The sequence below is a fragment of the Phyllostomus hastatus genome, unplaced genomic scaffold (genome assembly GCF_019186645.2).
Source record: "Phyllostomus hastatus isolate PE091 unplaced genomic scaffold, TTU_PhHast_1.1 phas_contig_210, whole genome shotgun sequence".
Lineage (NCBI taxonomy): Eukaryota > Metazoa > Chordata > Mammalia > Chiroptera > Phyllostomidae > Phyllostomus > Phyllostomus hastatus.
The window spans coordinates 19,705,799-19,994,156 of record NW_025333737.1 but is presented as its reverse complement, the minus strand read 5'-3'; the positions used below and the strand labels follow the sequence as shown (position 1 = coordinate 19,994,156).

The window sequence follows — 288,358 nt, the reverse complement described above, 5'->3', positions numbered from 1 at the left end:
AGCCTCAGGCTCAGACCATACCCGTGGCCGAAGGGTGAGATGAAGTACAGGCAGCAGTGCACCCTGTTGTCTTGGATGTTCTTGCGGTTCAGCCCACTCTCATCTCGGAAATACTGCTCAAACTGCTGGTCGATGTATTCTGCCACAGGCTTCCAGCTGGGGCAGGGACAGACAAGCAGAGAAACTGTAGGAGTAGGGGCTGCCTAGTGAGCTCTGGGATTGCAGAGTAGCCCCCGCCCTGAGCAGTGTTTTCAGGACCTTGTTATCCCTGGCTTGCTTCATTACATCTTCAGGGGGGTGCCTGAGTGGGACAGGGGTGCATTTCACATGTCCTGACAGAGAACCAGACTATGCACACAGGCGGAGTTCAATAAATACTAGTTTGATGAGAGCCCAAGGGGCCAAACAAAGCAGTAAGAATAGTACCTGCAGGTGAACACCAATTGGGGAAGCCAAGGCAGCTCTAAGTCAGGTTCATGGTCCAGTCTCGGAGCCTCTGTTCTATGGTTCCACCCTCTCCTCCACCTTTCCAAACCCACTCCATCCTTCAAGGTTATATCCAAGAGCCATCTCTTCTACCAAGTCTCCTTTGCACCAATGCACACTGCTCTCCCCATCTCTTCACCACACAGGGAGATAGATAAATAGAGTTCTTGAGTATATACTATTATATAGAGAAACATTACATATACAATCTCACTGTGTGGTAAAGAGAAGGGGAGTATATATGAATTTATATACATATATATTGAAGACCTTTAATTTCCAAGTCCTTTGTTCCTCTGGTATCTAGCTGAATCCTCACCAACAGGTGCCCTGATCAGTGGACATTCTGAGCATCATCGCTCTCATTTTATACATGAAGGAACTAAATCCAGAGCAGCTAAGAGATTTAATCCCGATCATCTTGGGTAGGAAATTCTCTCCCCACCTGCATCCCTGGCCTTCTGATTCTCAGCTCAGTGTGTTTATCACTACGCTGCCTGACCCATTTACTAACTTGTTACCCAAGTGGCACATATGAGAGAACTATGGTTCCCTACTCTCCCCCTCCCACTGCCATGAGACTGTAAGCCTCTCAGGGACAAGGATCATTCATACTTGTTCTGTATCCCTTAAAATGTCCAGCATGGGCTGGACATCTAGTGTATACCCAATAAATTCCTGCTGGTTGACTAAATGAATATATGTGGAAGAGCACAGTAAACTGGGCTAGCAGGCACATTAAATATTATTATCATGGCAGGTAAGAGGAGCTAAATAGATTGACCGAAGAAGGGGATGATGCAGTATGAACCAGGTGCTGGTTAGACCTAGGGTTTTCAGGGCAAGCCCAGTTTGCTGAGTCACATCCCTACAGCAGGAAAGGTGATGATGACATGGAGGCCACCTCAATCCATCAGGAATATCTGTGGAGACCACAAAACACGTACAAGCACAGTGCTGGGGCAAGAATGTAAGGAATGACCCTTCCCTCAAGGCTTAGACTAAGACAATGAAGATGAACCAATGTGCTGAGCCGAAAGCCATGTGTTGTGAGGACAAGGCATGCAATGAGAGTTCAGAGCACAGAAACGTCTGCCAGGGTCTATTAGTCTGTGAGGCAACTATCCAGGGTCAGCTGCATGGGTGTGCCACCTGTGCAGTAACACAGGGCCCTGTGCTCAGAAGGGCCCACACTTGGTTTGATTCTATGCTGTGGCCATCTAGAAGTTCTTAATAATTTTGAACAAGAGGTCCCACATTTTAATTTTGTACTGGTCCTGCAATTATCATCTTAAAATTCCTAAGTGTACTGTACACAGTCCTTTACAGTTTTCAATGCACATCGCATGCATCATTCTAGGGGATTTTCAGATCACCTGGGTGAGGGAGTAAGGGCCAGCATTTTTCAGGAATGCAGGCATTTGCTCAGGATCATGCAGTTACTAAATGCTGAATCAAGATTTGAACTCTCAGTCTAGAGGTCTTAGCACTACCCCACCTAACTTCTTCATCAAAGGCACCTCCCTTTCTCCTGTCTCTAGCAGCCATTCCTCACCTCCTCTGCTCACTTACGTCTGACCATTATCCCTCTAGTAGCTGAAAAACAGATAAATAAAGAAATAATGAAGGAAGGAAGAGAGAGAGAAAGAAAAGAGAAAAGAAAGAAGAAAGAGAGAAAGAAAGAAAGAAAGAAAAAGAAAGAAAGAAAGAAAGAAAGAAAAAGAAAGAAAGAAAGGCAAACAAGTAAGCAGAGATGATGGCAGTGGGGGGGCAGTGTAGCAAAGCCACCTTTTGTTTTGGCAGGTAGCCTGGAGGGTGCCTGGAGTTTAGTAAACAAAGTTCTACTTTTTACCCCTTTGTCTATTCTTTTCTCTCCTTCCATTCACTCTTCCTTTAATTCACTCTCACCCCTTTAATAACACTCGTTTGTGGCACCTAAAAAGTTGCTGTGAAAGGAAAGGAAGGAGGGAGGGTGACGTTTATTGAGCACTTACTATATGTCAGGCTCTGTTCTACATGTTTCACATGTGTTTGTTTTGAGGCTTTTCTTTCTTACCCTGTGTCCTCACCCCCATTATAGAATTATAGGTCAGAGTCAGAGGAACATGAAAGATCATCTATTTCAATCCTTTCCATCTCATTTTACAGAGTAGACAGCTTCCAATAAGAAGCACTGCATGCTCAAGGTCCTAAACCTCTTCCTCCTAACAATTTGGAATAAGTCTGTGCCTATGTGTGCACCTGCATGTGTGTATGGAATGGGTGGTCAGTGGGGAGGCAGCGGGGGCTGTGCTTGGTCAGACAGACATACCACTCTGTGTTGTTGACTGCATCCCCAAAACCTGGTGTGTCCACAATGGTGAGCCGCAGCTTCACGCCCTTCTCTTCTATGTCCACTGCATGTTTAGTGATCTCCACAGTTTGCATGATCCGCTCTGAAGAAGGGGGAAACTTAGGCCAGGGCAAGGGCAAGGACCTGCCCCATCAGGACAAACCACCCACCCCAACCAGCATGGCTGTCCAGACCCGCCTCATCCACACTGCCCGCCTTCCCACCCCAAGGCTGCCTGGGGGCCTCTTCTCTGGGAACCAGCAAGGAGCACATTTCCCAACACAGGAAATGCCGGTGGCTGTTGGCTCTGGCCCCAGCCTCTTGCTGCTCCCTGCTCTTTTCTTGGATTCCTGGAATCCTTTGGGGGTCAGAGACTCACTCAAAGGGTGGGATTCTGGTCCCTGCCCTGCCTCGGCACCCAAATCTTTAGGGAGCTGGCTGGTAGGTTGCCAGGCTAGACAGGCCTCTAGAGAGATGCTGTCAGACTCTCTAGAAGCCATGGTTTCCTACATGCCAGGGAAGACCCCACTCCCCAGACTCTGGAGAGAGTTTGTTTTCCCAAGTCAGTCTGCCTGCCTGTCTTCATGCTCCTGCCACCTTCTTTACCTTCAGCACTGAGGAGTTTCCGGTCCCGGTACAGATCGGTGAGGAAGAGGCTATTGACAAGAGTGGATTTTCCCAGGCCAGACTCTCCTGACAGGGGAGAAAGAACAGAAGATAAGACCTAGAACCAAGAAGCAACCCCACTAGACCAAGGTGTGAGGGGAGCTGCTGCTTATTTAATTGGGAAGAGACTAACATTTTAGAGACAGCATTTTAGAGCTGGAAAGAAGCAGAGGGAAGAGCTTGTCCAGTCTCATCTGAATGCAGCCCAGAGGGGGTAGGGGATTGCCCAAGCTTTCCCAAAGAAAAAGGCAAATATAAGAAAGCTATTGGTCAAGTGTTCTTTGTATCACTTTACCCCATATGCACACTTTCGGGTACCCGTGGCAACTACCTATTTTGCAAAAAGAGATAGCAGCTTGCTGCTTTCTCCTTCCCTACCTGTGCCTCCTCCCTACATACATACCATCCCCACCTGAAACACCCCAGACCAGCCCAACCCTGCCCCCGCTCTACCTGCCACCATGAGGGTAAAGTCAAAGCCTTTCTTCACAGACTTTCGGTGAACTTGATTGGGGAGGGTCGCAAAGCCCACATATTCCTTGTCATCCTAGTGCACAGGGAGTCAGAGCGTATCGGGGTGAGAGGCAGGAGGGGCCCAGGACCCAACACCACAGCCTCCTCCCTCTCTCCTAGGTCTCTGCCCAGCCTTAGAGGAGTAGCACCAGACTCCTTTTCGGTCCCATCTGGGGCCACCAACTGGGCTCCTGTTCCTGATACTGTCAGTTCGCAATGCACACCAGGGCCAACACACAGAGCTGGGGCCGACAAAGGACAGAGAAAAGCCCCAGTTCAACATCCATGAATGTGTGTGCATGCACACACACACTCACGTGCACCTCCACATGCACACACTCAGACTCTCTGCTCACACCCCCTGAAAAATAAGGACAGAGCTGGTGGCTCTACCTCAGAGGAGTCATAGGGATCAAGCTTGCCCCATGGACTGCGGGGCCGGGCTGAGGGGCTGAGAGGGGCTGAGGCACAGAAGTACTGCTGGCTGTCAGAGGGCTGGGGCCACAAGGGGGATCTGAACTCCAGGTCATCCTGGTAGAGGTCTGGGGCCTGGGGCGTTGGCTCCGGAACTTGGGGCCTGGACACCCAGGTCTTGGCCTCTGGTTGGTGGCAGCTCTCATTTCCTGGAAAATCCTTCCCGAACTTGTTCAGTTCTGCATCATCCGTGTCCTCCAGGAAGCGTTTGATCTGGGGGTTGGGAGTGGGGTGGGCCGGCAGGTGGCAGGAAGGGAAGAATGAAGGAGGCAGATAGGAGAAGGCAAGAGGGAGAGAGGAAAGCGCTTGTGGTTAGAAGGGAAAGAAACTGCACTAGCAGCCAAGCCAGAGGAAGGGCTCCCCATCCCTCCCTCACCTGCTCACACACAGGTCTCAGGTGCCAGGAGAGGCCCCAGGGTCCAGTAGCAGCCCTGGGCAACCCTGAAGCCTACCAACAGCTCTTGGGAACTGAGTAGTAGCTCCAGTCCTGACGCCCCCAGTCCACGAGGTGCTGGTTGAGGCTGCCCTCCCTGAGTGGTCTGGCCAAACCAGGGCCCAGGTACTACTCAAAGGCCAGGAAGTCAGATTGAATGGGCGGGGGTGGGGAGCAGAGAGAGGCATTAGAGCTGAGAGGAGAATGTGTCCAGGATTCAAGGAGAGTGCTGAGAGTCAGAAGGGGCAGAGCAGGAGGGAGGAGAGAAGGGAACTGCCAGCAGGGGGCACCATGCCTCCTGCCACTGCAGGTCACGGAGCTCTGGGACTGCGGTGCAGCCTCTATTGGGAGTGCTCACTGCCCAGAGCTTAGTACAGCTGACCTGACACCCCTTATTCCAGACAGTGGGCCACACTGGAGCCTGAGCCTGGACCCCAGGGGAGAAGGGTAAACCTGGCAGTGGATTCTGTGTATGGGTGTAAGGGATCTAAGAGGGACCAGATGACATAGAATGGGAGGACACTCAGCCTCCGGAGCTGCTGACAGCCCCCCAACTACGTGGAACATATAGGGGAAGCACCACTCAGGTGCACCTTGCCCCCTCTGCCTGGAGTTGGCCTTGAGCCAGCAATGCTGGAGGGGATCTGACCTGAACTGGGTACCACAGGGGTAGAAGGCAGAATAGCTGGCTTCTCTCTGGAGACAGGCTCCATCCCATCTCCAGCTCTAGATGGAACTCCCACTCCCAGCTCTAGAACCGAAAGCTGCCTCTCTCCTTTGGGGGACAGCCCCCTTTGTGGAGTGCCTGGCAGTGCTGGGCTCAGATCTGCCTCACAATAGCCATGTGCTACCCCCAGACAATGGACAAGAGCTAGCTTCAGAGGCTGACTCACCCTCTGGGGATGGCCAACCAGTGTGGGCTACCCCACACCACTGTGGAGTCCCAGCCAGGGTTGGAGGAAGTAAGAGGGTTGGTGGCCATAGTCTTCCTGCAGCTCAGCGTCTTACAAAGGGAAGAACTGAGGGCGCGTGGGCATGTACACTGTCAGGTTTATGCCAGGGGAAGGGATTGAGACAGGGACGCTAGTGGGAAATATCCCCTTGGAGCTACTTCCAGGCTGTTGCCTCTCAAGTCCCTATACCTGCTTAAAGACATATCCTCCAGGGCTTGCCCGGATGGGGGAGGAATAGATGCCCTTTAGCCTGACACTGGAACCAGCATGTGGGGACTTGGTGACCGGAAGAGGCTGTCCTAAGGCAAGCCTGACCTTACAGGCTTTTCTCACCCATAATATTTGTAAGGTCCAGTGTGGGCACGCTACATCCCGGTTTATGTTTGTTGTCCAATGATTAATTGTGCCCCTTTCCACTCTCAAAAGTGTCCCAGCGTGGCTGATGAATCATATGGCAATAGAGAAGGGATGGGGCTCAGGGACAGCAGGTCTTGTTTTCTGGCAGCTAGAGAGTCTGGGGAATTCCAGAAAATCCTGCCCCTCTGTACAATGCCATAGTGGCCCAGCAGGAGAGAACGGCGCTCCACCTGGTTTCCCCAGAGGCACCGAGCAGGAAAGGGAAAGGGAAGGCACGGAGGGAGACCCCCATCCCACACTCTTTCAGCAGAGCCACCAGAAAGCCAGCACCATGCTCTCCCTGCCAGCCCCGGTTGGCTGCTCATCAGCACGGAGGGATCCACAGGGGCTCTAGAGCAGGAGTCAGGATACCAGGGTCCTCACCTCCCATCTGTCTGTCCCCACCCCCAGCTCTGCCAATGACCAAATCATTTTCTGACTGTGAGCCCCAATCCCAGCCAAGGCAGGGGAGACAGGTCAGGCCCACCCATTTCCCAGAGCAGCACCTTACCCCAGCGTCAGTGCTATCCTCAGGGACAGAATTGCCTTGACATCCCATTGAACGGTCCATGTCCCACGCTTCACACTCCCTGTCAGCAAGCTCTAGGTCTAATTTTTATCTCTCAGGCAAAGTTCCTCACACAGAAACAGCCTGGTCTTGATGCTCTTGTAATCCGGCGTCCTGGCTTGCTCCTTTCCCTTTCTATTTGAACGCCCCCCCCTTCCCTCTGTTAGGGGCCAAAAAAGCCTGTGGAATGTCCTTCCCCACCCCCTCCTCCTCCCCTTCCCTTGGCTCCCACAGTCCAAGGACAGCTCAGCTGCAGCAGGATCACTGGGTTTCTCTGCAGTTCCCTCCTCCTCTGATTGGCTGCCCCATGACGCCTGCCTGCTCCCTACCACGGTGGGCACAGCACCAGCCTCCCAAGTCTGTCTGCAGCATGGGTTCCTGGTCCACTTGGTCTCTCCTGGTAACCCCCAAGGACAGTGAGAACTGTCAGAGGGTTGTGACCTCCCCCAAGGTGCCCTGGCCCATCTGTACACAGGGCTGGCTATACCCAGAACAATCCACTCCGAAAGGATTCCAATCTCTCTCTCTCTTTCCCCTTAACTTTAAGCAGTGCTGAAATAGGGTGGGATGTCCTATAATCCTTCCTGTCATAGGTTCTCATGGAACTGGATCCAGTTTTCTTCCCAAGTGTCCCTTTGTGTTTTCCCAGCAGAGAACTCCACTATCTTCAGAAACCTGCTCCTGGATTTGCCTGCAGAGAGCCCCAGAGGGACTCCTCCCACCCAAGGATACCTGACCTCTAACTCAGGGGACCTGTATCACTCCCATCACTTGCATAGTCAGTAGAGTTGCTGTTAGCACTTGGTCTCTTCGGGGCATGAGTTCAGGCCAGCAGGAGGCTGGCATCCCAGGGACTTCAGTTGCCAGTTAAATGGGAGACAAATTGAGGGGCCCTGTCTGGGAGTGTGCAGATGAAGCACTTGACTAGCAGTCAGGTGCCCAGTGTTTCTGGTTTGGCCAGCAGCACCTTTTGCAATTTTTAATATTGTTTTAATTTCAAGGCCTTAATGCCCAATCGTGAATGGCTCTTCCTTGACTCCTAGGAAGGCTAGGGAGAAAAAGCACTCCCAGATGACAGATAACTCCTTCTGCTTTGAACCTGAGGAGAGAAGGTGCATCACAAGTCCTGGGATGGTTATTAATGTCAACCTGTCATTCTTTTTGCATGCAAATTAACCCCCCTGAGGCTCCTGGAGGGGGGGGGGAAGCTCTCCTCCATGATCTCCTTTCAAAAAGAGAACTTCACAGAAGAATCTGGCTTGACATGAACTGGGGTCTGAGGACAAGGCTGGCTGGAGGGCAGGGTGTAGAGCCAGAGGACTCTGGTGATGGTGGGATGTCTTTAGTTCAAGAGGAACAGGGCAGCCTCAGCCAAGTTGAAAGCACCAAGACCTCAGCTGAACTGAACTTAGTGTGTGGCAGAAAAAGCCCCTCTTGGCCTTGGCTGGGCTTGGCACTGGGGACAATCCGTGCTCTCCCCAGGCTTCCATCTCTGATACAATCCGCCTGTCTGTCCCATGCAGGGAGAAGGATGGAGGCAGGAATAAAGACAGGCACCACTTGGCCTCTCCCAGGAACTCCCCTTTGGAGAAGGTCACAGGGTCACTAAGACTTCCTGGCCAAGACTTGGGCCTCAGCCTGGACACAGCTTGAGAGACAAGAGCCCAAGAGGTTGGCCTTTCCAGACCCAGAAACTTTGATGCCCTAAGGCCCCAGCAGCTCCCTCCTGGAGGCTGCCCACAGTCAACATCCTGCCCCAAAGATTGGTCACAGACCTCCTGCCGTAAACAGCCTGTGACTCCCAATGCAGAGGGCGAAGGCTGGGGACATCCACGCTAGGAGAAGCTGGCACAGGGCCCAGAGGCCCTGACACCTGGCATAGTGTGTTTGTGGTGGGCTCTGGCAACAGTGGCAGGAGAAGAGCTGGCCAAACACCAAAACTTCCTACCTGGGGTCTCTAAGGAGGCTGTCTGGGTTACTGTTTCTCCTCCTACTTCAGGCAGGTGGCAGGAATGAGTTCCCCCCATTCCCCACCACTGCAGAGAAGCCTGGTTTGGGGGGTGGGGTGCTGGGTATGGGGTGCTGCAGGAAGAAGCTTTCCCATGGTTCTTCTCTCAGGTGCAAAGAGACCTGTCTGACCCCACCGAATAGCTGGTGAGCTGGGTTTCCCTCTCTCAGAGGCTTCCTGGGCGGAGGGCCCTGTGGGAAAGGCCCAGGTGCTGCTCTTTGCCAGGCTGTGGGAAGGAGGGCCCGAGCATCTCACCATTCCTCTTGGGGAGGGAGGCACTGTTTGTGGGCCTCCTCTGTGTTTTCCAAAGAAGTTTGTGCTGGCCCCTGAGCTTAGAGTAGGTGGGCGAGGAGGAGTCATCCAGATAACAGCTGACTGAAGGAAGGGCAAGGACCCTCCCCCCAACCCCTGCTCATCGCTGACGCCCCTCCCCAACACAACATTCCGCGTATCAGCCGGCGCACTCCAAACCTAGCACGGACCCACCCCTTCGTCCAAGAACACAGGCAGCACCCCGGGGATCGAGGCCCGCCTCATAGCTGCTCAGATCATAAATAGAAACTTGGGAGCCAGCGACAGAGCAGTCCTTGCCTGTGCCCAGGGCCGGCGACAGCGCCTCCCAGCCGGCACCTCCAGGGCTGCGGCGCCGCGGTCCCCGTGAGCCGGCTGGGAGCGGAAGGCCCCGGCCTTGCCCAGCGCCCCTCCCCAACCCCAGGCCCCGGCCTTACCATAGCTGCAGCCGGGGCAAGGCCAGCTTTGCCTGGACAGCGCCCGTGGGGCCAGAGGCCAGAGCTGTGCGACCTCACAGCACAGCCAGCCCCAGCCTGCAGCCGGAGTGCGGAGGGCCGGGGGCGGGGCCCGGGGTGGGGCGGGGTGAGCCAGCCCAGAGGCGGGGTCTGTACCTCGAGGTGTGGGTAGGGGGTTGAGGGTACATGCTGGACAGGGTGCGGTCAGCCTGGCAGCGAGCCTTGCAACCTGCGACCCCCAGAGGCACAGGATTCGGAGAGGCGCTCAGAATAGTGCTGCACCATCACCTGGCTCTTCCTTGCCCAGCTCCTAAAGAGTGTACTCTTGGGGCAGCGAATCACCATCTGGGCTTGAGCCAGTCCCCAGTGAAGATGAAAGCGCCCACCTGGCACCCCCAGAAGATGCCTTTGGAAGAAGAGGGAGGGTGTTGCCCCATGAGTTGGAGACAAACCATTAGCTGCCCCCAGAGTGGGAAGTTAACCTGACTGATGGCCCAAGTCACTGATTATCCATAACCCCCCCACACTTCCAAGGTAGAATGGCAGACATGCTCCCCCTCCACCCAAGCTGTGAAGAAGAGACAGGAGGTTCCCTCTTTGCAGGACCCTAGATTAAAGATTAAAGAGGATTTGCTGCATAAATTATCCAGGGATCATCTGCTGGAAGGGTGAAAGGAGAGGCGGAGTAGCCTTTCCAGCTTGCCTGGGGCAGAGGAAAGTGGGCAGGGCCTCAGGAGAGGCCAGCCCAGGCACAGCAGGCAAGCAGGTGAGATGCCGTGGGGACAGATGCCCCAGCAGCTTTAGAGGCATCAGAGGCTCAGGGGGTCAGCAGCAGTGAGGGGGAAGAAGATGCTGAGGGGGTGGGGAGTTGGTGGGGATTTCCTGAGCTAACACAGGTCTGAGCTGGTCAGGCTTCTGTGGAAGTTTCCAGAAGCATGCCCCTCCCTGACTCCAAAAAGCCCTCCCCCACAGCAGGCTGACTGGCCTGAACACACTTTGGACAAAATTGAAGCCCACAGGCATGGCCCTCTCTACTGGTAGAAGCACCAGAGGCCTGCCTACTCTATTTCAGTACTATCTGTGACCCTGGGGGCATGGCTGGGGTCAGTTAGAACTCATCAGAGGGAGAGAGGGGGGCTGAGTAGGTAGATGAGATCAGGCTCAGAAAACTAAGGGCTGCTATTGCAGATGGTATTGGCTATTTGGCACCAGTGGGCTACAAGGTATAAGAGGTAGTTGATGCTTAAAGAAATCAGTTTACGCAGAGGACCCTTTTTAGCTGGGTGACCTCGCTTCACCTCTCTGGGCCTCAATTTCCACACCTGAAAATGAGGGTATTAAACTAGGCTAAAAGTCAATGGTTTGGCTCTAATGAGAAGATGAGAAAGTCTTCTGCAAAAGGTCTGGGGTAGATAAGGAAATCTGAAGTTGTACTCAGGGAAACAAAGACAAAAAGGAGTGTCTTTAGAGAGAAACCAAAGGCTGCTGTTGGAAGTCTCTGGAAGTAGCAGCAGCAGCTGCTGCCATCAGTCCCAGATGTCAAACTTGGGCGACACAAAGCCTCACTATGGGAAACTAGCTGTAGGCCACTAACCCTCTTGCGTGTACTCCTAAGATTAGCTCTTGGGCGCTGCCACCAGCAGTCAACACAACCTGGGCTGGGGGTGCTGGGCCCAGGGGAGAAAACCTATGTCAAGGAAGAAAGGTTCCATGACAAAGCCTTGTTTTCTACAGTCACAGCATCCCTCCTTCCCCCAGTCCCAGCTGCAGTTCAAGTGTGGACACAGACACAGCTCAGAAGGCTGCTCAGTTAGCTCATCCTCAGCTGCGGCTGGAATCCCAGCTCTGTGCTGGCACCTGCTGCCGAGGCCCCAGAGAGCCCTGTGTGTCCTAAGGCACACTGGAGCCAACATGCTTTGAAGGAAGTGAGGCCCTGAGAGAGGCCTGGGACCATGGAACTCATCTCAAAGCCAAGAATCTTGGGGTCTGGATGGCCAGTTTCTTTGTAATCACCGCACCACAAGACCAACATAAGGCATGTTCAGCAAAATAAAAGTTGAAGACAGACTTTGAGCCATTCCACATGCACAAACACTGTCTACTGGTCCTGCGACATTCAGGGGTCTCTGAGATAACTTTGGGCTTAAGTCCCCATGCCAGCTTTGGTGATTATTGCCCTGCCCCAAAGTCCCTCCCCCTCCCCTGGGCCTCTGTTTCCCCGTTGAAAGAAAGGACTGGACTGCCCCCAGCTCCAGCTTTCATGCTCTGTTGGTACCTGGTCAAAAGCAGGACTAAGGCGGAGCTGGTCTTGTGTGAGTCACTGACTGTGGAGCACTCTTCCTCACCTCCAGCCATCAGGTGGCCTGGCCAACCTTGCCTCAGTGCCCCTTGGCACTTGGAGCTCGGGTTCTCCCTTGAATCTAACATCCCACCAGGCACTAATGTCCTTGATGACAGCACAGTTCTCCAGGCACTGATGGGGTAGGGTATTCAAGCCAGAGGTCTGGGGAGTGGACACTTGGGTTGGCACAAAGCGTGACTCTTCTGGGACTCAGACCAGCAACCACAGCTTCAGCCTGCTGTCCTGGGTTCCCCCTGCTCAGGTCAGACTGACCCAGTGTGTATGGAACACCTCCTGCCCCCTCCCCTGGATCTTTCCTGCCCACCCATCGGTGAAGGTTGTACAGCCCTGAGCTAAACAAGAATGCTACACTTGGGCCAAGCAAGGCCCCAGGTTCAAAGCCACAAATAAAGTGATTATTACAGGATATCAGGATTTCAGATCTGCACAACTAGCAAAGGCTACTTTTGCCTCTCAATAGCAGTTTCCCTTAAGTGGTACAGGAACTTATTGTGCTTCCCTCCCCCCAGAGCTGATGAGTCACTGAGGACACAGAGAACCCTGGTGGGGCTGAAAGGCTTTCATTGGGTTGTGTCTTTCAAGGAAACCTTAGCCAGTCTATCTAGCAAGGTCTGTGCAAAGTCAAGAAACCAAAATAACCTAAGCCCTACTCCTCCCTCTACTGCTCCTCTGTCCCATGATCCCTGGGCACGTGTGAGATGTGGGTGGCAAGGCCAGGGAGCACTGTGTTTCCGGCACCTGGTGAATGGCTGCCAGTTCCAAAGCCGGCAGGATGCTAGAAGCCAGCCAGAGGGCCCTTCCAACACCCTCTGTACAGCAGGGCAGGGCCTAGGAGCTCAGGGATGGAAGGGGCTTAAATACCTCCCAATGCCACTACCCACTGGAGATTGACTCCCTTCAAGGACCCCCTGACCTCCCAGCCTCTGCCTGAATACCTCTTGTAGCCAAAATCTCATGGACTCTAACAACTGCCCTTTCATACTTGGGCAGTCAGTTACCAAAGTCATACTGAGCTGAAATTTGTCTCCCCCCTACCTTTACCCTCTAAATGCCTCAATGCCAGAATCTTTGCTCATTCATTTTGCTGGACTTTGTTTTGTCCTTTGAGGTCCACACCCTTCCAAGTGACCCATCTATATACTTTTCTCTCCCAGATTAACCACAAGCCTCTCAAGGACAGGGAGTATGTCTTCTATTTTAACCTCTATTTACTTCAGTTCGGTGAACGTGTGATGTGATGGGATGTCTGCCTGGGCAAGAGACCAGGCCTCTGCCCCCAGGAGATGTCTGATCAGTATGGATTGACTGAAAAGAGTCATTGATCAGTTTTCCACTTTGATTTCAGAGCACAAACAAGCCTTGAGGCTCTGGGTTCTGGGCTTCTCTGACCCATAACCTGCCCTTCATTCTGGCTGCTTACCAGCTCACACCCAACACCCAGCCTCAGAGTTTACATGCAAAGACATAGATGTCATCCCCACTAAAACCTTTCCCTTCACCATTCTTGATCTCTAAAGGTGCTGCAGAAATATTGAGAAGTTATTTTCCAGGAAGACGCGGCTACAGAAGACTACACCACACCCACATCCCTGAGGCAGGGTGCTCCCTTAGTGCTCTCAGCTTTCGTCAGCCACCTCTGAGCCTGTTTCTTCACAAAATAGGGAGAAAAAAGCTCGCCTCATAGGAGTGCTGCTATGGTTCACTAAGGCAACACATTTCGGATGGAATAACCTCTATGATGGGCAGTCGCTATTACCTCAGCTAATGAGAAAATTGCCAATACTGAACCAGCAACTGTCAACTGTGACTATTTCAAGTGCCTTCCTTCCAAAGGATTAGGCTTGTGCAAGTGAGTGTAGGGTGACAGAAGAGCCTCAGACTAAAGTGACATGGGAAGGACCATGCTGCCACCAACTGTGGAGTCGGCTTCCCCAGCTATGCACCACTCCATCTTTAGAACGCAGGTCTTGGTTTCAGACTCACTGAACTGAATTCCCAAAAACAGCCGCAGTGAAGACTCCTGGAGCTGGACGGCTTTGCCTGTGGGGGTATGCCAAGGAAATGGCTTTGGCTGGCCAGGCTTCCCACTTACAGCGTCAGAGCCCTTGCTGCCCCCAGGAGCTGCCTCACATTCTGTCCCCCTCCCCCAGGCCTTCATTCAGCCCCCAGGTGCAGCTGTCTGGTGCTTCCCCCTTCATGGCAGCTGGGACCAAGCAGCTGAGCAGAGAAGGGTGAAGGGACATGGTCATTTCTGTCACTCAGGACGCCCTCCCCTGGCTAAGCAGCTGTCTGGGTAGCTGTAGTGTTAGAGATTCGCTTCCTCACCCAAGTGTGCACTCTGCCCTCTGACACCAAGCTCCCTAATCCAGCCAGGCGGTGTTTCTCCTCTTATTCAGAAAAAAAAAATCCACCATTTCAAACATCACCAAATGACTCTGACAGAAAGACATAATGTTGAAGATGGGTTCTAGGCAGAGAAACAAGGAGCTCCTGGAAATACACCAGAAAGTCCAAAATGGATGCTGCAGATTCTTTCCTATGCAGGATCATTCTGGGCAGAACAGAAACTAAGGGATTCTGGCCTCAGTTCTGCCATCAAGCCTGAGAAGGAGGCTTTTCCTGCCCTGATTTTGTAGGCAGAGGTAGCAATCTGCCCAGGTCTCCAATGAAGGAGGGACATTATCCCTCTGCCCTGTGCTTCCAGTGGCTCCTGTTGAGGCACACCGTGCCCCAGCCTGTCCAAGGGTGACCAGCTGCCCTGCTCTGCCCAAGACTAAGGGAGTTCTCAGGACATAGCACTTTCAGGGCTAGAGCCAGGAAAGTCCTGGTCAAACCCTGATGAGTTGGTAACTTAAGTTAGCCTGTCCCCAAAATATCAAGTCTAGGTCAGAGGTCACTAGCATCCTATCCTGCTCTGGACTTGACTGCCCATGGTACCTGGAAATGAAAAGGTACCATCTGACAGGAAAAGAAGCCATGTGGTGAGGGTCAAGCTGTTATGAAAAGCCCCCTGAGGTGCCCTGTCCCATTTTAAGCATCTGTGCTTCTTTCTTTCAACAATTCCCTTTCCCCTCAACTATGAGCCTCTGTGCAAAGCAAGAGAAAATGAGAGGAGTGAGGAAGATGGTTCCAGGGTTCCTTTCTGACAGCCCTTATGCTGGGGCTCTAGTAACATCCCTATGAATGCAGAGCCTCTTTGCATTCCTCCCAGGCTCTAGAGTTTGCTTTCTCTACAAAGTCTACATACGCACATCATCTCCATGTCTCAGGAACTGGCAGGAGCCTGGTTGTCCTATCTCCCAGGGGCCAAATGACACATCACCCCAAAGATACCCAAATCTACCTTAGATATCACTGAGAGAGCCTCCTCTAGTTCCTGGCCTGTTTTCCAGAGTTGGCCTCTTGCATAATTGATAGATATAGCAGGGAGTAAACCACCTTGTGCACTGACAGCCTGAGAAGTCACATCCAAGGGCAGGTAGGCTGGGGCCTTAAGGACACAGGATCTTGGGGCCAGGACAACCCCATCCCATCATGGGTGTTGCAGCCCCTCCCATCAAGAGCTATTTTATTCTACAGAATTCCCCCAGGGCTGTGTGAGAAGACAGCTCCCGCTGACCCCATGAGACACCCTCACGACCTTCCTGTTGAGCTTTGGCTAGTTCTGATATTTAAAAACAACAACAACAAAAAAAAAACCCAACCATGTACCCAGGAATGTATCTCTCAGTCCAACATAACCTCCTCTGCAGACTCCAGCCCCTAATGTCCCAATCCAAGGATAAGAAATATCTGTCCATCCCCCTCCTTAGACAGAAGGACCTTGAGGGCTGCTTGGGAGGGGACTGACACAGAGAGATGGGCTGAATCATGCCCCATCCCCAGCTGTGGACCCAGACGGGCCTATAAAGCTCAATAATAGACATGCTGCCATCCACGAGCCAGGCACCGTGGCCAGGCCACCAGAGAATTCCTTCTGAGAGTAGAATCTGGAACAGGCTCTACAGTCAACCACTCCCAGATCAGAGGAACCAGAAGCCTTGGATGCCAGCGCCACAGTCTCCAACCTGGGGCCACTGGGGGGAGGGGGCAGGCCGGGGAAGGCCTAGCTCTCTCACAAGTACGATACCTGGCCCACTTCCATGCCACACCACTTCCAGAGAGCCAGGAAGACCAACAGGCCCAGCTGCCTGTGAGTCTCCTCTTCCAGCTTCTGGGGAGCAGCTCTGCTACTGAACAGGGCTGGAGAGCCACAATTGTCCAGACAGGATAAGAGCTATTTTGGGAAGGAGCTGTCCTGCTGCCAAGGCTTTGACTTCCTAAACCAAAACAAGATGGGGCAAAATAGGGAGGAACTTGCTCAATCAAAAACATCATATCCTGAAATAGGGGAAGTATTCCTCCCCAAAGGTATAGATTAGCATCAAAGGGCGAGCAAGAGGCTAACTGCTGAGATAACCCCTGGCTTTGGGAAGGAGCGGGTAACCTGACCCCATCAAATTCCAGGCTCACTCCCTCTCTCCAAGAGCCCCTTTTAAGTCTGTTGCATTTATTTGGACAATTTGAGCACAAACTATTTCATATTGTTGTTTCCTGTCCATGTCTTATCTCCCCACCCAGATGGTAAGTTTCTCAAGGCCAAAGAATGTGTGTGCTGTGAGGCTTCAATGCTTTCCCCGACAGCACCTAGCAAAGTGTAGGCATCTACACAAAAATTGTTTGTGGAAGGAAGGGAGAGGAGGAGGAAGGGAGGGAGAGAGAAAGGGAGGAAGAGGAGGATTTACTGTCTTGCACTGAGACAATCTCTAAAAGTAGCTGCTCCCACCCACAGCTGAGCACAGAGAACTGCGCTGGATAAGAAGCCATGGCAGAAGGGGTGGCAGCCAAATTTCTGGCACCTCCTCTGCAGCTGTTCCATTATCTGAGCTCAGGCTGTTCTGCCCTTCCCCGCAATTGTTTTTTATCTGTAGTTAACTGTCCATCCTAAGATAGCCTATGGGAGGGACCCATTAGAGGCCATGATAGGCTTTGGGTAAGAGAGATGGCATGAGACAAATGGAGGCAGGAGAGCTTGGACTATCTTATCAAACATGGGCCAAGAAGAACTAAAGTACTTATGGGAACAACACACTATAAAATCAGGACACTGCCAAATTCAGGACACGGGGCTGCTGAGAGCAGAGTTCACCTTGTGGCTTTCCAAGGTGAGGACTGAAATAGTGTGTAACCCAGAAAACCATCCCCTTTCTGGAGTGCCCTAGGCTGGAGAGGGGAGAGCCAAGTGGGGACCAATCCAACCTACAGGCTTCCCAGACAGCCTTCCCACAGAGCACTGTGGGAAGCATTGGCAGGATTCATCATATGCCAAAAGGTCTCTATTCTTTCTCTCCAGGGCTGCCAACTAGCTCACATAGCGCCTTCGTGCAAATTCCCCTCTGGGGAGATGCAGCCTCACAGGAGCACAACCTGGCAAGCGGAACACAGGCTAGATTTCAGCCCCCACCTCTCTGCTAAGTGCTCTTGCGCAGTGAACAATCTGCCCAACAACAGGGAGCAGCTCTGTCTCCCTCCATACCTGCTTTCTTCAGAGGGTGAGACAGGGACTTGGTTAAGGAGGGTGGGGCACAAGGAGACCAGAAGTTAACTTCCCAGGAGCATTCTTACCTCCTCATCTGTCACAATGGAGATGCAGAAGCCAGGCATTCCCAGTGGGCAGCAAATGGAATTCAGAGAGTGCCAAAAGGAGGGGGAAAAGAGAATTTTACTAAAGACATGCAGTGGACTTGTATATAACCTGGCCCAAATCCCCTCCTACTGCAAGTGGTCCAAATAACAGCAGTTAGCAATTCCTGGGTGCTCATCACTGCCAGGCATTATACCATGCTAAGTGTTTTACATGTAATAGTTTGGTCAGCCCTCACAAGAACCCTAAAAGGAAGCCATTGTTCCCATTAACCAATGGGGAAAACTAATTAGAGAGGTAGAATACTTACCGAATGTCATACTTAGTAAATAGTGGACACAGGGTTCAAACCCAGTAATATGACTCCAGAATCCATACTCTACTAAATGTGTACTTCATAGAACTTTGCTCCCTCTGAGGGACAGGGCTGCCCTTCCCTGCTGAGGGCTCATGCTGGTTGGAATTGGATCGCATTCCCAGGGCTCTCTCCTCCTTAGGAATTTCCTTACCCAGAGCCCTGGCCTCCCTCATGCTCTCAGGGCTGGGTCATATTTTAGACCACAGCACGTGAAACAGGAACTCCTTGCCACTAAGACCCACATATAAGGGCTGGTCCTTACCTTCCCTCCCACCATAGTAGTTAAGATACAAGGGGAGTCAGGGGGTCACCAAGCCATGAAGACACTACTCTTAAGGACTTTTGAGTTGACTGCAGGGCCTCAAGGCAGAGGCACAGACATTCCTGGAAATCCTGCTGAGCAGCAGCCAATAAGTACCTCCCAGGTCCTGGAATCAGGGTGTAAGGAGGGCTCTGAGGAACCAGAGACACACACGAGGAGACCCCTCAACCTGAACTAGTGTGGGCTTAGCCCTGAGTAAGACTGTGAAGCAAGTAATTTGTTTTGCTGGGGTTTGTTTATCTCGTGATAGGTAAGATCAGGCTGACAGGCCACAGGTTTCCACTGTTCTCCATTCCAGAAGTGACTACTTCCCATTAAAAACAGAGTCTTAAAATAAAAAGAAATTCTTGAAGATAAAAAGGGTTCCAGGTCCAGAAGGAATAATTAATGGTAGAATTTTAGGCAAAATAAGTTCCTCTGCTCCTTCAAGTCAAAATCCTAGCATGAGCAGTGTCCTAAAAGACCTAGCTCTGCGCATACATCGAGGATACCCTACTAACTGTCCTCCAGCCACCCAGACCCCCACAGTGGGCCCATGGGAGGGGAAAGCACAGACCTTTTAGCCACCAGATGACACGATTGTACATTTCCTCAGAGACATCTGAAAGTAAGAGTGGTGCTTTTTTTCTCTCTGTGGAATGCACATTCCCTTCCCCCTCCTACTTAACATCTAGTTCCCTTTCTAGCTCCACAACTCTCCTCCCAAAGGTACCCTCAAGCCTTTGATCCTCTCCAAGAAGTTCCCCCAGTCTAGGACTAAATGTCACCTTCCCATTCTTCCTTTTTCTTCCACCCTCTGTGCCACTGTTAATGCCATTCCCCTCTTGGAAGTCTTAAGTCCCAGCTCATCTATGTCCCACCTCCTCCACTTTGTTGCCAGAGTATTTACCGAAGGACCTTAATGTCTCTCCTAGCCTTTACCAGCCCTCACCCCAGCTCAGTTCTTCATGTCCACTCTCGGGAAGCAGCTTCCCCACCCTGCAAACCACTCTACTACCTTCCATTAAAAGATTAAGCAGCGTTGCCTGGAAGATTCAATGCCTGACGCCGACCCAAGCATCGTCATCGATGTCATTAGCTTGGAGCTCAGAGAAGCTGGAGGGGAAGGAAGGGAGCAATGGGCTCAAGGATGGGTCTAGCTTTGACACTGGCAGGAGAGCAGCTCTGAGGCCCAGAATGAAGAGGGGGCCTTCCCTGCCCATGCCCCACCTTACTAATTCGGGTTTGCACCTGGGCAGTCTGCTTCTTCACATACCCAAGAAGAAAGCACTAAACCTTTGAATGGGTTGTTTGGAGGTGTGCTTGGGGGCCTGTGGCACTCCCCTCAATGGTGCCCGGCCTGGAGGCTCCTTTAGTAATTGTAGTGGTGGTGGTGGTGGTGGTGGTGGTGGTGGTGTCGCTGGTGCTGGTGGTGGTGATGCACTTGCCTTCTCTCTCTGGAACATCAGATCCTCACAGCAAGGGTTTGAGTCCATTTCAAAAGAGAACAATGAATAGTCTATGAGAGGGGAGGAGTCAACCTCAAAATCAGGTGGTGTTGATTGGCTTTGGGGCATTTCAACTTCAGTATTGAGTAAGGCCCACCATGAGGACTCAGGACCATACTTAGGTATGGAACGAGGGGGTAAGGGCCGAGGGGTCAGTTCCACTTTGGTATGAAAAGATGGATTTGGGGAAGGTTCTGGATGCTTGAGTCTGGGTAGTGGGGACATGGAGACACTTTCTGAGGCTCTCTGGGTGTGCTGCTTATAGACAGGCTCGGGAAAAGTAAACATGGAAGCTCTTTGGGGGCTCTCTGATCCTGCCCGAGATGTCACACGGGGAGCTGCCTGTGCTGACTGTGGTCCTGAGCTGATAGTGACTCTATGGCCAACTGTGCCATCTCCTCGCACTGGGGTCTTTATGCTGGACTCCACTTCTGATGATACTAAGACTTTTAGCGAGGGCTTGGGTTCAGTGTAGGCAGAATGCTTGAGGGTAGGCTCAAGCTCTGTATGCATAGAAACTTGGTGTCCACCATCTATATCTTTAAGGACAGAGAGTGTGAGGGACGATTCCAAGTTCTTGTTCCTATGCAACGTCTTGGGTTCTGTATAAACTGAACTGTGACGACCTGTTTCAGACTCTTGGCCAGGGATCCTCCTCTGGGTTGTTCGAGAGTCTGCAAAGATGTGTTTGTTGCCCTGTTCTGGACTAAAGGATCTCCTTGTAGATCTGATCTCAGAAGAAGTCACACTCTTTCGGATGGGTTCAGTTTGGACTGCTTTATCCTTTGGAGAAACCATAGGCCGCCGAGGAACTCTGACTCCTTGTGGGTACAGGACCTTGGAGGGTGGGTCTTCTTGTAACATTTGTGCATTATCCTTCTGGTCTGCAAAACTCAAGTGGCGAAAGGGTCTGGCATCTGAGGCTAATGGATAAGCATTACTGTCACGCCCTGACTTGCTCTCACCCCTTCTTCGTGTTGCTTCTTCTCTGGGTTGACTAATATTCTGCTGCATCTGAACAGCATGGGGAAATGGTGTCTGAGTTTGCTGGATCTTTCGCTGAAGAGAGGAATGGCGGTAAGCTTCTGATTTTGATCGGCTCTCAGTTGCTCTAGGGATGGGTGCTCCAGGGGAGCTGGGTCCTACTTGGAAGGAGGTAGAGCGAGGATAGTCTGATGATGATGAAGGGGGTATGGCAGAATGCCGAGCTTCTGATCTTTGATGGGTAGAAGGGCTGACGGAGACCGCACGACTTCGCTGGGTTGAGAAAGCAATGGACCCATGTCCCCGCTGAGGGGCGGTGTTAGTAATCTCAGCCCCTTTATGTGGTGAAACCATTACCTTGGGCCCAGTTTTATTCATCTTAAGCACTTGATAGATGCTGCCCCTCTGGTTAGAACCCATATGTTACCAGCTGGCTTGTATCTAGGGTCCTAATAAGCCTGAATGTTTACCCTCAGTTTTAAAAGCTGCTGTTCTTGCATTCCCACAAAAGTCGCTGTTGTTCTCAAATAGTCCCCTTAGCTACCTGCCTGGTGATGTCATAAAGGAGCTTCTTGTTAAACATCGTGGCATATAGCCACAATTCTTCAGAGAATCGCATGCAGTAACTGCAAGAAAACTGGATCTGTCTTTGGAGTTGACACCACCAAGGCTTTGGCCAGGTTCTTAGCAAAACAGGATTTCCTGATGTATAGGGAAGGCTCCATACTCTCCCTTACTCTCCCCAGATTTCAGGAATTCTCAAAGACTCATCCAGAAAAGGAATCAGCCCAAATATCCTGCTAAGGCAAGGCTACTCAAATCAATCATGCTGTATTAGTCCCATTCTTAATAAGGTACAAAATCCAAATTTATCCCAATTTGGTTTGCAACTGCATTATATACAAGTCGAAAAATAAAGTTCAACCTTTTCCAGGTTTCGCAGGTGATTTGGTTGACCATGGCGTAAAAATATCATGGTCATAAAGTCTCACGTCCTTGGCTCAGGAGTGAGAAGAGGATTGTAAAACTGATTTGGAGTTAGTCATTGTTTGCAACCATAAGTGACAACTTCTGAACCTTGGACAAGTTACTTGGCTTGCCTGTGCCTGGTTTTCTTAAACTGGTAACCACTGTCTGGTATGTAGGTATCACACAATAAATGCTAGTGTCCTTTCTCACGATTCTCCTCTCTCAGCAATCCTGATCAGTTGGACTCTGGTTCTTTCTTTATTTCAAGAGTGACTTTGGTCAATCAACTTGGATGACCATTCTGGATAAACGAGACACTGTCTTCTTTCTCTCCCTTTCACATGCTTCCTCTCTGTGCATCTGTCTCTGCCTCTTTCAGACACAGACCCTATTATACCCACGTTTTACAACTGACTCTGACGGGTCATCATGGTTATAGTATGGTCAAATTACTTGTTTCTGGATCTTTAAATTCAGCCTTGATTAGAGACAAAGTTGAAAGCCACAGATTTATAGGTAGCAGGGATCTCGACTGAGAAACTTTGAGCTACTGATACAAGTCTTTAGAATGTAGAACACTCAGTTAGCCATTAAATCTTTTTTTTAATAGAAAAGAATGAAGGTGGGAGAACATTTACAAGTCAGGTATCTTGAAGACACTAACGCAGGGGTGTCAAACTCATTTTCACCAGGGGCCACATCAGCCTCACGGTTGCTTTCAAAGGGCCAAATGTAATTTCAGGACTGTATAAATGTAACTACTCCTTAATAGTTAAGCAAGAGCTCAGCACTGCTGCCAGGTAGAAACAAGGTACTGGGCCAGATAAAACAAGGCTGGATTCGGTCTGTGGGCCTTGTGTTTGCCAACTGTGCACTAAGGGTAAGCAGGTTGAAGTGAAGATGGTTCTTATTGATTTATAGTTATTTATTATTGTGTCATCATAACATTGAGACTGGCTGACTTGGACAAAGCTTTCCTATGAGATTCTACCTTAAATATGATGGTTTACTGAAATGTAACCTTTAACCATGAGACTATAATGTTTATTTGTCTAGGAAGATTTTCTCTTTGTAAGTTTAAGAGAGAATGAATTTGAATTTCCTCATCAATAAGTAACATTAAGTCTGTTATCACTTTTCTGATCTTAATAAAATCAGCTCAGTTGTTTGAATAACTGTTTACAATTTTCTTAATGTTGGAGAATATATATATTTTCCTTTCAGTGTTCAATTTCCATACAAGTAAAAATAAAAGGTGACTTTAGCAGAAATGCTGCAAAACACAACACAGAATCTTGGCATTTTCCTAATTATGAATAGTCTAACTCAAATCAATCTGTGCCTGAGACACACATGGGTTCTTTGAGGGTGACCCTCACTTCTCTTGCTGTCCCTACTAGAAGATAAAATGCAATGACCAATGTAAAATCTATAGTATACTGTTTTATTTTGAATGAAAGGCATGTAGTGAGGTAGAGGTGACCGGGGTACAGGCCACTTGTTTCATGAGCTCTGTGGTAGCCAGTCTTCAAGATGACCCCTACTCAATGATCCTCACCTCTTATTATTCATGTCTTTGTATAGTCCTCTCTCATCCTGAATCAGGGCTTTTCTGGTGTGACTGACAGAACATAGCAGAAATGATGGCATGTGACTTCTGAGGACAGATCATATAATGACATTGCATTGCAACTTTTGCCTTGGTCTCCTGGATGGCTCACTCTGAGGAAACAAGCTGTCATATGGTGAGGACACTCAATGGGATATTCTTACGGAAAGTAGCTGAGCTCCCTAATCAATAGCCAAGACCAATTTGCCAGTCATGTGAGGGAGCCAACTTGGAAATGCATCACAACTGCAACTTCACAAGAGACCCTGAGCCACAGTTGCCCAGCTGAGCCACTTCTAAATTCCTGACAGAGAAACTGATAGAAATGATAAATGGTCATTGGTGTTTTAAGTCACTAAGGTTTGGAGCTGATTTCTTATGTAGCAACTGACTTCTCTAGTATAGACTCTCATTAACCAAACATAAAGCCCAATATATAAACCAGAATAGCAACTTACTAGTATACTTTAAGACATACCACTGTTGAGCTGATTGGAAAGTCAGGTTATTCTTTCTGTATAAACCAACTTCAGGAGGAACAAAAGTTACTTAGTGAACATGGAATTGGGTAAAGAAAATAATATGATCACAAGAGGGCGACACCTGCCACAGAGCACTTGGCATACCCATCATGCACCTACCTATCCACAATAGGCTTTCATTGGGCATCCCGTGTCTATCTCCTAAAGCTTCCTTTTCGTATACTTTACAATGATCATTTCTTTCTGCTAAATAGCTTTTCTTCAAATATGTTACAATAAAATTAATTTGGTTTATGGTTATTTAGTTGTAATGACATTCTAATCCTGTTTCCCACTGATTTGACTTTTTTAAATATTCCTAAACCGCAAAATGAAAACACCTTACTGAGAATTATAAAATGCTGAAATCACTTGAAAAGACCACTTTACCATCTTAATAAGCATCTTTCCAGATATTTCTCTATGCACTTACCACATGTAGACATTTATTTATAAATTTACATAAATGGAATCCTATTATATATCTCTCAGTATTATTCCATAATATGTTATGGATAGCTTTCTGTATCAATAAATCTATATCTATAACATAATTTCTAATTAGTCCATTTATGGTAGTTTCATAATTTTTAAAAATTATTGTGGTAAAATGCAGAGCATCACACCACTTTAACCATTTTAAATGTACAGTTCAGTGGTATCAGATTTATTCACATTCTTGTGCAACCATCACCACCATCCATCCCTGAAACTTTTTACCTTGTAAATTTACCATTTAACCATTTTTAAATGTACAATGCATTGGCATTAAGTACATTAAAGTGTTGTGCAACCATCACCACTATCCACTTCTAGAACTTTTTCATCACCCCAAACAAAAATTCTGCATCCTTAATAACTCTTCATTCTCCCCTCACCCAGCCCCCGGCATCCATCATTACACTTTGTTTTTATGCTTCTGGCTACTCTATCTCATGTAAGTGGAATCATACAGTATATTCTTTTAGTAAATGGCTTACTTCACTTAGCATAATGTCCTCAATGTTCATCTATGTTGTGGAATATTGCAGAATGTCTTTCCTTTTTTAGGCTAAATAATATTCTGTTGTATGTATATACTTTTGCTTAGCCATTCATCCACTGATGAACACTTGAAGTGCTTCCATGTTTCAGCTATAATGTTCCTATGAACATGGTTATAAAAATATCTCTTGGAGACTTTCAATTATTTTGAATATATACTCAGAAGTGGAATTGATGGGTCATGTGGTAATTCTATTCTTAATTTGTTGAGAAACTACCATATTGTTTCCTGAAATGACTGTGCCATTTCACATTTTCACCAACAGCACACAAGGGTTGCAATTTCTCCACATCCTCACCAAGTGTCCATCAGTAGATGAGTGGATAAAACAGCTATGGTACATTTACACAATGAAATACCACTTGGCCATAAAAAAGAAGAAAATTTCGCCCTTTGTGACAGCATGGATGGACATAGAGAACATTATGCTAAGTGAAATAAACCAGTCTGAGAAAGACAAATATCCTATGATTTCACTCATATGTTTAATCTAATGAACAAAATGAACTAACAAGCAAAACAGAGAAACTCACAGATAGAGAGAAGGCTGCTGATAGCTCTGGGGCGGCAGGGAGAGACAGAGGGGAGGATGGGGCAAAAAGGAAAAAGGACTCATGGACATGGGCAACAGTCTGGTGATTGTGGTGGCAGGAGGACATAAGGGAAAAATACAATAAAAAAATAAAAAGATCAGTTAAAATACAAGGACACATAAAAAAAATTTAAAAATTGCCCTGGCTGGTATGGCTTAGTGGATTGAGTGCTGGCCTGTGGACCAAAAGGCTGCAGGTTTGATTCCTAGTCAGGGCACATGCCTGGGTTGTGGGCTAGGTCTCCCCAGTTGGGAGCGTGAGAGAGGCAACCAATTGCTTTCTCTGTCCTTTCCCCTCTCTCTAAAAATAAATAAAATATTTTAAAATTTTTTTAAAAAAATCACTGTGGAGGAAAAAAATAGAGGGGAACAAGAATATCAAAGAAATATTTGAAAAAGGCAAATCAGTTTTACCTTACTCTCTACCCCCTTGCTTAGCACCCTCCATTGCAGTCCCATTTTTTACCCCCTACTCTATCTCCAGCCTCACTTTACCTCCTTCTAATCTTCCCACAATTTATAGGGTTGGCCAAAAAGTTGGTTTGCTGTTTTCCTAAGATGGCTCTAATAGTGCTAAGTTGATTTTAATTTCATTCTAAACCTTTTTTTTAGTCTATACTGTGACAGATGTCATATGAGCATGCTTTAATGCTTATCAAAAACCAAAACCAGTCCTGGCTGGTGTAGCTCAATGGATTGAGTGCCAGCTTGCAAACTAAAGGGTCGCTGGTTCGATTACCAGTCAGGGCACATGCCTGGGTTACAGGCCAGGTGCCCAGTGGGGGCCACATGAGAGGCAATCATATATTGATGTTTCTCTCCCATTCTTTCTCCCTCCTTTCCCCCTCTCTAAAAATAAATAAAATCTTTCAAAAAACTTGCAAAAACTGGTGAATTTTGTGTAGTCATTTTAATATTGAAGATGGAAGAAAATATGCAACATTTTCGGCATATTATGCTTTATTTTAAGAAAGGTAAAAACACAACTTAAATGCAAAAAAAAGATTTGTGCAGAGAAGGTGCTGTGACTGATTGAACGTGTCAAAAGTGGTTTGCGAAGTTTTGTGCTAGAGATTTCTCGCTGGATGATACTCCATGGTCAGGTAGACCAGGTGAAGTTCATAGCAACCAAATTGAGGCATTAACTGAGAACAATCAATATTACCCCATGTGGGAGATGGCCAACATACTCAAAATATCCAAATCAATAGTTATTGGTGAAAATAAAAAATGTGTTTTTACAGAAAAAACTTAAATGGACTTTTTGGCCAACCCAACATTTTGCTCAGCCATACCAGCCTTCCACTGCTCTGGTCCACTGTTGCCTGTGGGGCGTTGGCACATGTTTTTCTCCTTGCTGGGACACTCCTCATCTCTCAGAGTCTGAGACTGGCTCCCTCTCTTTATTCCAATAGGAGCTCAAAGGTCACTTCTTCAGAGCAGTTTTCCCCTGAGTACCCTTTACAATGCTAAGTGCTCCCCACCTAATCATTATCATGTTAATGTATTTATTTTCCTCAGAGAACTTACCACTACCAAAACTATTCATTTGATAACATAAACTCAAGGAGAGCAGGAATTCTGCTTTGTTCACTATTTCTACAGCATCTTAAAGTGATGTCTGGCACAGAGAAGTCATTCAAAAAAGATTTGTTGAATGTGGGGTGGGAGCAGGAGGCCACTTAACGAGGCCACTGCAGTTGCCTGAGTGAGTTACTAGCGGCTTGGATGAGGGCAGTGGCAGCAGAGACAGAGAGATGTGGTTACAAGGGACACTATGTTTTAGAGGTTGATACAAATAAGTCTTAATGACTGATATTTTGCCCATGGACACGGACAACGATGTGGGGATTCACTATGGAAGTGGGGGGCAAGCTGGGTGGAGGGAACAAAGGGGGGAAATTGGGATAACTGTAATAGCATAAACAATATTTTTTAAAAATAAAAAAATGATTGGTAAGGAGTAAAGGAATGGGAGGAGCCAACGGATGCCTCCTGGGTTTCTGGTTTGAGTGGCTGAGTAGACAGTAAAACCATTAGTGAAGGGAAATACCAGAGGTGGAGAAGGTTTGTAGTTAAGACCATGAGTTCAGTTTTGAGTACATGAGTAAAACACCTACCTGAAAGGAATCCAAGTGGAGACATCAAATATATGGGTAGACACATGAGCTTAGAGGACAGGTCTCTTCCTAGACCCACAATACACAGAAGTTGTCAGCATATAGAAGCTAACTGAAGCAATGGGCATAAATAAATCCTCTGGGGAGAAAAGCCTGGAGCAGGAAAAGATAGAGGCAAAGGCCCAAAGGAGGCTGGGGTAGAACAGCCAAAGGAAAATGAGATTGTAACATCAGGGAGCCAAGGGAACAGGCTGAGAGAGCAAAGAAACAATGAGGCTCTGAGAGTATCCTTAGGATTCATTACAGAAATATGGAAGTCACTGGTGGCCTTAGGACTGCTAGCGAATGGAAGGAACAGAATTCATGCTACAGAGGGTTAAGGAGAGAGGGAGTGGGAGGTGAGGCACTAAAGACAGCAAGTGTAGAAAACTCTTTTAATAACAACTCTAATTGAAGTAGGAGGAAAGAGAGAGGGCAGTGGATAGAAAAGTAGGTGTGGTCTAGGGAATACATTTTAAAGTTGAAAAAAATTCCAAGTGTGTTTTCTTCTGAGCACACAGGAAATGAGACTGGCCTTGGACAGGAAGACAGACACCTCCTTCAGTGTAACAGGAGGGAAAGTAGAAATGACAGGCATAGAGCAGGTCCATCTCTGTTCAGCATAGGCTGTTTTAGTCCACAGAGATAGATGCCGTCATGTCTGTAGTTTTGGTGGTGGGAAGCTGAATTAGTTCCCAACTAGTGGCTTCTATTTTCTCTGTGAAGTCGGAGGTGAGGTCAGTCATCTATTGGATGTTAGTGGAAAGTGAAGGATGGAAGTTTGAAATAAGAATTGTGAGAGTGGGAGAAGAAGCATACTAAAGAAACACAGTGGGACTGCCAAGTGCAGGAAAATACTTCATTTACATAAACTACCTGGCAGAAATTCGTGCTCTGTAAGCAATAAACACTATCTACCAACATTATTGTTAAAATTAGCCATTATTACAGCACAGTCTACTCTGCCAGACTTGTAGACAAACCACATTAGTGGGAGGTTGTGTAGGACTTGCAGCCTTTAGGAATACTAATAAATAATGCTGCAATATCATAACTCACCATTTATCATGCACACTTGCTATAGTCCTTATATTTTTATGCATGTTAGTTTTGTCAAACTTCACAACAGAAACTGAAGCCTCTTTGGGTGGTGGTTTCTCACCCAATAACTAAAATAAACATATCTTACACAGCTGAAATCCAATTAGTGTTAAAAGTGAACATTTTATTACATAACAAAAGTAAAAGTTTTCAAAAATCTATGTCAACAAAACCACAGCCATTCTGGGCACAAAGAGAAATTTTTACAATCAACATTACCTTTCACTCGTCAGAAATCTGACGGAAAATAAAGTGGCTACATGTGCTGCAACAGACAGCACCAAGTCTCTCTGTCTCCTGTGGCAGCTGAACAAAGTGTGCGTTACAGAACCACTGCCCTGATGGTGACTGAATCAGACAGGGAAGGAGGGAGCTCACAAGCAGGACGCTCACAATCTGGCTGGGAGTCCATCTGCAACCCGGTGCCCGTCAGTCTGACAAGTCGCTCTGGTCCAGCACGATTATCCTGTGCGTGTATTTTTTAAAAAACAAAAAAGGGAGTTTCAAGTTGTTATGTGTATTTTTAAAGACACAAACAATAGCTTCTTTCTATTCAACTGCATTCAAGGGAAACGGATTATGATTTTTTTATTTTTAAAAAAATTTATTAAATTTATTGGAGTAATGCTGGATAATAACCTGGTTTTGATTTTTATAATCAAGGGAGATAGGCCCAACTAAGCTATCATGGAAATGCAAAATGACTACAAAACAACTGACAACAGCATCTTCTGTACTCCCTCTTTCTAAAACTGTTATTGCTAACTCTACTGATTACTTAACTGAAGTTAATGTTTGTTTTACCTTATAATTGTAAACATTAACATTTTTAAAAATGAGCAACTTTTAATTCAAGCCTTTGTCATTTATGTTTATTTAGATGCTGATAACTGTTTACAGTCTGCTCATGTTGTCTAGAAATAGCGAACTTTGACTTACAAACCTTGATATCTCATTACCTGGATGGTTCTGACCAACCCAGTCGCTTCCAAAAACAAGGTTTCAGTTCCTCTGGATGAAATATAGGAAGAAGGGAAAAATCTGATTACTTTCTATGTCAAAGGGTACCGATATTCAGAGTCACTTTAGTGCTTTCTCTCTAGTTTAGGGTGAACTATTTACTAAAATCTTTCTAAAACCAGTTAATAGGTTTTCCCTTCTAACATTCTGCAGCTCCCTGTCATACCCATGAACACTATGATGCTAATTTATAAAGTTCCTGCATTGTATTTTCAGTGAACTCAACACTAGCTCAATGGTCACACTCTGGGTTCTGTCCCAGTCAGGATCCTGGAGGAAACCGAATGCAACCCCAGGCCCTTGAATGAAATGACTACTTAGAGAGGTACAGTCAGAGTTAAGGGAGCAAACAAGGGACCACAAGGCGTCCAGTGACTAGCAGCAGTGGGAAGCCATTATCAGTCCTAAGTCTGAAAGGACTGGAGGGTGGAGGTAGGGCAAAGCAGTTACTGGCACCCAGTGAGAGCCCAGGCGCAAGGATGGGCTGTGCTTGTGAAGGAACACTGCTGCTATGCAGAGATGAGGTGCTGAGTTAGGCAGGCAGGGGAAGTAATACCCCAAAATTGCTCTCCTGCCCTCTGATATGCTGGTGCCTCCCACTGGTGAAGGGCAAGCCAGCTGGCCAGGAAGCCCAGGAGACTCAGGAAAGCAGGAGAATGAGAATGTCCTGGAGAAGGGATGAAAGGGATACCAGATGATCTGAAAGAGTTATCTCTCTAACTTCCCAAGAAGAAGGAACTTAAATTTAGGAGGGTGTCATTTGTGAATGACACCTTAAAGCTCTATGAAATTGTTTTGTAATTGAAGTTAGTTTATACCTTTTACATTACTTGTAGACTCCATTTATATTCCACAATTTGTGATTTATTAGATTTTGCAGCCTCTGTGTGAGCTTAATTTAGAACTCTTTTGAAGGAACCAGACAGTTAAAAGCAAAATACCTTTCCAGACAAAACAAGATAAAGATGATCAGACTGACTGAAGGCTGGCTTGAGAAATGAAATTGGATGTTGTTACTGTATTGTGATGAAGACATGATTCATAATTAACAGAAATGCTGGGCTGAACTACAGGGGAAATGTGTAGGAGGATCATGTATAGCATCTGGGAAATTTCTAAATAACTTTGATGTTCCTCAAAGCCCAAGGACACCAAGCTACATTATAAACAACTGTTCATTCATTCATACCTTCATCAGAAGTCCCTAAAAAGCTCTCGGATGTCCTCTCTGGCTTCATGCTTTCCTCTTCTTTTCTTTTCTTTTCACCAACTTCTTGAGCCTTGGCACCTGTCTCCCTTCAATGACAAAGATATTCAGTATCAAAATATATGCACAATGGCCAGGGGAACAGGACTGTGCTCCAAAGGAAACACAGTAAAGCTAGCACTAATGGAGTGTTCCCTATGGACCAGGCATTTCAAGTGCTATAATGTATGTTGTATATTAACTCACTTAATTCTCATCACAACTACATAAGGTAGTTACCACTACCATCCCCATCAAGTAATGAGGAAACTGAGGCACAAAGAAGTTAAATTACATGCCTAGTAAGCCCTATAGCTGGAACCCAGTAGTTTGTTTCAGACTCTGCTCTTAACCACTAGGCTATAATGTCCAAAAGGGAAAAAAAACACCATTTCACTTATGTTGTAATTGGTGTCCTTTTACAACCACCACTTCCTTTATTACCTCAACTCCTGACACTCTCTGAAGTGAAATAGCTAATTAAAGTATCTAAGAATTTTAGACCACATTTGTCAAACTAGTAGGCAGAAACCATCTCTCCCAATCAACTATACTCTCTTAAGGGCAGAGACATCCTGCCCCTCTGCACCTTCAGCACCTCGCACGGCACCTCGCACAGCACTCAGCTCACGGTCTGTGCACCACAATGCTGGCTGAGCCAAACTGACATTGTTCAGAGATTTTTCTTCTGTTTCCTTTTGGTGGACATTCAAAACAAATATGTGAATGAGAGAGAAAATAAAGCCAGGCAGGGTGAAAACGATTTTTTTCTCTCCTAACCTCTCATCACTAACAGAGTCATAGGCTCTGGAGTCCGGAGGAGGCCTTCCGATTATTTCAACCTCCTTCCAAATGGCCCTGGACCTGATGGTTACCCAACCTGTACTTGGGGGAGGGCTGATTTTGGGGTGGGGAGTGGAGGTGGAGGAAGGGAGCTGTTGTTAAAGTAAGTGTGAAAACAGCTATTTCCTCTGCCAAATACCTATTGCTATGAGCAAGTTTAAGCTTTACTGAATAAAAATCCCTTACTCTGCAGTTTCTAGTCACTAGCCCTGGCCTTTGGGGCACAAGAGAGTAAGCTGACTCTCTTTACAATATTTCAGGTATTTGAAGACAGCTATCAAATTCTCCACTCCATCTGCTCTTCTCCAGCTAAGCCTCCCCAGCTCCTTCAGCTGTTCTCATATGACAGGGTTTCCAGACCTCTGACTGTTCCATGGCCATCCTATTCTGTTTGTGAATGTCTCTTTTAAAATGTGACAGCCACAAAGGAGCCTCACAGTGTCACACCACCATGAGACATCACCTTGATCTGGTCCATACATTTCTGTCTGTTCGTCCTTAATGCTGTATATCTCTCTTTATTTTTATTTTTCATCAACCTTTTAAGTAATTGCTTCAAAGTGAGGTCTCATGGAGTCATACAGGCTTTGACAAGAATTTTCTGAATTCTTACCAAGTCTCAAAATGCATGCTAAATGCAGGGCATATAAAAATAAGACATACTTTCTGCCTTCAGTGAAATTACACTGAGCAGGATCTTCCAATCAAAGATTCCCCATTAGGTCAGATCTCTCATATTCTATATTTTTGGATCCAAATGCTCAGCTTCATATTTTAGAGAAATCTAACATTTCCACCAGTCAAGATCTTTTTGAGTCCACAGTCTATCACCCATCACATTAGTATTCATTTTAGACTTGTAGTATCTAAAAATTTGATAAGCATGCCTTTTCTGATTTAATTCAAATGGCTGATGAAAATGTTGAAGGTGACAGGGCCAGGATACAACGATCTTAGAGGCCTCTCTCTATACTGATACCAATCTGCTAATCAATGTCTTGAGCACTATGGATGCTTGGAGGAACAGGGGCAGACAGGAGTCAGGACTGGCTTATCCACAGCAATGTAATGCCATCGCCACACATTCATTCTCCAAGGAGTCAAAGTATTTTTTAAAAACTAAAATCTAATCCCCCTTCCAGAGAAAGAAGAAAATGATCTCCTGCTGGAGAATAATAAATAACCTTGCAGAGCCCTTGGAGAGATCCTGTAGCTCTGTATGGTCCTCAGGTGGCTGCAGCCATCTTTCCAGGTCTTCATCCAGAGTAGAGTGAGCTCTGTCCAAGGGAAAGTGAAGAGAATTGAAACAACAGTCACTTCCCTTCCCCCTTGACAAGGAGGCATAGCCCTTTAGAGTGAGAAAAGACCTTCGAACTTGTACTTTCACTATACATACAAGAAAATGAGAGCTCACTGAGATTGTATGTAGAGTTGCAGAGGTCACCTAGATCTAATTTGAATGCGCACACCCTCTTTTAACCCCTTGACGAAAAGCTTCAGCACCACCCTGGCTGGTGTAAAGCGTCAGCACCGCCCTGGCTGGTGTAGCTCAGTGGATTGAGCGCAGGCTGCGAACGAAAGGGTCGCTGGTTCGATTCCCAGTCAGGGCACATGCCTGGGTTGCAGGCCAGGTCCCTAGTGGGGGCCATGTGAGAGGCAACCACACACGATGTTTCTCTTCCTCTCTTTCTCCTTCCCTTCCTCTCTAAAAATTAAAAAAAAAAAAAGCTTCAGCACCCATGACATCACTATCTTCCAAGACCAGAGGCTAGACTATGTCTCAGTTATTGGTCATTAAGTCAATTTCCACCTGAGGCTAGAACTATTCCTACAAGTTTTTTTTTTAATTAAGAACTGCCTCTGAGACCATCAAGGATGCAGAATGTGTTTTCAGAAGGCCTGAAAAGTCCCACCTATCTGAAAAATATCTTCCAGTCTGGCTTGGTGCCAAGGACCTGATGACAGAGCATCTGTGGGCATTTCTCCATGTCCAGCACAGCCAACCCTTTTGAAAAAGGAGGAGACACAGTAATAGTAGCTATTGTTTCATCATGTGCAAAGCACTTTATGTTTTTTATTTTATTTATGTTTCAGAGAGGGAAAAGGAGGGAGAAGGAAATGAAAGAAATATCCATGTGTGAGATAAATATCAATCAGTTGCCTCTCACACACCCCGAATAGGGGACCTGTCCTGCAGCCCAGATATGCGCCCTGACCAGTAATTAAACCAGTGACCTTTTAGTTTGTGGGATGACACCCAACCCAGTGAGCCACACCAGTCAGGGCAAGCACTGTATATTTATATAATCAAATGTAACTTGGACTTCTTGAGCTACCCTTCTTTTGCCTTGAATAATGGCATAGATGTCACTGCACATGTTTTGGGGGAGATGGAGGAACTGGAGTTACATCATACATTATGGTCCAAAGATTTCTAAACCTTAAAAAATGTATTTATTTTCCTCCCCTTTGCCTCCTTTTCTTCTCTGTCTCCTCCCAAAACTCCCTCCCCACTTCCTTGCAGGTCCCAGGGCTCTAGTCTCCTCCCCACTTCCCCACACCCGCCCTTCCAGGTCTCTTTCTTTTCCTTCTTTATATAGAATAATTTTGCCCTTGAAGAATGTGACAAAAACATGCTTCACTACCCAAAAGCTATTCATAACATTCTCTTCCCTAGCCTTCTTCTACAGCAGCTGAAAAGCTAGAAGTTCAATTTCCAGTCTCCCTGGTAAATGAAGATGGTCACACATCCCATTTGGCCAATGAAATATAAGTGGGCATCTGCTGGGAGGGGCTTCTAGGAAAGTTTTTGCTTTCCAAATAAAAAAGGGCAGTCAGCTAGAATATTCCGCCCCCCTCCCCACCTGGTGTGTGGACAGCAGTCACCTTGCAACCAGGAGGGGACAAGTCTGGAAATAAAGGTCAGCATGCTGTGCTGTTGCTATGGGTGGCAGACCAGGAAGATCAAAAGAGACGAAGTCCCTGGAGGCATCTTTGAGCTACTACACCAGCCATGCCCTGCCAACCTGAGGGCCTCTTTGTTATGTGAGACAAACTCATTTAAGCACAATAGTGGGGTTTTCTATCACTGCAGCTGAGAGAATTCTGCAGGGCTATATTAAGGATACACAGGACCAAGATTAGGATGAGGCAAGTGGTGCAAGGGCAGATTCAGATTCTGTCTTTCTTTAAAATTCAGATATTTTGTTCATCATGTATTCTTCTGTATTTGTTTTTAAACACTGCATTAAAATAATACATATCTTGACTCCTGAGTTTTTGGTGCCTCCTTCAGTTTGGTTCCCTAGAAGTGGATCCCTCAGCTCACCCCTGTCCTAGTGCTGATAATAGGACAAGGGGAGAGAAGTCAGGAGAAAAAAGGAGCTGAGCTGAAATGGTTACCCTACAACAAAGGTCAAAGTGGAGCTCTGAATCAGGAAGAGAACCAGGTTTTCTGAACCAACCTTGTGTTTCTAGTCTGAACTGTATAGCTGACTACCCTTATTTTCTCTTATTTGGCTAGAAAGATCTAATAATTCTCTTCCAGTGACTTTAATTAAACTGGGTGTTTTTAAGGATATTTTATTTGTTATGCTATTACACTTGTCTAATTTTTTCCCCTTTATCCCCCTCTGCCCTGCACCTCCCTCCCTTCAGCACCCCCTCCCTTTGTTCATGTCCATGGGTTGTACATAAGTTCTTGGGCTTCTCCATTTCCTATAGTATTCTTAATGCCCACCCCACCCCTGCCCACATCTATTTTGTACCTACCATTTATGCTTCTTATTCCCTGTACCTTTCCCCCATTCCCACTCCTTGTCCCTGCTGATAACCCTCCATGTGATCTCCATTTCTGTGATTCTGTTCCTGTTCTAGTTGTTTGCTTAGTTGGTTTTTGTTTTTAGGTTCAATTGTTGACACTTGTGAGTTTGTTGTCATTTTATTGTTCATAGTTTTGATCATCTTCTTTTTCTTAAATAAGTCCCTTTAACATTTCATATAGTAAGGGCTTGGTGATGATGAACTCCCTTAACTTCACCTGGAAAGTACTTTTTCTGTCCTTCCATTCTAAATGATAGCTTTGCTGGATAGAATAATCTTGGGTGTAGGTCCTTGCCTTTCAAGACTTTGAATACTTCTTTCCAGCCCAGCCCCTTCATGCCTGTAAGGTTTCTTTTGAGAAATCAACTGAGAGTCTAACAGGAACTCCATTATAGGTAACTCCTTTTCTCTTTCTGCTTTTAAGATTCTCTCCTTATCTCTAATCTTGGTTAATGTAATTATGATGTGCCTTGGTGTGTGCTTCCTTGGGTGTAACTTCCTTGGGACTTTTGGAGCTTCCTGGACTTCCTGGAAGTCTATTTCCTTTGCCAGATTGGGGAAGTTCTTCATTATTTTTTCAAATAAGTTTTCATTTCCTGCTTTTCCTCTTCTCTTTCTGGCACCCCTGATTCGGATGTTTAAAGTTGTCCCAGAGGTTCCTAGGCCTCTCATTTTGAGTTATTTCTTCATTTTGTTCTGGTTGAATGTTCACTTCTTCCTTCTGCTCCAAATCATTGATGTGAGTCCCGGTTTCCTTCCCTTCACTGTTGGTTCCTTGTATATATATATATTTTTTTTTATTTCACTTTGCACAGCTTTCACTTTTTCTACTTTTTTGCAACTGTACTCAACCATTTCTGTGAGTATCCTGATTCCCAGTGTTTTGAACTCTGCATCTGATAGGTGGGCTATCTCTTCATTGCTTCGTTCTATTTATGGAGCTTTGATCTGTTCTTTAATTTGGGCCATATTTATTTGTCTCAGTGCTCTTGTTACATTATGAGGGGTGGAGCCTTAGGTATTTGCTGGGGTTGGGGGCAGCGACCCACATAGCTGCATTGTGGTGCAGTCTCGATGAATGTTTCTGCTTTGACTCCTTGGTTGTTTGGACTTCCATACAGTTCGAATTTCTGGCAGTTCTGGTTGTTTTTTGTTTCTAAATTTGTTGTCCTTATTTTGGTTGTGCGAGGAGGCACAGTATATCTACCAATGCCTCCATCTTGGCTGGAGGTCTCTCTCCTAACTAAACTATTTTGAAAGAAGCCAAAGCCTGGGTTTGCCTCATAAAATGAAGTAAAAAAAAAATACTTGACAGGAAAAAAAACAAATAGTCCTATTAAAAAGTGGGCAAAGGAGTTGAATAGATACATGTATTTCTCCAGAAAAGGCATACAAATAGCCACAGAACTAATGAACAGATATTCAACATCACTAATCATAAGGAAAACGCAAATCAAAACCACAACAAAAGACTTCTGGTCAAGATGGAAGCACAGGCAGATATGGTTCACCTCTTCACAAAACCACATCAAAATTATGACTAAAATATAGATGCACCATCACTCAGAACCACCAGAAATCAAGTTGAATCAAAGTCTGACAACTACAGAATTAAAGAAACCACATCCACCCAGACTCATAGGAGGGGAGCAGATGTGGAACGGTCTGGTCCCACAACCGATTGTGGTGGATAAAAATTCAGGAGGGATATATTGGGAACGAGCAGTCCCAGTGCTACAACAGGACTGCCAGCCCAGGGTTCCAGTGCCAGGAAGATAAGTCCCCACAACTCCTGACTGCAAAAGCCAGTGAGAAATGAGTCAACGGAAGAAATTTCTGGAGCCCCAAGCAGTTCCTCCAAAAGAACCCACACATGGACTCACCTACTCAGATTTACTCCTTCCGAGCTCCAGAACCAGGATAGCAGCTTGAAAGGCATCGAGCAGAGGCACTGTTCCTTTTCTAAACCCTCTCCCACAGAGTCAGCAAGCTGGTGCCATACCTGAGATTCCATCAACCTGGCTAACAGTGTTTGACCCACCTTGGAAGTCCCCAGATACTCTGCCCCACTCAACTTACAGGCCCACCCAAGCTGCTTTTCTATATAAATGCCTGGTATTGGCTCATGCTTCACAACTTCCTAAATCCTATCAAACACGCAACAGCTGGCTTCAGTGAGCCCCAGGACTGGCACCAGCAGTAGCCAGGCTAGATTCACAGCTTCGCTTCAGCTGGCAATCTCCAAGCCCAGCACAAGTAGCAGCCATCTCAGATTGCTTTATAGCTCAGGCAGGATGCCTTGGGCAAAACACAGACAGGGGCTCACCTTGACCTGCCAATACCTGGGGAAACCCCAGGGCCAGTGTACCCAGTGGACAGCTACAGACCACGTCAGAGCACCACCACCCTGTCCCTGCACAGCTGATCCTCTAGGGAGGATGGAGATTGGTGGTCAGTGGTCACAGCCAGTCCTTACAGTTGACTGGCCTGGGTAAATCCCTCCTACTGATGTGCCAATGGCAACCAAGGCTCAACTAGAGAAGAGTGTACTCAGCCCACACAAAGGGGACACATTGAATACCTAGCTTGGGTGGTAGGGGAAGGCTGTGCCACTGGACCGTACAAGACACCTACTACATTAGGCCACACTACCAAGACATGGAGTCAAAGAAGCTCTGTCTAATACACAGAAACAAACACAGGGAGGCTGCTAAAACAAGGAGATAAAGAAACATGGCCCAAATGAAGGAAGAGATCAAAACTCCAGAAAAAAAAGCTAAATGAAATTAAGATAAGCAATCTACCAGATGCAGAGTTCAAAACACTGGTTATAAGGATGCTCAAGGAACTTAGTGAGGACCTCAACAGCATAAAAAAGATCCAGTTAGTAATGAAGGATACACTAACTGAAACAAAGAGCAATTTACAGGGAAACAACAGCAGAGTAGATGAAGTCAAGAATCAAATCAATGATTTGGAATATAAGGAAGCAAAAAACAACCAATCAGAACAACAAGAAGAAAAAAGAATCCAAAAAAATGAGGATAGTGTAAGCAGCTTGTGGGACAACTTCGAGAGGTCCAACATTCACATCATAGGGGTGTAAGAAGTAGAGAAAGAGCAAGAAATTGGAAATGTATTTGAAAAAACAGTTAAAGAAAACTTCCTTAATTTGGTGAAGGAAATAGACATGCAATTCCAGGAAGCATAGAGAGTCCCAAACAAGATGGATGCCAAGAGGCCCATTCCAAGACACATCGTAATTAAAATGCCAAAGGATAAAGATAAAGACAGAAATTTAAAAAAAAAGCAAGAGGAAAAAAGTTAGTTACCTAGAGGGGAGTTCCCATAAGACTGTCAGCTGATTTCTCAAAAGAAACTTTGCAGGCCAGAAAGGACTGGCAGAAATATTCAAAGTCATGAAAAGCAGGGACCTACAGCCAAAATTATTCTACCCAGCAAAGCTATCATTTAGGACTGAAGAACAGATAAAGAGCTTCCCAGGTAAGGTCAAGTTAAAGGAGTTCATCATCAACAAACTATTATTATATGAAATGTTAAAAGGACTTATTTAAGAAAAAGATAAAAACTATGAACAATAAAATTGCAAAAAATACATTTCTACCAACAACTGAATCTTAAAAACAAACTAAACAAACAAGAGGAACAGAGACAGAAGTGTGGATACAGAGAGTGTTTTGATGGCTGATAGATGGGAGGGGGTGGGGAAGAATGGGTAAAGAGGTGAGGGGATTAAGAAGTACAAATAGGTAGTTACAGAATAGCCATGGGGATGTAAAGTACAGAATAGGAAACACAGTAGCCAAAGAACTTATACACATGACCCATGGACATGAATAATGGTGGGGAGGTTCCCTAGGGATTGGGGGGTTCTGGGTGGAGGGGACAAAGGGGAAATTAGTCAGGACAGCTGTAGTAGCATAATCAATAAAATATAATTTTTACAATATAGTGAGACAGCAGTACCACTTTACCCTGACAATGAGCTACAATCAACAGGCCTGGCAGGCAGAGGTATGTGTGTTTGGGGTGGGGAGGTAGTTGTTTTTATCTCTCATCTCCCAACCCCCTCCTTGCCTCCCATCGGGTCTGACAACTCTGGATGCTGCCTATCATGGTCAGAGGCCTGCCTGGAGATGGGCAGTGCCCATGCCCTCTCAACCACAGTAGATGTGGGGGATAGGGAGGTCAAGGTGAGGATTAGGGCAGGGAGATGCTTTGAACCCAAGAAACACCGGTCAGAACTGGCTCTTGACTAATGGCAGGAAAAGGTAGGGGGAGATGCCTAGGGCTTGTGCTTTATTACTTTTTTTCTTTTATGAGATATGAATTCAAGCAATTGAAATATGCATTTTATTTTTTTTTAAATCACAATGAGATATCACCTCATATCCATTAGGATAGCTACTATCAAAAAAGCAAAAAAAGAAACAGTAAATAACAAGTATTGGCAAGAATGTAGAGAAACTGGAACCCTTGTGCACTGTTAACAGGAATGTAAAATTGTGCAGCTGCTGTGGAAAATAGTTTGGTATTTCCTCAAAAAATTAAAAATAGATTTATCATATGATCCAGCAAACCACTTCAGGGTATATAGCCAAAAGAATTGAAAACGGTGCCTTGGAGAGATATGTGTACACATATGTTCAGAGAAGCATTATTCAGAATAGTTAAAAGGTGAAAGCAATCCCATGTCCACCAACAAATGAATGGATAAAATGTGATACACACATATATAAACATACAATGGAATTAAGCCTTGAAAAGTTAGGAAATTCTGACACATGCTACATGAATGGACCTTGAGAACATTATGCTAAGTGATGTTACAAAAAAAAACCCCAACAAATACTGTATGACTTTACTTATATGAGATTATCAAACACAGTGAAACTTGTCCTGGTTGGTGGATTGGGCATTGGCCTGCAATCTGAAAGGTTGGTCACCTGTTCAATTCCCAGTCAGGGCATATGCCTGGGTTGCAGGCCAGGTCCCTAGTTGGGGACATGGAAGAGGCAGCTAATCCATTTTCTCTTGCACATCATTTCTCTCTCACATCAATGTTTTTCTCCCCCTCTTTTTCTCTCCCTTTCCCTCCAAAATAAATAAATAAAAATAAATGATGCTCCCTTTAAAAAAAAAGTAGTCAAACACATAGAAACAGAAAGTAAATGGTCGTTGGTAGGAACTAAGTAGAGGGGGACATGGGGAGCTGTTTAAAGGGTAGTGAGTTTGGGTTTTGCAAGATGAAAACATCCTGCAGATTGGCTGTACGACAATGTCAATATAATTAACACTAGTGAAATGCACACTTAAAATTTTTATGTGTATTTTATGACAATCTAAAAGTTTTTAAACTTTTTGGGATTGGGGGCTATTAGGATAGTATGACAAAAAGACCATTTTCCCCCTTCTTATTTGTCAATAGCAAAGGAAAAACTAGTACAAACTAATACAGTATTTTAAATCCTTTCAAAAGTCCAGGTTTTTCTGTTACCTCTCTGTGTCCTCTTCTAGATCTTGATTTTCTTTGGTCCAAAGTATGCTGCTATCTTCTTTTTTACTGTTAGTTCCTTGTTCTTCTAAATGACTTTGATCTAAAAACAGTTGAAAATTTTAATTTTATTTGAACAACAAAAAGTAATAATTTAGAAAGACTGCATTAAAATGGAGTGCCAGAAACTCAGGGCTACTCAGTGGCCCCTGAAGTCTGCAATTCACTAGTTCCCCTCTTCCCAGGACAGGAGGGGGCCAGATGGTAGTCTGCAGGGTGCTTGTATTCACAGCAGCTGCTTCTAGGGTCCTGAGAGCTCTTTAGTGCCAAGTGAGGCTACAGGAAACCTTGCCTGTGCCAAGGCTTAAGAGAGACAGAGGAAGCAGAGGGAGGGCACATTAAAGAGAAAGGAAGAGACCCTGAAAACAAATGCATATTTTTACTTGAGGACCACCCTGTTCTCACTTGTTAGATGTTTCTAGGTTGGAGCCCCAGGGAAAAATTTTGGGTGGGGAAGGGTAGTACCCTTTAATGTATGCCAGGCATTTTACACATGCTATCCCATTCCACCCTACCAGCAGTCCTGTGAAGGGAAGGGAACTAACATATGTTCAGTATCTTACAATGTACCAGGGGATGAGGTAGGAATTATCATCCTACTTTACAGATGAGGGTAACTGAGGCTCAGAGACATTAAACAGTTTGCCATACATGCAGTGGAGTCAGAATAGAGACGGACTTATGCCTGGCCTCAATGTCCACATTGCTTCGAAAGAAACTGGTGAGAAAGAGCTGGGTAGTCGGCTTACCATTTGCAGTGGTGCCCAGAGGACTTGCTGTGTTCCCACCCAACACTGCGGATGAAGCCTGCTGGTGCTTCAAGTGCTCTGTCCAATACAAAAGCAGAAGGCAACTTATTTCTTCCTTTGCAGGGCACAACATTCTCCATGGCAGTGATTCTCAAAAAGTGGCCCTCAGACCAGCAGCCACTGTATACCTCAGAACTTGTTAGATATGCAAATTCTCAGGCCTCATCCCAGACCCACTGAATCAGAAACTCGGGGTGGAGTCTGGCAGTAGGTTGTTTAACCAGCCCTCCAGGTGACTGTGGTGCCTGATCAAGTTTAAAAACCACTGCTTGAGGCCTGGCTGGTGTAGCTCAGTGGATTGAGTGCGGGCTGCGAACCAAAGTGTTGCAGGTTCGATTCCCAGTCAGGGTACATGCCTGGGTTGCAGCCCATGACCCCCAGCAACCGCACACTAAAATAAAATCTTAAAAAAAAGTAAACCCACTGCTTGAGAACATTCAATCCCAAACAACAATAAAAATTTAAATGATTATGACAGGCACTACTTGCAGAGCCTATGTGGCAGATACAATTTCTAATTTACATTAAGTCAAGATTAATAGCGACAATTACTTCTCACAACAACTCTGTGAAATAAATCACATTTTATGTTGTTATTCCTGTTTGCCAGATGTGGAAATGAAAGTAAGAAAGGTTAAGGAGGATAGTAAGAGGTAAAAATAGAATTTGAATCCAGGCAGTCTAGGTGTAAATTTTATGTTCTTAATCTCTATTTTCTAATCTTTCAGTTTGTAACAACATCAGAACCACCCCAAATTTCCCCTATCTCTATTGGACTATATTTCATATCTTCATCTAGTTTATGGGAAAGACAGAGAGCAAAGAGTATCTATACTTACCAGTTCCTAAAGAATTGCTCACTAGACCAAAACAACCATCTGCTAAACTCAGGTCCCTGCTTTGCATTTGTTAGGTGCTCGGTCTCCTCCAAGTGCTCCCAGAGCAGAGAGACAGCTGGGAGGCAGCACAGACAAAAGCCCTGGGCTTGTTCTCTGGCACAGCCCTGCTGTGTGCAGACACAGGTCTCTCCCTCATGCAGGCCCGGGAACAGGCCCTAGTAGCTCCCAAGCATCAGGGGGCCCCATAAAATCATTTAATATAATTTGAAATAAAAAGCTCATTTTATCCTCATTGTTAAAAGTAGTTCCTTGTTGATCTTAAAGGATTTCCTAGGGCTCTATAGGGCCCTCTCCTTTAGGTCCTTGTCAGATGCCTAGGATTTTGGATATGGGCATCCAAAAGCACAGGTGTCAGCTCCAGGTCACTCCCCAAAGCTCTCAAGGGGAAATAACAACAGAGTGACAGTGTACAATAACCAGGTGGGAGCACCCATTATTCAGAGAAACTACCCAAATGCCCTCTGCCCTTTGTCTAGCTGGAAAATCACTGACCTATCTCAAAGTACATGCATCACCTAGAAACCTGGCCCAGATAATTCCAATAAGTAAAATAAGGGAGCATTTCTGCAGAATGCACTGAGATACAGCAGTACCATGAGGGTAGACCTGGGGAGAAGCCTGGTGACAGTTGCTGAAATGGGGAAAACATCAGAATCTAGAGGAAAAGTTATCACTAAAGTCAAACTGCAAAAGGGCCTTCATGTACTGCCATAAGCTAGGACCAAGAAACAGGTGACACCTGAGCAGGACGTGTGTGGTATCCTCTAATCTCACAAGCAGCAATTCTATTGTAGTATTAACAGCTACTGGAGAGGAGGACTTTGCAAGAGCTCCCTGGGAAGTTAGAGGAGGAAAGTAGGTAAGGGAGTGGGGCCCTGAGAGAATGATCCCAAAATCCTGGGACCTATATGACTCTGACATTAGGGAGGGGTGCGCTGAGGCAAGAAGGGCCTGTGTCCAGAGAAAAAGAATCTAAGGAAGGTTCTGGCAGCTCTGACTGGCTCCAACCAAGTTCTTCAAGCCAACAGGGCTGGGGCTTGTGACAGCATGGACAGTGGCTTTCTGTTGAGTCAGACCAGGTAAGTCCTCATTCACCTTCCTCTTCCTGATGAGACATAAAATGTCTGAGATCCTGAAAATGAAGAGATGCCCCTCAAGAAATTCTCTAGAAGCCCCATACCAAGAACTGAACCATCAGAGGTCTGACAAGATGTGTCCTCTGAGGCTGGCTGGCCAGTCTGTTAAGAAAAGAGCAGTCAGGTCTTCCCTGGGGAAGCAAATCACCTGCCCCAAATGTCTTTATAATGTTTACTTCCAGCATTCGCTCAGCTGGGAAGGACCAGCCAATCAGCTACAACTAAAACTGAGCTGGTATTGCTCAGTTTCTGGCTGAAATGGAAAATTCTGGTCACATTCAGTCTTGTGCCACTGACTTCTCTGCCCTCGGGAAAGTGATTCATTCACAATGCCAATACCTTCAATATCTCCTGCTAATGGCAAAACTAAAAGAACAGGGTGTCTTGGCCTCAGTAGCCAGACATCAGACCTCCTAGGTATGGCTGGTTTGGTTCGAAGATAACAATTCCTTCAATAACAGGAGTTCATCATAATGAGCCATTTGAATGTTACTTCCTCTTCGAATCATTACCATAGGCCTTCTAAGTAACAAAATGAAAACAGACACAGGCCAATTATCTTGGCCAGGCTTCAGCAGTAATGTAAGGTCCATTTTACTGGAAAACTGCCCCTTCCTGAACTCTGTACAGTCAGTCAGACCTTCAAAAGGCCTTCGGTACTACTGCTCACACCTGAGGCAAAAAACCTTATTGTGGTCAGTGACTACAGTTAAGAGGGTCACTGAGTGAGTACATTCTGCATTGAACATCCCTTACCAATTTCATCAAGTAGTTCCTGAGATGGAGGTGGTAGCTCATCAATGTGATGCTGCGAGATGGCTTCTACCAGTTCTTAAAAAGGATAAAAGGGAAAATGATTTAATGCCCTCCTGGACCTGCAATGGATTTTCTAGGCCCTCACACAGATTGACTTAGGCTTTGTCAATGATGAAACAAACTGAGGCAGGAAGAAGGCCTCTTGAACTGGCAATCCTAGCTGAGATCTCCCAATATGTGAATGGCTTTTCTCTCTCTTTAACTCCAAATCTTTGCCTCCCTCACCCTTACCTCAGTATTGCTTTATCTGTGCTTTTTGCTCCCAAAGGATATTTAGGGAAGATGAAGTATAAATGTTTACTAAGAGGCTGGAGGCCCACTCTAGAACAGGGCTGCTGAAGGAATACAGAGGCTCTGGACCAGCCAAATGAACAAAACACAAAGTAGAAGGCCTTTCTCTATCAATTATGAGGCCAGGGGACACAGGAGGAATCATACTTTGGCCCTTCCCCTAAGACTTCAATTATAATACTAACAAAAATCCCTCAGCATAATTCACAAAATCCTTATCCCCCCGAGGGAGATTCTAGAGTTGTACCAAAAAAGCGGGACATTAAAATTAATGTGGCAAAGGCAATATAAATATGCCTGTCTCAACAGCTGTTAATATGCTCACATCCTTGCTTTGGAATTGTCTTCTAAGAATCTATCCAAGGAAAAGAGCTGAGGTGCAGATACAGATTTTTGCACAATTCTTCAACATAAAGGCATGTTTAACAAACATATGCAGAATGAAATATTATATAGCCATTACATATATTTCTTAATAATGTTTACTGGTAAGGGGAAATCCTCAAAATATATCATCAAAGAAAAAAGCAGGTCAGAACTGATATACAATAACGATCTTAACTATGCTAAAACTGCTTTTTAGCTTATTTCTAAAAATATAAAAAAGATATGTATCAAAATAGTACAAGAGGTTAAAAATGGTGATAGAATTCAGTGCTTTTCTTTTTTAAGCTCTTCTTTATTCTCCAAGTTTTCTATAATAAGTGTGTTTTACTTTTATAATTGGGGAAAATACACATAGTATTTTTGTTTAAATCTAACATAACATCAAAGAGGAGACTAAGACTCCCTTAAACTGGCTTCCTATTATGAAGGTGTGTTTTGATGTTAAACGCAGAGTAGTACCTTTTGGCAGGCTCCTTTTATGGGTGGCATGGGATGATGTGTCAGGCTCCTTAGCATTGCTGAAGGGACCAGCCCCAATAAATGTAGATGATCTTTTCTATAGGTAAGACATAAATATGGTAATTGACACATATATTGAGCTAAAAAAGCCATATAACTCAATCATCTCCAACATTAAGGCTGTGTATTGAGAGCATTTGAGATCCTGCTTCCTGGCATGTCATCAGTTTGGCTCAAATAAACTCCTATAAAAATGTTTCTTTGTTAACTGTCTCATCAATGGAAGAAGCCAGTTGTTTGTTGACTGAGTCAATTTCATTGAAATGTCACCTCATCCAGGAAGCCTTCTCACCCCTTTGCCTCTGTAGCACTCAACTTATTGCTGTGTTACAGTTTTTCTCACTAGGTGGTGAGCTCCTTTGGGGCAGGGACTATGCCTTTTGTATTCACGTTTGGATGCTTAGAAGAGGGCCAAACATGGTCCCTGGCACTCAGAACCTGCCCAATTAACAGTTTGATGAACAAAAGCATAAAATTCTTTATTGCCCTACTTCAGAATGGGACTTTTTGTGAGTCAAATGACCAAAGAAGATAACAATTGGTTTTTCATTGAGGGCCAAAGCCAGTAATCAATCTGCTACAGAATGTCAATCAACAGGTTCCTTTTGTTTTGTTTGTGTGTTTAGTGAATAAACACAACCAGTTTATTATTTATGATTCTAGGAGTCAGAGTTTCAGGCAGTACTCAGTAGGAACTGCTCCACATGTCAATTGGGGCGACAATGGTTTGGAGGACTCAAGAGGGTTTCCTTCAAAAGTCTGAGGCCTTGGTGGTGGCAGGATAGGGAAAGTCACATTGCAGGGAAAGGTGTGGGACAACAAGTTCTTAATGTAGGGTACCCAATAAGGAACTTATAGTTATCTTGAAGAAACTATACACATGAAATATGAGGGAGAGGAAAAGAAAAAGAACAAGAACAGGGGGTGGGGGAGGAGAGAAGGTAGGATACAATGGAGTGTAGACTATTAATTAGTTCAGGAGTTCAGAGAAGATGAGTATCAATCAAAACTCTCAGAGAACTAACCAGAGAGGCTTCAAGGAAGAAACAGAACTCGAACCTCCCCAAGTGGACAGAAAGTGGACAGAGAGAAAGGACAACGCAGGTGAAGGCGGCATCATAGCTACAGCAGAGGCTGGCTCTTTAGAGAAATTGCCAAACATTATCTCTAGAGGGAAAAAGGCACAAGAACCTAGAATCTATCTCACAGTAAAAACCCAGAGAGGAGGCCCGGGCAAGCCCGAAGAGGATCCAACTTATTTTGGTAAAATAAGGTAAGGTAAAATGAGGTAAAACAGATTTGGAGAAATCATGGCACTCTGGATCATTGAGGCCTTCAGGCTGGTTCAATGAGAGGGAACACAGAGGTGGTATACATACGTGATCAGTTAGTCTTGAAGGGAGAGTTTTAGAGGAATTAAAAAGGGAATCTAGGCTCTTTGCTTTCTCTCGAACAGTTGTCAATTTATCAGACAGAGCTGCAGTAGATTCTTGACTGCTCCAGTATGAGGTAGACCCTGTTTTCACCTGAAATGTGATGCTTCCAAGGCAGTCTTTATAGTGACTGGCACTTGAAGAAATTGACCCTGTTTTAGAAAAGAGGGCAGTTAGTGTCTGGATCCTTTAAAAATAAAAATAAAAATAATAATAATTATTATTATATCAGTTGGGTCTGTGAAAAAACTGCCTTTAAAAAAATATTTACTTATTTATTTATTTTTAGAGAGAGGGGATGAGAGGGAGAAAGAGATTGAGAAGAAACATCAATGTGTGAGAGAAAGACTGAGTAGTTGCCTCTCACACAACCCCAACTGGGGACCTGGCCAGCAAACCAGGCATGTGCCCTGAGTGGGAATCAAACCAGTGACCTTTCAGTTGGCAGGCCAGTGCTCAGTCCACAAAGCCACCACCAGCCAGGGCTGGATCCTTTATATTATTTAAAAACAAAAGCAAAAAACCCCACACAACTCTATGACTATACCAGGGGTTCTCCAAATTGTTAATAACTGAAATAATCACTGACCCAAGACACAATTCCTCAAGGTATAAAAAAAAAAGACAGTTCTAAACTTAGTCATCAAAATAAAGGGAAATTATTTGAACTACAAAAATACCGGAACTAAGGACACCAGAAAGAGGATATTAACACTAGCTGTATACAGTTGCGGGACTCAGAACTATGCATGTTTAGGGACAAGGGGCTGTTTGAAGTCACAAACTCTAGAGAATGCAATGCACAATATTGCACTACACTCAGTAGTGCTCAGGGTACACAGCAGTCTTCACATCTGCACAACTCTACCACTAAAGTAAAAACACCTCCTTGTAGCTGCTTAATAACCACCGGCACCACCCCTTCCTGGCCTTCCATGGGCTTATTCCCTCCAGCTTTGACCCTAAAGAAACACCTCGGAATTGTGAGAAAACACCTGCCAGGTCTGCTCCCAAGTCCTGGCTTCCCAGAGCCAATGTGACAGGGGCTGTCACTCCCTCTCCCGAAACGCTTCTCCCCCCCGGTGGGTGACTACCTGGGCTGAGCGGAGTGCTGACACTAGTAGGTGCATGGTTGATTTTGGGTGTTTTGCATGAGACTTCCTTAAAAGACCCGTCTTGTTCACAGGAGATACTAGACAGGTCTTGAATGTCTGTCAACGATCTAAAGAATTAAAAGCACACAATAATTGGGAGATGTTTGGAAAAATCAAACAATATATTCCTGAAATGTATTTCTTAAGAATGTTCTTGACAAAAGTCTTTATTTGGCAACAGGCCAGAGTTAGAGAATATCTTAGAATATCTGATATATTTTAAAGAAATTATCGGAGAATATCTTACCAAGAGACAATAATGTTAAATATATCTTAGCAGATAAAAATATACTATGTCCATAGATAAAAGTATATATGTGTGGAAACCAGATCTAATCTGTTCACGAAAGTATCAACATATAGTTGTTATTATTAACATCACAGTATTTCCTTGACTGTAAGATGCTAGTTATTTAGATCACATCTTCCTGGTGAAAGAAGAAATAGTCTCACATAAAATGGGAAAACTGTAGATTCTTTCAGACAAGGAAATGCTATTCCCCTCAACCCAAAACTTGACACAGTATCCTTGGGCAGCCCTTCAGTAGCCATACATGTCTTTCCCTTTCAGCTCCTCTGGTGACTCCTTTAATGTGTCCTCTTGTTCACCTTGTTCACTGTAAGAGAGCAAGTGAGAAAATTATATGAATTCCCTGTTAGCTGAGTACACTAAATTGGTACAAGGGACCAGTGTGAGAAACAGCAGGAAGGGCACTAAGCTCAGAAGTAGAAAGTGTGGGTTCTGGTCCTGGCTCTGCTACCAACTAGCCACATGTCCTCTGGCATGTCTGGGCCTTGCACTGCGTGCCTCTGTTTCCTCTTAAGACACTGAAAGGATCAGCCCATCTGAAATCAGCTAAGGATGTTCTACAGCAGTGAGCAAGTTCCAGAGGAAATCAATGGAGCATGGGAACTCTGCTGGGGATAGAGGTTGGAGCAAGGGGCACTGCCATGGGGCCTGACCAGGTGAGAGACAGCTTCCTGACACAGAGTATCAGGAGAGGCCAAGGGAGGCTTGTGCCAAAAATGGCCAGAAAAGAATACTGAAGACAAACTTGACCCATTTTTACTTTAACCAGTATTTAGTATTTAATCTTAGTATTTAATCTCAACACTTATTGAACACAAACCATAAGCCAGATCCCATGCTAAATCCCTCCATGTTTTCACATTTCTAATTTTGCAACAATCCTGTGAGACCAGTAATAAAAAGGAAGGAGCATGGACTTTGAATTTGAGTTGTAACTAATTCTCTTCACTAAAATACTTGGTCTCCTTCCAAGCACACAGTAGGACCATACTTTTTGGTTGTCCTAATTTACATAAGTGGTCACATGACTTGTTTTAACCAGTGGAACGTAAGTGAAAGTGATGTAACTCTTGGGAAGAAACTTCAAAGGACAGTGCACAATCCACCATGTCCCTTTTTGTCACCTCAGCAATTAAGAAAGCACAGAGAAGGAGACTATCCTCAGCTGGCATCTCTGATAGAAGGTAATGAAGCACAGACCCCTCCTGGCCATCCCATGATAGACATGGAGCATGAGCAAAGATAAACTTTTATTGTTTTAAGCCACTAAAACCTGGGGATTGTTATGTAGCATAATCTAGCCTAAGTGATATAGATGCTTACTAACTGTTCAACCTTAGAAAAAGTACTTAAACTCTCTGAACTTTGCTTTCCTTATTGGCAAAGTGGAAATAATAGTACGTACCTCATAGGATTGTTACATGAATTAAATTTGACAAAACAAAGTACCTGGCATATAGTAGCTGCATAGGAAACACTAGCTATAATTATTACAGAAAAGGAAACTGAGGCCCAGAGAGGGGAAAGTAAACTAAATGTTATTGTACCAGGCCCTTTACATCTATTATTAGTTTTTTAATTAAACTTTTCATTATAAGATAACTATATATTCACATGGAGTTTTAAGAAATACACTTTACCCAGTTTCCCTCAATGAAAACATCTTGCAAATCTATAGGACAATATCACAACCAAGATAGAGGCATTTCCACCACCACAAGAACCCCTCGTGTTACACTTTCATAGCCCTGTCTACTTTCCTCCCACTCCCCACTTCATCCTTAACTTCTAGAAACAAATCATTTGTTCTCTATTTCTATAATTTTATCATCTCAAATATGTTATACAAGTGAAATCATGTAGTAAATAACTTGTTGTGATTGCTTTTGCCACTCAGCAGAATTCTCTAGAGATTTATCCAGATTGTTATGTGTGTCAACAGTTCATTCTTTTTCATGGCCAGCTGGCTCAGTTGGTTAGAGTGTCGTCCCCATACACCAAGGTTCTGGTTCGATCCCCGGTCAGGGAACATACAAGTATCAACCAATGAAGATGTAAAAAAGTGGAACAACAAACCAATGTTTTTCTCTTCCCCTCTCCAAAATCAATAAAAATAAATAAGTAAATAAGTACAGCAGACAAGCCAGCCAGCCAGCCCTGGTCAGGTAGCCCACTTGGTTAGAACATCATCCCTATATGCCAGCATTGTGTGTTCAATCCCCAGTTAGGACACATGCAAGAAAAAAAAAAACTAAAAAAATAAATTAAAATGAAGTATAAAAATAAAAGAAAAATAGTTCATTATTTTTTATTGATGAAGAGTATTCCATGGTATGAACGTATCACAACCTGTTAAATCATTCACTTATTAGATAAAATCTGGGTTTCTAGCTTTTGGCAACAAAAAAAAGTAGCTTTAACTTTCACATATGCATTTTTGTGAACATAAGTCTTAATTTCTTTGGGCTAAATACCCAGGAGTTATATTATTACTTTTAATCCCCATGTCAACATTCTCAGTAAGGATTCTTATTCCTAGTTTACAAGGAGGGAAACAGAAGACAGGGACTGGGAAACTTGAGGGAGGTCACATGGTAGAAAGGTAGTCAGGACCTGCACACAGATGATGACTGCCTTCCATGGCCCCTCACGATTCTGCTAAACAAGGCCTAGCAAAGCTCAGATGCTAAAGCTAAGTTTTAGAACGTGGCGGCTAATACATGTTAAGATGAGCAATATATAAAAATGGGATGTTATCACCAATTAACATCACTTCTATGAGTCTGATGCTGTGAATAAAATAATAGCACATACCTTTGTATAGGTTGGAATTGAGACCTGGTCAAAACCTCAGCATTCTTTGCAACGCTTTTTCCTATTTGGACCTCTCTTCCACCTGAAAGAATAAAGTAAATGCACTTGTAAAAAGAATTGTTGCCAACTCAGATTATTATTTTTATTCTCTTCAATTTCCCTTGGTCTTATCCACAATGAGAAATAATCTGGATAAACAAAAGTGTTCCCTAATTGGGTTTGGATTGAGTGCTGTACAAGAGGTTTTTGCTCTGAAAGTTTATTTTCCTTGCTCAGAGGGGAGAACTCTGACACTCACAACACAATCAAGCTATTTACTGGCCTTCCAGTTATAACCACACAGTTATTTCTGGAGACAAATGTTGTTTTGTCTTTCAGGAAGACAAACTGACCTGGTTCCAGTCAACAGACACCAGGGGGCGTTGAAACCAAGAACTGCTTGTTCACTGATTCCAAATAGAAAAGACCATTAGCTGGGTGTTCTCAGAGTGCTAACTGTGCTTCGTGGCCATCAAACACCACTTAAGGAGTAGGGGTGGGGTCTTGAGTTTTAGGAGCTAATTCACTGCCTTCTGTTCTCCTTGGCATCAAATGTCTGAAGTCAGCCCACCCCAATTCTCAGATACTGTGCAGACCTCTGGGCAGACAGGGCCAGTATCCATGCTCCTTCCCACCACTGTACTGCTGTAATTTACAGAGATGGGGACAGAGCAGCCCACCCTGTTAGCAAATGCTCACAATCCCCCTGCCATTCCTGAGGTCCATGTTGTCTGGTGGGCAGTACGAGGCCCACAAGAAGAATGCTCCCTTTAGCAGGTACCGAGGAGCTCTGAAATCCCACCAGTGAAGATGCATTGGGGTTCTTCTTCCTGTGACCCTCTTTCAAATACCTACAAAGCATAAATGAACTCCCAGTAAGCACAATTTAGAGCAGGAGCAGGAGAGGAATTTAGAGATTTTAGAGTCTGACCACTTCCTTTATACAAGGGGAAAGTGGGACCCTGGAGTGAAGTAAGTTGCCCAAGGTCATGCAGGAAAAAAAAATCAGTGGCAGAACTGGGCTTGGAAGCAGCGCGTGTCCAATTGTTACCCCTGTTTCATCACTTGGTGTGCAGCAGATATATATCAGAGCCCTAGTGGAAAAGGGGAGAGAAAGGGCTGAAAGAATGAAACAGTAGAAATCAGAGGCTTCTTCATGTACTGCAGATGTTTGAATCAAACTAGCCCAGGTTTTCTGACCTGTCTGCCCTAATTTCTCTATTCCACTCAACCTTCTTCCAAACACAAGCAAGGTGGCTATGTGCAGGCCAGGCTCTCCCAGGAAGTAACCAGGGGCAGAGGCTCCACAGAAAGAAGTGCGTGGCCCAAGACCTAGGTCTGGGGACTTAATAATACAGATCATCCTGAGAATTTAACTGTTCATTTAAAAGCTTAAGGCTTCTTAAAATGCTCCCAACTGTGATTGGGGCCTGGATCAGGTTAGAAATGGAAGCTGGCGGCTGCAGCAGGAGAAAGAGTGAGTTGAAAACCCAAGCCCACCCTGCAAAGCTGGTTAAGAGTGTTGAGACATGACTGTGGACAGCTACATGGCTTGGTAGGTGGTTAACTCTGGTTTTAAATTAGATGGTTGCATACCTTAAAAGAGCAAAAGTATACAATTTTTTTAAATGTCTATATCAGAATCAGTGGTTCTTATATCTTGTCTTGTGCCAAACCCCAGCTACTGATCCAAGGTTAACTTCCTATGTAACAGAAAGCAGTTGCTAAGCTGTACAGAACCAAAGGCCTCCCAAGGGAAGAATGTTATGCTGACTCAGCACTATTGGCTGCAAGAAAAGGAAAATGATGGTAACACTCTGCCTTTTGGCATAGAGAAGGACATGGAAACCTACTTCTAGTTTCTGTTGTGTGAATAACTCACTTTATGACCTGGGTAAATCCCTCAGGTCAGCTGGGCAAAGATAACTAAATACCTGATATGTGCCATGAAGAAGCCTGGATGCTAGTGAAAGACTAGAGGAAAAAAAGAAGCAACAACTACAACACAGGCCATAAGAACTCAAGGGGGAGTATAAATGACATGCTGTATGGATGTCCTGAGGCTGTTGAGGGGCATGAGATATATTCTAATAAGGGGAAATCAATGAGGCTAGGTTCTCTCATGTGTAAATAGAAAAGCCTGGAGGAGGTTATCTCTGAGACTGTTCCAGCTCTAAACATCTGTGTTCTGACACAAAGTGAAGGCAAGTGATTCTCAAAGGAATCTGCCCTAATGGCTTATTACCAGAGCCTTGATGTTGGGCAAATGCATCTTGTATTCCTTCAAAGTCTTCTTCTATAGGACTTGAGGTCTGCAAAATAGAGAAAGGAGGTTCAATGGAGGCAGATATATCATCAAAAGGTTGAGAATTTCCTGATGTTCTTAAACCCTGAAAATCTTCGTAAGATTCCTACATCTTTTATAGAAAAATAACAAACCTGCTTTGCAGACACTAAGTACTTATTTGTACCATATGTTGCTCCTCAACAAAGACTCCCCCACCTTCCACTGTAAGTAGGAATTATGTGAGTTTCCCTTCATCATTATACCCTCCTCACCCAACCTCCCAACAAAGATGTTTTGATTCCCGGAAGTTTTATCAGAAAAGCCAAAGAGCCGGAAAATAACCCAGACCGAAAAGTTACTCTATGGGGTAAGAATTCAGAACATCAGTTTGAGGGGAGGACGTGATGGGGAGGAGCAGGCACAAAGCAGATCTTTTCTGGGACCAATAACGTTCTGTTTCTTGATCTGGGTGCTGGTTACATGAATTTATTCAGTTTGTGAAAGTTCATGAGCTAAACACTTAAGATCTGTATACTTTTTTCTGCTATACTTTTTATATACGTATTTTATATATATATCTTTTTATTAAAAATGTTCATAATATCCCAGCCTGCTCACAATAAAATCAAGAACTGTTGAAAATAATAGAAAACTGTTCTGAGTTTTCAGAAGTGCAGACAAGTGGAAATAATGCTTTTTGATGCATCACTAAATTATTCTTGTCAGTCAAATGTTGTGATTGACATGTATGATCCTCCCTTTCCTCTACCCGACCTTCCATACTGATAATAAAAGATCCAAAAAAGGTGGCAGGTTAGTGGGGAGATGAAGTAGAAATTATATAAGTAAATAAGAGAGTCCAATGAGTTTCACTCTATAAATGAAAATACACTGTACAAATAAGCTTTTGCAAAAGCTAAGCAGATTCCCAAGAAAGCCTAGTGTACTGGACAGCTTCATTATTTGCTGCTGTTACCCTGGCTCTCCCACCACTAAAGCTTGGTAGACCATGGCTAATTCCCCACATCTGTGGATCACCAGTTCCTCCTCACACAGAAGAATAACAGCAGGCCCTGGCTGGTGTGGCTTCCTTGGGTGGAGTGTCATCCCAGGCACTGAAAGGCCATGTCTGACTCCCAATCAGAGCACATACCTAGCTTGCAGGTTCAGTCCCTGGTTGGGGAGTGTTTGGGAGGCAACGGATTGATGTTTCTCCCTCTCACCCTTCCTGTCTCTCTAAGATCAATAATGTTACCTCAGGCGAAGTTTGGTTAAAAGAAAAAAGTACAGCAGACCTTATGTGTCCCCAGAAAGGATATGTAAATTGGGTAAAATGAAGAAAAACACTTAAAAGTAAAAAGTACTGTACAAATAAATGTCAGAACCACAAATTTGGAAGAAATTGCATGACCTTCCATTCTCAATAGTCGTATTTTTCAGATGTTTTTTCAAAGCACATGAAAACACTCATTAAATCAATATTATATATACTTTTACGTGAGGCTATTTTTCCTCAATAAAAATAATTTAAAAGGAGTAAGGCAATGGAGAAAGCTTAAAATGTACCTTACCCTGAACTGTAAATTTTTTACCTCTAGAGCTAAGTCTTCTTGAGCAGTTGAAGAGTAAAAATGTTCATTGTCTGGAGTTAAAAATTCATCTGTTATGTCCTCAGAAGACTCTGGTGAACAAGTTGATTGCCCGGACTGATCCTATTAGAAATGCAGGAAATCACTTTTAAGTTGGTGTCCACTGTAAAGAAATCCTTTCACAGTTGGATGTAGTGTCAAAAACAGGGTTATCTAAGGCCCTGACTGGGTAATCAGTTGGTTAGAGTATCAACCTGATACACCAAGGTTGTGGGTTCGATCCCCCACATCAGGGCACATACAAGAGTCAACCAGTGAATGCATAATTAAGTGGAACAACTGATCAATGTTTCTCTCTCTCCCTCTTTCTCTATCTAAAACCAATAAATAAAATAATAAAATAAAATAAATATAATAAAATAAAGTAAAATAATAAAGCAAAATAAAATAACCCAGCAGTCAGGGTGACTCTCTCTGAGCTGGCCCTTCCTGCCTGCTTGTACACCCGCCTCTGCTCTCCTTCCCCACAGTAAGCTGTGAATGAAACACAGTCCATGTATTGGCATCATCCTGCAGGAGAGAAGGCTGAGGCTGCTCAGAACTAGGGAGTCCCTTGGGTGTTATTACAGTTCAAAGGCAAGTGAAGGATAGTGATTTTTAAAATAGCAATGCAATCTCAATAGTAAAAATAAAAATGAAAAATTTTAACATAATAGTTATTTCTTCAGCATCTCTGCTCCACCCCTTCTTTTTTTGCTTTTTTCCCCACATGACAGATAACTGGCTCCTTTCCTCACCTTTGATCTCCTTTTGTAGAGGTTTCATAGTTGATTTCCTTGAATACTGCTTTTGCCACACACTTTTGCTTCCTGGGCACTTAGCAGCTGCTCTCCTTGACCTCTCATATCAAATTGAAACTTCTCAGACAAGCCTGGCCTCCCATACCTTCCCCACTTCCCTGATAGATCCACTTCTCTAGCTAAACCAGTCTTCCTAATATAGTACATTCTGCCCTGGCTGGTGTGGCTCAGGGGCTTGAGCACCGGCCTGCAAACTGAAAGGTCACCAGTTCAATTCCAGGTCAGGTCCCATATCTGAGTTGTGGGCCAGGTTCCTGGTTGGGAGCATGCAAGAGGCAACCAATCACCCTCTCTTTCTCCCTCCCTCTCCCTCTCTCTAAAAAATAAATAAAATATTTTAAAAATATATGACGTGTCTTTCTAGCTGACATATGACAGAAGGAATAAATTATCCTGTGAGTAGTTTATGTGCAATGATAAAATACAATAGTATGCTCTTTGAAAGACTTAAAATGTTACCACAATTTTATTTTTACACTGTTTCATTCTCAATTGCTAGTTATATTCTTTAAGTGATTGTGGTCCCCTGTCAATGATGATAAAAAAAATTTTTGGTTCTGCTTTGCTGGTGTAGCTCAGTGGATGGAACCACCAGCGTGTGAACCAAAGGGTCTCTGGTTTAATTCGCAGTCAGGGCACATGTCTGGGTTGTGGGCCAGGTCTCCAGTAGGGAATGCTCAAAAGACAACCACACACTGATGTTTCTCTCCCTCTATTTCTCCCTCCCTTCCCCCTCTCTAAAAATAATTAAATAAAATCTTAAAAAAAGAAACTGTTTTGGCTCCTTAGCCTGGTTGGACTATGGCCCAGTTGCAGGCTTTAAGGATGTGTTAAACCCCTGATGCAAAGCTGTAACCTCAATGAAAATAGTAGAAAATTAGGACTGAACCTCATAGATCCTGCCAAGGCTCAGCTGTCAGGCAAGAACATATTCCTCCCACTGAGTTGAGGGCTGAATTTGGGCCTTAGAGGACTTCCAGGTGAGGGTCTTCTCATTACAATCCTGGCTCTGCTTTTCCTTCTCCAATCACCAGCTTTGGGACCTAACCTCATGCTGTACTTTCACAGTTGGTCTTGTGTATCAAACTAGATGCTCAAAAGCCAGAACTGAATCTGATGCTTGTCTATCCTGCCCCCAAGCTCCAAAATACACAGTGCTTTGAGTTCAACTGATTAAAAAAAAAGTGATACGCAGGGAGGCAAAGCCTTCTTCATTCATGTCAGAGACACAAGGGCACATACTCCAACAACAAAAAAAGAACCACTATAGATATTATTTCAATGTCATAATATGTAACAACTCAGTTCTCCTTTATTAGGCCCTTGGGTTCAACTTGACTCTCCAGAACATATTACTCACGCTGCAAGACTTCTCAATAACCACAGATGCTTCAGAACTTGCTTGAAAGACTTCATTATGCTCTGGCTGCTCATTTTTCCTGGAGCACAGGTGCCTGATACCTAAGGATTATAACACAACCATGGCCATGGTCATTTGGTGGTGTTCAGACAGCATGGAAGGACAAAGGGCAGCATGAGAGAAGAGGTGCATGTATATTCTGCTAAGGGTCGCCATGTCCCATATGCCCAGGTCAGGTTTGGTCTGGAGAGTGGAGACCATTAGTTTAGCCTGGCCACTACATGCAGCCCTGGGTCATTCACCATTTTGTTCACCCATTCAAGAGTGAAGCTGACAAGGAACAGATTTTAAACACCAAAAAATACTAAGCCAACAGATTTTCCACCTAAAATAAATGATCATTTTAGATGTACCTTTCTTTGACTTGCAAACAACTGTGAAATAATATCTCGTGCCTTGACTACAAGAAAACTACCAGGTGAAATACACAGGCTTCAGTTTTAACCTGCAAATCTATAAAGCGATGACAGTCAAACATTCCTCTAGGCCTTGGCTGGTGTGGCTCAGTGGACTGAGTGCTGGACTGTGAATCAAAGAGTCACCAGTTCAATTCCCAGTCAGGGCACATGCCTGGTTTGCAGGCCAGGTCCCCAGTAGGGGGTACCTGAGAGGCAACCACACATTGATCTTTCTCTCTTTCTCTCTCTCTCTCCCCCCTCCCTTCCTCTCTCTCTAAAAATAAATAAATAAAATCTTAAGAAAGAAATACCATAAAAGTTCCTCTGGCATAGACTCTGGGAGCCAGTAAAATTCTTCCACTTTAAAATGCAATGCAAAGAAATAGACAGCAGGGAGAGGCTGTCTGCCAGTGCCCTCAGGTAAGAAAGGTTCAATTCCTTACTAGGCACACCCAGTACCAGGGTTAGTGCACAGGGGTTATTTACTTTGAGAAAATGGGTCTGCTCCAACAATAGAGAAACTCATGAATCTCTGGATTTCTTTACCTGCAGGAAGGACAGTGGGATCAAAAGGATATCCTGCTTCCCCCTCAAATTCAGGGATCCCCAACAGCTGGGAAGGAGGGGATACCAAGCAAAGGAAATATTCCAGGACGTTTACTTATTTTTGAGAGGTTACTTGATAGAGTTTACCTATTGCAATTCCTCCCACTGAACTTACTGGTGAAACTTCCAGGACCACGCTGACTGCCATGCGGGTCATTATCATGGTCACTGTTGTCTGTTTTGTCACATTTGTCATTTCCTCCTGGCTCATCACTTTTCCTGGGATACCCTACAACATGCCGCAAAGTCACATTCTCAGGGTCCCTAATCGGGGGTTGCAGCAAGGGATCAGGCTCATTTTCAGCTTCATTCTCTAAAGCCAAATTACTCTGAGGATGCCAATGAGGTACAGTCAGCTGCCCAGTAGCTGCTTTTTCTGCCATTTCTTTCACCTCCACTGGGTACAAGAAAAATCCATAGTTAAAACAGCACCATGAACATAGCAAACAAAAGCTTTTGATTCTCAAAGAGCTGTATTTGACTTTTTATAGCCCATACTGTCACAATAATTGCCTTTTTTAGAACTGCATCATCCTTAGCTTGCCCTATTTCACTTGAAGGGGAGGAGAGAATTGATGACAGAGTGAGAAAAGGCCAAAAGAATTTCAGTTAGTTACAGTCTTTATTGCTGAATCCCATGCAGCAGGGAACTTGTAGAGGGATCTTTTTGCTGTGAAGATGTCACAAGAAAAGGACATAAGAAGTCTGTAAGGATTCTACAAGATTTGATTAAAGTTTGTCTTGCCTTCCTAGGCCATGGTGAGTTTATATTTTGGGAGTATGCATGTATGTGTGTGTTTCATCCAAATGTTCTATACTTTTGCTAATGTCATGCAGCATTGGTGTTAAAAAAAAATGGACATTATATCCATTAAATCTTACAAGCTAAAACTAATACAAAAGGATAATGCCCACAGAATATGTGAAAGTGACACTGTATGCTTTCTACTTTAATAGTGATATATATACATTAAATGCCTATATTGTATATTTTTACATTTGTTATATAATATGTATTAATACATAGTGGAAATATTTCTGCCCTGGCTGGTGTGGCTCAGTGGACTGAGCACTGGCCTGTGAAGTGAAAGGTTGCTGGTTCGATTCCCAGTTAGGGTACATGTCTGGGTTGCAGGCTAGGTCCCTAGTTGGGGTCAATGTATCTCTCGTACATTGACATTCCTCACCCTCTCTCTGTCCCTTCCTACCTCTCTAAAAATAAGTAAATAAAATCTTTTTGAAACTTTTTTAGAAGATATATTTCTTATATGGTCTAGAAATAAAAATGCATTTTTCTTCTATAGTTAGTAATCAGAAAGGCTGAGCTTTTCAAATGGAGTGATCTAACAGAAGAAAAGAACGAGTGCAACACAGGCTGGGTACTCAGAGATAACAACCAGATTAGACATATTCTTTTAATTTCATTTTGTCCAACAGATCCCATGACTTTATACTCACTTTTCCATTTTAAGTGTAGATTTCCAACATCTTCATTTTTTCTTGACTTTGCATTATGTATTTCAGAAGGCGCAGATTCCATGTTGATCCTAAATTGTATAGTTTTGGAGGGGGAAGGGAGCAGGGTGGATACAAACATGTCAATTTGCTCAAGTTCTTGACACAACCCTGAGCACACCAGCCCACTAAGGGAACTATCCCCTACTCTTTCAGCCATTCCTGGGGTTGTGCTGGCTCCTCCAAGCCACCAGAGGGCGCCAGGCTCCCCAACATTCAGTTACCGAGACTCCTTTCCCGGTAGAGCCCTGGACAGGGATGGATGTCAACCGGTCGTTTGACAAAGCGAAGAGTACACTATTCAGCTGTGTCATTTTGGCTTGAGCATTGGACTCCTCCCTTAATTTTCCCTGGCTAAGAAATTAAAGGACTGGGTTAGAAGACCTCTAGAGTTTGTTTTTTTTAGTTTCCAAGTTAGATTTCAAAAGTACTCTTGGGAAGTTTGCATAAGCAGAAAAAACCCACAACTGAAATAGTTTCACGGGACAGAATCCTGGTCCTTAAACTGCTGCAGAGCCCCCTGTTCCCTTCAATGCCACAGAACATTAGTGATGGTTCAGTAACTCTCCTGCACTTTGATCAGAATTCTCTGGTAACAGTCCCACCTGCATAACAGCAGTAGCACAATAACTAACATTTGTAAAGATGGACTTAAGGCACCAGGAATCTTAAAGACATTCAGAGGTCGCCAGCCTAGTTTCATTGGGCTCTAGACCCTGCCTTGCCACTGGTTGGTATGACTTCCTCAACTTTAGTCTCTCTGGACCAAGGTTTCCTCACCTGCAAAACAAGGGAGTATCTTTTCCTCTAAATAACCCATAATTATATATACTTTATTGTCTATTAAATTAACTCTTGAAAATATGTGATCTGTGGCATGTTCATGAATCCCTATTATCTGGAATGCCCTATTCTCTCACTGGATCAGAGAGAAGAGAGACTGTTGCATTGGAAAGGTCAGCTACGATCAGCTTCCTTAAAGAGTAACATGGCAACAGCTATCAAGAATCTTTTTTTTTTAATATTTTATTTATTTATTTTTAGAGAGGGAAGGGAGGGAGATAGAGAGAGAGAGAGAAACATCAATGTGCGGTTGCTGGGGGTTATGGCCTGCAACCCAGGAATGTACCCTGGCTGGGAATCGAACCTGGGACACTTTGGTTCCCAGCCCATGCTCAATCCACTGTGCTACGCCAGCCAGGGCTTATCAAGAATCTTTAAGTCTTCAAGATTCTACAGTTTAAGATGTCCAAACCCTTGACCACTGTAGTAACTTTGCTTCTGGGAATCTATCAAGGACCTAATCTGAAATGTAGAAAAAACTTTACTGACAAGTCAGTGTGGCTCTATTCATAACAGAAAAAGTAATGAAACCACCTGAAATTCAATAATAGGGGAACCCAACAATTTCAAAAGAAGTTTATATTATAAGGGTGTTTTTAATAACATGGGATAACATTCATGTTCTAATCTAAAGGGAAAAATCAGGATATAATACATTATAATTAAAATAATATAATCAGTATATAATCAAAATATATACATGTAGTATAAAGTTGCACACCCTAAATTTATGTTATTAACCAATGTTACCTCAATACATTTAATTTTTGATAAAGACATATACATGTATACAATTATAATTTTTTTTAAGTATACAAAAAAAGACTGGATGGATTGGCAGCAAAATGTTCAACTTTACTTTGGTCTGTTTTTTTGTTCTTTTGGAGGAAGAAGGTGGAGGTGGGCAGGGAAGGCCACAACCACAACTTTCGCTTTGTCATCTAATGTCTATACTGGTATCCCATCTGCTTCTATCAATGGTGTGAGTGCTAAACCTTCTGATGTCAGTAAGGTGGTTCTTCAGTAATTCTCTAAAGGTAAAATACACTGAACTAAAATGTCTGGGCCTTTTCCTCAATTCTCTCTTAATGTACATATTTACCAACACAAACGGAGCAGCAAACTCTTGTCATTAGTCTCAATCACCACTGGGGGAGGAGATAAATGTTTTCCAGAACTGATTTCAAAGCTGTGGATAAATACTGCCATTGAGCCACAGAAAAGGAAAACTGAAATTGATGTGCTAGTCTATCTTGAGAAACATCTATCACCCCTGTAAGAATTCCCCCAGTGCAGGGTACACACACGATTTGTGCTGAAGTGCTGAAGCTACTTCACTTCATTGATCCAGCTGGAAATCAGAGGTTGCAGGGTTAACAGTGATACTCTTCAACCCCCTCTTTCTGCCCTCCTGTTATTGCCGCTTGTTTTGAAACAAATAGTTTGGTTTGATTCCTGGAGCACTGGAAAAAGGAATACCTGGCATTTTCTTTTTGTAAGAAAAATTCAGCAGCTTTGGGAAGACAAGGTGCTTTGCTTTTGAGAACTGATGAGTTATTCTAATTAACCTGCCAGGTGCTTTACCTTTGATGTCTCCTACATTTTTATTACATTGCTCTTTTTGCTCACTTAACAGAAAGAACCTGCCAAAATCTGTTTCTGTGATACTATTCTTCATCGCTTACTGACTCTTTGTCATGAAGGCATAAGAAGATCATTAAGTGACATTAGGGTCACGTGGGAGTCTAAAGGCACGGCAATACAAAGGACAATAAAACATTAACCCACCTGCTGGTGGTTTGGTTCCTGTTTCTTCCCAAACTGTCCGTGGCCCCTTGAGTGGGCTGCAATTGTTCAGCTGTACTCTGCTTTCCAGAGCCATGAAGAGTCAGCAGCTTGAAAAGGAGTAAACAGGCTTCAGGGCAAAGCCCAAGGAAAGAATTCTTCTCTTTACTCTCCATTCTATTTTTAAAGCCATTCTTGCTAAATGTGTAGAAATAACCAGACTGACCAAGATAATTTCCCTTTGCATGTTTCATATGTAGTAAGTCATCTCATCGCTGGAGGCCTTTACATAGAAATGTTGGCCCCCAGCCACCCAGTACAGACAGGACGTGGGGGAAGAATGAGCAGACAAAACAGACATTAAAGATCCAAAAACTTTCCCCTGTATTTTATCAAGGCAGCAAGATTTGTGGCAGGGGTCCTGGGCCCTGGATTCCAGTCTAATCCTTACTCAGACTAGCTGAAAAGAGACTTGTGCTTCAGTTTCCTCATCCATAAAAGAGGGACACTATCTGCCTGAAAAATTCACTTAGGTGAAAATGCCTTACTCCTTACTTCTAAAAAACCAGAGCAGACTTCCTAAAGAAAAAATAAATATGGTATAATTGTTTTATACATAGTCATATGTACTAGCAGATGGTTTCCAACGATGCCCGCCATCAATTCCTCCCTTCCTGGTCACACTGCCACTTGAGAGCTGTAATCTATTTTCCTCCCCCTAAGTCTTGGCTGAACTCCTGACTTCGGCCAACGGAAGACAGAAGTGACATTGTCCAAGGGCTGTGACTAGTGTTTAAGAAACCTGACAGCTTCAGCTTTCGCTTGCAAAGCCAGCTGCCTTCCTGTAGAAAAGCTTGGGGGAGACTAGTCGAGAATGATAAAAGGCCAAGGCTGCAAAGAGAGGCCATCTGGAGAAGCCCAAGGCCCCACACATGGAAGCGAAGCCTTTTTGCCCAGACCAACACCCAGTTGAATGCAGTGGAGGAAGAAACCCCAACCCATGTCACAGGGGCAGAAGAATCACCCAGGTAATCCTGTATATTTGTGACCCACAGAATAGTGAGAAATAATAAACCATTGTTATTTTAATAAATTTGGGAGGTTTTTTTTCCAGTTACACAGCAACAGATAACCAAAAAAGTATAAGAAAAGTTACTTTTCTTAGTTATCTAGCAAACTCTAATTTTTAACAGAAACAGAAAATTAAAGTCTAAGTAAATTCCTTATGTCTTGTCTTTATATAAAAACAACTGCCAATACCTTCCCATACGTTCTAAGTGAGGACTGAAGCCTCACTGAAATTCAGCAGGGTACAGTGCAAGAGTACTGGACTAGGAGTCAGAAAACCTGTCCCTAGCCAGCTCTGGGCCTTGGAAATAGCAGAGCAAGGGGTGGAGGTCAGGGGAGCTGTCTGCCCTATGCAGGCAATAAGGTGGTATAGCACAGGTGAATAATTTTAAAATAAAACCCACTAAGAGCTGGCCTGCTTCCTATCACCATGAGTCAGCAATTCTAATTAATTTCAGTAATAAAATCCTCCTTCCAATGAAGTTAACCTCTCCTGCTCCACCCCCATCTTACTAACACCTGGACTTCAGGAAATTTAAGTCATTGAGCTTGGTGGGGTTGATCCAGCTTTAAAATTCTATGATTCAAGTGACAGCCAGCTCTCTAAGTGTGATTTTGTTATATTCATTCATTTACTCATTCTCTCAATGACGATTTATCAAGTATCTCCTATGTGCCAGACACTTTGCTAGGTGTTAGGACACAGGATGAATGAAACCTATGCCCTGCCCTTCAGTCACTCACTGAGGAGCCGTTCTGCAACAACCTCTCTAAGCCTCAAGCTAAACCTCCCAGGCCAGCTCCCACGGTGTCTTCTCACCTCCTCTGAGGCATCTTCTTTGACCAGCAGGTCTCTCTGTCCCCCTCTGTGTGAGCCACTCACCAGTAGAGGTTGTGACTCAATCATCATCATATTCCAGGGCCTACTATATAGCCTCTGGCTCTATACATGTTTGTTGAATGAGTGAATGACTGAATGAATAAGCAATTTAGAATGGGATTAATACCTACCCAAGGTACCATAATTAGTAAGTTGAGCCATGTAAAATTATCAATATTTGATTATTTTTACATATAAAACAATTTCATATGGTTCAACCTGATACAAGGAATTTACAGAGAAGGACATGAGCTGTGTGTTTGTTTTGGAATGGGAGGTGCAGAGTAACTACCTTGGAATTCCATCCTACAGGCCTTATTTCCCAAAGCTAAGAGGATCCTCCCCACAGCTAAGAGGACTTTGCTATGAGTTGGCTGTATTTATGAGTATCCTTGCGTATTGGTTGGAAGCAACGTTGAACCCGGCTCCAGGTCCTGTTCAGACTCCCTACTTCCCACTTCTGAGCTTTACCTGATGGCTCTTTTCTGGTGGGTCCCCAGTGCTTTTTTCAGAGACTTGAGGGAAAGCGGTGAAAGGGTTCCAGCCACCGCCACTTCTGTTCCTGGACCTTTTGCCAAAATGTCCCCCTTGAAAGTCTCTCACTGTTCTTGGAGACCTTGCTAGAGTCGGACAATTGCCACCAGCATCCGGCCACTGGCCTCCTGGCAATTGCAAAACAGGAGGAATATAAATGAAAGATGGGGGGCCCGTGGCTATAGGCAAGTCACAGACGTTAGGAAACATTCTTGAAGAAGCCCACAGAGATATGCGCTCCTCCTGCTCCTTCTGTATCATCTCAAACTCACTGAATTTCTGCTCGATTTTCCCCAGTATATCGTCATTCTGGCGCATCATCGCCTGTGCAATGGTTAAATTCAGCACACACTTACTGATGTACTCCTCAGTCATGGACCTGTTGCTCACGTTGCCCTTGGCTTCTCTAGCTGGCTCAGGTAGGCTGGGTGAACCAGGTGAGCCATTTTGCCAGTCCCAGTCCTCAAAGGAGAGCTCTGTGTCAGCTTCCGAAGACCTCTCGTCCTCGTCACAAAAACAGCGCGCCTCTCTCTCCATCTTTTCCAACTCCTCTTCCAGGGACCTCAGCTCATATGCCTGGTTTGGGCTAGCCTCCTCAAGAGATGATCCTGCTCCTGGGGGCTCTTTCTCTTTGTCGCCTTCCATGTCCAAACATCCTGAGTAGATTTCATTGATTTCGAAGCTGCAGAGGCTTGACCGACCTGGGCTGGGGCTCCTGGCCTCTTCTGCCACAAAGCAGGCAGGAAAAGGAGCATCTTGGTTCTGAATCTCCTTGGTCATCAGACTGGGATCTGGGACCTGAGGATCTGGTGTTGCTTTCTCACTGGGAGAACAGTGACCTCCTGGTGAATGGAGCTGACTGCCTATTGAAAAGAACAGTAATACACAAATGATTAAATGACCAAATGATCATATGCAGCAGCTAAGCAGCTGTGGTTGTTGGCCCCAGCGATGTGTGAATGCAGAAAGCAGCTTTCTATTTTCTCCCTCTCTTCTCAAGTGTGGTAGACTACCAGATATACTCACAGTGGGGGGAAGGGGATTTCTAACCTAGGGGGAAGTTCCCATTTTGACATGGGCTGAGGTAGAAAATCTGGGAGGGACCAAACCCTGGGGGAAATGTTCTAAGCTCAAGGTATAGTGTGGTTAAAACATGCATAACTGGACACTTCCCTTGGGCTCTGTGGTTGTGATCCAGGAGCTCACACCTGGGACGGTCATTCAAGTTCTGCTATGAGTCCAAAAAGTTCTTGGAGCTATACATATATCCTCTGATTTCCCCCTTGGTTAGTCATATGTGGCCTAGAAAAGCTGTACAAGAATCCAATGATAAAATCAAAGGCACAGTAGACTAGAAGGGTGCAGACATTCCTGGATTACCAAGAAAAAAGCAACAGTAATTTCTGATAAAAAGAAAGATTAAAGTGACTGTCCCAGAGGATCTCATTGTTTTCAAAATGGACCTGATAATCTGAAGCACTTTCTTTGCAATGTCTCTGACCTTGTTCTCTCAGAACAGAATTTGGGGTAGATAGTTTAGATATTTACCTGATACTAATCATAAATACATTTTTAAAATGTACTAAGTTATATTTAATGACCTCATTCCTGAGTTCCTTTTTCATTAAAAGGAAACTTTTTTTCATTAAAAGGAACTTTCCCTTACTCTAAGAGAGTTCCTTTCTCTTACTGCAGTTTTAATAATATAAATAAACAGAAGGTTGTTGCCAGGAAACACTGTTACTAAATCAGTACCTAAACATCCTTGGGCTTCTAGTTTTGTTCAGGCTCTTTGAATTTGAGTAGAGTATTTTTTACTGTGAAACACTGTAGTGAGGCTGTGCAGTGAAGTGAAAGGGAGTTACTGGAGATGATAATGACTTGACACGTAGAGTTATAATTACTGCCCAGCACAACAGAGCAGTTTATCTACAAGAGTAGTAATTACTGTTTATTGCTTTGAAGAATATAGCAAAGACAGGAACAGAAGAAATTTCTTTGAAAAAAAAAGTAATACTACTTACATAAATATTGAATGCATATTATAAAATTCTAATCCTTGATGTATTTCTTCTATTCCTACCAATTTATTAAATATTCAGCTTAAAAAATGCATACTGTCAGGAAATGGAAATTATGAGCCCCTGAAACTTAAGGATTAAATTCACAGATTTCTTTACATACAAAAGAGTTTCAATATTCATGTCAGTAAAGTTATACTCTTGGTGAGTATCTGATAAAAGTAGACAATGCCCAAGATACCACTCCATCGTGGGAGCAACAAGACCTCAATAAGTAACTCCAGGACTGACTAGCCATCACCCCTGGGTGATGATGAACAGTTCTCAGAGACAGGACAGAGGAGCCAAAGCAATGAGAGCCTGAAGGTCCATTCTGGAGGCCTCTATCCCTGTCCAAAGAGTCAGAGAGAATGGTCACTTGGCTTGGGTTCCAGCCCTATAACAAGCTCTGGAATCCTGAGCAAGCCACAACTTCTCTGCACCTTAGTTTTCTCACCTGGAATGTGAGGGCATTACTCAGAATGATTGCAAAGCCCTTTACAGCTCTGAATTCTAAGGTTCCAAAATGTACTAAAAAGCAGTAAGGTACCCTGAATGCTGTGGCTCAGTGGGTTGGGGGTCATCCTGTAAACTGAAAGGTCGCCAGTTGGATTTCTGGCCAGGACATACACTTGGGTGATGTTTCCTTCATGCACTGAAGTTTCTCTCCCTCTCTTTCTCCCTCCCTTACTCTCTCTAAATAAAAATATATAAAATCTTTAAAAAGCAGTAAGGCTATAGGAAAAAGTTAGAAATACCAGATCTTAACAGACCATTTCTAAATGGCAGAATTGAAATAAGTAATTTTATTCTTTGCACTGTCTCAATTTTCTTATAATAGTTTTAAATTAAGATATCATTTTTATCTGGAAAGCAATTAGATAAATTCCTAAGGGTATCATGCTAGAAATTAACTGGTTGCTACTGCTTAGTTCCAGATCAAGCCAAGGTGTATATATGGAGCTCAAAAATTTTAACTTAATAATTTCAAGGATCTGGATTTTTTTTTCCCTAAGGCATTCATCTTTTCCCAGTGTAAGTGACATGTACGGTTTGGAAGAACTGATTAGTTGCAGCTTGTAACTCTCAGAACATATTCATGCTACAACCTGTGGGTTTAAGGCCATACCTGCTTCCTTTAGCTCTTTCATTTCCAAGTCAGGGGTCTCTTTTGGATGTTCTGAAGTCAGTCCTAGATAGACATTGACCTCAGGATGGGGTTCATATCTCTGCACCACAGGGCTCTCAGTTGGTTGACTTCTCTGGGCTCCAATCAAATCCTGTGACAAGGGATATATTGTTAAGAACATTTTCACACTCATCTGAATGTCACTGGTGTTTCTGAAGCAGATCTAGGTAGCAAATAAACTCCCTGTTACTCCTGATGGGTAGAATGACTGTATTCCTAATTAGCTAATTCATGTTATTATTTTAAAAGTAATAATAATAGCTGCCATTCATTGAATCTAGCTAGCTGCCTATAGGGTGCCCCTACTATGCCTTGACCCTCCCTAGTTTCCCTCAGCAATTCCTTGCTGCCCTCACCAAATTAGGCAGTTAGGCTTTTCTCAGGAATACAGAAAGGGTGTAATGAAATAAGGATTTCCAAAACTTCTTACAACTTGACCTCTAGTTGCTTTCTGGTCTCTAACTCCCTACTCTCCTGAGATGGGCAGGCAGAAATAAACTCCTACAGCTTCAGAGCTTACCTTTAGGTCATTCTTCAGGATATACCGAATATCTTGAAGGTTCATAGTTCGGTCTTTCTGTTTGGCTTGGATGCCTGACTTAACAATATCATAGTAAGGTTTTGGAAGCCTGAAATCAGCTTCTAAATAATTTCCCAAGACTATGGCTTCTTTAATTACTGAGCCATCTAAGCCATCCCAGGGTATGCTGTCTGTCAAGGAAAAAGAAGGAGTAACATGAAGAAATCAGATGAAACTGGGTACCCCTGGTCAAGTCATTCAACCCCTTTAAATATTAATTTCTGGAGAAAAACTACCGGGAAGCCTAATCACAAATGAAAAGACACTTTACCCATTCACCAGAAAAATGTGTGCTGGAGAAACAGGACAAAGTAGTCACAGGGTCATATAGGCATGGGCTTCCTACTGACAGACCAGGGACCACAGGAGTATTTCATGGGGTCAGGCTGGGTTGCTCAATGCATCCCTCTAGAGGAAGGTGTGGTTTTGTCTCTGAGACTGTGAACACTGCTAATTGAGGGCTGACTCTCGCCCCCTCAGTAGATGTGGTTTTATGATGCTTGCGTGTGCGTGTGCGCACGCACATGTGGGTGAGTCGTTCTCCTGAAGAATTCCTTCTGTCTTCAGGTATGTGACCACTTCCTTCACATTGGAGTCCTGTATAGTTTGGAAGGGCTTCCACACCTTTAAGCAACACTGCTTATACATACAAGGGACCTGGGTGTGTTTAGTTTCATAGTTGACTTCTCAGAGCCCAGTTTTTCCCTTTCATTTACAAGTTCTTCACGGGCACCTCACAGAGATACCTATATTCAGTTAAAAAACTTTGCTTAGATTACCACTGTCAAGCTGACAGGTGGGCTATGCTGGGTCTTAAAGAACAGATTTAAAAAGAAAGATTTCTGGGAAATGATCTTATAACTTCCATAAGTGGAAAGAGGTTTCCTTGAAGAAATCTCTTTTTCCTATGTCCTGCATTTTCATAAACTAAGTTAACTCATGGGGGCGGGGGGATCCAACCTAAGAATAGGGACTTTGGTCACAGTCAATGTGCTCTTTGATCTACCTGTCAAAATCTCCTGTATGATCATTGAGAAGCTGTAGATGTCCGACTTCACTGTGGCTGCCCTCTGTAAAATCACCTCTGGGGCGGCCCAGTTGTACAGCTGGGCCGGGAGGGGCACCCCAGTCAGGTCCCTGGGTGCATCTCTGTCCTGGCTACAAAAGGAAATACAAGGCAGGGCTCACATCTTAAAGGACTATTGTGATCACTGCACGGTACATTTGTAAAACATTTGTCTCTGAAGACTAGCAACCTCCTTGAGCTTCCAGAAACTCAGCTAGACCCTGAGGCAGCCCAAGCTGTCTGCTATTCCAACACCTGCAATTCCAACTCTTCCCCATTCCTACCCAGTGGGCCCTGCCCATCCTCCCACCTAATCTGGCTCAGCTCTCCTGGTCACTTACTCCACTCAACTCAGCACCCACTTTCAGTTTCTCCAACATGCCAAACATATCACCACTTTGGGCCCTTTGCACTGATGGCTTCTTCTGCCTGGCATGTTCTGCCCACAGATCCCAGTGTGACTGCTGCTTCTTGTAACAGAGGTATATTATGAGCTCAAAAATCACCTCTTCAGAGAGGCCTTCCCAGACTACCTAAATTTAGTAGTCCCCGTTTTATAGGCTTTAGAGCAGGGGTGTGAAACTCATTTTCACTGGGGCCATATCAGCCTCATGGTTCCCTTCAAAAGGCCAAATGTAATTTCAACTTCTTAACAGTTAAGGAGTAGTTACACTTACACAGTCCTAAAATTATTTCAGCCCTTTGAAGGCAACCACAAGGCTGATGTGGCCCCTGGTGAAAATGAGTTTCACACACCTGGTTTAGAGCAGTTATTATCTGAATTTCTTGTTCATTTAGTTATTTTTTATGATCTGTCTGTCCTCCACCAGAGGCAGCTCCATGAGGTCAGGCAGGTACATTATCACTGACTCTCTACACTTACACCAGGGCCTCAATGCTAACTTTTGACTAAGACTCTTTCAAGACTCTCCTAAAGCCCAACTGCTTTATCAAAACTTCTGGGACTCCTCCAGCTCCCTGTGGTTGCTTCTTTTCTGAACTCTGCCTTCTTGGGAATGTACCCAAAGGTTCACAGATTTGCTTAAATAACTCAACCTTCCCTCGGTGGGGTAGCTCTGGTTGGTTGGAGCACCATCCTGATACGCCAAGGTTGTGGATTCAAACCCTGATCAGGGTACATACAAGATTCAACCAAAGAATGCATAAGTAAGTGGAACAACAAATGCATGTCTCTCTCTCTTAAGATCAACAAGTAAAAATTTATTTAAGACAAAAACAACTCAGCTCTGGCTGGTGTGGCTCAGTGGATTGAGCAATGACCTGTGAACTGGAAGGTCACAGGTTCAATTCCTGGTCAGAGCACATGCCTGGGTTGAAGGCCAGGCCCCCTGTTGGAGGTATGCAAAAGGCAGTATTTCTCTCACACATCGATGTTTCTCTCCCCCTCTTTCTCCCTTCCTTCCCCTCTCTCTAAAAATAAATAAATAAATATTTAAAAAAATTTAAAACTCAACTTCCCAACCAGACTTCTTGAGAACTAAGTCAGAACATCCTAACTGTATTCTGAGCCACCAACAAGAGTCCCCAGAGTGAGGTCAGCACTGACTTTTGCACCCAGATGTCATGAGCATCAAATGAGATTGTGTGTGTAGAAACACTCTAGGAGCCATAAAGCACCATGGAAGTTAGGAATTAACGTGACGATTATGGTAGACACTCGGTAAAAACTTGATGACTGCTGGTTGATAATTAAGAATTAAGTTCTTTAACTCTGGCTGGAGTGGCTCAATGGATTGGGTGCTGTCTGCGAACCAAAGGGTTGCCAGTTCCATTCCCAGTCTAGGGCACATGCCTGGGTCATAGGCCCCATCCCCAGTGGGGGGCATGTGAGAGGCAACCACACACTGATGTTTCTCCCTCTCTTTCTCCCTCCCGTCCTCTAAAAATAAATAAAATCTTTTAAAAAAATTAAGTTTTTAAAAAGTGACCAGCAATTCTTAGCTGGTATGGCAAAACACAGATTATAGAGAATGAGACAGGCTTTGCAATCTTTGAACAAACTTCCCTAAATAATATTCCTTCTAGCAGAGCTTTTGATAGAAGGCAGTGAGTTTAGGAAGCCATGAAGTTACAGAAACTGATAACGATTTTTTTAGTTGCATCACTACATAAGTTAGGTGTGGCCTGGCACGGTGTGGATACGAACGCCAATGTTACATTAGTATCACAGGAAAAGCAACGGAGCGTTTTACGGTCAGAGACATATTTTGAGGAGCCAGCATGTTTGGTTCTTTATGTTGTGGGTGATTCTCCAAGTGAAACTGTCACCCACCTTGTCAGATCTCTCAAGCTTGTTTAAGGCTTTAGCAAAAGACAAGTCACTTATAACCAGGAGTTATATTCTATATCTTTTACTTCACTCACCTTCCTCTCTTACAATTCCTCTTCCTTCTCTGTTGAAGCTAGGTGATTATGGGAGGGAGGGCTTCTTTTGTGGCTATCATTCTAGGGCAGTTATTTTTCTGGGCTTCAGCTCTGACATCATTAAAATTACATTTGGCTGTGGCTATGGGACACCACTTGCAAGGTTAATTCCAGCTCTCAAGAGTCCATTAAGGAGAAGTTGAAGAACAGGATAAACTGCTACATCATTTTTACACCAAGAGATAGAGTGCTACCCTTGACAATGACATTCAACAAACAAACCTGCTCAAATAGAGTGTTACCAAAAATAAATGTGGAATTGGAAGCTATTTTGGATTCTTGTATAATCAACTGGTGTTATCAGGTGTTAAAGAAGGGTACACTCTTATGGATGCAACTACTTGCTAACATTTCTGTCTGAAGTTCCATTTTGAGATCAACAAGTCCATATGAGAACTCACACTTTCCTACCCAGTTACCTTCCAGACCCTCCCTCGACCAGTCTGTGGACCCCAGCTCCTCAGTGCATCTTACATTTCCCTTCTATTTTGGTTCCTTGGTCACCACCAGACCCTGACTATAGCCTTCTAGTTAGTCTTTCTACATTCAACCTCCAACCCATCTTGCCCCTACAGCCAAGAAACATCTTCTACCACCTGGTTCTAGCCACAGCTGGGTAACCACATCATCTCTTCACCTCTCTGGGCCTCTATTTCCTCATCTATAAAAGGATGGAGTTGGGCCCTGGCTGGTGTAGCTCAGTGGATCAAGCAGGGGCCTATAAACCAAAGGGTTGCTGGTAAGGTTCCTGGTCAGGGCACATGTCTGGGTTGCAGGCCAGGTATCCCATGGAGGGTGCGCAAGAGGCAACCACACATTGATATTTCTCTCCCTGTCTTTCTCCGTCCCTTCCCCTACCTCTAAAATAAAAAAAAAAAAAGGATGGAGTTGGGCTGGGCCTCTCCAAAGCTCCATTTCACTCTAGGATTCACAATTCCATTGAGAGCTCAAACAGAAGAAAATGTTGTACCTCCATGTCAACAACAGATGGCACTCCATCAGTGGCAAACAGCCTGGATTCTGTCATAGCCTCCCTGAAAATCATAATCAGCCCTGAACTGGGTGCTGATTATGAACAAGTCATGGTCCCTGCCATGGTCCCTGCCCTCTCAGAGCTTGCCATCTGGTGGCGCTGACTCAAGTGCTGCAGGGCTAGGGCTTCAGTACAGGCTTCATGGGATGTGATGGAAGACTGTGTCTGAAGTGAGTTTTAAACGATAAACAGGTGAGCCCTGGCTGGTGTAGCTCATTGGATTGCACATCAGCCTGCAAAGCAAGGGGTTGCTGGTTCGATTCCCAGTCAGGGCACATGCCTGGGTTGTGGGCCAGGTTCCCCAGTAGGGGGCATGTGAAAGGCAACCACACGTTGATGTTTCTCTCCCTCTCTTTCTCCTTCCCACTCTAAATATAAATAAATAAAATCTTTTAAAGATTTATTTTATTTTATTTCTTTTTTTTTAGAGAGGGAAGGGATGGAGAAAGAGAGAGAGAGAGAAACATCAATGTGCAGTTGCTGGGGGTCATGGCCTGCAACCCAGGCATATGCCCTGACTGGGAATCCAACCTGAGACACTTTGGTTCGCAGCACATGCTCAATCCACTGAGCTACGCCAGTCAGGGTCAATAAAATCTTTTTTTAAAAAAAGGATAAACAGGTGAGTTCCAAGTACTACAGATGTGGGGAGCAGCACCATGAAATGGCATGGACTAAAAGTGGCTCCAGAAAGTGGCCAGGCAGGGAGTAGAAAATGATGAGGTTGGCACTGTGGGCAGAGTCCCACCCTGGAAGGCTTCTACACCCTGCAATGCCTGGACTTAGTCTTGTAGGCAATGATTTTTAAAACTGAAAGGTTTTACCTGGGACTGAGAATGGACCAGAGCTGAAGCTGGGCAGCTCAAGGGGTGGTAGTGTTCTGGCCTCTCCACCAGTTCCCACATGGCACTGCTCCAGTCACCCTACGTGTCCCTGTCTCTCTCTTGCCCCATCATGGCCCTTGCACATACATGAGGGAGAGGGATCTTCTTAACTTGTAAATGACCCATGATACCATCCTACCAGAAAGAAGTCCCTTGCATAGGATCGCAGTGTTCTTAGAATAAAGTTCAAACTCTTCACAAAGGCCCACAGGGTCAAGTACAATCTGGCCCTGGCTCTCCTCTCAAGGCAGAGGCACAACGAAAACCCACAATGAGGAAGTGAGTCACTCAATAAACATGCTGCGTGCCTACTGTGTGAAGGCCTTGTTCTAGGTGTCTGAGATACAGCAATGGGTAAAACAGAAATCTCTGCCCTTGAGCTTTTCATGTAGTGAGACAAGTAAATTACATGTATGTGGGAAGCAAAGACCTGCTGAGACTGGGAGTGGGGGAAGCCTCAGTAATTGTGGATGGGTGGGGACAAAGGTAAGCAGTAGGCAGGTCTAAGCAAGGGGGTCTGCCCAGCAGACCTCACAGCAAAACAGAGTCAACAGAGGCTGAAGGCTCAGAGCTATGAATGGCAGCAAGGAAGTGCAGGGGAAACCCTCTGTCTCCCAGAGCCTAGGGGCCAGAAATAAGGGCCAGCCCTCAGCTCTCAGGAGGACTGTGACTCCTGTCAAACAGGAAACAAAACCCATCCACAAACCCTTGAAGGAGGGTACTGTTTTTGTCACTGCCTTCCTCATTGCACTAAGACCCTTGAGGGCAGGGAACACCTTTAGTGCCACTTGGGGCCAGAACTATAAGGCTTAGCACCATCACCTTCCTCTCCTTCCAGAATGCACAGCTATGGCACATTTCCCTGCCTACCTTCAACTGAGAAGGTGTTCAGGCTGTGGCCACTGCAAAGCAGGGAACAATGACCTACCCCCTCGACTCCACTGTGTGCCCCACCATGTTCTCTCTTGCTCACTGACTAGTAATGCAGATGACACAGTGGCGGACTACAGCCTGGGGAAAGGCAAGGTCATGGACGCGATGAATGCAGAATGCACACACACTAGACTGCAATGTGAGTGAGGAACACGTCTTGTTTGTCTTAAGCCACTGAAAATTTCATAGTGGATACTTAGAGTATTTATACACGTTGGCTAACCTGTTCTCCTGCTTGTTAAATGTTTAATAAAATGAGAATGTCCTGAGCAGAAGTAAGTTCCCCAGTCCTGGCTGTGTGGCTCAGTGGATTGAATGCTGGCCTGCAAACTAAAGGGTTGCCAGTTTGATTCCCAGTCAGGGTACATGCCTGGGTTGTGGGTCCCCAGGATGGGATGTGTGAGAGGTAACCACACATTGATGTTACTTTCCCTTTCTTCTCCCTCCCTTCCCTTCTCTCTAAAAATAAATAAATAAAATCTTTAAAAAAAAAAAGTAAGTGCTCCAAAGCCCCTCTAATCTTGGCAGACAGAGCATTTGGGAAACCTCTTGCCCCCCTGAAGGACATTTCAGCCCACCAATGAGGAGGAGGAGGAGCCCAGCCCAGGTTAGATCTCTCTGTATAGCAAAGGGTCCCCCAGGGAGACCCATTTTGGAAATCATGATCACAGCTGCACCTACCTTTCCAGCATGTACTCCAGATTGGCCAGCCTCGCTTCCCCTGTGGAGACCATGTGGATGGCATAGGAGCTGAGGGAGCGGTGGATAAACCCCCGGGAGTGCAGGTATCTCAGGGCATCGGAGATCTGGAGCAGCAGGTGCACAATCATCTCCATATGCAGCAGGGGGAACTGGGACCGCTGGAGCAAGAGATAAATAGTCCAGGAATACAGGGACTGGGCCTCGAGTAGAATGCTTTGTAACTTCCAAAATCTTTTCAATTGAGCTTCACTGCTACGTAGTGTCCCAATTTTACAGATGAGCTATGTAAGGCTAAGTGACTGGCCTAAGGTCCCACTGACCCAGGCCCCCTGGCTCCGAACCTGGGCTCCTTTCCCTCAGCTCAGTGGCTTTGTACCACGATAAATGAGAACATTCTCAAGGCCTGGCAAGGGTATTCAGGATGGTCTCACCACCACATGCAATGAACCTGCCCTGCCCCTCAGCCCTCAGCCAAAATTGTGGTGCTGGGATAACTTGGAAGCTTAAAGGACCAATCCACCCACTACCCCAGTCAGATGACCAGAAAATCACTCACACCAATGTACTCAGATGACTAAAGTCGTAACAGGTCTCTCCCAGAGAAGTAGTATTTCAGGGTAATACCCTCACCCAAGGAAAGGAAAGGGAAACTAGGACACTAACAGGAGGTCCTCCAGCAGAAGGGATGGCTAGCCACTTTGTGGGGCGGGCCCTTCCTGGAGGGTCTCTTCTCACTCCTGCCTAGGGTTTTTAGAACAAAATCATGGAGGGGAAAAACACATTTTTCAGGACCTCTCTGAAGCCACATCTCAGCCCAAAGCACACTTGTCAGGGAATTTGTGGGCCAGGGAAGATGTACCCTCCCCAACCCCAGGAAATCCAAATAGACTGATAAAAGCTTGCATATAAATAAGCCTCTCTCTACAGCCAAGGTCCTGCAGGGCACAAATGAAAATACAGGGAACTAAGACCAGTGGCTATTTGATTAATTAACTAGAAATGTGTGCATCTGTGTGTCTTCTGGGTCTGCTAAGCTCTTAGATGTCTTGTACAGAAGCAAGACTAAGAATAATAAAATCACAGTAGTTCCAGTGAACTTTATATGGTGCATTCTATAGTCACCACAAAGAATTAAAATTTATCTTCCAACACTAATTCGAAAGAACATTAAGCACCCCTATGTTCACTGCAGCATTATTTACAATCTCCAAGATATGGAAGCAGCCCAAGTATCCAACAATAGAGTGGATAAAACAACTATGGGACATTTACACAATGGAATACTACTCGGCTGTGATAAAGAAAGAAATTTTACCCTTTGAGACAGTATGGATGGACATGGAGAAAATTATGCTAAGTGAAATAAACCAGTAAGAGAAAGACAAATACCGTATGTTTTCATTCATATGTGGACTCTAATGAACAAACTGAACTAACAAGGAAAATGAGGACAGACTCATAGATGGAGAGCAGGATGACAGCTAGTGGCGGGTGGGTTAGGGAGCGGAGGGGTTAAAAACAAAAGAAAAAAGTCCTTTTTGGTCATGTACATGGTCATGTACAACAGTGTGGTGATTGCTGGGGGGAGGGAGACATAGGGGACTAAAAGATAATGGGAAAAATTATAATAAAGATTAAATAAAAATAATAAAACATACAACTGTGGCATAGTTGGGACATGCAACTATAGGAACAACAACAAGAAAAGATTTACCTTCCATGAATGCACGATGGGAACTCTCCTGCTCAGGCAAGGGGAAGGAGGACGGGGAGGAAAAGAGGGGAGGGCAGCAATGGAAAAATCCATGGCAACAGCCACTTACTTGTTCATGGAGGACACTGAACAGTGTGCCGACAGTGATGCGCTCATACACCAGGCGGGTCTTCCCCAGGTCCTGGGACAGGCACACAGCCATCAGCTGCAGCAGGTAGGGGTGCCGCAGCTTGCTACAAAAGAAGCTTCAGATGAGGCACAGGAAAGAAAAACAGGATGGAAAAATGGGTACTTTCCTTTCTTCAAGGCCCCTTGAACACATTCTAAATAAATGCCATTGCACACAATGCTTTTCTAAGAAAACAGGATGGGGTGAGCAAGGTGGAGGAGTCTTGGCTGGTGGAATCTGTGGCCTCACTGATAAGACCCTTTGGGCTTAGAGTCATCAATGACAATGGCACTACGAGCTACTGGGCAAGGCACTTAACATACATCATCTCCATCCTAACAACCACCTGCAAGAAACGTATCATTACAGTCATTTTAGAGATGAGGAAACTAAGGTCAGGGAGATATCAGAACCTGTCCAAGGACACACACACACCACTCAGTCTCATGTCAAAGTCCATGCTGTAGTTATGAGTCCTTCCAGCCTCCTTGGGTCCCTTTAGTCTGACTTCCCCAAAAGGAAGGGTTTGGCCTCTGACACACCTGCTGCAGAAGTTGAGTGACCTTCTCAGGAAAGAGCTTGATGAGCCAAGGTAAATTCAAGGCCTCAGCAGCCCTAATGTGAACCATAAATTAAGCTCCTGCCCCAGCAAGACCTGATGGACTTACCCTGGAGCCACATACACTCTGAGGTACTGAAACCCATAGGTAGGTCCTCAATGGCAGACACACAGTTCCTCAGATGTGTGGATCTCGTGCACAGCCATGTCTGTGAAGTCAGGCCTGAAAACAGGGTAAGCCTCAGGGGCTGTAGCAGGAGAACCAGTGGGCCTGGAGGCTGGACCATCACAGATACGGGTTATAGGGAGTCAATCAGCCAACAGAACTGACCTTCTTGCCAGCACCATCCCCACCCCTCAGGCTTTTCATTAGTTCCTCTTGGTCTTTCTTGGCAGCCCTTGGAAGTCAAATCAACCAACAGGAAAATGCTGAGGAAATGCTGAGGCTGAGTGGGGCCGGTCTCTCCACCTCAGGGAGCCCTGAACAGCCCTGAACCTGAGTCTGTAAAAACCCTGGACATGTAATGACCTTGGGCTTCCTTCTCACCTGCTGTGCTCCTGCTCAGCAATTAGCAAGTCAGCTAGCCTCAGCTTGCTGCAGTGTGGATGGGTGGGGAGATTCAGCTCCTTCACCGTGACCCTGCTCCCATTCCACACCAGGCTGTAAGGGCAGGAGAGAGTTTGAGCAGAAGGGTGTGAGCTGCCAGTTCTTCGGTGAGGTGTTCTTCCGTCTGAGACCAGAGTAGTGTTCATACAGAACCTGTAAAGTACCCATCGGGTCTTCCCTCTTCCTCCCCCACCACCCAGGTCCTAAAGCACCTTGAGGAACTCAGCACAGGTGAAAGTCACTAAAAGGTTGAAGGGAGCGAGTAACTCAAACAGGCTGGTATTTAAAAAAGACAATGGTAGCAGCAGTGTGGAAGTGGTAGGGCAGGGGTGGTCTGGAGAAGCTCCAGGAGGCCCGTCTAAATGACGGACAGTGATGACCTGGGCAGGAGCCACAGCAGTGGATAGAGAGGAAGAAGGGGACCTGATGACAAATCAGGACCCTGAGCAGGAAAACAGGAGTGTAACTGTAGGGAACAGAGAGCCCTGTGAGTCTAGCAGAGGCCTTTTTAGAAGAGTGTTTCTTCTAAGCAGCGAAGTGTCCAGGCTCAAGGAGGCCAAGAGATCTTGGGCAGGACAACTCCTGTGGCCCCGTAGGAGGCAGGTCAGGTCTTCCAGGAAATTTTGTCATAGCAAATGCTGTTACTGCCACCCTTGCTGCATTTGGTTGGTGAGGTCCACAGATAATACCATTCCAGCTTCTAATGGGCACCTCAATACCCTCTGGCCTGTATCGGGGCCAAAAAGTTACAACTGTCCTGCTCAAACTCTGTAGAAAGCAGACAGGTTAAAACAGGGTCATGAGTAATCCTTCAGAGTAGCTGTTCTCAACAGGGGCCATCTGGAATGTCTGTAGACATTCTGATCTTTGCAACCACAACTGGAAGGGGATGGCAAACAGGCTTGCTACCAGCATCTAGAGTAGAGACCAGAGATGCTCTTAAATATCATACAATGCACAGGACAGCTACCATCAACAAAAGCTACCAGGCAAATATGTCAATGGTGTCCAGGTTGAAAAGCCTTGATTAGACACATGTCCTTGGTGTTAGGTTAGAAACCCTCCACATATTAGGAAGTCGCATGATGCGCATACCTCCCAGGGGACTAAATCAGAACTCCCATGGGCCGCTCCTGCTTACTTGGTCATGATCATGTAGGGGCCACTGCAGAAAGAGAAGGTAGGCTCATCATCAGCTTGAATCACTTCCTTTTCTCCAATTATTGGAAAAGATCCTAAGTAGGCCACCTGCGATCCCCCTGGGAGATAAAACTGAAAGCAAAGCACAGCTTCAAATTGTGGGGAGAAAAGAGAAAAATAAAATACCTCTAGAATCTTATCAGCCAGATAAAAATAATGATGGCTGCTATTTACCAATTTGCTGAAAACCTCCAGGGACATTATTCTTTATACTATCTTTGATCTTCCTAGAAACCCTGCAAAGTTATAATATCCTTCCCCTTTTACCAGTAAGGAAACTGGGACTCATGGAAAGAGATCAGACACCTGCCTGAAGCATTGAGCAGGGGTTCAGGTGCCTCTGGTGGCCCCCACAGAACCCAAGCACGTGTGCAGCCGAAGTGGACATTCCTCCTCCCCAACCCCACCCCAGGCTACCTTGGGACAACCAACAGACTTGGGGCGGGGGGCTGAGCTGTTGGCAAACATCATCCAGCCACCCAGCAACATTTCCCAACTGTCTCTTTCTTTGATAGGCAGAACCAAGAATCCAAAAGATACTCTTTTTCTTCAAAACGTTTCTCAATTTAAAATTTCAATTCCTTAAAGGCATTCCAACAACACTCATAAACCTTTGAGAGGACAAGACCCATCACAAATAAAACCCCTGGGGTCATTACGGCTCTCTGCCTCTCTACAGGTAGACCATGATTAGTGCCTTCACTGGGAATTAAAGGGTCATTTTCCAAACTCCCCAAACCTAGTCCAAGGTCATTCAAGGGATCTCTGTAGGGTTTTCACCTTTTTGCAGTAAGGATAGCAGCAAGTATGGCAAGTATAGCAGCAAGTATGGCAGCAAGTATGTCTTTGGCAAGACATACTTGTCCTGCCAAAGCAGAGAAGAAGAAAAAAAGGAGAAGAGAAGAAGAAAAAGAAGAGAAGGGGGAGGAGGAGAAGAAGAAGAAGAAACAGCACCACTTTGGAGAAGATAAGAAAGAGGAATTGGACAAAGCTGAGGGACATAGGTACAGAACCAGGGCCAGGTGACTCTCCAGTTAGTCCTACAAACACTGGCTGTCACTGGCAACCTCTTACCTTCCCAAAGCCAAAGCTGTAGATATTTTGGGCAGAAATGACTCCAGCTTTAAGCAGTCGGTTAGGAGAACCATTAGGGCTTCTAAAAATATTTAAAAAAGGAAAAACAAAAACAAAAAAATAAAATGATTAACCACCCATATCCAGAAGAAAGATGATGAGCCAAGTCTTCAGAATGTGCAGTGAGTTCTGTTTTTACTACTTGACTTGTTATCATGGAGCCAGCCTCTCAGAGGGCACCTGTGATTCTCATCTCCTGGCAGCCACGCCCCTGTGTAGCCCCTCAGAGGTCAGATAGGGCTGATCTGTTAACCCAACAGGATGCTGCAGAAATGACAGACTGGTGTGATTTCCAAGGCTAAATCCACCAGGGCTTCTGCCCTGATCCCTCTAAGGTCACTTGCTCTGGAGAAGGCCAGCTGCCATATTATGAGGGCACTCCAGCAGCCCAATGGGGAAGCCCAACACTCAGCCATGAGAGTGCCCCATCCTGAAACTGAATCCTCCATCCCCAGTTAAGCCTTTAGATGACTTCAGCCCCAGCTGACATCTCTACTGCAACTTCCTGAGAAACCCTGAGCTAGAACCATCCAGCTAAACCATTCCCTGATTCCTGACCAACAGAAAATATGTGCAATATAGACGTTTATTGTTGTTTGAAACTGCTAAGTTGGGCAGGGTGATTCATTATGCAGCAATAGATAATACACATGATCAAAGTTGGAAAGAATGATAAAGCTTATCTTGTCCAACTTTCTCATTTTAGAGATGGGGAAAGTGGAGCCAGAAAGGGGAAACCTGCCGGCCTGGGGTTACAGAGCAGTAGCAGGAACTAGGCCTGGAACCTGTTAGTAAGGACCCAGTCTGCCAAGATTCAAACACTGGCAGGCCAGGAGGTGTGAGAGCGGGGAGTAGTTGGACCACACAGGGGCACAGAAGCCAGATGAGGGATTTGGGAATTTGTCCTGATAGTCATGGAAAAGACCCTAAGAGGGTTTTTAGCAGAAAGTAGCACAACTCAACGTCCATTTTTAACACATCGTTCTGGATTCTGGCTAAAGAACCAAGACCAGCAAGAGTAGCAGCAGAGAGAGCAGTTAGGTATAACTGGTCCTCAAGGGAATCGCTGACTCATCTTGCCTGAGAAGCCAGTGGCATCCAGGTCATCAGAGCAAAACCAGGACTCAATGTGCATGACAGGACAAGATGGGGAGCCTTCAAGAGTGTGACAAGTCTAGCCACCCTGACTATAGAGATACCATTTAGAGAAAATCAAAATGAAAATGATTCTCTGAACACAAACCCTAAGTCAATGAAGTCCCAAGAATTTAAAATAACTAAGCCTGCGGCCCACCTCCTGCAGCTGTCCACCCAGCTATTGGCAAGTCTCTCACATCAGCTTAAAAATAGCCTAAGGAACTGTAAATTAAGCATTTGTGATCTTTTGCAACCTTAGTAATAAAGAAACAGGCCTTCCAAATGTCAAAAAGAAAGAAAGAAAGAAAAAAAAGCAGCCACCCAGAGGTCCTAAGGGTTTTCTGCTAAGCTGCCGAGACCTGAAAAGCTCCTGCTCAGGGAGGAGGAACACAGGGTGGCTCCCACTGGAACCCAGAACTCATCTGCCCCAGACCTTCCTGGAAGGGGGACACAGGCCAAAGGTGCCCTTCTGGCTATCCTTTATCAGTGGCCACATCTTCTGAGCTCATCCCTACGAGTGAGCCAGATTCTAGAAGGGAACTATGTGGCCCACTGCATGGGTCCCATGAGAGAAGCTGGGGAGGTGCAGAACATCCCACTCTGCTCAAGGTAGCACTCACCCCTGCATAAGACCCCCAAACCAGGGAATGCTGCAGATGAGCCTCTGAGGGGAGTCGATCTTTTTCAGGAGGTCACAGGAGAAGCCCTGGATGATGGCCTGCATGTGCGAGGCACAGCGCTGAATGAACTCCACCATCTGCAACACCACAGAGATGATCAGTGCTGGCATGGCTCGTGGACATCGGCCCTTCAGTGGGATTGTGAAGTGGCTAAATAGTCCTAGGAGCCAGGAATCCCCAAGGCAGAAAAGGGAGGGGTCCAAGTTATTTCTAAAGGTATGGAATGTTTTCAGGGAGATGATTTGGCGATAATTTCCTCCAATTCCCTGCTTTGACAGATGAAAAAGCTGAGGCAGGGAAAGTAAAATCACCTGTCCAATGCCCAACAGTTAATGAGCAGGAGAACCAGACGGAGAGAAGAGTGAAGAGAAAACTCTGCTCCCCTCCCCCTCTTCCTTCCACATGCCCATGCAGTACATGCCATTCACGCTTTCCATTTGTTATTTAGTCCTCATTAGACCACATAACACCTGCCAGTGTGTGGCCTCAGGAAAGTTACTTCATGCCAATGAGCCTCACTCTCCCCATCTACCCTCATTGGGAGGGTTGTTGTGAACATAAAGTGAGTTAATATTTAGCTAATTTAATTACAATGTTTGATGTGTGGTAAGTGCTAGTTAAGGATCAGACAAAATTACAATTTTTCTCTCTCCCTACCGTACCAATGACTAGAAAGGTTCACTACTGGACTTGCCTGAAATCCACAAGGTTCTACAGCTGGTTCTACAGCTGGAAGTGGGGAAGAGCCCAGACCAGTGTGTCCAGTACCAACGGCAATGCCACTGCAAGCCTTGTGCTGTCCCCAGGACCACCCTCTGGTCCCTGGGCTCCTGACTCCCAGCCCAGTGCTCTGCCCTGGGTGTGGGCTGCAGTGTGGGTCCACTCTTACCACAGTGCTGCGCTCCTTCCCCGCTGTAAGAGCCCAGGTCTGTGGGTTTTGACCTTTCTCATCGTGTAGTCGAAGGTCGCCCCCTGCTTCCAACAGCTTGCTGAGGATCCACTGGTTGCCTGAAAATGCAGCTGCATGGACAGGGGTGCTTCCATCAAAGCAGCGGCTGGAGGGGGATACAATGAGTGTTCATGGCAACATGCCTTTCCAGAGGTGGGGAGGAGAATTCAATGGGTGACATGGGGCTCCTTTTCTACAGAGCTGACCTTTAGTGATGAGGATTATAATCACAGCATTTGGAAGGCACCTGGTCTCTGCCAACATGGGCTTTACATACATCCCCTTTTTCCATCCTTATGTTTACCCTTCAAGGCACTATTGTTTCCCAAGGTATAGGTGAGAAAACAAAAGGGCAAAACTGAGGGTCACACCCATGTGTGGGTGTGGTTCCAAATCAGCGTTCTTTCCTCCTCTAACTTCTGACAATAGCTGTCCTGAAAAAATTTCTCCACATTTGTTACATCCTGGGGTCAGGCTGGTGAAGCAGAGCCTAACCAGAGACCATTTCTCTCTTGTGACAATGTCTCTAATGTTTGTTATCTGCAAATATCAGATGAGTGAGCCCTTTACTTCTGACCTTAAAATTAAACAATACAGCAGAAACAGTAGAGTGTATGTTAGTCTAAAGAAATTCTAGATGGAAAGACAGCAAAATTTTCTTTGTGTTATCTCTAAATTATAGAGTTCTCATATTGATTGTTTTTTTTTTCTTTTTACTGTAACAGACTTCCAAGTTTTCTCCCAGTAAGCAAGCACTCTTGTAACAGGAAAAAAAATTTTTAATTAAAAACAGAAAAGAACTTTCTGACATCAACATGGTTTATTTTTAAGTACATTAAATAGTACCTTCTTATGTAATATGGGAAAGCTACTATATGATTTTTATAATCGTTCATATTCAGACATTCCTGTGAAAACCAGGCCAAATCATGTAAATTATGTAAGCACTCAAAACCCACTTCTGGTTCTGTGCAGTGTAAACTGTACAAATACATGCTGTCCCCTCCCTGTCGAGGAGGGGGCTGTAAAGATCTAAGAGAGGTTAGTGCCTGGGAAGGCCCTGGGAAAAACAAGTGTTACACAAAGAAAAAGGATATTCACTGGTGAACTGGCGAAATTAACACTGGTTAATTCATTACATCATGTTGCTGCTGCATATTGAAATTTGGACTATTAATCACAGATTGTTTAACCACAACTGCAAGGGCCTGGCAAAAATCATCTAGTTAAAGTGATGCCAAATATATTAATTGGTAAATATTTGGTTGTGGAGCTTATTAAGCTGCTTAAATGATCACAGAAATTATAACCTGAGGTAGAAGTATGCAAACCATACTGTTAATCAGTAATGAATGAATGAATGAATGACTAATAAGTTTTACTCATTTCATAGGGCCTACTAAAACTGCTTTTATTAGTAGTTAAAGGTATGTTTCAAGATATGTATACAATTGTATTTTATTGATATGTTAGTAAAGTTATTTAATCTTGTCAAATTAGTTTTCAAATGCCCCAACTCATCTTAATATCATACACTACTAATTTTCTAGATAGTAAAGCTATTGTACTTACTGATTTGGATCTGATCCATAATCCACCAGAATATCAACTAATTTTGTAAGGCCTAATAATGCTGCAATGAAAAGTGTTGTCTGGCCCAGGGAGTTAATTGTGTCAACATAAACTCCTGCAAAACAAATACCAAGATCAGTGCAAGTAACAGGACATTTCCTGTGACAAAACTAGAAAAATTAATTATTAAAGAAAAAAGTTAAAATTCCTTTATACAACACTTTCATGCATTACTACTACAAATCGATTCTTTTTAAGGAAAAACAAAACTTTCATTAGGCATATAAATGGCCATAGATTAACTAGAAGGCAACCACAAGTGACTTCAACAAAAATGTTATTTACAATAGGTGTGGTAAGAAACAAAGTTGTTTTTAATCTTCAGAGGGCATTAGGGATGGGGGTAGTACAAGGAAAAAAGTTTAGAGAGACACACAAATACTTTAATCCTATCAGTTAAAGCGCTGGCTGGTGTGGCTCAAATGGATAGAGGGCTGGCCTGCAAATCAAAAAAAAAAAATAAACAGCTAAAAATACTTTAAAGAAAAAGATAACTAACAGCAAGTAGACAATTTTAGATCTACCCTTCTAACTCAACTTTATAACTTTTTTCCCACTTTTATTGTCACTTAACCACGAAGTGAAAACCATCAAAACAGTACTCTTTACTACTGAATACAAACTAACCTATTAAAGCCAAAAAGCAACTAAAATAAAAACAATACTTTGGTGGAAATCTAAAAGCCTACCAAAACAAAAATTACACCTTCCTTTTCAAACCAAAGTTAAAAAGAAACCACTCAGACTGCGTCCTCTCCCTCTTACTCTCCCAAAGGAAGAGAAGAACGATCATCAATGACTATTGGCAGTTGCAAAAGCAACACCAAGAGCCGACTTCACGCTCAGGAGAGAACACTGCGCCTCTTCCTCGTGGCTTCGGGTGCTCTACACGTTCAGAGAAACTTCTCTAGTAACGAACTATAGAAATGATCCCTGAAAGTATAGTCTTAAGTGAGTTTTGCCTGCTTTTCCGAAGTGAACAAAATTCACACATATTTTACCGATGGTGACTTTTTCTACTGGTGCTATCTTATCCAAATATATATTGGCATGTGTTCTCTAAAACAACTTCTCATTCACAAAGCTCGAGAAAGCGTTTTGAATACTCTTGCATCTCAGAAGACAGTTCAAATTGTTAGTTAATTAACATACGATTGCTAAACAGCCAACCACACTCCAGTTATTTCCAACCCCGCCCCACTTCTACTGTCAGTTTCGCAGCGTCGTTTACAGTCGTTTACGTAAACGCTGACGACTTCAAAGTGCGCCCGCGTGTCAGGACAAGCCTCAGTTTATACAGATTAGTGAAGACGAAGACCTTTCACAAGAAAAACGTGAAAGTGCAAGGTGAAAGCGACGACCCAAAGCCAGACACTAGGACATTTGCAAAGCACGCCCTATTTTTAATTTTTGTCCTGTGATCAAAGTATCAGACATATAAATGTTCTTTTGGATTTTTTTTCCAAATCAAGGTACTTTTATGTGCAGAAAATGTGTGAATTGTGTTTAAACAACCAGGACAATACATCTGTTAAAGGAAGGGGGGTGGGGGGGCAGGGAAAGCCAGCAAGCCCTGGCTGGCGTGGCTCAGTGGTTGAGTGCCCGCCTGCAAATCAAAGGGTTGCCGGTTTGACTCCTAGTGTACAGCACATGCCTGGGTTGCCGGCCAAGTTCCCAGTAGGGGGCACGTGACACACTGATGTTTCTCTCTCTCTCTTCCTTCCCCCTGCTCTAAAAAGTAAATAAAATCTTAAAAAAAAAATACAACCCAAAATAGGTCCAAAATGGTGTCATCAGGGCTAAAAGCCCATGATACCAAGCTTAGATTTAATACCTGATTTAATTGCAAGTTTTTAAAAACATTTTATTTATTTATCTTTAGAGAGAGGGGCAGGGAGGAAGAAACTTCAATGTGAGACAGAAATATCGATGGGTTAAACCCTCTCACACCCCCAACAGGGTGGGACCTGGCATGCAACCCAGGCATGTGCTGACTGTGAATCAACCCGCAGGCTTTCAATTTGGTGGATGACGCCCAATAGGCAATCTACATGATTAAAGAAAACTCCTCCCTCTTTTCACTAAGAAAACACGTCCCAGCCCAAAAATTATCCTTTTTTTTTTTCTTCACTAATAGCTCTTTTGCCCCACCATGCTTCCTATAAAAAACCTTCTATTTTGTACCCCTCAGCACCCTTCCAGTTGGTGATGGGCAAGTGCCCAATTCATAAACCACTTAATAAAGCTAATTAAATCTTTAGACTTACTTGAAAAATTTTTTTTTGACAAATCACTCCCCTGCTTAAAGCTTGTAGCTTCCAAACTCTCGGGCTAAACATAAAACCTCTCCAAATAGCCTACAAGGCTCCATGTCTGTCTCCCCTACTAGACTTTCTCCCTTATCTGCAGGGTAGGAACTGTCCAATTTATCTCCAGTGCCCGCCTGCAAATCAAAGGGTTGCCAACTGCAAAGGTGCACCTGGGCACCTGGTAAATTTATCTGCCCAAGCAAGCCTAAGAGTAAGGAAGAGCAGCAAGAACAGTGTGGGAAGACAATTCTCCATGAATTACTCGTGTTTCTGCATCATGGGAGTGTGGCAGTAACTACCCTTTGTTCTCGATTCTTTTTGAAGACCAAATTTTGGAAGATACAGAATCTCCCTTTAAAGCAAAGTGCAAGCATGCTTACTGTGTAGTACAGTAGAGATAATGTCTTCCTTTGGAGCAAAGAGCATACTGTCCATTATAAAAGATTTGGGTTGTGTTCCCTAAGCTCAGGGTACTACTGCAGAGGAACCCACTATGTGTGCAGTATTATCTAGTCCTTTTATGACTCTGTGAGAATTGGGGTTTGAGGAACAAACGCCAAAATAGAACATTAGTAGTGGCTACTAATTAGTAGTAGCTAGCTAATATTCTAGTTACTACTGCTGCTATGAGTAAAAAAACTATGATTCAACTCTGAAGCAGGAATCTTATGTCTTCTGCCTGCATCCATAAACTTGTGACAGGATAATCTGTAAAACCACAGACTATTCATAATTCTTGACAGGAAGGAGCACAGTCAAGGGAATCGGACTAGTTAATCCCGGGGGTCATGAATTTAAACATGTTAAATCAATCAGAGCCTCCAAGGGCTTCTCTAGGGACCAGGAAGCACTTAGGGAGGCACTGAGTAACAATTCTTGAGTGGATACAGGTGTGGCCTGGAGCGAAAAATAGGTTTAAAAACCACTGCTCTCAAAACTTACACAAACAACAGCTCTTTGGTGATTTCCTAAGTAGAAAACATTCTTTCTTTCAACCCCAATATTCCTTATTATCTTTTATCCTCATGCCTCTGTAAACTAGCTATGTGAAATGTTACCTATTCTACACCCAACGATGTAAAAGAAGTAGGTATCTCTCCCCATTTTAGTTCTCATCTAATCCTAGATATTTCCCAGATTTCACATAACCTTCTTTCCATCTTCTCCTTTGAATCCATTATATAAAATAAACTGCAAAACTACTATTCCTTGGAGCATCTTCTCAATCCTTTGCAAGCATGCTTTTAGAACTGGCCCCTAAATCTTGGTTCAAATAAACTCAAATCTTTCTTCAGGTTTGGAACTTCTTTTGTGGGCATCTTAAAATAATTAAAATATCAGAAGTACATTTTAAAAAGAAAGAAAAGCTAACCACTCAGAGTATCTACCCCATTACAGACCCATCAAACACTTTAATAACAAGGATCAGGAAAGGTGGGGCAGCAACATAAAAATACTACCCACAAGCCCTGGTGGTGTTGTTCAGTTGGTTGAAGCACTGTCCCAATACACCAAAGTGGCGGGATCTCTCCCCAGTCAGGGCCCACTCAAGAAGCAACCAATGAATGCATAAATAAGTTGAACAAAAAATCAAGTCTCCCTCGATGTCTCCCTCCTACTTCCACTCCTGCTCCCCCTCCCCCCAACCCCTCTCTCAAATCAATTTTTAAAAAGAATATAACAGATTTTTAAAATCTAAATGCAATAAAAGCCTGAAGACTACTGTAAAAAACTCCATGTGCTAAAAGACCTTAAAAAGTCCATAGTTTATAAGGAACAAAACCAAAATACCAGAGGCAGAAAACTACTTAATAACAGCTGGCGGTGGGGGAAGGGGTACCACCACCAAAAAACAAAACAAACAAAAAACAATTAGATGCTACAGAACTACAAATGGCTGAATTTTTTAAAAGATAAAGACAACATTAAGAACTATACACTCCAGTAATTTAAAAAAACTAGTAAACTGTACTAACAAAACAGAAACAGATTCCTAGAGCAGGCTGACAGCTCATGGTGGGAAAGGGAAGGTATGTCAGAGGTTTTTGGGGAAAAAAAATGTTCTTGATCAAGAACAGTGTTATTGTACAATAGCAGGGTGGAAGTGAATAAAGGACAAAAGGAGATAAGTGGTGAAAAAAGTTACCTAGAAAAATGTTAAGAAAAAGGACAAGACAAAAAACAAAAAAACACAATAAGTAGGATATGAAACATACAAATAATTGCACCACTCTGAAACTCTAGACATAAACACTAAATTATACTCACTACAGTTAACTTAACCAAAACCACTCAGACTACATCCCCTCCTCCTTACTCCCCCAAAGGAAGAGAACAATCACCAATGATTATTTACAGCTGCAAAAGCAACACCAAAACCCAGCTTCAGGCTCAGGAAAGAACACAGCACCCCCTTCCTTGTGGTTTCAAGTGCTCTACACATTCAGAGAAGCTTCTCCAGTAGTAAACTATAGAAATGGTTCCTGAAACTATGGTCTTAAGTTTGAGGTTGTAGCGTCTGGTAGGTGATGACAGGCGTTCACTTTTAGTCATGATGACTTTTTTTGTCAAGTTCAGCTTAAAAATGTATTTCACTTCATATACAATAACACTCCCACTCAATAGCAAAGTTTAAAACATCATTTGCACTTGTAAATCTTCCAGAAACACTTCAAAGCAGCAAAGCAGTTATTAACATATGGATTCCCAGCAGCCAGTGACATACTGCATGCATCTGACTCCAACCCAAAGCGATATGCTATTACCCTACCCACCACACGGGGCACCACTTGGGTCCAGGTGTATCACAGCCACCTCACTACAGGTTAAGGAAATGCTGCTTCTGCTGCTGGTCAGTACAGACTTGACTCTTACCCGCTACAGAAGTCCGCCACCTTGAGGGACCAGGTTTCCTTGGCCTTAAAAGAAAGAGGAGGGATTACTAGATAGCTTCAGAAGAGGGCGTGGTCCACAGAAAAACCAAAACCAAGTCAGGATTACAGGGTTGGCATTTTCTGCTCCACCACTGTCCCTGACCTCAAACCCTGCCCTGCCTTTGGGAGGGGAGATGTACTGGAGATTGAGTTCAATCACCAATGGCCAATGATTTCATCAACCCTTGCCTAGGAAATGAAACCTCCAAAAACCCCTTTAGCAGTAAGATTCAGAAGGCTTCTAGATTGCTAACAGATTGAAGGTGCTCAGTGGGTGGTGTACCCAAATAGGGCATGGAGATGTATATCCTTTATAATAAACCAATAATAGTAAATAAAATGTTTTCTTGAGTTCTGAGTCATTCTAGAGAATTATTGAAACTGGAAAAGGTGAAACGCAGACTAGAGACAACAGAGGAAGAGTCATCAGGTTGACAAAAGATCAAGAGAAGTGATCCAATTGAAGGACACAGAAAAAAAAGAAAATTAACACAGTTTTGGGGACTGTGGGGCAATACCAAAAAGTCTGACATAAACGTAAGTGGATTTCCAGAAAGCAAGGAGAGAATGGAAGAGAAAGAGTATCTGTAGAAATAATACCAAAAAGGTTCTCAAATTTGATAAAAGGTATTAATTTCCATATTCAAGGTCAGCAAACCCAGGCAGGATAAATATAAAGATAATCACCCCTAGGCACACCATAGTCAAACAATTTAATTTCTTTAAAGTACACAGGACACTTCAAAGCAAACATTATAGAATTATATTATGGGATTCGTAATTCACATAGCTATGATACTTACAGAATCTTTATAATAAGGATAAGGAAAAGGGTGAAACCTATATGGGTGAAGTAAATAGTATGTGGAGTGGTGCAATATTAAGTAGACTGTGGAAAATTAAAGATATATACTGTAATCACTAGAGCAACCACTAAAAAATAATGCAAAGTAGTATAACTAAAAAGCCAGTAGCTAAATTAAAATGGAATTCTAAAAATATTTAAGTCAAAAGAACAGAAAAGAAGGAAGAAACAAAAAAGAGAGGAGGAAATAGAAAACAAATGCTGTAATAAAATGTTCTAAATCCAACCATGTCAATAGTTACATTAAATATTAATAGACTAAACACTCCAATTAAAAGGGTGTGTCAGAATGAATTTTAAACATATGCCTCAACTATATTCTCTCAACAAGACATTTTAACTATAAAAACACAGATATTTCTTGCAACAGTAAGCATAAGGAGGCTGAAGCGACTATATTAATATCAGATAAAGTAGACTACAAGACAGTAAGTATTACCAGAGATAAAGAGGAATATCTCATAGTAGTAATAGGACCAATTCATCAGGAAGACATAACAGTCCTAAGTATGCACTTAATACCAAAGTCCTTCCAGCAGTCCATAAGGCCTGGTGCAGCCATAGCTTGCTTGGCCAGCTTCACCCCACAACCACTTTCTCCCACTCCTTTCTCCAACTCAAGTCATCCCCTCCATCCTAAGGGCCCTTGCATCCCTTTAATCCTGCCATACCTCTGACTTTTACCTTTTTATCCTGACTCCTTTTCTTTCTTAATGTCCTGGCCTAGATATCACTTCCTCTAAAAAGTTTCCCTGGATTACTCCCACCCCCCAGACAAGGAGGCTGAGATCTACCAGGTGTGCTCCCTTCCCTTCCTGCCCTTCTCTGTACATTAATCATTAACTCATGTCTGTTTCTTCTGCTGTATTATACTCCTAGAAGCCAGGGCCATACATCTTTTCTAACCCTAAGGTTCAGGTAATATATGTATAATTAAAAACTAAAGTCTGGGTTAAGCTTCTGAAACTCATCTTTTGGCTTTTAGAACTCATAATCTGTAGTTACTGATCTTCTGCACGGACTGAACTGAGGATACAATCAAGGAAAGATTCCCCCCTCCTGCTGCCCTCAAGTCTACTCTGTCAGTTGGTTGTCCCTCTCCACTTCTCCTGAGACACATCTCAGGCAGACTCCATAGTCTTTCAGTCACTTTGAGATATTCAAGCACAATCTCATTTCAGGTAATAAATTGTCTAGTCCTGTTCTTCATCATTGCCACCTACAGAGGTGGAAGCCATCTCCTACTGGCACTGTGGCTGCCCTTAGACCCCTTGTGTAACTCAAGATTGTCAAAAAGAAGAGCAAGAAGTTCATCCAGCACCAGCAGACTGATACGTCAAAATTAAACAGAGATGGTGGAAATCCAGAGGCATTGACAATAGGGTGCACAGAAGATTCAAGGGCCAGATCTTGATGCTCAGCATGGGTTATGGGAGCAACAAGAAAACAAAATGCATGCTGCCCAGTGGCTTTCGGAAATTCCTGGTCCACAACGTCAAGGAGCTTGAAGTGCTGTTGATGTGCAACAAATCTCATTGTGCTAAGATTGCTCATGTCTCCTCAAAGAACTGCAGCTCCATTGTGGAAAGAGCAGCCCAGCTGACCCTCAGAGTCACAAATCCCAATGCCAGGCTGCACAGCAAAAAAAAATGAATAGACAGATTGTATACACATTATATTTGTTAATAAAACCATAACAACCAATGAGATGACAAGGGGAAAAAGCCTTTGTACATAGCTGATGCTCTTTGTAGTTTTTGGCTTCATCCTAATGCCTGTTCTTTTGCGAGAGAGATTAGTGGGCCCTTCAGGTACCTCCACTCCACTGTACAGAACCCTAACGCAGGTCTTCGCCCTCCCCTGCTGACTTCTTGCTACATCTTCAGCCTCAAGGTTGGGATTCTTCCTTCCTTCATAGGTGAGGTCCCTTTAGTTGGCTTGGCTACCCAAAACAGAGTCTGTATTTACCCCACCAACTGGTGGAAGTATGACCACTACAACTGCTACTCTCCCATATTCAACCAGCCATCAAGGACTGTTTCAAGTAGGAAGCAGATGGCATTCTCCCTGGCCCAACAATTCCAGGTAACATGCCAGGTTCTCTTCATGCCACCTTGATGTCAGCTGAGGTGAGCTGACACATTTCTACTGTCCAACAGTGTGGGACACAGGTTCCCATCTCTCCTGCTTGCAAGTCCCACAATTCTCTCCATGAAGTTCACCTTAAGGGTCCCTTACTTGGCTTGAGGCTGGAAAGGATAGGAAAAGCCACAGCATTCTATTCTTGCAAATGTTTTTTTAAAGAATCTCTTCCACTGACACCCCCACTATTACTCCATCACCTTCTCTTAGATAAGCCTGGGAGGGTGACGGAGCTGAAGGTCCGAGGACCATTTTGGCCATCTCCTAAGAAACCCTGCTTGAGACTTCAGGGAAACATGTCACCCCTTGTTCTCTACTCTCAGGCTTTAGATGCAATCCTCAGACACAGATGAAGTCCTGCTTCATATCCAGTTACACCTGTCAACCTCATCCCCTGATCTAGCTTAATGTCAAGAATTTGAAGATGCAGAATGTTCAGGAATGTCTAGGAGATAAGATATGTCTTAAAACTCTGCTTCTCACACTGAAGGGTATAGATAGACAGACACTAAAAGTTATATGCCAATCCTAAACATCAATTTTTTATGTTAAAACATAAGCACACCGTGGAATAATACTCAGGCATTAAAAAAAAAAAGAACCTTGCCATTGTGACATGAATGGACCTTGAAAAGGATATAATGCTAAGTCAAAAAGAGAAAGACAAATATTATGATTTCATCCATATCTTGACTCTGAAACAAATGAACAAACAAAACAAAACAAAAACAAACTCAGAGATTCAGAGAAAAGATCGGTGGTTACCAGAGGAGAAAGGGGCTGAGGGATGAGCAAAAGGGTGAAGGGAGTTCAATTGTGATGAAGAGTAATGATGATGGATACTAACTAGACTTTTGGGTAATCACTTTGCAGTATCGATACTGGATTATAATGTTGTATACTAACTACTTATACAACAAACACATACACACACATAGATATGGGATAAAATACAAAATTTTGAGGGGAGAAAAACAAGACCTTTTAAACAAATTATTGCACTATCAGCTACTTCACCTATAGACTCTAGGGGTGGTATATAAATAAGTTTGAGAACTTTCTGAGGAAACTTTTATTGGGTAGTTGGATCCTACAAAAATTGGGGTATCTTTCTGGAAGTTCTCAATGCTGTTGAGGCAAATGGAGGAACACTGAAGAGAAATTAGGTCACCCTGACTACTCCACAGACCATCTAAGAGAACCTTCATAAGCCTCCCCTTCAATATGAGGAATGAGAAATGGAAAACTAAGACGGGTGAATTCAGGAGACTGGTTACTCTGAAAAAAGCCATCCTGGATCTCCAGATCAAAGGCCAAATGCCAGAGGTTTTGTTTGCCTGTGGCTTTTATGTGTTTGTTCTTTTGAAGATTACCTGATCTACATGTGCTATTTCTGTCTCTTCTCAGGCTGAGCTGCCTGTAGCCTCCAGGAAAAAAACCCTGGAAACAAAAGCACCAAGTGTATGGAAGGAGCAAGGAAGAGGAGAGCTATGAAAGGTGGCCAGCCTCAGAGGACCCAGTGGATGGAATTACATTTGAAGATAAAAGGGAATTGGCCAGAATTATAGGCTGGAGGCCAGGGCCTGAAGAGAAACCTCAGGAAACCAACAGTAGGAAGACCTTATGATTCCCCAGCACAAAACGAAATGAAGCAGTCTCCAAACAATGATTCAAGACCTCTATTGAAAAATATCACTGCACCGGTAGAGAACATGTCATCTCATTAATTTAACTTGAGGTTTCCCCAAGAGCTCATAATTTTAGCATATACCTGTTTTTCCGTTCAGCGCTGTTCAGAAACATGGACCAAGTTGCATCTGTCATTTCAACACAGTGCCTACCTTTCTTAAGAATCTTCTTCACTTTCACATAGTTTCCTTGTTTGACATACTCATGAAGCTGAGCTTCCAAAGAGTCATCTCTTAAGGAACCAAGCTGAACGGGACAGGGGATTGGAAGATGAACAGCTCTAGACATCCTGTTTCAAAAAGAAAGCAACATGCTTATTTTATTCTTTCATATTTTTTATTTTAAAAAGTTTTACATACATTTCTTTCACACATTTCATACATTTCTTTCATACATTTCTGTCCATTTTCATTTATCATGAACAGAATTAGAGGAATAACTACTGAAATTCTACAAAATTAACATTTATTCTCAATGTTACTATTGATATTGAAGAACTGAATATATTTACTACCAATTCCCAAGATTAAAATAGTGATGACTACTAGGAAAATTAGAAATTAACATCTTTGCTGTATCATTAAGATAACTAGGAGAATATTAACTCTGAAAGGTTAGTATGCAAATGAAGTCAGTCATTATGTTAGAATGCAGACATTATAATGTGTGTTGGGTTCGCAGTTTAGTCTCTGAAGCTCTGTCACCCCATAAATATGTGACTTTGGAAAAATTATTTAACCCTGATAGACTTCAATTTCTTCCTCTGTAAATGGAGATAATAGTAAGAGGGTTGCTGAGAGGTTTAAATGAGCTGTCATCTGTAAAAAGCTTAGAGCTGTGCCTGGCACCAAGTGAGCTCTCCATGTTAACTGCTACTGTAGTACATGACATGAACCATGCTCAGAATTTTTAACTTTCTATTTCTAAAAATATTTTATTTATTTTTAGAGAGAGGGGAAGGGAGGGAGAAAAAAGAGAGAGAAACATCAATGTGTGAGAGAAACATTCATCGCATGTCCCCAGCAAGGAAATGGCGTGCAACCCAGGCATGGGCCCTGGCTGGGAATCGAAATGGCAGCCTCCTGGTTTGCAAGCCAGTGCTCAACCACTAAGCCAGATCAGCCAGGGTGAAATTTTAACTCTCTACACATGGCATCCACACCTGACCATAATACAATCATATGTTTATGCAACACCTACCATGTGTCTCAAATGTGACAGATGCTATATATGTAAGACACCTAAAAGTGGGTTGCTGCCACCACAATGCTCAGTCTAGCCGGGCAGACAAGAGGCACCAAGTTGGAGCTCCATAAACAGTAGATAAGAGAAGAAGTCACATCCACATGAATCAACAAGCATGTACATGAAGGGCATAAGTAAGTACTACATAGAGAGACACAGAGGGTGTGACATAAGGTGAAGTCAAAGAAAAAGCAATGAAGGCTGACATAGTCAGTAGGTCTTCACTAGCCAGGAGGCTTTTAGGTTACTAAAAAGTAATACCTCCTTAATTTATCCACTGACAAAAGGTGGAAAATGCTAATAACTTAAGTGTTTTAAATTTATTTCCTTTGGTATTTGTTAATATCCACATAAGTGACTAAAAGCAGCATCCTAGTAATCCAGTAATACCAGAACATTCTTAAGCAAACAAAAGTAACTAAGAAAGCACTGCTTAATTTAAATATGAACTGAAGCTTTTACAGCAAGCTATCATGTCCTATCCACATTTCTGCCTCCCTCTATAACCAGGTATAAAAGAGTGGCATATTTCTATGATTTGGATGTCTAATGGGGACTGAATTTTACCCCTCCCCCCCGTTCATATATTGAAACTCTGACCTCAGAATGTGACTGTATTTAGAAATAAGGTCTTTAAAGAGGTGATTAAGTTAAAATAAAGTTGTTAGAATGGGGTGATAATTCACTGTGACTGGTGGCCTTATAGGAAGAGGAGGAGACCTTAGCTTCAGGGGTGACTGCAAAGGAACCACCATGTAAAAAAGGCAGTAAGAGAGAGGCCCCAGAAGAACCCTGCCCTACTGGCACCTCGATATTGAACTGTAAGAAAATGAATTTCTGTAGTTTCAACCACCCATTCTGTACTATTTTGATATGAGAGCTCTAGCAAAATAACACACTAAAAATAGCAAGTTATGTCATGTGTCTTCATGAAAGGAGAGTCAGTCTATAGTAACTATCTCCACTTCATCCATTTAGCTGGATTGCGCCTGCACTGAGGGCCTGTTAATGTTGTGTTCTTCACCATACTCCTGACATTGGGCTACTGACAAAGTCCCCAATATCTTCTTACAACTGGACAAATCCAATGTGCATTTTCAGGCTCTCTCATACTGAAATGTTCATCTGTATGTGACAATGCTGCTCAATCTTTTAAAGTTTTCATTTATTTATTTTTAGAGAGACGGGACAGGTCGAAGAGAGGAAGAGAAACATCAATGTGTGGTTGCCTCTCACATGCCCCCTATTGGGGACCTGGCCCACAACCCAGGCATGTGCCTTGACTAGGAATCAAACTGGAAACCCTTTGGTTTGCAGGCTGGCACTCAATCCATTGAGGCAAACCAGCCAGGGTCCACTTTAAACATTTTTAAGTGTTCAATTCAGTGTCATTTGAGTATATGTAAACATCATTGTGCAACCATCTATCTCCAGAACTGTTTTCATATTCCCAAACTGGGACTCTATACCCATTAAACACCAACTCCTCATTTTCTCCTCCCCTCAGCCTCTGGCAACCACCATTCTACTTTTTGTCTATATAATTTTGACTATTCCTGGTATCTCATATAAGTGGAAATATACAGTATTAGTCCTCTTGTGACTGGCTTTGTTTCACTATGTGCTCAAGGTTCATTCATGTTGTATCATACACCATAATTTGCCTTTTAATGCATAGTAATATTCCATTAAGTGTATGTATGGATACACATACACACCTCGTTTTGTTTATCATGCTTCCTCCACTGCTGGACAGTTTGGGTTGATTCTACCTTTGGCTATCATAAATAATGCTGCTACAAACAGGAATATACAAATAACTCTTCAAATGAGTTTTCATTTATTCTGTGTATATATCCAGAACTAGGACTGCTAGATTATAGGGAAACTCCATGTTTCACTGAAATACCATATTGTTTTATATAGTGGTTGCAACATTTCTGTATTCCCACCAGCAGGATACAGAAATTCCAATTCTTCCAAATCTTCACAAATGCCTTACAGTTTTCACTGGAAGTTTTAGCTGCAAAATCATTTCAGTACTTTACAGTAGTATGGGGGGAAAAATACTTTTTTCCTTTTTTAAGACCTTATTTACTTACTTTTAAAAAGGAAGAAAAAATAGGGAAGGAAATTTCAGTGTGTAGTTACCTACCACTCATTTTCTACTGAAAATCTGGCCTGCAACTCAGGCAGGTATACATCTTAAGTAGAAATCATGCTGGCCATCCTTTGGTGTACATGATACTCTTCAGTACACTAAACCACATCAGCAAAATAAAATCAATACTGCTTTTAAACTGAGTTGTCAGGGGAGAGCACAAACACAGCCCCCACCACCACAAATAATGCAATCAAGTTTCCCCACATTTGGGGAAATCACAGGGGTCAGCACACCCAAAGTGTAATGGGTGAGGCTCACTCTAGAAAAACCACCTTCATAACACTGGCATCTCCCCTACTAGGTAAGCATGAGTAGCCTCCTTTTTCCAGTCATCACAAGAGTCCTCAACACACTTTTAAATCATGGTCAATTATACTATGAGTTCTGCAGGTCTTTGGTTGGAAACTGCAGTATCATTTATAGGACAGAAACTAAAGTAGTTCTTTTGGGTGCCCAGAGGAAATTTTGCCCATGAATACATTCAAACCAGCAGTCACCATACTACTCATCTACATAACCCCGCCTCTTGTTACTCTGTATCACTAACACTTGAAGTGGATAAATTCACTGTTGCTATACCTAGGGACAATCTAGAAGACAATCCTCAACCGGTAGCTGGGGATAGTTTTTAACTCTTTGCCTTCTAGGCACAGGTTCTTACATGGATCTGTTTTTGATGAGTCTGAATTCCGAGCTGCAGAGCAGGGCAGTTTGAGAGGCAGAGGCCCACAGCCCCACCCGAAGGCAAAGCATCACTGCAGTTGTGCCAGGGCTGAGTTTGCAGCTCCTTTGAGCCTAGGTTCTAACCTCAGTCTCTGTCCCCATTTCCCCAAATTGTAAGGTAGGAGTAAAATGCTTGCCTACCTAACAAGGTTTCTGTGAGGACTAAGAGAATGCGTGTAACATACAGCCTCAAGCCCCTCGAACCCTACCTGGGCCATTCCACTCCTGGACAGGTGCCCTGTTGGCATGAAGGAAAAGAGCACTTGGCCTGGCTTTGGTAACAAATTGAGTGCCTCTCTCTTTTTAGACAATGAAAACAGATGACACGTGTTTTCTTTTCTGTGCTTTTGGCTAGGCACTCTGGGCAAGACAATTCTGCAGCAACTATAGTACCAAAGGCTTTGCTGTTGTGTGTAGAGGCAAACCTATCTCTCCTTTTCAGAGTCTCTGGCTAAGCTTAAGTATAAAATTGGCAGATATAGTTTAACAGCATAAAAGTATTCACACTTATTTAATAAGTTTACCTGACACAGGTGCCCCCATAAGAAAATGGAGACCCAAAGAAGTGACAAAACCTAAATGCTTTTTATATGAGGTTGAACAAAGAAGCAACTGTGAAAAAATAACTAACATGTATGGGAAGGTTAAAGGTACATCAGAATTGTTTTAACAAGGTCTGTTTGTACAAAATTTTCTGGCTTTGACTCACCTTCTTTGGAAATGTTTCTTTTCCCCTGGTATAGAGAAGGTATCTCTTACATGGGAGCTTTATCTTCTGCTCTCAAAGAAAACAAAGGGCAGAGTGCTTATATATCTACTGTTCCTTCACATAACTAGGCTGCTACTTCAGTAACTAAATTGGGCAGCAGAGACCTGTTCTATTCTAGCAGACATGCTTCATAACTGTATGTTAACCTCCTAATTGACTAGTAACAGCCTCGTTCCCCTCACTGTACTAAAATAAAACAAACCCCAAAATAAACCTCACATTCACAACAGCATTATTAACAGAGCCTGTGGGAAAAAAATACCTTCATACCTCCTGCAGCTACTATAGAAAACTTAAAGGTCTGTTCTTAATCACATAAAGCCAGGGGAGAGCGCGAACGCAGTCCCCCACTACCACAAATTATGCAGTCGAGTTTCCCACATTTGGGGAAATCGCAGGGGTCAGCACACCCGGAGTGCAATGGGTGAGCCTCGCCCTGGGAAAACCACCTTCGTGATCATGGTATCTCCCCTGCCAGGTAAGTATGAGTTGTTTCTGACCCAGGCAGGGTCCACTGCTGGGCACATCACTGTAAGGTTCGGGTGACACCAGAAACAACTATAATTAGCCTTTATCTATATATAATAAACAAAAAAAATCAGATTTTCTGCTATATCTTAGTACTGGTAACAGCGGAATACGATGCATAATTTCCCAGAAAACGCGGTTCCAAAGGGCCCTACATTTGTAATTTACATACTCCACCTCCCGGCGTTACGTCACGTGCAGCCCAGTGGGTCAAAGCCAGCAGCTGCTCACCTTCTTCCTGGTGTAGGAAGATCGTTTTCTCCTCCCACTTGCCCCGACGCAAGTAACGTCAGCCCAGATACTTTCCTGACATAAATTGCCTGCCCTCCTGCCCCAACTTTCACTGTACCCAAAGATCCTCCGATCTCCCTGTGTGGAGTCTTCCTTGAGTAAAAGGATACGAAGCTGTTTTAGCTGCAAGCCTGACTCAGTCCGTAGAGATCAATGGTCCACGCCAGCCCTGCCATTTTCTCCTGAGAGGGGAGGAGCAGGGCTTCGAATGGAGCATGCCTGCCAGCCGGGTGTAATTGCAGAGTGAGAGTTTTAGAATCCAAGATCTGGACAGCAAGTCAGGGTTCACTGCATGACTCTAGACAAGCCTCTAGATCTATCTACTCTGGCAGTTCCTGTGGAATGTACAGGAACTACCCAGTCTGACCTCTCATCCAGCCAAGTCTTTGTCTCCTGCCCAAGGTCTGTTAAAATCTAGTCCCCAGGCTTCTGCGATGAACAGATGTCCTCCAGAGGATACACAGGGTCCATCTGCAGGGATTGGATGGATTTTTTTCCTTCTGGTCTGTGAGTTTTTGTTTGTTTATTTTTAAAAGTTCTCACATTCATTACTGAACCAGCCTACAGGTTCAGAAAAAAAATTAACAAAGATAAAAATCATTCTGCCAATAATTTCCCAATAAAACACTCCCAACTGTCCAGATAATCATGATCTTTTCAGTGATATGGTAAGATGCAAGCAACCTGGATACAGCGTAAGTCTGTTAGCCATCTCATGTGCAATTTCTTATAGACCCAGCTTGGTTCTTCTCCATTGTCTCCTCTCACAGTTTTCCTCCAAATCCATTGGGTAATGGGCCAATTCTGTTTTCGTTTCTTGAACAGGAATGTCTTGATCCTGAAAGTCTTGTGAGAAGATGTGTAAGAAGAGCCAAAAGCACGTACCATGATGACCGCGAGGCTGTGAGTTTTTCTGCTAGATAAATATATTTGAAAAACCTGTTTTGGTGCTGTTTTATTTTCCCAGCATTTTGTGTTTTGAACCAGGTAAATCTCTTGGCCTCCAGTCTACTTACTGCAGGAGGGGAGTATGAACTCTGGGTTCGTTTGATTCTTCAGACTCTAGATGCCATTTTACTCACCGCTCAACCACCTCATCTTGCTCCCTTTACACAGAAGCATAGCACCTTTCCTCAGTCCATCTGGTTCGAGATCCAACAATTATCTCCTCCTCTACTCCCATTTTCTTGGCTCTGGGGGAGGAAGCTGTAACCCTATTACTCCAAATTCATGTTCTTGCACCCACATCTTCACTGATACTTGGCTTTCCTTTTATACATATCTTTTAAATTCCCTCTCCCCTGCTGTTTCAAACCTCCACCTAAACCAGTGGTTCTCAGTGACTCTGCCACCACTTAAAGGTGTACTTTTGAAAATTTGTGGGAACTTTTGTTTCCTTTGTAGTAATGCTGAGTATTTACATATTGAGAGACTTTATTATAACATTTTACTTGTTTTTAATCCTCACCCAAGGACATTTTTTCATTGCTTTTAGAGAGAGAAGGAGGGGGAGGGAAGGAGAAAGGCAGGGGAGAGAAGTATCAATGTGAGAAACATTTACCAGCTGCCTTCTTGTTTATGGCCCAACCGGGGATCAAACCTGCAACCTGGGCACATGCCCTGACCAGGAATTGAACCCACAACCTTTCAGTCTACAGGATGACCCTGCAACCAACTGAGCCACACCAGTCAGGGCATAATATTTATACTTTTGATTTCTCCATCATGTTCATTTAGAACATTATATCATTTATGGGGGAAGTATATACAGCTTAAATTTTCTATGAACATCTTCAGGATAGTAAAGGGAACATTACTATTTCTTACAAAAGAAGACTGGGTTAACAAAATTGAGAACCTCCCTAATCCAATCACACCCATATATCTGAGGCAGGAAATAATCAGGAGGGAGGAAACTCTGGAGGAGCCCCAAGGCTAAGATAAAGGACTTTGATACAGGACACAGACCCTGTTCTAAGATCAGTTATTCCTGCTTTCTAGAAAAGCGCTGAATCATGGTGAATCGTAAATGCACCTGCTCAGAAGATGTTACAGGACCCCTGCTTCATTATAATAGCATTTTAATAAATTAACATTGTGGGTGCCCCTTCCCAGTGGCCGATCAAGGAAAATCATGGGAGACCACATGTGCAGTAGCTTTAAAGTAATACAACTACTAGTATGTGAACAATAAACGCCCACCAAAACTAGCCAGGAAAGATCTGCCCTGTAAGAATAGAATCCCTCCAGCCCCTGAGGTCAATCTCTGCTCAGAGTTGGCTTGCTCCCATGTTCTCTGGAGTGTAATATCGCTTAATAAATCTGCTCTCTCTCTCTCTGTTGTAAATTCTGTGTGTTCAGTTCAATTCTTTGTCTTCAATCACCAAAAACTTGGTTACCTGTGCCAACCTGTGATATATGAGTAAGAATATTTAGCTTTTTTTTTTTTTTTTCAAAAGTACAGTGAACTCTATCCTAACAGTGTTTCTCAAAGTACAAGCCATCACTATCTGCATCAACATCACCCACTGAATCAGAATGTCTGGGGATAAGGCCTGGGTGTGTGCTTTTAGCATGCCCTCCAGGTAATTCTTTCCCCTTGCCCCCCATTGATAGCCTACTGAGAGTTTATTATAAATTTGTTTCAGGCCACAAGGAAATAAAAGGACTATGTACAGTCAAGAAACAGGCAGGGAGCTGGGGGAGGGCCAAGGTGAGTCTAGGGCCTTAGTGGGTACATTCTTGGGGGAGGGGCCCTGTAAGGCAAACCAGACGATCCAGAATAAGAAACAAACAGGTCTGTGGTAACTTGTCTGGGGGGAGCCTTGTCCTCTGCCTCTGTGCAGCTACTGTTTTCAAGTAACATATTCTTCTCTTCTGTTTTTTAGCGACAAGGGAAGGAAGGGAGAAAGAGAGGGAAAGAAACACTGAGGTGTGAGAGATGCATTGATCCGTTGTCTCTTGCATGCCCTCAACTGGGGACCTGGCCTGAAACCCAGGTATATGCCCTGACCCGGAACTGAACTGACAACCAACAACCTTTTAATTCAAAGGCTGTCCCCCAATCCACTGAACTACACCAGCCAGGGCTATGGAGCTACTTTTATAACTCTGTGGCCAAGGATCAAAGAAGATCTCGCATTCCTGGGGGAGGGGCAAGCCCACTGTAGTTCCTCATCCAGGAAGTACCCATGGGAGGCCTCATACCAGGAGGTGGGCCCATCATGCCTATATGGGGTACCCACTGGTCCATAGGTGGGGGAGGACACCCACAGCTGGGTGGTACTGTGTTGGGCCCTCTGCAATACTAGTTGTGGCAGCAGCTGCAGCAGCTGCAATAGTGCCTCTTTGTGGGCTCATCACATGTTGGGATGGCCTACAAACCCCACGAACTGGCCCAGCATGTCCTGCAGGGTGCTGGGGCCTGGGAACAACAGCTGGGATTCCTCTGCCAGCAGCCCTGCTGATCCCTGGGCCCCCAGCAACTCCAGCAACTGCCACTCTGGAAATACCAGTATATTTGAGGAAGTCCCTTTACTGTCACTGAGACTAGGTTCTCCCCTCTAAGCAGCACCAGACCGAGGGCTCACTTCCCTTCTCTTTCTAATTGCATTGAGTTCTTTGGCTTGATCTTCCTGAATTCATCACAATCACAGAGTATCAAATTCACATGCTTGTTGAAAGCCTTGAAGGTGCACAAGATGATATGACAATCTTGCAGGATGCACCTCATTGTGTAGTCGATGTGCTATAGTATCTCGCTGCTCTTGTCCATAGTCATGGTGGTGGTTCTGAGAGCTCCAATTTCCACTGGATTTGCCTTCATTTGCCTAGCCACCCTCCAGTAGCCCGTTTCCTGCCCCCAATACTGGATTTGCCTCCAGGTAATTCTTACACTCTGAAGATTAAGAATCACTGGGCCCTGCTCTGGCCAGATAGCTCAGTTGGTTGGAGCATCATCCTGATAAGCCAAGGCTGCGAGTCTGATCCTTGGTCAGGGCACACGCAAGAATCAACCAATGAGTACAAAAATAAATGGAACAACAAATCAATGTTTCTCTTGCTCTCTCCCCTTTCCCCTCTCTTTCTGAAATAAATCACAAAATGAAAATTTAATAAAATTCTTTAAAAGGCTTTTGACTCACATAGCCTTTCAGGTCCATATCCACGTCATAAGTCCCAGGCAGCTGACTTCATAGTTCCTCAACCTCAAATTTAAAAGAGAGGAAAACAAGCCAAACAGGAACACAGGCTTTGGGAGTAAAAAGTTCTGATTTTAAAAGTAATCATTCCTCATTTCATCCCCAATTCTATGGGTTTTTGTATTAATTCTTGCAGGCTTTAAAACCTAATATTTATCTAAACAGAAACCTTGAAGCTATAGTCTTAATTTTAAAGAATTAAGACCATACACGGGCTCTCCCCAGGTAGCTCAGTTGGTTACAGCATCCTCCCGACATGGCAAGATATCACCAAGATTTCAGTTCAATTCCCACTCAGAGCACATATGAGAAAATCAACCAATGAATGAATAAATAAGTAGAAAAACAAATTGATGTTTTCTCTCTCTAAAATCAATTTTAAAAAACTGCCTTTATGAAATTTACTCTAAACAGAGAAAAATTCTAATAAAAAGGGGGACAAGATTACCAAAATAGGTAGTCTAAATAAATTTGAAAAATAACACAGGAAAAAGTTTAAGAAAATGAAAATGAAACAAATCATTGTTGTGTGAAAATCCAAATAACTTTAAAAAGCCATGTTACCTGACAAAGTATAAAACAGCAAGACAACTACACTTTACTTTTTTAAAATGATTTTACTTATTTATTTATTTTTTAGAGAGAGGGGAAGGGAGGGAGGGAGGAAGGGGGAGAAAAACATCAACCTGTGGATGTGTGGTTGCTCTCGTGCACTCCCTATTGGGAACATGACCCAAAACACAGGCTTGTTCTCTAACTGGGAATCAAACCAGCAACCTTTTGACTAACAACTGGTTATCAAATCAGCACTCAGTCGCTAAGCCACGTCAATCAAGAAAGACAACTACTCTTGCAACAGAAGTTATTAGGGGACAATGTAAACGCAGTCCCCACTACCACAAATTATACAGTCAAGTTTCCCACATTTGGGGAAATCGCAGGGGTCAACACACCCGAGTGCAATGGGTGAGTCTTAACCTGGAAGAACTACCTTCGTGATCATGGTATTTCCCACACCAGGTAAGCATGAGTTGTTGGTATTTTGGTCAGCCTCCAGACTCTTCCATACACAAGACTTTTTATACACAGTAACTACAAAAGCCAGTACCCACAAGACCTACTTCAGTAACATTAGATATTTCAAGAGACGGAAGCTTCAATATTGCTTCTAATTTTTTTTTCTGACATCTTCAGAATACCTGGCATTCCTGAAGATCTGAGCATTCATTGTGTTTATTTGCATACCCACATCCTTTGCCCCATGATGTAACTTCCCCATGCTGTCTCCTCTCCCCATCATGTCTAGATTACCTAGAAAAAACTGTAACCTTTGCTTGGGAACTAGAGGCTACAGCAACTGTAAATAAAACGCTTTGGACATTTTCACACTAATAAAGGAAACTAAAGAGTCTTAAGTTCTTCAGCAAACATCTCTTGGAAGCTTCATACACTTCTGTGTTCAATATCCATGTTACCTGCCCTCTGCCCCCAAACAATTCCCTTGTGCCTAGGCTTGTGCCATTTTTAAAAGGAAATACCAACAAAATAGCAAAAAGAGAGAGAGAGAAAAAAAAGAAGTTGGAGGGCTCATGCTTCCAGACTTCAAAACTTACTGCAGAACAACAGCAATAACGGTGTAGTACTGGCATAAGAACAGATATCAATGGGATAAAACTAGAAAAATCCAGAAAACAAACCCTTATACTGATTGACAATTTTCAATAAGGGTGACAAAATAATTCAAGGGAGGAAAAAATAGTCTTTTCAAAAGTAGTGTTGGGACAACTGAATGAGACCCTACCTCACACTTTATTCAAAAACTAACTCAAAACTTGGGGTGATAAACACACAATACAATATATAGATAATGTGTTACAGAATACTACACCTGAAACCTACGTAATTTTATTAACCAATGTCACCCTAATAAATTCAATTTTAAGGATAAGTCAATTAGCAAATAGAGTCCTTCTCAATAATAAGACAAACAACCCAATTAAAACTTAAGATGAAAAAATTTGAATAGACATTTCATCAAAGATGACATATGAATGGCCAATAAACACAGGAAAAGATGCTAATATCATGAATACTTGGAAAAATTAAAACTACACTATACACCTACCAAAAAATGACCATAATTCAAAGAAGCTGGCAACAATGTGGACAAACTGGGACCCTCATGCATTGCTGGTGGGAATGCAAAATGGTAAAGCCACTTTGAAAAAGTATGGCAGTTTCTTCTTTATTTTTAATTAAAGTATAGTTGACATACAATATTACATTAGCTTCAGATACACAGTATAGTGATTCCACACTTACATTCCTTATTATGTGATCAGCATAATAAGTTTAGTAATCATTGGTCTCCATACAAAGTTATTATGATAATATTGACTAATTTCCCTATGCTGTACATTATATCCCTGTGACTTATTTTTTTAAATATAATTGGAGGTTTATACCTTTTATTCCTCTTTACATTTTTAACCCATCTCCCCACCCCCAGTAGTTTCTTTAAAAGTTAAATATGCACTAACCATATAACTGGGCCATTTTTCTCATTATGTATTTAGCCAAGAGAAATGAAAACATATGTGTCTACATATGCAAATGTCCATAAGGGCATTTTTTATAATAAACTGAAAACTAGAAATAACTCAGGTGTCTATCAAGAGAAGGACTGATATGCCCTGGCTGGAGTGACTCAGTGGACTGAGTGCTAGCCTGTGAACCGAAGGATCACTGGTTCAATCAGTGATCCTGGCACATGCCTGGATTGCAGTCCAGGTCCCCCGTGGGGTTGTGTGAGAGGTAACCAGTCAATGTATCTCTCATACATCAATCTCTCTCTTCCTCTCTTTCTCCCTCTCTTCCCGTCTCTCTAAAAATAAATAAATAAAATATTTTTTAAAAAGTAGGATGGATAGACAGTATGTGGTATATCCATTTAGCAATAAGAAGGAACAAAAAATGATAAATGCAGGAATATGAATGAACCTAAAAAATATGCTATGTGAAAGAAGTCAGACACAAAACAGTATAAACCATATGATTCCATTTTATAAGAAATTTCAAAACCAGGTAACTCTACAGAGACAGAAACTAGATCAGTTGTTGCCTATGGCTAGGGTTGGGGAATGGGAACCAGGAATGAATGAAAATGGGAATGGTGGAATTTGGGGGACTGTCATAAAATGCTCTGAAACTGTACTGTGGTGATGGTTGGACAATTATAAATATAAATATAAATATATTAACCATTAAACTATATAATGGATGAATGTTATCATGTATATTATATCTCAGTAAAGCGGTTATAAATATCAAGTAAAAATAGAGTCTTTGTCTTCATAGATACATACTGAAATAATTGTGGCTGAAACACTGTAACACTCATGAGGTTTATTTCAGAATAGTCACTATTGGGGATTTAGGGTGTAGAGGTATAGGTGAAACAAGATTGGCCTTGAGTTGATCACTTTATGCAGCTGGGTATGGTTAAACGGGAGTGTCTTCTTCTATTTTAGTTTACATTAGAAGTTTTTCATAATATAAAGGCTTAAAAGAATAAAGGGAAGTTTCATGAAGGATACCACCCTGTCCCTCGTGATTATGAGTACCCTGATAAGTTGATACCCCAGCTTCCCCCTGAGTGAGTGGGGGTGGGTGGAAAGGAGGAGCGAGAGGGACAGCCCTCTGGATTGTATACTTCATAGGTGAAAAAGGTATTAAAAGTATAGATCAAATTTAGGGATCATCTTTTCCTCCTTTCCTTCCTCTCATATCCTACATTTAATCCTCGGCAAGCAAGTCTTCTCATTTTTTTCCTTAAAAATATGTCCAGAAACTGACTCCTCACAACTTCCAGGGCTACCCCTTAGGGACAAGGCACTCTCATCTCCTGCCTGGAAGTTTGCAGTAGTCTCTGACCTTCCTTCTTCAGTCCTTGCCCCCTCAGTCTATTAGCAATAGCAGCCAGGGATCCTGCTAAAGCCTAAGTCCAATCAGGTCACACTTCTGCTCAAAACTAATTGACACAATTCTGAGGAAATAGAAGAGGAGGGAATATTTACCAATTTCTTTTTTAAACAGGAAATAGGATTTATTGGTGGGCACAAGTAAGGAACAATACTGAAGCCCTCAGGAGTGCGGGGCCCACCATTTGTCCAGGGGGCCATGATCAGGGATGTATTTGACCCCAGAGCCATTTAGGATAAGCTGCTTTTTGGCCACCGTGTCTTCAAATCCATCTTCATTAAATTTGGTAAAGTACAGTACTTCCTAGAGATGTGGCTTTTCTATTGACCAGGGAAACTGAACTTGGCCCAGAATAGAACCTCAATCTCATACTCCTTGCTCTGCAGTTTGGTGCACATGGACATGGTGACTTGGATGTAGTGGCCAATGCAGACCCTGGACACTACGTCCTGGGACTTTCTGAAGGAATCCCACATAAATGTCCAGACCCTGAAGCCCCAGCACAGGACAGCATCTTGTTGATGAGGTTGCTGTGAAAGGCCGAGAACCATACTCAGTCAGATATGATAGCCATCTTGGCCACACCTTTCCACCATGTGTTTGTTGGCACAAATACAGGCAGCCTCCAGGGCTTCAGAGGAGAGCTGCTCACATTCACTGACACCATGTAGCCACAGAATGGGAACTCACCCACTTTTGCCTTTTTCTGCCACAGGTCAAAGATTTAGACCTTAGCCCTGGCTGGTGTTGCTCAGTGGATTGAGCACCAGTCAGCAAATCAAAAGGTCGTTGGTTCGGTTCCCAGTCAGGGCACATGCCTGGGTTGTGGGCCAAGCAAGTCCCTGGCTGAGGGTATGTGAGAGGCAACAGACTGTATCTCTCACATATCAATGTTTCTCTCCCTCTCGTTCTCCCTCCCTTCCCCTCCCTCTCTTAAAAAAAAAAAAAAAGGAAAAAGAAAAAGATGCAGACCTTTGCATCAAGGACACTTTGGCAGAAGGGAAACTTTGGGAACCACTTGTTCTAACACTGGGCAGTGGGGTGGTGGCCATGGCAACACCAGAAGGGCACTGAAGGAAAAGAGACAATTTATTTCATGAACCAGCATTACTTTGATACTAAGCCAGATAAAGATCATATAAGAAAACTATAGACTATTCTCCCTTATGGATGTAGACACAAAATTTAATTAAAATTGCAAACCAAATCTAGCAATATACAAAAAGGGTAATACATCTAATCAAGTGGAGTTTATATAGGAATGCACAGTTGGTTTATCATTAGAAACCTCAGTCCTTACAACTCTGCATATAAACAGATTAAGTAAATGCAGAAAAAATAATTAAAATTCAATACCCACTTATGAGAATAACTTTGCAAAGTATGTTTAGCTTGATAAATGGTATTATAAAAATCCTACAATTAATATACCTAATGGTGAAAGATGGAATGCTTTTCTTCCAAATTAGGATGAAAATAAGCATGACTACTTTAACCACTTTTATTCAACATTTTACTGAAGATCCTAGCAAGAGCATAAAGCAAGGAAAATAAATAAAAGCTGAAGTTTGGATAGAAAGAAGTAAAACTGTCTTTATTCATATATGATGACAGTTTATGTAGCAAATTCTAAAGCATTTATCCAAAAACAGCCAGCCCTGGCTGGCATAGCTCAGTGGATTGAGTGCGGGCTGCGAACCAAAGTGTCGCAGGTTCAATTCCCAGTCTGGGTACATGCCTGGGTTGCAGGCCATGACCCCCAGCAACCGCACATTGATGTTTCTCTCTCTCTCATTCTCCCTCCCTTCCCTCTCTAAAAATAAATAAATAAAATCTTCAAAAACATCCTATTAAAACTCAGAACTGAATTTAGCAAAGTCACAGGATACAAAATTAATATATAAAAATCAATTGTATTTCTCCTTCAAAAAACATTTTCTTTTTAGAAAGTGGGGAAGGGAGGGAAAAAGAGAGGGAGAGAAACATCGATCTGTTGCCTCTCACACCCCCCCCAACCAGGCATGCGTCCTGACCAGGAATTGAACCAGCAACCTTTTTTTGTCACTGGCTAGCACTCAATCCATTGAACCACACCATCCAAGGCTCAATTGTATTTCTATGTACCACCAATAATCACTTAAAAAACAAAAGTCAAAAGTCAATACTATTTACAAGTGGTAAATCCTTTACATTTTCCCATCATTCACATTTCTTTTTTTTAAATTGAATTTATTGACTCAACAAAAACTACCACTGGCATTTCTCTCCACCCTTTCTTCTATCACCTTACATAGTCTACAACATCATTAAATTAATTCTTTTTATGGGAAGAAGGGGCAAAATTATAACACTTTCTTTTAAACCCCAAAGTCTTGCCAATATTCTCATTTTTCCAAGAGGGATGTCAACAAGTAATAAAGGTATACAACTTAAAGTTACTAAGGGAGTCAATTGAAGAACTAAAAATTGTACCATAAATATAAGAAAAGGATCGAGGAGGGAAGGTACTGCAGTGGGGAATTTCAGCTAAATCCTTAGTATAAGTGCTGGCACAGAATATTATTTACTGAGGTAACTCAGAAGAAACAACTAAGAGAGTTTTAAAAGTAGTACTCTGGGGAGAGGGAAGGGGACAGGGTAAGAAAGACTGGGTCAGGGGTTATTTTTTTCAGACTGAGCCTTTCTACATGGTGTTTATAAAATCATGTGTATAACTCTAATAAAATTATTTTGGGGAGAAAACAAAAACAAAGCAAAGTCTAGGAGAAAACACAAAAGACTGTCACTAGCACAGATTATACTGTACTTCAGTATTTAATTTGGGGGGAAATCTAAAAATACAGCTAATGAGACATACCTGAATAGGAGTGAAAAACGCATCTAATATAACTACCCAGTTCAGGAAAGTCTAAGTGATAAATTATAAAACTCTCAGCCTTCTGCAAAATAACTTATCACTTAACACTCTTAGTCAACAAACTTAAGACAGTCCCCCTTAAATTCCACACCCCCTTTTACCCTTTGCCCTATGTGTATTCTTTTGCTCAATCTTCCCTAGACATATCTTCCTGTATATCTTCATAACAATTAGGTGCAAAAACAGATGCTGATAAGTAGTGTTAAGTCAGCCCTCTACTGGTCAACTGAATAACCACACCCTACTTTCCTAGACAACTTTGGTGTACGTGAATCAACATGCACACTGGAAGCCATACCCATTGTTGAACATAGACTAAAACAGGGGAGAGCAGAAATTCAGCCCCCCACTATCACAACTTATGCAGTCAAGTTTCCCACAGTTGGGGAAATTGCAGGAGTCAGTACACCCAGAGTACAATGTGTGACCACCTTCATGATCACGGTATATCCTGACAGGTAAGTATGAGTTGCCGGCATTTCCTGGCACCTCACCCTCAGATTTCAAGCACTCAACACATATGGTCACTTTCTTCATGCAAGTCCTCGACCACCACAAAATAAAAGTTTTCTCCAAATCACAGTAAAAGCCAAACAATAACATTTTGGGTTACTGCAATATTTGCAAAAATCAGAAATGTGTATGTACAATGTAAACAAGACACTGCATTTATTTGCATACCCCAAGTATCTTTTAGTGACATCATTTTAATAGCTCTGTGACTGTGTTACTACTTAATGCAAAAGAGATTTTGCAGATGTGATTAAGGATTTGAGGTGGGGAGACTACCCTCAACTATCCAGGCGGGCCCTAATGTTACTACAGGGGTACAGGGCCCGAATAGAAAAAAGGAAACAGGCCAGCCACAGAAACACATGTAAGAATAAGACAGAAGAGATGTCAAGCTAGAGAAATTACTGAACTATAGGAAATACTAAACTCACTGGCTATAAAGTGGAAGGAGAAACAACAAACAAAGAATGTACACACCTAGCCTCCCCCAAGAAATATCTCACCGAAGTCTTACCTTTAGCAGATTTGACCAAGAGAGAGTGTACACACAGTCCCCACTACCACAAATTATGCAATCAAGTTTTCCACACTTGGAGAAATTACAGGAGCCAACATTCCCAGTGTGCAACACCTGAGTCTCACCCTGGGAAAACACCTTCCTGATCATGGTACCTTTCCTGCCAGGCAAGCACAAGCTAATAGCATCAACAGGCACTTAACCCTCAGATTCAAATCACTGTAAAGATAGGGTGTCTTTTATCATGCATTCCATTGACCCTCTTACTTCTGTAATAAAAACTCTCCCAACTACAATTATCATGCAGCAATATTTTGTATATCTAGATATTATCAAAATCTTAGGAGATGTATGTCTAGTGTGAGCACTATCAGCAATCACTGCACTTGTCTACCTACCCCACACCCCTTTTGATGATTCATTTATGCAGCCTTTTCCTAGTATAGTTAGTGGTGCTGTTCAAATAAAACAAAAATAAAGACAATATACAGATTCAAAGATTGACAAGATAAATTTCTTCTTTCCTTCAAGAGCTTGGAACTAATGACATCACTGTGATGTCCAGTGCAGGTCATGAAGGTACTACCTTGTTGAAAGGTCAAGTCTAAAAAGATGAAATTTGGCAAAACTGTATTTAAAAATCCAGCCCATGTATTGCTAAAAATAAGTGGTGGGTTCAAAGTTTCAAGCACAGGTACTAAATATGCTCTTTCAGATATGTGACAAAAGATCACCCGTACTTGAAAAATCAATTGCACATACACTAATTCTAATTTTGAACCAATCAAACTAGGGAAAAGCTCATGCAGGGACACCTCCTACACTTACACATTTGAAGAAGTCGAAGAGATCCACATAGTGGGAGTGTGATGATGGTCTTCACTAAACCACCTTCCTAAGACTGTCTCCCCTCTGAAGCAAGAATAAGTGGTGTTTCAACATACCCTTCAATTTTCTCATGATTCCTGAGCCCTCTTAGAATCATAATACTTCAAAAAGAACATATCCTGTCTTAGGCAATGGTTAATAATCCACATATTTCATGTCTGGATAATAAATATTATCAGGTGCTAGCTTAGGCAGCATATATATACTAAAATTGGAACAATACAGAGATCAGCATGGCCCATGCACAAGAATGACACAAATTCGTGAAGCTTCCATATTAAAAAAGTACACACAGACACACTCAGGGCCTGGCACAAATAACGCCCCTTTTTATTACAAAATCATAAGCATGTAATTCTGTAACATAACAATATCACACTCAATCATAGCATATGACATTTTAGGTGAAATGTTCAAATTAAAACTATAAATTATTACACCCTACCAACCATACTCACACAGGTGTTACTTCTGCCGCACCCTGTATTAATGTTTATTTAATATAAAATATTTTAAATGGCTTACCAATTAAGTCATTCAATTCTTCTCTAAAAAAATATTTGAGAAAACCTGACACTATAGGAAGATGCTATAAGCCTATAATCCTATAGTCCCTCACACACACACCCACTGGGGATGGACCAGCAACACAGGCATGTGCCCCACCAGGGATCCGGCCCAACACAAGCATGTGCCCTGATGGGAATAGTACCCCCAATTTCTTGGCATACAGGGCAACACTCCAACCAATTGAGCCACACTAACCAGGGTGATTATGCAGGGGCTTTTAAAAAATCTTGAGAATGATGATGAAAACAATAATTACAGACAACTCAGGTGTCAGAATAAGATAGAGATAACAATTGTAGAGCTATAGATACAGTCAACTACCGGTACTTTCTTAACTCTTCAATGCTAATAAAACACCATTCTAAACGCGACAGATCCCACTGAATTTGACCAAACTAACTGAAGAGCTATATTTTAATGTATTAATGCCATCTCTTTTTCACCCAAGGCCCTGGTTGCTTAATAAGCATAAACGCGAATTCTCCCTGCGGACAATTTACATGAAATGCCCACTGTGTGCCCGTATGTGGATAATACTAGAGGTTATGCAACGTATTGAGTGGCAAACAAAACACATTTTGATCAGCCCTACCAGACCTTCTCTGCCATACCAAATTGGGGACAAACAATTCTCGAATTCTGCCCCCATTTCAAGGTAGCTCGCGGGAGAAAAAAGGATACTAGGCTTTAATTGTGGCTTCAAGAAAACTGTACTATGAGCTCCTGTGTTCTTTTTTCCCTCGTGGAATTGTTGCGAGCACTTGAATTGGGTAGGATTTGCTAACGTAGTCAACATACTTTTCCTTTCTTAGATATTATACATTTAAGGGCTCTAGTTTTCACTATTTAGGGAGTTCTTTTAGAAAGAGAAGTTGAAGCTAAGAATTGTCCCCCAGTTCCAAAAAGAAATCGTAACTCACCTAGGCAAGGAAAGACTTCGCAAACCACCTCTCAAGTCTCTCGAGGTCCTGTTTTAGAAGCGGTCCCTTCCAAACTCTGTACCAGAACAGGAACTCTTGTGTAGCCCAGCTACTCCATCTCAGAACAGCGGGGTGCCCATGCTCAACCCACTACGGGAATATTACCTGCTTATTTTTTCCAACTACTTTTTAAGTTGGACAGGCCGTTAAGAGTCAACGGTCTCAGAATTCACCTTTTCCAAACTGGACTCGCAGAAAAGCGTGGGTGGAGGCCGGACTTGGGCGCGGAGCAATCCTCGCGGAGGTGGCGGGCTAGCCCACAATTCCTCGCGAGGGCGAAGGCTGGAAAGATGAGGGGTCAAACACGGGGACAACAGGCGAAAGAGGCTGAGACTGGAACCCTATAGTGGGGACAGGAATTAATCCTCATACATCCGTTTCATATTCCAAACCGGTAACTGGCCAGTGTGTGCGCGCAGTATTCCCACTCAGGCACTCATTATTCCCGAGCCTGAGGTTTCACCTAATGGGCCAGGGCAAAAGTGAGAAAATGTGGTGCTTAGGGTCCACTGAGCCTGGATCCCTATCTTAAGTCTCCATCCATCTTTTTACACTAAGAGTGTGCTTTTAATGCGGAAACTGTAGAGGGATTTGGAAGATTCACGGCAGAAATAACGCGGCCCTGTGGAAATTCAGTATGCCTCCGCAGAGCGGCAAAGCCCAAGGCCGCGTGCCGCCAGACGGGAGACCCCGCCCCCTCCGCTTTACGCCTGACGTCTCGCGGCCCGGCGCCTGCGTGCGGGATTCGGCCGTTTCGGGTTCAGCAGCTGTTAGCGACTTCGCGCGTAGCGGTCTGGCTTTGAAATGCAGCGGGATTTAGTGAGTTTCCCCTTGTCCCCAGCAGTGCGGGTGAAGATAGTGTCTGCAGGTTTTCAGACGGCTGAGGAACTCTTAGGCGTGAAGCCCTCCGAGCTCAGCAAAGGTAACTACTCCCGACCTTAGGCTGTGGGACTTGGGCCGCTGTTAGTGCCGCTTCTATCGGTTCTCTCGCCCTGAGGCATCAGCTCAGTCTCCGCAGCTGTCGCCTACGGCTGCCTCTACAACGCGAAAAGGCTCCTTGACGACCCTTAAACATGGTTTGAATGGTTGGAACTGTGGCCCTGGAAACATTTATTAATTGCTTTCTGTGTCAGTGCCTGCTGAATGCTCTGAGGATTATGTCATTTACTCTCAGAAGAGCCCTCTTAGGGCATGGCTTATAGAGCCATGCCCTATACACAGATGAAGGACCTGATTCTTGGGGGGTTCAGTGACTTTTCATGATGACTGGGCTGGGAAAGTTGTGGAGCAAGAATTGAAACTCACATAGGTTGTCTAATTTTTGCTGCTCCCAAATCCAAGGGGTAGGCACTAAATTTAAGAAACGAAGGATTCGTTATAGGGCTAGAGACAGTAAGAGAAGAAGTAGAATCCTCAGAATCTGGAGAAAGCAGTAGGAAGAAGACATAATTTCTTTTATGTAACTCGCTAAAAAAATCCAGAAACCTAACATTCCAAAACACTACATAATACATTGGTGGGACCCAGTGCATCCTGAGGCATATAAAAATAAAGCTGTCGCCCTGGCTGGTGTGACTCAGTGTTTGAGTGCTGGCCTGTGAATCAAAGGGTTGCTGGTTGGATTCCCAGGCAGGGCACATGCTTGGTTGCAGGCCAGGTCCCTAGTAGGGGGCGCTCAAGAGGCAACAACACATTGATGTTTCCCTCTCTAAAATATAAAATAAATAAATAATAATAAGGCTGTCTGCGGTCAGTCTCACTGTGCACATTATGCTATGGTATGCCTAGAACTATAGTGTCAAGATAGAACAGAATTTTAAGTCATTGCTCTTAATGTAAAATAAGGTTTCAACTAGCCACTCAAGAATAAATGTAGACCTAAATGTTACCTATTTGTTTTAAATCTGAAACTGCACATTGTGTCCCCCAAAGTTTTATGGGCTCTCTTTCTTTCATCAATTTGGTTTTACAAAAAAGAAATGAGAGAATACGAATGATAATAAAGTTAACAGTTGTTGAGCCTTTTGGATGTCCTGGTATTCTACCAAGCTTTTTACATGTATTGTCTCATTCCCAGTTTATAGAAGGAAAAACTCTGAGACGCAAAAAAGTAACTTGCCCAGATATGATGACCACGTAGTCAGTGGTGCAGTTAGACTTTACAGACCCGTGTAATCTGACTCCAGAGTTCAGGTTCTTTTTTTTTTTAAGATTTTATTTATTTTTTTAGAGAGGGAAGGGAGGGAGGGAGAGAGAGAGAAACATCAATGTGAGGTTGCTGGGGGCCGTGGCCTGCAACCCAGACATGTGCCTTGACTGGGAATTGAACCTGTGATGCTTTGGTTTGCAGCCCACGCTCAATCCACTGAGCTACGCCAGCTAGGGCCAGAGTTCATGTTCTTAAATTGGATAGGATTTTCATTGCCTTATTACCATTATTATTACTTATTAGCACCAAATTTATAGTTCATATCCTTACCAAATCAAGCACTGTATATCAGACTCATAAGTGATATCATTCTCACCATTATTTCCTTTATTAGCAGCTTGTTTTGTAATTATCATTTTCTCTTCTCAGGCTGTATTGTTAGATAGGAATGAAATTGTGTAGCTGAGGCAAGCATAAGGGTATTTAAAATATTTGTGCATCAAATAATTGTTCTCATTAAATAGTTTGCATTGCTACATGAATTTTTCATGCCATTGTTCCAATGAAAAAATTTTTTAAGATTTTATTTATTTCTAGAAAGAGGGGAAGAGAGGGAGAGAAACATCGATGTGAAAGAGATACATCCATCAGTTGCCTCTCTCATGTCCCCAAATGGGGGCCTGGCCTGCAACCCAGGCATGTGCCCTAACTTGGTATTGAACCAGTGACCTTTTGATTTTCAGGCCAGCACTCAGTCCACTGAGCCACACCAACCATGGCTCAATGAAAAGTTTTTATTATGAATATAGCATGCACTTGCACTTCTTAAAGTTGCATTTTATTTTAGGCAATTAAAGAGGCCATTTTCATTCTCTTCTGAAAAATAATTTGTATACCTTACAAGAGCAAGATAATTATGGCTTCAGTTATTTTGGTCTTAGACCAAAAGGGATAGTAAAAGGACTGACTGCTAGTACATTTTTATTTCTACATCCTGAGACACTTTTGTAGGTACTTAGAAGTGCTTTAGAGTTTTAGGTTTTTGAATTCTGTTTCTGAGGTAATAAATCTTTTAAATCATAGAAATACCTTTATTAACTTGAAAGGCTAAATAGCTAAAGGCTAAATGGAATGTTACATTTTCATGCTTCTCTATTCTTGGCATCACTCTCATTATCTAAAAATTAAAATTAATGAAGATATCCTGGTTGGTGTGGCTTAATGGATTGAGTGCTGGCTTGTGAGCCAAAGGGGTCACTGGTTTAATTCCCAATCAGGGCACATGCTTGGGTTTTGGGCCACCTCCCTAGTAGGGGGCACATGAGAGGCAACCACACGTTGATGTTTCTCTCCTTCTTCCCTTCCCCTCTAAAAACAAAGTTTTAAAAAATCTTTAAAATTAATGAAGACAATCAAATAGCATGTTACACTGTTTTAAATCTCTAAATTTGGGCGGTGTTTTCTTACTCTACTTTCAGAAGTTGGTATATCTAAAGAGGAAGCCTTAGAAACTTTGCAGATTATACGAAGAGAATGTCTCACAGATAAACCAGGACATTCTGGTACAGCTGAATCAGGCAAGAAGTGTACAGCACTGGATCTTCTTGAGCAGGAGCATACCCAGAACTTCATAATTACCTTCTGTTCAGCACTAGATAATATTCTTGGGGGTGGAGTACCCTTAACCAAAACAACAGAAATTTGTGGTGCACCAGGTGTTGGAAAAACACAATTATGGTAAACTAAAATGTTTCTTTCTTAAGGGTGGGCTTAATAACATTTTACGTAATAGAGTACCATGCTATGGATCTGTAGTCAGACCAAAAGAGGCATGTACATGTTGGGTAAATTTGTTTTGTGTGTATATACAACATCAAACAAAAGCCAACTTAACATTTATGTTACTTTACCACCCCAGCTTGATAAATTGATACATTTATTTTGATGTCAAAAAATCTTTCCTTTATAACATTGTAAAGTAGTCATTAGGATAAATAAGCAGTATTCTACTTTATTATATAATTAATTCCTGAGAATATCCTTGAAAGTCAAATGTTTGAAAGTATATTTATGTATAATAAAGGATTTCATTCCCAGGGACCTAAAAAAAATCACTAAAATTTCTTAATCACGATTTTATAGGTGCACTCTTTCCCTAATCCAAGCATCAGTTGATTCACATATACAGGGTGAAGGAAAAGTAGGTTTATAGTAGTTCATATGAAAAATAATACAAGAATAAACTGTTTCATATACTCCCAACTGTATACCTACTCTTGCTCTACCTTGTATTTGGAGCCATGGAGAATCAGCCATCTTTGTTGTCTGGGGCAATATATTTACTGGTACCTAATGGATGGTGATGTGGAGTTTAAAAAATACTACCTTAGAAGATCATGATAATGATTTATTCATTTGACTTCTTTCTCTTGATAGTATGCAGTTGGCAGTAGATGTGCAGATACCAGAATGTTTTGGAGGAGTAGAAGGCGAAGCAGTTTTTATTGATACAGAAGGAAGTTTTATGGTTGATAGAGTGGTAGACCTTGCAACTGCCTGCATTCAGCACCTTCAGCTTATAGCAAAAACACATATGGGAGAGGGTAAGTTAGCACGTGATTCTCTTTTTTTCTGTGTAATAAAAAATTTGCATTCGGATTCATCCCAGGCCCTAGCAAGAGAACTTTTGGAAAGTGAAACCTAATGACTCAACAGTGTACTGGTGTTAAATTCTCATATCCCTCTTAGAAAATGAGAAATGCCACAACCTGGATTGGCCTTTTATGGCCCTCACTTGTTACTGCAGGAGCAGTAGGGCAAACCTTTGTGTAAGTATTTCAGTGTATGACTTCAAGTCCTACTTTGACCTGCCAGGTGTAAACTAATTTTGTTGGAGATTTTAATGTAAGTGTTGTCTCAATGCATTCACTGTATTCAATGCATTCACTATATTGACTTGCATCCTGGTTTTTCAAAAAGCAAAGGTAGTTTAGAAAAACCATGTTTGGAAATATTTGGAACATGAAGCTGACTGACCTTTGGGGTTATGAATAGTATGTAATTGACTTCATGACTATGTTAATTATATTTCTAAAGTGTTTGGGAAGGTTTTTTTTTTAAGATTTTATTTATTTTTAGAGAGGGAAGGGAGGGAGAAAGAGAGAGAGAGAGAAACATCAATGTGCGGTTGCTGGGGGCTGTGGCCTGCAACCCACGCATGTGCCCTGACTGGGAATCAAACCTGCGACACTTGTGGTTCACAGCCCGTGCTCAATCCACTGAGCTACACCAGCCAGGGCTGGGAAGGTTTTTTTGCATTTATCATGTAGAAATCAAGTGTTTGATTTAACAAAAAATTTAAAGGTAATTTATATTCAAGTTCTTGTCCTTTCGATTACTTATAAAATTAAATGGTTTCTGGCTTGACTGTTTTGGGTTTTTATAATTTTTGCTTTGTTTAATTTTATTTTTTGGATGTGCAGTCCTTATTCTTTTCTGTAGAAGTTTTAAAAACAATGTTTTTTATATATGCTTGTAATTCCTTTGAATGCTTCCCTGAGCAGTGTGGCTGAGTTTGTTGGGTGTTGTCTCCCATATGAGAGGCAAGTGATGGATGTTTCTCTCCCTTTCTTCTCCTCTCTAAATAAATAAATAAATAAATAAATAAATAAATAAATAAAATGTGTTTGATCAGCTGGGGTTTTTTATTTTTATGGGAGTGCTAGGTGTTTTTTCTAACTAATGACCAGTATATCTACTGAAAGTCCTTAAAGCTACTCGTGTTACAATGTATATTTGTAATAATGTCTTAAAATATTGTAAATACTGTAGGTGTAAACATAAACACTGGGATATAAACCTTTTAGTGATTGGTGTATGATTAAGGTGTTATTTTTTAGTGAGAAATGAACTTTTAAAATGTATATTTGCAATAGGCAATGTTTTCTGAAATTTAATTTCCTGGGTGTTTTCTTTTTTTATTTGTTTTTGCAGTGGGGTTAAACCTTAAGTAACATTTTGAAATGCAACAATTTTTAACTGGTTTTTCTCTGAAATATGTACAAAGCCAAACTGGGTATTTTAAAATCCAGTCTAAGTTGGGAATATCATTTTATATCATTGTTTCTACTTTAATTATCAAGTTATACTATGGCATTTAAGGGGAAAAATGCTTCTTTTGGACATTTTACTTTTAACTGTTGGTTTGTAGTCCTATTTAAAAAAACCCCACAGAGAAATTCTATTCTACTTTTATTCAAAAGAAGCCAATAATTAGAACTATGAAGAGGCAGGCATTAAAATTAGTTGTATATGTGTATAAACAATTTCTAGATAGCCTAGTTCATAAGGAAAGTAGGAAAAGTATTATTATGAAAATAATATGACAGGAATTATAAAATGATAGTTCATAGTAATTTTGCTTTAATTTTACCATCTTTCAATTAAAGTTAAGATTTTTGTTAGTGAAGCATTTTGTTTTTCAAAGGTATTTTTTTATAGTCACCAATATTTCAAAACAGGTAACACTAATTATTTTAAGATTATTTTGTTGTTTATTTCAGTGCCCCCCAAGGCTTTGGAGAATTTCACTCTTGAAAATATTCTTTCTCATATTTATTATTTTCGTTGTCGTGACTACACAGAGCTACTGGCACAAGTTTATCTCCTTTCAGACTTCCTCTCAGAACATTCGAAGGTATGGCTCAAACGACTGAAATAATATAACGTCCATATTTTGCCATGTATAATGCACACCTTTTTGCCCACATATTTGAGGGAAAAATAAGGATGTGCATTATTCATGGGTAGTACCTGAAGTACCTTGTATTATTCTTGTGTTTTGTAAGTATTTGTTACATAAAATTTTTTTGTACCATATGTTCAAAAATAAATGCTGAAATTTCTTTATATTACAAAAAACAAGTGTCCGAATATAAATGAGTTAAAAATTGAATTAAAAAATTAAGATGAAATATTTCATTTAAACCTGAAAGTTTGGGCCAAAACATGGGTGTGCATTATACACAGGAGAACATTATATATGGCAAAATACGGGTTACTAAGTATCTTTGAAGGTGTTTGGTTAAAGTGAAAAATAAGTAAATAGTACAGTGTCATAAGTAGAAAATCTCTTCCTTTCTTGTCCTACAACTTATTGTTTATATTTATTTACCATGTATATATAAGGAAGAAATTGAGATAATATAGAAAGAGTGTCCACTGCCAGTAAAGGTGGAGTAGCTCCTATCAAACAAACTGTATAGAGAGGTATAAAATTGAAATTAAACTTCCCTTCTTCTGCTGCTTCCTGGTATCTCTTCCCAAAGTTGACCACTATTAATAGTTCCTTGTGTGTCTTCTCAAAAAAATTTTTATGCATATTACAATATCTAGCACCCCACTTTTAACATTTTTTATGGGATTACATCGTAATATTGTTCTACACTTTCTATTTTGGCTTAGTGCTTTGCATATTTTTTTGTTTTTGTATCATTACATACAGATAGACCTTATTCTTTTTAGAGAGAGGGGAATAGAGGGAGAAAGAGAGGGAGAGAAACACTATGTGAGAGAGAGATATTGATCAGTTGCCTCTCGCATGCCCCCCAACTGGAGACCTGGCCTGCAACTCTGGCATGTACCCTCACCAGGAATTGAACCAGCAACCTTACCATTTTATAGGCCTGTGTTTGATCCACTGAGCCACACCAGCTAGAGCTAGACCTCATTCTTTCAGCTGCATATTTCATTTTAAGAAGGTACTTTGATCTGGTCTAAGTTAGCCTCCCTCTCCCCCACTACCTGCTTATTTTTTGTCATTTTCACCCACATTTAGCATCTTTTTTTTTTTAAGATTTTTTAAAATTTATTTTTACAGACAGGGAAAGGGAAGGAAAGAGAGAAACATTGACGGTGGGAAACATCATTTTGTTGCCTCTTACACACCCTTAACTGGGGACCTGGTCCACAACCCAGACATGTGTTCTGACTGGAAATTGAACCGGTGACCTTATAGTTTGCAGGGTAGTGCCCAACCTGCTGCTATGCCACACCAGTCAGGGCATGTCTTTTTTCTTTTTGATCCTCACCTGATGATTGATTTTAGAGAGAGGAAGAGGGGGAGAAAAAGACATCAATGTCAGAGAGAAACACCAAGCATTTGCCTCCCATAGGTGCCCTAACCTGGGATTGAACCTGCAACCTAGGTATGTGCCCTGACTGGGGATCAAACTTGCAACCCTTTAGGCCAATGCTTCAACCAACGAGTCACTTGGGCAGGACCAGTTTTAGTATCTTCAGAGCTCCTATCACTGTCAGAAAATATCTTATTTATGTATTTGTTTGCATGTTAATTGTCTCTTACTCCACTAGAATATAAGCACCAAGAGAGCAGGAATCTTGTCTCTTATTCCCCAATGCTTGTAACAGTGACTAGGATATACTAGGTGTCAATAAATATTTGCTGAACGAAGGAATGCATACTCTAAACAAAAGATATGAAAATGGCTTACAACTCTGGCCATGCAACTCATTTGATTAGAGCATCATCCATATACGCCAAAGTTGTGATTTTAATCCCTGGTCAGGGCACGTACAAGAAGCAACCAGTGAATACATAAATACATGAAACAACAAATCAATGTTGTTTTTTTCCCTCTCATTCTCTCTCTCCCTCCCTTCCACTCTATCTAAAAATAAATAAATATGCATTGGCTGGTATAGCTCAGTGGATTGAGCATAGACCTGGGAACCAAAAGGTCACTGGTTCGATTCCCAGTCAGGGTATGTACCTAGGATGTGGGCCAGGTCCCTAGTTGAGGGCATGTGAGAGGCAACTGATTGATGTATCTCTTACACATTGATGTTTCTCTCCCTCTCTTCCTCCTTTCTCCTCTCTCTGAAAATAAATATATACATTTTTTCTTTTAAAAATTAAATTAATAAACTTAAAAATATATATATTTTTAAATATTTTATTTATTTATTTTTAGAGAGGGGAAGGGAGAAAGAAAGGGAGAGAAACATCAGTGTGTGGTTGCCTCTCCCATGCCTCCCACTGGGGACCTGGCCCACAACCCAGGTATCTGCCCTGACTGGGAATTGAACCAACCCTTTGGTTCACAGGCTGACACCCAATCCACTGAGCCACACCAGCCAGGGCAACTTAAAAATATTTTTATTTTTTAATTATATCACTCTTTTTTAAAAAAGATTTTATTTATTTTTATTTACTTATTTTTAAACATTTTAAAAGATTTTATTTATTTATTTTTAGAGAGGGGGAAAGGAAGGAGAAAGAGAGGTAGAGAAACATCAGTGTGTGGTTGCCTCTTATGTACCCCCTACTGGGGACCCGGCCTGCAACCCAGGCATGTGCCCTGACTGGGAATCGAACCAGTGACCCTTTGGTTCCCAGGCCTGTGCTCAATCCACTGAGCTACACCAACTAGTGCATATTTATTTATTTTTAAAAAGAGTGGCAGGGAGAGAGAAAGAAAGGGAGAGAAATATCAATGTGTGATTGCCTCTCACGTGCCCCCCACTGGGGGCCTGGCCTAGGCATGTACTCTGACTGGGAATTGAACGTGGAAGCTTTTGGTTCACAAGCTGGCACTCAATGCACTGAGCCACAACAGCCAGGACAATTTTTAAAAAAAATTTTTAAATTTATACATTGCTTCTACAAAAGCCTCTTCTTAGCCTAATCCTTATTAGATAGAAAAAAAATATCTTACAATTTTTCATTTGTTTACTCTTTACTATAGGAGGCATCATTTGGATTATATTAGAAATGAAACTGTCATGAAAATATTTATCGTCTATAAGTAAATCTTGATTGTAATTCAAGACAGACCTGCCTCATGCTGAATTCTCTATTTTAACAGATTCTGTAATAGTTATTTGCCCTATAGTATATCTAAAATTAAGGAGAGCCCTGGTCTGTGTGGCTCAGTTGGTTGGAGCGTTGTCCCATAAACTGAAAGGTTGCAGGTTTGATTACCCATCAGGGCACATGCCTACATTGTGGGTTTGGTCCTGGGCTGGGTACCTATGAGAGGCATCCAATCAATGTTTCTCACATCGATGTTTCTTTCCCTTTTTTTCTCCCTCCTTTCCCCTTTCTCTAAAATCAATAAGCATGTCCTTGGGCGAGGATAAAAAATAAAATCAAAATAAAATCAATTTAAAAAATAAGGGGAAAAAGCATACCATTAATTAAGTTTTTGAAGAAACTAATATAATTTAATATTTGAAGAGTGTTTTTAACATAAAAAGAATCCTGAAGGTAAAAGTGATGTATTTAATTGAGAAATTTGAACCCTCAAAAGTGATTTTTTTTTTTAAGATTTTATTTATTTTTAGAGAGAGGGGGAGAGAGAGAGAGAGAGAGAGAGAGAGAGAGAGAGAGAGAGAGAGAGAAAGAGAGAGACACGGAGACACGTCAATGTGCGGTTGCTGGGGGCCATGGCCTGCAACCTAGGCATGTGCCCTGACTGGGAATCAAACCTGTGATGCCTGGTTCGCAGCCCGTGCTTAATCCACTGAGCTACGCCAGCCAGGGCTCAAAAGTGATTTTTATCAATGTAAAATAGCTTTGTAAAGACTGTGTACAAGGGGGAGGGGCCCAAAAAACCCAGAAATTATTTATGAAAAGTGTGTATTTATTACATGTTTAAACTTCAGTCACCCTCAAACTACTCTCCATTTGATGCAGATGTTTTTTCCACTGCTCAAAAGAGTTTTTTAACTTGGCATTTTTTATTCCTTTTAGTCCTTCTGCCATTTTTTGTTTCACCTCTTCTGCTTCCAGAAAACGTTTCCCTTTGAAGGTGTTTTTCTTCCAGGGAAACAAACAAGCAAACAAAAAAGCCGCTCTGGGTGAGATCAGTTGAATAGGGAGGGTGGAGCAAAGAGGTCATGTTGTTTTTGGTCAAAAACTGCTAAACACTCAGCACAGTGTGAACAGATGTGTTCAAAGAGTCTTCAAAAATATTCACCCATCATGAAATGGGCCAAATGCATTGAAAGAGTGTTCAAAAAAAATTCACTGAAACCGAAGGAAGCCTCTGACGAACCACCAGCTGGTGGTACACTGTTAGAGATGGGTTCCTAGAACACTCACCTAGCAGGGGAAGCCTCTACTACAAGGGGCCTGCCCTCCAGAAGATAATTCCAAGGGTTTTTTGGGTCTCCCCTCATATAGTGGCAACTGATAAAAAAATTGTAAATGCTTGTTTTTCTTTTTGCGGAATTACTTTTTTAAGGGGATAAATGATCAAACCAGAATACATTTTAACTTTCAGTGATTAGTGCAAAAAGCATTGGGTGAATAGATACATAATTATCTAAAATAAAGCCTTTGTAGAGTTGAAAACAGAACACTGGATTTTAAGGGTTTTTTTGTGCAATGGGCTGTGCTTTTTTGATACAATTTTATGTTTAATACCAAACCTAATCTCTCCTCTATATTTAGGTTCGATTAGTGATAGTGGATGGTATTGCTTTTCCTTTTCGTCATGATCTTGATGACCTACCCCTTCGTACTCGATTACTAAATGGCCTAGCCCAGCAAATGATCAGCCTTGCAAATAATCACAGATTAGCTGTAAGTATAATTAGTCGAGAAAACTTTATAATAAAAAATATTGTATCAAGTATTAATTTCCAGAAGTAGCAGAATAGAATTTGCCTAACTAAAAGCAAATAATATAGACATAGTTTTAAATGTACCTTTGTTTTGGTTTGGTTATTATAAAAAATTAATTCCAGTCATAAGTGTTGTTTATAATTTTTCTTGGAAAAATAATAGGCATAATCAAGATGCCATATTTTAAAAATGGACTCTGATGAATAAATGCCACCTTTGGTAATTACAGTGTTTTTTGTCTAAATATACTTGTGTTTTAGGTAAGCTCTTCCAACACTCCCATTTTTCTTTAACTGTGTGTATAATCACAGATTCAGAGAGAGAGGAATATTACATAGTGTGAGCAACCAAGATCTTTGGAGCTAGCTCTTCTAGATTTGAAATGTGAAGACAGGGTAAAAGATCAGTTCAAAAGTGAAGTATGCATTCCATTAATATCAATGAAGAGCCCCCACTAGGGGGCACTCAAGACTAATAGTTCCTTTGGTTTTTGTTTTTAACAGAAATAGCTTTATCTTTTCTGTTTAAAAAAAAAAAAGTAATCCAAACAATAACAAAGAATACTATACAGTGTTTCAGGAGAGTAATGTATATGTATGCCTACTAACATGGAACAAGTTATATTCAGATATGTGATCAAGTGAAAAAATTCAAGTTGCATAACAATGTATTTCATAGGTCTACTTTTGAGAAAGATAAAAATTATACATGATCATTTGTACTTATATTTATGAAGAACAATGTCAAAAGGACCAGAGCATTAACAGTGGTTACTTCTAGAGACAGGATTTTGTGGGGTTGAGGGCATTCTTTCCTCTCTTACCAGATATTCTTCTTTGCTTGATTTTTCATTTCCTGGTTAGCAGGTATAGAAGCATGTATGACCTATAATGATAAATATAATTTACAATTTTAAGTTATATGCTTGCTATAAAAATTTCTAAACAACAAAATGTAGAAAGTAAGCAATTATCTGTTATCTGGAGATGATTATTGTTGAGCTTAATATACATATTTTTCCAAACTTATTCTATGTGTATATAAAACATGTTTTTAAAGTAAGATCCCATTATATATGTTATTGTGCAAAGCAATATTTTGTTCACTTAATAAATTGTGAACATCTTTCCATATATACTAACTACTATATAGGCCTACTTTAACAGCTACAGTTTTTTGTTGTATGATTGTAAAAGTTTTTTTTTTTTTTTAAGATTTTATTTATTTATGTCTAAAGAGAGGGGAAGAGAGGAAGAAAGAGAGAGCCAGGGCTGTAGAAGTTTTTTTTTTTTAACTATTTCCTCACTGGTTGTCTTTAATGTTGACTCCAGTTTTTCACCATTTAAATCATTGCAATCAGCCCTGGCTGCTGTGGCTCAGTGGACTGAGTGCCACTCTGCCATCCCAAAGGGTCACTGGTTTGATTCCCAGCCAGGGCACATGCCTGGGTTACAGCCAGGTCCCCAGTTGGGGGCATGCAAGAGGCAACCAATCTACATTTCTCTTATACATTGATGTTTCACTCCCTCTTTTTCTCTCTCCCTTCCCCTTTCTCTAAAAATTAAATCTTAAAAAAACAAAAACAAAAAAACTGCAATCAATAACTTTTATATACTTCTTTGTCCATTCAACCAGTTATTTCTGGAAATACTAAACCAAAGGAATAGCTCTATTTTAAACATTTTGTTACATATTATCAAATTATCCTCAGAAAGCATGTTCCAAAGTATGTTTTCTACAGCAATGAATGGGAATTTTTGTTTTTTCCCAAGTCATTACCAACTTTGACTCTTTTAAATCTTTATCAAAGTGATGTGGAGTCATTTTAGAGATGCATTTATTTGATTATTAGCAGAAATGCTTGACAGTTTTATTAAGATATAATTGACATACCATAAAATTCACCTTTTAAAGTGTACAGTACAGTGGTTTTTAGTATATTTAGAGTTGTGCAAGCATTGCTATTAACTGATTTTAGAGCATTTCCATCATACCCAGAAGAAATCCCTTTCCCATCGGCTGTTACTCTCCAGTGCACTTTCCCTGTCTGCTTTTTGTCTCTATGGATTTGTCTTTTTTGGATATTTTCTAGAAGTAGAATAATGCAATATGTAGTATTTTATGTCTGGTTTCTTTTATTTAGCATAAGGTTTTCAAAATTCACCCATGTTGTGGCATGTATCAGTGTCCTTTTTTATGTCCAAATACTTTTGTTTTTCTCAATATACCACATTTGTTTATCCATTCATCAATTGAAGGGCATTTGGGAGCAGAGTATTTTTAAAGCAATGAAGTTAATATTCAAAACAATTGTTACTTCACTAGTTTAAAGACTTACTCCGTAGGAGCTTGGAGTAATTACACAATAATTTTCATTTGGATCCTGGTACAACCAGCATTTTTGTAGAAGTAGTATAATTTTATAAATATTTGCTAATGGTGCAAATTCTAATTTGGGGATGCTGAACAGCTGTTAAGCAGTATGTTTATTTACATTTGCCTCAAGATATGGATAAATTACTCCCTAACCCCGTCTGATAGAACTTTCTGCAAAGAGGAAAATGGTCAGTTTAATACAGTAGTTGTATGACTCTTGAGCAGTTGAAATATGGCTAGGGCTACTGAGGAACTGAATTTTTAGTTTTATAATTTAATTTTAAAAAGCTGTTTGTGGCTAATGGCTGCAGAATTGGATAGTGCACCTCTAACAATAAAGTGTTGGTATAAGTAATTATCTCAGTTGCTAGAGTTTAAACACTAGGTAATATGTACAATAAAGGGTATTTATATTATTCAGTATGTTGGGGATGCCAGTTAGTCATATATTTCAGTTAATTACCAATTTAAATTCCTTCTTCTTATAAGATTCCTGGCCTGAGGTAACACATGGGGAAGCCACTATGGTACTTAAGGGGAGAGGAACTAGAAGAAAGTCATGTCATCCAGTTGATGCCTAATTGAGATCTAGATGGATTACAGATTTCTCATTTGTAAGATAAACAAAAATTTTAGGGTGTTACCACTGCAGTGGGAATAGCCAAACAACCTTTCCTTTTTAATTTTTCTTACGAAACTGATGCCTTTTTCAAAGTAGATACCTTTTCTCATTGCTTTTCATAGAAGTTCTTTTTTTAATATATTTTATTGATTATGCTATTATAGTTCTCCCATTACCCCTCTTCATTCCCCTCTACTTTGCACACCCCCTCCCACCCAACTTTCCCCTCTTTAGTTCATGTCCATGTGTCATAAGTTCTTTAGCTTCTACATTTCCCATACTATTCTTGCCCTCCCCCTGTCTATTTTCTACCATCTATGCTACTTATTCTCTGTACCTTTTCCCCCTCTCCTCCTCCCACTCCCCTGTTGCTAACCCTCCATGTGTTCTCCATTTCTGTGGGTCTGTTCCTGTTCTAGTTGTTTGCTTAGTTTGTTTTTGTTTTTGTTTTAGGTGTGGTTAATAATTGTGAGTTTGCTGTCATTTTACTATACATGTTTTTTTATCTTCTTTTTCTTACATAAGTCCCTTAACATTTCATAAAATAAGGGCTTGGTGATGATGAACTCCTTTAACTTGACCTTATCTGAGAAGCACTTTATCTGCTCTTCTTTTCTAAATGAAAGCTTTGCTGGATATAGCAATCTGGGATGTAGGTCCTTGCCATAGAAGTTCTTTATCAGTGACATCTTGCAAGTAGTATTTGGAGGGAAGATCTGTATTGGGAGAATATTTAAAATAACTATTTCTGGAGAATTTTGGATAAAACAGTGCCGGATAATTTGACTTTTACTGTATTAGGTCAGCCTTAGACACTTTTATTTTCTCTACTTTAAAATTACTACTTTCAAAACATGGGATCTTTTCTATAGGCCACTATTTAATCCAAAATAATTAGCAATATTTGTAGCCTTTAGAGCCGTCTGTGATTAAAGCACACCTGTATCTTTTGTCAGCAGACTAACATAGTCATAATTTGGGGTAATTTGACCTGATTACTGGGTTTCATTTTTCCCATTTCTTCTACTTATACTGTACATTCATTGATTTTAGCTTTCTTCTCATAACTTTTTGCCTTAGTTTCTTTTTTATTCCTGTAAAATTGTAAATCATAATTCTATATTTGTTTCTTCCCTAAAAATATAAGTATTGAGTTGTTTAAGAATTCTATATTCTTTTGAATAAATATATTCCAGAGAGGCAACAGTGCTAAAGAACACAAATTTAGTCTTTCTAAGCTTTCGATTTCTCATATGTTAAACTAGAATAATAACAATAATAATACCTAATTTATAGAGTTGTTGTGGAGATTAGCTAAGATAAGCAAGGTAAAGTACTTAGCATAGTTTCTGTCATGTATTAAGTACACAAAAATGTTTATTACCACTATTGATGTTGCCAGTCCCGTTGGACTGGTTGGTCTTTTTGGCTTATACTAATCTTAATTTTAAAAGTGAGAATTTTCCTGATTCTCCCAATTGTGAAGTTTTTGTGCATAGTCTCTTTAGACCTTTACATATTATCTATTTTATCTTTATTCTTCCACTTAAAAAATATTTATTTATTTATTTATTTATTTATTTATTTATTTTTAGAAAGAGGGGAAGGGAGGGAGAAAAACATCATTGTGAGAGTGAAACATCATTTGGTTGTCTCTCAAACTCTACTGTACCCACAACTCAGGCATGTGCCCTGAATTGAACTGGCAACCTTCGCTTTCTGGAACATCCCCCAGCCAACTGAACCACACCAGTCAGGGCTATTTTCTTCCATTTTCATAATAAGAATTTCTTTGTTCTTATCTGTTAAAAAAAGTTTTATATTCAGTAGACTCATGTTTTCAGATAACTACTCATTTTTATGTGTAAGTTCTAAAAAATTATTAGAAAAGTTTTCATTGCCTAAATATATCTTTAAATTAGATCGTACTGAAAATACTAAAATCACAGGACTATTTACTTTATAAGTTTTAGAGGAGACTCATCTAATTTTCTCACATTTTGTTTTGTAGGTAATTTTAACTAATCAGATGACAACAAAGATTGATGGAAATCAGGCCTTGCTGATACCAGCATTGGGTGGGTAATAAATCAGACAGCCATTTTTGGTTAAACACACTTTCTCTACCTTTTTCATTTGATGCTTATTGAGTACTGTAAACTCCATGAAAGCAGAGAGTTTATCTGTCTTATTCACTGATAAATTTTAGAATGGAAACACTGTGCTCTTAGATACTGACTCTTTTTTTTTCAGTTAACATTAATTCAGCATTTATTATATAGCAACTGCTGGGTCAGGTACTGAGCATATAATAGTCATATGATGATTATTTATTTATTTGTAGAGAGGGGAAAGGAGGGAGAAAGAGAAACATCAATGTGTGGTTGCCTGTCATATGCCCTGTACTGGGGACCTGGCCCACAACCCAGGCATATGCCCTAGAGTAGGAATCACACCAGTGATCCTTTGGTTGGTGATCCTCACTGGCTGGTACTCAGTCCATTGAGTCACACCAGCCAGGGCCATATGATGCTTCTTGCCTTTAGAAAGCTCACTGTCTTAGGCAGGAGGAATGGTGAATCTATTCAAATACAAATTAGATAACAGTGAATATACTTATGATTTTGTTCCTAACCTTAATCATGGTTTTGTTAGAATACAGTGCTTCAAGATTTATTTCTACTAAAATCTTTGACTATTGTCAGAATTCTTGCTTTTTTTCTCATAGTCAGAAATATGTTAGTAGTCCTGATATATGAAAGAGTGATCAATATGTTAAACAATAAAGTTTTCTAAAGGCAAATAGAAGGTATTGATCTTCAGTATTGCCTTAAATATGTAAAACTCCATTAATCTCAGGATGTTATCCACATACCAGGTTTTAAAAAACTAAGTATACTCTTGTTATGTTAAACTAGGCAGAGTAAAACTGTATTTGATCAGAGGTATTCTGAGAGACTTACAACCTAGTCAGTAAGGCAATATGTAAGTATTATGTTTTTTATCCCTCAGGGGAGAGTTGGGGACATGCTGCGACAATACGGCTGATCTTTCATTGGGATCAAAAGCAAAGGTCAGTGTAGAAACAAGTTAATAATTCTGAATATTGGGTTAATAACACTGAACACTTATTAGTTTCTTAGAGCTAGTGCAGTGGATGACATCTACAGCGCCCCGTGAAGATAAAGCTTTTGTTACCTTGTCCTTAATCACCTAGAGCAAACATAGAAATGTTTTTATCTGCACATTTAGCTACATAGGAAATTCTTTGGAATATTTAAATGATGGGGTGCACCTGAAATGAGTAGGTGTCCAAGAAATGCTACCTTCTAAAGCTCTTAGAAAATCAAATACCATTTATTAGCCACACAGGAGGAGGTGGGTACTGTGTTCCTGGAAGGGATTGAAAGAATAAAATGGGGACCAAAGATTAGCTTTAGGACTATTTTATATGGAAAATAGGGTAGTTCTTCCTACTTCCTTAATATATTTCTTGTATGAAATTGTGTCTACTTTTGTATTCTCTAGTATTTTCCTATCTTGCATTTGTTATCCATTTACTTACCTGACTTTCACCACTATTGTTCTTTAAAATAAAACTATGACAGCATGAAACCTTTGTATTTGTTTTTAAAGCTAGCTGCTGAGCAAATGAACAAACCAGCTTTTATTTTCTTTAAAATAGGCAATTGAAAGCAGCAGAATCTTTTATTCTACCCTTCTGGAAATGTCAGAATTATGCCAGCCTCTCTGCTTTGAGATTAATTGGTATAACATAGAGTACTTGGTTTTGAAATGCTCTAATAAAAGGGAGAAATTGAGACAGTGTGTGGGCAAAGATGGAAGAAGGGGATACTTAAATACGTATTGGGTCTGGTCGGTGATATTGTTTATTTCTTTATTGAATTTCTTTGTTTTTCTATAAAATGAAAAAGATCATGCTTCAGCTCATCAAATTAGGTTTTACTGACTCTGAACTCATAGCAGAACCAGTCACACATACATCTTTGGCAACTAATTGATACAGTTTGTGTCTCTTTTAAAGATGGCCTTTGCAGAGCTCAGGTGACCCTTTTTTTCTTTTCCATAATACATAGTGCTTTACAATTGACTCCCATCCCTCAATTCTATAAATAAGTCACTGTACAGTGGCTTCACAAAAAATTTTTTTCTCAGTAACAAACCCTGTTGTAAAGATTTGGCAATTTCTCCAGATGATTCTTTTGAACATATTGCTTATACTTTCCCAGATTTAGGTTTTCTGCAAAATGCATCCCACTAATGATCTTAGGAATTTCTCTTGAGCTAGTACACAGTAGTTTTCCACTATTGTTCTATTAACTATTCACTGGTAGGATACATCTAAGAAATGAGGACAATAATAGTAGAGCAAGATGTTTCCTTTTTATGCATTCATCAGAAGGAAAGGTTTGCCTTCTTTATCAAATTCTGTACATTGGCATTGGTTAGGTACCTATGAGATCAGAAAACCATGCTTAATTTTTGAGTAACCATTTTATGACTTCAGCTTCTTAATAATTTTTTCCAAGAAATTAGAGAATAGTGTAGAGCATTAAATAGATAGATTTAGGGGAAAACTGTTCTATGAAAATTTTACTCTATCCCATGCTGTTATTTTAGTGAGTGCTTGCTTGTGCTAGGTGTTTAACTGGGCACTTTATGTACATCATTTTATATTTTCCCTTCAATAACTCTGAAGAATTTATACCTGTTATTAACAGAAGACCAAAGCCCAGAGGATTAACTGACTAGTAAATAATAGCTGTCATTTGGTTGTTTTTTTTTTTTTAAGATTTTTAATTCTTATTTACTTACTTTAGAGAGCGGGGAAGGGAGGGAGAAAGAGAAAGAAACTTCATTGTGTGAGAGATTCGGTTGTCTCTCCCACACCTCCAATCAGGGACCTGGCCTGCAACCCAGGCATCTGCCCTGACCATTATTCAAACCATCAACCCTTTGGTTCACAGGCCAGTGCTCAGTGCACTAAGCCACATTAGCCAGGGCTAATAGCTACCATTTATTAAATTTATTAACTGTCCTTTATTATGCTAAGCATTGTGTATATATAAAATTTCATTTTATTTTCCAAGTAACTCTGAAGTAGATAGTAGTGACCACATTTTATTCCTGGCTATAATAGAGTCCATTCTTTTTCTCCTATAATTACTGTTTCTAGAATGTAATTCTAGTATTGTGTTGATTTCTAGCAAATCTGAAGTTAAAGCTCTTACCCTCCTTTTAAAGTAATACCCTTTTTCTTCAAACTGTCTTTTTTCCAGGCTATGGATATATAAGTAATGTGTATACATTATCATAACCAGAAGTTTACCTCATGTAATAGAATTAAAAGTTTTATTTTTCATTGTTTGAAACCAACTATCTTCAAGTCATTAAAAGTTGCATGAAGTCTTTTTTAAGTGTATGTTATTGATTATGCTATTATATTTTACCCAATTTTTTTCTCCCCTTTATCCCTCTTCCACCTTGCACACCCCTGCCCTTTAGCATTCTCCCTCCCTGTCAGTTCATGTCCATGGGTTGTACATACAAGTTCTTTGGCTTCTCTGTTTCCTATACTCTTCTTAACCTCTCACCTTCTGTTTTATACCTACCAATTATGCTTCTTATTCCCTGTACCTTTCTTCCCATTCTTCCCCTCACCCTCCCCACTGAAAACCCTCCATGTGATCTCCATTTTTCTGGTTCTATTCCTGTTATAGTTGTTTGCTTAGTTTTTGTTTTTTAGGTTCAGTTGTTGATAGTTATGAGTTTGTTGTCATTTTACTATTCATAGTTTCTGATCTTCTATTTCTTACGTAAGTCCCTTTAACATTTCATATATATAATAAGGGCTTAGTGATGATGAACTTGACATTATCTAGGAAGCACTTTATCTTCCCCACTTGAGCCCTTCCATTCTAAATGATAGCTTTGCTGGATAGAGTAATCTTGCATGTAGGTCCTTGCCTTTCACAACTTCAAATACTTCTTTCCAGCCCCTTCATGCCTGTAAGGTTTCTTTGGAGAAATCAGCTGATAGTCTTATGGACACTCCTTTGTAGGTAACTGTCTCCTTTTCTCTTGCTGCTTTTCTTATCTTTAATCTTGGGTAATCTAATTATGATGTGTCTTGGTATGTGCTTCCTTGGGTCCAGTTGCTTTGGGACTCTCTGGGATTCCTGGACTTCCTGGAAGTCTATTTCCTTTGCCAGATTGGGGAAGTTTTTCTTCATTATTTGTTCAAATAAATTTTTAATTTCTTGCTCTTGTTCTTCTCCTTCTGGCACCCCTGTCATTTGGATGTTGTGCGCTTAAAGTTGTCCCAGATGTTCCTTAGCCTCTCCTCATTTTTTTGAATTCTTGTTTCTTCATTCTTTTCTGATTGGATGTTTATTTCTTCCTTTTGTTCCAAATCATTTATTTGAATCCCTGTTTCCTTCCTTTTTTTGTTGGTTCCCAGCATATTTTGCTTTCTTTCACTTTGGGTAGCCTTCATTTCTTCTTTCATTTTGCAACCTAGCACAATCAATTCTATGAGCATCCTGATTACCAGTGTTTTGAACTCTGCATCAGATAGGTTGTCTATCTCCTCATCACTTAGCTCTTTTTCTGGAGTTTTGATCTGTTCTTTCTTTTGAGCCATATTTCTTTGTCTTGGTACACCTATTGTAAGGGGCTGGAGCCTTAGGTATTTGCCAGGGTCGGGCAACCCTCTTTGCTGTGTTGTGGCACTGTCTGGGGGGGAGGGGTCAGAGAGGGAACAGTGCTGCTTGCTTGCTCCACTTTAAGCCCACTTTCCAATGAACTGTCCTATAAGGCTGGGAGTTTCTCCCACCATTGTAACCTGTGCTGTATTCTACAGCTAGCTTTAAGTATTTAGGTTCCCATTCAGCCAGCCCTCCCTTGCCCACATGATCTGCTGTGTTGGTATGTGTCCTCTCTGCTAGGCTGCCTGGCTCCCGTCTCCTAGCTACCCTACTGGTCTGGGTGAATGTTTCTTTAACTCCTTGGTTCTTGGAGTTGCATGCAGTTTGATTTTCTGGCACTTCTCGTTGTTTATTGTTTTTAAATTGGTTATCTTTTTTTTTTTTGGTTGGGCAAGGAAGCGAAGCATTTCTACCTACTGCATGAAATCTTGTATGTGGTTTAAATTTTAGTTCATCTTAAAAGAATGGAAATAGAGATTTACATTGGGGAAAAATGGTTATGAAAATAAACACTTTCAATTTGAGCAGAAAACTAAAAACTTTGACTAGCTATCAAAGTTACTGAAGAGAATTGAAGTATTCCATCTCATGACATAGTGTCCCCATCCTTCACCAGCAACACCTGAGTTTTACCCTTTGACTACTAATGGAATAACGTTCCAACAGTTATTAAAAGATACTTTTGTCTCTATCCTGTGTATTGTACAGGTTTTCCTTCAATTTACATATAATCATATGAGGCTGAGATTGTTCAGAATTATACCACTCTTTGCCAAGAAGATCTGGTGGTAGAGTGGAGTAATATAGCAACACCCCCACATAGTATTTCATATGTGTACTCAGCTTTAGAGCACAAATTGTGCTTCTGTCTTGTTTCTTTCTGACCTGAACTATGTAGTTCAGCCATATGTTAAACTTCATCTCAGTTGAGGATGTGAGCCAAGTGATTCTTTGGTTTAGTTTGTTTTTTGAAAAGATCTCTAGAGATGCATACATGAAGTATACAATTTAATTTTTAAATATTTTCTTTTATTTATTTTTAGAGAGAGGGGGAGGGAGAAAGAGAGGGAGAGATACATCAGTGTGGTTGCCTCTCACATGGTCCACACTGGGAACCTGGCCTGCAACCCAGGCATGTGCCCTGACTGGGAATCGAACCAGCAACCCTTTGGTTAGCAGCCCACACTCAATCCACTGAGCTACACCAGCCAGGGCTATACAATTTAATTTTTACTTAGAAATTTAAGGAAGATTTTCAACCTGAACACTTAATGCCCATTTGACTTTAGGATTCTCAATGAATATGTAAATACTTCTTTAAAACTTATTTTTCATTTTTTTCTAGAAAAGTCAGAAGAACTAGGTCCCTTTTTGAACATGGTATTAGATACTAATTTTTCAGAAGGTTAGCTAATTATTATTATATTGAATAACAAAAAAGATTTTTTAATAGGGTGGGTTAAAATATACGATGCTTCTATTTTTCTGCTATATTTTGCATTAAAGATGGAATATCAACTCTAAAAGCATTGTAAAAATTTATACTTACTCCCTATCATAACTATTCTTATATATTACTTGCCAGGTATTTTCTTTATGCATATAGTTACAATTATAGAGTAAATGACATTTTGGATTTTGCTGTTTTCATCCTAAAAGTATAAACCTAAAACATGGAGCTAGTGGACCATGATCTCTGACTGCTTCTCTTTTGAATTGTGCCTTAGTAGAGGGGCAATTTCAAAATTAATAAAGCAACAAATCGTAAACCAAGATGGCCTTTTTGGGTTGTAAACAAGTCAACATTATATGTAAATGATCCTTTTAACTCTGAGAGTTTATTATTTTTCTCTAAGTTAGTATACTTATATCTTTTTTTAATTGTGGTAAAGTATGCATAACATAAACCTTACCATTTTAACCATTTAAGTGTATACTTCAGTGGCATGAATTATATTCATGGTTGTATAATCATCACCACCATCCATCTCCAGAACTGTTTCACCTTCTATACTGAAACTTTGTACCCATTAAACACTAATTCTCCATTCTCCCCTCCTGTCAGCTCCTGGCAATCACCATTCTACTTCTGTTTCTATGAATTTGACTACTCTAGGCACCTCAATTAAGTGGAATCATACAAAATTTGTTGTATTATGACTGATGTTATTTCACTTAGCACAATGTCCTCAAGGTTTACTGTAGCATGTTTTAGAATTTCTTTCCTTTTTAAGACTGAATAATATTCTGTTATATGTATATGCCACATTTTGCTTATACATTCATGTGTTAAGACACTTGGATTGCTTCTAGCTTTCAGCTATTGTGAATAAGTTATGTCACTTTTAAAGCAATTTTAAAAGGCACTTTAAAAGGTTTTGCTTTTATATCTGTTGTCGTTACAGTATTTGAACATAGTAAGAGCTTAGAATTTTATTTTTCAACTACTTTCAGCTTTAGTTTTATGTTATTTACTTTGTAGACTACATAATGAAATCCTGCCTAAACAGATTTTGTTCTGTCACGACAGTGATAGTTTTGGACATAATTATTTTGAAAGAATGTGTCTTACTAGCATCTTATTAGTATGCTATATTAGAATCTTATTAGTATGAGTATATTAGTATAAGGAACGTAGTTATGTATATCCCAAGAAATTGTCTTAATAGTTACAACACCCCCCAAAACACAATTACTGGAGAAATTTTGAAGAATATAGATTAAAAAAAACAACCTTTACCTTGTAATAACAATGTGGCTTTTTTATTGTCGCCTTTTAGTAATTTTTCTATATATGTGTGTATATGTACTCATAAATGCGGGATCATACAGCATAACTTTTATATTATTAATATTTTCCTACATCATTAAATATTTTCTCCCACTATATTTTCTTAAGCATAAATAGTATCTCGTCAAGTACAAAATAGTTTATTTCAGCAATTTTCAACCTTTTTCAGCTCATGGCACAAATAAACTAATTACTAAAATTCTGTTACATCAAAATATATTTTTTGTTGATCTGACAAAAAAAAATACTTTTGGTATACTTTTGATTCATTCACACCATATGGCTATTGTGTTGTATTTCTTTGACAATCTAAGGGAAAAGAGGTCAGTGTCCCTGACTAAATAAACAGGTTTTACATGTTTTAAAAATTCTTGCAGCACACTGGTTGAAAAGTGCTGGTTTATTTGAATCAGTCATTGGACTTTTAGGTTGTTTTAGAATTTCACTCACATAAACAAGTATTTTGTTAATATATGTAATAATTGTTGCATGCATACATGTAGCTGTTGGTTGAAGGGAGTACTTCTGATTTTTTTTGCTTTGTGTGTCCTTAGAGAACAAAATAATACAATTATATTAAAACTATAAATTTATATTATCAGATCACTAAACTAATTAATTAAGATCATGTGTTTGTGTTTATTTTCTTCTCTAAGCAGGTTGGCAACATTGTACAAATCACCAAGCCAGAAGGAATCTACAGTGCTGTTTCAAATCACAGTCAGTATTATTTGATTTGAGTGTGATTTTGGTGTTGGTGGGCTATAATTATCTAAAGAGAATATTTATAAATTGCTTTTGTTAACTTCTCCAGGCAGTAAGCCAATTTGAGGACAGCTTTTGATACTGAGAATTATCCTCCAATATCGATATATATTGATACACATATATATGTATACACACACATGTAATAATTGAACTGAAATTTTTTAAAAGATTTTATTTATTTATTTTTAGAGAGAGGGGAAGGGAGGGAGAGAGGGAGGAAACATCAGTGTGCAAGAGAGACACTGACAGGTTGTCTCTCACACACCGCCAAGTGGTGACCTGGCCCGCAACCCAGGCATGTGCCTTGACTGGGAACCAAACCAGCGACCTTTCGGTTTGCAGGCCGGCACTCAGTCCGTTGAGCCACACCAACCAAGGCTGAAATTTATTTTTAGAACTGAAGAAATAGTTTTTTGTAGAGTAATATGTTTCATGCCATGTGTAATGTCAGGGTATTAAATACTTTTAAGGTGCAAGTTGTTCAGAATTTCCATGAGACCAACTACCAACCTTACTCATTTTGGTCTGTAGATATTAAAGGTCTATCATAGCCACCAAATATATCCCACTTTAAAATGTTAATTTTCCTATAATTGTATATTATAGAACATAGATTTTGACTAAAATATGCATATTTATCAATAGTTTTGAGCCTAATATACTCTTGGCATCTCATATTTTAAGGACAAGAACAGAAACAGATTCTGAAACTGAGCTATCTACTTAGACTGTGCTCTGCCTAGGTACACTAAAAGTATTCTAATTGGAATACTTTATTTTAGAGTGTTTAATTGTGAAAATAAGTTTGTAAAACACCTAAGTAATTATTACGTTATTTCCTTTCACTTCTTCCAGTAGTGTCACCATGAAGTTTGTAAGGGTTGTCTTTTAGAGAACATTTTTATAATGCAATGTCATTTCTGTGTGTATGTGTATGTATAAAATATATATATAAAATACTTTAGGTATAAGATACTTTAGTACAAGTATTAAAGGCTTGAACATTTATCCTCTTTATTTACAGTGGTTGATAACTTCTATCCGAGAATAAAGTAGCTCTCTTATCCCATTACTTAAAATGTTTGGAAGATCAATCATTATTTTAGGTGTTCTTAAAGCATACTTGCATATTTTTTCATCTCTCAGCCTCAGGGATTTAGAGATGCTGTTGTTGCCCCTGCATCTTCAATGCAAACAGAAGATTCCTTGAATTCCCGGAAAAGGTCACGAGAATCAGAGGAAGAACAAGAATCCAAAGACTAGTCTCACGGTGTGAGAGTGTGTGTGTGTATATGAGGTCTGCCTGAAAAAAAGTTCAGCCATTGTTAATACAATGAGAATGGTTTGCATGACATCTATGTAACCTGACAGCCAAGAGGAGTGGACTGGAATGCACATACATGAACAATGATGACTTCACTGTACTAGTCAGTGGTGCGGAAGACACCATTGAGTGAGCATGTGTACTGTGTGGCTGTCACATTCAAAATGAGCAAGTAGAGGAACCAATCTGCATCAAATTTTGTGTTAAGCTTGAACATTCCTCCATGGAAATATTTGGATGATTCAGAAGACTTTCCAGGATGAAGCAATTAGTGCAGTGCAAATAAAGGTGTGGCACAAATGATTCAAAGTTGGTCCAGAATCTGTTGCAAGTGATCCATGCTCTGGAAGGCCTACAACCAGCAGAACACCTGAGAATATTGAATGTGGAGGGGCTGCAGTCAACAAAGACCAGTGACCCAGGTGACTAAGCCCCCCTACAGCCCAGATTTGGCACCCTGAGACTTCGGGATTTTAGCAAAACTAATCACCTTTGAAAGGGAAGAGATTCAGGAAAATACGATGGGGCAGTTATGGCGATTCCAAGAAAGGATTTTGCAGTGTTTTGAACAGTAGAAGAGATGCTGGGAGAACTGTGTGAGGTCCCAAGGTGCCTACTTTGAAGGGGACAGAGGCATCATTGTCCTATATACAGTGTTTCTTATATTTTATATCTTCAATAAATGTGTCTTTTCCATAGCATATGGCTGGGTACTTTCTGGACAGACCTCAATATGGTTGTTTTTTTTTTAATTTTTATTTTAATTGTTCAAGTACAGTTTTCTGTCTTTTACTCCCAGCCCAGCCCACTCACCCATTCCTCCCCACCTCCCTCCCATTTCCAGACCCCCTAGTTTTTGTCCATGTGTCCATGTGATATTATGAGATGCAGTGTTTACAAGTAGACTCATTTCTTCAAAATATAAACACACACTATGGCATAAATGAGTCAGGAATATAACAAGTGAATTATATGTATACTTAATGAATATGATTCCCTGAAAGTTTTTTGAAAGCAGTGTTCTACAATTAAATTGTGCTGTTTTAATTTTTAGTAATATTCAGTAGAGATGATACAGGTATTATATTTTGCAAGTTTGGAAAGCTGATCTCATGTGGCCAGACTGTTTTTCCTCTTTACTAATTGCTGAGGAAGAAAAGCTTTAAAAAAAAAAGATTTTATTTATTTATTTATTTTTTTAGAGAGGGAAGGGAGGGAGAAAGAGAGAGAGAGAAACATCAATGTACGGTTGCTGGGGGTTATGGCCTGCAACCCAGTCATGTACCCTGGCTGGGAATGGAACCTGCGACACTTTGGATCACAGCTCGCGCTCAATCCACTGAGCTACGCCAGCCAGGGCCGAAAAATATTTTTTTTGACATTCCTTTGTGTTCTTCTCCTTAAATGTAGCTATGATGATTCTAAAATCACCCATTTTCTTGTTATAAAGGAAACCTAGCACACTGAGTTAGCATATCATTATATTTAGTCTTATGGGGAGCATACACATTTAGATGACCAAAATGATTTTAGTGATCTCAATTCTAAAATCTAAGCCATTTCTTTATAATTTAAAAAAAATTTTAAATCCTCACCTGAGGATATATTTATTGATTTTATAGAGAGAGAGGAAGGGAGAGAGAAACAATGATGTGAGAGAGAGATGCTAATTGGTTGCCTCCTGCATGTGCCCTGATGGGATCAAGCCCACAGTCTTTTGGTGTATGAGATGATACTCCAACCAAATGAGCCACCCGACCAGGGCTATTTTCAATTTATTTTATAATGCTAAATGAAGACTTTGGAACTGTTAATTTCATTTAGAAATTGTCTGGAACATATATCTTCCAGGCTAGTCAATAAGATCACAGGTAATCATTTTTACATTTTTGAAAAATGGTGTTATTTTAGAATTCTAGGCATATCTACATTTTCCTCTGAAAAGTTTTAACACTGCTTAAATAAATTAAAAATTTGGATTGAGTGGTTTAAAAATAATCTAAAAATGTTTTAGCACCTGGTTTTTCTTAGTACTTCTCAATTCATTCACAAAATTTACTTTTAGTTCCCAGTGAAAATTTACTTAGAAAAGTCTAAGATAAAGATGAAATAATTTATTATTATATACTGTGACAACCATATTTTCTGTCCTAGACTGAACACCAAATTCATAAAATTCAAAATACATGATTACTATGTAATTGACTAAGCATAGAAGAAGCAAACTTTGCCAGGACTTTTTGAGAGTGAAAGTGGGCACTGCTGACAATTGCACCAGGGCAATGGACATAAAGCAGGATTCTTTCTAGCAAATCAGGCATATGGTTGTCCTGATTATGTAACACTAATTTTAAATGATTAATGTAGGATAACTGATTGTAACTATCTTATATGTTGGGACTTTAATGCATACATTTTTATTATAATTAGTACAGTCATTATTAAAAAGTACTCATTTTCAGTTTGCTCTAATCATGGAATCAAGGGTGGGGGTTGTAAGTGATGAATATCAGTGTTACCGGGCATCATATACAGTAGGATCTCATAAAGAACTTTAAAAAACTATAGGACCCTGAATATAGACAAAGCCCAGTATAGTTCTGTTTCCAATTGTTCTGGTTGCTATTGCTAAAAACATGCTTACTTTTTAGTTACAAGCATAACATACATTTAAATCTTAGTCTCCTTGGGTTGCAATAGTAAAAGAACAGAATTAAAACAATTTTCTCACAGTATTAGAGGCTAGAAGTCTGAAAGCAGCATGCCTACCAACATGGTCTAGTTGTGGTGAGAGCTCTCTTCCTTGCAGGCAGCTGCCTTCTCATTGGGTGCTCAAAAGGCCTCTTGTTGGTGAATGCTCATGGAGAGAGATTTTTCTCTCATCATTTTACAAGGTCACCAGTCCTATCAGTTTAGGACTCCACCATATGATCTTATTCAACATAACCTCCTAATTATCCTTTTTTGAAGTTGTATTTTCCCTGAGAGTATTATGAGTTTTAGATTGAATTTTGGGTTATGTAATGTAAAACATATTTATATAATGCCTTAGGATTTTGAAATATTTTTACATTATTTAATTTGATTCTTCAAGCAACTCTGTCAGGCAGATGGGATAGATTGACTTGTCTGCTTTTGTTTTTTTCATGTATTTATCCATCTAATGCCTGAAATACACATTTAACAACTATTTATTAGATGAATAAGGATTTCAAATATGATTTAGAATAAATTTTGTTTTTCAAATGTTCAGGTAGGGATACTATTTGGTCATGCATAGAATGGTGTTTCTGAGCATTTTTTATTATAAAATAAATATATAGTATATAACTTAATAGTGGTCTTAACTTTTAGAATTGTGATAAAATAGATATATTTTAAGATTAGCCATTTTAACCATTTTTAAATGTTCAGTTCAGTGTCATTAATTACATACACAATGTTGTATAACCATCACCACAATTTGTGAGACTTCATTACCTCAAACAGAAACTCTGTACCCATTAAGTAATAATTCCACATTCTTCCTCCAGTCTAATCTATTTTCTGTTTCTATGAGTTTGCCTATTGTATATATTTCATATAAGTGTAATCATACAATATTTTTTCTTTTGTTTCTGGCTTATTTCATTTAGCATAATGTTTTCAAGATTCATCCATGTTGTAGCATGTTTAAGAATTTTGATCCTTTTGATGGCTGAGTAAATAATTCACTAGATGTATAGTCTATACTTTGTTTATCCATTCATCTGTTGATGAACATTTGGATTTTTCTAGTAGTATGTTAATGGTTTATAAATTTATATGAGTAGCACTTTTTTTCTGAATCTCTTATTGATTTTTATTGTTTATCAAGTTTGGGACACTTAACTGATCTTTGCAATATTTTCAATCTCTTCCTACTAGTTTAAATTTTAACCCCAATAGACTTATTTTCATTTCTTTGGTCAACTATTTTTATTTTCTAATTACTCTATTTTATTTTTCTTGTTAATACTGTTTTTACTAAAATGTTTATAGCTATTTACCAATGGTAAAATTATAGTAGAAAGGAGTAGAAAAGACATAGGACCAGAGTCAGAAGACCTGTATTCTGATTTCAGCCAAGACATTAATAAGCCATGTCATTTGGCACCTTTATATTTTCATGCCTTTACCTTATTTATAAAACAAGATAGGACTAAATGACTGTCACTACATTTTTGTAGTTTCTGCTTTTGTAGAGGCATTGTTACTCACTTTTAAATGAACAATAGTGGAAATAGAGAAAAGAGTGACATTTACACATTTTTTATTTTTAAAATCAGTACTAGGGTTTCCATTCCAATACATTACATTTTGAGACATAATGTTGAAATGTTCTATTGCTTAAGAAAAATTAGTTACAGAAGAGAGGCTGGCTGTTCATAATATATATTTTTAGTTAACATCAATGCCTAAATTTACTGTTACTGTTAAAATTTACGGAACATTTTGCTCCCTCAGAACTGATTTTGGCATAAAATATGTTGACAAAATTTCATGTGTTCCTGACCGCAATATATTCCTTTGTCTGTTTTTAGATTTAGTTCATCATTGACATAGGCCTTTTTGTCCCTCAACTATCCTTTTGACTCTCATGTTTAGTATGATGTGAGTTTTTAAACACTCCATTACTCTGATAGTGATTTTATGTGTAACTTATTTTATGATAATATAAAAGTTAGGTTCAGAAAGGGCTGAGAACTTGTGAAAATTATGTTCTAACTATTTTCAAAATTAGAAAAATCAGCCCCTGGCTGGTGTGGCTCAGTGGACTGTGTGCTGGCCTGGGAACCAAAGGGTCACCAGTTTGATTCCCCTGTCAGGGCACATGCCTGGATTGCAGGCCAGGTTCCCATTAGGGGGTGTGTGGGAGGCACCCACTCATTGATACTTCTCTCCTCTCTTCCTCCTTTCCCCTCACTCTAAAAATAAGTAAATAAAATCTTTAAAAAATTTTAAAAAGTCAACACAGATAAAAGGTAAAAGCAAAGTGGCAAAGTAGAGAATTTGTATTAGAAATCATATAAACCAAGGCAAAGGAAAAAACATAATTGGTTATGTAATTCTCTTGGTCTAATGTTAGGAAGTACACCAGTTCTTTAAGAGAAAAAATGTTTTTGGACTTTGTTTTTTAATAAGTAATATTTACACAAGATTTTAAATTCAATGAAAAGTCTTTTTTTCTTCTGTTCCTTAGTCATTCAGTTCATTTTTAGAAGGCAACTACCATTACCAGTTTTTTAATATAAACTTTCAGAGCTATTCCATTATCTAAAATATAAATATATTTTTCTCCAACACCCAAATCTTAAAACTTGAACACTCAAATTTGTACCTTATTTTTCTATCAGTATATATAGAATTTTCTTAATTAAAAAATTGCTGTGTGCCCTGGCCTGCGTAGCTCAGTAGATTGAGCTCGGACTGCGAACCAAAGCATCGCAGGTGGGATTCCCAGTCAAGGCACATGCCAGGGTTGCAGGCCACGGCCCCCAGCAACTGCACATTGATGTTTCTCTCTCTCTCTCTCTCTCTCCCTCCCTTCCCTCTCTAAAAATAAATAAATAAAATGTTTTAAAAAATTTCTGTGTGATATTCTATTGTACAAATATACTATTATTTAGTCATTTTTAATTGATGAATATTTAGGTTAATCAAACTTTTTATGAGGATATTAGGAATTGGTCAGAGTGAATACACATTTAAAATCTTGGTGGATGTTGCCCAGACTATTCTCCAGAGAGGTTACCAATTTATACCTCCACCAGTGATGTTTGAGAGTGGTTGTTTCTACACACCCTTATCTTTTTTTTTTTTTTTGCCAACTTGATAAGTATAATATTGCTATTTCATAGTATGATATTACATTTTCTAGTTCTTTCTTAAAACATTTTTTAAAATCACCCAAGAATATGTTTATTAATTTTAGAGAGAGAAGAAGGGGAAGGGAGGGAGAGAGAGAGAGAAACATCGATGTGAGAGAAACATCAATGATTGCCTCCTGTACTTGCCCTGACTGGCAGTTGAACCCACAATCTCGGTAGGTGCTCTGACTTGAGATCAAACCCACAACCTTTTTGGTGTGTGGGATAATGCTCCAACCAACTGAGCCACCCAGCCAGGGCTATTTTCTCTTTTTATGAGTGAGGTTGCACATCTTTTCATTTGCTCATAGGATACTCTATTTCCTTTTCTATGAAATGGCTGTTTGTATTTTTTGTCCATTTTTCTATTGGGTGGTTGGTCTTACTAATCTATAAGAGTTGTTTACATATTGAGGAAAATAATAGGCCTTTGTGATATGGTAAATATTTTTTAGCTTGTCTTATTTTTTGCTTTACACAAATTTGATTTATTAAAAAAACTTAAATTAATTTTAGAGAGAGTGAGTGAGAGAAACATCAATTTGTTGTTCCACCTACTGATGCATTCATTGGTTAGTTCTAGTATGTGCCCTAAGCAGGGACTTAACCCACAACCTTGGTGCTCTGAGCAACTGGGTTACCTGGCCAGGGCCAGAAATTTGACTTTTATATCATCAATTTTTCACTTTTGTGTTTGAGTTTATGCCCTATTTAGATCATCCCACTCCAGGATTATTAAGTTCTCCCATTTTTGCTTGTAGAACTTTTAACAAGTGTTATTTCATTGCAATAAAAGCTAGACTCCTTATGGGGAGATTCTACATGGTCTACTGCTTTTCCTTCCATGCTCATATACTTTCTTAATCTGAAATGGATTTGGATGTTAGCTATGGCCTTGAGTTTTAAACTTGACAGAGGGTTTGTTATATTAAAGGACACTCAGTGATATATCAGAAGACAGTTTTATGAAAAATGCCAATTATCTCTTTTATATCAGCCAAACTCTTAAGGTGAGTTCTTTAGAGGATGATCAGTGGAATACAGTATTATGGCTAGTGCATTTTTCTTCATGAATTTTGGGGTTTCTTGATTTCTTGATTATTTTTATCAAATTTTTTTTCATGGGTAAGATGGTTAGATTAGAGAATAGTAAATAAGGAATCATCTCAAATTGATAAAAAGGAGGATGTTGATATGTAATTCAATCCCAACTTTCCTTCTCAGCTCCAAATTGGTATATGCAATCATCAACTGGACATATCCACTTACACATATAATAAATATTTCAAATGTAACACCTGAAATCACCCCCACCACAAGAAATACAGAGGTGGGCCAAAGTAGGTTTACAGTTGTGAGTATGTGAAACAGTTATTTTTGTATTATTTATTAATTATTGTATTTCCTATACAAACAATTGTAAACCTTTGGCCCATCTCTGTATATCCCCTGCTCTAGTGTGTACCAGTATCCAGTTTATTTGAAACAAAAATCGAAGACACTTAATTTCTTTCCTATCCTTACACATCTATCAGCAAGTTTTATTAGTTATACCCAAAATGTGTCTTAAATATAGTATCTCCATTGCCATTTGCTACTACCATCCCGTAAGCTAAAGTTTTCTCCAAAGAGTACAGCAACAGCCTCCCAATTAGTCTCCCTGTTTTCACTCATCTTCCCTATAATCTATTCCCTACAACAGCAGCCAGAGGGATCTTTTTAAAAGATATATTAGTTCATGTTACTTCCCTACTTACAACTCACCAGTGTTTCCTGTTGCACTTAAAATAGAAGCTAGACTCCTTATGGGGAGATTCTACATGGTCTGCTGCTTTCCCATGCTCATATAATATCAGTCACTCCTTTGTTTCCTATGCTAAGTCACATTGAACTTTGTTCTCCAAATACACACGAGTTTATTTTTGTTTTAGGACCTTAATACCAGCTTTTCTGGGTTTTCATATGGCTCACTCCTTGTTGTTCAGGTTGAGCTCAGATTTTACCTTCTTGGAGAGGCCTTCTCTGCCATTCCTACATAATGTGGACTCTTTTCTCATCACTATTACAATACCCTAATTTTATTAGTTGCACTTACCATTATCTGAAGGCATTATTCATTGACCTATTATCTAACTCTTCCACTGGACTATAAGCCCTATGAAAGCAGAGACCTCCTTCTCTTTTGCATCCTCAGTGCTAGAACAGTGTCCTTGGCACAAAACTGGGTATCTAATGAAAATGGAAGTGAAATTATCACCCATGCTCCAAGTTTAAAGACTAGGCTATGCGTTCAAGGCTGCCTTGAGCTGCTTAATCTAGATAAAGTACACCATTACCATGGAGGAAGAAGCACTTTGTAAACTTACTAAAAACTGGACTTCTTATCATTGCATTTCTTTTCTAACCTGATTTTCACTATTCTTCCAAAATTGTATCTAAAGTTCAATAAGATTCATTGCCTTTTAGGCCTTTTTACCTTATTTTCTTTTTTTAATTGAATTTACTGGGGTTACATTGGTCAATTAAAATAGGTTTCAAGTGTACAATTCTATAATGCATCATCTGCACATTGCATTGTGTATTCACCACACAAAGTCTAGTCTCCTTCTGTCACCATTTATCCACCATTCACCCTCTTCCTCCTGCTCCCACCCTACCCCTTCCCTCTGGTAAAATCACCATACTGTTACCTGTGTCCATGAGTTGTTGTTGTTGTTTTTTGGCTTAATCCCTTAGTCTATTTTACCTAGCCCCCTCCCCTCTGACAGCTGTCAGTCTGTTCTCTGTATCCATGAATCTGTTTCTATTTTATTTTATTTTATGCATTAGATTCCACATGTAAGTGAAATCACATGGTATTTGTGTTTCTGACTAGCTTATTTCACTTAGCTCAATACCCTCTAAGTTTATCCATGCTGGTGCAAAAGGTAAGATGTCCCTTTTATGGCTGAGTAGTATTCCATTGTGTAAATGTATCACAGCTTTTTTTATCTACCCATCTACTGATGGGCACTTGGGCTGCTTCCAGATATTGGCTATTGTAAATGGCACTGCAATGAACATAGGGGTGCATATATTCTCTGTTTCATTAAGTTTGGAGCACTCAAACGTCTGATCCTCGAAGTTCAAGTTGCTAAACTCTGTCATAAATTCATGCAGGTAAATGTCACTATGGTAATTTTAAAATGAATTCGTTGACACCTTTGCCATCAGGTAGTGGGGTATACTATGTTCCCAACTCTTGAATCTGAATGGTCTCATTACTGCTTTGACTAGTAGAGTACCACAGAAGTAATGCTATACACCTCCTATCTTACTCATTGAGAACCTAAGCTTCCATGTTGGAATCATTAATGTATAGTCATTACAATTGACAGCCAAAGCTAAGCTCCCAGTCAACAGCCAGCTTCAACTGCCAGTTTGGCAATACAAATTAATATTTTGAGCCCTGGCTGGTGTGGTTCAGTGGATTGAGCACTGGCCTGCGAACCAAAGGGTCACCCGTTTGATTCCCAGTCAGGGTACATGCCTGTGTTGCAGGCCAGGTCCCTGGTGGGGAGTGTGTAACAGGCAAACACACATTGATGTTTCTCTCCCTCTCTTTCCTCCTCCCTTACCCTCTGTCAAAAAAATGAATAAAATCTTTTAAAAATTAATATCTTGAAAGCAATTTACATACTAGTCTTTTTTTCCACTCAATTTTTTCAATATAAATGAAAAGAGTGTGAGCAAATCATCTTGGACATCTAGCCCATTTGAGTCTTCATAAATTTATACCCAACCACCTGGTATCTGAGTACAACTCATGCGACCTTCAAGTGGGAACCACCTAGCTAAGCCACTACATTTTGAGGGTAATAACCAAAACAGCCACTTTGGAGCCTGTCTTGGTGGGTTTCCTGCTCTTCCCAAGTTATGTCTTCAGGTGCCTTAGAATTTCAAATCTTTATAGTGTCTTTTAGCTCCTACCATTCATCTTTATTCCCATTGACACCATTCTTTCCTGTACTCATTATCTTCCATTGTCCAAGTGATCTTTCAGCCCCCAATCGCTCTTCAATTTTCTCTGTACTCATCTGAAAGGATGTTTATATATCAAATTTTCTTACAACACAGTTCTCATAATTTTCTTTCAAATTCATTGTTTTGCCAATAGTTGGAACGAATTATTGTAATTTCATCTCCCAGTACAACTCAGATCTAATCTTGAAATTTTCCCCATGCCCATAGGCTTTAATACCTTAAATAGTCATGAAATTATTGGCATATATTTACAGATTCAAAAATCTCAAAATGTTATGTGACAATTTGAAAAGATATTTGAAAAACAATTTTATAGATGAAGGATCAAAGCTTATTTTGTATAGATATTTTGCTTTGCTGCCTTTGGGCAAACAACTGCAATTTATTGCACTGATATTAGGAATATGGAGGTTCATCAAATTTTAATAGTCCTCAACTTGCAGAATTACTGGAAACCACATGTGCTATATTGGTGCCAGATATGTCATTTACAGATCACTCTTTCATAAGGCAGCAGACCGCTTCATATGTCCAAGTCATTTCCTTTTTGGAGAAGATACATTGTGTCAGCATGCTTACCATGTGTGGTAATTGATAATGTCTGTGCCACATGGCTTATTTCTAACCTTGTCCAACACAGCATTCTACCACCTATGATTACCATATGTTACAGCACTCTAGGTTAATGGAATCACTTCCATCTTCCCTTCTAGTCACAAATGTCATTGTGGCTCAATTCCATCAGCACCATACTCAATGAAGAATAAAGTGTTCAGTACTATCTGAGCATAGAAGACACATTTGTGAGGAGTTTTCACATTTAGTGGCTTGCTTAATTTTCATTAAAAAATTAGTTGGATTTTTTGATGAATGTTTCAGAGTGGAGAATGAACTTCTAACTAAAATAGAACATGATCAATATCATTCTTAATTCTTTTTTTAAAAGATTTTATTTATTTATTTTTAGAGAGGGAAGGGAAGGAGAGAGAGAAACATCAATGTGTGGTTGCTGGGGACCATGGCCTGCAACCTATGCATGTGCCCTGACTGGGAATTGAAACTGCGATGCCTGGTTCGCAGTCCGCGCTCAATCCACTGAGCTACACCAGCCAGGGCTCACTCTTAATTCTTGCATGTATTTATTCTAAGTAAATATAGAAAGAGAATTAAAAATTAGATGATAATAATAAAGATAGCTTTTTACCATATAAAGCACTTTTTGATTTTTTAAAGTGGATTTTAGAAAATAAAGTCAATTTATTTTAGAAAAACCTTTTATTATAGAAGGAATATACCATATGTTAGCCATTTATAAAGTACCTCCAGTTTTGAAAAGCAAAGCAGGCCCTGGCCAGGTAGCTTAGTTGGTTGGAGTGTTGCCCTGATATGCCAAGGTTGCACGATATGAGAGTCAACCAATGAATGCATAAATAAGTGAAATGACAAATCAATGTTTCTTTCTCTCTCTCTCCCTTCCTCTCTGTCTAAAAATCAATTTAAAAAATAGTGCATGTGGGCCTGTTATTATCTAATGTGAATTTTAGCTTTGGACTATTGCAATCTAACCATATTAGCCAACAATAAAAAATAAATAAAATGAATATAATAGTAATATTTCTGGCAGCAAATAGAGATGATTTTAAAGTTATATTATTGATCTGAGCTGTAGAAGATGTACCTAGGTTATATTCATCAGAAAGGATGAGGTCCTTATTTAAAAATATTTTAGAAAAACATCAGGACTTCCAGCCAAGATGGAGGAGACACACACACTTGCCTTCTCGCACAACCATAAGAAGGATCACAACTAACTTCAAAACAAAAAACACCAGAACTACCAGAAAATCGAACTGTATAGAAGTCCAACAACCAAGGATTTGAAGAAAAAATAATCATCCAGACAGGTAGTAGGGGTGGAGATAGGGAGCCGGGGCAGAGAGGACATGGTGTGGCTGCGGCAGTGGTGGCCAGTGGATAGGGTGGTCCCACATTTGCATGTGGCAGATAAAAACTGGGAGGGACACCTGGGGAGCCAGTGATCCCAGCTCCAGGCCAGAACCTGCAGCTTAGGGTTCCAGTGCTGGGAAATAAAGCTTCATAATTTCTGGCTGTAAAAATCCAGTGTGGGTTGGGGTGGTGGAAGAAACTGCTAGTCTCTCAGGAGAGTATGTTGAAAGGGTCCCCAAGGTGTTAGAATGTACTCAAACCAACCCTCTCTGGGAACCACCACCAGGGCAACAGTTAGAGGGGCGCCAGTCACATCTGGGAAGTGGGTGAAGTAACTAGAAACAGGAATGAGTGTGGAGGAAGCAGCTTTGTTCCCTTTCTGACCCCTCCTTCACATACAGTGCCACTGAGCAGTGAAACAGGTTGCCCTGCCCTGGCGAGTACCTAAGGCTCTGCCCCTTACAATGTAACAGGTGTGCAAAGACAGGGAGTCAAAGCAGCTCTACCTAATAGACAGAAACAAACACAGGGAGGCTGCCAAATTGAGGAGACAAAGAAATATGGCCCAAATGAAAGAACAGAACCAAACTCCAGAAAAAGAACTAAGTGAAATGGAAATAGTGAACTCATCAGATGCAGAGTTCAAAATACTGGTGATAAGAATGACTTAAGAGAACTCATTGAGTACAGAAAACACATAAGGGAAGAAATAAAGGCTATACTGAGTGAAATAAAGAAAAATCCACAGTGAACCAACAGTGAAGGAAAGGAAGTCATGGTTCAAATCAATGATTTGGAACATAAGGAAGAAATAAACAGTCAACCAGTACAGAATGAAGAAACAAGAATTCAAAAAAATGAGGAGAGAATAAGAAGACTCTGGGACATCTCCAAAAGTGCCAAGATCCGAATCACAGGGATGCCCAAAGGAGAAGACGACGAGCAAGAAATGGAAAACTTATTTGAAAAAATAATGAAAGAAAACTTTCCTAATTTGGTGAAAGAAATAAACATACAAGTTCAGAAAGCACAGAGAGTCCCAAAGAAGTTGGATCCAAAGAGGACCACACCAAGACACATCATAATTAAAATGCCAAAGATTAAAGATAAAGAGAGACTCTTAAAAGCAGCAAGAGAAAAGCAGAGAGTTACCTACAGAGGAGCATGCATAATACTATCAGCTGATTTCTCAAGAGAAACTTTGCAGGCAAGAAGGGACTGGCAAGAAATATTCAAAGTGATGAAAAGCAAGGACCTACAATCTAGATTACTCTATCCAGCAAAGCTCTCATTTAGAATTGAAGGTCAGATAATGTGCTTCCCAGACAAGGTAAAGCTAAAGGAGTTCATTATCATCCAGCCCTTATTATATGAAATGTTAAAGGGACTTAAGAAAAAGAAGAAGATCCAAAGCATGAACAGTACAGTGATAACAAACTCACAACTATCAATAACTGAATCTAAAAAACAAAAACAAACTAAGCAAATAACCAGAACAGAAACAGAATCATAGATATGGAGATCATATGTAGGGTTATCAGTGTGGAGGGGGAACAGGGAGAATGGTGGGAAAGGTACAATGATTAAGAAGTATAATTGATAGGTACAAAATAGACAGGGGGATGTTAAGAATAGTATAGGAAATAGGGAGCCAAAGAAGTTGTATGTGTGACCCACGAACATGAACTAAGGGGGAGATTGCTGAAGGGAAGGGGTGTATTGGGTGGAGGGGGACAAAGGGGAAAATGGGACAACTGTAATAGCATAATCAATAAAATATACTAAAAAATAAAAATAAAATAGAAATATTTTTGTGTTCTAAATTTTTTCAGTTTCCAGGTATTCTATTGCTTCCTACTAGTCTGTTTGACAACACAATCAAATTAACATCTTTTTAAAAGTTTTACATATTGTTTTCCTTCCATTTAATTTTTAAAAGTGATTAAAAAGCACACATTTTTTTACTTGCAATTTAACATTGGTCATTAGGCCTAGCCTTAAGCACTAAGCTCTAGGCACTACATGCTAATATTGCCCAGGCACTAAGATCTGACAAACACACACATATATATACTTCACTATTATTATACTTTCTCAAAAATATAAAATTGCAATATTTTATATAAACAAAGTGTTTTTTAATTTGGGATATGGTATCAGCTTCAAATCATTTTTTTTTTTACAATCAGCAGTAACAAAATTGAGGATTTTGGGGGAAAGTAGTTTTCTATTTTTTGCCTATAAAGGGATAAAACAGGCATACTTTAGAATAAAGAGAATATTCTAGATTTGCATAACCAAGCAAATATTAACTGGACATAATTGAAAAGTTAACACAGCTTTTTAAATTATAAGCACCAATTACTCACCATATATCAAATATTTATTGTGGTGCTTATAATTTAAAAAGCTGTGCCAAAAGGGAAGGTAAGTCAGTGTCTTAGTTGGTTTTGGTGGCTACAACAAAAATACTGTAAGTTGGGTGGTTTATAAACAACAGAAATATATTTCTCACAATTTTGGAGGCTTGGAAGTCTAAAATTAGGGCTCTGGCTGATTGTGTGGCTCACAGATAGCCATCCTTTTACTATGTCCTCACATGGCAGAAGGGGAGAGGGGTCTCTCTTGCACCTTTTTTTAAGGGTACTAAATCCCATTCATGAGGGTTCCACCTTCATGACCTAATCACCTCCCAAAGCCCCCGCTTCCTAATATCACTTTGGGGGTTAGTATTTCAACATGTGAATTTTTAGAGAACAAAAATATTCAGTCCATAGAATGCAAGATTAGGAAGCCAGAAGCCATTACCATTTTTAGGCTAGTGGATAAACAAGACATTGCTAGAAATCAAGGGCTGGTGTCACAGGCAAAAGCTAGAATCCCAGTGGACATGATCAGGGCAAAAAAAAAGCTGTGAAAGAAATGCAGCAAGCATTAGGACCAAGGTAGGGGGCAGGGAAGAAATACCCTGGTTTTTCTCCTTTCCTCCCACTTTCCACTTTCCTGCTGATGTCTCCCACTGGGCAAATCTCAGCTGAAAATCAGCTGATTTCAAGGAACATTGGTGAATACAGCCTGAAAGGGTCAGTCCCCTTTAAAATACAGGGCAGAACAAAGGAGAAGGAATGGATATGAAAGCAAAAAGGACAAGGAGTAACACAGCAATCAATTATTTTTAACTTTGAAATCACTTTTATTGAGGTGTGATTTACATGTAATATACTTAATTAAAATGTACACTTTCAGGCCCTGGGTGGGTAGCACAGTTGGTTAGAGCATTGTCCCAATACACCAATGTTGTGAATTCGATCCCCATTCTTGGCACATACACCAGAATCAACTGATGAATATACAAATAAGTGGAAAAACAAATCAAAGTTTCTCTTTTTCTCTCTCCTTCTCCTTTCCTCTCTCTAAAAAAATCCATCAATAAAACAATTTTTAAACGTACACTTTGATAAATTTTGACAATACACTTATATAACTAACCACCCTGTCAAAATATAGAATATATTAGAATGTATCAACTCGTAAAATTCCCTCTTACTCTTTTGCCATGTATCCTCTACCCCACCTCAGTCCCAGTCAACCACTAATCTGCTTTTTGCCACTATAGTTTTTGCTTGTACTAGAATTTCATATAAGTGGAATCATAGAGTATGTATGTACTCTTTTGTGCCTGGATTTTTTTCTCAGCATGTTTTTGAGATTCATCCATGTTGTTGGGTTTATCATTAGTTCATTTTTAAAACTTGCTAAGCTGTATTCCATTGTATGAATATACCACAATTTGATGGACCTGTCCATTCACCTATTGACAGACATCTGGATTTTTTCTAAGTTTGAGCTATTATGAACAAAACTATTATGAACATTATGTACAAGTATTTTTGTGGTGTGTATATGTTTGGTGGGCATGTTTTCATTTCTTGTCGGTAAGTATCTGGGAGAGGAATTCCTGGGTCATATGATAAGAAACTGTCAAACATTATTCTTTTGAAACTTACAAATATCATCATTACCATAAATATCCATGAAAGGACATTGTTCATTTCCTCCAAAGAGCTTCAGGTTAGAGAAAGAACAATTCTTATGAGAAAAAATCTCAAAAAATTTAAATACCCTTGATAACATATGCTTTTCATAGCTCAATATTTTTTAATAGATAGTAAGAAAGGGAATGAGGGAAGTGTGAAAGGAGAGGAACTGTAAAATAAAGCAATGCAAAATAATGACTAAAAAGACTTCTTGACAATGGGAAAATCATCCTACACAGCTGTTCTGAGATCCCAGCACTGTTGTCAGCACCCTTCTTTCTAGAAGGCAAAGCTACTCTGTCAAATGGATGCACTAGGATGGATCTTTTGTGAAGTAGTATCTTTATTAATATAAGCAAACACACCTCTCATTTATTATAATATAGAGGTGTGGGCTTTTTCTTTTATTCTTAGTAGTAATGTTTTCCCAACATATAACACTTCCCTTTAACATGTGGGTTGAGTCATAAATTAATGTCACAAATGTCACCTCAATGAGGAAGGCAATCACATTACAAAGTAGGAAGATGTAGTTTGATGTGAATTGTTACCGTTGAAAGCTATGTACTCTTGAACTAAATGTCATCATGTCAAATTCTGAGACGTTGAATAGTTGTTGCAATATAAAATTGTGGACATTTAAGCTTTTAGTCTTTTTAAAAAAGATTTTATTTATTTATTTTTAGAGACAGGGGAAGGGTGGGAGAGAGGGAGAGGACTATCAGTTGGTTGCTCCCAACTGAGGACCTGGCCCACAACCCAGGCATGTGCTCTGACCTGGAATTGAACCAGAGAACTTTTGGTTTGTGGGATGATGCCCAACCCACTGAGCCACACTAGCCAGGGATAAGTTTGCAGTCTTAAAAGTTTTGTCAGTTTTTTCTAGACATTCTGAAATGGAAATGAACAGGTGGATTGAAAACAATCACAAATGTGGAGTTTAAAGACTTTCTTGGCATCTCAGAGGAGTTGCTCTAGACTAGTGGATATTTTAAACAAAACACATATAAATACATTTAGCTTGTCTGGAAACAGACTTATTTATTGGGTCTTTCCATTTACCTTAGAGACAAAAATAAATAGTTATAGAGGACTCATGCATTACTCACTATAAAGTTTCTATCACGCATTATTTAATCTCAAACTGGGAGAGAGAATGAACGTTTATTTTACATGATGCCATAATGTACATTAGTGAGCTCAACCCACTTAATCTTAAAATAACAGTATCAGGTCAGGGATTTAGAATACAGTATTATATGAAAACAGTTGGCAAGGGAGACTCCTTCTTCTGCCATTAATAACTGACTATAAATAGTATTTCAGACCTTAAATCCAACTGAAACCCAGAAACAATAAATGGAGAGGATGGGTGGATAATTTGTGACCATGTTTTTCTTTTTTCTTTTTGATATGGAGGTGAACATGTTTTTCAACGAAAAAGAGTCACTATATTGTTGCGAATTATATGTTACATGGACAAGGCAGCGTGCAGTAAGGATGCTATCATCTGTACAGCTGTATAACAACACAGCTTCTCCCTCTCCCAAACCCTCATTCAGTAAGGCTTGAAAATAATAGGTTTGTGTGTAGTTTGGTAAGAAAATTAGAATCATTTAAAGTTTCAGTTTCAATCTAAGAAAGAAAAGAGACTGGAGAGATGAGAAAGAAGAGCAAACAAAATGTAGAAAAATACATATGTGATAAAGTATAATGTGTATTATGCAGAGACTAAAGAGGGGTGTGCTGGAACACTAATGGCTTTGTAGTGAAAAGATCAGGATTTGTTCCTTGTTGCATCATGGTGTGTGACCTTGAGCAAAGTCACAATGTCTTTAAGGCTCAGTTTCCTCATCTATAAAGTGGAATCATAATGGCAATGTCTTCTACCTTGAGGTGCTATTGTAAGGATTACAAGGGTGAAAAACAACTTGTACACTATAAAGCCCTATAAAAATAAGGCTCCATAGATATATTGCACTGTTGAATCTTCAGAAAGGAGGACAAAGGGGGAAAAGTCTAGAAGGCTTTGGAGTCTGACAACCTGGATTCTTATTCCAATGTCATGGCTAGTAGCTTTGACGCCTCCAAGCGAGTACTTAATCCTGTTTTCTTCTTTTTGATAAATGAAGACAAGACCACTTTTTTCACAGAATCAAATGAGAAAAAGTATGCAAAGAGACCTACCGTTTGGTATGTGTTTCATGCCCTCCACTGCCCCAAAATACTTATTAAAGGAATGTCATCAACAAAGGTGTTCACACTGTAGCGTCTTTCTTTTTTTTTTTAATTTTTAAATTTTAATCTTTGTTCAAGTACAGTTTTCTCCCTTTTACTCCCATTCCAGCTGTAGCGTCTTTCAACAGATAAAGACGCTAGGGCAAAGCAGAAACAGATAAAGAAAACTGAGATAGATCCAACTAAAGTGGGAACCAACATTTAGACTTGGAATTGTCTTAGTTCACCTTATCCACTTGGAGCTAGGGTATCCATACAATAAAGCATTCAGAGGTGGAGAGCAGGCGGCGACTCAAGTGTCCTTTCGACTCCGGGAGTTCGACGTGAGGGACCCTGAAATTCTTAATTGGAGCCGGTTACCATGGCGACAGTCTCTAGGCAGCATCGGCTGAGCTCTCTGTAGGGCTAGAGGGTGGGCCTCCGCCGGACCCTGAGCGCGCTCCCGCCACCAACTTTCCCTCCAGATCCGAGGAGGCGCGCTCCGCCCCCGCCCCTGGGCCGCGCACGTCCGCACTCGGCGGCGCGCACGTCTGCGGGAGCCCTCTCCAGGCAACCTAGTGCTGATCGCTCGTGGCGGTGCGGTGGTTCACCGCCCTCGTGGGAACCCGAGGCTCGAGAGTAGCCCCCCTCCCTTTCCTGGGCTTCCCCCTTGCCACTTCCCGGTCGGCCCCGGGGCTTGAGCAGCGATGGCCGGCTGCATCCCTGAGGAGAAAACTTACCGGCGCTTCCTGGAGCTATTCCTGGGCGAGTTTCGCGGACCCTGCGGCGGCGGCGAGCCGGAGCCGGAGCCGGAACCCGAACCCGAACCCGAGTCGGAGCCTGAGCCCGAACTGATAGCGGCTGAGGCAGCCGAGGCTTCTTCGGTCGAAGAGCCTGGGGAAGAGGAGGCGGCCACGGTAGCCGCGACGGAGGAGGAGGAGCAAGAGCAGGACCGAGACCCCGAGCCCGAGGAGGAGGCTGTGGAGGAGGAGGAGGAGGAGGCGGCGGCGGCGGCGGAGGGCGAGGAGGACGAGGCTGAGGCAGCCCCGGGGCAGTCGGCCGTGCCGCCGCCGCCGCAGCCCCAGCTGCCGCCGCTGCCCCCGCTCCCGCGGCCGCTGTCGGAACGCATCACCCGGGAGGAGGTGGAGGGCGAGAGCCTGGACCTGTGCCTGCAGCAGCTCTACAAATAGTTAAGTAGCGGGGCTCGGCTGGGGGTGGGCCCGCTGTCCCTGCCGCGTCGGCCCCTCAAACTGCTGTTTCTACGCTCCTCACCGGCGCCTGGCGCCGCTGAAAGCGCCCCCGCTGGCTCAGACTCGGGCGGTCGGTGGCGAGCTGCCCACGCCTGCCCCGGCCCCCGCGCCTCCTGCCCTGCCGGGAGGCGATCCCCGGGCCCCGGCTCCCTCCCGCCGGGCCGGACCCCTTCTTCCCTTTCACCTCGGCCGCCCACTTCTTTCTCCACTTCACAAACCTTTTACCCTTCGTGCCTCGGAAGGTCCTTCCTTCCAATTTTGAGAGCTCTTTCTTGTTCCCAGCTCCCTTCCTCCCGGAGCTTTTCTCCTGCCGGGGTCTTTCCCCCCTGGTCTGAGTGCTTGTTGTTTGGCGGCGGAGACGCGCGATCCGGTTCTAGGCTGAGCTGAGAGGTGAATCCTGTGTAACCGCAACCACAATGATGATACCGGCCCCATAGCCACAGGAGGAGAGACAGGAGTCGATTTTTCCGTCGGGCGCTCAGTGCTCAAAGTGAAGAGCTCTTTAGGTGGCTTAATACACGGGAGCCTAATATCCTGGTTTAAAGATATTTGATAACTCATAATTGAGGGAGGTGGGAAGGAAGTGGGAGGTAGGGGTAAGCAAAATTTTACAAGCGAGCCTTCAGGCGCAAGACCCCTGAGAATCAAGCCCTAATTCATTCAAGTAGAAAAGTGAGGCCGGTTTAATAAAATTGCAATTAGGTGCAGTATTTTCAGTCCATTAAGTAGATGGGGTAGGGGAGAGAAAGCAGATGGCCTAGCCACACAGATGAAAGTCGAAAATAGAAAGGTCAAGGCTTTGCTTTTCATCCCAGTTCTGGTTTTTTATGGGCTTGAAATAGAAGTGGTTTACAATTGCATCTCCTCTTTTTAAATGGAATTGTTCTGAAATAATGACAGAAGAAAATACTAACAAGTTTCTGGGAACATTGGTAAACCTGGCAGTCTTCTGCCGTTTGGCTGATAGTTGTAAGGAAAGGTGTTATGCTGGCCCTCCAAAAGTTTATTGCTGCAAGTGTCACTGCAGTTAAATTCAAACTCACTTCCAGGATTTCCTTAAAAGACTAAGTTAAGAGGATGGCTAGGAAAGTAAATGTTTTCTCTTTATCCAGCCTGACAGACACCTGATCAAATACTTTCCCTGTTAAAGCAGAAGTTTATCAATAGGGAAAAAGCATTTAACATACCCGCTGAAGAAGTGAAATGTGTTGATGTTCCACGCTTTATAAACTGTTTTAAATTTAATTTTGAAATAATTGATTACCAAAGTAGTAATAATGCTTTTTGGCCAGTGGAAAAAAAATGACGTGTAATACCACTACCCAGAGACAAACAGTATTGACATTTTAAAGTCTTCCTAGTGTTTGTAAACTATAATGGAATGTCATTTATGAAATGACAGACTTATGAAATGTCATTTTTAACACTATTTAAAGACACTTAAAACTTTTTACTACAAAACAAAATTAAAATGTTTACTAAAGTGGAAGAATTTATCTCAGCATCAGACTAATTCTATTTTGACAGTCCTTACCTTTACAAATGCTGTTATAGAGTGAAAAGGTGTATTTAAACATTAGAGAAGGTCCATTAGGAGAGTCATTAGTTCAGAACAACTATAAACAATTGTCATTCAAGGTTTTTAAAAGAATGAACTGTATGTGAAGGGGATGGCAAGTAGATGTATTTCCATGTCAAAGGGCAGCAAGATTAATTTTGATATATGTATAAACTAGGAAAAGTATTCAAATGATGAAATAGCTATGTAATTGAGAATAAAGTCTGGATTTGAAGTACAATTAGCGAAAGTAAAGTTGGAAAATATTATTTCACTTTAAATCAGAGATTTCATCATTTATACTGTTTTTTGCAAAGGCTATTAGCCTGTTCTTACTCATATATAAAATGGCTGGCTTGTTTATGTAAACTTCAAGGATTCTTAACAGATAAACCCAAAACCAAACCAAACCACTTAGAGTTTAAAAAATACACTTTTAACACTTTTTTATTTATGAAAGGAAATCATATCACTTAGTTACAAGAATCAGTACTGGAAGACATTGTAGGGATAGATAATTTTCTATTCAAGCACTTTATTTTACAGATGAGAAAACTATGGATCCAGATTCAGAAATGGTTCCAACATTTCTCAATATAATTTGTGAACCTCAAAACTCTCCCTGACATATTGAAATGTTTGATTTTCAGATTTCCTAAGAAATACTTTAAAATAACTCTGAATAGGAATATGCTGGAATTGCTTATTTGGGGAAGGTAAAGGTTGTTTTTCAAAAAATTTTCTCAACTACCTACCCACTCTGTTTATTTTGGGGAATTCTTAATATTCTTTAAAAACTGTCCTGCTTGTCAAATGGTGCTAAAGTTCTTAAGTGAAGTTACCTGAACTATATATTCACCAAGTTGATAGTTGGGATTAATGTAAGAAGAAATTAATGCTATGTGTAATGCCAGTTTCATAAGTCTAGTGTGTTTTTTCTGTCAGTATTTTAGAAATGCACAATATGTAACCACTGAATGGACTGAGGTTCTCTGAAGAAAAAATAAAGGTGCTTATTTTCTCAATAGTGTTTTATGAATACACTGGTTGCAAATTTACTTTCAAAAGAATATAGTAAATTTTTTTTCAACATTTTGCTTCTCAGAAGTTTAGAATAAGAACAGCAGATACATTTTTTATCATTCTTCATTTTGGTAAATTCAAAGATCAGGACTAGATTGAGATAAGCAGTTACTTAGGTAAGTAAAGGATCAAGGTTTAAACTGACAAAATAAAGTTATAATTAAGTTTAAAGAGTTTTTTAGAGAAGTATTTGGGATAAAGTTTTTGGTTTAGTCTTCAAAATGGGAAATATGTACTTAGATCTTCCTCTGCTGGATAACAACATTTAACATTTTGAAAGAAAAATAATTAAATATATTCTAATGATGTAATCTTAGGATTTCTAAAATCAGGGAGCCAATCTCCTTGAAAAGGAGGTGGTGAGATATTTTATATCTTTAAAATAATTTGCAACTAAAAAATTTATAACTGATCTTATACCAGATGTGAATGTTGAGGCTACTTGTATAGATTATTACATGGGTCAGTATTGTGTATTTTATATCTCTGAACTATACTGAGGATAAATTTTATTTATTTTAATCCTAAAGAAACAAATAATCTCAAGTTTTTACTAGTGTTATGTGTCATTACATTTTTAGAGCAGTGTTTCCTCAGTTATGCATTTGTCTGGGTTGGGTTTCTCAACGGGGGAGAGAGAGACCTCAACAGCCTGGCAAAGTTAAATAGTTCCAGAGGGTTTACAGTAGTAATGAGGGTGGGTGTTTAAAAAAGGCTTGGGAGAGAAAATCTTTGATTAGAGACACTAATAATTCAGATATTTGAGCTATGTGAATCATTAATGACTTTTGAGATAGGTCAGAAAACCATTGAACTGTGTCTCACTTTTATATATATAAATTGGAAAATACATGGATGCAAGTTATAATATTCATTTAAAACTACACCATTTTTCATATAATGTTCATTATAAGAAGTGGAGAAAATGACATTAGCAAAAAAGAAAAAAGTAAATACCAACCATTCAATGTTAACTGTGCTTTTCAGGTTTTTCTCCTACCTCTCAGGCTGCCACTTACTCTCTGAGTTTTTGATACACTGCCTGTTCCTTTAATATTGGTGTTTGGTCCTTGACCATTCAAATCTGGTTGACTTGTCTGTAGTCAATATCAATCTGTCCCTTGACTTTAGTAATTGTAGTTATGCTAATGGCTCCTGATTCTAAAGAATCCCTGTTTTGACAGCTAATGGAACAACTAACTCTACCTAGGTGTCTAAAATGGTTCTCAAATTAAACTATACAAAATAAAACTTTAAAAGATGTTATTAATTTATTTTTAGAGAGAGGAGAAGGGAGGAAGAAAGAGGGAGAGGAACACTGATGTGTGAGAGATACATTGATTTGTTCATATCCATCAGTTGCCTCTCACGTGTCCCCAACTGGGGATCTGACCAGCCACCCGGGCATATGCCCTGACCAGGAATCGAACCTGTGACCTTTTGGTTCAGAGGCCATCGTTCAACCCCCTGAGCCGCACCAGCCAGGGCTAAACTGTCCGAAATTGAGTTCAGTCTTCCAACTCCCTCTATCACCCAAACAAACAAAACTAAAACCTGGTTCTCTTTCTGGTGGGTCCATCCCTGACTTCTCCTCCTGTCACTCCTCACATTCAGTTAATTTTGCATTGTAAATCTCATAAATATGTCCCTCTCCAGTCCCACTGTCCTTTTCATCTCTTGCTAGTCTTAACTCTTCTATGACATATTCTCCCCAGTGTAGCCAATGTGATCTTTCTAGAATCTAGATTATGTACCTTGTCTAATTGTATAACTGATACGTTTTTACTGTTTACCTGAAGTTAGCCAAACTTCAAAGTTAAAGACACAGTCTCTCAGACTGCCAAGTCTTCCCAAGACTTCTGACTTCAACTCCAAGGGGTTAGGGTCTTACTACAAAGCTACAGGTAAGAGTCTGTACATGACCACCTTCACTTCTGATGCCATCCAAGAGTTTGGGGGTTTCTTAAAACCACCTTCAGTTTTGGTAATTCATTAGAAAGACTCAGAACTCACTGAAAGCAGTTATACTAATAGATAAGAGTCATTATAGGGAAAATATACAAATTAGAACCAGCCTAAGGAAGAGATGCATGGGATGCAATCTATGAGGTCTCATATGTGAAGCTTCTATTTTACTCAAGGGACATGTTATCCTCTGAGGATCAGTGGTGTAGCATTGCCAGCCAAGGCAGCTCACATGAGCTTGAGTATCCAGAGTTTTCATTGTGACTTGAGTGAGTGCCCATATAGTTGAACTTAATTTTCAGTTTGCCCACTTCCGCTAAGTGAGATGCCACATGACCCAAGGGGCCCCATCATGGATAACAAAGATGCTCTTATTACTTCCTGGGGGTTAGAAGTTACCTGCCTGGAGCCAGGGACAAAGGCCAGACCTTTTTTGGGGCAAGGCCAAATCCTCAATACCTTCTTCACCTGTCTCCCCACTGCCCTCCAGATAAAATTCAAACAAGGCTTTATCATTATTCGTCCACACCATCTCACCTCTATACCTCTAGAAATATACTTCAGTTATTTTAGACTACTAATATGTTAATTTGAATGTGCTGTGTTTACTCTTACCTCTGTGCCTTTGCTTATAACATACTCTTTTGCTCTAAATACCATGCTCTGCCACCCTTAACCCATACAGTCCAATCTCTTATTCGTTCTTTAGGTCCCTAATTAACATCACTTTTGTTGTTCATGATCTCCATACTGATCATGAGTTAGGTGTCTCTTCCATGTGCCCCTCCAGAATATCCAGTGCTTATTTCTCTTAATTTTTTGCCAACAAATATTTATGTATCTTTTACTAGACCAGTAGACTTCAACATGAGGTGCACCCAAAATAATCCATTGAGGTGAAGGAAGAAAATATTAAAATCTATTTACTTGCATACAAATATGAAATTAAGTACTATTCATATTTTATATATTAATTGAGATTGGCAGTTTGTTTTCTCTGACAACTGATTTCATGTTAAAGCACAATAAATGAAGTATTCTGACAAAATGCAAGTTTCACAGTGTAGAGGAGTTAACAGTGGTACCCTCACTCCAATTTTCAGAACATTAAGAAGTATTGGAGTTTGCCTGCACTGATTAAATGGATTTATTCATTATATTGCCTAGTTTTAATAAAATTAACCCTCATGAAATGGACAATTGATTTTAAAAATTCCTGCAAAGAAATCTTGGCTTGAACATATTTATAGTGCAAGCAAGCATAAGGGACAACAAAACTAAGAGCCTCTACTTACTTTTCCCATCCTTAGATACATTAGCTTTTTTAAAAAAAGATGATGTAATATCATGATAAATCAGCAAAAGTGGATTACTAAGATTTACTGAAATATATTACTGGTGATAGTAGTGTGTATATGCATGGGTGTATATTTATATACTCTCTGTTGATAGGGTGCTTGGAGCAAGTGTTTGGAGGCAATTACATTAGGTTATTAGCTATATGTTTGCCATTATATGCCTACGCCAATAATGATAAGCACATATACAACACAATAAATATTTGCTGTTCCAGACACAGACCAATGGAACAGAGTAGAGAGACCAGAAATAAACCCAAGTCTCTATGGTCAATTAATATTTGACAAAGGGGCAGAACCATAAAATGGAGTAAAAAATGGCCTCTTCAACAAATGGTGTTGGAAGATCTGGACAACTATATGCAAAAAAATGAAACTCAATCACCAGTTTACACCATACACAAAAATAAATTCAAGGTGGATAAAAGACTTAAATATAAGTCATGACACTATAAAAGTCCTAGAGGAGAACATTGACAGGAAATTCTCAGACATTCCATGCAGCAGTATTTTCACCAATATGTCCCTTAGAGCTAGAGACATAAAGGAAAGAATAAACAAATGGGACCTCATCAAATTAAAAAGCTTCTTCATGGCTAAAGAAAACAGCATTAAAATGAAAAGAGAACCAACTATATGGGAAAACATATTTGCCAATGATACCTCAGACAACGGTTTGATCTCCAAAATATCTAAAAAACTCACATGACTCCCCTCCAGGAAGACAAACAACTCGATTAAAAAATGGGCAAAAGACTTGAACAGACACTTCCAAGGAGGACATACAGAGGGCCCAGAAACATATGAAAAGATGCTGAGCATCACTAGCTGTCAGAGAGATGCGAATTAAAACCACAATGAGATACCACTTCACACTGGTGAGAGTGGCCATCATAAACAAATCAACAAACAACAAGTGTTGGAGAGAATGTGGCGAAAAGGGAACCCTAGTGCACTGTTGGGGGGAATGCAGACTGGTGCAGCCATTGTGGAAAACAGTATGGAGTTTCCTCAGAAAACTAAAAATGAAACTGCCTTTTGACCTGGCAGTTCCACTGCTGGGATTATATCCTAAGAACCCTAAAACACCAATCCAAAAGAACCTATGCACCCCAATGTTCATAATAGCACAATTTACAATAGCCAACTGCTAGAAGCAACCTAAGTGCCCATCGGTAAATGAATGTATCAAACAACTATAGTACATTTACACAATGGAATACTAGACAGCAGAGAAAGAAGGAGCTCCTACCCTTTGTGACAGCATGGATGGAACTGGAGAGCATTATGCTAAGTGAAATAAGCCAGGTGATGAAAGACAGATACCATATGATCTCACCTTTAAGTGGAACCTAATCAACAAAACAAACAAGCAAGCAAATATAACCACAAACACTGAAATTAAGAACAATCTGACAGTAAGCAGAGGGCTGGTGGGAGGGGATAATGAGGGGAAGGGGAGAAAGGTTTTCAGGAACAACTATAAAGGACACATAGATAAAACCAAGAGGGGGGTGGAAGCAGGGGAGGGAGGTAGAGATGGCTGGGGTGGGGAGGGAGTGGTGGGGGGTAAATGCGGACAACTGTAATTGAACAACAATAAAATAATTTAAAAAAATTTGCTGTTCCAATGAATGAACTAAAAGATTAAAACAGATACTGTTCTTAGTATCTTAAACTTTTTAAAATGTAAATTTTTATATTCTCACGTTTTAAAACTTTTTGTATTAGAAAATTTGTTTTATTATTTTAAAAAGATTTTATTTATTTATTTATTTTTAGAGTGAAGGGAAGGGAGGGAGAAAGAGGAAGAGAAACATCATTGTGTGGTCACGTCACCTCCTGTGCACCCCCAACTGAGGATCTGGCCCATAACCCAGGCGTGTGCCCTGACTGGGAATCGAACTGGAGACTACTTGGTTCGCAGGCCAGCACTCAATCCACTGAGCCATGCTAGCCAGGGCTGTATTAGAAAATTTAAAGTATATAAAAAAATAAAATAGTGTACTTATCACCCAGTTTGATCAGTTTATGGCAAATCTTGTTTTCATCTACCCCCACATATCACACTTGACATCCCATTATATTCCATGCAGTTTTTCTTTTGGCTGGGTACAGTGAACTTTATTGATGGTGCATGACAAGGCAGGGCTCCCTAAGCCCCTCCTGTCTTCAGGGGGTCTAGGATGGAAACTGGAGATCAGGAGATTCTCAGTGTGTTGGGGGATTGATTTGGGGCAAGGACTCCCCAGCAACTGAGGGTCTCTCTTCCTGTCACTGGGGCTGGTGGTCCAGGGGGCTCTTATTCCTTGGAGGCCATGTGGACCATAAGGTTCACCACCCTGTTGCCATAGCCAAATTTATTGTCATACCAAGAACTGAGCTTGACAAACTGGTCATTGGGGGCAATGCCAGCCCCAGCACTGAAGGTGGAGGAATGGGTGTCGCTGTTAAAGTTGCCAGAAACAACTTGGTCCTCAGTGTAGCCCAGGAGGCCTTTGAGGGGGCCCTCTGATGCCTGTTTTACTACCTTCTTGATGTCATTGTATTTGACAGCTTTCTCCACGTGGTAGGTCAGATCCACAACTGACGCATTGTGGGTGAGGACACAGAAGGCCATGCTAGTGAGCTTCCCATTCAGCTCAGTGATGACCTTGCCCACAGCCTTGGAAGTGCTAGTGAAACAGGGATGATGTTCTGGGCAGCCCCTTGGGTATCACACCACAGCTTGACAGAGGGGCCACCCATGGTCTTATGGGTGGCAGTGATGGCATGGACTGTGGAGTCCCTCTTTCGATACCAAAGTTGTCATGGATGACCTTGGCCAGGGAGGCCAAGCAGTTGGTGCAAGAGGCATTGCTGATAGTCTTCATGGAGTTGTCATACTTGTCATGGTTCACACCCATCACAAATATGGGTGCATCTGCAAAAGGGGCGGAGGTCATGATCCTTTTGGCTCCACTCTTGAAGTGAGCCCCAGCCTTCTTCATGATGGTGAAGACACCAGTAGACTCTGCAACATATTCAGCACCTGCATCACCCTGTTTGATGTTGGCAGGATCTCGTTCCTGGAAGATGGAGATGGACTTTCCATTGATGACATGCTTCCTGTTCTCAGCCTTGACTGTGCCTTTGAGCTTGCCATGAGTAGAATTATACTGGAACATGGAGACCTCATGTAGTTGAGGTCAGTGAAAGGATCATTGGCAGTGACAACATCCACTTTGCCAGAGTACAAAGCAGCCCTGGTGACCAGGGGCCCAGTATGACCAAATCTGTTCACTCCAACCTTCACTGTTGTGTCTCAGGGTTGAGGCTGGCACTGTGCATGAAGACATGGCTGTGTGTCAAACAGGAGGAGCAGGGAGCCTCCATGCAATTTTTAAATGAATACTCAGTAATTTAATTATAATTCTGTTGGACATTTTAGGTGTCACCAATTTTTTGTTATCTGAAGAATATTGTGATGGTCATCCTTTGAGCATACCTTTGATTTTTCTTAGAATATATTTCTTGTGTCAGAACATTTAAAAATATTGACCTATTTAAGACTTTAAAAAAAAAAGATTGTAAGACAGACTTTATTCAAGAGGGACCACTGCGACAGTGGAGAGAGATCAGGCTCAACTCAGACTTTTGATACGTAGTTTTAAAATGTCCTCTGATAAGGTTTTATTAGTTTACCCTTTAAGCAGATATGAAAACACTATAGAGTGATTAAGGGACCCAGACTAATTGAGGGCCTCTCATCTTCAACTTGTGGTTTCCAAGTTTGCTTTAGGTATCAACATCCAGCTAGCAAACATAAGAATGGAGAATGATGTGGGAGGTTTTTATAGGCTTTCTTTAGAAGTGGTACAAAAGAAGATTGTAAGAAAGACTTTATTCAAGAGGGACCACTGCAGTGGGGGCTTTGCAGTAGTGGAGAGAGATCAGGCTCAACTCTGAGACTTTTGATACGTAGTTTTAAAATGTTCTCCAATAAGGTTTTATTAGTTTACCCTCTAAACAGATATAAATATGTCCACTTTCTGTTCACTTTCCGTTGACTTAGAATTCAAGTCATGTGGCACCATCTATGGCCCACATTTCCTAGCAAATTGAACTAGGAAATGTAGTTGCTCTTCTGTAGTTAGTCTACACAATGGAAAATAGAACATTGAACTTTTGTTGATAGCTGTCAGCCTCTGCCCTGCAAATAGTTGCATAGTTTGGACATGTTTGTGTATATATTCATAGATTTCTTGGGTATATACCTGGAAGTGGAATTGTCAGATTGAAGTTATATAAACTTGTATTTAATTACATATTGCCTGTTACTTTACCCAACAGCACTGTATGAAAGATCTGTTCTCTCCATGTTTTCACTAATCTTAGAACTGCCATACTACTTGTCTTGTGTTTTTACACAGCAGTGTGCTATTAATGTCACTCAACTATGTTGGATAGAGAATGCTTATAGCTGATTGTGATCCTAATTTAGGGTATTTTAGAAGAGGACACTTGTCTGAAAGTTTAGACCAGTGCTGTCTAGTAGGAATATAATTGAGCCACATATATAATTTAAAATTGTCTATTAACCAAATTTTAAAAATTGAAGAGACAGGTGAATTTAGTTTTAGTAACCTATTTCTTTCACTCAGTGTATCCAAATATTATATATCCAAGTATATTCTTAAGTAGTTTACATTTTTTATACCAAGTTTTCAAAATCCTGTGTGTATTTTATACTTACATCAATTTGGAATATCACATTTCAAATATTTAGTAGCCACATGGGGCCAGTGGCTACCATGTTGAGTGGCACAGGTTTAGACTTAATAAAAACTTGAATTCTCTAACACATATCTGACATTTAATTTCAAAGTCATATTTAAATGGATTCTCACATCATTTACCATGTACATCTTGATTTAGCCTTTGGAGGAATAGCAAGCTGAATTTATTTCCTCCAGATTTCTTTCTGACTAGAGAATAACCTGATTTAGATTATTGAATATTAATTTCTCATAGTTTATGGGGTAGTAGTTTTTTTAAAACATATTTTATTTATTTTTAGAAGAGAGGAGAAGGGAGGGAGAAAGAGAGGGAGAGAAACATTGATATAAGAGGGAAACATAGATTGGTTGTCTCTTGTGTGCGCCCCAACCAAGGATCAAAGCCTGCAACCCAAGCATGTGTGTGCCCTGACTGGAAATCAAACCAGCAACCTTTTGTTTTTCGGGATAGTACCCAACCAACTGAACCACACCTGTCAGGGCAATGTGATGGTAGTTTTTTTGTTGCTGTGTAACATGTTACCATAAACTTAATGGATTAAAACAACACTCATTTATTACAGTTCTGTAGGTCATCAGTCTAGGAATGTTCAGCTGGGTTTTCTGCTTAAAGTCTCAGGTCAAGGCCAAAGTCAAGGTATATGTCAAGCTCTGAACTCTTTCATCTGGAGGATCAGGGGAAGACTCCACTTCCTAGTCCACTTAGGTTAATAGAATCTAGATCCTTGTATGTTTGAGGTCCTTATTTTTTTCTGGCTATCAGGCAGGGGCTGCTTTTCAGTCTCAGAAGCCACCCACATTCATTCTCACATGGCTCTCTCCATCTTTAAACCAGCAATGGCACATCCCAGGTCCTTCTCATGCCTCAAATCTCTCTGGCTTCTCTTTCTGCTAACCAGAGAAAGCTTTCTGCTTTTAAGGGTTCATGGGATTAGATCATATCCACCACAATAATCTTTCTGTCTTAAGATCAACTTGCCATATAATATAACACAACCCATTTTATAGATTTTGGTGATTAGAGTGTGGCATCTTTGGAGGATTGGGACCACTTTAGCAATTCTTCATATCACAGTAGAGAAGCAAGATGGAAGAGTATTTTAATTATTTTATTTAGAGGTCTTTTAATTTTACTTCTACATGAAAGAAAAATGCTCTCCCATTTTATTTTTGTCTTCACTCTTATTAACCTGGTCCAAGCTCCCATTAGCTCTTTGCTGGCTGTAGCAATACACCTGACTGCTATTTCTGGTTCATTTCGCTTCCCTTCAATCACGTTTTCATACAGCAATCATTTGGTCTCACCTTGATCAGCCTCTGCTCTTGCTCAATTATAATGCTTCAGTCACAGTGGTCTTAATTTAGTTCCCAGAACCTGGCATGCTCTGTCCTGTCTCATTTGCCCAAGCAACCTTTCCCCTTCTCTCCCACTGTTCAACTCAACTGTTAGACCTCTCTTTTCTCATAGTTAAGTGTTGTTTTTTTTTTGGTTTCATAACATCCAGTACTTTTTCTTTATATCCACTTATTATAATTTATACATCTGTATACATTCATGTGTTAGCTTTTAAATATCTCTTCCCTAGACTGAGGGCAACAGGTAAGGAATTTTTTTCCACCTTTTTATATTTAGCATCTAGTATGGATTTTCTTTATACCCACTTCTCATAATTTATACGTCTATATATATTCATGTGTTAATTTTTTAAAAGATTTTAAAGTTTATTTTATTTTTAGAAAGGGGAAGGGAGAGAAAGAAAGGGAGAAAAACATCATTGTGTGGTTGCCTCTCACACACCCCCCAACTGGGGATCTGGCCTGCAACCCAGGCATGTACCCTGACTGGGAATCAAACTGGTGACCCTTTGGTTTGCAGGCTGGCACTCAGTTCACTGACCCACACCAGCCAGGGCAACCATGTGTTAGTTTTTAAATGTCTCTTCCCTACATTGAGGGCAACAGATAAGGAATTTTCTCCCCTTTTAATATTTAGCACCCAGTATGGGCCCTGGCATATAGTGGGTACTCATTAACTATTTGTTGAGTAAATGAATAAATCTTCAACTTTTTCTCTGTCCAGTCTACCAGATCGTGTTCTTTTCAGATTTTTGTAGGACTATTCTCATTGCCTTTTTTTTCTTTGTTTTTATTTTCTTCTGCTCTCCTCTGAATGGTAGAGGAGCTTGACTTCCTATTTTATGTTATCGTTGTGTTTATTAACATTTTCAACTACATAGCTACAGAAGTATGTTTGCAGTTCTCATTAGTGATTAATACTCTACAACTTTGTAAATGAACATTTTCATGGGCTTAAGAGTATTCTTATATGAATTCTTTGAGAATATTGTGAACAATATTATGGACAAGTTTGAAGAATAATAATACTATGTAGAGAGTAATGAGCTAGATAAAAAATTGAGAATAGTCTTAATTCCCTGTGTGTATTTTTCACTTAAGACTTTACCTTCTGGTGTTTAGTTCTGAGGGAGACCAGTCCACTATTTCCTGTCTTGGTTTAAGTAATCAAAGAAAAAGAACCAAAAAACAAATTTACTGGTTAGTAATATTAAAGATAATTTTTTTTCTGGTGATGTGATTCCATAATGATTTATAAGATTCTTATAGTTCTTGTCTTTTATGGATTTGAAGTATTTGACCTACTTCTACCACAAGGAACAACTTCTGATCTTTGATCCTCATATAATAATTTCTTATCCACATTTTTCTACTTTGTGAATCTAAATACAAAAACTAAAACTAAAATTGTTTTTGTCTGTTTTTTGAGAAGTATATTGTGCTACAGCTAATATTCACCTTTGTATTGGAAAAAACCAGCAACAAAAATAAAATGTAATGCTGTTAAGGTGTTATATAGTATTTATAAAATTGTGTTTGAGGTTTATGTGATATATAAAAGTCTTTCTTGGACTAAAACTCAAGAGGGCAAGAATTGTGTTGTGAACATATTTACTTTAGGTTAACAAGTTACATAAATATGAGAGATGATAGTCATTAAATCAGTCTGTTAACTGATTTTGCAGTAGGAATGACCCCTACGTTTTGGGATTTGATTTCTGGAAACACTGAATATTTATTAGTTCATATAGTCTTGGTTTAAGGCAGCCTATAAAATGCAATTTCTATTACTTGAAAGAGACTTGTCTTATTATTCATAGTATACTTATATACAGTCAGAGGAACAAAATGTTTTCAACTTTTCAAGGTCATGCAGAAAGTTAATGGTATATCTAGAAATAATTTTGGGTCTTTTAAAACATTAAAAACTTGCATTTAAATGTCCTTTGTCAGGATATCCTCTAATCTTGGATTGGTAAATATAAATACTTTTCTATAAGACTTAGTTAATTGTGTAAATCTGCAGAGGGTGAGCATTGTCTACACCCGAAATAATAATTGTAGAACTGGTAGTATACTGTTGCTATTACATTTATTAAGCACTTGTTCAGACACTGTTTTATATTTATTACCTCATTTAATCCTTCAATCCTTCACAGAAAGTATTTGACATTAGGTTTTTTTCTCCCTTTTTTTTCCTTTTTTCGCTCTGTCACTCCACCTCCCCAATTCCTTCCCCACCCCACCGAGCTGTCAGCCTGCTCTCTATGAGTCTATTTGCTTGTTAGTTCAGTTTGTTAATTAGATTTCTTGTATGAGTGAAATCATATAGTACTTGTCCTTCTCTGACTGGCTTATTTCACTTAGCATAATATTCTCCAAGCCCATACATGCCATTGCAGAGAGTAAAATTTTTTTCTTTTTTATGGCCGAGTAGTATTCCATTAGGTAAATGTAGACATTAGGTTCTGTTATTAGCCAGTTTTGCATATGCAAAGCCAAGGCACAGAAAATTTAAAAAACTTTCTCAAGTTTCCACCCATCAGTGGTGTCACTAGGATGTTGAATCCAGACAGACTTACTTGAGAGGTTGTAGCTATGAAATACATTTTTTTATTTTCATGCTACACTACACACATATTTCTATAGGGAACAATTTCAGTGACTGTGCAATCTAGTTGTTTGATTTTTGACCACTGCTGTTGTTTAGTTCTGGCTCTACTACTGTTTGCTTTGACTACTCTAATACCCTCACAACAAATTTGCCTGCCACTAGTCTCTTTTTTCTCTAATCTAGCTTCACTCGATTTTCTGATACAATCAAATTCGCTGCAGTTCTGTAAAGATACCATGTTATTTCTTGCCTCTCTACCTTTTTAGATACAGTTTCTTCTCCATGGAATATACAATTTCCTGGCTAACTGTAACTAACCTCCCTAAGGAGAGAGGATGGTTGGATCTTTATTTTATCTTTCACTCAAAAGGGCCATTTTGCTCAGGTATTACCTATAAATAAAGGGCAGTTTAAGGTTTTTGCACCAAATATTTCTTTCACTCTTGCCTGTAATGAAAGAAAAGGTGAGCAACTAGTGCTGCTTATAAAAAACATGATTTGAAATCTAGAAATTCTTTAAATAATAGACTAAAAAGTAGTTCACAACTTGTTGTATAGGTCATAACAATGGTAAACAAACATATCACTGTTTACTCACTAAAGTGCCTGGAGATAATTTTTTTCCATTTCGTGCTTAACGAATCCTGCAACAGATTTTGAGTTTTCGACTTCAGTATTAATTATTCAGGTAGACAGAGGCACCTGTTTTGTATACAGTTTTAATACCTAATGTAGTAGCCATCTACTCAACATAGTGTCTTTTTTGGAAAGAAATCCTTTCTAGTTTTTAAAAATTAAGTAAAAAGAAATATTGTTGCTCAGTTAGTTTGCAGTCTGTTAATATCACGTACTCAGTATGTGATTTTTAAAAAAGATTATTATTTATTTTTTAGAGAGGGGAAGGGAGGGAGAGAAACATCACTGTGTGGTTGCCTCTCACATACCCCCTACTGGGGACCTGGCCCGAAACCCAGGTATGTGCCCTGACTGGGAATCAAACTGGCGACCCTTTGATTCACAGGCTGGCACTCAATCACTGAGCCACACCAGCCAGGGCAGTATGTGATTTTTTTAGAAGCCAGTAAAATGCATACTAGTTATTAATAGGCAGTGGATTATATAAATTAACATAAAGCAGTGATGGCTTGTATTCTAGAAGTGTAATGGATTATCATCCCACCTCTGGGTTCATATGCTAAAACACAGTTTGGAATCATTATCATTGTAAAATCCTTAATTCTTTTGCATAATGCATTTAAAAGATTTTATTTATTTTTAGGAAGGAAGAAAAAGAGGGAGAGAAACAGCTATGTATGAGAGATACATTGGTTGGTTGCCTCTCACATGCCCCCAGCTGGGGACCTGGGCCACAACCCAGGCATGTGCCCTGACTAGGATTCAAACTGGTGAACTTTTGGTTTGCAGGCTGCACTCAGTCCACTAAGCCACACCAGCCAGAGTGAATGCATTTAAAAATGGCTCAAAGTAAAGCTTGTACTTCAGAGTCAGAATTCCATTTTATATGTTAAAATACCCAGTTTATGTTAAACATATAATACTAAAGTAAAACTATCCTTGATTATCAAGGAAAGGAGGAAGAAATAGGACAAGTGTTTTATCAGCTTCTAGTATAGATCTGTAAACATAATTTGAAGATTAAAATATATTGACAATCAAATATAAAATGAAAGCATTCTCTCAGAATGAGGCCTTACAAATACTCTTACCTAAACCACCTAATTAAAGATTACAAGGTACAAGTCCATTAAATATTACATTAGTAATTAGTATATTTTTGTGTTCTTATGTAAGTCAAAATTACCAAACCATGAAACAGTTTCTTCATATTTTCCCAAGGCATATAAAAGATTTTAATTAAGTTTTGCTATGTAAGAATTTCCTTGGTATCAAAAAGCTGTTTACTTGACTCTGATTTTTCTAAGTGGTTATCTAAGTAAAGATAGTCTTGTATATGGGTTAGTAATTTTGTGGTTAATACCACAAAAAAATTATAGGTATTCAGTTCCTGATGTGTATGTAATCAGTTATGTTCAAACAAGATATTAAGTCATTTGGTGTTTCATAACATGTATAATTAACAGTAAATCCTAAAACCAATCTGAATAAAAACAGTATCCTTTTTTTAAAACTGATGTTAATGGAGTTTATTTTCTTTATTATTCATTTTTTGCCTCATTACAGAAAGTATTTCAAGTGGCAAACTAATTGTACTACAATGGGAGTAATATTTAGTCATCAAAATATCATTAAGTCCCTACCGTAAGCCAAGCACTGTGCTAAATGCTCTTAAACAGAAATAAAATAATTGTTCTTTTCCTCAAGAAGTGTGAGGTTTAGAGGAAAAGTCACAGAAGTTAACCAGAAAGTGCAGTACAATGTGAGTATAATAAAAGTTATTATTAAATCTATTATATATAAGGTGATATACTAAGTAAATAGCATGCTGTTATTTTCTGTTTTAAAATCAAGAACTTAATGTTTAGCAACATTAGGTAACTCATCCAAGGTCATATAGTAAGTGGTAGAATTATTACTTGAACTCAGACGTGTCTGACTCCAAGCTTGTTATTGTTGCTTCTATATACCTACTGATAAGCATACACAATGATGCAGAGGATTTTATGGGGACATGAGGGGGGTGTGCCAATGTAGGCTGTTAGATTCTGGAAGGTGATACTTAAATTGAGTTTAGAAGACTAAATAGGAATTAGTCAAGAGGAGGGGGGAGCTAAAAATCATTCCAGCAAAGAGACTACCTGCCATGTGCAAAGTCATAGAAATGAGAGGACATAGACCAGTTGAGGGAAGGGAGGGAGGAAGAGAGGGAGAGAAACATCAATGTGTGGTTACCTCTCACATGGTCCCCACTGGGGACCTAGCCTGCAACTTAGGCATGTGCCCTGACTTGGAATTGAACTGGCGACCTTTTGGTTAGCAGCCTGTGTTCAATCCACTGAGCTACACCAGCCAGGGCTGAAATTTTAAAAATTATAAGTCATAGCCCTGACTGGTGTGGCTCAATGGATTGAGCACTGGCCTGTGAACCAACCGGTTGCTGGTTCGATTCCCAGTCCTGGGTTGCGGGCCAGGTCCCTGGTTGGGGGCACGTGAGAGACAACCACACATTGATGTTTCTCTCCCTCCCTTTCTCTTCCCCTTCCTGTCTATCTAAAAATAAATAAATAAAATATTTTAAAAAGAATTAGATGATTTAAAAAAATTATAAGTCATAGAAATGTCTTAATGTTAAACAGAATGCCATGTAATCAGAAACAGAAGAGCCTTATGCTTTTTCTTCTGCCCTCTAATATATTTTATTTGGCTTTTAGAACAGTGGTTTTAAGTAGTTAATCTTGCTTTCTCTTTTTTCCTGATTGTTTCTCTCATTAATGCTACCTGATGCCAACCTATGTGGAGATTTTAGAACTGAAGACTACCTAAAATGTTCTCATTTCAACTATGCTTAAATCCTATTTATTTTCTAAAGATTTATGAAAGGATAAGTATGTTTCTCCGTGTCAGTATCCTCTGTGTGACCTTATCTTTCAGACCATAAATGCACTTAAAGTACTAAAACATTCTTTCAAGGACTATCTATAGTAATATCCAGGTTTCTTTAATTAAAATTAGTTGGATGTCAAAAGATTGTTTTAGCATGCCATTTTTGGTGTTTCTGATTGCAGTAGATGATCATCTGTAGCATAAAGAAAAAATGTGGAGGCGAATATTCACGTCTTCAGTACTGATTGACTCAAGTGAAAATTCAGTAATTTTAATTTTGGAGATTGTTGGGATACAACAGATTTTTCTGAAATAAAAAGCTAGATAAATTTCCACGGTAATGATTTAAAAGGTTATATATGAAAGATGTTTAGTAATATATATTCTTTCTGATAAAGGTTACTAAAGTTTTCTCTAGAAAAAGAGTTCATTTTTATTGATGTTTCTGTGGCACACATGAATAAGGTCCTTGATGTGTGTCATCTCATTTTTAATTCTATAAATTGGTCATTTTATGTGTCATTAATTGTTTTGTTTTAATAAATAAATACTGAAGATAACTTAACCACCTTAGGCTATGTTTAAATATGTTGGTTGTATTTAAAAACTGTCCCTTCAAAACACTAACTTGTTTAAAGGGTTTAGTTGATTTCTATCAGACTCTGTTATAATTAAGACAGAAGATGAAGCCTAAATTATAGAGGGACTCAGAATGGAAAAGAAAGGAGAGATTTTTACCCTTAGGATAAAGGGCTCCAAAAAGGTGAGGTGGGCTATGGGAATCTTGAATAGGAAGATTATGAGAATGTCCAATTATGTGGCTCTTAATAGCATCATTGAAGTATTTTTATTTTTTTAATGCAGATTTATAATCTAGTATATTGAAAAGCAGTATGAACATTAAATGTATCTGTGGAACTCTTATTTTTTAAAAGATTTTATTTATTTATTTTTAGAGAGGGAAAGGAGGGAGAAAGAGAGAGAGAGAGAGAAACATCAATGTGTGGTTGCTGGAGGCTGTGGCCTACAACCTAGGCATGTGCCCTGACTGGGAATCGAACCTGCGACACTTTGGTTCGCAGCCTGCGCTCAATCCACTGAGCTATGCCAGCTAGGGCTTTGTATCTGTGGAACTCTTAAAGGAAGGGTCACTGTAATTTTGCATGGGAAAAAATATTCCTTGTGCTTTTATTGTTTAAGCTATATTTTAACATTTTGTTCATAGTGGAAAAATAATGAACACCATTTTTCTATGAACAAAGTATTTGTTTTTTCTGAATTTGACACCAATGTCATACTTACTCTAAATATTTAATTTTTAAAAAGTATGAATTGAAGCCCTGGCTGGTGTGGCTCAGTGGATTGAGTGCCAGCCTGTGAATCAAAAGGTCACTTGTTCGATTCCCAGTCAGGGCACATGCCTGGGTTGTGGCCAGTTCTTCAGTTGGGGGCATGTGAAAGGCAACCACACAGTGATTTTTCTCTCCCCCTCTTTCTCCCTCCCTTTCCCTCTGTTAATAAATAAATAAAAGTCTTAATAAAAATAAAAATGAAAAGTAGGAAGCTGCTTTAAGAGGCAGAATTTGTATGTATGGTGTTGGAGTAAGGCTAGCTACTATTTTTGTAAGGATGTAATAATAGAGGATATTATAGTTCAAAAGACTTTTGAATGTATTGGTTTCGCATCTTTTTAAGTTTATTGGCTGTTTGTATATTTTCTTTGGAGAAATATCTCCAAGGAAAATATTTAATCCTTTACCATTTTTCACTTGGGTTGTCTTTTATTATTGAGTTATAGGAGTTCTTTATATATTCTGGATATAAATCCTTTATCAGATATGCGATTTGCAAATATTTTCTCCCATTCTGTTTTCACTTTCTTGATGGTATTATTTACAGCACGCAAGTTTTAAATTTTTATGCAGTCCAATTTATTTTACTTTTATCACTGACAGCTTTGGTGTCTAACTCAAGGTCACAAGGACTGACTTCTATGTTCTCCTCACCTAAGAGTTTTATAGTTTTAGCTTTTACATTTAGTTCTATGAACCATTTTGAGTAAATTTTTGTGTATGATAGGGGTAGGGGACCAATTTCACTCTTCTGTATGTGTATGGGTACATAGTTGTCCTGGTACCATTTGTTGAAAAGACTATTATTTTTCCCCATTGAGTTGTCTTATAATTTAAATTTTAAGGGAATATCTTATTTTTAATAAAAATATAAAAATTATAGAAGATAGGAAATATAATAATGTATAATTCTACTACTGTTAAACACTTCACTATTTCATGTATTTTTTTCTAGTCACACCTCCAGCAACATAGAAATTTTATAGAGTTTCAGTCATAATACACTAATTATGTATATTGCCTTTTCACTTAGTATATGAATGTATGATACACATTTCCCATATTGCTTATAGATTTTCAAATTATTTTTTATTGCTGCCTAATGTTCCACATGCAGGCTATACATAATATAATCTTTGTGTATTAGCTATTACTCTTCTGTTGAATAATTTTCTTAGATAAATTTCTGGAAGTGTTTCTTCCAAACATATTGAAAACCAACTAGAGACTAGTTCCATAATTTTGATTTGGAGAATTCTGGGTTATGTGTTGTGGTCATTGTTGGCTCATTTAATACAACAATAGCAGCTGATACTTCTGACTGAGTCAGGCAATGTGCCAAATACTTTGTATAGTTGTATTTAATTTTCCTGTGAATTGTGTTAGATAAGGGATCCAAGGATCAGAAAGTTTTGATAACTGGCCCAAAATTGTACAGCTAATACATGGCTGAAATGGTATATAGAATTGTGTGACTCTAAAACTTCAATGCCTCCCAGATTGAGCATTAAGTTATAATGGCAAAATTTCTGTAGTAGTAGACTATATTAGATTAGCTATTTTGTGCAGAAATTCTTTGAAGATATGACTTGTTAAGAAGTAATGCATTATTAGCTCAAATTTGTTTTTTAAAAAAGAGAATCTAAAAACTGACTTTTCTCTGTAGATTTTTTAAAAAAAGAGTTGGCCTCTACAGTGTTTTAAATCTGAATTGTTTGCCAGCATTTTATTTTATTTTTTTAAGACTTTATTTATTTATTTTTAGAGAGGAGAAGGGAGGGAGAAAGAGAGCGAGGGAAACATCAGTGTTTGGTTGCTTTTCACGTGCCCCCTACTTGGGACCTGGCCTGCAACCCAGGCATGTACCCTAGACTGGAAATCAAACCGGTGACCCTTCAGTTCACAGGCCAGCACTCAATCCACTGAGCCACTCCAGCCAGGGCTGTAGATTTAATAGTTCATTAGTCTTGGAACCCAGGAACTACTCATTTTAGATTATTCCTATTTGTACAGTATTTGCTATTCCAAAGGGCTTATTTAGGGAGCAACCTAATCACTATAGAAAATATTTCACTTAATGAATAAATGTTGCAATAAAAATGAAAATGGAAAATGAATTAGAAATCTTTAATACTCAAAAAAATCAGAATTGTTTTGAGTTCTTAAAGATACACATTTTAGTATTTTGGGGAGAATATACACAATAGCTCTTTTGAGCAAGACAGGTAAGTCCTATTAATGTATATTTAATTAATAGTGTTCAGCTGTTAGCTATTTCAATTGCAGAATTATAAAATGTGTTTATAATTTGAAAACATCTACAACTCATAAACATTGCTATAGTCTGAAATATGAAGAGGGAAATCACAATTATAAGAATAAAATGGTGCTTAAAAAGAAACAGTAATTTTGAAGTGCCAGTAGTCTAAAAATGATGGCTTCTGCCGTGCTCAGAGATAGCAGTTTTCTTTCAAGCACGGAAATACCAGTCCTTCATGCAAGCTCTTGCTCCAGGATTCTATTTTTGCAGTCTTTCAGCACATCAAACCATATAAAGTCTTTCTTTCCTTGATTTTCATCCAAAGAGACTATTTTCTCAAGATTAACAAGGCAACTGGAGCTATTTGTATGCCCTAGACAGAAGAATGAGCCCCTTCAGTCTGATGGAATAGTTCTCTTTCATGAAGCTGTAGCTTCAAGGGGGGGTTCATATGTAATTGTGAGAGGAGAAAAGTACATTTACTTAGCAGAAGCTGTCCATTTCAGCAAATGGCAATTCCATGAATTTGTTTCTTTTTAGAGTTAGTTGATCAGTATTTATGTTCTTAGTAACATTTAAAAGAATGTTCAGTTTGTTTCTGCTCCAATTCCTTGCTGCCGTTGAGGAGGTGGACAGAATAATTTTTCATATTCAAGAATATAATTGCAATAAATTTATTATTTATTACTGGAGAATTTGAAGACTTTAGGCCTAGCCTTCTTTCTTTCTTTGCTTCTCAGTTTGTGGCTACAGTAGCAGGGAGTTAGGGCAAACAAATTGAACATTCTTTTCAAATGCTATTATGAAAGACAAATCTTGTCAACTAAAGAGTTAAGGTGAATTGGCCTTTACATAAAATGACTTTTGATAAATTTACTTTTGGCCAGTGACCCAGAGCCTACCTAACCAGACAGATCAGCTGAATTAATCCTAATAACAAGGTGGCAGGTGTTTCATCTACATTGCGTTCACATTTTCAATATCAAAAAATTTCTTAATGACAGACCACAAAAATGATTATTAAATTGAACATAAAATGTACATCTGTTTTGAACTAAAAAATTGCCTAGTGAGAGCAATTAAATGACCTTTTCTGTTCTTTATCATGATAGACATACGTTAGTCTCATACTCCTGGAGCTCAAGCCCATATTTCCAAGAGAACATAGGAAACATGAGCACTTTTCATTTCAGTACACCCAAATCAAGAATCTGCCTCTTCCTCCATCAAATAGCACTTTTTTAGAATTTCTGTTGATTCATAGTCATCTCATTCTTTTCCATCCCCACTTCTATTCAATTATTCCCCAATTTCATTGTCATTTTTTGAAATGTCTCAGATTTTCTTTCTGTTCTTATTGCAGCCACCTTAGTTCAAGTCTTCATTACTCTGCTTTCTAGTTTCTTTCCTGCTTACGTTCTTTTCAGTAGTAGTAGGTTAAATTTATACTGCTCTCATCATATGCCCTTTGACTTAATCCCCAAAACTGTAAAAGTCAGTAGCTAACCTTTCTGTCTCAATGTAGGATGTTGTATCAGAAGAATCAGCTATCACTGTGTAGTGCTTTTCTTATTAACTTGGCATCTACCTGTTGTTTGAACAAAAGGCATATTTATTTTTATTCTTTCTACTTAGATGACTTCTAGATGTGACCTTCTACATAGTACTTGTGATCCTAATCTATTGCCTTCTCCTGATGTGACAGACAAGAACCCTGATACCTATTTCAGATATCCAATAAGCATTATAATTTATCTAATCTCATACTCTTAATTTATGAAGTAGTTTCTCAGACTTCAGTTAGATATCCTTAGGATCTTTTCCTTGACTTGTGTCCTCCAACCCCCCACTTCTACTAACCAAGATTGTAGGTGTTCTATACAGCATGCATCACACTATTTTGAAGTAGCCAGGTCTTTTTAAATTGATGTGTAATTGACAACATGATAGATATTTGTATATATATTGCAAAATGGCCAACACAATAAATCTGATTAACATCCATCTGCACACATAATTAAATTTTTTTTTCTTGTGATGAGAATTCTTTAAGATCTAGTCTCAACCACTTTAAAATGTACAATACAGTGTATTAGTAGTCATAGTCACCATGCTATATATTACATACCCATGACTTATTTTATAACTGGAAATTTGTACCTTTTGACCCTCTTTACCCATTTTGCCCATACCCCTGCCCCTTGCCTCTGGCAGCCATCAATCTATTTGTGAGTTTGTTTCTTTATTTTTCAGATTGCATATATAAGTGAGATGATATGTTATCTGTCTGACTTAAATCACTTAGCATAAGGCCTTCCAACCATCCATATTGTCCATAAGGATCCATCCATATTGTCACAAATGGCAAGATTTCATTCTTTTTTAGTGGTTGAATAATATTCCACTGTACATGTACCACTTGTCTTTATCCATTCACCCATCAGTGGACAGTTAAGTTACTACCGCATCTTGACTATTGTAAATCATGTTGCAATAAATATGGGGGTGCAGATAGCTTTTCAAGTAGTGTTTTCTTTCTTTTTTTTTAATTTTATTTTAATTATTGTTTGAGTAGTGTTTTCAATTCATTCAGATAAATATCCACAAGTTGAATTGCTGGATCATATGGTAGATCTGTTCTTAATTTTTTGAGGAACATCTATACTGTTTTCCATAATGGCTGCACCAGTTCGCATTCCTACCGCCAGTGCACAAAGGTTCCCTTTTCCCCACATCTTTGGCAACTCTTTTTGGTAATAAGCCATTCTAATAGGTGTGAGATGATTGGTGATGTTGAGTACCTTTTCATGTACCTTTTGGCTTTCTATATTTTTTGGAAAACTAAGGCTCAGATCTGTATCCTTACCGTATTATTTTACATTATTCTTTGTATGAACTTTCTACCTAACTTTATGTTAGTGTGGTTCAGAAAGCAATTTTTCATTCAAGTTTACCTGACACTTCTTTCTTGCCTGTTTTTTTCCCCCACACATTGTCTTTATTTCCACCTTTTTATTTTACTTTGCATGTGTCTTTCTTCCCCCTTTCTGCATATATATATCTTTTGGGAGCCATTTTTTTTTAGATTTTATTTATTTATTTTTAGAGAGGGCAAAGGAGGGAAACAGAGAAGGAAAGAAACATCAATATGTGGTCACCTCACATGCACCCCTCACTGGGGATCTGGCCCGCAATCTAGGCATGTGCCCTGAGTGGGAATCAAACCAGGGACCTCTTGGTTCACAGGCCAGCACTCAATCCGCCAGGGCTTGGGGGCCATTTTAAGTCTAATTCCTCTCTGAAACATTCCTGGAAGATTCTTATTTAAGTATATCTTTCTTCCCTGAGCCTTCCATGTTTTTTTTCCTTCTTAGGATTAGCCCCACTATATCTAGCCTTTTACCACAATGGACTGTTCACAGTTTTCAAGTCTTCCTCATGTAATAGGGTTTGAAATACCTTGAGCAGTGATCATTTCACTTTACTTGAATTTTACTGCCCTTTTAGTGGGTGTTTAATAATTATGTTGACTTGTCAGATATGCTTTGCTCTCCTTTTTTTTCCCCATTTGAACTTGATTCTCATTTCTTCCTCTTGAACTTTCCTGATGTCTTAACTCTCTTTATCTTTTACTCCAAGTCCTTGTTCTCTTCCTCTTTGCTGATTCTTTCCCATCATCAGTCTGTTGAGTGTCATGTTTTTTAAATGTCAGTTAGGTCAAGGGGATTAATAGTGTTTTTCAAATCTTACATACTTTTATTGATATTTTTATCTAGTTAAGTGAACAGAAAGGTGTTAAAATCTCCAACTATGATGGTTATTTAGTTGATTTCTTCCTTAATTCTTCAAGTTTGCTTCATGTATTTTGAAGCTCTGTTTTAAGACTCATACACATTTTTTATTTTTGCTCCTTAAGAATTGATCATTTTATCTTTATGAGATGTCCTTCCCTTTTTATCTTGAGTAATATTCTGTCTTGAAGACTTTATCTGACATTAATATGGCCACTTGTGTTATTTTATGCTTCACATTTTTTTTCATTTATTTATTTCTGTCTTTATATTTAAAGTATGTCTTTTATAGACAGCATATAGTTGTCTCCTGCTTTTAAAAAATCTATTCTGATAGTATTTACCTTTTATTTGGAGTATTTAGTCAATTTACACTTATTTATATGTTCTGGTTCAGGTCTTCTATTTACATTTTTTCATTTGTATGTCCTCTGCTTATTGTTCCTCTTGTTCCTTCTTTCCTTTGCATTGAATATTTTTTAGAATTTAATTTTGTCTTTTTAAAACATCTTTTTTTAAAATTTAACTTTTTCCATCACCATTTATCCTCCCTATACCTTCTTCCACCTCCACACACCATCCTTCCCTCTTCCCTATCCACCGCTATTACCCACACTGGTGTTTGTGTCAATGAGTTCTTTTTTTAAATTTTCATCTGTTGGGTTTTAAATTTATATTGCCTTGCATTTATTTATTTAATATTTGGTCCATTGATTACAATATAAATCCTTAATTTTTCATAGTTTACTTAAAGTTATTATTGTATCACTTTGTGTTAAATATAAAAACAGTGATTTTATTTACCTCTACTCTCTTTTTTATTATATGGCTGTCCTATGTATTATATATACACATATGTTATGAAGTCCGTAAGACATTGTTAAAATTTTGCTTTTAGCAATCATTTGTGTTTTTTAAAAAGGGAAAATGGTCTTTTGTTTACCCACAATTACAATTTCCAGCACTCATTAGTTATTACTAAAGTTCCAAAATTCCCTTTTTTTTTATCTTGAAGAACTACCATTAGCATTTTTTGGAGTGCTGCAGCAACAAATTCTCTTGTTTTTCATTTATCTAAAATTTCTCTAGTTCTTTTTTTATTCTTAAAAGATATTTTCACTGGATATTAATGACGGGTTAACAGGTTTTATATCTTACAGTACTTAAAGATGTCATTTTTAGTGTCTTCTGCTCTCTGTTGCTTTTGATGAGAAGTCATCAGTAAGATGAATTATAAAATTATTTTTCTGGCAGGTTTTAAGAGTTTCTCATCATACTTGACTTTTATCAGTTTGACTATAATGTGCCTAAATGTGGTTATCTGTGTATTTTCCTTACTTGGATTTCATAAAGATTTGAATTCTGAAAATTTATGTTTTTCACTAGATTTGGGAAATTTTTTATCATTATTTCTTCAAAATTTTTCTTGCCCATCTCTCTGTTTTCTCTTTTTGGGACACTAGGTGTATTTTATGCCTTTTGCTACTAGCCCACCAATCACTGAGGGTATGCCCTCTGACTTCCTATATTATTTTATTTTTGTCAAAACATTTTTCTCTAACTAGATTTGTCAGCCAGTTTTTAGTAAATTATACACATAGTTTCTCAATATTTTCAAAGATTTTTGGAAGATATGGAAGTAGTAAGAGAAGGAGGGTAGCATTTCAACTTATAAAAATAGTTTGACTTTATATTTCTTTTTTTTAAATATATTTTATTGATTATGCAATTACAGTTGTCCCATTTCCCCCTTCACTCCGCTCCACCCTGTACCCCCTCTCCCACCCACGTTCCCCCCCTTTAGTTCATGTCCATGTGTCATACTTGTGAGTTCTTTAGCTTCTACATTTCCCGTACTATTCTTGCCCTCCCCCTATCTATTTTCAACCTACATTCTATGCTACTTATTCTCTATACCTTTTCCCTCTCTCCTCCTCCCACCCCCCTACTGCTACCCCTCCATGTGATCTCCATTTCTGTGGTTCTGTTCCTGTTCTAGTTGTTGGCTTAGTTTCTTTTGGTTTTGCTTTAGGTGTGGTTGTTAATAATTGTGAGTTTGCTGTCCTTTTACTATACATGTCTTTTTCTTTATCTTCTTTTCTTAGATAAGTCCCTTTAGCATTTCATAAAATAAGGGCTTGGTGATGATGAACTCCTTTAACTTGACCTTATCTGAAAAGCACTTTATCTTCCCTTCCATTCTAAATGAGAGCTTTGCTGGATAGAGCAATCTGGGATGTAGGTCCTTGTCTTTCATGACTTGGAATATTTCTTTCCAGCCCCTTCTTGCCTGTAAGGTCTCTTTTGAGAAATCAGCTGACAGTCTGATGGGAACTCCTTTGTAGGTTACTGTCCCCTTATCTCTTGCTGCTTCTAGGATTCTCTCTTTCGTTTTTTACCTTGGCTAATGTAATTATGATGTGCCTTGGTGTGTTTCTTCTTGGGTCTAACTTCTTTGGGGCTCTCTGAGCTTCTTGGATTTCTTGGAAGACTGTTTCCTTTGCCAGAACGGGGAAGTTTTCCTTTATTATTTGTTCAAATAACTTTTCCACTTGTTGCTCCTCCCCTTCTGGTACCCCTATAATTCGGATGTTGGAACGTTTAAGGGTGTCCTTGATGCTCTTAAGCTTTTCTTCGATTTTTTGAATTCTTATTTCATCATGCTTTCCTGCTTGGTTGATTCTATCTTCCTTCTGGTCCACTGTATTGTTTTGAGACTCAGATTCCTTCCTTTCACTATTGGCTCTCCTCCGCGTATCTTCCTGCATCTCTTTTATGGTAACCTGCATCCTTTCATCTAAATTGTGCCCAAAGTCAACCAATTCTGTGAGCTTTCTGATCACCAGTGTTTTGAACTGTGCATCTGATAGATTGGCTATTTCTTGGTCACTCAAAAGGATGAGTCCTGGGGGACTGATCTGTTCTGCTGGAAACATGTCTTATGTCTTTCCCTGTCTCTCCTATTATTATTATTTTTTTTTCCTGGTCTGGTCACTCTTGTTACGGTGGGGGGTGGAGCCTTAGGTGTTCACCGTGGCTGGGCACCCCAGTCACTAGATTGTGATGTTATATGTGGGGGCGGGGGTGGGAGCGAGATGGGAGGGATCAATGGCGACAGTTCCGTTCTCCTGGGCTCAGACACTTCCCTGGGCTCCCAAGCTGCGAGCTCTGCCCTGGTCCACAATCGCTGCCCCACTGATTCCCCTAGCCGCTGCTTGCGTACTCTGGGATCACCGCTGTGTTCTTGCACCCCAGATGGCTGTCGCATCGATTTTGCGCCAAATTTCCCACGACCTCCGTGTGCCGCCATCCTGCGCCAGCCCCATACCCGCCTGGCTCCTCATCCCCTACCAGTCTGGATGTACGGGTCTACTTCAACTTCTTGGCTGTCCGACTTCCATTCAGATAAATCCTCTGACAGTTCTGAGTGATATTATTTCTGTAAATTATTGTTGTTCTAATCTTGGTTGTGCGAGGAGGTACGGTGCGTCCACCTATTCCTCCATCTTGCCGGAAGTCCTATATTTCTAGTTCACTTAAATTTCATTGTAATTATAATAACTTTGATTGAACTTTTGAAGATAGACCATCTACTTTTTACAGGTTCTAAATATTATGATCAGCAATAATAGTTTTTTGATACTCAAAAATTGAAAAAAATAGTTAAAATGTACCCTGTTACAGAATTTTCTTACCACTGCTTTCAAATGTTGCCGTTATCCTCATATAAATATATAGCCCCATTTGCATATAGTGATAACATTTCATTCCAGATATTTAATGATAATATGTGTCTTCACCAAAATAGCACCAAATAGAAAGAAAGTTAACATCCTAATAGTGTTATGGGTGTCAGAAAACAGTGTGCACTCTTATTTACCGATCATTAATCTTTTAATATGAAGAAAGCATACATGTGTTATCTTTGTGTCTATATAAAACTATTGCACTAATAGTTATGAACAAGTAACCTAAAGGTATAATATTTAGTTACATATAGACCCAGGTCAGTTCTGGTAACTTTTTAGGATGAGGATCAGACTGTTTTGCTCAAGTAAATTAATATATTTATCTTGGAATCATTTTTTTATAAACAAGTTCAACTTGTCAAACAAGAGGTATGACTCAGGATCTTACCCACTAAAAAGGTGTGACACAGATTATGGTGTTAGGAAGGAAAATTCTAAATAAATGTGTATGGTATAAGCAAGCTACTTAATTAGTATTAGTGTTAAGTCCCCTTTTCTGACAGGTATATGAGGAAAATTCTATACAAAAATATAAGCTTAGTCCTCACTATTATTTACATTAGAGGAAAGTGGAATTTAAAACACATCAGATAATTTTTTTAAAAAGTTAAGCTACTTAAATCAGGACCATTTGCCTGTATGGTTTTTCTTTCAGAATTCCTAAATGCAATAGTTTTTGACAGCAGTAGTTCATGTGTTAGGTTTTGGAGTTCAGAAATACTATTCACTAACTATGAATAAATCTCATAGGGAGTCTACCTAAGAAAAATGCCTTTTCTGTAAAAATGATGCTTTAATCTAGTGATACTTTATGATGTCAAGTGGTTTGAAACATTTATTAAGTTATGTAATAACTAGAATTTAGTTCCACTATATTTCTGGAGTGCTAATACATTTTTAACAAGGAAAAGTAGGAAAACCAAGGTGCCTTCCTTTCTGCAGTGCCCTAGGCATTTTTCTATTTCTGAGGAAACTATCCATACTACTTCCAGGAAAACTATGGGCTAGCTTTTCAAATCTTACAATTCATTGTTAAGTCAGATTCTGCAAAGTCTAGGGAATCTGAGATACAAGTTCCAAAGTAAGAGAGGAATTCTCTTGGTTTAGTTTGTCATTTTTTTAAAGAAATAGTTGTGGATGTTTAGTTTGAAAACTTTTAGTCTGTTAAGAGTTTCCCTTGTATTTCCATAGATACCAGTAAGAAATGTTAGATAGTGATAAGAGTCAATATAATGGAATAACCATGAATAATCATGATCAAAAACTTAATATCAGATAGACCTATGTCTGCTCTGCCAAGTTAGCACTGGACCTGGTCCAAAATAACATTGAACAAGTTAACTTCTTTAAGCCTCAGTTTCTTCATCTATGAAATAACAATCAGGTTATTGTGAGTATCAAATGATCAAATTATATGCAAAGCACTTAGCACAGCGCCTGGCATATAGCAAGTGCTTATTATTAAAGATTTAAAACATACCATATTTGGGGGACTTCCGGCAAGATGGAGGCATAGGTGGATGCACTATACCTCCACGCACAACCAAGATTGGAACAACAACAATTTAGAGGCAGAATAACACCCAGAACTGATAGAAAATTTATCTGAATGGAAGTCAGACAGCCAAGAAGTTGAAATAGACCTGTTTATTCAGACTGGTAGGAGGGGCGGAGACAAGTAGCCAGGCCCGGGGGTTGTGGCGCGGAGAACAGGGAGAACTGGGTGCATAAGGCAACCGGGAGCGCATAAGCCATCCCGGGCGAGCAAGATCGCAGCGGGTGGACCCTGAGTGTGCAAGCGGCAGCTGGCAGACCCAGTGAGGCTGCAAGTGTGGAGCAGGGCAGAGCGCACAACCAAGGATCCCAGGGAAGGGACTGAGGTCCCACGGAGAACAGAGCTACCGCCGTTGTTCCCTCTCGACCCTGCCCTCACATACAACTTCGTAATCTAGCGACTGGGGTGTCCAACCCTGGTGAACACCTAAGGCTCCACCCCTCACCATAACAGGAACGACCAGACCCCCCAAAAGAGAGAGAGAGAGAGAGAGAGAGAGAGAGATGGCTCAAACAGAAGCACAAATCAGTGCCCCAGAACTTATCCTTTTGAGCGACCAAGAGATAGCTAACCTATCAGATGCACAGTTCAAAACACTGGTGATCAGGAAGCTCACAAAATTGGTTGATTTTGGTTGCAAAATAGATTAAAAAAAATGCAGGTTACCATAAAAGAAATGAAGGAAAATGCACAGGGAACTAATAGTGATGGGAAGGAAACTGGGACTGAAAACAATAGAGTGGACAAGAAGGAAGAAAGAAACAACGGAACAGGAAAGAATGAAGAAATACGAATTAAAAAAAAAAACAAGGAGAAGCTTAGGAACCTCCAGGACATCTTTAAATGATCCAACATCCGAATTATAGGGGTGCCAGAAGGGGAAGAGGTAGAGCAACAAATTCAAAATGTATTTGAACAAATAATAAAGGAAAACTTCCCCGTTCTGGCAAAGGAAATAGACTTCCAGGAAGTCCAGGAAGCTCAGAGTCCCAAAGAAGTTGGACCCAAGAAGAAACACACCAAGGCACATCATAATTACATTAGCCAAGGTAAAAATGAAGGAGAGAATCCTAGAAGCAGCAAGAGATAAGGGGACAGTAACCTACAAAGGAGTTCCCATCAGACTGTCAGCTGATTTCTCAAAAGAGACCTTACAGGCAAGAAGGGGCTGGAAAGAAATATTCCAAGTCATGAAAGACAAGGACCTATATCCCAGATTCCTCTATCCAGCAAAGCTTTCATTTAGAATGGAAGGGCAGATAAAGTGCTTTTCAGATAAGGTCAAGTTAAAGGAGTTCATCATCACCAAGCCCTTATTTTATGAAATGTTAAAAGGACTTACCTAAGAAAAGAAGATAAATAAAAACACATATAGTAAAAGGACAGCAAACTCACAATTATTAACAACTACACCTAAAGTAAAACCAAAAGAAACTAAGCCAACAACTAGAACAGGAACTGAACCACAGAAATGGAGATCACATGGAGGGTTAGCAACAGGGGAGTGGGAGGAGGAGAGGGTGGGGGGAAAGGTACAGAGAATAAGTAGCATAGATTATAGGTTGAAAATAGATAGGGGGAGGGTAAGAATAGTATGGGAAATGTAGAAGCTAAAGAACTTATAAGTATGACACATGCACATGAACTAAAGGGGGGGAGTGGGTGGGAGAGGGTGTGCAGGGTGGAGGGGAGTGAAGGGGGGAAATAGGACAACTGTAATAGCATAATCAATAAAATATATTAAAAAATAAAAAAATAAAACATAACCATACTTTATTAGCAGTAAACTAAAAATAAAGTTGCTATGTTAATTTTCTAATTAGCTCAGATAATGAATTCCATCTGTTTATGTGCTTTATGTTAACAAATAAAAAATGTAAAGATAATCTAGTGATGTTCTTTATGATTCAAAGATGATGCTTTTGTCACATATATGAGCTCTGTCTGGAAAATATCCAGTCATTGTTAATATAATGAGAATGATTTGCTCAACATCGATGTAGCCTGGCAGCCAAGGAGAGTGGACTGGAATGTGCAAGTGTGAACAATGACAACTTCAGTGTACTTAGTCAGTGGGGGTGGTAGACATGTGTACTGTGTGGCTGTCGGATTCAAAATTACTGAGTGAGTAGAGCAACAGATCTGCATCAAATTTTGCATTAAGCTTGAACATTCCTCTGTGGAAACTATTCGGGTGATTCAGAAGGCCATAGCTATGGGTACCTGGTGATTGGCAGCTTCATCATGACAGTGTGCCCACTCATGTGTCACATCTCATGCAAAGTTTTTTGATGAAACATCAAATCATCCAGGTGACTCAGCCTCCCTACAGCCACGTTTTGGCACCCTGCAACTTCTGGCTTTTCCCAAAACTAAAATCATTTTTGAAAGGAAAGAGATTTCAGATTGTCAGAGTCAGGAAAATATGACAGGGCAGCTGATGGCAATTGGGAGAACTGTGTGAGGTCCCAAGGTGCCTACTTTGAAGGGGACTGAGGTGTCGTTGTCCTATGTACAATGTTTCTTGTATCTTCTTCAATAAATGTCTCTTTTTCCACATTATATGTCTGGATACTTTCTGGACAGACCTTGTATATGTGGTTGAAGTAAAATGAGTTGTTCATATCAAACGGAGACTTTTTGTATAAATTGTTCAAGGTAAGTGCCACCTGATAGGACATGAGAAGAAAGGAGAATCTATAGGATATACTATTTGTCAAATGCTGTATGTATTTTATCTCAGTTAACTTCTTTTAACAGCCCTTGGAAAGTAGAAAGTATTTCTGTTTTGCAGACAAGCAAACAAACATCAAGAAATAAAATGACTTGCTAATGTCCCACAGTGTGTAGCAGCAGAATTGGGATTCATACCAATTGACTCCCAAATCCACCTTGTTTATTACTGTTATTTTGCTGAGAAAATTAATATCAGTGTTAGGGATTGAGTTGAAAGGGTAATTAGATCCCTTTTCCAGTAATAAATGGTAAAATAAAGAATGTAGGAAAAAACTCAGTGTATCAATTTCCAGCCTACTGCTCTTCCTCTGTGTGCTAATGACAGACAGTTCTGCCTTTGTTAATTCAATTGCTTCCCTTTCTCCACCCTCCAGGAAGGGCTCAGCATTTGTTTGACTAGGTCTTTGAGGATTTGTAATATAGAATTGAGAGATGGGTTTGAAGTAGAAGGAATATGAAAGTAGCCACTGCAGGATAGTCTAATCATATTATTCCATGATTTCTACTTAATACCCTGTCATGGTTGTGTTTAAAAAAAAGACTTCAGTGAAGGCCTTCAAATCTTAGAGTGAATGCTTGTAGCTCCTAATTGTAGCACATTAGAAAATGTTTTTTGTTGATAATTGTTCAACTTGGATATGCAGGGGTTTACTATATTTTCTCTATTTTTGTATATGTTTGATATTTTCTATAATTAAAAGGTCTTTTGAAAAGACAATGTTTTAGTGAACATACTTGATTGCTAGGCTCCCCCTTTAATTCTGGAATATCAGAACTATATCTTATATTTTATTGTTGTATGTATGTATTTGTTTCCTCACCAGAGGACATTGTTTCATTGCTCTTTTAGAGAAAGAGGTAGGGAGAGGGAGAAATATCGCTATGAGAGAGAAGCTTTGATTGGCCTCCTCCCATGTGTGCCCAGATTGGGAGTGAACCTGCATGCCAAGTATGTGCCCTGACCAGAATCAATCCTGCAGTCTTTCAGTTATGGGATGATGCTCCAACCAGCTGAGCCACACCAGCCAGGGGATTATATATGTTAAAGTGCCTTACACATAGTAGCCACTCAATAAATAAACATGAGTTGATTGAATATAATATTCAGTTGCTCAGTTTTAAGTATAAGTAATATTTAAGCAGCAGTTAGTATATAAAGTGAAAATAAGCCTTTTGGCTAATTCTGTCAAGGTGAGAAAATACTCTGGAATTAGGTAGTGGCTACAGTTGTAGAATTCTCTAATATACTAAAAACCATTGAATTGTATACTTTAAATGAGTAAGTTTTATAGTATGTGAATTATTTCCCAATAAAGAAAGAATGTTAAAAAATACAAAAATAAGTCATAAACTGGGAGAAGATATTTGTAACACATGCAACTGACAAAGAACTCCCACAAATCAGTAAGGAAAACACAGATTTCTATAGATAAATAACAGAACAGGCATTCCACAAAGAGTAAACAAGAATAGCTAAGAAACATATTAAAAGATGCTCAATATTTAGACATCAAATGTAAATTAAAAATGAATGAGTTAATATTTATTGTATTTTTTCCATTACCATTTAGTCCCCTTGTACCCTTCTCCCCCAGCAGTCACCATGTTGTTGTCCATGTCCATGAGTCCTTTTTCCTTTTTGCTCAATCCCTCCACCCCTAATCTCATCCCTCTACTACCTGTCACCCTGTTCTCCATCTATGAGTCTGTCCCCATTTTTAGTTTATTCATTAGATTCCATATATGAGTGACATCATATATTATTTTTCTTTTTCTGATGGGCTTATTTCACTTAGCATAATGTTTTACAGGTCCATCCATATTGTGGCAAAGGGTGAAATTTTCTTCTTAATTAAAAACTGAATGAAACAAATGTTTTTTAGAAAAGATTTTTAAAAAATTTATCTTTAAACAAGCAAAATATAACCAAAGACACTGAAATAGAGGACAGGCTGACGGTGACTGGAGGGGAGAGAAGAGGGAATTTAAGGGGACAGTGGGAAGGGTTCACAGGAACAAACTTAAAGGACACATGGTCATAAACTAAGGGGAGGGTGGTAATGGAAGGGAAGTGGGGAGGGTGGCAGGGGGGACTGGATTGGGAGTAAAAAGGAGAAAACTATATTTGAACAATGATTAAAAAAAAGAAAAGGAAAAAAAATTTATCTTTAGAGAGAGTGCAAGGGAGGGGGAAAGAGAAGGAGAGAAACAAGTGAGAGAGATATCAATCAGTTGCCTCTTGCATGCCCCCAACTGGGGACTTGGCCTGCAACCCAAGTATGTGCCCTGACTAGAAATCAGATTGGCAACCTTTCTGTTTGCAGGCTGGCACTGAGTCCATTGAGCAGCAGCAGCCAGAGCTGAATGAAATAAACTTTTTCTGCTTACCAGATTTGCAGAAATTAAAGAGTTGGATTAGTCATATACTGACAAAAATATAGAGAAACAAGAGCCCTTATACGTTGTTGGTGGGAGTTTTAACTCGTACAACAATTTTTGTAAATACCTTGGTATTTGGTAAAATTGAAGATGCACATGCTGTTAGATCCAGCAGTTCTACTTCTAGGTGTGTATGTGTGTGTGTGTGTGTGTGTGTGTGTGTGTGTGTGTACACCTATATGTATGTATTCTGTCTTCATTGATCTATAATGTCTCCTTTATTGAAGTTTTCACACACCTATTTCTGGGCTCTCTCTTCTTTTAAATTACTTTGTTTACCAGTGCACCAGTTTTGTTTTGGCTTAATTACTGTAGTTTTAAAATAAGTCTAGTAGGATCACCTTCTTCAGGAATGTTCTTAAGCAATGTTTTGGTTATTCATGGTCCTTTGTTCTTCCATATAAACCTTAGGATCAGTTTGTCAAGTTTTATTAGAGTTCTTGTTGTATTGTTGTTATTAAACCTATATTGAATTACTTCAAATTTATAGATCATTTTAAAAATAATTTTTATAAAGACATTATACCTCTCCATTTAGTTAGGTTTTCTTTAATGCCTTTCAGTCAGATTTTATAATATTCTCTATAAAGATCTCATACTCCTTTGTTATATTTATTCCTAGGGGTAAGAATGAGGAGGAGAGGGATAATAATTAATGTCAGTTTTTCAAAATAGTTTTATTGAAATGTAACTTATATACCATAAAATTAATCTATTTTAAGTGTGCAGATCAGTGACTTTTAGTAAATTTTTATAGTTGTTCAACCATTATTATAATCTAGCTTTAAACACTTCTATCACCCCAAAAAGAAACCTTGTGTCCCTTGGTACTCCTGTTCCCATCCCTGGCCCCAGGGAACTACTAACCTAGTAGAGACACACACACACAACCTCTTTGTAAGGACATTTAAAAATAAAAGCACAGCCCTGGCTGGTGTGGCACAGTGGATTGAGTGTTGGCCTATGAATGAACCAAAGGGTCATTGGTTCAATTCAGGGAGCATGCCTAGGTTGACCTACTAGGTCCCCAGTAGGGAGTGCTCAAGAGGCAACCACACACTGATGTTTCTCCCTCTTTCTCTCCTTTACCCTTTCTCTAAAAATAAAACATATAAAATCTTTAAAAAATGGCTGTCTTTATAAAAAAATAAATATACAAAAGTCAAGAGAATAAAACAATGACTCCAAAACATCCAATATGGCCAATCTTGTTTTCCAATTCCTCCAACTTTTATCTAACTTCTCTCTGGATTATTTTAAAACAAGTCTCAGACATAATTTTATTTCTTCCAGAAGTATGTCAGTATGTGTCTCCAAGGTACTGAAGCCAATTTTCCCAACATCATTTATTGAATAGACTCTCTTTAGCCCATTGTATATTTTTGCCTTCTGTGTCAAATATTAATTGACTATAAAAGTGTGGGTTATTTCTGGGCTCTCTATTCTGTTCCATTGATCTATATGTCTGTTTTTATGACAGTACCATGCTGTTTTGATTACTATGGCCTTATAATATAGTCTGACATTAGGTAGTGTGATTCCTCCACTTTGTTCTTTCTCAAAATCACTGTTGCTATTTGGGGTCTTTTGTGGTTCCATATAAATTTTTTGAAGTATTTGTTCTAACTCTGAAATACGCCATTGGTATCTTGATAGGAATTGTGTTGAATCTGTAGATTGCTTCGGGTAGTATGGACATTTTAATCATGTTAATTCTTCCTATCATACAGGTTTTTACATCCTTGGTTAAATTTATTCCTAGGTATTGCATTCTTTTTGAAGCAATTGTGAGTAAGATTGTTTTCTTAGTTTCCTTTTCTAATAGTTCATTATTGTCCTAGAAAAATGCAGCTGATTTCTGGATATTTATTTTGTATTTATTTTGTATTTTGGTGGAATCTTCAGGGTTTTCTATATACAGTATCATGTTGCCTGCAAATAGTGACAGTTTTACTTCTTCCTTTCCAATTTGGATGCCTTTTATTTCTTCTCCTTGTCTGTTGTGGCGAGGACTTTCAGTACTATATTGAATGAGAATAGTGAAAGAAGACATCCCTGACTTGTTCCGATGTTAAGGGAAATACATAGTTTTTGCCCATTGAGTATGATGTTGACTGTGGGCTTGTCATATATGACCTTTATTATGTTGAGGTATGCTCCCTCTATTCCCACTTTGCTGAGAGTTTTTATCATAAATGGGTGCTGGATTTTATCAAATGCTTTTTCTGCATCTATTGATATGGCCACATGGTTTTTATCCTTCATTTGGTTTATGTGGTGTATTACAGTTACTGATTTGCAAATACTGTACCAACCTTGTATCCCCAAAATAAATCCCACTTGATCATGGTGTATGATCTTTCTAATGTATTGCTGGATTTGGTTTGCTAATACTTTGTTGAGGATTTTAGCATCTATGTTCATTAGAATGGGTATTGGTCCATAATTATTTTTCTTTGTAGTGTCTTGTCCTTATCTGGTTTTGGAATTAGGATAATGCTGGCCTTGTGCAATGAGCTTGAGAGTCTCCCTCCTCTTGAATTTTTTTGGAATAGTTAGAGAAGGAGAGGTGTTAGTTCTCTGAATGTTTGGTAAAATTCACCTGTGAAGCCATCCGGTCAGGGGCCTTTGTTTGTTAAAAGTTTTGTTTTGTTTCGTTTTACTATGAGAATACATTTATTAAAGCTGGGAACAATGAAACAAGGAAGGACTTATCATAGAAGAAGCAACAGGAGAGCCTAGGCTGGACTCCCTTAACTCACTGGGAAGTCAGAGAAAAGGGGTTATAGGGACAGGTTTGGGGGATTAGCCTGGAGCAAGCTACCAGCTGTCCATTATCTTCCAGTTTAGGAGTTTTTTGATTAGTGCTTCAATTCCATTAGTTGCAATAGAAAAGTCATCTTGACATTCATTGGGCAGTAGCACAAAAGATGGTTAGGAAAAGTCTTCTTTCTAGAACAGCTATTAAATGCAGAAGTAATGATAGAATTAGACAATCATCATTTTTGGTCATTAATGAAATATGAGTGTAAGCAGTGATCATCACTGGCAGCTAAAAGCATGAAGTAAAAAGCTATTGGGAAACTGAATGATTAGCTTGGCAAAACCCGAACCTTTGGACCAACCCTAACGTCACAAAATACATGATTTTTCTCCTGTTGTAATGCAATATGAAATACCCAACACCACCTATGAACTGTTTTTGACAGACCCAGACTTAGATCAAGTCTCCAGATTTGCACTCTCTAATCTGTTAGCCACTAGTCACGTGACTATCGAGCACCTGAAATGTACCCAAACTGAATTGAGATAAGCTGTAAATGTATAGTACACAATAATACAGTATGCATCTGATGTGTTGTGAAACTGTGCACCTGAAAACTATATAATATGTTAACCAGTGTCACTCCAATAGATTCAATAAAAAGGAAAAAAAACATGGATGCAGGACTTCAAATTCTGGTAACGACAAATAAAGGTTGTTACACAGAAGACACAGAAGATTTCCAAAAATGAAGAATGTAAAATATCTCATTAATAGTCATTTACACTGAATACGTGTTAAAATAATATTTTTGACATGGATTGAATAAAATGCATTAAAATTAATTTCTTTAAAAAAGTCTTAATGCAGCTACTACTACTTTTAAATTACTTTTGTGGCTTGTGTTTGTGATTCATATTGTATTTCTACTGGACAGCATTAGAACTACTGCTACCTTTAGAACTAACTTCCATTTTATGGAAAATATAACATATATAAGAACATTGAATGATTTCACAGGAATGCAATTTGCCAAGTCTACAATGTGAGAAAGTCTACCAAAATATGATCTGGTTTCTTCAGCAAATAGATGACAAGACATAAAAACAGGATAGGGAGTTGTTATAGATTAAAAGAGAATTTAAGAGACATATTAAAGTAATGCAATGAATGGATTGTTTTGAATACTGTTTTAAATATTGACTGGGTATTAGATGATACTAAATAATTGTTAATTTTTTAGATGTGATAATGGTATTATAGTTAAGTTTGAGGAAAAATAAGGACACACATTACACATGGGTATAATTATGTCCATAATAATCCCATGTATAATATACACAAAAATGTGGGTGTGCATTATACATCACAACACATTGTGCACAGCAATCATATGATACCATATGATTTCACCCATATGGAATTTAATGAACAGACTAAACTAATAAGCAAAATAGAGACAAACTCATAGATAGAGAGCTGGCTGACAGCTCTGGGGAGGGTTGGAATTATTATCTTCTTTTTCGAGCAAAAAAAAAACAACTCATGGTCATGGAGAACAGTGTGGTTGGTGATTGTAGGTGAGAGAGGTGGGTGGAGGTGGAAGGAGGAGGGTATGGGGGATAAATGGTGATGGAAAAAACCAAAAGAATAAAAATAATTTAAAAAAACAACCAAAATTATTACACCAAAAAATATTTGTTAATCAATTTTTGGGTTACTTTTAAGTATTTTCTATCATAGTGTTATACTTTGTTATTAATTTTTAACATTTTTGAATAGTGGTAAGAAAATGTGATCTGATGCAGTTCAGATATGATGCAGTTTTTGAAACTGTTGACTCTTGCTTTATGGCCTACCATTGTGATCAGTTTTTGAAAACATTTCATGTGTGCTCGAACAAAATATGTATGCTGTGTTTGTTTGGTATATATTCTAAATATCATAAAATAAAACTTGTTAATTATATCATTCAAGTTTTTAATATTCTTACTGACTTTTTTGTCTGATCTATCAATTACTGAAAAAGATGACTTAAAATTTTTCACTATGATAGTGGATTTATTGATTTATTCATGTAATTCTATTGATATTTGCTTTATATATTCTGAAGTTCTGCTATTAGGTGCACACATTTTAGAATTGTTGTGTCTCCCTGGTGAATCATAGCTTTCATCATTATGTACTGATCCTCTTTACCTTAGTAATACTTTGGGAATAAAAGGTTACCTAATTTGATGCTAATATCTCTAACCAGTTCCTTGTGCTTAGTATTGTATGGTACAACTTTACTCAGCCCTTTATTTTCAATCTTTTTTCTTATATTTTAGATGTTTTGGGGGGAACACATATAGCTGGATTGTAATTTTTTAAAATATATTTTATTGATTATGATATTACAGTTGTCCCATTACCCCCCTGCATTCCCCTCTACCCTGCACACCCTCTACCACCCACATTCCCCCCTTTTAGTTCATGTCCATGTGTCATAAGTTCTTTAACTTCTACATTTCCCATACTATTCTTGCCCTCCCCCTGTCTATTTTCTACCTACCATCTATGCTACTTATTCTCTGTACCTTTTCCCCCTCTTTCCTCCTCCCACTCCCCTGTTGCTAACCCTCCATGTGATCTCCCTTTCTGTGGTTCAGTTCCTGTTCTAGTTGTTTGCTTAGTTTGTTTTTGTTTTTGTTTTAGGTGTGGTTGTTAATAATTGTGAGTTTGCTGTCCTTTTACTATACATGTTTTTTTTTTATCTTCTTTTCTTAGATAAGTCCTTTTAACATTTCATAAAATAAGGGCTTGGTGATGATGAACTCCTTTAACTTGACCTTATCTGAGAAGCACTTTATCTGCCCTTCCATTCTAAATGAAACCTTTGCTGGATAGAGCAATCTGGGATGTAGGTCCTTGCTTTTCATGACTTGGAATACTTCTTCCCTTCTTGCCTGTAAGGTCTCTTTTGAGAAATCAGCTGACAGTCTGATGGGAACTCCTTTGTAGGTTACTGTCTCCTTATCTCTTGCTGCTTCTAGGATTCTCTCCATTTTTACCTTGGCTGTTATAATTATGATGTAACTATAATTACATCATAATGTAATTATGATGTGCCTTGGTGTGTTCCTCCTTGGGTCCAACTTCTTTGGGACTCTCTGAGCTTCCTGGACTTCCTGGAAGTCCATCTCCTTTGCCAGAATGGGGAAGTTCTCCTTTATTATTTGTTCAAATAAGTTTTCCACTTGTTGCTCTTCCTCTTCTCCTTCTGGTACCCCTATAATTCAGATGTTGGAATGTTTAAAGATGTCCTGGAGGTTCCTAAGCCTCTCCTCATTTTTTTTAAATTCTTATTTCTCCATTCTTTTCTGTTTGGTTGGTTATTTCTTCCTTCTGATCCACTCTATTGTTTTGAGTCCCATTTTCCTTCCCATCACTATTGGTTCCCTGTGAATTTTCCTTTATTTCTCTTATCGTAGCCTGCATTTGTTCATCTAATTTGCAACCAAAATCAACCAATTCTGTGAGCATCTTGATCACCAGTGCTTTGAACTGTGCATCTGATATGCTGGCTATCTTTGGGTTGCTTAAAAGTAATGGTTGCGGGGCTTTCAATTCTATTTTAGCCATCTGCCCCCCCCTTTGGTCTGGTCGCTTCTGTTACGTATGAGGGGCGGAGCCTTAGGTGTTCACCACGGCGGGGCACCTCATTTGCTGGGTTGTGATGTTGTATGTGGGGACTGGGTCAGAGAGGGAACGATGGCACTTGCTCTGCTCTCTGTTGGACCTCAGTCCCTTCCGCTGCTTCCCTGGAGCAACTGGGCCCCTCTGGTGCCAATTCCCATGTGGGTGGGCTTGTGCACCCTGTGGTACTTTCCAAGGACCTCTCCTGTGAGGCTGGGAATCTCTCTCTGTGCCTCAACCCCCACAGGAGTTTTCAGTCAGTGCCCCAAGGCTCTATTTCCCAGCGCTGTGATCCTGGGTTACGTGCAGTGCCTTCCTTCACAATTCCTGCATCACTGGGTCTGCCGTTCGCCACCCCTTGGCCTGGGTCTGCCAGCTGCCTCTTGTGTACTCAGGGTCCACCTGCTGTGGTCTTGTGCGCCCCGGATGCCTTACAAGCCTGGTCCCAACGCTGTCTGCTCTCCATGACTCGACCCACTCCGGGCTGCCCAACTCCATCCCTCTTATTGGTCTGGAAGAACGGGTCTGTTTTAACTTCTTGGTTGTCCGACTTCCATACAGTTCAATTTTCTGTCAGTTCTGGTTGTTATTCTATTTCTAAATTGTTGTTGTCCCTATCTTGGTTGTGCGAGGAGGCACAGTGTGTCTGTCTACTTATGCCTCCATCTTGGCCGGAAGTCGCTGGATTGTAATTTCAAAAAAATTTACACTGACAGTCTTTTTAATTATGAATGTTAGTGCACTTACACTTTTTGTTATTACTGATATAGCACATTTATTTTTACCATCTTTTATATTTTTAATTATGATTTCTACTTGTTTTTCTTCTTGTGATTCATCTCTTCATTTTCTTTTTCTTGTCCTTTGAAAGTTATATACACTGTATTTCTTTTTTTAATTTATTTTTTAAAAAGATTTTATTTATTTTTAGGGAGATGAGAAGGGAGGAAGACAGAGAGGGAGACAAATAACGATGTGTGAAACATTGACCAGTTTCCTATTGCACACCCCCAACCAGGGAACTGGTCCACAACCCAGGCGTGTGCCCTAACTAGACCTGAACCAGCGAACTTTTAGTTTGCAGGTCAGAGCTCAATCCACAGAGCCACACCAGCCAGGGATTAAAATTTGTTGTGTATTGCACTTTTTATTTTCATTTGTCCACCTTATACCTCTTTCCCTTTACATCCCCTCAACAACTGCACTGGTGTCCCTGTCCATGAGTCCTTTTTCCTTGATCCTTCTACCCGCTAACCCTCCCCCCAGAACTGTCAGCCTGCTCTCTATCTATGAGTTTGTCTCTGTTTTGCTTGTTAGTTTAGTCTATTAGATTCCACATATGAGTGAAATCATATGGTACTTGTCTTTCTCTGACTGTACTATATTTCTTTTATTCGTTATTCTAAAAATGTTAACATGCATATTTAACTTCAACTCCAAAGTTAATAAATAATATTTATTCAACTTTCTTACATGATAAGGACTTTTGAACGTTTAAATTCTGATAATCTTCTTTAAGGATGATCATTCGTTGTGTGATATTTTAGTTTTTTTTATTTAATTCTATAAATAAGAATTATTTGTCATTTTGTACAATCATTGTTATCGTTTTGTACAATCAGTTTATTTGGACTTATTCATATTTATGCATTTGAGGGGGTTAGGATTCTAGCATCTCAAATAGGACCATTCTTCCAGGTTTCTTCTAAAGTACATACTTTAGAAGTTCATTTAAAGATAGTCTGTCTCTTAGTCATGAATATTAAGTTTTTGTTTGTTTGAGCATGTAATTATTTGCTTCCACACTTTAAAGATTGTTTTCCTGTGTATTTCAACTCTAGGTTGTCGGTTATTTTCTTTTAGCTCTTTTTTAGTTATTTTTCTTTTGTCTTCTGAGTTTCATTGTTGCTATTAAGAAATCAGTTGTCAGTCTGCTTATCAGATATCTATCTTTTCTTCCTTGTGGACTCTAAATATTTTCTTTGCCTTGGTGTTTTCCATTTTCACAACAACATATAGGGTGATTTTCTTTTTATTTTCTGTGCTTGAGATTGTTGGGCTTCCTGAATCTGAGAATCTGTGGTTTTCTTCATGCTTGGAAAATTCTGAACCATTGTTTCTTTAAATATTGTCTCTTGATTATTCTCTCTGTTTTCTTCTTCTGGGACTCTGCTAGATGTATTAAACATTTTTACTCTTCCCTTTTTTTCCATTAACATCATCTCTTTATGTCTTCATTTTGCATCTGAATAAATTCTTCAGATCTCTCTTCTAATTCAAACTATGAATTCTCATTTCAGGTTTATCTGCCTTGCTGTTTAATCTGTCCACCAAATTTCTAATATTAATTATTATATATCCAGTTTCTATCAATTATATTAGGTGCTTTTTCAAATTGGCTTGCTCATTGAATAGAATCTTGTTTCTTAGTCATATTTTTATAGTCTTTCTTGTTTCTTTAAATGCTATTCTGTAGCAAGTAATTCCACTGACTTTGTGGATCTGAATCTCATGTTTAGTATTTCTGCTGACCCTTAATCACAGTCATTTGTTTCATATGTTTTGTGATTTTCATTGTGAACTTATGTTTATTTATCTCAAGATAATTTTTATAATTTAACCAGCATTTTTAGGTGACGTATATTAAAAGGGGTTTTCCCATGTATATTAGTATTCTATTTGCTTGAAATGGAAGAGAGGAAATATTTTTAGTTGATTAGGAAAAATAGGAGCAATAATGATCTATAGCAACATAAAATAAGACTGCCTTTTGAAATACAAATTTTACAATTTATTCTTTGTACTTACTCATCAAAAGTCAATCTTCTTGGTAATCAAATTGTCTTACATCTTCAAAATCTTTTATTATTTTTATATATTATGCAATCAGAATAAAATTAATAGGAAAAGGAGAATTTTTTGTGTTAGCCATTATATTAAACTGTAGACATCTATGTGACTGTGAAATGTTCTGTTCTACCTGTTTCTGTATGATGTTACTAATTATTGTTTAGCATATATAAATTGAATGAATTTGTGCCATTCCTCTGATGGTACAATTTCATTTTTGTAGTTCATATCATTAGCTGGAGAAGAAAAAGATATATAAGGCCTTATTTATTAACATTGTTATCCTTTGTCATTAAAAGATAGGGACTAAAGATAAAGGCAGGGCAAATGTCTCAGAATTTTATTTACTTTTTTAGTTTCTAAACAACAAGAATGAAGATTTCTGATAGAGTCTGTTCAGTATGTTTATGATATCAAAATGCTTGGTATTAGTTTTACATTCTGTTGTAAGAAAATGGTAGGAGATTGTGAAGTTTCATATTTTTAGTCCAAATGTAATCTCATTTCAGGTGATTTATTTTTCTTCCTTGTTCTATGGGATATATTTTGTTTTAACCATAAATACCCCAGATTTACCTGCTTAAGTCCTTTTAGAACCTAGTAGAATGCAGTTCATGAAAAATGAAAGATAATCTCTTCTTCCCTTCAATTTCTATGGCTCAATCTTAAGGACCAAATGTTGCAATTTTTTAGGGCATCAGTCATTATTATTTGTGATATAGCAGTGAAGATTGATGTTTATTATTATCTTGATGTTTATTATTATCCCCAAGTTATTTCATGTGTCTATTTTTCCCCCCAAAGAAAACCCAAGCTCTTTTAGGGCAGAGACTTCTATTTTGTTTATATATCTCTATTTCCTTTTTGTCAGACTTCAGGCTTATCTAAATCTAAATCTCGATCTTATTCAAGATACTTTTGTCTTGGCTAGTTTGTGCAATAGAATTTTTTTTAAGTCTCTTTTTCATGAAAACCTCATACTTTGGCATTTCTCTATCATAGCAAAATTGTGCACATGGGAGAGAAAAACCCAATTTAAGTTGACTTAGTGGGACTTCCATATTTGTGGAAAAATCCTAAGATGTCCTTCTGGTCCATTTGCTTTTTTATATATTCAGATTGTTCCTTATCTCAGAAAATAGATATAGGAGACTTCTGTAATTAGCTAGTCCTGTAATTCTTGCCAGGATAGTAGGGGTTGCTCATTGTGAACACATTCTGCCACGATCATCTGAGTTGGAACATTGTGTTTATTGTGAGAGGATTTGAGTATGAACAATTTGGTTTAAAGATTAAATGAGAAAATAAATTCTCTTGGCAAACCTGATGAAATTTAATCTTTTAAAGAAAAATTACTGCATTATAGAGAGGAGTTCACCTTTAAAGTATAGACTATCATACTGAACATTGTAGAAATGGAAATTTCTGTGCATATTTCATTTAGAGGAGTTTGTTTTAGTGTTCCTGTTGTCTTTTTGAGCAGTGGACAGATGATCTGGAGGCAACCTAGCTTGATGTGGTAAGCAACAGATTGGAACATAGAGCAGAACTAGGTGTACCATGTCAGGAAGTCGATTCAGTGTGTATTTAGAAAATAGAAGGAACTTTGATAATCACTCTGGGGGAGGGAGGTTGAGGTGGATCTAAGGATGAATAATAAATAGTCTCTTAACTAATGGAAAATCCAATGGGAGAATAGACCAGTAAATAATAGAAAAAAGAAAGAAGCAGGTGTTTAAAACTTTCCACTAACATGCTGTAGGGGGACATACAAACAGCAATGAAATTGATTGGAAAATCAGAGAAGATGTCACTAAGAATGTAGCATTTAAGTTGATTCTAGAAAAGGAGTAGTATTTGGAGAGATGGACAGTGTTGGGAACGAGAGTATGAGTTTTTCATTTTTGAGGGGTTGGTAAATATGGAGGCATGTATGGTTAATGCCCTAATTTTGTGAAAGGAAAAAGAAGAATGAATATAAGGCCAATCTATGTAAGTGTTTGATTTTTACTCTGTAATAATATTAATAACAACTAATATTTCTCTGATTTTTTGTGCACATTTTGAGACTCATAAGAATAGTTATGGGAGGTTTTATTACTGCCCCCAGTGTATACATAGTCTTGTGTGATTTAATAGAAAGATCTGGACTTGAAAGTTGACTTTGTCAGTTAAAAGCTACATGATTTTAGACATATTACTTAATATTACTGAGTATTAGTTTGTTCATCAAATGTGGGTAGTACCTTCTTGATTGTATCAGGACTGCTGTGTAGGCTGTGCACTGCAATATTCCAGGGGCAGCGTTTACACAGATAAGGGGCTGGCATTTTTTTTCCTGTAAAGGCCAACATAGTAAATATTTTAGGCTTTGCAGGCCATAAGGTATCTGTCACAGCTGTCTAACCTTACTGTTGCAGTGCAAAAAAAGCCATAGGCAACATGTAAACAAATGGGTGTGGTTATATTCTAATCAAATTTCACTTACAAAAACAGGTATTGGGCCAGATTTGGCCTATATCCTGAAGTTTTCTTGCCCTAACTTAGACCAGGATGTGAATAATATGCCCTTCAGCCATGCAGTTATGTGACATGGGTTTTTTTTTTCTTATGTTAGGTTTGGATAAATTTTCTTTTTGAAATCCATGCTGTTTCCTAAGGAACCTGAAGGCCTGTGTCCTTCTCTGGGCCAAATACCAAGTCAGTTTTTGTTTTTATTTTTAAAAGATTTTATTTATTTATTTTTAGAGAGGGGAAGGGAGGGAAAGAAACATCAATGTGTGGTTGCCTCTCATGTGCCCCCTACTGGGGATCTGGCCCATAATCCAGGCATGTGCCCTAGACTAGGAATCAAACCACTGACTCTTTGGTTCACAGGCAGGCACTGAGTCCACTGAGCCACATCAGCTAGGGCCCAAGTCTGTTTTTATTCATGACCCAAAATATTTAATTGCTTTAAAAAATACTTTTTAGATGTCTTTTTTAGATATATTAGATTTCTTATCTAATATTTGTTGCCAATCCCTTCTAGTCTACAAAGTTTCATTTGAGAAATCAGCTGACAGTCTCATGGGAGCTCCCTTGGAGGTCACTACCTGCTTTTCTCTTGCTGCTTTTAAGATTCTCTCTTTGAATTTAACCATTTGCATTTTAATTGAGATATGTCTTGGTGTGGGCCTCTTTAGGTTCATCTTGTTTGGGGCTCTCTGTGCTTCTGGAATGTATGTATATTTCCTTCACAAAGTTAGGGAAGGTTTCTGTTATTATTTTTAAATAGGTTTCCAATTTCTTGCTCTCTCTTTTCTTCTTTCAGTACCCTCATGATGTGAATGTTGGAGCTCTTGAAATTATCCCAGAGCTCTTCAGAGTAGCCTCATTTTTTTTGGATTATTTTTTCTTCTTCCTGTTCTGATTGGTGGTTTTTTGCATTCTTTTAGTTGAAATCGCTGATTTGATTCTTGGCTTCATCCGCTCTACTGTTGATTTCTTGTAAATTGTTTTTTATTTCAATCAGTATATCTTTCATTTCTTACTGAATCTTTTTTATGCTGTTGAGGTCCTAAGTTCTTTGAGCATCCTTTCAACCAGTGTTTTGAACTCTGCATCTAGTAGTTTGCTTATCTCCATTTTGTTTAGTACTTTTCTTGGAGTTTTGTTCTGTTCTTTCATCCTCACCAAGCCATTATTACATGAAATGTTAAAGCGACTTATTTAAGAAAAAGAAGATCAAAGCTATGAACATTAAAAAGGCAACAAATTCACAACTACCAACAACTGAATCTAAAAACACCCCAACAAACTAAGCAAACAACCAGAACATGAACAGAATCATAGGTATGAAGATCATTTGGAGGGTTATCAGCTGGGAAGGAGAAGGGCAGAATGGGGGAAAAGGTGCAGGGAATAAGAAGCATAATTGGTAGGTACGAAATAGACAGGAGGATGTTAAGAATAGCGTAGGAAATGGAGAAGCCAAATACCCTGTATGCATGACCCATGGATGTGAACTAAGGGTGGGGGGAATTGCTGGAGGGAAGAGTGTACTGGGTAGAGCCGGGCAAAGGGAGAACAATTGCAAAACTATAATAATATAATAAAATATACTTTAAAAAATAGAATCCGTCAACTGAAGAGCAAATATGAAGGCCTTAGGAAACTAGTAGAAGAGATGAAAATAGAATAATAACTATTCTTCAATAATGAGGGCAAGTTCTTTTTATGAGTCAATACATTGGTAAAAGGATTTTCCTGGGCTTACTGACTTCATTATTCTTTGTTAGAGGCAAGGAAGGGACTGGGCTGAATTATGTAAAAAATGTCCTTCCCCAGGTTCTCTCCCATTCTGTTTGCAATGACACCAGCTATTCAAGAGTTATGCACCTTTTAGTATGAACTAGTTTAATCGATGAGCTTGTCTGATAACTGAGATGCATCAAGGTAATAAGATTTTGAAAGGAGATTAGGCACATGTAAGAGATCATTTAAAAAAAGCATAAGCTGTTGAAGAAGGCAAAGCTTTAAGTGGGAATTGAGGTAGAAGTGTGAGGAAGGAAGCTAACTGGCACAAGACAAAGACAGCCCAGACAGAGATGAGGTCCACCAAAAAGACTGATGTAAACAAAGATAAAATAGTGGAGGTGGGCTGGTAATAACAGCAAAAAAGTGGAAAATAGACTAGAGAAAGAAACATGGTACTGAATGAGATAAATATGTAAATAGGAGCAGGCATTCTAAAACATGAGCTGCAGTGTAGGTTATTTACTTAAAAGTACAGTTGAGAAATATGATTTTTTTTTGAGGGGGGAGGGAGAGAATCCCAAATCTCTGTCTTCAGAGGAAGAGAAAATATGAGCCTCTTTCTGATTTTGTTATGGGTTTAGCTAATTGTTGTTAGAACAATTTATAGGTGTTTGCTATACTGTTAGCTGGCAGGAAGAACATCAAAGATGGAGCCAGTTTATATCCCTGTTCTGTTGTGGCTTTATACTAGGCTTAAGTATATTTTTCCTAAAAATAGAGGGCATTCACATTCCTAAAGATGTAGCCCATAGGCATGTGTAAACTTGCTCTTTGAATTAAGATAATTCATATTTTAAACACTAATTGACCATGAAATAGGAAATGTGAAATTTTATATCTAATTCGTGTTTCTTTTCTGGAATATAATGCACTTTTTTGTTGTGTGAGGGGGATGGGATTCTATTGTAATTATAACAAGCATAAGTTTAAGCCTCTGGTTGATAATGAAAGTTATGATATCAGACAGATCTGCCATACTGCCAGGACTTTCTTTTGGAGAATGTAGATTGTAATTGATTGTGTTGTTCAAGGTCTGTAACAACTGCAGGTTGCCAAAGTCAGTTGCCCTACTTTCTCCTTGTCACTTGTAAAATAGAGAGGCCTCAGAATGCTAAATTCTGATTATTCTTGCTTTTCTTGTTTGACCTACAGCAAGCCCTTCCAGTGTGATTTTTTCTGATTTTCAAAATGAGAATAATACCTTTCTGCTTATGTCAAAGCTGTATATGTCCATCAGATAATATAATTTTATTTGAGCACTTTTTAAACTGTAAAGACAAAATATAAGAAGAAATTCTTACCCCCATTCCTGTCACCCAAGAAAAACTGTATCTAGTTGAAGAGAAGCTGAAATGAGCATATTTCTGTCATGTAAGACTTCTGATAAATTGTTCAAGGAGTGGAATGGGCAGGAAAGAAACTATAAAACTAATGGGAAAATAGTCATGTGGGTACTTGTAATTCTAGGCACAGGAATAGTTTCTTAGAATTGTGATGATGCTACTCTCTGAAAGAATTAGGTAAAAGGGAAAAGATCTCATTTAGTAAATGGATATTCTTTATATCAAAATACAATAGTAATGAATATAGGAGATTGATGCTTATGCATCTATATCATCCTTTGAAACTTGGTAATAACATTGCTGCTATTTGGATTGGTTTTTAATTTTTTCCTAAGGAAATTGTCTTTTGCACATTATTTAATTGTTGCAAAACAATTATTATAAAATTAAGTATACATTAGATTAAGTATAAACAAGGTGTGAAATTTAATTTTCATACAAGTTAATAGATTATTCCTAAATATACTGATATATAAGATACTACAGGGGTGGGCAAAAGTAGGCTTATAGTTGTTCATATAGAAAATAATACAATCATTAATAAATAATAAATAATAATACAAGAATGAACTCTGTGTTTCACATATCCACAACTGTAAACCTACTTTTGCCTAACCCTGTATACAGGGTTGGAGTTGAAAGGAGATGAGCACATAGATGAAAATCTCAACCCAGGGTAAAAATGTATGTAATGATTACCCGTCAATTAATTTATTTATACATAATTTAAAGCTTTCTTTTGTGGGTAAAAACAGTAGGTTGTCCTAACTATAGTAGTCTTAATCTGGGTGATCTATTGAACTAACACTTTCTTTAGCATGGGCACAGATACTTTCTAAGAAGCTGCTTATCAGTTGCTACATGCTGCAGAATAAACCTTTTAATTTTAGATCATGTATACTCAAAAACTGATATCAGTTAAGATAGACATTTCTCTAGTCTAATTATTATTTGTCATTTTAACAGAACCATTCCAATCATTTTGAAAAGAAAAAGCATTCAGGATTTTTTTTCCTAAATTCATTTATGTTGCCTTAGCTGCTGATAACTGTTGTTTTATATAAGTGCCAGTGTGTATTGCTTTACATTTTTTAACTACATAGAGAAGAAATTCATTTAACATATCTAAGCATAGTTCAATTCAGAAAACACTTGACAATGTAGAAAACTTTACATTAACATGATATTTCTTCAGGAAATAATACAATGAAAATGCAGTAAATTTTTATTTTATGATTTATTCTATATAGCTTATAGTACATTTCTGTATTTAAAACATAGAAGTGTTTTACTTTTAATGGTCCCTGACATGTTTTTTGAGTTTATTCAGAGCAAATGAAAACTGCTTTAGTCTCTTATAAAAGAAAGTTAGCTGGACACATACAGCTGTTGCATTTATAAATAGCTACAGATGTCTGAAGCAATAAAGGGTTTACTCACGTTGTTATGGCAACTAAAAATTTAACCAAACCTGGAAGATAAGCTATATTAAAGGAGAGTACATTAAAGATACATTAATCCAGTTATATCATAAAAATTATTGCTTGCTATCATTTTGGATTACAAGAGAAATTTGAACTTGTGATAACTATATTTTTTAATTTAAAAAATATTTAAAAATATTTAATTAATTTATTTTAGAGATGGGGAGAGAGGGAGAAAGAGAGGGAGAGAAACATCATTGTGTAGGTTGCATCTCACTTTTACCCTACTGGGTACCTGGCCTGCAACCCAGGCATGTGCCCTGACTGGGAATCGAACCCATGGCCCTTTGGTTTGCAGGCCGGCACTCAGTCCACTGAGCCATACCAGCCAGGGATCAATGTAACTATCTTTAATGTACAAAGATTTTGTTACTGTCTGTATGGTTTTTATACTTTTAAGGAGGTTTTCTTCTAGTGGTAATGGATTGTGCTTGACCTATTTAAAATCTTTCTCACTCTTCTTTGTAATGAGTTCTATGTATATTTAAATTTATAGACTAGGATTGAGGGTTCATTTTTGAGTCCATGGAATGTGACAAAACCTGCATTGAGATTTAAGTCCATGGTCTTACACTAATGCTTTATCCAAGTGAACTAACCAGTTAAAACCTTTCGGGCCATTAAAATAGGTAGAGATTGCTTACACAGTCAGTCTGGGAGTAGAACATTAGAATCTGTAGATTTTTAAAATAATTTTTGTTAATACTCAATGCAGTACATATATATTTTTTAAAATTAAAGTAAAATAGTATACTGCAAAGCTGTAATAAAATAGAGCACTCTCTTACTCTGTTCTTTTCTATCCCCAAATTCTCCACAGAGGCAACTATTTTTAATTCTTTGAGTTATTTTTTCTGGAATTTACCTATATGTTTCTGAAGAATGTTCCTATTGCTGTGTCTTGCTTTTTCAATTGTATATTCTGACTCTTTGCTTTTTTACTTGGGAAGGTAAATATTTAATAATCTTATACAACTCCTGTTACCACCTACCCCACCCCCCAACTTTGGTTTCTAGGTTGAGTTAAATTTATTTTGCATAATGAAATAAAAATAATTTTTTTAAACTTTTATTTTGAGCCCTGGCTGGTGTGGCACAGTGAATTGAGTGCTGGTCTGTGAACCAAAGGGTCTCTGAATCGATTCCCAGTCAGGGCACTTGCCTAGGTTGTGGGCCAGGTCCACAGTGGGGGATGTGGGAGAGGCAACCACACATTGATGTTTCTCTTCCTCTTCTTCTAAAAATAAATGAGTAAAAAATTTTAAACACTTCTATTTTGAAATAATTTTATACTCATATAGAAGTTGCAAAAATAGTACAGAGTTCACATGTATTCTTTACCCAGACCCCCTCAATGAAAATATTTCTTTATTTTTATTTTTATTTTTATTTTTATTTTATTGATTATGCTACTACAGCTGTCCCATTTTTTTCTCTCTCTTATCCCCCTCAGTCCTGCACCCCCAGCATTGCCCTCCTCTTAGTTCATGTCCACGGGTTGTGCATATGAGCTGTTTGGTTTCTCCATTTCCTGTACTATTCTTAACCTCCCCCTGTCTATTTTGTGCCTACCAGTTCTGCTTCTTATTCCCTGTACCTTTTCCCTCCTCCATTCTTCCTTTCCTACGCACCACTGGTAACCCTTCTTGTGATCTCCTTTTCTGTGATTCTGTTCCTGTTCTAGTTGTTTGCTTAGTTTTAGTTTTTGTTTTTTAGGTTCAGTTGTTGATAGTTATGTGTTTGTTGTCATTTTACTCTTCATAGTTTTTGATCTTCCTTTTCTTAGATAAGTCCTTTTAACATTTTCATATAATAAGGGCTTGCTAATGATGAACTCCTTTAACCTTGCCTTATCTGGGAAGCACTTCATCCTGTCCTTCCATTCTGAATGATAGCTTTGCTGGGTAGAGTAATCCTGGAGATAGGTCCTTGCCTTTCATGACTTCAATACTTCTTTCCATCACCTTCTTACCTGCAAGGTTTCTTTTGAGAAATCAGCTGATAGTTTGATGGGCACTCTTTTTGTAGGTAACTGTCTCTTCTCCTCTTGCCACTTTTAAGATTCTCTCCTTATCTTTAATCTTCGGTAACTTGATGAGGTTTCTTGGTGTGTTTCTTCTTGGATCCAGCTTCTTTGGACTCTCTGGGATTCCTGGACTTCCTGGAAGTCTGTTTCCTTTGTCTGCTTGGGGAAGTTTTCCTTCATTTTTTGTTCAAATAAGTTTTCAATTTCTTGCTCTTCCCCTTTCTCCTTCTGGCACCCCTATGATTTGGATGTTGGAACATTCAAAGTTTTCCTAGAGGTCCTTCAGCATCTCCTCATTTTTTTGAATTCTTGTTTCTTCATTCTGTTCCATTTGGATGTTTATTTCTTCTTTTGTTCTAAATCATTGATTTGAGTCCCAGTTTCCTTCCCTTCACTGTTGGTTCCCTGTATATGTTTCCTTATTTCAGTTTGTATAATCTCCATTTCTTCATTTTTGCAACCGAACTCAGTCATTTCTGTGAACATCCTAATTACCAGTGTTTTGAACTGTGCATCTGATAGGTTGGCTATCTCTTCATCGCTTAGTTGTATTTTTTCTGGAGCTTTGATCTGTTCTTTCATTTGAGCCATATTTCTTTGTCTTTGTGAACATAGTAAGAGGCAGAGTCTTAGTTATTCACCAGGGTGGGGCAACCCACCTCACCGTGTTGTGGTGCTATCTGTGGGGAAGGGGTTAGAGAGGGGACAATGCCGCTTGCTGCGTTTGGGCCCCACTTTTCATCACATCCCTCACTTTCCACAAGTGGATAGTGCCTTTTCAGGTGCTGCTGATGCCCAGGTGGGAGGGTTTATGTATGTTCTACAACCTTGTGGGCCTCTACAACAGACTCTCCTGTGAGGCTGTGAGTTAACCCCCACAGCATTTTACAGCCAACAGTTTTGGGTCTGTAGTTTCCTTGTACTGAAACTCTTGGTTTTACGGTTTGTCTTGCTCTTCAGTTTTTCCTACCAGCTTATCCATGTGCAAATATGCGACCTCCTGGTCAGCCAGCCCCTGCTTTGCCCATCTAGTCCTCCCACCACCGTCTTGCCATGAGTCCTTTCACCCCAGCTGCCTGTCTTACCCCCTCCTACCAGTCTGGAGGAATGTTTAACTCCTTGGTTGTCCGACTTCTATGTAGTTTGATTTTCTGGCAGTTCTGGTTCTTTGTTTTTAAATTGGTTATTACCCTTCTTTTAGTTGTACAAGGAAGCAAAGCATTTCTACCTACACCTCCATCGTGGCCAGAGGTCAACGACAAATATTTCTGTATCCCAAATTGGATATCAGTAAAAGTGTGGAAAAAAGACAAGGCAAGTCTGCTGTCTTGGGTGATCCTCTGAAGCATATATTTCTACCAACGAATGCAAATAATAGGAGTAGAAAGCCTGCTATTCATATATGAGTGCAAATGGATGCAAATTTATCACACTCTGCATCTGTGTGTATACATTTAGTTAAGATACCAAAAGAGAGCACCGTAGGCTGAACAAACTATTTAACCATACATAGTAAAGTTATCAAAACCAGAAACTGACATTGGTACAGCACTAAACTATTGATTTTATTTGGATTTCACCATATTGTGTGCATATTTATCTTTAGTTTTTTCTGCTGTATAGTTCTATGAAATTTTATTGTATGTATAAATTCATATAACTTTCACCACAATTTAGATACAGAACTCCCAGAGAAACTCCCACATGCTACCCCTTTATAGACACAACCCAACCCTAACACCCAGAAACTATTGACCTGTTCTCCATCACTATAATTTTGTCATTTTAAGAATGTTATATAAATGGAGTTGTAATATGTGACATTTTGAGACTTTTTAAAATTCAGCATAATGCCCTTAGATACATCCACACTGTTATATGTATCAGTAGTTCATATTTGTCTGTTGCTCATAGTTTTTTGTATAGGGATATATGGCAGCTTGTTTATCCATTTGTCCATTGCAGGATATATGGGGTTGTTTCCAGCTTCATGTTCTGGTTTTTGTGTGACTATAAGTTCTCAGTTCTCTGGGGTAATGTGATTGTTAAGTTGTGTGGTATTTGTTTAACTTTATGAGAAACTGCCAAACAGTTTTCCAGAGTGTGTCACTTTACATTCTGAGTGTGTACTGGGTGTGTCACAGTACCATTTTACATTCCCACCAGGAGTATAGGAGAGAACTTATTTGTTCCATGTTCTAACTAGCATTTGGTATCTGTATTTGTTTCCTAGGGCTGCCATGACACACTACCACAAACTAGGTGGTAGTTTAGTCTACCACAGTTATGTAAATTAGAGGTCAGAAATCAAGGTGTTGGCAGGGCCACACTCTGAGGAAGAACCTGTCCCATGTGTCTCCTGGTAGTTGGTGGTAATCTTTGGTGTTCCTTGTATTCTGGCAGCATAACTCCAGTCTCTGCCTCTGTCTTTCACATGGCCATCTGTCGTCGTCTTTGTGTGTGTCTGGTCTATGTTTGGGTGTGTTCATATAGTCTTCTTATAAGGACGCCATCCATTAGATTTGGGGTATATCAACCATAATCCAGTATAACCTAATCTCAATTAATCACATGTATGAAGACCCTCTTTCTAAATAACATCACAGTCTGAGATTCCAGGTGGACCTGAATTCTCAAGGGATACTATGAACCCAGTACAATATTGTCAGCATTTTTTATTTTAGTCATTTTAATAGGTATCTCAGGCTGGTTTTAATTTGCATTTCCCAGAGTTTCTCCTGTATTTTCTTCTAAAAGTTTTATAGTATTACACTTAGATCTGTGATCCATTTGGAGTTAATTTTTATGTAAATTGTGAGGTTTAAGGTCATGGTTCATTTTTTCAGAGATGACAAGCTATCCCAACACCATTTATTAAAAGACTATCCTTTTTTCATTGAATTGGTTTTATGCCTTTGACAAAAATTAGCTGTTTGTAGATGTGTAAGTCGATTTGTAGGCTCTTTATTCTATTTTATTGATCTCTGTATCAATCTCTACCAATACTACTGTCTTATTTTTACTATGTAGCAAGTTTTAAAAAGGATAGTGTGATTTTTCCCATTTTTTTCTCAAAAATCTTTTTTTAACACTATCATAAATAGAAAGTTGTCACCAATTAAAAGTGAATTTTAAACAGATTCTTGGACTTGGGGCTCACATCCATCAGCTCATTCAACTTCAGTACCTGTCTCATCCCCAAAAGCTTTTCCAGAACTGCTAATCTCACCATGAAGCTCCATGAGTTTCCCCAATTCAAACTTAGGCTTCTTTTCTATATTTTGCTCTTTCTAACAAAGACATCATGGAATGGATAAATAGATTGGCAAACTTTTTCTATGTCTTTTCCATTACTACCTGGAATCAGTTTATTAACCACTTCTTTCTTTTTTTTTTTTAAAGATTTTTATTTATTTTTAGAGAGAGAGTAAAGGGAGGGAGAAAGAGAGGGAGAACAACATTGATGGTTGCCTCTCACACTCACCTCAGTTGGGGACTGGTCCCACAACCTAGGCATGTGCCCTAACTAGGAACTGAACCGGCAGTCTTTGATGCTCAACCATCTGAGCCATGCTGGTCAGGGTGGCCACTTCCTTCAAGTCATTTGAACCTCTCAGGTCATGTTTTCTAGCATATTTTCTGGATTTGGCAGACCTATTGATGCTGAGCATAACAAGTCTTCCAAATCTGATTATTATGTTTTGTTTTGTTTTTTAGTAAAACCAACACAGTAGATGAAGCAAATAACCATTAGTAGTCTTGACATCAACATGAGCTTCAATTATGATCTGCCATATTTTTGACCATGGAGCACATTTTGTCATGGGTAAGGTTCATGCCATTTAGTGTTAAATAGTTTCCCCATCTGATTGGGATGTGTTCTAAGATACCCAGTGGATGCCTGGAATTGCAGATAGTACTGAGCCCTGTGTACAGGATGGGGCAAAAGTAGGTTTACAGTTGTTTATATGGAAAATAATACAATAATAAATAAATAATACAATAATAAACTGTTTCACATACTCACCACTAAAACTACTTTTCCCCCCACCCTGTATATACATACCTATGATAAAGTTTAATTTATAAATTAGTCACAGTAAGAGATTAGCAACAATAATTAATAATGAAATAGAACATTTTAACAATATACTGTAATAAGAGTTATATGGATGTGGGCCGGCTTGCTCACTCGTTCTCTCTCTGTCACATACATAACCTATCTGATAACTGAGAGAGCTGTTAAGTGACTAACAGGCTGGTAGCTATACATCATGGCTACACTGGACAAAGAGATGATTAATTTCTTGGATGGGATGGGGCAGGGAGAAGCAAGATTTCATCAGGCTATTCAGAATGGCCTGTAATTGAAAACTTATGGATTGTTTATTTCTGGAATTTCCATTTTATATTTTTGGACTGTGGTTGACCATGGGTAACTGAAACCGTGGAAAGTGAAACCATAGGTAAGGAGGATTGCTGTATGGTTTAAAACAAAAAAGCTCGGAGCATCCTTGTGTAAGGAAGTTAGATATATGTAAATAAATGATGATTTGGGCGTGTATTTCAGATTCAGTTTCTTGTTAGATATGTAGCAAACTGCAGCCTTGAGCATTATTATTTAACAGTATGTCTAAGATTTTGGCAAGAAAATATTCATTTATGATATTTTTGGATGACCATGCCTCTCATGGCCTTTATGTAATGAATAAAGGCAATAACAACATAACAGATTTAGCAAACACCATTTTATGGAAATTTTCTACTGTGCTATATATCCATACTAGTTTTAAAATAAAATGTTGTATAAATTTTTTATGAGTAGTTTTGGCATCTAAAATTAAACACTAAAATGAAACTCTTAGCATAGATTCATGGAGTTTCTTCCTCTCCTGTGATTTTATTGAATTTGTATTTTGTTTTTAAAAATTTAATATGTTCCCATTTGTGACTTAAGTGGCCAAATATATTGTTCTAACTTGAGACAACTATTTCATTCTGAGTAAAAACATGCATCCACAAATTACTCAGTATATAATAATTTTAGATTTTTCATAATTGATAATCTAGAATATACTTTAGCAAATACATAACAATGTCTGCATGTCATATGTATATTTCTAGTGTGCTTTCTGTTTAAGTCAGAAGTGTCAAAGGTAGCTTTCAAAGCATTGCAACGTTGTGAGAAAGTCCTGATCTTATTACCTGAACTCATATTTGAACTAAGATCTAAAATACTCATTCCTTATTATAAAGACAATAAGTAGACCCTGTCTCAGGGGACATAAAATTCTCTCTCAGTCACTTGCTTTTCAATCCAGCTTTCAGTTCATAATACCCACCCGAGATGGGCATATATTCTGACTTGACTTATATTCTGGTCTCAAAAGAAATGTAAAAAAATACCTTAGTAATTTTACTCTAGCTTTTCATGAGTATTGCATGACTTCAAATTTAAGCTACCTATATAGCTCTACCTTTTCAACCACCTTTCTGGGAAATGAACTGTTTTTCCCTGCTTTAACACAGAGAATCCAGAAACAGGTACCAAATTCACAAAGGCAACATAAAGAAATGGCATACTATTTTCTAAATTATTTGATGCTGATTTAAACACTGAGCCATACCAGCCAGGTGTAGTCTGCAATTTTGAATTGAGAAAGCTTCATCAAGCCCTGGCTGGTGTGACTCAGTAGATTGAGCGCTGGCCTGCGGACCAAAGAGTTGCTGGTTCTATCTCCAGTTAGGACTCATGCCTGGGTTGCAGGCCAGGTCCCCAGTAGGGGGTGCACGAGAGCCAACCATACATTGATGTTTCTCTCCCTTTCTCTCCCTCCCTTCACTTGTCTAAAAATAAATAAATAAAATCTTAAAACAAAAACTAAAATTGCAGACTATATAAAATGGAAGTAGTTACACATTTTATGCCAGGGAACATCTCTTGTTATCTCCATTTTTGTTGGTTCTTTTTCATTTGGATGAAGCTCTTTTATTTGGAAAGGAATGAATAATGAACCAGATAATCAGTTTTTCCATTACTTTTTAAGTTCTATACAAACAGTTACTGAACATAGGAATGCCCTAGGCTCTGTATCTAATGATCTGGATTGTAACCAGCAGAAGAGAAAGATTACACTCAGGTAAAAATTAAAATACATATTTATGCTAGCTTTTAATTGAAATATTCCAAAAATAATAGATTGGCATTAAAAAATAACAAACACCCACCCTGTTGGTCACATTTAATTTTTGGCCATATTTGTTTAGAGATTTTTTTAAAACTAAGCACTATAGGTCCAAGTTGAAGGACCTCTATATACCCTTCCCTAATACTATATTCTCTTCCGTCTCATTGTAGCCCCTTTCCTGTATCTGATATTTATCTTTCCCAGCTAAGCTTTATATGGGTGGATTTAAGGATGCTAGGGATCCTTCAGTGTTTGTTTGTTTTTTTAAATAAAGTATATTCATTTAGTCTAGCATGTGGGATGTGAAAAATTTCTGAAAGGAATCATCAGTCTCTGTCTTCCTCTGTCAGTACAGGTCTTCCTAGGGAACTCTTAATGAGATTGCTTTTTCTCTCCCACTTCTTCAGATGTTTTGTTTGCAGTCCCTGAATCCAATTATAAGTTTATCTCACAGTGTTATACTTCTTATGATGATAAACTTCTTATTGACAGCCATAATCAATTCTGCCGTAAAGCCATCATTTTGCTTCTAAAGAAAAACTTCTTAGACTTTCAAAATGCAACCTTTTCATTTATTTTGCTGTAGATGTTGCACAAATAACAGAAATGTGTATTAAAGTATATTAGAAACACATAGATCCATATTATTGTATTTAATTGGATTACTTATACCACAAATTCATATATGCAAGAAATAGAAAATTATTTTATTTCCCATAAATTAAACCTGACTTTGAATTGTCCAACCTGGTAAGATAGGGATTCATTACCAGTCTCATTATGGGAGCATGTGAAGAATAAGACTCCTTTCCTTTCCTTCCTTTCTCGTACCCAACCCACTGTTTGCAGTTTATCATAGTTATGATTGATACCCTTATTAAAATAAGTCCAGGTGTTCCTTAAAGTAAGATAACTTTACTGCCTCTTGGCCAGGCTTGTGCATAAGAGTCTATGCTGATTGAGTCCCCAGGACCTACAGTGTGCCACCAAAGGTGCTCTAAGTAGCCATTCTCCTCTCTGGTCGTGCTGTTTCCTTGAAGCCCAGCCAGGCAGTAGGATTCAGGTCTCTACTATGCCTGATATTGCTGAACTTTTTTCAATCTGAGGAAGTTGAGTTTAGGAGGCTCTTTCCCAACTTCTCTGACAGCCCTCAACGGCTTTGCCTTTCCAAAGTTTCCAAGTTTGCCTTTTCAAGTTTCCAAAAAATAAAAATTAGAAGGCAGATTACCTACAAGTAACTTCTATTTTTCTTACTCGGTAACTCAGATCTTCCATAAATAATGGAGCCCAAAGACCTGGTAATTCTTACATGTATACCCATAGGCATACACATGCCACCCCATCTTTCTGCCTAGGGCTACTTCTAAGTTGTTCAGTTTTTATTGAGCACTGGTAGGAAGAGGATTTAGGTTATTATAGATGAATCTATTTATGAACAATTAAAACATTACTAATAAAATGAGCAATTTGAATATTATATTTATCTGTTACTTGCTGTAAAAATTAGAGTAAAGCATCCTGTTACATAGGCTTTTTCCCCTCTTAAATATTTAAAAGGTAATCTAATATCTTCCAGATAAAATATACCATTATTGTATATTTTCAATAGACATTAAGAAATAACAAAGTACTGCAGATCTATGAGTCAGAAAACCCAAATCTGATATATTATAACTTTTACTTAAATTTGAAATGATTTCAAGAACATTCCACAATCATTAATGAGACCTAGACTATTGAAAGACCTGAAATAAAGTTGAATATGCTATATTTTCACCTTTAAGGATCTTGCAGACTAGTGAAAATATATGATTTAATCAATATAGTGCAATAAATGAAAAAGATGCTGTGAAAGTATACAAGTGGAAAGGAAGGAGTCAAAGAATATTTCCTGAAGAAGGTAATGCTTTGAATGAGTTTTTTAGAGCTCAGTAAGGCTTGTTGACTAATGAAGAAGAAAAGAAGGGTGATCTAAGTCCAATGGCTGGAGCAAAGGGTGAATGGAAGGAACAGGTTGAAGATGGAGAGATAGGATGGGCCAGATATGCTACGTGAAGGTGTTTGGGGACCTTTTGCCTTCTGTTCCAGTAATCTTACTACTGAAGACCTTCTTAGAGAAATAAACATTGGAGAAATTTGTTATATATAAATATAATTTTGTCAAATTTACTTTAATTCTTATGTAGCTAATTTTAAGTTTGTTTATGGCTATCCCATGGAGGTACTATCTCTTAGCACCGTAATGAAGTCCAAATAAAAGCTATATTGATATTTTATTATCTTATTGCTATTTATTACTTAACTTTATGTAATTTAGTTCTGTAGATGTACTACTAGCAAATGCGTTATTAAGAAGTTGAGGTAATGGTGTTGTTACTCAATAGAACGGAGTATATTGAGAGAGAAAAGTGAAGAAAAGCAGTTAAAAGAATGATTTTTATTAAACAACAAGATCAATTCTAAACCTACACTCTGAAAGTGATATTTATGTGAATACATGCTATTTTGAATAATTAGTCTTTTTACACGAACCATTTCTTAAAACTTTCCTCTAGTTAGCTATCAAGCACAGTCTTTCCAGTTTACTATTTACACATTATAATGTAGCATTCTACAGCTAAAAAAATACCAGTATATCTTGGGTGCTATAGAGTGTTTTGAAACAACATGTAAATATATATAGAGATACGATTTTTAAATTTTATTTAGATTTTTTAATTTAAATTTAAATTGTTTTTCAATTGCTTTGTTTTTATTTATTTTTTAATTTTTTTTCATTCCCCTCCCCCCACCCATCCCTGCCTCCCACCCTCGATCCTGTCCCCTTTGGCTTTGTCCATGTGTCCTTTATCTGTGGTCCTGGATGACCCTTCCTCTATTTTCCCCCCATTATCCCTCTCCCCCTTCCCCTCTGGTTACTGTTAATTTGTTCCTTATTTCAATGTCTCTGGTTACATTTTGCTTGCTTGTTTGTTTTGTTGATTAGGTTCTACTTACAGGTGAGATCATATGGTTGGTATTTGTCTTTCACTGCCTGACTTATTTCACTTAGCATAATGCTCTCCAGATCCATCCATGCTGTTGCGAAGGGTAGAAGCTCCTTTTTTTCTTTTGGCTGAATAGTATTCCATTGTGTAAATGTACCACAGTTCTTGATCCATTCATTTACTAATGTGCACCTAGGTTGCTTCCAGCATTTGGTTACTGTAAATTGTGCTGCTATGAATCTTGGGGCGCATAGCTTCTTTTGAATGAGTGTTTCAGAATTCTTAGGGTATAATCCCAGTAGTGGAATTGCTGGGACAAAAGACAGTTCCATTTTTAGTTCTCTAAGGAAATTCTAAGCTGTTTTCCACAGTGGCTGCACCAGTCTTCATTCCCACCTATAGTGTACGAGTCTTCCTCGTAACCTTGCCAGCACTTGCTATTTGTTGATTTGATTATGATGGCCATTCTGACTGGTATGAAGTGGTACCTCATTGTGGTTTTAATTTGCATCTCTCTGATGGGTAGTATGTCTTCCTTGAAGAAGTATTTGTTCATGTCCTTTGCCCATTTTTTAATTGGGTGTTTGTCTTCCTGGAGTGGAGTTGTGTGAGTTCTCTGTATATTTTGGAGATCAAACCCTTGCTCAAGGTATCATTTGCAAATATATTTTCCCATATGGTTAGTTCCCTTTTCATTTGGCTGATGTTTTCTTTAGCTGTGCAGAAACTTTTTATTTTGATGAAGTCCCATTTGTTTATTCTTTCCTTTATGTCCCTTGCTCTAGGGGATATATCGGTGAAAATATTGCTGTGTGAAATATCTGAGATTTTCCTCCCTATATTCTCCTCTAGGACTTTTATGGTATAGCGACTTATGTTTAACTCTTTTATCCACCTTGATTTTATTTTTGTGTATGGTGTAAGTTGGTGGTCAAGTTTCATTTTTTTGCATGTAGCTGTGCAGATCTCCCAACACTATTTGTTGTAGAGTCTATTTTTACTCCATTTTATGGTTCTGCCCCCTTTGTTGAATATTAATTGACCACAGAGACTTGGGTTTACTTCTGGGCTCTCTATTAAAAGCCAGTCAAATTGAGTAGCAGGGGGTTGTATACCAACTTTAGTGACACTAACTTTAGAGAGAAATGAGTTTTTGATACTCAGCAACTTTTTAAAAACAAAACTCAGGATAGTAGAAATGGTTTTTTAAAGAAATATTTTATTTATTAATTTTTTTAGAGAGAGGGGAAGGGAGGGAGAAAGAGAGGGAGAGAACCATTGATTGGTTGCCTCTTGCATGAACCCCAGCTGGGGACGGGGTCCATAACCCAGGCATGTGGCCTGACTGGAAATTGAACCAGCAGCCTTTCACTTTGTGGGATGATGCTCAACCAGCTGAGCCACACCAGTCAGGGAAGAAATTATTTTAAATTAGATTTTTAAATAAGTTTCAGTAAAAACTGAAAAATAGACTTATAGTAGTGGTGTTACTAAGAACTCATTATTTTGGCTTTCTAACAGAGTACCAAGCAAAGAGAAATCACTAGTGTTCTCTTTACCTTCTTGAAGTGCTGTTAGATAGTTGTTAATCAACAGAGAAACTTATAAGAATAATAGACCATACTTCTTGTTTTCCATACCAGTGGAAGGGGGTAATAGTAGCACAGAAAACCTCAGAGGAAAATGAACACAAGGAGATTCCCGCACAATCTATTTTAGCGGGTTAGGCAAAATTGTGTTTCGAAACTGCATCTGCTTTTATGCTACCTCCCACTGATCTCCAGATGACACTACTTTTATATTGTGCTTGACTCTCCTATTCTCTCTTGTATTCTTTTAAACATTATATATTTCTCCCTAAACCTGATTGTTTGTTCTGAAGATAGCTCTAGCAACCGGGTACAGTCAAACATCATTTAATAAAAATCAGTTACAGCTAGGAAGTATTTTAAAACTTCAGCCCCTGGAAAACCTAATACCTTTGTAACCCTCTGTCCTTGTCTGGAACAAACAGGGTTAATGTTTTTGGCTTCATTAATTTAATCAGTGCTTACAGATGTTGTGCCCACCTTTCTGATTGTAGCTAGTGGGAAGGTAAGGGAGATTATAGCTATGACGCTGCTTACTTAAACTAGATAAAGTCATAAACAATTTAGATGTACTGAGAAACTATTGAAATTCTTAGGGAACAGAATAAGGGTGATAGCTTGATTAAATTTTATTTATTAATTTTTGTTTTTTCCTTTTTATTGAACTTATTGGGGTGACACTGCTTAACAAAATTATACAGGTGTCAGGTGCACAAATTCCACAACACATCATCTATACAGTTTTGTGTGTTTACCACCCAAGTCAAGTTTCTGTCCATCAGCTCAAGTAAGTTAGAAAACAACTTTATGTCCTTTGTTTTACATGTTGTATGTCTTACCTATGTGTATTTTATTATTTTAGGTACAACACCAATAGTTAAAGTTTTTATATCTGTTAGATTATTTTTAAAGATTTTATTTATTTATTTTTAGAGAGGGAAGGGAGGGAGATAGAGACAGAGAGAGAAACATCAATGTGTGGTTGCTGGGGGTCATGGCCTGCAACCCAGGCATGTACCCTGACTGGGAATCGAACCTGCGACACTTTGGTTTGCAGCCTGTGCTCAATCCACTGAGCTATGCCAGCCAGGGCTCTATATCTATTAGTTTTCATAATGAGTATATTAATACTTTTCTAAACAAAAACAATGAAGATATTTCCATTTCGAAAAAGACAACAGTTTGGTAGGAAAAGATTGCATTTTTAAGGGCTAAAATGTTTGTTTATCTTAAGGGCCAAGAGTTGTCTGATACAAAATTAGAAAAGAATCTTTGTGGTTTTCTTTTCAAATACAAAACCCTCCTTCTGGTTTGTGTGCATGTGCATGTATATATACATGTGTATAAAAAATCCCCCACAAGCAATAATAACTACAATAGTGAACATTTATTAAGCACTTATATGGCAGACCCAGTCCTAGGTGCTGTACATGTATTTATTCTTAATACTCAAAACAACTGTAGGAAAAGTAGGCATTATTATCTCTGGTTTACAGATGAAGTTACTGAGTCAGAGGCAAAGAGGTTAAGAAATTTAGCCTTGGTCACATAACTGATAAGTGGCAGAGCAGGGATCTGAAGATCAAATGAGGCAGACGTGCTCCAGAGGTAGTACTCTTAGTTAAATAACATGTAGTTATACTTAGGCTAGTATTGATTAAGAAAATACATAATGACTCTTCCAGCCAGGATGGAGGTGTAGGTAGACACCCTTTGCCTCTTTGCACAACCAAAAGAAGGACAACAAATTTAAAAACAAAAAATAACCAGAACTTCCAGAATATCAAACCCAATGGAAGTCCAACAACCAAGGAATTAAAGAAGAAACATTCATCCAGACCAGAGGGGCAGAGATGGGCAGCTGGGCTGGAGAGGACTCACAGCAAGATGGTGGCTGGAGGACTGGGTGGTCTCACATTTACCTCTGAATTAAACCAGGAGGAACAGTTGGGGAGTGAGACATACTGCACAACCCAGATTTCCAGTGTGGGGAAATAAAACCTCAAAATCTCTGACTGAAAAAACCTGTGGGGGTTGTGGCAGCAAAAGAAACTTCCAGCTTTATGGGACAGTTCATTGGAAAGACCCACAGGGTCCTAGAATGTACACAAACCCACCCACCCACCCGGGAATCAGCACCAGAAGGACCCAATTTGCTTGTGGATAGTGGAGGAAGTGGCTGAAAGCCAGCAGAAAGCTTGACAGGTGGCATTGTTCCCTCTCAGACCCCTCCCCCACATACAAAGCCACAACTCAGTGACATGGGCAAATACCTAAGGCTCCACCCCTAACTATGAAAAAGGTGTTCTGAGATTAAAAAAAAAATATGGCCCAAATGAAAGAATAGATCAAAGCTCCAAAAAAAATTACAACTAAGCAATGAAGAGATAGCCAACCTATCAGATGCAGAGTTCAAAGTACCGGTAATCAGGATGCCCATAGAAATGGTTGAGTATGGTCACAAAACAGAGGAAAAAGTGAGGACTATGCAAAGTGAAATAAAGGAAAATGTACAGTGAACCAACAGTGATGGCAAGGAAACTTGGACTCAGATCAATGGTTTGTACCAGAAGGTAGAAATAAACATTCAACCAGAACAGAATGAAGAAACAAGAATTCCAAAAAAATGAGGAGGGGCTTAGGAACCTCTGGGACAACTTTAAATGTTCCAGCATTTGAGTAGTAGGGGTGCCAGAAGGAGAAGAGGAAGAGCAAGAAATTGAAAACTTATTTGAAAAAAATAATGAAAGAGAACTTCCCTAAGCAGGCAAAGGAAGTAGATTTCCAGGAAGTCCAGGAAGCTCAGAGAGTCCCAAAGTTGGACCCAAGGAGGAACACAGCAAGGCACATCATAATTACATTAGCCAACATTAAAGATAAGGAGAAAATCTTAAAAGCAGCAAGAGAAAAGGAGACAGTTACCTACAAAGGAGTTCCCATGAGACAGTCAGCTGATTTCTCCAAAGAAACCTTGCAGGCAAGAAGTGGCTGGAAGGAAGTATTCCAAGTCATGGAAATCAAAGACTTATATCCCAGATTACTCTATCCAGCAAAGCTTTCATTTAGAATGGAAGGGCAGATAAAATGCTTCCCAGATAAGGTCAAGTTAAAGGAGTTCATCATCACCAAGCCTTTATTATATGAAATGTTAAAGGGACTTATCTACAAAAAAGAAGATGATAAAATATATGAACATTAAAATGACAACATACGACCATCAACAACTGAACCTAAAAAAAATGAACTAAGCAAACAACTAAAACAGGAACAGATTCACAGAAAAGGATATCACATGGAGGGTTATTAATGGGGAGGGTGAGGGAGAAGAATGGGGGAAAAGGTACAGGGAATAAGTGTAAATGCTAGGTACAAAATAGGGCGAGGTTAATACTATGAGAAATGGAGAAACCAAAGAACTTGTATGTATGACCCATATACATGAACTAAGGTGGGGGAATGCTGATGGGATGGGGAGTACAGGGTGAAGGGAAAAATGGGGAGAAAAAAATGGGGCAGCTGTAATAGCATAATAAATTAAATGTATTAAAAAAAAAGAACTCCCCTGTCCCCAAATAAAAAAGTTATGCCAAATTTGACAGTTCACTCCTTATTGTATTCTAAAGTTCAGGTTTAAAACAACAACAACAACAACAACAGTGGAATCTCAATTTGGGCGAAGGTGGAATTTTTTTTCAAAGAAATAAAATGATTTTTCCTCTCCCCAAAGACAAAAAATACATAATGACCAGATAAACAATGCCTAAGTAAATTACTACATTATAAATTCAAACAGTATTTGTGCACACCATTCATGCTTCATATACTACTTTAGCTAAATAATGAAATGATACTGCATAATATGCATAGGGATTTAGAGACCCCTTGTAGTAACTCCCTGGGAGTCCTTCAGTTGTCCATTGCTCACAGGTGTGGAGCCACCTTAATAGGATCATCAGTTCCTCCAGCAACCAGTTTTGGTCTAAGTTCTTCAGTTTCTTACTGTTCATCTTGATTTACCTTTTTGTAATATCATCATATGCTTCTTGGCAAACTTGATAAGATCTTCCTGGTGCAATATTTCAGCCTTTCACTCTTCAGGGAGCCTGCTATTCAGGTATTCTCTCCTAGATTTCCCAGTTCCAGAGGTGGCTGGTGAAGCCACCCCATTTTAAATAGGATCTGCCATGGCTGCCTGCACACCACAGCTCATGGTCTGCAGCCCTGCAGCCAGGTGGCCACAACAACCCTGAAAATTTTAATATTTTTTTCATTTTGAGAACTCCTAATGGATGAAAAGCATAAGGATACAGATAATGAATTTATTTGTAAGGAAAAATATGTGCATTCCTCTATGTATTTAGTTTTAAATTTTGTAGTGTAGATTTCTTTATGGATTTTTATTTAAATTAACAATCAGAAAAACAGTTGATGCTGTCCAGCAACTTTTATTATTCATTTTTTCCTTCACATAACATTTATTTGCCTGCTGTGTTTCATATGTTGTCCTTCACACTGCAGATGTAGTAGTGAACAGATTAAGTCTTGGCCTATATGAAGGGCACTAGTTTGGGGGGACAGACAATAAATAAAAATAAAGATATTACTATATTAGACAAGATGAGTTTATGGAGAAAAAATTAAGGTAATGGTCATAGGAAGCATCAGTGACTAGGGAGGAGACTGCTGCATAATATAGGGATAAGGTAGAGTTGTGTCTTCTATGAAGTGAGGGTATATTTCCCTAGAGGAGAAAAGAGTGTTTCTAGAAGAGGAACAACAAATGCATAGGTCTTGAGTTCCTGGCATGTTTGAGAAACAGGTGCCAATTTGCTTGTAATAAAGTGAGCAATGGGGAAAGTTAAGGCTAAGAGTTGGGGTATAGGACAGAACCAGATTACTCAGGGCTTTGCAGACCATTATGAGAACTTTGGCTCTCACTTTGAATATAATGGGAAGCCATTGGGTTTTGAGCAGAATGAGACATAATTTGACTTACATTTTTTGTCTCAACTTTTCATTATGGAAATTTCCAAATATTCAAAAAGTTGAAAAAATAGTATGAGTATCCATTTGCCCACTTCCTGGTTCAAACAACTGTTAAGATTTTACCTTATTTGTTTTGTCTTTCTGTCATCTTTGCTGAACCATTTGAAAGTGTAGATGACACATTTCTTCCCCCAAAATAAGTATCTTCACTTACATAACCACAATATCACAATTTCATCTATTGATTTAGACATCCATTAATGATTCTTGCTTGAATTTATCCTTTCATTGGAGTTTGACTTATATTTTGAAAAGATCTATTTGGTTACAGTGTGGAAAATAGAATGTAAGTTTATAGTGGAGGCAGATTCCAGCTATTAGACTACCACAGGAGAAAAGGTCTAGGGCAGTGATTTTAAACCAGTATGCCACAAGAATTTTTAAAACATGCAATATTTGACTATTTAGTGAGGGGCACTGACCTCTTTTCCCTTAAATTGTCAAATTAAAAAAGACAACAGCCAACACAACAGTAGCCATTGGTGTGAATGATTCAAAATTACACCTATTTTTTGTCAGATCAGCAAAAAATCTATTTTTTGGTGCACCACAGAATTTAATAATTAGTTTGTATGTGCCATGAGATGGAAAAGGTTGAAAACACTGGTCTAAGGTTATAGCTATGGCAATGGTGATAAGTGGTCACAATCTGGACATTTTTTGAAGAAAAAGTCATCTACTGATATAGGACTGAGAAAGAGAAGTCAAAGGTGATTTGAAGGCTTTTTTTCTCAATAAGTGAGGTTGCCATTTGCTAAGATTGGAAAGATGGTAGGAGGACCTGGAAATCAGGAAATTGGCATTAGTCATGTTAAGTTTAGAACATACACTAGACTTCCAAGTTGCGTTAGTGAGTAAGCAAGAGAAAATATAGAGGCCTGAAGTTCAGGTGAGAAGTTTTTGCTAGCAGTAAACATTTAGGAGTCATAAGGAAATAATGATGTTTAAAACCATGAGACATGAGATAAGATCATCTAGGGAAATAGGGGTAGATAGACAGTAACAGAGGTTCAAGGACTGAGTCCTGGGGTACTGCAATGTTTAGAACTCAGAAACAGGAGGAGGAACCAGCAAAGCAGGCTGAGAAGGATATCACTATTAGTGAAACCAAAAGAGAGTGGTGGCCTAGAAAGTATATCAAGAAAGAGAAGAGAGATCATTTCTGTCAAATGCTACTAATAGGCTAAATAAAATGAAATTTGAGAAATTATCATTGGATTGGTAAATCATGGATGACATTGACAAAAACAATTTCATTGAACACTTGGTTAAAGAGAAAATGGGGAGAAAGTAAGTCTAGACAATTGTTTCAAAGAATTTATGTAGTGAAATGAGAGAATAATAGCTTTTAAAAAAGATTGGAACGATTGTGTAGTATGTTTCTATGCTTTTGGAATAACCTATTAGAGAGGGAAAATTATAATGCATGAAAGAATAGGAACGATTGCTGGAGTGCTGTCTCTCTTACTGAAAGTGGAGGTGTAAACTAGGACCATGAACATGTGGGAAGTATGTAAAGATAAAAGGCTCGTTGAGAGAGCCAGAAATCCCCTTTTCTGTGGGAGTTGTCACACGTACAACCAAGGTAAACTTTCTAGTGAGTTCAATGATAATGGAATTAAAAAAAGGTAAATGATATTTAAAATTCTTTAATGTTAAATTAAAAACTAATGTTAATTAGTTTATTTATTGCATTGGAGGAAAAGAGCCAGCTTAAGAAACAAAGAAAGACATTTTAAAGAGCTAAGAGGTACCACCTTTTAGAGGAAACTTTGCTAGCTATCTTTTGAATTTCTATTGCATCCAATGCAGAAGTCTATCATATATTTTGTAAAATATTTTATTTATTTTTAGAGAGGGGAAGGGAGAGAGAAAGAGAGGGAGAGAAACATCAGTGTGTGGTTGCATCTTGCACACCCCCTACTGGGGACCTGGCCCGCAACCCAGGCATGTGTCCTGACTGGGAATCGAACTGGTGACTCTTTAGTTCTCAGGGGGTGCTCAATCCACTGAGCCATACCAGTTAGGCCAGATGTCTATCATATTTTGTATTAGGATTATCTGCATATATTCCTCAGAACACTTTAACATTATCAGAAGAGACCATGTTCCATTCATTCATTCGTTAATTCAGCCAATCAACAAATATTTCAGTGCTGGATACTAGGGATAAGCAGTGAAGGAAAAAAAATCTCTGCTTGTACTGAGTTTGCATTTTAAAGGAGGAAGCCAGATAATAAAACTAATAAAGACAATTATGTATTTTAATAAAAGCTATGATTGTAGAAGTTATGTTATGATGAGATGGCAGAGCACAAACAGATCTTCGGTAACATTTCTTAAATTAAGATAGAGGATAAGAAAGGATGAACTAATAGTTGATAAAGAGTAAAATCCCACACAGTTACCACCATAGGAAACACTCTAGATGAAATAATATTGTCACTAAGGTTTTACTCTAAGCCAGGTATAGCACCAAGTAATGTAGCTCTGTTTATTAAGTACCATATGTTAATTATGGCATTTCATTCTCATAACATTTCTGGAAGATAGGTAGTAGGCCCATTTTACAGATGAATAAAAATCTGAGGAGTTTAAGTGACATGTCAAGGTCACATAGGGAGTATCAACACATTTTAATCCAGATTCAAAGCAGATCCTTTTTAAAAAAATTTTTTTAATGCTCTTTAAAAATTTATTTATTTACTTATTTTTAGAGGAGGGGAGGGAGAAAGAGAGGGAGAGAAGCATCAATGTGTGGTTGTTTCTTGAGTGCCCCCTACTGGGGACCCGGCCTGCAACAAAAGCATGTGCCCTGACTGGGAATCAAACCAACAACCCTTTGGTTCGCAGTTCGGTGCTCAATCCACTGATCCACACCAGCCAGGGCCAAAGCCAATGCTTTTAATCATGATGTAAGACCTGGTGAATTCTTTTAGACAAGTGGCTAATTTAAAGGGTAGTGGTGTGCCTGTGAGAAAAGACCTTTTAGATTTGAGGTAGAGTTAAGTCTGTTGAAGATTAAGCCTGTTAATCAGATTCAAAGTGTAAAAATACAAGCTAGTGTAGGAAAAAAGATTACTACCCTTGCTAGAAGTAATTTCCCCTCCTCTGATCTACTGTACATTATGACTATACTATTCTACCACTGACTTTGTGTAATTGGACAAGATTCTTAACCTTTTTCAACTCCAGTTTCTAAATCTGGCAAGTAGAGATCATAATACCTGCCACACATTATCAAGTGAAATACTGTATAAGAAAGACTTGCACACTAGAATGGTGGTTTAATTATCTTAATGGACTATAAACTACTTGACAGTGGTCACTGACATTGACAGTTGTCACTGACAGATATATATATCTTTCTGTGCCCCACAGTATCAAAAGGATGATCCTATGGAATATGTTTACAAACACTTAATAAATATTAGTTGAATAAATGAATGACTCATCAGACTTTTCACCCATTGAAATATAACCTGGAACAGAAACATCCAGATTGGCACAGCTTTGTTAGCAATTTCAGTAATCTTGATACCTTTGAGCTACCTGAGCTATACTGTACCTTGGTTCTTAAATGTAACAAAACACATTTTGCTTCTGAGAACCATTTTAGTTCTTTTTTAGTAACTTTGATGCATAAACAGTTTGGCAGAGAGTGAGAATGTAGTAGAAGCAGTTGGCTTGCTGACATAAGAACACTGGAGTTTGTGATGCTTAGGTACAGATGATGTACCATTCCAGATGCTATACAGTACCTGTTAGAAACAGATTTTAATATGATTATCAGAATTAAAATAGCTCTTTGGATTTGGTCTTCCATGTTAAAATGTGAAATTAAAGAATATAATATGATTTGGCACCATTATTGTTTGAATAGCATATGCTTCTACCAAATCTGAGAAATTAGTTTTAGATATAGAGCCCTTCATATTTAAAAATATCGCTATTCTAAAGCTGTGTGAGGGTATCCTATCCATAAGCTACATATTCAAGAAGGAAGCTTTAATTTTCCATTTTAGCTCTGATCATATTAACTTAAATAATTCTCATTTCTACATTTAATTCTCATTTCTAAAAGTAATTCTACATTTCTTCCCTCTAATTCACTGTAACAGAAATAGGGGATAACATTTACCCACTTTCCTGGTACTAAAAAATGGAGTGGGCCTTAAGAGCAGATGAATAAGTACTAATCCACACAGTTGCAAGCGGTGGTTTGAAAGCTGTTCTGTTGTATTTATAGATACTTCTACTGGTTAATAATGATATCTAAAATTACATCATCAGAAGTTTGTTCCTTTGGTTTAAGATTTTGATCTTTCCCGGCAAGATGGAGGTATAGGTGGACGCACCATACCTCCACGCACAACCAAGATTAGAACAACAACAATTTAGAGGCAGAATAACACTCAGAACTGATGGAGAATTTATCTGAATGGAAGTCAGGCAGCCAAGAAGTTGAAGTAGACTTGTTCATCCAGACTGGTAGGAAGGGCGGAGAGGAGCAGCCAGGCGCGGATTGTGGCATGGGTCACGGAGCAGAGAGCGCAGAGCAGTGGGCGCACAGGGCAACCGGGAGCCCGTGGGGCATCCGGAGCGCACAGGATCGCAGTGAGTGGCAGCTGGCGGACCCAGTGAGGCGGCATTGTGGACCAGGACAGAGCCTGCAGCCCAGGATCCCAGGGAAAGGGACGGAGGTCCCAGGGGAGCAGAGATACTGCCATTGTTCCCTCCCACCCCCACCCCGCCCTGCCACCACATACAACGTCACAATCTAGCGACTGGAGTGCCTGGCCCTGGTGAACACCTAAGGCTCCGCCTTTCACTATAATAGGAGCAACCAGACCAAAAAAAAAAAAAGGGAGAGAGAGAGAGAGACATGTCTCAAACAGATCAATGCCCCAGGGCTCATCCTTTTGAGCAACCAAGAAATAGCCAATCTATCAGATGCACAGTTCAAAAGACTGGTGATCAGGAAGCTCACAAAATTGGTTGATTTTGGGCACAAATTACATGAAAAAAAAGCAGGTTACCATAAAAGAGATGAAGGAAGATGCACGGAGAACCAATAGTGATGGGAAGGAAAATGGGACTCAAAACAATAGAGGGGACCAGAAGGAAGAAAAAAAAACGAACAAACAGGAAAGAATGGAGAAATAAGAATTCAAAAAAATGAGGAGAAGCTTAGGAACCTCCAGGACATCTTTAAACGTTCCAACAACTGAATTATAGGGGTACCAGAAGGGGAAGAGGAAAAACAACAGATTGAACACGTATTTGAACAAATAATAAAGGAGAACTTCCCCATCCTAGCAAAGGAAATAGACTTCCAGGAAATCCAGGAAGCTCAGAGAGCCCCAAAGAAGTTGGACCCAAGAAGAAACACACCAAGGCACATCATAATTACATTAGCCAAGGTAAAAATGGAGGAAAGAATCCTAGAAGCAGCAAGAGATAAGGGGACAGTAACCTCCAAAGGAGTTCCCATCAGACTGTCAGCTGATTTCTCCAAAGAGACCTTACAGGCAAGAATGGGCTGGAAAGAAGTATTCCAAGTCATGCAAGACAAGGACCTATATCCCAGATTACTCTATCCAGCAAAGCTTTCATTTAGAATGGAAGGGCAGATAAAGTGCTTCTCAGATAAGGTCAAGTTAAAGAAAGGAGTTCATCATCACCAAGGCCTTATTATATGAAATGTTAAAGGGACTTATCTAAGAAAAGAAGATAAAGAAAAGACATGTATAGTAAAAGGACAGCAAACTCACAATTATTAACAACCACACCTAAAGCAAAACCAAAAGAAACTAAGCCAACAACTAGAACAGGAACAGAATCACAGAATGGAGATCACGTGGAGGGTTAGCAACAGGGAAGTGGGAGGAGGAGAGAGGGGAAAAGGAACAGAGAATAAGTAGCATAGATTGTAGGTTGAAAATAGATAGCGGGAGGGTAAGAGTGTATGGGAAATGTAGAAGCTAAAGAACTGATAAGTATGACACATGGACATGACTAAAGGGGGGATATGGGTGGGAGAGGGTGTACAGGGTGGAGGGGAGTGAAGGGGGGAAAATGGGACAAGTGTAATAGCATAATCAATAAAATATATTTTTAAAAAGATTTTGATCTTTTAAAAAATTATTTTTAGAGAGAGGGGAAGGGAAGGAAACGTCAGTGTATGGTTGCCTCTTGAGCACCCCCTACTGGGGACCTGGCCCATAACCCAGGCATGTGTTCTGACTGGGAATCAATCCAGAGACCCTTTGTTTTGCAGGCTGGCATGCAGTCCATTAAGCTACACCAGCCAGAGCTAAGGTTTTGTTCTTGTTAAGATGAAGATATTCACGAAGGACCTTTAAAACCTATTTTTGCCCTGGCTGGCATAGCTCAATGGATTGAGCACAGGCTGCGAACCAAAGTGTCGCAGGTTCGATTCCCAGTCAGGCCACATACTTGGGTTGCAGGCCACAGCCCCCAGCAACCGCACATTGATGTTTCTCTCTCTCTCTCTCTCTCTCTCTCTCTCTCTCTCTCTCTCCCTTCCCTCTCTAAAAATAAATAAATAAAATCTTTAAAAATTTTATTTTTAATATGAAGTAATCCATTCACTCAGCAAATACTTATTGAGTACCTACTATTCATTAGGTGCTGGAGATAAAGCAGTGAACAAAAGTGACTGTGCCCCTGTGGAAAACAGGAGGGAGACAGGCAATATATTCAGAAATTAGTAATAAGAAAGATGATAAGGAGCTGTTTTTGTTTTTAAAATAATACTCAGTGGGTAAGAAAAATCCTCTTTTAGAATAATATACAGTGGGTAAGAAAAATCCTCTTTAGTAATTTTACATTTGAAAGAGATATGAGGGAAGGGGTATGAGCCATATGAATATCTGAAGAAAGATCATTCCAGGCAGAGGAAATGATGCACAGTACAAAGGGGATGAAGTGAATGCATTATTAGTATATTTGAGGAATAAGAAGGAGGCCAGTATGGCTGGAGTGATTGAGGAAAGAGTATAGAATTGTAGGAGATGGTCAGCAAAGTAATGAATGAGTTTATGAGCATGTAGGCTTGAGCAGATTTTTTTTTAAAGTAAACTCTTTTGGCCTTGGCCAGGTAGCTAAGGTAGTTAGAATATCATCCTGATACACCAGTGTTGCAATTCAGTCCCCTGTCAGGGTACATACAAGAAACAACCAATGAATGCATAAATAAGTGGAACAACAGATCAGTGCTTCTGTCTCTTTCACTTTCTCTCCCTTTCCCTTTTTCCCTTATCCTCTCTCTCTAAATCAGTCAATAAAAAATAAGTAAGCAAATTCTTTTTTTTTTTGAGATTTTATTAATTTATATTTAGAGAGATGGGAAAGGAGAGAGAAAGAGGGGAAGTGAAACATCAGTGTGTGGTTGCCTCTTAAGCACCCTCTACTGAGGACATGGCCTGCAACTCAGGCATGTACCCTGACTGGGAATTGAACCAGTGATGCTTTGGTTTGCAAGCTATCACTGAATCTACTGAGCTATACCAGCCAGGGCTAAATTCTTTTGTTTTGAAGAATTTTAGAGTTACAGGAAGCTTGTAAGATAATTTTCCCATTTACCTCTTACCCAGTTTCCTCTAATGTTAGTATCCTACATTATCATGGTACTTTTGACAAAACTAAGAAACCAGCACTATTACATTACTAAATTCCAGACTTAATTGGGATTTCACAGTTCTTCCACCAATGCCCTTTTTCTCTTCCAAGATCCAGTCCAGAATACCACATTGCATTTAATCATCACGTCTCCGTAGTCTCCTGTAGCTTGTGACAGTTGCTTAGCCTTTCCTTGTTTCCTATGGCCTTGACAGTCATAGGAGCTCTGACCGGGTGTTTTATGGAATTTTCCTCAGTTTGGATTTATTTGATAATGTTTTCCAAATGACTAGACTGGGGTTATCGGTTATTGAGAAACCTATAGAAATCACAGAAGTGAAGTGCCTTTTTCCAGGAGATGGAGTTAACCCATCCCTACCTAGAGGGGTGACTCACTTCTAAATTAGAGTATAGAGCAGGGGTGTCAAACTCATTTTCACCTGGGGCCACATCAGCCTTGTAGTTGCTTTCCAAGGGCTGAATATAATTTCAACTCCTTAACAGGTAAGGAGTAGTTACATTTATACAGTCCTGAAATTATTTCAGCCCTTCGAAGGCAACTGTGAAGCTGATGTGGCCCCTGGTGAAAATGAGTTTGACATCCCTGGTATAGGGAAACCTAGAAAACAACTGTCTTAACCCAAGTAATCAAGGTTAATACTACCAGTGGTAAGTCATGTTAATATGATATGATGAATCAAACAGATTTTGATATAGAAATAACATCTGAACAAGACCTGATTTTTGAGAAATTTTGTTCACCTTATGATTTTCCATAGACTGTACTCACTAAAAAGTATACATAATCTGAGGCAAAGTTACTTTAAACCTAGATTTTTGATGTTTCTCCTTCCACAATTATTCACTGCTTAGCATTGAAGATTGTTGTCATTTTGTGGTGTACAAAACGTGAGGTGGGGAGAGAGACAGAGAAAAAGGGGGAGGGAAAGGGAGAGAGGAGGGGGGTGAGCTTTTTCTGTTTGTGCCTGTTTTTGTAGTAATCCACAAGTATATCAGTAGTTGTAATGACCAAAGACTGTATTGAATTACATGTAGTCTTTGTTACTTTGTAAAAGTCCTGAATTGCACATCTTTATAACCCTCATTCAACTTGGAGTTGGCTGTATTAAACACTATTGTTATATCCCCAATAGTTTTATTTTTGTTGCAGATTTAAGGGACTTTTAAAATATTTATGTCTATTAAAATGCATTGTAACTCACCTACTTTGCAATGTGGAATGAAATTAATATTGAATTAGTAGTTTGAAGATTTGTGTTGTAGGTCCTGCCCCATTACTTCCTAGATAGGACTAATTAACTTATTTTTCACATCTATAAAGTGAGTATAATCATATCTTATCTTAGCTATGCCTACTATTCAATATGCATTCTCATAAGTGCTCTATTTAAATAGGTCTTAAAGGTCACTAAGTAGTTTGGGAAAAAATAGTTTCAAGCAAAATATGCCAATTAAGCAACTATTAGCTGCTCCTTAAAGGTTGTTGTAAGGACTAAATGAGATCATGTACAATACATAAAGACAGTGCCTAGCACATAAATTCTCAATAAATAGAAAATAGCTGATAGACATATAATTTTCTGTTGCCCTGTTTTCCTGATCCTGTTTAAGTAAATACTCACCTAAGCCTTGTTTATTCTTTTTAAGCCTTTGTCCTAAGCCTTGTTGCTAAAGAAATTATAACAGAAGTGAACTAATGTAATAAGATGTTAGTGATACCACAGAAATTTCTACCTGCAAATTGAAGGTTGACTTGATGACATCTATGGTTCCTTCCAATTCTGTTTTACATTTTAATACCTGTTATACTTACCTCACAGGGTTTGATAAGGGGTAACCAAGGTAATACATATGAAAACCTTCTGTAAACATAAAGTATCATACAAATATGTAATACTGTATAATAGGTAGTTAACAGAGATTCATTGGAAATTAAAGGGTACACCTGATGGTAAGATTTTTTTCCCTATTAGGCCTATTTATTATTATAATTGTTGCTGGTTTTAGACTGTTTGTTTTCCTAGCTAGAGGATTATAGCACTTTTTAAAAATAAGGCATACAGTCTCCTATTTTTCCAGTCCATTTACATCTATGACAGTTTTCTTAAGGTGATGCCCAGAGGTGTTGCTATGGTTAAGGTTATAATTCAGAATTTCCATTAAAGAGACATCTTTCCAAAAACCACTTTAAAATAGAAAATAGCCCTCTGCAATCAGATTCTCTCAGCTTGATACCACTACTGTTCTTTTAACCTAAGTAGTACAGAACCAATTTTATGGTGACTTCAGAAGAGAAGCCATAGCTGGAAAGTAAAATGATTTTGAACCTGCTCTAGTGTCTCCACTGCCAGTTATTGCTTCCTCCCATTATGAGAATAATACATACTTTGTACTGTTGTTATTCTATAAAAAAGAAAAATGTTTTATGACCCCATCTCCCTTTTTTTTAGGTTTTTTTTCAGCTTTCATTTATTGACCCTACCACATCATTTCAAAGTTGCATAGTAATTTTATTCTCTGGTTCCCTAAGGAATAGCATTTAAGGAAAATTGTGACAAATTACTCTATCCTTACTCTGAATTTTATTTTACTACTATGAACAAACACATTTTCCTAGATATTTTTTATATAATTCATGAATGTAGTTTTCAGATCTTTCTCAGTGTCAGAAACAAGGTGGAGAGTCTCATTTTGTTCCTAGTTGCTGTACTTTACTTCCCCTGTCAGCATTCCTGTTTCTTTTTCTTTTTTTCTTCCCTAGTTTATTTTCTGAATTTAACAGTAGGGAATCTACTTGACTGTGCTCACAGCAGGTAATAAGTACCATGATAGTCACTGGATTGGTTTCTTTGGATGGTTAAAAGAATAACAGGGTAATTAAACTTTTCTGAAGCTGCCAACTGTTTGGGGGGTTTAGTGCATATTTAAGGCTTATTTAAAAATAGTTCCTTCAGAAATTGAACTGTTTAACTAGTAGAATCCCTAAGGGCATATTCCTTTCTTAGGGAGAAATTACTTAGATGACTGGAATTTATGTCAAATAGAAGAAAATCCTCTTTTCATGTAAGGCTAGATTTAATGCTGTACTCATTCTGATTTATAATGTTTAATTTATGATTTTTTAGTGGGCTGCTTTTTGCCAACCAAAAATTCCCTAAAATAGCTTTTTACAAACAATACATATTTTAAAAATGCAGGTTTATAAAAAACTGAATAAGAAATATTTATTCAGATAAGTTTGAAGTTTCGGATTCAGCCAGGATCTTTGCTTCTTGAACCCCAAATCTAAATCTAGATAAAATACAGAAAAGGCATTGTTTTTATGAGCTACAGGTATGAGGTCTAAAAGTTATCTAAATAAACTGGGATGTTGAGATCTTTAAAACCGCAAGCATTTTAACTGTAAATGAGAACTGAGCTATCACCACGTCTGGTCAACATAGTACTGCCTGCTTTCTCTACTTCTTTTCAGCATAGTGCTGGAAGGTCTGGTCAGAGAAATTATGCAAGGAAAAGAAAGAAAATGCATCCAAATTAGACACAAAAAAGTAAAATGATCTGTTTGAGGATGATATGTGCTTAAATATAGAAAACCATAGAAGTTCCACCAAAAAAACAAACAAAAATCCTGATAGAACTAATAAATCAATTTTGCAAAGTAGCAGGATAAGTCAACACACAAAAGTCAGTTATGTTTTCATGTATAAACAGTGAACAATCTGAAAAGGAAATTACAAAAACAATTTCATTTACGGTATCATCAACAAGAATGAAATACTAGGAATTGACGTAACTAAGGAGGTAAAAGACTTGTACATTGAACTACAAAACATTGCTGAAACAACTTAAAGAAGACATATAAATGGGTAACATCCCGTGTTCACGAACTGGGACATGTAATATTGTTAAGATGTCAATACTTTCCAAAGCAAAATACAGAGTCAATGCAATCCTTATCGAAACCCCAGTGACTTGTTCTGCAGAAGTAGAAAAACCTATTCTGAAATTCATATGGAATCTTAACAGACCCCAGATAGCCAAAACAATCTCGAAGAATAAAACCAGAGTACTCACAATTTGTGACTTAATAATGTACTGTAATGGTGCAATAATCAAAACTGTGGTGCTAGCATAAAGACATATAGACCAATGGGATAGAATGGAGAGCCCAAAAATAAACCCTTGCATGTATGGTCAAATTATTTTTAACAAGGGTGCCAAGAATGTTCATTAGGCAGAGGACATCTCTTCAACAAATGGTGCTTGGAAAATTGGGTATCTACATGCAAAAGAATGTAGTTGGATGCTTCCTTAACACCACACACAGAAGTTTACTAAAAATGGATCAAAGACTTAAATGTAAGACCTAAAACAGTAAAACTCCTAAAAGAAAATTTAGGGCAAAAACTTCATGACATTGGATTTTACAATAATTTTTTTGATATGACCAGAAAGACACAAGTAACAAAAGAAAAAAATAGACAAATTGTACTTCATGAAAATGATTTTTTTTTTTTTTTGCATCAGAATACACTCTCAAAGGATTGCCACTCAACAATATGTCTGCTTTTTAAAGTAGAACTGCTTTGTCTGGCAAACACTGCCAGAAACAAAAAAAAAGCCTCTTACTATGGGAAAATGTACTATTTGGCTAAGAAGTATTCTGATACTGCTATCAGGACTATTTGACATCTGAAAGAAATAATTATATTATTATGTTATTATATTACTGTTACTTAATCTCAGTTCTTAAAGGATATAAGACCCTGCTACATACCCACCAAAATTGATAAGATTAAAAAGACTGACAACACCAAGTACTGTACATTGTCAGTGGGCATGTAAAAATGTTACAATCACTTTAGGAAAAGGTTTACAGTTTCTTATCAAACTAAACGTACACCTATACCCTATGACCCAGCAATTTTACTTCTTAGATATTTACCCAAGAAAAATGAAAGTGTGTCTACAAAATGACTCATACCAGAATGTTCATAGCAGCTTTACTAATTATAGCTAAATATTGGATACAGCCCACTTATCCACTAACAGGGGAATAAATAAACTGTAGTGTATTAACACAATGGAAGACCACTTAACAATAAAAAAGAGTGGACTATTGATATACAAGAATATGGTGAATCTCAAAGACATTTTGCTGAATTGAAGTAGCCTTACATGGAATAGACACTTCTGAAAAACATAGTAAGGTACATGAAAGGGAAAATTGACGGGGAAAATGAACAAAACAAAATGGATATTAAATATTCAAAAGGAATGGAGAACCATTGTTAGATGTGGCACATGGGTAAAGGACAACAGTTGTTGTCCCTAAGAATCAAACTCCAATAATAGAATATAATATTTAAAGATATTTTTTTCTTTTTTGACAGTTGTTTAGTTTTTATTTCACAATCAAAATATGGAACCCAATGAACTGCAGCAAGAACATGAAAATTATAGAACATTCCCAGCAGATGATGGGGTGACAGGGGTGTTCTTCTGAGTTACGGAAGGGATGATCTGGTGTTTAAGATGAAACACAAGTCAAATTTATTAGAGTTGTCTGTCCAGCAGTAGTGATCTTGTGGGTCTTGGCATTCCTGGACCCAAAGCACTACATGGCTTCCACAATACCCATGCCATGCTGTCTTTCACCTGGCTGAAGACCATGTACTTGTCATCCAGCCACTCAATCTTGGCATTACAGATGAAAAACTGGGAACTGTTGTGTTGGGTACGGCGTTTACCATGGACAAGATGCCAGGACCCATATGCTTCAGGATTAAATTCTCATCATCAAATTTCTCCACATAGGTGGACTTGCCACCTGTATACCATCGTGACATGTGATGAAATTACCACCCCAGCACATAAAACCTGGAATAATTCTTTGAAAGCAGAAAATTTGATAACCGAATCCTTTCTTTCCAGTACTCAGAATAGGAAAGTTTTCTGCTGTCTTTGGAACTTGGTCAGCAAACAAACATGGCCAAAGGGCTTGCTGTTATAGTGATGTCGAAGAATATGGTGGGGTTGACCATGGCTGGGTGATGGTGGCTCCGGGGCAAGAGCATCTGCAAGACAGGGCAAGATATTTTTCAAGGAAACTATTCAGGAACAAATGCAGGTTGAATCTGTAGATTAAGAGGGTACATCATGAGCCAGGAAAAATTTACGTAGAACAATCAATATCATGACACTATCTAGTAATAATGCTATTGGACTGCACATATTTTTTAAAATGACTCCAGAGAAAAAGAACAAACATATGAAGGGGAGAAAGATTCAGATTGGCTTCAGAATTCTTCTCAGAAAAGTTCAGTGCCAGAAGACAGTGGAACAATATATATAAAGTCCTCAAAGACAAAAAGTTGTGACCCAAGAATTTTTTATCTAGTCAAACTTTGTCTAGGTGAAAAGGCCACAGACATTTTTGAACATGTAAGAACTCAAAGTGTAATCTTACTGATGACTTCTTGATAAACTACTAGCGGATACACTTTAACTAAACATTTGATAAAGAAAATATAGCAAAAGACTGGATGTGTGTGTTGAATCCATAGGATTAATATGGAGCTGACTATTCTAGGACAGAATTTATTAAAAACTCTGACAGTGTAGATATTATATGACTCAGAAGAATTTGGAAGATAAAGGAAATAGTAGAAGGTAGTGAAACCACAGGAAGATACTGATGTAGCAAAATCTAAAGATCAAGTTAATAATGTCAAGAAAATAAGCCTTGGGATCTAGGAAACAGGTGAGCCAACACAGAAAGCTCCATGAGGAAGCCCCAGGATGTTATTTGTACACAAAGGCTAGAGTCCAGGAAGTTTTCTAGGACAAAAAGGAACTGATATTTTTTAGCATATGTGAAATATTACTGAATGGTGTGCCACAATGATGTTAGAGCAGTTGGAAAAAAACTGCTGATAGGTGTGTTTAAAACAATGCAAATGAAAAAAACAAAAACAGACAAACAAATAAAAACAACCCTGCCTATGTGGCTCTGTTGGCTGGGAGTCATCCTGCAAACTGAAAGGTCAGTTTGATTCCCTGTTGGGGCACATGTCTGGGTTGCGGGTTTGCCCCCCAGTCGGGATGCATGTAGAAGGCAACCAACCAGTTGATGCTTCTCTCTCAAATCAATGTTTCTCTCTCTCTCTTTCTCCCTCCCTTCCCTTCTATCTAAAATAAAAAATAGAGCCCTGGCTGGCATAGCTCAGTGGATTGAGCACGGGCTGCGAACCAAAGTGTTGCAGGTTCGATTCCCAGTCAGGGTATATGCCTGGGTTGCAGGCCATGACCCCCAGCAACCACACATTGATGTTTCTCTCTCTCTCTCTCTCTCTCTCTCTCTCTCTCTCTCTCTCTCTCCCTCCCTTCCCTCTCTAAAAATAAATAAAAAAAATTTTAAAAAATAAATTTAAAAGGAAAAAGAAAACAAGTGAGTCAGTTATCAACTCTAGGAAAAGCCAAATAGTTTTACAAGGAAGATATTGTGATCTTAGCATACTGTTCAAAAATTCACACTATTTGTATAGCTATAATATTTTTAAACTTGCTGATTTAACCAGATATTGGGGGAAAGGGGAGTCACGTGTGTGAGAAGAATCACTAAATCTTCATTGTGGTGAAAAGATATAATTAATGTTGATAAATCAAGAACAACTAACATGTCTTATACCATGGGGCTAAGAAATATATCTGATACCTAATATTGATAAATTAAGAAATTTTAGTATAAACATTTTATTTTGAAAGATGGAAACAGGAGAATGGCTAGAAGAGTTGAACCTGGGAGCCTCTAGAGCACAGAGAATGGTGAAGGGATTTTTGTCTTTCATTAGGAGTGTTTTAGTTCAATTTGACTTCTTAAAGTATATGATTGCAATATTTTGATAAAAATAAAAATATTTTAAATATTTTTATTAGGTAGAAGTAATATCTAATATTAGGTAGAGCTGCTATGATTCCCTGTCTTAGTGGTGTGGTCTAATGTAGTAGGTGGCCTATAGTGTCCTGTAGCACAGTCTCCCCTAGCACCCAAGCTGAGTAGTCAAGTTGCACCCTCTGTGTGGGTTGAGTACATCCTCCTCTTATAGTGGAGCGTTGATTGCTGTTGGCAGGTTAATGGGAGGGATTTACTCAGGCCTGACAGCTTCAGGGATTGGCTGTGACCACTGACCGCCAACCTCTGCCCTCTGTGGAGGATCAGCTGTGAGGGTTAGGGTGGTGGTGCTCTGACTTGATTTGTAGTTGTGCACTGGGTGCACAAGCTCTGGGGTTTCCTGAGAGGTGTAGGCCATAGTCAGCCCCCACCTGTGTTATGCTTGGGGCTACCCTGCATGAGCTATAAAACAATGTGCAAATGCCTGCTGCTTGTGTTGGACTTGGAGGTTCCCAGGTGAAGCCAAGCTGTGAACCTAGGCTGGCTGCAAGTGCCTGGCCTGGGGCCACTTAGCAAGAGGCATGGGGGGGGCGCGGCTCAGAGAGCCCCACTGTTGCTTGTTTGAGAGGATTTAAAAAGTTGTGAAGCATAAGCCAAGGCCAGCCATTCATATGGAAAAGCCACTGTTAACAGCTTGGGTGGGCTTGTAAGTTGGGTGGGACAGAGCTTCAGGGGGTCTCTAGGGCAGGGCAAACTGTTAGCCAGGTTAATAGCATCTCAGACATGGCATCCACCTGCCATCTCTGTGGCTCTGTGGCTCTGTGAGGGGAGGGTTCAGAAGGCCTTTCTGTTTGGAGAAAGCTGACCCCCAGCTCTTGCCTTGATGCCAGACACTTCAGTTCCTCCCTGTATGCCACTAGTGCCGAGAGAGAGGGAGAGGGGAGAGGGGAGAGGGGAGAGGGGAGAGGGGAGAGACTGATTAAGTATGTGTGTTGGGTTCTTTAAGAGGAACTGCTTGGGACTGCAGGTTTCTTCCACCAACTCTGTCCCTGCTGGTTTGTGAAGCCAGAACTTACAGGATTTATCTTCCTGGTACTAGAACCCTGGAATGGGGTGCCTGCTGTGGGGCTGGGATCCTTTGCTCCTGAGATATCCCTCCCAACTTTTTCTCCTCCACATGTGGATGTGGGACCATTCCATTCTGTATCTGCACTCCTCCTACCAGTCTGGATGGATGTGGTTTGTTTAACTCCATAGTGGTCAGACTTCCATTTAACTTGATTTCTGACAGTTCTGAGTGATGGTTGTTCTGTAGTTTAGTTGTAATTTTGATGTGGTTGTGTGAGGAGGCAAGCTGTGTTTACCTATGCCTCCATCTTGACTGGAAGTCCCAAAAAGCTTTTCTATTTTTCTTTCAAAGTATAATTGTGTATCATTTAAGTAAAGCCCCTAATTTCTTAAGACTGATATATGATTTCAAAATATTGGTTAATGAAGAGTTCCTATTAAAAAGCCATACATACTTTTGAAATTTCAATACATTATCTTTTGGTGAGAAAGGAGTAAAGTCTGTGATACGAATGAGACCTCAGCATACACCAGTTATTTGAGTTGGCAACAAAAAAATGTAACAATGACCATAATTCCTATTTGCCAGTGATTATCACCTGTTTACTGATACTACCCAAGTTTTGTAGCCTACATAGAAGAATTCAGCCATATGTTGTATAAATATATTGATTTTCTACTCTTAACAAACATTCATTATAAGGAGTTAGCAAATGGTTTAAGCATATACAAATTAGAAAGACAGATGTGTATTCATTGAGCAAATATTGATTGATCAGTGTGCTAGGCACTGATCTGGGCATTAGGCATTGATGACCAAAAGCAGACAGAAAACACCTGCAGTCTAGTGGGAGGAAGAATGGAGTCATAAAATAAACAGTAAACATAATAACTTCATATAGTATATTAGAAAGTAATAAAGGCTATGCAAAAAGGAAAAGACTTGCAACATAGTAGGAAGAGTTTACAAGTGTAGAGAAGAGGAAGAACCTCAAGGAGATTGAGATGTGAGGTACATAAGAAAGTATGATGTTTTGGAATCCTAAAGCAAGTAGAGAAGTATAAAAGTAGAAGGAATGTCAATAGTCAGATGCTTTCAAGTGAGTTGGACCTGAGAGGAGACAGTAGGATTTAGCAACAGGGAGGTCATGCTGGTGATGCTGACAAGTTTCAGTAACCTTGCTATTATTCTTTTTGGACACAGAGGAAGGTTGACAAGAAAGATGGTTAGTACTAAACTCTCATTTTTTGTGGTCTTGTGACAGTATTGGTAGTTTGATCTTTGGTAAATACTTAACATCTAAATTGCTATTCACAGAAAGCTTAGGATAATGTTGGGTTTGCTTGAACGTCAACCTGATCAGTGTGAACAGATGGTTGTTAAAATTACGTTGATAGCAGCAGTAGGAAATGAGATTTGTGTTGTGAGGACCCCAAACCCAAAACTGCAGGAATTAGTCATTTGGTAGGTAACATCATTTAGATTCACAAAAGCTAACTAAGAGAATCTGTGAGGTATGGACATCTAGGTAGTACTTCCAGAGGTCACTATAGAAAGAAACTAGCTTACAGAGGAAAAAACTCAGAGCTGATTTTAACTTCATTTAGTCCACTAAGAAAAATAATACAAAGTCAGGTGGAGAATTTGCCTTATTTTTAGCTTAATATGTGTTATTCTAGATTTAGAATACATATGATTAACTTGAGGGGTGATCAGAAATTTAACATTTAGATGCTGTCACCCTAGCAAGGGACTACTGAGTAGATAGCATCATAATATGTGGGCTAAGATGAAGCTGCTCCAGATGAATCTCTCTCAAAGTTAACTGATGGGAACTTCCCACTTTCAAGAATTTTTATTACCTTAGAAATGCTGTGCCAAGACTGCTGAAACACAGCTGTGGGTGCTGCGCTGACGACGCCCACATTGCCAGTGTCAGGAAGGATGTACTCTTAAACCTCTAATTTATCTAATAATGTCTTTAGTGATTTGTGTAGGTTTGGCATTGTGATGAAAATGCTTCCTGCTTGGTTTATAACAAGAATTCAGTTTGCAGTCTTAAAATGTATATTGTCTTAAAATGCATGTGGAAGGTACTAAACAAGTCAATTTAGAAAAAGATCTGAATAAAACAATATCGTATCAATCTAACAGAATTTACTCATCCTTTATACTTGAAAATGATGCAAATTAAATGTGTTTTTATGCTAGAATAATCTATTGTGTTTTGTTTTATAAACTAAGATGGCAGTAGATAGTGCTGAGAGCCAGCTTTCATATTTCAATTACAATCTGACTCCTTTTCTCTAATAATAAACCATAATTGAAAAATAAATTTAAAAAAATGTCAGCCGGACTATGTCAGCCTATAGAGTGGGAATAGAATAATAAACTCTCATAAATAAATATTTATAAAGAGGTAGGAAATAATGGTCTCTTGTTTGAAAGTTTCACAACCATTCACTAACAATATGTGTCTCTCTTTAAGAAAGCAAGCTATACAAAATCTGAAGGATTCTTTCCTAATTAGTTGATTCACTGCAAAGATTGATTACATTTATGAAAATAAACATATATTTAACTTTTAAGAATACACCTAGTGTGTAAAGCAGAGTACCCTCATATTGCTTACAAAAGGAATATATAGAGTTTATTTTCATTCTGTTGGCTTATGTCACAGGTAGCAAACACAAGGCCTGAGGGCAGAATGCAGCCCTCCACCTTGTTTTATCCGGTCTGGCACCTTGTTTCTACCTGGTGGCAGCACCGAGCTCCTTGCCCCTAGTTAAGGAGCAGTTACATTTATACAGTCCTAAAATTACATTTGGCCCTTTGAAGGCAACCGTGAGGCTGATGTCGCCCCGGGTGAAAATTAGTTTGACACCCCTGGCCTATTTGAAAACATTTGTTTGGATCAAAGATGTGTCTTAATTTAAACTGACTTTGTTATATCTTTGAATTTCAAAATATTATTTGAAATAAAATTATAGAATTAGAATTTTAGACCTAGAAGAGACTTTAGAGTTACTTTATTACAATTTCTTAATTTTCTAGTTGAGGAAACTGAAATCCAGGGTTTAAGCATCTTTGCTAAGGCTATACAGCTAGAATTAGAACTTGGCTTTTTAACTTTGTATATTTCTCCTATAACTTCCTGTCTCCAACAAGTTAGTTGAATAGCAAATAAATCTTCAGAAGTTTTAGGCTTTCCTATGTGTGCAACTATTATGTTCAAGCTTCAAAGTCAATAGTGATCCCTAATTTTTCTTTATCAGTTAAAAAGTGATCCCTAATTATTCTTATAACAATAGAGGGAAATCATAGTGTTTAAATTATGAACAAAGTGATTTCTGAGTGACTGAGATATTAATGTATAGTTTTTTTTTTAAGAATTTTATTTATTTCTTTTCAGAGAGGGAAGGGAGGGGGGATGAGAGAGAGACAGACAGACAGACAGACATCAATGTGCGTTTGCTGGGGGTCATGGCTTGAAACCCAGGCATGTACCCTGACTGGGAATCGAACCTGTGACACTAGTGTATAGTTTTTAAAGCAATTGTCTTTAATATCTTTAGGTAACAGCCAAAGCAGTATTGAGAAATAAGAACAAAGTTGGAAGTATCACACTACCTGAAATCAAACTATTCTTTAAGGCTAGAGTAATTAAAACAGCATGTACTGGCATAAAAATAGACATATAAATGAGTGGAACAGAATAGGAAGTCCAGAAATGAACCTATGCTTACATGGTCAATTAATTTGTCGCAAAGGAGGCAAGAACATACAATGGGGTAAAGACAGTCTCCTTAATATATTGAGTTGGGAAAACTGGACAGATACATACCAAAAACTGAAAGTGGACCACTTTCTTAGATCATATTAAAAAGTAAACTCAAAATGGATTAAAGACTTAAATGTAATACCAAAACCCATAAAACTCCTAGAAGAAAACATAGTCAGTAAACTCTTTGGCATTGCTTCTTAGAAATATTTTTTGGATATGTCTCCTCAGGAAGGAAAACAAAGGAAAAAATAAACAAACGGGACTATATCAAACTGAAACAAAATTTAAAGCAAAGGAAGCCGTCAACAAAACAAAAAGACAACCTACTGAATGGGAGAAAATATTTGCCAGTGATACATCCGATAAGGGGTTCATATCCAAAATACATGAAATTCATACACCAAAAAAAGCCCCAACAATCTGAATTAAAAATTGGCAGAGGACCTGAATAGATAGACACTTCTCCAAAAAGGATGTACAGCTGGCCAACAGATACATTTTAAAAGATGTTCAACATCAATCATTAGGGAAATGCAAATTAAAACAACAATGAGATATTATCACCTCACACCTGTCAAAATGGCTGTCATTAATAAATTAAGAAACAACAAGTGTTGGTGAGGATGTGGAGAAAAGGGAACCCTCATGCATTGTTGGTGGGAATGCAGATTGGTGCAGCCACCCCAGAGATTTCTCAGAAAATTAAAACTAGAACTATTATATGACCCAGTAATTTCACTTCTGGATATTTATCTGAAGAAATCCAAAACACTAACTATAAAAGATATATGTCCCTATGCTCATTGCAGCATTATTTACAATATCCAATATATGGAAACAATCTAAATGTCCATCAATAGATGAATGGATAAGGAAGATGTGGTACATATAGGGGTGGGCAAAAGTAGGTTTATGTAATACAGATAAATAATACAAGAATAAGCTGTGTTTTGTGTACTCACAACTGTAAATGTAGTTTTCCCCATTCCTGTATATACAATGGAATATTGCTCATCCATAAAAAGAAGGAAATCTTGCTGTTTGCAACAACATGGATGGACCTGGAGGGTATTAGGCTAAGTGAAATAAGTCAGACACAGAAAGACAGATTCCATAATATTTCACTTAAATATGGAATCTAAAAAACAAAGAAACAAACGAAACAGAAACAAATATGTAGATACAGAGAACAAATTAATGGTTGCCAGGTGGGAAGAAGTTGGAGATGATGGGTGAAAATACTAAAAGGTATTAGTAAGTACAAATTTCCAGTTATAAAAATAGTCACTGGGATACAAAGTACCTCATGGGTAATATGGTTAATAATATTGTAATAACTATATATGTGTCAGATGGTTACTAGACTGATCTAAGTGATCACCTTGTAAGGTATAAAAATGTCTAATTGCTATGTTGTATACCTGAAACTAATATAATATTGTATGGCAACTGTAATTAGAAAATAATTAAAGAAACCTAAAAAAATCTATAAGAACAAAGACCTGTATGTAATAATTAATGCCCATATCCACTAATCATGATAATGATTTGGGTAGCTCCCGTAATGATTGTCTCAGTCTGTTTGACCTGCAATTAAAATTACCATAGATTGGATGGTTTATAAACAATAAAAATTTATTTCTCACAGTTCTGGAGGCTGCAGTGTCCAAGATCATGGTGCTGGCAGATTTGCTGTCTAGTGATGCTGTACTTTGTGGTTCTTAGATGACTGTTTTCTCCTTGTTGTCCTCATATGGTTTAAGGGGTGAGAGTGCTTTTGTAAGGGCAGTAATCCCATTCATGAGGCCCCAACCCTCATGGCCTATAATCACTGTTCAAAGGTCCCATCTCCAGTTACCATCATATTAGGGATTAGAATTTCAAAATATGAATTTGAGGGAGGGGGACATAAACTTTCAGTTCATAACAGAGATTTAACATCTGTTTCACCCTTAAATACTACTCCCAGATATACTATATGGCTTTTTAAATGTCTAATTTGGAAAAAGACTGATTTAAAATAAAACAAAATAAAATGATTTATGTAAACTTTGACAAGTACTGAACTGAACTGCTGCATTAGAATGCAGTTGTATTTTTGTAATTCAGAATCTTCCAAACATATTTTGGGCTGTGGTTATTTTTGAAATAGAACTGAAGCGTCAAGATTGACCTACCCAGATAAATATTTTGAGGATAAAGGTGACACTAGCCAATGTGAGCAGTAGGGAAGAACAGTCAGAATATTCATGAATTTGAGTTTTATGTATTATCTTGTGTGTGTCCGAAGAACACATATTGTTACTTTAAAATAAAATCTGTGCCTTGTTTAGAGTTTAGTTTATGAAACTTAATAGAGTCTGGACTTTTGCTTTATAATATATAACATTGAGAAAGTCATTATACACAGAAATTCAAATACACATGCATGTATTCATTAACATAACTACCTTTAATAAAGGTAGCATTTACCTTTAATAAAGTGGAATGTTTATGTGACTGAACTTAAAAATTAAAATTAAGTGGACCCCTATTAATGATACTTAAGCATTATTCAGAGGTAGTTATACATATAGTTTACATGTGACTTAGACATAAACTAGACAAGGATTTTATTTTTATCTATGAGTATATAAAGTCTGCACTTTGATATCTAAAACAAACAAACTAACAAGTTGGTATAAAAACACATTTCCTCTTGTCAGGACGTGAATTACTTGAAGATAGGAATGATAAGCGCCTTAGCTACATCTTTTAACAAATAGCAAAGGTTCATTTTTGGACTGTACTTGAGGGGCCTGGCTAGATTAATTTGACTTCAAAAGAGCCAGTGCCCCAAAATGACACACACTGCAAAAGTTAAAACAAAAAACAAAACAACTTCTAATCATACTCCAGCAATGTTCTCAATATATTAACATTTGTAACCCCAGCTCTCCAAATTGCCATGAGTATTGGCCCTTCTCTGATATTTTCTATATAATACATTTGCTTAACTTTAGAACCTTCTGTATCAAGATCTCTGCACTGAATGAGAAATGATGAAAAAATGCAGTTTGCTATGTTATTATCATGTTGTTCACTCTTGGTAGTTCTCTTGAAAATGACAAGCTTTAATGATAAGCTGTTATTTGAGTTGTATCAAATTTTCTCTGATGTGACTATGTTTTAAAATATATTTGCAATTCTGATTTTTTAGACATAATCACTTTCAATTCAGAGTCAAAACCACAAGAACTTATTCTGCTGATAGCTTTCCGACATGTAGGAATGGCGGATGTGGGTGCAGCCTCTACCTTGATGTTTTACATCTAGCTATTAGTCAGCTAATCTTCCTCCCTACTTCACTGAAAATATTTTCATTCTGTCTGACAAAAGGTAAAAAATTACATTAGCTGTGACTAAAAATGTATTGTGGATGACACATTGACGAGACTAATGGTTCTTGCCTTATTCTTGAAGTTTTCATAGTCTTACCTTTGGTGAACCTAGATCCAGATAGTTTAATATTTACACAAAAGATATCCTTTTTTTTTTCTTTGTTTCTGGCCAAGAGAGAGGCATAGATAGATATACTTTGCCTCCTCACACAACCAAAAGAAGGACAACAGCAAATTTTAAAACAAAAAATAGTCATAACTGCCAGAAAATCATACTGTATGAAAGTCCGACAATCAAGAAGTTAATAAAGAAACATTCATCCAGACAGATAGGAGGGGCAGAGACTGGCAGCCGGATTGGAGAGGACTGGAAGCAAGGTGGTGACTGGAGGACTAGACAGGCAAGGTGGCTGCTGGCAGACTGGGAAATCCCACATTTGCATGCAGATTAAACTGGGAGGAAAAACTGGGGAGGGAGACAGACCATGCAACCCAGGGTTCCAGCATAGGGAAATAAAGGCTCAAAATCTCGGACTATAAAAAACGGTGGGAGTTGTGGCATTGGGATAAACCCCAGCCCCACAGGGGAGTTCATTGGAGAGACCCACAGGGTCCTAGAATTTACACAAACCCACCCACCTGGGAATCAGCACCAGAAGGGCCCAATGGGTAGTGGAGGAAGTGACTGAAAGCCAGCCAGGAGCCGAGCAAGATGCACTGTTCCCTCTCTGACCCCTCCCCCACATACAGCTCCACAACCCAGTGATGTGGGCAAATACCTAAGGCTTCGTCCCTTACTACAAAAAAGGCGTGCTGACACAAAAAAAATAAAAAATGGCCCGAATGAAAGAACAGATCAAAGCTCCAAAAACAGAACTAAGCTTGAAGAGATCGCCAACATATCAGATACATAGTTCAAAATACTGTTAATCAGGATGCTCACAGAAATGACTGAGTATGGTTGCAAAATAGAGGAAGAAGTAAAGGCTGTGCAAAATGAAATAAAGGAAAATGTACAGGGAACCAATAGTGATGGGCAGGGAACTGAGACTCAAATCAAACATTTGGACCAGAAGGAAGAAATAAACATTCAACCAGAACAGAATGAAGAAACAAGAATTCAAAAAAATGAGGAGAGGCTTAGGAACCTCCAGGACATCTTTACACGTTCCAACATCTGAATCATAGGGGTGCCAGAAGGAGAAGAGGAAGAGCAAGAAATTGAAAACTTATTTGAAAAAATAATGAAAGAGAACTTCCCTAAGCTGGCAAAGGAAATAGACTTCCAGGAAGCCCAGGTAGCTCATAGAGTCCCAAAGAAGTTGGACCCAAGGAAGCACATACCAAGGCACATCATAATTACACTAGCCAAGAATAAAGATAAGGAGAGAATCCTAAAAGCAGAAAGAGAAAAGGAGACAGTTACCTACAATGGAGTTCCCATCAGACTGTCAGCTGATATCTCCAAAGAAACCTTCCAGGCAAGAAGGGGCTGGAAAGAAGTATTCCAAGTCATGAAAGGCAAGGACTTACATCCAAGATTTATCTGTCCAGCAAAGCTATCATTTAGAATGGAAGGGCAGATAAAGTGCTTCCCAGATAAGGTCAAGTTAAAGGAGTTCATCATCACCAAGCCTTTTTTTTTTTTTTTTTAAGAATTTGGTTTCTTTTCCTCCCATTTTAGACCGGTAGCTCAACACAATTGCATTCATTTTTTAAAATTTATTTATTTTTTAAATGTCAATGTGTTACTTTCTTTTTTTTAAAGATTTTATTTATTTATTTTTAGAGAGGGAAGGGAAGGGGAAAGAGAGAGAGAAACATCAATGTGCGGTTGCTGGGAGTCATGGCCTGCAACCCAGGCATGTACCCTGACTGGGAATCGAACCTGTGACACTTTGGTTTGCAGCCGTGCTCAATCCACTGAGCTACGCCAGCCAGGGCTATCACCAAGCCTTTATTATATGAAATGTTAAAGGGGCTGATCTAAGAAAAAGATGATAATCAAAAATATGAACATTAAAATGACAACAAACACAATTATGAGCAACTGAACTGAAGGAAAAAAAACTAAGCAAACAACTAGAACAGGAACAGAATCACAGAAATGGAGATCACATGGAGGGTTATCAGTGGGGAGTGTGAGGGGAGAGAATGGTAGAAAAGGTACAGGGAATAAGAAGCCTAAATGGTAGGTACAGAATAGACAGGGGAGGTTAAGAATAGTATAGGAAATGGAGAAGCCGAAGAACTTACATGTATGATCAATGGACATGAACTAAGAGAGGGGGGAATGCTGGTGGGAGAGGTGTGCAGGGCCAAAGGGAATAAAGGGGAGGAAAAATGGGACAACTATAATACCATAACCAATAAGATATATTTAAAAATACCCTTTTAAAAAAACTCTGGGAAACAAAAGTACAATAAAGGTTTTCAGATAATTTTAAATATAAGTTTTAAAACAAACCAATGGACCAAGTAAATGTTATACCATTAGTATAAAGTCCACTTAAACAAAATATTTGTATGTGCTCAGTTTTTTTATAGTAAAATGTTATTGAAAGGTAAAGACAAGCAACGCTGACAAAGAATTCAAGTGTATGAAGGAAAATTTTGACCCACAGGAAAAATTCAATTAACTTAGCATGAAAGGAAGAAAGATAATACTGTTCATAAATCATTTGGATTTCAAAGGGTGCCATCAATTTATTTCATAATTATTTATTTTACTTATTTATTTTTAGAGAGAAGGGAAGGGAGAGAGGGAGAGAAACATCAATGTGTGGTTGCCTCACGCACCCCCTACTGGGGACCTGTCCCGCAACCCAGGCATGTGCCCTGACTGGGAGTCAAACTGGTAACCCTTTGGTTCACAGACTCAAGCTCAATCCACTGAGCTAAATGAGCCAGGGCTACTTCATAATTATTAAAAGGCAATAGCTTTCCATTTTTTTTCATTAAAATCAGGATTCTCTCTGTGTGTGTATATAAATATATGTAATCTGAAATATTTAGCCTTTCCTCATGTACCCTATTCTATTTCCTTTTAAAAAATACTGGTCATAATTCATAAATTGATTTTATTACACACTAATGGGTCACAACCTACAATTTGAGAAATACTGATGAAAAATAGAATTTTCTAAGGTTTTTTTTGCTTTCATGATTTAGAATATAAATGTTGTTATTTGATCTCTTTCTAAACCATTCATTTTCCTGGTCTTACCTAAACCTTGTTATCACAAAAATTACATCAGCTCCAAAATCATATCAACAAGCATTTTATTCTCAGACTACAACATTCTGTCCTTCTATGTTATGTGCCCAAATACTCCCACTACAGTTTTTTAATTATGTTTAGACCACATTGATTTGCAACTCATGCCCTTTTTTTTAATATATTTTATTGATTATGCTATTACATTTGTCCCATTTCCCCCCTTCTCTCCCCTCCACCCTGTACCCCCTCTCCCACCCACGTTCCCCACCCTTTAGTTCACGTCCATGTGTCATTCTTATGAGTTCTTTAGCTTCTACCTTTCCTGTACTATTCTTGCCCTCTCCCTATCTATTTTCAACCTACATTCTATGCTACTTATTCTCTATACCTTTCCCCCCCTCCCCTCCTCCCACCCGCCTGCTGCTAGCCCTCCATGTGCCCTCCATTTCTGTGGTTCTGTTCCTGTTCTAGTTGTTTACTTAGTTTCTTTTGGTTTTGCTTTAGGTGTGGTTGTTAATAATTGTGAGTTTGCTGTCCTTTACTATACATGTCTTTTCTTTATCTTCTTTTCTTAGATAAGTCCCTTTAGCATTTCATAAAATAAGGGCTTGGTGATGATGAACTCCTTTAATTTGATCTTATCTGAAAAGCATTTTATCTTCCCTTCCATTCTACATGAGAGCTTTGCTGGATAGAGCAATCTGGGATGTAGGTCCTTGTCTTTCATGACTTGGAATATTTCTTTCCAGCCCCTTCTTGCCTGTAAGGTCTCTTTGGAAAAATCAGCTGACAGTCTGATGGGAACTCCTTTGTAGGTTACTGTCCCCTTATCTCTTGCTGCTTCTAGGATTCTCTCCTTCGTTTTTACCTTGGCTAATGTAATTATGATGTGCCTTGGTGTGTTTCTTCTTGGGTCCAACTTCTTTGGGGCTCTCTGAGCTTCTTGGATTTCTTGGAAGACTGTTCCCTTTGCCAGATTGCGGAAGTTCTCCTTTATTATTTGTTCAAATAAGTTTTCCACTTGTTGCTCCTCCCCTTCTGGTACCCCTATAATTCTAATGTTGGAACGTTTAAAGGTGTCTTGGATGTTCCCAAGGCTCTCCTCAATTTTTTGAATTCTTATTTCATCATGCTTTCCTGCTTGATTGATTCTATCTTCCTTCTGGTCCACTGTATTGTTTTGAGACTCAGATACCTTCCTGTCTCTATTGGCTCTCCTCCGCATATCTTCCTGCATCTCTTTTATGGTAACCTGCATCCTTTCATCTAAATTGCACCCAAAATCAACCAATTCCGTGAGCTTTCTGATTACCAGCGTTTTGAACTGTGCATCTGATAGATTGGCTATTTCTTGGTCGCTCAAAAGGATGAGTCCTGGGGGACTGATCTGCTCTGTTGTACACATGTCTTATGTCTTTCCCTGTCTCTATTTTTTTTTTTTTTCCGGTCTGGTCGCTCTTGTTACGGTGGGGGGCGGAGCCTTAGGTGTTCACCGGGGCTGGGCGCCCCAGTCGCTAGATTGTGACATTATATGTGGGGGCGGGAGCAGGGACGGGAGGGAATCAATGGCGCCAGTTCAGTTCTCCTGGGCCCAGACCCTTCCCCGGGCTCCTGGGCTGCGAGCTCTGCCCTGGTGCACAATCGCTGCCTCACTGGGTCCGCCAGCCGCAGCTTGCGCACTCAGGGATCACCACTGCGTTCTTGCGCCCCGGATGGCTGTCGTGCCGATTCCGCGCCAAACTTTCCCCAACCTCCGCACGCCGCCTACCCGCGCCAGCCCCGCGCCCGCTCGGCTCGTAGTCTCCTACCAGTCTGGATGTACGGGTCTACAACTTCTTGGCTGTCCAACTTCCATTCAGATAAATCCTCTGTCAGTTCTGTGTGTTATGCTGACCGTAATTTATTGTTGTTCTAATCTTGGTTGTGCGAGGAGGTACGGTGCGTCCACCTATTCCTCCATCTTGCCGGAAGTCTCAACTCATGCCCTTTTTTAGCCAGTAGTCTGTGGTTAAACATTCTAATCACATCCTTAAAAATATAAGTACATTCAATTCCCATGTCTCTTCTTTATAGTACCCACCCGCAAAACCCCAAATCTTGATGAACTAAACAATTCTTTTTACCTACACATGTTCCAGCACGTGAACATAGATGGAGAAAATCATACAACCAGAAAGAAAGAGTGGTTTTATTAAAAAATTATCTCAAACTTCCAATAATCTCTTGGCACTGTTTGACAGTCCTGCTATTCTCTGATATGACTATTTTATATCTACTTTCTCTTCATTCCTTCTCCCTATGTGCTTTCTATCCTCACCACCCAGTTGGTGACAGAACCCAGTGGTTCTCCCAGTGTGGTCTCCAGACCAGCCACACAAACATTATGTAGGAGCTTGTGAGAAATGAGAATCCTAGGCCTACTGAGTCAGAAATCCTAGGGTTGGGTCCCAGCAACCCATTTTAACAAGTCTGCAGGTTAGTCTGATGCATGCAAAAGTTTGAGAACTACTGGCCTAGTCTCATAGTTCATTGAGAAGCCATACTGTAGAATGTAATCCCTGAAGGCGGCAGGGGTTTTGGGGCATATATATCCTGTGTACTAGAACAATACCTGGAACATTGTAAGCCTCAATAAGTTATTGGTCAGTTAAACCATTAGATGGGAACTTCTTTATTTTCCTATCAAGAAACTGGAAAACTACTCGCATCTGTACCCATTTTCTTCCTTTTCCAACTAAGGAAATATGCCTCATTCTAACAAAGGTCAGTATTTACATGTATGGATTGGATCACATCCCTCCTTGCCTTCCCAAGAACTTTGCAGTCAGAGCAACAAACTTACCCTGTCCCCATATCCCTCTCAGTTGCTGCCATGCCTCATGCCTTCTACTTACTAACCCCCATTCTAATCTGATTTTAACCTCCACTATTCAATGGTTCTTGACAAAGTCAGTGACTTTTTTAAACATTGTTTTTGAAATATGATTTATGTACCATGAAAGTTACAAATTTAAAGTGTACATGTACAATTCAGTGGTTTTAGTATTTTCAGAATTGTTTAGTCATCACTACAATTTAAGAGGTAGAACATGTTTATCACCCCAAGAAGAAACTCTCTACCATTTAGCAGTTTTTCCCTATTCACCTTAGCCCTCAGCCCTAGGCTACCCCACTGCTCTACTTTTTATTTCTATAGATTTGCCTACTCTGGACTTTTCATATAAGTGGAATCATTCAATATGTTGTCTTTTGTGACTGGTTTCTGTCACTTACCATATATATTCAAGGTTCATCCACATTGTAGCATGTATCAATACTTCATTCCTTTTATGGCTGAATAATATTCTGTTGCACAAATATACTGCCTTTTAGTTATCCATAAACAGTTGATGGACATTTAGTTGTTTCTACTTTTCGGCTATCATGAATAATGCTGCTACGAACATTCATGGACCAGTTTTGTGTGGAAGTATGTTTTTACTTCTCTTGGATACATAACTATGAGTGGAATTGCTGAGCCATGTAGTTATTTTGTGTTTAACATTTTAAGGAACTGCCAAAACCACTGCACTATTTTACATTCCTACCAGAAGTATATGAGAGTATACTCTACACCAATTTTTCTACATAGTCACCAACACTTGTTATTACCTCTCCCCCTCCCTCCCTCCCTCCCTCCCTCCCTCTCTCTCTCTCTCTCTCTCTCTCTTTTTCATCATAGTCATCCTGCTTGGTGTGAAGTGGTATCTTATTGCGGTTTTGATTAGTGATGTTGGGTATCTTTTGTGCTTATTGACCATTTATGTATCTTCTTTAAAAAAAACAGCTACTAATATTCTTTGCCTATTTATAAACTGGGTTGTCTTTCTATAATTGAGTTGTAAGAGTTCTTTACATATTCTAGTCCCTCTAGACTATCTGATGAGATGCTGGTCCCTCATCAGATATGATTTGCAAATATTTCCTACCATTTTGAGTTGTCTCTTCATTTTCTTGGTTTGTGGTCCTGTTTAATTCTTTATTTTGTTTTTGGTGTTTAAGAAAACCATTGCCTAGTTTAAGGTCATGAGGTTTTACTCCTATGTCTTCTTTTGAGATTTTTATAGTTTTAGCTTTTACATTTAGGACTATGGTCCATTTTAAGTAAATTTGTGTATATGGTGTAAGGAAAGAGTCTAAGTTGATTATTTTGCTTGTGGATATCCAACTGCCCCAGCACCACTTGTTGAAAAGACTGTTCTTTCCTCCATTGAATTGTTTTGGTACCCAATGTGTGATAATTTATGTTATTAAATTCAGTATCCATTTTCCCCTTATCTTATTTGACCTCTCAGCAGTAGGGACATAGTTGACCTCCTTCACATACTCTCTCTTGGTTCTCCTTTTACTATCTTAACACATTGTTTGTGGGTAGTTTTTATCACGCGCTCTACTACCAGTCAACGTAAAACGTATAAATACGTTTCCCGCATACAATGTGTTAATATTTCTTTTCAGTATTTATAGGTTCCTCATATTCTACCAAGCTTTTAAATGTTGGGTTTTCAGTTACTGTTGTTGCGTAATAAAACAGCACAAAACTTAGTGGCATAAAACAGTCATTTATTATGCTCACAGTTTCTTTGAGCTAAGAATTCACACTGGACAAAGCAGGGGCAGCTTATCTCTGTTCTATGATGTCTTGGGGCCTCAGCTGGAGAATTCAGGCTGAAGACTGGTATCATCTGAAGGCCTGTGCCATTCCATGTGAGGCAGTTGAGAATAGCTACTGACTGACATGATAGCCTTAGTTCATCTCACTGAGGTCAGGTCCAGGTGCAGGTGAGATTCCTTGGGTATAATTTCTTGGTGTTAGCTCCTTGAATATAGTTCCACTTGATTTGAAAACTTGGGGACTTAAAGAGGCAAATTACTCCTTATGCCACCACTACCCAATATAAAATGGTGAGGCATAAGATAACCTTCCTATTTCAAAAGGGTGAAGACAGAAGCACAGAAAAGTCACTGGTCCATAGCAATTCTCATTTTATAGTTTTAAATATCATCCATAACATTCATGATTTCCTAACATCTCAGAGCTCTATGCTAGAATACATAACTAACCATTTGACACCTTCACTGGGACATTGTAGATATTTCCAACTTAATATGCTCAAATGAACCCTTTTCTACTTTAACTCTTTTCCTGGTTTCTCCAGCTAGGTGAATGATGCTACCATGTACCTAGTTGCTGAGATCAAAACTGAGGGCTCAGCCTCAATTCTTTTCTTTTACCTCTACATGCAATAATCAGCAAGTTCTACATTTTCTTTCTCCAGGATACACTCATTTTTTCACATCTTACCTGGATTATAGCAGTTTCCTTATTGGCCACGCTCCTTCATTCCTGCTGCCTTTGTTTCCTTTGCTGGAGCAAGGCAATATTTTAATTAATATTACCTTAATAGTTAATGTTTTAAGTAATATTTTAATCAATATTACTTTAATATTTAATATTTTAAGTAATATTTTAATGAGTGTAATTCTCTTGCTCACAATCTTCATGACTTCCCATTGCACTTTGTGTAAAATCCTAATTTGTTACCATGGTCTAAAAGGTACATGTAACTGATCTCTGCCTGTTCCTCTGACCATGGTCTCTGCCATTTTCTCCCTTACGCACTATACTTCATTTTCTCTGGGCTTCTTTCAGTTCCTTAAACATACCAAACTCTCAGGAAGGGTCTGTACACATACTGTTTTCTCTGCCTGGAGTATTCTCTCCAAAATTCCCACCTCCACATAACCGAGGCTTTCTCGTCCTTAAAGTTAGGGTATTCCTGACCATTCTAAGTAGGTACTCGGTCTCTTATTCTCTTTCACTGTATCCTGTGTGTTTCCTTTAGAAAACTTGTCCCAATTTTAAGTTATATCATATTTGTCTACTTATCATATGTCTCTATTTAGACTGTACGCTTCACTAGGTCAGGGGCTACTTCTGTGTTGTTCACCAGTATATGCACTCAGTGCATAGGCAGAGTGTCTGGCTCATAATATGCACTCAGTAAATGTGTGTTGAATATTGTTTAAAGGTATAGTTTTGTTTTGAGGCAATAAATTAATAAGTAATTATTAATAATGTTGAATGTACTATTTCTTAACTCTTACTGAAATAGCCTTTTATTTTTCTCTTTCAGCAATTGCCCTTCCTTTTTGGCTGCTGCTTTAGCCAGAGCCACATCAGACGAAGTCCTTCAGAGTGATCTTTCTGCACATTACATCCCAAAGGAAACAGATAGCACAGAAGGGAGTGTGGGTGAGTACCATTCTACATTATTTGTTTGTAAATATTAAAATCTTCTCCTGTGTAGTGATCCACAGAAATGTCTGTCAAATACTAATTCTAGTTATGGTTACCTACTGATTAATTGTATAGTAGTAGCAAGAGGAAAAAATGCAAAAAATTTCTTTTTTCCAACTAATAAAAGGAGAAAAAACAGAAAACTACAGGTATATTTTGAAAATATGTCAAGGTAATTGGAGAAAGATATTATCATAAAAGGATATTATCATTAATATCTAGACAAACAGGAAGAGTAAAGTGAGAAATGTGAAGACAACAGAAAAGATGAGTGAGGGAGAGGAGAGTTTAAGCAAAACCTATTTAAAATTTTAGCTTACTTTTAAGACTCCAAGTAAAAAACAAGTCAGATATAAAAATTCAGGAAACCTCATTAATTATACTAAATTTTATATAAATACAGCCCTTTATGACAGCAATGCAAAATGTGATTTAATTGCATGGATCATTGTACTTCTTTTTTCCCCAAATTATGAGGCTTTATTTATTAAAGAAGGCATATTTATTAATGTATTAGACTTACACATATTTGACAGGCTTACTGATTTTTATAAAAAATTGGGAGTTACTACTCAAAATCATTAAGGAATTTTAATATTTCATTCTATTCTGTTTTAAGCATTTGCCTTTAAACATGGTGCATAAGGAGCAGAGCATACATTAATGAATCAAAGTGGCTAGATTCCAGAGAATCTGAGGCAGGTATAACGGTAAACATTCCTGTTCTTCCTTTATCTCTCTAGATAATTTTTAAAAGATTTTATTTATTTATTTTTAGATAGAGGGGTAGGGAAGTAAGGGAAGGAGAAAGAGAGGGAGAGAAACATCAATGTGCACATCGATTGGTTGCCTCTCGCACACCCTCTACTAGGGACCTGGCCTGCAACCCAGACATGTTCCCTGACTGGGAATCGAACTGGCAACCCTTTGGTTCACAGGCCCATGCTCAATCCACTGAGCTATGTCAGCCAGGGCTCTCTAGATCATTTTTTACAGAGAATTGGTAAAGAGGGAATTCCTCTGCTTGTTTTTATTGAGAGTAATTGATTCACTTGGAACCAGATTATTCCAGAGGCAAGTCAGTTGTAATTCCTCCTACAAAGCATTGTTCTTTCCTGTGGTCCTGATGCATGAAGTAAAAGTCCTCTAATGACAAGGGGAGGGAGATTAAATTCTGCTTCATTGCAGCCAGGCTGACTCAGCTCCAGCTCAGTACAGTGACATTAAGATTCATGAGTAATTCCCCTAACTGGTGTGGCTCAGTGGGCTGGGCATCATCCAGCAAACTAAAAGGTCATTGGTTCGATTCCTAGTCAGGGCACATGCCTGGGTTGCAGGCCAGGTCTACAGTTGGAGTATGAGAGGCAGCCAATCAATATTTCTCTCAAGCATCAATATTTCTCTCCTTCTCTTTCTCCTTCCCTTCTCCTATCTATCTATCAATCAATAAAAAAAATCTCTTTTAAAAAAGTGAAGGAAGCTGCCAAATTGTTTAAAACAAACGTATGAGTAATTTATAGCTGTTAGGGAGTATACTACTACTTTGAACAATTTTCTCTTTTTCACATTCTTTTTAATTTTATTTTCTATTTCAAGCAGCAGTTATTTATATACTAATTTTCTATACTGTTCTCTGCAGGAGAACACTTAAAGTAGCAAGATCGAAGTGTTGCCCTACATGCCTACTTTGTAAGAATTTTCTGACATCCCTTCCCCTTAAGATAGCAAAAGTGAAATGAAGGTTTTTTTTTTTCGTTTGGTGTTGTTATTGATCATTCTGATCTTATATCTTTCCAAGAAATTACAATAATTCAAGACTATTTGCAAGTCCTTAATCTGTTTAACCCACAGGTGGCAAATACAAGGCCCGAGGGCCAAATCCGGTCCTCCACCTTGTTTTATCCAGTCCAGCACCTCGTTTCTACCTAGAGGCAACACCGAGCTCCTTGCCCCTAGTTAAGAAGTCACATTTACACAGTCCTAAAACTACATTTGGCCCTTTGAAGGCAACCACAAGGCTGATATGGCCCCCAGTGAAAATGAGTTTGACACCCCTGGTTTAATCCAAATCACTCAATGTGAACTGCACTGAGGAGAATATCTACAGGGCATGTATTTCTCCATAATCAGAGTGGGAAATGAACACACTGAATAAGGCCTGCTGTTACTGGCTTAAAGGTATTCAAGTCCCCACTGAAATTCCTTTTGTCTTTAAAAAAACTCTCACCAAACCATTATTATATGAAATGTTAAAGGGATTTATTTAAGAAAAGAAAATCAAAACTATGAACAATAAAATGGCAATAAATGCATACTTATCAACAATTGTATCTAGAAAACAAACTAAGCAAACAAGAACAGAGACAGAATCATGGATATGGGGAGCATTTTGATGGTTGCCGGATGGGAGGAGAATGTAGGGGAATGGGTGAAGAGGTGAGGGGTTTAAGAAGTACAATTAGCCCTGGCTGGCATAGGGCTATCTATCTCAGTGGATTGAGTGCAGGCTGCGAACCAAAGTATCGCAGGTTCGGTTCCCAGCCAGGGCACATGCCTGGGTTGCAGGCTACGGCCCCCAGCAACCACACATTGATGTTTCTCTCCCGCTCTCTCCCTCTCTCCCTTCCCTCTCTAAAAAAAGAAAAATAAATCTTAAAAAAAAAAGAGGTACAATTAGGTAGTCACTGAATAGCCACGGTGATATAAAGTACAGTATAGGAAATGGAGTAACCAAGAACTTATAGCATTACCCATGGACATAAACAATGGTAGGGGGATTGCCTGAGGGGGTAGGAGGTACTGGTTGGAGGGGGGGGGGGCAAAGAGGGAAGAATTGGGACAACTGTAATAGCATATAATATAATTTAAAATAAATAGCAATAAAATATAATTTAAAAAATCCTTAAAGTTCTTCTCATGTTTCTATCATCCCTAACAGAAGGTTTGCTAAACAAGCTTGCTTATGTTGGTACAGATTTAATTTAGAAGTAATGCCTGTCCAGACAACCTAAAATCAATTTGAAATATCCCCATGTAAAAATTAGAAACAAGAAGGGGGAAATGATCACTAATACAGAGGAAATTAAAAGAACTATTAAAATACCGAATGAATAAATTTGAAAACCTGGTAAGAAAAAAGACATTGGTAAGATTGTTAAGGAGCTAGCTATCTTTGCAAAAGAAAAAGGAGTAGGTGATTGTACAGGTGAACAATTTCAAATGATCAAAGACAGATAATTCCAATGCTTTTTAAAGTAAATTATTTAATTTTATAAAAAGAAAAAATTTTTACAGCATAACAGTGATACCAAAACTTAGATCAGGGGTCTGAGACAAAATTTAAAAAGGAAATGAGAGATCAATCTTAGTAACCTATATTTTAAATATAGTAAGTAAAATTCTGGTAACAGTGAGTACAACAGTTAACTCATTTGATGAATACTTTTTTGAGAGCCTGCCATATACTTAGCACTGTGCTGGTGAAATAGCCATGAACAACCTAATTTATATGTTAATAGCCAAAAGAAAAAAAGCAAACAGAATAACCTCTAAAACTGCCCAGAGGCATTTGATAAAATTCAGTATCTCTTAATTTTAAAATATAGTCAGTAAAATAGAACTAGATGAATACATCTTGGAAATTGTAGAAAAGAATCTGGCCCAAGCCAAAATCTAGCATCTATGTTTAATGTATGTATATACTCCAGAATATTTTGGTTGCCAAGTGGCCACTAACACACAGGCTTCAGCAAAACAGAATTTATTGGCTGCCCTTCAGGGTAAGGACTACACAGCTAGATTCAAGGCTTCACATAATGTCATCAGAACCTGGCATTTCTCCAATTCTCAGCTGTACTCTCTTTCATTTTGGTTTTATTTTCAGGCTCCATGCAGTGTGTCAAGACAACTGTTAGGAGCACCAGGTCTTCATCTGCCCAGGTTCAAATCAAGCAGGAAAATAAGTGTAATTTTCCTCAGTTGCTCTTATGTAAGTCACAAGATTTACTCTAATCAGCCCAGCTTGTATTAATTTCCCATTCCTGAACCAATCATGGGCATAGGGATATGATTTTCTAATTGTCTGGACCTCCTCTGCACATGGACTGAGAATAGAGAAGGAATGTTCCTGGTAGAAAGAGAAATGTTTTCTAGGTGGCAAATAACACATCAAAGTGAAGTTCAGACTCAAAATGGCAAATAAAAAAAATAAAATAATGAGGAATAAATTCATTAAGAAATATGAAGGACCTATGTTAAAACTCTATTGAGCAATATAAAAAAGGATTTAAATTAGTGAAACCATATAGCTTGTTGCTGGAGAAACTCAGTATGAAAAAAATGTAACTTTCTCCCAAATAACTTTATCAATTTAATATGGTCCCAAACACAATGGCAACTGGTTTCTCCCCTAACAGTTGGCAAAATAATTAGAAAGTTCATCTAGAAGAATAAACATGTCAAAGCAAAGTGATATCTTTTAAAATTAAGGATAGTACGCCCTGGTTGGTGTGGCTTAGTGGGTTGAGCCTGCAAACTAAAAGGTTGCCTGTTCGATTCCCAGTCAGGGCTCATGCCTGGGTTGTGGGCCAGCTCCCCAGTAGGGGGTGTGCGAGAGGCAACCAATCAGTGTGTACTTTGATGTTTCTCTCCCTTTCTTTCTCCTCCCCTTCCTCTCTAAAAATAAATAAAATCTTTAAATAAAATAAAATTAAGGATAATAGACAGGAAAACTAGTCCATGTGATATTCTCATGTATAAAGTTATAGTAATTTTAAAAGAATGGCACCATTGTAGAAATAGATGGAAAGATCAGTGGAGCAGAATAGGTGATCAAGAAGCATACAAATACTTTAACATTTTAGTGATTATATAATTTTTATAAGTTTGCATGTTCATTTATTCCATAAACATCTAATGAACCCTGCTATCTGCTAGGTACTATACTATGACTAATCAAGGAAAATCAAGAAACAGTTTCTATCTGCAGTCTAATTTAGGAAATGTAGAAGATGGTTGTTACAGTCAGATATATCTGGGATTGAGAATGGTTTTATCTGTTTGTGAAATGTTCTGGAGACAGAATGTAGCAAATACCCCCAAAATATTACCTATTGTTAGAGGCTGTGGTAAGAGCTTTCAAAGATGATGTGAACAAATAGTAGTGGGAAGATAAGAGGAGGACTAACGGGGAGGGGCAGTGGACAGTTCTAGTGTTTTACTAATATTAGCAGAAGCTGGTATTGCTTCCCCTAACTAATTTAATCTGTCTATACCAGCACTGTCCAGGAGACAGCACAGCGATGGAAATGTCCTCTACCTGTGTTGTTCAGTGCGGTAGCCACTGGCTATATGCAGTTATTGAGCACCTGAAATATGGCTGATATGACTAAAATACTGAATTTTAAATTTTATTTAAATTAAGTAGCCACATGTAGCTAGGAAGCGACCTTATTGGACAATCCAGGTCTATATAATAAGAGTAATATTTATTTATTATTCTTTGATAAAGAATGATATGATGGTTTATATTATTATCTGGGAATGTGGTAATTATCATGATAGTTAATCAGTTATTTGTTTCACCCAACTCTATTCTCCTTCAAAGTTTCTGAATTCATTCATTGTTCTGCCATCCTGTAATATGACTGAGTCAAATATATACCCATATGCAAGGTCCAGATGGGTTGGAGTGATACAGACAGGTAATTTCTGGCTGAAAGAGACAATCTCTGGCAGCTGGTGCTTAAAAAAAGAGATTGGAGTTGCTTAAACCAGTCAAAATGTTGGGCAGTTTAACATTTTGGCCTCAGTTTCCCTCTTATACACAGCTCCTTAGGTTTTACGTGTTCTTTGAAATTCTTTTCTTTCAAAGATGCCCTTTTTTAGTTATATAAAAATGTCAATGGGACAAAGCCACAAAACATAGTTTACCACCTTGTATTATGTTAATGTGGAAAAAAGCAACAAAAACCTTGAGGTCAGTTTCTGGACATTTTAAAAAGAAATTTGAATAAGAAAACTGGTAACTGTAGTCACAGATTTAGGCAAAGGCAGGGCGAGGAATATAAAACGAGACTCTTAAGTTCCCAGGCCATTCTAGGAACACACAGTCCTTCTTCTCTGGGATTTGTGTTGTGGATTGCAGGAGGCATGCATAGCCATTGCCCATCTGGCACACATTTTCTCAGGCTGTCAAGCTATATCTGACTTAGTAATTGAGAATTCTAATTTTTTTTAAACCTAGAATGTAGGAAGAACCTCTAAAACACTGGCCTGAAAAAACCTAATCTCCCTTTGGTTATTTCGGTAGCTGCAACTTGAATAGAAGACAACTTGAGTGGAGATGATAGGAGACAATCTGGGCAATACTATTCAGTGTTGCTTAAGGCTTTCTTTCCCATATGTCCACACATTGAGGGATGCAAGTCAGCATCAGAAATCAGTTAGTATAGGCTCCAATTAATAGGTCAGGTAGTAGACTTAATAGTCCAGGGTAAAGAATTTTGATTGCTATCTCTTTTTTCTATCCAAGGTTACGCACATACACAGAATTTGAGTACTTTTTCCTTAGAAAAATAGAAAGTTTTGTTAACCTGTTGGCCAAACTATTTAAGCTATTACCTCAAGCTTTAACTTAAAAATACATCAAATAACAAAAATATATAATTTCCTTCCAAATTATAATCAGTTAAGGAGAGAAGAGTTAGGTAACTGGAAAGAGGTAAAGAAGAGGTTAGGAAGAGGGAGACAAAGACAAATGGTAATCAAAGTAAACTCTTCTGATTCTTTTTTTTTTTTAAAGATTTTATTTATTTATTTTTAGAGAGGAAAGGGAGGGAGATAGAGAGAGAGAGAGAAACATCAATGTGAGGTTACTGCGGGTCATGGCCTGCAACCCAGGCATGTGCCCTGACTGGGAATCGAACCTGCGACACTTTGGTTCGCAGCCTGTGCTCAATCCACTGAGCTATGCCAGCCAGGAACTCTTCTGATTCTTGTAGTTTTTAAATAAATAATCTGTTCCTTTCATATTCCAATTAGCTGGGTAACTACTGTTCAGTGATTCTTCTAAGCTCTCCAGATGATAACCACCACAGCCAACCAAAAGTGCACCAGTGCCTTGCACTTGATAGCAGTGTCCAGAGCACTGTGTGGGGTAGAAAAAATCCAGCCTTGGCAAAGATCCAGCCCTGACCAGAGGTTTTCTCCACATGACATTTATCTTCATGCAGCTGCTGGCTGATTTTCTACTGGATAGGTTGTCATTTTCTCTCTTCAGAAGCAACATTTCATTTCTCTTGAGGAGGAATTTCTTCTATTAAGGAAGTGTTTGACTAATGTGACCTACTTCTGTCTTTTATCAGTCAGGCAAGAGAAAAGCAGTTTTATAAGGCTCTTCATTGGGGGTTTCTTCTGTGTTTCTTTCACAGAGATTGAGACGGTGAAATTGGCCCGTTCTGTCTTCAGCAAGCTACACGACATCTGCTGCAGCTGGGTGAAGGACTTCCCTCTCCGCAGGAGACCCCAGCGTTACTATGAGACATCGATCCACGCGATCAAAAACATGCGCCGGAAAATGGAGGACAAACATGTCTGCATTCCTGACTTTAATATGCTCTTCAACCTGGAGGTAAAGGGCGCTTCTGCAGTCAATGAGATTTAAGAAAAACACCCTCACGGTCCTGTTTTCTAACAACTAATGTACTTCTAATAGTGTCTCTGGTAGGTTGGAATAGGACTAAAGGCAAAATGACACAAATTTGCTTGCATTAGACAATAGGAAAGGAACTTTGTTTTTTTAATAGGTAATGCATTCACGTGGTTTAGAATAGGAAAATAAAATCTCTTTCTTATCTCTGTCAAACACTCAGTTTCCCTCCGTGAAGGCAAGGGAATTACCAGTTTCTTGTGTAACATTACAGAGCTATTCTATAAACATACAAGTAAAAAAGAAAACTATTATATCACAATAAAGCTGTTTTTTTAAAAGAAAACTGTTTGATAGTATAATCAAGTGGTGTTTATTAAGTTTCCACATTACCGTGTTGCTAAAGCAGTACAAAGCACAAACATAAAAGAAAGAATTTGAGACTGAGACAGTTTTTTGATTTCATGTTTTAAATCTTGGTTTCTGAGATAGGAAAGTAGCTGGAATTACATTTCCGGAATCATTGTGACTGACAAATTGGATCACATGAGCCTTGTCAACTTAATAACCATGTTCTTGTTAGATTCCTCTTCTTTTTCTATTAAGTGTATTATGTTAATGCAAACAGAGGTAGGTTTGTTTCCTTTGCCTGTCATTTGCCTCTTTCCTACACTCAAGTCCATAACTTAGAAATTACAGTGCAATAATTTCTACAAAGCATGGTATTTTCTTCATTTAGCAGTTAAATATAAATTTTAGCTGTCAAGGCCTGATAAGCAGTGATGGTGGGTTGGTAATCGGCACTTAGGTTACAAAGACAGATTTAGCAGTATCTTTGTTTCCAAATGTTATCTTGCCCATGCAGATGTAACCCAAAGGATGTTTTGTTTGGCCTGTTTGATACAACACTGTTAAAAATAATAAAAAATTGGGAATGATCTAAATTATTATGTATAGGCAATGTTAACTATGATACGCTCATAAGATGCATAGTACATATCCATTTAAAGTTATATCTTTGAGAATACTTAATGACATGGTAGAAATGCTAATGACATGATTAATGATAAAAAGGATATAAAATTCTGTGTAAAGTATGATCTAATTTTATTAAAAATGTATATGTATAGAAAAAAAAGGTTATCTATGGATAATGGAATTAGAGATATTTATTTACTTCTTTATACTTTATCAGGCCATATAAATGTATACTATCTTTATAATAGGAAAAACATCAGGGTTTTTTTTTGCTAAATTTAAAAAGTTATACTAATTATTTAAGAGGTCCATTTGGCTCCTCTGCTTCTTCTGATGCTACACAAAGAGTCTCCCCATCGGTCTCAAATTGTTTAGTTATATTCTCATGTCTCAATAAAGGTATTCTTGCTCCCACCCCTTTGTGATAATCCCACAACAGCTCACTCCTCATTTAAAAACTGCTTATTTATGCTGTTTTTTGATCTTACCCTTATTCTGCCAATTGAGTTATTTAAAAATGATTAACATGTCAGGAATGTTTTTCTAGGTAGTTTTGTTTAATTAGTTAATCTTCAGTGGCATTACAGATGCTGTTCATTAGATTGCTAAATTAACTAGTTGTAATGTCTGTAGTAGATACAGACTTCATAATATTATGATTATTCTTGGGACATTTATATGTGGTGCTTTTGTAAATGCAAGTACACCCTTTAAAAGAACTTTGCCAAATTACAAATATACATGTAATCCTTCCAAAATATACATTTTGGTAATCCTTCCAAATACCCACGATATAGCAACTCATCCCTACCTAACAGATGGGAAGACAAGCACAAGAAAATTATATGATTTACTTTGTATATTTGTTATGTTAGAATGACAGGACCTGGATGGATCCAAGCTCCTAGAGCACAAGGATCGTGAAAGACTTACAAATGAAAATCATTACATACTGTTGCCTAAAGGGAGTCCAGGACTCTTCCTTCAGTGAGTTGTAGATCTCCTAAGCAGGCTAGATCTGAGATTTAAACACTTGAGTTTCGGAAGCAAACTACTTAATGGTTTTGATGTAATCTTATGATTAGGCTTCCTTTGACTGGACAAAGCACAGGTTCCCAAGCCCTTCCTCTGGCACTTGTTTTAGCACTTCAAGCAATGCATGGGTGGGCAAGGAGGAGGGAAACTGCATCTTGAATTAGGGGACAAGGTAAAATGTTACAGGGCATTTGGACATCTGTCGTGGTTCAAGCTTTGCCAACTAGTTTAGGCTGTTATTTATGATGAGAATTCATGTGACCATTAATGATTTATTAGGGAGATTTTATAATTTAGAAGTATGTATATGCTATCATTATCTCTTTATTTTAAACAACATAATATAATTGGCCTTGTTATGTGCTGGAAGGCCAATTACTTTCTATTGTTCTTAGTTTCTAATTTTATGATTAAAATGCTTTTCTTTTTGGAAGAGAACTCATTCCAGAACAGCTTTTGTTCAATTCCTCCTCATACCTTCTCTTTCCTTCCTCTCCCCTCAAAATTGTAATAGCAATTTTTTGAAGCAAGTGCATGTGGGTGGTTTCCATGGTGCAAGACAACAACTTTCAGAGAGAGGGCACTTCAGCCTGAGCTAATTAGGCGTGATGTGTTCCAGTGCTCTGATGTAAACACAGATGCCCTAATACTGCAGGTATTTTAGCAGTTGATCAGCCATGTCAGAAAAGGGAAACATTTGGTCTCATTATCTGGTGACAAATGCAGTAGAGGAGCATGGGCTACAGTGCAGGGGATTGGCTTACCGAATCATGCCATACCTAACTCCCTTAACTGTTTCTGTGTTTCTTTTGACAGGACCAGGAAGAACAAGCTTACTTTGCAGTGTTTGATGGCCACGGAGGAGTGGATGCTGCCATTTATGCCTCTGTCCACCTGCATGTTAACTTGGTACGCCAGGAGATGTTCCCCCATGATCCTGCTGAGGCCTTGTGCCGGGCCTTCCGGGTCACTGATGAGCGGTTTGTGCAGAAGGCAGCCAGGGAGGTATGCCTTTTCTCATAAATTCTAGTCATGACTTCACTAACTGAGCTCAGCTTGGTCTGTGGTTAAAGGGATATTTGGATTTTTCTCTTTTGGGACAGGCATTATTATTATCCTCACCCTAGGCTATGCTTATTGGTTTTTAGAAAGAGGAGAAAGGAGGGAGAGAAACCCCAGTGCGAGAGAGAAACATCAATCGCGTGCCTTCTCATACACACCCTGACTGGGGATTGAATCCCCAGCCCTGGCATGTGCCCTGAGCAGAAATCAAACCTACGACCTTTTGGTTTATAGATGATGCTCCAGTAGCTGGGCCCCACCAGCCAGGGCAGGGAGTATTGAAAGTTCTTTTCCAAACTTTGTTCTTGACCTGCAGTATTGGATTCTTTAGTAGTACTAATTCTGTCTTCAGGAAGAGCTTTAGTAGGGTGCTATGATGTACTGTACAGAAACCCCCAAGCTCTAATTTTCTAGAAAGGCTGTCCATTGCTGGATTTGGCAGGTGAGTTTTGTCTTTCTTATTCACTGTTGTCTGCCAGGTTCACACAAGGACCATCTCTCTAAGCAGGCTTGCTGATAAAATCTGGATATGGTGATTAAAACAATGGTCTAAAAAAAAAAAAAACAAGCTGGGATTACTCCCATACATTTAGTTCTGAATGGGTTGGTAGTGTTTTGCTGTGTATCTCTTGAGGGAAAATTTGCTTGGAGACAGTGAATCCTTAGGTGATCCTTGCACTGATTTTTCTCTTAATAGGAAGTGAAGCCAGAGCTCATGTCCTAATTTCTTAAGGTTAATCAGACTTGAGGTTTTTACTCTGAAAGAATGACAGGGACTCTATATTAGGATCTAAAAGTAAAAATTTTAATCTAATTATGAGTCTTGTTATTGGTACATAATTAACTAAGGTACTTTATATTCATTTCTAATTGGGAGCCAATAGAAGAATAATTTTTAATTTTTAAATGTAATTACAATATTATATACACATAAGATTCCTGCCCTATGACCTAAACATTAACTCTTTTCAAAATGAACTTGGAGAGGACAGGGTAATCATTTTAATCCATTTCTTTGATCTCATAGTTATGCTGTACAGTAGTAGTGGGGCCTGGAATTAATGAAGCAGTAATTCAGAACCATTGGTATTAGGCAAGAGAAAAATATTCTGTATTTTCCCACCTGCACCCCAGGTTTAGATTAATATGTAAATCTACCAGCAGCAACAACCAAGGTCTACATATAGAGGTGCGGGGCTAGAGATCAGAATACAGTGCTGACATGTGGCCTTCCCAGGCTCTTGAGAACCAGCACTGCTTGGCTGTCTGCCTGGAGCTGCTGGCTGTCATCCTTCTGACTGAGGAAAAGACCTGGCCCCTGAGGGGTGATCTCTAATCACGGACTTGCAAACTAAGAGAATCACTTGCCGCCTTCAGCCTCTGTTCTATCCCTTTTCCTCTGTGTCCTCAAAAGTATGGCTTTTTTTCCTGACCATGTTCTCCTTATTTGCTTTGCCAGTGATCCTAGAGTCCCTCAGTTCTGCCAGTAGTTCTCTTGAATAATTTAGATTTGTCTCAACAGTTGCTTTTCTCATTTTCGGGCTCCCATGTGCTGCTAACTGCTGGGGAGAAAGTAGCTATTCCTGTTGTGAAGCAGCCCTGCCTCCTGTTCTCTCCAGGGCGTATGCACTGAAGTGCCTTTATCGTGTGTTCCAGGGGGCTGAGTGTTTGAGCAGTCTGTGTGGGAAGATATTTTATCGGTGGGTGAGGACTTATAACAAACTTTCCCTATATAGAGAAAATGAGAAGTTGTTTTTCTCATTGGTTACAAGGGGCCTTTTACCACCCATGACGCATTGGTTCTAATTTAGGCCAAGTCCTTAGTAACAGAAAGTCATGCTCATTTGGTGGTGACTCATGTCAGATGGAGATGTCATTTTAGTATAGTACTATCAAGAGCATTAAGTACAGTGGTACTGAGCCATTGCAGAGAAATTCCAGGCTGTTAGTTCTTTTATGCAGTGTTCCAAAAGGTCCCTAAAATGATTGTTTGTTTCAAGGTATAAGCATCTTAGCACTCATCCAGGGAATCTGTGTTATTATCTCTTGGCTCTGTCTTACTGTCCAGAGTATGGGAGCATTTGTGTGTCAGTCAGATGCTTTATATATTATTTTGTAAAGTGAGGACTGTCCCCCCTAAACATATAGTAGTAGGTCAGTAACAAAACAGAGACCACAATATGGTAATCTTTACTCATAGGGTTCATATAGCACTGAGCTAGCAGGAAAAATAATTTTATTTCTTGTTTACTAATCAGATACCTGCCACAGGACAATTCCTATGATCTGCCATAGTTTTCTTACCTGTATATAGAATGGAATTAATACTCATCCCTGCCTTGCATAGCTCAGATCAAATGGATCTGTGTGTGTGTGTACACATAAATATGTACATGCACATAAACATGGTAAATTCAAATTTAGAAACAGGAATTGCTCTTTGTAAAATTGAGTTATTAATAATCCAGCTCCCCACTGGAAGGTATCAACTGTAAATTGCTTCACATTGAGATTTTGATATCTGTCTATTTTTACTGACTCTAGTTTTATTTAAACTATTTTCAGAGCTTAAGATGTGGGACCACAGGAGTGGTGACTTTTATCAGAGGTAACATGCTGTATGTGGCCTGGGTGGGCGATTCCCAGGTTATGCTTGTGAGGAAGGGCCAAGCTGTGGAACTGATGAAGCCACACAAACCAGACAGAGAGGTAAGTATGGTCTGCTCCACAAAGGCAGTTATTAATTAAGCTTTACTTAATTACCATAATTATCACCATTATCTCAGCAACCATGCTCACCTTTCAAAAGAGAAATAAAGAGAACCTTTCTAGGAAGCTGATGAGTATTGTATATGCTTAGTGTTAAGGTAGATGAATAAATTCTGAATCTAATTATTTGCTTCTTTTTACTGCATTGCTGTTTAGGATGAAAAGCAGCGGATTGAGGCCCTTGGAGGTTGTGTAGTCTGGTTTGGTGCCTGGAGAGTAAATGGAAGTCTGTCAGTCTCCAGAGCTATTGGTAGGAAAAACTAATTAATTTTTGTTTCTCTAAACTGTCCTCTTCTGGCTCATTGTCTTATATTAACTCTGATACAAGGGAACCTGAGATGATCATTTATATTATCAGTGTGCTTATTATTATTTAAAATAACAGTCAGATGATGCCTCTTTTAATTATATTATTTAATTAACCAATTCATTTATATCCTTAAGTTCTATTATTAAAAGGGAACTGTATTAAGTGCTAAACTTACTAGTTTTTACCCTTTTGTAATTTAAATATTTTTTTAAAAATTATTTTTAGAGAGGGGGGAGGGAGAAAGAGAGGGAGAGAAACAGTGATGTGTGAAAGAAACATTGATCAGTTGCCTCTCAGAGGCCCCAGACTGGGGATCTGTCCTGCAAGCCATGCTTGTGCCCTGACTGGGAACTGAACCAGTAACCTTTTGGTTTGTGGGACAACACCCAACCCACTGAGCCATACCAATCAGGGCAAGTTTCTTTCTTTCTTTTTTTTTTTAATGAAAGCCTTTAATCTTTAGTACACAGATCTGCTTGCTTAAAACCACAGCAATTCTCATTTCATTCTATTTTGTGTCAGATTGAATTTAAATCAATATTTTCCAGAGAATGGAAGCTTTCCCCCATATTTTACCTTGCTTTTATATCTTTATGTCATTTATTATAAATTCTAAAATGACATAAACAGAACAAATCCATAGAAAAAAACATTGTGCTTTTTAGATAAAAATAATTTTCTGTATGAGGAATGTAATAATTTGCCAGACAACCCTGGGGTTTCAGAGAGTCTGGTCCCTGGGACCTAAGTTCTTCAGAGGAAGGGGAAGGTCATCAAAACTCTGTCTAAAAACTTAGGCACAGCTAAGTTGACTGGGCACAATACAAGGGAGTAAGTTCAAAGAACTGAGCTATATTCCAGTTCCCGTGTTTCACTTTGGTGCCTGGGTTTATTATTTTAGGTTTCATGCCTTAGCTCCGTTTCTGTTGCTTTTTTTTTTTTAAAGAATAAATCTCTGTGTCTGTGTGGGTAGTATGTATATTGTGCACATATACTGCAGTTCTCCGTTGCTGCCTCTGAAAGAAGCAAAGCACTTTGACACAGGGGTAACATGGATACATGGAATTCAGCTCTGACCCTCCCATTCTGCTTATCATTACCAGAAAATTCCAGAACATTGACAAAATCTCAAAGGACTGACTCAGTTTCGCCACTGGCGTGAGGTCCTCCCACTCTTGGGGAAGGTGCTGGCAAGCTGTGAAGTGGCCCAAATGTGAGCAGCAGAAGGGTGAAAAAGAGAGAAATTCTGCAAATACTTCCTGAAAAACTGAAAGTTGGCTTTATTGTATGACTGTTGGGGTTCTTGGTAACTCTGGAATAAGACCAAATAGGGGAAATTTCTCATTTTTAAAATATCCCCCATATAGAATTGCTTTTTGACAACTCCAACCAAACACCTCTTCCTCTTGATCTTCCTGTCTTTGTCAGGGTATTCAGAGTTATCTTTAATGCCTGTTATAGAGCTAGCTTTACTAAGGATACTTGCCTTTTCTTGTTTCTAAAAATATAACACGAGGGGAAATTGACGCAGGGGAAGAATGTCAACAATCTAAGCGAGAATAATGCAGACTTCAGAGAAGTGACTTTTGAGGTAGATGTGGAAGATGGTATTCTGGGAGAAAACTCCAGGTACAGAGGAATATAAATACGTGGGCATCTGAAAAAGCATGGGGTTTAGGAACAGCAGCAAGTACAGGAGGCTGGGGGAGAGGTGGGAGGGATAAGAGGTAAGTGCTGGTGCCAGATTGTGAAGGGGCCAAGTAGTCTGGGCTTTACCAGGTGATAAGAAGAGGGGCCTTATGGTCAGGTCTGTATTTATAAGATATTTGTAATAATGGTTTGGAAGACAGACTAGACTAGAAAGCCCAGATGAGTGATCATTGAGGATGCTGTTAATACAGTTTGTTATAGAGATGAGGCAGCTAAAAAGGGATACAGAGAAGGGTATAAATTGATGGGACAGCAGGGAGTTTGTGGGAAAAGAGGAAAGCTAACTTCCAGGTTGCTGGCTTGTGTGACTGAGATGATAAAGCATTTATAATAAAGCAGCAGCAATTTTGGGGGTGAGGAGGAAGGCAGATGATGAGTTCACTTTGGATGTATTTATAGTCTAGGTACCTATAGCATGTCTTGGAAGAGATGGTTTATACGCAGCTGGAAATACAGACGTGGAGCTTTGTAGAGTTCTGAGTTGGAGATAAATATAGGGGACCTCATTCATTTTGGCACTAATGTTAGCAACCTATGCAGTATATATATATATAATTTTAAAAAAATTAATTATCATGCCCAAGAATATGTAGTGTGAAGAGTAGAATAACATAATGAAGTCACGTCCTCTGGGTTTGTGCTTGGACCTGCCACTGTACACGCTGTGGGCCTTGGGAAATTCACTGAAGTTCTCTGTGTCAGTTTGTTCCTTGTAAGGTGTGAATGGTAACAGTACCTAACTCACGGAGTTTTTGTATTAAATGGTGCAATACACGCACCACACTCAGAACGGTCTGAAACAGTTTTAGCACGCAGTAATCGTTAGTGCCATCATGAAGTGAAGGAGCCAGTGAAGAAAATAAGAGGGGATCAGAGTTACAGAAGTGGGGTAGCGTAGTTGCTAGGGGAAGAGGGTTTCTAGGAGTAAGTAGTCAACAGGATCAAGTGCTGTAGAGGTCAAGTAGGAAAGATAAAAAAAAGACTGGAATTTTGAAAATGGGAAATATAGCGTGTCCTTCAGTAATGTTTTGTTTAGAGTTATTTCGTTGTAGCATTGATGAGATGCTTTGGGAACTCTTGTTTATATGAATTAACTAAGTGGTTTTGTTATATGTCATTTCAGTTAAAGTTGCAGAACCTATTGACAACATTAAGTGAGAACTTACTATAATTGGTTAACATTTCTTAACCTTCACCCAAGGATATGTTGATTTTTGGGGGCGGGGCAGTGATTGGTTGCCTCCTGTACACTCCCGGACTGGGGATCCAACCCGCAGCCCAGGTATGTGCCTTGACTGGGAACTGTACACGCACACTGCCTTGGTGTATGGGACGATGCCCCAACCAACTGAGCCACCTGGCCACAGCTATAACTGGTAACATTTGAGAGAAATGTTTTGGATCAGTTAGGTATGAAAGCCGGAAAAACAATCAGATGAGAGAAAATGAGCAATAACATAAAGTAACTGATGTTACTTTACGTAGTAGATTTGGTTTCTTGGACAATTTGGTGGTGAAGAGAAATGGTGTAGTGACTTGAGGTTAAAGCTGATTTGGGAAAGGGTTGCTTCTATTGTTTTTAGGGTGAGATTTTTAGATCAGACCATGTTTTTAGGATAAAAGAAGAGAGCAAGTAGAAATTGAAGATGGGAGGGAGAGAAGCCAGAGCCCTAGAAAGACAGAAGGGAAATGGTAGCCGATGCAGGTGAACCTCTACAGAATAACAAAAGAAGAAATAGGGATGGGTGGAGGGGAATTGAGAGAATTCAAGCCTGATAGACTTAACTTTCTTTGAAGTAGGAAATTAGGCCATCTACCCAATCCAGGAGTTTAACTCGAGGAGGGAGTTGAAAAACGAGAGATTTGGAAGGCTTATGGAATAGAGGGCTAAATGGAGACAAGAAGAAGGACTCCTAGGCAGAGTTGAACTCTACTTAGGAATAAATGACTCTTAAAGCTTTAAAATGAAAAGCTTTTAAACTGTGTCTCCCCATGAGCCCTTCAGCTTTAGGATCCGAAGTTGACAGAAGTGCGATGTTTCCTAGCATATGGAGAGAGGAGGTTGAAGACAAAAGGATGTTGCCGTTTCCACCGCGAAATGGATAATCATGCCCTCCTACCAAATTTGGGGGCGAAATGTCATGAATTTGACATGAAACAGTAGAGCAGGTGAAAAGCCAGAATTTTGGCAGCATTTCCTCTGTGCAGATCTTTGTATGTTCTGTTCTAAACTAACAGTTGCAGTAGCCTTTTAATTGAAACACTAAAACAAGATTTTTGAGAACAGTATGACTCAGATCACATTTATTTTTAGAGCTGTAGTTCAGAAAATAATGATGATGATAATACAGTCAGGTGGAAGAACGACTGGAGAAATTTGTGAAGTGGATTGGTGGAGGGCGCTGAATCCCATGATTGGGAGTTTTAATGAGCTTTAACAGGCTAATGTCTTTAATCAAAACCATACTTGAAGAAGATGGTTCTGGCTACTGTATGAACAAGATAGTTTCTTATTTTATAGATAAACTAATGCAGGTAAATGCATCAGTTATTGTTCAGGGTATCTCATGCAACCTATTGGAGAGAGCATTTGGCCCATGTTGGTGCTATTCGAGTTATCCACTGGGTTCTTAATTAGCTTTCTGGGCCTACCTGAGGGTTAAAAAGGGGTGTGAAATGTTGGAGAGAACCTTACTTGGGTAGGAGAACCTATAACATATACCAGAAACAGTGATAATATAGTCCGATCACTGAAGTATATTTCTCTTCATTTTATCTTCCCTTAGTCAGAAAGTTCAGTTTTAGTGGAATGGAAAGGATAGTCATTGATGAGGGCTTTCAACCAGTGCTAGGATTTGGACCCAGGCAGTCTGACTCCAGTGCTGGCCTCCTTAAACCACTGAGTTGATGTCACTATTTTACAAATGATAAAACGCATTTTGTAAATTTTTAAAAACTGTTTACCGATGAATTATGATAATCTAGCCTAGGAATTACTGCTTAATACTGTGTTTTTTTTTCTTATGTAAAGAAAGAGTATCCCTTGTAGTAATAAGGTATTTGGTTACCCAATAGGCTAAGGACCCTTTGGCTAGTTTCTTTCCAAATACCTAAAGGAAAATAATGAACGGATTTGAAAGTGCTCTGGTCTGGAAGTTCTAAACTGCATTGTAGGTGATGAATTATCTTGGTACTCTGGTGATAGAAACCTAGCTTAGTGTGGGTCCAAGGTCTCCAGTCTTTCTTTCTCTACTCCCAGCACCAAGTAGTCAGCTACACATCACTTCCTAACAGTTGTCTCTCTGTCTTTGGCCCTTCCCTGGTGATAATGCCCAGCTCAAACGTCATTCTGTGGGTGGATGAGCTAAGCCAATAGGGCTTTGGGGGTTCTCGCAGTTCACAAGTGGAGAATGAACAATAGCAATAAAGACAGAAAGGGGGTCTATTTGAACAATGATTAAAAAAAAAAAGACAGAAAGGGGGATGATCAGAAACATACGAAGACTGTTTTCTAGAATAAGCAAAACAACTTAAAACATAGAAAGCAGCCCTGGCTGGTGTAGCTTAGTGGATTGAGTGCCGGCCTGCGAACTGAAAGGGCCGCTGGTTCGATTCCTAGTCAGGGCACATGTCTGAGTTGTGGCCCAGGTCAGGTCCCCAGTAGGGGGCGCACGAGAAGCAACCAACATTGATGTTTTTCTCCCCTTCTTTCTCCCTCAGTTCTGCTGTCTAAAATAAATAAATTTTTAAAAATCTTAAAAAAAAAACATAGAAAGCAAATTGGACAGGAACCAAGGGACTAATGTTCTGTTCCCTTGTCTGAAGCTTGGGATGACTTTCCTGGCTTGTGAGAGTTGGGCTTGATTTTTTAAAATCCCTTGTAACTCAAGCCTTTCTCTGTGTTTGCAGCACGACTATTTCTAAACAAGGATAGAACAAGAATTAAGTTTAATGAAGAGTGATCAAACTTTGATTTGCTTTTCAATGTGGACTTATTCTCAAATCTCAACTGAATCAAACCAAACCACCAGCAGAAGAATAGATCTATTAAATTAACAAAGTTTTCCTACATAGGACTGAATCTTTCAGTACAGCAACAAATTTAGATTAGCTAGGGCACAAGATTTAGTCTATGCTAGATAAGAAATTAAGCCAAATTAATGGCGATTATTTAACTGAGAGTAAGACCAAGCAGTGTCTGATTAACAGAGAATTCAAATATTTTATCTAACACTAGAAATTCTTACCAGTAAATTCAGATGCCAGTGCAGCAGAATATGGTCAGTCACAGCACTGGCTGAACACATTCCTACATTCCAGGTAAACCAAAATCTGACCTACGTTCTAATTCCCACAGGAGATGCTGAACATAAGCCATACATCTGTGGGGATGCAGATTCCGCCTCTACTGTGTTGGATGGAACTGAAGACTACCTCATTCTGGCCTGCGATGGCTTCTATGACACCGTGAACCCTGACGAGGCAGTAAAAGTTGTATCTGACCACCTGAAGGAGAACAATGGAGACAGCAGCATGGTTGCCCACAAATTGGTGGCGTCAGCTCGTGATGCCGGGTCCAGTGATAACATCACTGTCATTGTGGTATTCCTGAGGGACATGAACAAAGCTGTAAATGTTAGTGAGGAATCAGATTGGACAGAGAACTCTTTTCAAGGAGGGCAAGAAGATGGTGGGGATGATAAGGAGAATCATGGAGAGTGCAAGCGGCCTTGGCCTCAGCACCAGTGCTCAGCACCAGCCGACCTAGGCTATGAGGGGCGCGTGGATTCATTCACTGATAGAACTAGCCTGAGCCCAGGGTCCCAAATCGACGTGCTGGAAGCCCCAGGCTACCTAGATCTCACACAAATAGAAGCAAGCAAACCTCACAGTGCTCAGTTTTTGCCACCAGTTGAGATGTTTGGTCCTAGTGCAATAATGGAGAAAAAATCAGTTCAATCATCATTGCCTGAACGGAGTGGTCTTGGAGTGTTTCCTTCTTCCTTTAATGTGCGTTCAACAGGGCAGCAGATATACAGAATGGAGAGTCTCTCTCCCGTCTGTTCTAGGTTGGAAAATGAACAGTTCAAATTCCCAGGAAAGAGAGTTTCTAGATTATCTCATTTACGCTATCACTACTCAAAGAGGCGGCATGGATTCAGGTTTAATCTAAAGTTTAATTCATTCCTCGCTGCTCAAGAGCCTTCCTACAAAGTAGGCACTAGCCTGTCCTCACTCATTCGAAGTGGAAAGAGAAATAGGATGTTAAGAAGTTCTCTGCCATGGAGGCAAAACAGTTGGAAAGAGTACAATGAAAACATGAGGAAGCTCAGAAAGAGTAATGATATTACACACCTAGGTCTTCCCGGGAGCTGTAAAATATAATACGTTCTTTAGAGTAGGTTAGCTAGCTCTCCCCCGGTAGAAACACCACTGTCAGAGTAGAAACAAGGTAGGCATTTCTGAAATACGTGTTCACTATGAAACCATGGATGGCTCTATTCTTAAATGTAAATAGATACCTAGAAAACTCGAGTATTTTCAATTTAAATAAAAGTATTGGTGGTTTCACTAGCGAAATTACACGCCCCATGATATATCTCCACATCTACATACAAGCCCGCCCCCCGCCTCTCACACCACTAGTGGAAGCTTGTGAATTTCTTATTTTTGTCAGGATGTAGTGTTGAAATCTCAACGCAGTTGAAATCTGGTCTGATGTGCCTAATATTATCTTTGCAAAACTTAATGCAGACTTAAGATTTAGTTGGGGAAATGTTCCTCAAAAGACTCGAGGGGGAACCCTTTACCTCCCCCTTTTTTGGTAAGCAAAGACTAAAAGCCATATGGGTTTTAACTGGTAACAATGAAAGTAAAACCTAGTATAAAAATGTCATATTCTCAGGCTTGTGAGGCGGCATATAGTAAAAGATTTACTGATTTTTTTTTCCTGTAACATAAAAGACAGTATTTTTTTGAATTAAGTATTTCCTAGGGCTGTAGCTATTTGGGAGTTTCATAATCTGTTATGGTGCTTTCAGTGGAATTTTTATTATTTGTCATTTTAGAAGACCTTTGTCAACTGGTTTTAACCTATGATGCTAACATGTTTTTCACTGTACCTTCATCTCAGGAATAAAACTGGTTTAATGGAGATGATGTCAGGTACAAATACACTAGAATCAGATTGCCATTTAAAAAGAAAATTGAACAGCATTCCTATTTTTTCTGCCTTTAATAAAAAGTCCCAGACAGCAGAGGCATAGGAGAGGGAACCCCAAAACCAAGAATTAAAAGTTGTGTACTTATTCTTATATGTTTTAAAATTATATTTTATTGATTATGCTATTACTATTGTCCCAATTTTCCCCCTTTGCCCTACTCCACCCAGCAGCTCCCAACTTTGTTCATGTCCACGGGTCACATGTAGAAGCTCCTTGGCTCCTCCATTTCTATACTGTACTTTATGCATCCCCATGGCTGTTCTGTGGCCAACAGTTTGTACTTCTTAAAACCCTCACCTCTTTACCCAGTCCTCCAAACCCTCCTCCCATCTGGCAACCATCAAAATGCTCTCTGAATCCATGATTCTTTGTTCTTGTTTGCTTAGATTGTTGACAGGTATGTATTTGTTGCCATTTTATTTGTTCATAGTTTTGATGTTTTTCTTAAGTAAATCCCTTTAATAATTTGTGTAATAATGGTTTGGTGATGATGAACTCTTTTAGTTTGTCTGGGAAGCTCTTCATCTGTCCTTCAGTTCTAATGATAGCTTTGCTGGGTAGAGCAGT

At 39.6% G+C, this 288,358-nt stretch overlaps 5 protein-coding genes, 7 non-coding genes and 4 pseudogenes across 19 annotated transcripts in view; 3 read left to right on the top strand and 13 right to left on the bottom strand.

Moving 5' to 3' along the window:
* The window catches only part of LOC123817423 (septin-4), an 11,397-nt gene extending 1,724 nt beyond the window's left edge, over positions 1-9,673 (bottom strand). The window contains exons 1-6 of one of the 5 annotated variants that reach the window (XM_045837112.1): positions 9,558-9,666; positions 4,391-4,684; positions 3,938-4,031; positions 3,425-3,511; positions 2,798-2,921; positions 22-156 (exon numbers count right to left, since the gene is read on the bottom strand). In XM_045837112.1, coding sequence (XP_045693068.1) covers positions 22-156; positions 2,798-2,921; positions 3,425-3,511; positions 3,938-4,031; positions 4,391-4,684; positions 9,558-9,560 — 737 coding nt within the window. In that variant the 5' untranslated portion in view covers positions 9,561-9,666. Of the gene's footprint in view, positions 1-21; positions 157-2,797; positions 2,922-3,424; positions 3,512-3,937; positions 4,032-4,390; positions 4,685-6,764; positions 6,966-9,557 lie in introns of those variants that run through there. The other 4 variants (XM_045837113.1, XM_045837111.1, XM_045837115.1 and 1 more) reach the window with 4 other exon arrangements.
* Positions 9,674-18,764: 9,091 nt separating this feature from the next.
* Positions 18,765-21,191, bottom strand: LOC123816883 (uncharacterized protein C17orf47 homolog). The gene is made up of 2 exons (XM_045836104.1): positions 19,556-21,191; positions 18,765-18,901 (listed from the first exon to the last, which is right to left on the bottom strand). The coding sequence occupies exons 1-2, from the start codon at positions 21,189-21,191 to the stop codon at positions 18,765-18,767; spliced, it is 1,773 nt and encodes a 590-aa protein (XP_045692060.1).
* Positions 21,192-28,927: 7,736 nt separating this feature from the next.
* TEX14 (testis expressed 14, intercellular bridge forming factor) lies at positions 28,928-96,564 on the bottom strand. Of its 3 annotated transcripts, none has more exons than XM_045836923.1 (32): positions 96,429-96,564; positions 86,279-86,393; positions 84,647-84,812; positions 83,698-83,834; positions 81,874-81,962; positions 80,748-80,895; positions 79,547-79,660; positions 78,381-78,504; positions 76,537-76,715; positions 70,501-70,652; positions 69,435-69,625; positions 68,855-69,005; positions 65,735-66,528; positions 63,187-63,293; positions 60,820-60,909; positions 60,499-60,617; positions 59,156-59,437; positions 57,977-58,077; positions 55,760-55,879; positions 54,126-54,192; positions 51,842-51,923; positions 49,272-49,334; positions 48,658-48,785; positions 47,510-47,715; positions 46,071-46,167; positions 44,874-44,948; positions 42,023-42,100; positions 41,217-41,316; positions 33,061-33,153; positions 30,977-31,083; positions 29,727-29,778; positions 28,928-29,233 (listed from the first exon to the last, which is right to left on the bottom strand). In XM_045836923.1, the coding sequence occupies exons 1-32, from the start codon at positions 96,562-96,564 to the stop codon at positions 29,197-29,199; spliced, it is 4,500 nt and encodes a 1,499-aa protein (XP_045692879.1). In that variant the 3' UTR covers positions 28,928-29,196. The 3 variants fall into 3 exon arrangements, with proteins under 3 accessions (XP_045692879.1, XP_045692880.1, XP_045692881.1); XM_045836924.1 differs by having other exon boundaries at positions 80,748-80,878; positions 81,881-81,962; XM_045836925.1 differs by lacking the exon at positions 55,760-55,879 and having other exon boundaries at positions 80,748-80,878; positions 81,881-81,962.
* LOC123817827 lies at positions 87,074-87,287 on the bottom strand. Its single transcript, XR_006785531.1, has one exon. It is a non-coding gene; the product is annotated as a small nucleolar RNA U3 (small nucleolar RNA).
* Positions 90,935-91,146, bottom strand: LOC123817828. The gene has a single exon (XR_006785532.1). It is a non-coding gene; the product is annotated as a small nucleolar RNA U3 (small nucleolar RNA).
* Positions 96,565-99,830: 3,266 nt separating the features above from the next.
* LOC123817811 lies at positions 99,831-99,994 on the bottom strand. The gene has a single exon (XR_006785523.1). It is a non-coding gene; the product is annotated as a U1 spliceosomal RNA (small nuclear RNA).
* Positions 99,995-101,499: 1,505 nt separating this feature from the next.
* Positions 101,500-101,663, bottom strand: LOC123817787. The gene has a single exon (XR_006785501.1). It is a non-coding gene; the product is annotated as a U1 spliceosomal RNA (small nuclear RNA).
* A 3,457-nt stretch (positions 101,664-105,120) lies between these two features.
* LOC123816882 lies at positions 105,121-105,777 on the bottom strand (annotated as a pseudogene).
* A 1,288-nt stretch (positions 105,778-107,065) lies between these two features.
* Positions 107,066-107,226, bottom strand: LOC123817810. The gene has a single exon (XR_006785522.1). It is a non-coding gene; the product is annotated as a U1 spliceosomal RNA (small nuclear RNA).
* A 3,115-nt stretch (positions 107,227-110,341) lies between these two features.
* Positions 110,342-116,947, bottom strand: LOC123816881 (annotated as a pseudogene).
* Positions 113,418-113,562, bottom strand: LOC123817812 (annotated as a pseudogene).
* On the bottom strand, positions 114,141-114,301 carry LOC123817813. Its single transcript, XR_006785524.1, has one exon. It is a non-coding gene; the product is annotated as a U1 spliceosomal RNA (small nuclear RNA).
* LOC123817846 lies at positions 115,194-115,297 on the top strand. The gene has a single exon (XR_006785544.1). It is a non-coding gene; the product is annotated as a U6 spliceosomal RNA (small nuclear RNA).
* A 361-nt stretch (positions 116,948-117,308) lies between the features above and the next one.
* Positions 117,309-143,037, top strand: RAD51C (RAD51 paralog C). Of its 2 annotated transcripts, none has more exons than XM_045837081.1 (9): positions 117,309-117,486; positions 120,192-120,450; positions 121,150-121,316; positions 123,276-123,409; positions 128,189-128,320; positions 133,372-133,438; positions 134,373-134,433; positions 141,539-141,599; positions 142,794-143,037. In XM_045837081.1, the coding sequence occupies exons 1-9, from the start codon at positions 117,369-117,371 to the stop codon at positions 142,908-142,910; spliced, it is 1,116 nt and encodes a 371-aa protein (XP_045693037.1). In that variant the 5' UTR covers positions 117,309-117,368; the 3' UTR covers positions 142,911-143,037. The 2 variants fall into 2 exon arrangements, with proteins under 2 accessions (XP_045693037.1, XP_045693036.1); XM_045837080.1 differs by having other exon boundaries at positions 141,536-141,599.
* Positions 143,038-161,655: 18,618 nt separating this feature from the next.
* PPM1E (protein phosphatase, Mg2+/Mn2+ dependent 1E) lies at positions 161,656-288,135 on the top strand. Its single transcript, XM_045837469.1, has 7 exons — positions 161,656-162,272; positions 265,892-266,010; positions 273,486-273,685; positions 276,533-276,721; positions 279,344-279,487; positions 279,704-279,797; positions 285,925-288,135. The coding sequence occupies exons 1-7, from the start codon at positions 161,791-161,793 to the stop codon at positions 286,950-286,952; spliced, it is 2,256 nt and encodes a 751-aa protein (XP_045693425.1). The 5' UTR covers positions 161,656-161,790; the 3' UTR covers positions 286,953-288,135.
* Positions 170,600-246,217, bottom strand: LOC123816790 (annotated as a pseudogene).
* Positions 288,136-288,358: the final 223 nt, after the last annotated feature.

Bases quoted from the DNA above. Each gene is read 5' to 3' on its own strand.
- PPM1E (XM_045837469.1), top strand. From the start codon at position 161,791: ATGGCCGGCTGCATCCCTGAGGAGAAAACTTACCGGCGCTTCCTGGAG. The intron at 162,273-265,891 runs GTTAAGTAGCGG...TTTCTCTTTCAG, and splicing joins CTGCAGCAGCTCTACAAATA to CAATTGCCCTTCCTTTTTGG. The intron at 266,011-273,485 runs GTGAGTACCATT...TTTCTTTCACAG, and splicing joins TAGCACAGAAGGGAGTGTGG to AGATTGAGACGGTGAAATTG.
- TEX14 (XM_045836923.1), bottom strand. From the start codon at position 96,564: ATGTCTAGAGCTGTTCATCTTCCAATCCCCTGTCCCGTTCAGCTTGGT. The intron at 70,653-76,536 runs GTAGGTGCAGCT...TTCCTTTTGTAG, and splicing joins CTGGAGTACATGCTGGAAAG to CCAGGACAGAGATGCACCCA. The intron at 58,078-59,155 runs GTAAGTTCAGTG...TATAATCCTTAG, and splicing joins TGGTCCTGGAAGTTTCACCA to GTATCAGGCACCTGTGCTCC.
- LOC123816883 (XM_045836104.1), bottom strand. From the start codon at position 21,191: ATGGGTTCTAACCAGAGGGGCAGCATCTATCAAGTGCTTAAGATGAAT. The intron at 18,902-19,555 runs GTATGTGAAGAA...TCTTACTTTCAG, and splicing joins GTTTAGTGCTTTCTTCTTGG to ATGTCTCTGAGGAAATGTAC.
- RAD51C (XM_045837080.1), top strand. From the start codon at position 117,369: ATGCAGCGGGATTTAGTGAGTTTCCCCTTGTCCCCAGCAGTGCGGGTG. The intron at 123,410-128,188 runs GTATGGCTCAAA...CTCTATATTTAG, and splicing joins TCCTCTCAGAACATTCGAAG to GTTCGATTAGTGATAGTGGA. The intron at 141,600-142,793 runs GTCAGTATTATT...TTCATCTCTCAG, and splicing joins CAGTGCTGTTTCAAATCACA to CCTCAGGGATTTAGAGATGC.